Source organism: Rana temporaria, chromosome 7 (genome assembly GCF_905171775.1).
Source record: "Rana temporaria chromosome 7, aRanTem1.1, whole genome shotgun sequence".
Lineage (NCBI taxonomy): Eukaryota > Metazoa > Chordata > Amphibia > Anura > Ranidae > Rana > Rana temporaria.
This window is the reverse complement of record NC_053495.1, coordinates 95,666,578-95,954,935: the sequence shown is the minus strand read 5'-3', so window position 1 is coordinate 95,954,935 and position 288,358 is coordinate 95,666,578. Positions and strand designations below refer to the sequence as shown.

The window sequence follows — 288,358 nt, the reverse complement described above, 5'->3', positions numbered from 1 at the left end:
CCTAAATATCTTGTGTATGCATGAGCCAACAGCAACTCTGGTTCCTTACGACCGATATGATGAAGCCTCTCCACATAACTTTTAGTGGACTGTGGGAAATTGATCTTTTTTCGCCACTGTGGTCCATAGAAGTATTCAAGATCTTCTTCCAAAGCACTTTTGCGATGGAGTTCCAGAGGGAAATACAGTGGGGAAAATACTGGATTTTCTTTGTTGTGTTCAATCTCTTCTTCCAGGGCTTCATACACATAGTATAAGGATGACATGACAAGCTATAAATGAGAGAAAGTCAAAATATCAGATAAAAGAGTAAAAATGTAAAACTTTATACTGACTAAATTCATGTAAAATCTCCACAATGATATCATTGTCTCCCATTATCAGCTAGATAAAAATGTTACCTTGAACTCATGTAATGTGACCTGTCCTTTCTGAAAATTCATCATGAACTCTGTGTTTTCTGCTTGCTGATGGACATCCTTTGTTGCTTCTTTCAAGGCCTCAGACAAGTCCCCCATAACACTAAAAGAGATAATATTTCAATGTTTTTTGTTTTTTTTTTATATAATATTTTAATGATTAAAGCAAACATGTAAAACGTTTTGGTTGACAGTGGTACTTTGTAATAATTATTCACAAACTTTAGAAAAAATATAAATAATATCCAATTACGTAGATTAGACTTTATGCAATACAATGCTTTCCTGTCCTAGAAATTTTTCTAAAACCAATAAAAATACCATTAGATATAGAATTTATCACCTCTCGGGCAAGCTGGTTGCAGATCATTTAAAAAGCAATAGTATTAGCCAGATTCAGAGAGGTTTACGCGGGCGTATCAGTAGATACGCCGTCGTAACTCTGAATCTGCGCCGTCGTACATTTAAGTGTATTCTCAAATTGAGATACACTTAAATTTAGCTAAGATACTATTGCCTGCGCCGTCGTATCTTAGCTGTCTAGTTCCACCGGCTGCTAGGGGCGTGAACGCTGATTTACGCCTAGAATGCGTAAATCGGCGAGATACGCCTATTCACGAAAAGTACGCTTGCCCATCGCAGTAAAGATACGCCGTTTACGTAAGGCGTTTTCAGGCGTAAAGTTATTCCACCAAAAAGCTGGCCTAGCCAATGTTAAGTATGGACGCCATTACTGCATCGAATTTTGAAAATTTTACATTGTTTGTGTAAGTCGTCCGTGAATGGGGCTGGACGTAATTTACGTTCACGTCGAAACCAATAAGTCTTTGCGGCGTACTTTGGAGCAATTCACACTGGGATATGTCCACGGACGGCGCATGCGCCGTTCGTTAAAAACGTCAATCACGTCAGGTCACGATTCATTAACAAAAAACACGCCCCCCTGTTCCTCATTTGAATTAGGCGCGCTTAGGCCGGCACATTTACGCTACGCCGCCGTAACTTAGGACGCAAGTGCTTTGTGAATACAGCACTTGCCTCTCTGACTTACGGCGGTGTAGCGTATATGCGATACGCTACGCCTGCCTAACGTTAGGCTCTCCGACGTTAATCTGGCTATATGTCTATGGGTTCATCTTAACTTGGCCAGCTATACTCTGATGTAGAATGGATCAGTTGGGTTGAATGTTCCTGGTCAATCACATATGTGATCAAAAAGCCCAACTCTAGGCAAAACATTTTAATTTTGTTTTGGATAGAGCAGGGAAGGGTTGGTTTTTATGTCTGCCTGTGTGCCTATTGGGGAGATTTCACCTCGCTGACAGGTAAGAAAGGGGTGGAACTTTTGACAATGTTTTATTGCTTTTGGTGCCTTCTTACCCTTGTTAGACACCTCTCATTTGTTTACAGGTGTAAAAGGGACAGAAAGAGGGAAAATCTACCCCATTTGGTCAACATACAGAAAAAAAACAAGCCGGTGTCAGAGGTAGCAGAAAATCAAAGCAGAGAAAGATCTTTTGGAACATAGCTTGCACCATTTTATGTCTTTGGGTAGCTTCAAGGAGCAGACCATAGATACCAGAATCAACCCATGGACCAGGAGCATTTAATGCTTACATAGAATTTCTACCTGGTGCAATAGGTTGATGAAGTTCTGTCCTGTTTTTGAATATGCATATACAGTATCTCACAAAAGTGAGTACACCTCTCACATTTTCGTAAATATTTTATTATGACTTTTCATGTGACAACACTGAAGAAATTGCTACAATGTAAAGTAGTGAGTGTACAGCTTGTATAACAGTGTAAATTTGCTGTCCCCTCAAAATAACTCAACACACAGCCATTAATGTCTAAACCGCTGGCAACAAAGTGAGTACACCCCCAAGTGAAAATGTCCAAATTGAGCCCAATTAGCCATTTTCCCTCCCCGGTGTCATGTGACTCGTTAGTGTTACAAGATCTTAGGTGTGAATGGGGAGCAGGTGTGTTAAATTTGGTGTTATCGCTCTTACTCTATCATATTGGTCACTGAGAATTCAACATGGCACCTCATGGCAAAGAACTCTCTGAGGATCTGAAAAAAAGAATTGTTGCTCTATATAAAGATGACCTAGGCTATAAGAAGATTGCCAAGGCTCTGAAACTGAGCTGCAGCACGGTGGCCAAGACCATACAGCGGTTTAACAGGACAGGTTCCATTTAGAACAGGCCTTGCCATGGTCGACCAAAGAAGTTGAGTCCAGTTTGGACATTTTCACTTAGGGGTGTACTCACTTTTGTTGCTAATGGTTTAGACATTAATGGCTGTGTGTTGAGTTATCGTGAGAGGACAGCAAATTTACACTGTTATACAAGCTGTACATACACTAATTTACACTGTAGCAAAGTGTTATTTCTTCAGTGTTGCCACTTGAAAAGATATAATAAAATACAGGGGGTCCCCGACTTACGAACTACTCCTACTTACGAACAGGACGCTGCGGGGACCATCTGCCATTCTGCATGGATCATCTGCCGCTCTGCGCATGCGCGGCCAGACAGAGCCTCAGAAAACATCGGAAAATTATGTAAATGTCCGTAATTGGCCGCGCATGCGCAGAACGGCAATCGACTAAACCATCGGAAATGTCCGTAATTGCCGTTCTGCGCATTCGCGGCATGACTTACGAATATTTCCGGATTACAAACAACAGGAAAGTCCCCAACTCGTTCGTAAGTCGGGGACCCCCTGTATTTACATAAATGTAAGGGGTGTACTCACAATTGTGAGATACTGTACATACTGTATGTTCTCTTCACATAAATATTTCCATTCATCCAATGAGAATACTTTGCTGGAATCAAACTAGAATCCAACAGGCCAAATGCTGCTGATTTCCCATTTTTAAAACGTAAACAACCCATCATGTCGGTAAAGCAATAGAACAGAATGTGAGAAGTATTTTGAGCAATGCTTCATCTCTACTTACGAAATCATTAAAAATGTGCATGACCTACTTTCATTCCACTGTGGAGTCATAGCATTTACAGATATCGAATTAATGAGTTGTAGTAGTAGTGGTTACAGTGGCAATATATGCAAATACTCATTCGTTAAAACTGAATTTCTTACCCACAGAAGCCCATCTGATTGCTTCACCTCAACACGTTTCCCCTGCTATTCAGCAAATGATACAGCAAAATAGATTTGACCTGAAGTGGGTAAAGCTTACCAACCGCTTATATACCGTAGCTGTCGTCAGAATATGTGTTGCCTGAAAAGTGTATAGCTAAAAACTACTTTTGGTTTTGGGTAAAGAGAGGAAGAGTAAGAACCTCTGTATGTGTACCACTGGGGAGATTTAACCCATTTGTCCTGTTGGTCTAACCATTTCACGACCGCAATACCTATATATATATATGTATGTATGTATGTATGTATGTATGTGTGTATATATATATATATATATATATATATATATATATATATATATATATATATATATATATATATGTGTATATGTTGCTGCTTTGAAGTTGATTACCAGAGGTTATAGCTGAAGCTATCAGCCATAACCCCTGTATTTTTTTTTCAGCCGGTAATGCTCTTAATCATAAAAGCAATCCGAGAAGCTGATTAGTGTTTCTCTCTGGCTTACCGTTCTTACCGGCAAGCCTAGGAAATGATCCGACGGAACACACGGCTGGCCATAGAGGGCAACATAGACCAGATCGTCTCTGATCACCTCTATGATCTAGGAGGACCGGAGTGACGTCATGGTGTCACTTCCGGTCTACGGTTGAAGTAAAATTTTTTTTTTAAAGCCTAATGCCTTGTACACACGATCGGAATTTCCAATAGAAAAAGTCAGATGGACTTTTTCCATCGGATATGTCGATCGTGTGTAGCCCCATCGGAGTTTTTTATCTGATATTCTGAAGAATTCCGTCAGAGTTTAGATATATAACATGTTCTATTTACTCTGATGTGATTTGGCCGGGCAAAAGCCAGATCGTGTGTACAAGGCATTAGATCCAAAAAAAATGTAATCTTTCGCTTTCAAAGGTAGAGGAGAGATTTGGGGTCTTATAGACCCCAGATCACTCCATAAAGAGAACCTTTCATCCCTAATTTCTATTACACGGGATGTTTACATTCCTTGTAATAGAAATAAACTGATAAAAAAAATACAAGAACCAGTGTAAAAAATAAAAAATTAAGTCAAAAAAAGCACCCCCATCTCTCTGTGCATACATGTGAGGCATCGCTGCAAATGTTAGAGTGAGAGCAATAATTCTAGTGCTAGACCTCGTCTGTAACTCTAAACAGGTAACCTGTAAAAAAAATGAAAGCGTCACCTATGGAGAATTTTCTGCGCTTCTCGCTATTTCACAAGCATATGCAATTTTAAAGTGTGACATGTTAGGTATCTATTTACTCAGCATAACATCATCTTTTATATTTTACAAAAAAAGAGGTTATATATTGTGTTTATGGCATTACAATTCAATACAGAGTATTTTTTCCCCCCAAAAAAATGCGTTTGAAAAACCGGTGCGTAAATACTGTGTTCGATCACCATTTTATTCTCTAGCATCTTGAGGTTCTATGTAGTTCCTAGCAAAAAATGCAGATTTTACTTGTAAACAAAAAGTGCCAGAAAAGGCTTGGTCCTAGAAATGAATTGGAAATCCAAAATGTTACAGTTGTCCTCATAGCAGGAATCAAGGAATAATCTTCCAATGGTGACACCTGTTCTAGGGGCAATTGTCAAAGAGGAGAAGTTTTTTCTCACTTTGTAGAGCGTTCCTCACACTTCCTGTTCTGCCTTCCTGACAGAAAGTGAAGAATGTCCGGCGGCATCGCTGGGTTCAATAGAAACCAGCCAACATTCGGCCCGTGTGGACTGCAGCCAGTCATGACCGAAAAAGGTCTGCTGATCTGCTCCCGATCAGCGCTCTCAGCCAATGGCACTCTCAGCCCCTGTCAGAACACAATCGAACAGCAGGGGAGATCGCTGTACTAACATTGGAGTGTCAGTACAGTGACTTCGACTTGAGCTGTCAGTTTTTTTTTTTTCATTTGAACAAGAACAATCTAGCAGTGTGTACTAAGCTTTACGCAGCAGGTAAGGTCTCGTACACACGACCGAGGAACTCGACGGGCGAAACACATCGTTTTGCTCGTCGAGTTCCTTGTTAGGCTGTCGAGGATCTCGGCGAGCCAAATTTCTCCATTCCCTTCGAGGAAAAAGAAGACATGCTCTCTTTTTGGCTCGACGAGATCCTCGACAGTTTCCTTGTCGAAAAGTGTACACACGACCGGTTTCCTCGGCAAAAAAAAATAAACAGCAAGTTTCTTGCTGGTTTTTGCCGAGAAACTCGGTCCTGTGTACGAGGCTTCAGAGATAAAGGACAGGATAGGAGGACACAACATTGAGAACTATTGCTTATGACAGACTGCCTGTACAAGAAACGTGTTTGCATACCTGCTCAGTATTAAAAGGTACTTACAATGTAGCTAATTGTGCATAGAAATGTTAAAAGAAACAGAGAATGGTCTAGATTAACATAGTTATTGCACTGACCCACATTTGTAATTTATTCATTAATTGCACAATAATAATACTAATGCCTGTCTGCATGTTTCACATTCTTTAGTGACACGTTACAGACATTCCTATTAGTGCTTAAAGTGCAACTGCAGCCAAAACGTTTCTTTTAGTTTTAGATTGAGTGAAGAGGGATTAGAACATCTGTCAGATTTGTATTGCTGTCTGTGTCACCGGTAGGGTTGCCATACACACCACAATCTGTACAATCCCTGAACAATCTCATTTACACAGTCGTTTGTAGTTTTAATGAAGATTTTCTAATCACATTGCACAGTATACAGCGTTAGGGAGCTTCACCCTCTCTATTTGTCCTGGTGACTATAATCACTGAAGCCTCGTACACACGACCGAGTTTCTCGGCAAAAAACAGCAAGAAACTTGCTGAGAGATATTTTTTTGCCGAGGAAACCGGTCGTGTGTACATTTTTATCGAGGAAACTGTCGAGAAACTCGACGAGCCAAAAAGAGAGCATGTTCTCTATTTCCTTGACGGGAATGGAGAAAATTGGCTTGTCAAGTTTCTTGACAGCCTAACAAGGAACTCGACGAGGAAAACGATGTGTTTCGCCCGTCGAGTTTCTCGGTCGTGTGTACGAGGCCTCAGAGTGAAGGTGAGAGAAAATCCCAAATTTTGAATTGTCACAAGAACAGGGAAAGAATGAAGATCTCTCAATGGGAACACTCATTATGGTGACAACCAGGGATGGAGAAATTTCCTCTAACTTCTGGCAATGGGACAGGAAGTGAAGGGAAATTTACCCAAGAGGACACAGATGGCCAAAAAAACAAAAGACGGCAGGGGTTATAACCCTCCTGTATTCTGTCTAAAACAGTTTTGGCTTTAGTTCTGCTTTAAACTCTAATCACAGCTGACTGAGAGACTTCTTTGTACAGACAAATCTATAAGCAGGGAGATGAATAGCATAATAGAAGCTATTTGTTCAATGTGTTTCATGGAATGGGACAGATTATGCAGCCCATCCAAGATTCCACAAGCAAATGATTGTCGGCTGTCTATCAGACTTACCAAACAAACAATAAAGATAAATATACTGGGAAATTATTAATTAATTGAAATAAGGTCTATTCACCACATGACTCAAAGGCTAAACATATGTATGTGATGTACTCAGCTCTACAGGAAGTAATAGAAGTAGGGGTGAGTCTCAAACTTTAGCATGTCTAATTAAAACATAAGAGTAACATGTTACCCGTTGGATTCCTTTCTGTCGGATGATTGCATGTTCGGTCCCTGAGTCTCTCTGATGTGTTGTCCTCACTGAAGTGTGCAGCTTCTGATGAACAATAGTACGCTCGCTCTTCTCTTTTATAGGAGAACTGCTTCTCCTTTTCCAGTCACGTGAGGGCTAGGAGTGCTGATCTTTCCAAATACACATTACAGACTAAGAAGGAGAGAGAGGAGAAAAACAAGAGTCAGAAGAAGTACACTGATTTGTGCCATCTGCCTAGAGGGAAGTGAATATTCATTACCCTGCAGAAATATACATACTGTTTGTCTAACTGGCTATTGTGTGTGAACTTGGGTATGCTCTTTTCACTGAGCTGCCCATGATAAGCTTAAAGGGGTTGTAAAGGTTTGTTTTTATTTTCTAAATAGGGTCTTTTAAGTTAGTGCATTGTTGGTTCCAGTGCAGGACAAGGTCATCCAGCGCCCATGGCAAAGATGCCAAACTGTGCCCCTCCTTATCCTCAGGCCTCGTACACACCACAGGACATGTCCGATGAAAACGGTCCACGGACCGTTTTCATCGGACATGTCCGCTCTGAGATTTCGGTCTGATGGCTGTACACACCATCAAACCGAAATCCCCGCGGACAGAGAACGCGGTGACGTAGACGACACCGACGCTCTCTATCGCGCAAGTTCAATGCTTCCACGCATGCGTCAAATCAATTCGACGCATTCGCGGGATTTCGGTCCGCTGGTTAGACGTACTAACCAGCGGACATGTCCGACGGACAGCTCTCCAGCGGACAAGTTTCTTAGCATGCTAAGAAACTTTTGTCCGCTGGAAATCTGTCCGCTAGCCTGTACACACGATCGGATCTGTCCTCTGAAACTGGTCAGCGGAGATACGCCATCATAAGTCCGAACGGCCGCCGTTGTATCTATGTGCCTGATTCATAGAATCAGTTACGCATAGATTTGGCCAAGATACGAGCGAGGTAAGTCTCCTACGCCGTCGTATCTTGGGGTGCATATTTACGCTGGCCGCTAGGTGGCGCTTCCGTTGATTTCTGCGTTGAATATGTAAATGACCAAGATACGCCGATTCACGAACGGACGTACGCCAGTCGCAATTAGTTATGCCGTTTACGTAAGACATACGCCGGCGTAAAGATAAAGCTGGTCTCTAGGTGGCACAGCCCATGCAAGGTATGGACGTCGGAACAAGTGTATCTTTTTACGTCGTTTACATAAGTCGTACGTGAATGGGGCTGTGCGTAGGTTACGTTCACGTCACAGGCATTGAGCTGGCGTATCTTTGGGCGTGATACTGAGCATGCACGCGCACGCGCCGTACGTTCGGCCATGCATCTACATGGGGTCACACTTAATTTAAATACAACACGCCCATAACCTACCTACTTTGAATTACGCGCACTTACGCAGGCCTTATGATGCAAGTGCTTTGTGAATACAGCACTTGCCTCCCTAAGTAGTGGCGGCGTAGCGTAAATAAGATACGCTACGCCCGCACAACGTTATGCTGCCCTACGTGAATCTAGGCCCTAGAAGGGAAATCGAAGGAAAAGGTAAGTGAACCAACAGTGCACTAGCTTAATGGAACATATTTAGAAAACACAAACCTTTCTAACCCCTTTAAATCAGTTTGGTTTTTTTCGGAACCCCACAGCACCTACCCACAAACCTGTAAATTGTGTTAACTTTGTCTACAAAAATATTTTTAACACTGGTACTGGAGATTTTAGTCAAATAAAATACTACTAAAACTAAAATTATTTAGATGACAAAAATAGGACTAAAACAAAATCGTTTTTTTTATTCAAAAGACAATGACTAGAACTAAATCGAAATTTGACATCCAAATTAACAACGGCAACACAATTCCATCCCCAGCCTGTAATAATAGCACATTAAAGTTTAAACATGTATTGCACTATTGCACTACCACATAAGAATAAGTAAGGGGTATGTACTAAACTGCTGAAAGAAAAAAAAAAAAAGAAGAAAAAGTATTTTCTTATTTTGTTTCTTAACCACTTGCCTACAGGGCACATAAACCCCCTTCCTGCCAAGGCAAAATTTCAGCTTTCAGCGCTGTTGCATTTTGAATGACAATTGCGTGGTCATGCTACACTGTACCCACATGAAATTGTTATTTTTTTTCTCACACAAATAGAGCTTTCTTTTGGTTGTATTTAACCACTTGCCACCCGAGGCATTGTAATATGATGGCAGCAGGAACCCTCCGTCCCTCCGGGCCGCCGTCCCATCATATGACATGTCCCAGCATTGTAGAGAGCACGCGTGCGCTCGCCACATCTCTCGGGACCCTATGAGCGTGCCCAGTGGCCACGATGTAAACACACAGATCCAAGTCCTGTCAGGTGAGAGGAGACCGATGGTGTGTTCCCAGTACAGAGAAACACTGATCGTTTTCCTCCCTTTGTGAGTCCCCTCCCCCTACAGTTAGAATCACTCCCTAGGACACACAATTATCCCTTGATCGCCCCCTAGTGTTAATCCCTTGCCTGCCAGTCACATTTGTACAGTAATCAGTGCATTTTTATAGCACTGATTGTTGTATAAATGTGAATGGTCCCAAATTAGTGTCAAAAGTGTCCGATCTGTCCGCCGCAATGTGGCACTCCCGATAAAAATCGCAGATAGCCGCCACTACTAGTAGAAAGAAAAATGCCATAAATCAATAACCTATTTTGTAGACGCTATAACTTTTGCGCAATCCAATCAATATATGCTTATTGCAATTTTTTTTACCAAAAATATGTAGAAGAATACATATCGGCCCAAACTAAGGACATTTTTTGCTAAACAAAAAAAGACAGAATAAAAAAATAAAAAGAAAAGAAAAGTTTTTGTAGTTTGTTATAAAACTTTGCAAACAGGTAATTTTTCTCCTTCATTGATGTGCGCTGATAAGGCAGCACTGATCTGCACTGATAGGGACAGAAAAGGCGGCACTGATTGGCACTGATGAGGTGGCACTAATAGGTGGCATTGATAGGTGACACTGATGGGTGGCACTGATGTGTGGCCCTGATGGGCAGCACTGAAGGGCACTAATAGGTGGCACTGATATGTAGCACTGATAGGTGGCACTGATAGGCACTGATAGGTGACACTGATAGGCAGCACTAATGATGAGGCACTGATTGGCAGCACTGATGGGCACTGATAGGCAGCATTGGTGGGCATTTATAGGCGGCACTGATTTGCACTGGTAGGTGGTACTGATGGGCACAGATGAGGCGGCAGTGGCTCTCCCTGTTCTGGACTCATGTCCCTCTGACAGAAGCCGGTTATCGGCTTTTTGTTTCTCCTCGCGCTGTTAGCGTGAGGAAAAAAATTAGCCGTTTACCAGCTCTGTTTACATCATGTGATCAGCTATCATTGGCTGACAGCTGATCACGTGGTAAGGAGTCAGGATTGGCCCCTTACTCCGATCTATGATCAGCCAGGTCCTGTGGCCTCGCTGATGATCACAGAGCGCGCCGCGTGCGCCCTGCAGGGGGCGTGCAGGCAGCTCATGCAGAACGTACATGGATGCCCTCCCAGCAATTTAAGCCTGCGCTATAGCCGTCTTTCGGCTATAGTGAGGGCATGAAGAGGTTAATATTTAATGTTGGTAATATATTCAGGTAATATGTGTAATAGCATTACAACCAATAGTTAAAAAAAAAAATATTTTAAAGTTGCACTTCTGTTTGTCAAAAAGCAATATTTGTGGTTTGTTTATGAAAGTAGGTTTTATTTATAAAGACATTATATATATCACAATGTGTTCTTTCTCACATGATGGAGTCAAGAATCCTAACCTCAGCAGCTTTTTCCTGAATCCTGGGGTGCAAGCATGTTTTGGGGTTCCCGAACTATAATGAAACTAGTATGCGGCTCTGGGGGAAATGATTAGCTTCAGTTTAAATTGGTAGTACCTGACCTAAGAAAGAACAGGCATACCTCTGCATGTAAAACCTGTACGAGTAACCCTCCTTATCGACAACATCAAAAATGAGACTTCAGATGCAGCAAGCAATAGAATAAATGTTTACTTTCGAGTTTAATACTGCTTTAAATGTTTTTTTAATACTTATAGACTTAAACCAACAAAGAGTTAATGAACAGCGGGTCAGATGACATACAGGAAGTTTAACTTCTGTGCCTTTCCCGCTTCTCATTTCCAGCTCTAAGGACACATGACCATGACTCAGCATTCCTGAGCCGAGTGGAAAACAACTAGCGTGACTCAGCAGACTCAGCTCTGGGAGGCCATACTTATGTATTGTTCTCATGGGTTTGGAGTGTGGGAGCATGAAGTGTGAAATCTGAGCATGAACACACTGCAAAGAAAAAGAACTTCCCAAAATGAAAGCATGACATTGCAGAGATTTGGAGAGGGTGTCTGTGCCCAACACAAAGATCTTACCGTTACTCAGCAAAACTGGATGTTCTGCTGAAAAAAACGTTTTTCTGTTCACCTTAAAACTGCTGTCAGCCTGAGAAGAATCTGGTTGTAGTTTTATTCTTCCCCTTTCCACTCATCCCTTTTTACACTTGACCTCTGTTTATTTTAGAATACCAACACTATGATACTGTGAGTGCCGGTTCACACTACCGCGACTTGGAATCCGACTTGTGTCGCCCCAAGTCACGCGACATGAGAAATTGAAGTGAATGGAGCCGTCTTAATGTACACTACTGAAGTCGCTCTGACTTCAGAAAAGGTTCCTGTACTACTTCAAGGAGACTTGTAGGCAACTTGTACCCATAGGGCCAGATTCAGCAATAACTGTGGCGGCGTAACGTATCGTCTTTACGTTACACCGCCGCAAGTTTTCAGCGTAAGTGCCCGATTCACAAAGCACTTACCTGTAAACTTGCGGCGGTGTAACGTAAAGACGTCCGGCGCAAGCCCGCCTAATTCAAATGGGGCGTGTACCATTTAAATTAGGCCCGCTCCCGCGCCGAACGTTCTGCGCATACTCCGTTAGGAAATTTCCCGACGTGCTTTGTGCGAAATTACTGCGCCCCGACGTGTTTGTGAATGGCGATGTGCGTAACGTACTTACGCCAAATTTTTTTTTTTTTAATTCGAAGCGGGAACGATGGCCATACTTTAACATGGCTGGTGTAAAGTTAAGCAATGAAAAAGATTGCTTAACTTTGCGACGGGAAAAAACTACGTTACGCACGCGAGTAGCTTCATGGATCGCCGTAAAAGCTAATTTGCATACCCGACGCAGGAAAACGACGCAAACTCCACTCAGCGGCGGCCGAAGTATTGCAGCCTAAGATCCGAAGGCGTACGAAGCTGTAAGCCTGTCGGATCTTAGCCAAAAGCCGTCGTATCTTGTTTGTGAATCACAAATTAACCTCCCTGGCGGTATGATTCTGTCTGGAATTACATACCAAAAGCGGTACAATTATTTTGCAAGGAAATTTGGTTATTTATACTGTAGGCCTGTAATTTTTAGGAATAACTCACTTAAATCTGACCAAACAAGAGTCTAGTAGGCATCCCGGGTATGACATTTTTTTAAAAAACAAAATTATAAATTATAATATAATAAATAATTATAAATAATTATAACAAATAATAATATAATTATAATAAAAATTATTCAATAATGTAATCAACTCAAAATCACTGAAATTTGCTCAGTTGCAGAATTGTTGCTGTCATTATTTTTATTTTTTTATGACGAATTTCCCCGCAAATCGCTATCGCACAATTCTGCAAGTGATTATATATTATTATCGCTGTTTTCTAGCTGCTCTAAAACTATTTTTGACATAAAGGTACACTTGTTGGACAATCTACAGTTTGCAGGCAGAAAGAACAGTTTTTATTATATAAAAGAACATGTAGGGCACTGGGCAGACCACTAGGGACAAGGGGTGGTGTGTATTTTTTACATACAGTACTGTAATCTATAAGATTACAGTATACTGTATGTATTGTGTTTGTTTACTTTTTTGAATTTGGCGCCGTTCTCCGCCCCCGTGCGTCATAACGTCGCAGGGAACGGAGATCGGCGGCACACGGGGAGACTGTGAATCAAGCAAGGAGGACCCGCTCGCTCACACAGCGGGGTGGCATCGCTGGATCCAGGGACAAGGTAAGTAACTTGCCTGTGGATCCAGCGAGAAGGTAAGCCGCGCCCCTGCACACTCTGCACGTCCACCCCGAGCGTGACTCGGGGATACCGATCCTAACATTGGAAACCCACCCCGAGTCACGCTCGGGTTTACCGCTAAGGGGGTTAAGATACGACGCGGCAAATTGAAAATACGCCGGAGTATCAGTAGATACTCCGGCGTATTTGTTCTGTGAATCTGGCCCATAGTTTTCAATGGAAAAGTCGGATCACCATCTTAACTGAAGCAACTTTACAGGAAGAGAAAATAGTTTACTCAGGCAAACCCCTCCCTCCCACAGAGCTGATTATTGTCTGATTGGCCACAGCCAAAGTCGCCTGTCCTGGAAGCAACTTTAAGTCGCGTTGTAAGTTGCTCCAAGTCGCGCTGAAGTTGCCTTGCAAAGTCGCGCTGTAAGTCGGGTTGCCCCTGTGTGAACCGGCTCTAACTGCTTTTTTTGATAGTTAGACTACTTTTCTAAAAATGTAAGTATGGCCAAAACTATTTATAAAGAAAAATGTTATATATGGCAGCTTACCAATTATTAGATATGGTGGCTGCAATCGTTTTATTTAGGCTCCCTCCCGTTCTCACCCGGTGATCTTGCTAGCAGCACATCTATATTACAGTGCCTACACTCTGGATGAAGGAAAACAGGGGGCACAGCAGACTTTGTTAGACCCTTTTTACACTGGGTCGTTTTGCAGGCACTATTACGCTAAAAATAGCGCCTGCAAACCGATCTTAAACTTTGGAGCGGTGAAGGAGCGGTGTGTATACCGTTCCTCCACCGCTCCTGCCCATTGAAATCAATGGGGCACCGCAGCTGTACCGCCGGCGATGGTTTTTAACCCTTTCTCGGTCGCTAGCGGGGGTAAAATCGAATAGCGCCGCAAATCCGACAGTAAAGCGCCGCTTAAAATCCGACGCACCCAGTGTGAAAGGGGCCTTAGTGTTAAATATACTACCATATTTAACTACAGCAAATTGAAGCCAAATAGCAGTTAATGTAATCAGTTACAATAAACAGTTTTTTTCCTTTTAGGATAAAGGTTTTACATGAATAAATAAAAGCTGATCGTTTTAAGCACCCCTGTCAGTGGTAAATGGTGTGTCCCATTCATGTAAACCAATACATTTTGCAAGATGGCTTGCTTTTTCAAAAACAACAGACTTACTGGTCAGATCATCAGGAGAAAATAAAAGAAAGAAAGACAAAATAGAAAAGAATGCAGTCATCACATGTAAGAATTGGTAAGCTACAATATAATAAATGTTTGTTTTTGGCTTTAATACTGCTTTTTAACCACTTTTTAACACAGCCCCGAGCCTGTTTTTCAGATTCGGTGTTTACGAGACTAAAACATTTTTTTTTGCTATAAAATTACTTAAAACCCCAAACATTATATATATATATTTTTTTCTAACACCCTAGAGAATAAAATGGCAGTCATTGCAATACTTTTTGTCACACCATATTTGCGCAGCGGTCTTACAAGCGCACTTTTTTTGAAAAAAAAATCCTTTTTTAAATAAAAAAATAAGACAACAATAAATTTGGCCCAACTTTTTTACATATTGTGAAAGATAATGTTACGCCGAGTAAATTAATACCCAACATGTCACGCTTAAAAATTGCGCCCGCTCGTGGCATGGCGTCAAACTTTTACCCTTAAAAATCTCGATAGGCGACATTTAAAAAATTCTACAGGTTGCATTTTTTGAGTTACAGAGGAGGTATAGGGCTAGAATTATTACTCTCGCTCTAACGATCGCGGCGATACCTCACTTGTGTGGTTTGAACACCGTTTTCATATGCGGACTCTACTTGCGTATGCGTTCGCTTCTGCACGTGAGCTCGTCAGGATGGGGCGCTTTAAAAAAAAAAAAAAAATATTTATTTTTATTTACTTTACAATTTTTAACACTGAAATTAAAAAAAAAATAAAAAATTATCACTTTTATTCCTATTACAAGGAATGTAAACATCCCTTGTAATAGAAAAAAGCATGACAGGTCCTCTTAAATATGAGATCTGGGGTCACATCTCACATTTAGGCTTAAATGCAAAAAATAAAATAAAAATTGAAACTGTAATTTTTTCAAATGACAAAAAAAAAAAATGTTTCTTTAAGACGCTGGGCGGGACTGACGTTTTGACGTCACTTCCGCCCAGCAGAGCTATGGGGACGGGTGGAGGTAATTTTTCCCTCACTCGCATCCCCAGTCAGCAGCCGAGCAGACCCGATCGCCTCCGCCGCTACGGTAAGCGGCGGAGGGCGCAGGAGAGCGGCGGGAGGGGGGGCCTTCTCCCGCCAACGATAACGGCGATCTCGCGGCGAATCCGCTGCGGAGACCGCCGTTATCGTTGACAGGACCGCCCACTGAAGAGATGGATATCTCGGTTGTGGCAGCAGCTGCTGCGGTTACCGAGATATCCATCTTTAAAGTGCCGATGTATAACGACGGTGGGCGGTCGGTAACTAGTAAAGGCATGCTTCAGATTGAGGATTTAGGCCAGTCTACTAATTCTGGAAAGGAGAATCAGCAGATTCTTGTAGCCAGATTTACCGGAGTTTATGTTTAGCTGTGGCCGCACCTACCATTTGTATGAATAACAAGCCGACAGCGGGCTTATATGTTTGTGGCTATCCGCGGCTGAACGCACATGCAGCAGCTATCTAGTGTTTCGAAAGGATGATCGCTCCTGGATGCAGACAGTTGGGTCCAGGCTCAGACATCAGTCTCTAACTGCAGGCAACTGCTGGTTTTGCGGATATATGCAGTGACCACCACTGTTCACATACACCTACAACAGCTACAACATCATTTAGACACCCATAAATTACTCGATCCGTTTCAATCGGGTTTCCGTCCTGGTCACGGGACAGAAACAGCACTGCTCAAAGTACGGGATGACGCTCTCGAAGCAGCAGACGAAGGAGAATCTTGTCTTCTGGTACTGTTGGATTTAAGCGCAGCATTTGATACTGTAGACCACAAATTATTACTGACTCGCCTTGCTGAAGTAGCTAGAGCCGCGGAATGTGATTTATCCTGGTTCTCCTCCTTCTTGGAAAACCGATCACAAAGAGTGAAACTTGGTTCTTTCACTTCTGAAAAACGCACAGTGTCATGCGGAGTCCCTCAGGGATCCCCTTTGTCGCCTGTATTGTTCAATATCTATCTCCGCCCTCTTTTTGAAATCATCAGTAATTGGAGATTTTCCTACCCTCGGGGACGGAAAATATAGATTTTATTAAAAACAGGAGGCGAGTATTATGCTATAATCTTTCTTTACTGTCATCCAGCAGCAAGAGAGTTAATGAAATGAAAAAACGTTACACAGATAGGTATGCAAATGAACATAGGTAGACTGTCCAATCAGGTAACAGGAGTATGTTATAAAGGTGAGGTACAGGTGATATTCTTCCTCTTTCTTGATGATAAAACTAGACTGGAAATAACTTGAACTGGAAACTAATTGGAACAACTTGAACTGGAACTCATTCTTCAATATGTCATGAAGTCCACAGTAGAATAGGCGCATTAAGCTGAAAAAGAATGCATTATGTAAGAGCAAAATAAATCTTGAAGGGTAGGGTATTAGGGTGGGATAATACTCGCCTCCTGTTTTTAATAAAATCTATATTTTCCGTCCCCGAGGGTAGGAAAATCTCCAATTTTATGGCAAACAGGAGGCTCATATTATGCTAGTTCAAAGCTGTATACTCTAGAGCATTAAATAAACGTACAACCTATAGTTATAATACATTCATAGACACATGAGATTCAGGTCTAAAGTAGAAATTCTTAAAAGTGGATTCTAAAGACCAGTTTTCGGTTCGCATTAAATCTGATAGAGAACCACCTGATTGAAATACCTTAGTGGCCATTGCACCTCTGGTGGAGTGGGCGCCAAATATGGAAATGTCAATGCCTGCCAAATCCATGGTTTGTCTCACCCATCTAGCCAAGGTGGGTGAGGAAACTGGATGGAAGGGTTTGCAGTAGGAAATTAGTAATTGAGATGAGTCAGGGTCTCTAAAAGGTTGAGATTTGGTTTCATAGGTTTTTAGACATTGGACTACACAAAGGTTTGGATTGAAGGGAAAGGCCGGATAGAAGACCGAATGTAAGTTGGTCTATGTGCGTCTGAAAATGGAAAATTGAACACCCTGGGGAGAGAATTGCCTACGGGATATATCTAGGGCTTTTACATCCGCTACTCTTTTAAGGGAGATGAGACAAAGTAGTACTGTTAGTTTGAAAGATAGAAGTTTTAAAGACAGATTCTCATTATCACCCCAGGAGTTAAGAAAATTTAAGAGGATGAGGATTCTGAAATAGGTCTAGTAGAATAGAAGGGAATACTGGGAGTAATCGTGGGTAGTCTATGCTCATCTCCAGAGCCTGAGGGAACCATGTTTGGGATGGCCAGTAAGGGGTTATCAGAACTATGTTCGATTCTAGGTAACGTGTCAGAAGGAGAGCCCTTGATATTAGAGCAAAGGGGGGGAAAGCGTAAGATGTTCCTTTCGGTCAAATTTGTAGAAGGGCATCTGTCCCCAATGCTTCTGGGTCTGGACGCCAATTGAAATATGTTGGAATCTGTCTGTTCAGGCGTGATGCAAACAGATCTATCTGGAAAGGACCCCACAGGGAGTTTTAGATGTTGAAAAATTGTCTGGTTCAACATCCAATCGCTGGAATCTGTTAAATAACAGGGAATTCCAGTCTGCAATGGAATTGGATAGGCCTGGGATGTATTCCGCCTTCAATATAATGTTCTTGTCCAGGCAAAAATGCCAAAAATCCTTTGCAATGTTCGCCAAAGGTTTGGATTTTGTACTTCCTAAGCGATTGATGTATTGTACTGCGGATATGTTGTCCATGCGCAGTAGAATACAACAATCGGATCTGTCTCTCGCAAAACTCTTGAGAGCAAATGATCCCGCTAAGAGTTCAAGACAATTTATATGTAACAGAGCTTCGTCTGGAGACCATTTCCCTCCTGTTGTAAGAGGGCCGCAGCGAGCACCCCAACCTGAGTTGCTTGCGTCTGATTCTATTATTAAATCCGGATGTGGATGGAAAAAAGTCTTCCCATTCCACATCTGGATGTGAGTCAGCCACCAAAGTAATTCTTCTTTGGTGTCCGGAGTTAGTGTTATCTCGTCGGAATATGCCAAGCCGTCTCTTAGATGTTGGGCTTTTAGTCTCTGTAGTGCTCTGTAGTGTGGGGGTGCCCGAAATATCGCTTGAATGGAAGCTGATAATAGACCGACAATCCTCGCAATTGTCCGCAGAGATATTTGACTTTTGTTCAGGACTGAGCGAATCTCTCTTCTGATCGTCTTCAATTTCCTGTTTGGAAGACTCAGAAGGGATAGTTGGGTATTGACAAGAAAACCCATAAATTCTACCTCCTTTGAAGGGGTTAGGATGGATTTCTTGTAATTGATTATGAATCCCAGCATGTTCAGAAGGGATATCGTCCATTGAATGTGTAAATGAATAGTCTGAAGTGATTGTGCCATGATCAAAATGTCGTCTAAATATATTATTAGACGAACACCCCTGCTCCTTAGAGCTGCTACTACTGGTTTCAGTCGTTTCGTAAAGCACCAGGAGGCAGATGACAGACCGAATGGTAGACTGGTGAATTGCCATTTCTTGTTTTGCCACAGGAATTGAAGAAATGGTTGGGAATTCTCGTGCATGTGCACTGAAAGATAGGCATCATTCAGATCTATTTTTGCCAACCAGTCTCCTTGTAATAAAAGGTCTTTTAACAGGTGAATACCTTCCATTTTGAAATGGCGGTAATGGACGAAATTGTTTAGATATTTCAGATTTATTACTGGTCTGAAACCTCCATCCTTATTTTTGACCAGGAACAGGTTGCTCACAAAACCTGGAGTTTGCAAGGGAACTTGAACTATGGCCCCTTTGGAGTAAAGCTCCTTTATCTCCAGTGAGATGAGCTTTTTGTCCTCTTCTGAGAACCTTATTGGAATAGGATCCTGACTTTGAGTCGGTAAAGAGGTGAAATCTATCTGGTAACCTAACACGGTGTTCAGAGGGCCTCTGGGGAAATGACCTTCGGTAGAAGATCTGTTGGGAAATCGGCCCTTGCGTTTCCCAGCTTTGGGAAAAACTTTGGTTGGAAAACCTTTTTGAGTGATGATTGGGCCTTGTCTAAAGAAGTAAAGAGAGCTACGTATTTGTTGATCTCTTTAATAAAAGAGTCACCAAAAAGTAGACCCTTGGTGATGGAAGATGGTTGAGATGAAGCGAGATGCATTAGCTGTGGATCCAGCTTCGTCAGAATCGATCTTCTTCTTTCGCTAGAGATGGCCGCATTGGCGTTGCCAAATAGTACAATGGCTCGCTGAGCCCAACCTTTCAGGACATTTAAATCTATTGGGGTGTTAGATTAAACTGCTTCTTCTATTAAATCTAGAATCTTAGCTAAGGGGCCTAACATGTCTAATAATTTATCTTGACAGAAACGATATTATCTGTCCACCCCCTTTTTTGGGTGTTTTCCTGATTTTAGAAGGAATTTAACTAATGCGGGGTCTAATTAGGGTGTATTGGCTAATTTCTTTGGGAGGGACGGTCTCGGGCACTCTGCTCTTAACTTACTAGCCTCGTTCTTATCTAATGGTTTCTGGATCCAGAGGCTTAAACATTTCGTAACTAGGGAATGGGTAACCCATTCCCCTGAACGGGGATGTTTAATTTGACCTGGGTCGAAATACGGATCACCAGAGCCGTGTATAATAGCATCCTCGGATTCCTCCTTTTCAAGGGTATTCCTTCTTCTGCATCAGAGACATTCTCATATTCAGAGTCTCTTCCTTCTTCTGATAAAGATTCCTTATCAGAAGAATAATTGCTGGAAGAGGTACGGTAAGAGTCTGGTTTTTGCCTCTTTGAGGCCATTTTTACCCGTTGTAAGATCAACTCCTCCCGGGCAGAGGGTATAACGTGTGACCTCTTGTCACTGACAGTAGCATTTCCTTTACTAGGAGGCTTAGAAGATTCACCCTGGTTCTCCATCAGGACCATTCTTTTAGAATGGGAGGGACCGGTATGAGATATATGATGTCGTTTTTGAGACACTTTACCCGCTTTTTTCAATCCCTGAATCATGTGGGATGTAGAGTCCTCCGCTGACCAATAAATGTCAGATGGGGTAATAGGTAAAGGTTCAGGGGTAACCTGAGGTTTACTTTGAGACAGGGCCATGACTACCGATTGTGCAATGGAATCATGCATGGCCGTCTGCATAGCAGATTGGATGGATTTATCTATTATGGATTGGATTTTCTGGTTTTCCTCAGGGATATCTGAGGGGGTAACAGTAGTGGAATCTTTATTAGACATAGTGAGGTGTGAGTAAATGTGATTGACTTAAGACAAATTATTCTGAAAGAGAAAAAATAATAGAACTAATTAATATATATGCAGCAGAACTATATATATTTTTTGTATCAGCAGACAACATATATGTCAGCAAGAGGGCACATATATTATGAGCGTACACCCAAACATATACATATATATATTTATTACTAATATTCTGACTGCAGTTCAAAGTGTGTAAGTATATATGTATATATATATACATACATCCATATATATACATATATATATATATAAAAGTATATATACATATATCTATATGCACATATCCATATGAACAAACATATGTTTATTTAAATTTGTTTGTGTAAATGTGTTACTATTTGTTTGTGTGTGCCAAACATACACCCCTGAACCTAAACCGGGTTCAGGGTTGGTATGTGGCAGGCACACACCCACACAGGAGAACGGACTTTCTGTCAGGGAACGGCGGTATAGCAGCGCTGCAGCGCAGTGAGGAGACACACTGCCTGTCGGGCCGCGAATCTGCGCGGGACCGCGCCACAGCTGAGCACCAGCTGTGAGGAAACGATATCCCGGACTGCCGGGATACCGCCGAACGGCCGCGGTGAGGGGATGCGGGCCGTCGGAGAACAAGTGAGTGTGCTGTAAGCGGGGGTATTGGAATGGTGAGGAGACCACCTGGGAAGTTAATGAATAGAAGGGGGGTGGGCAATGCTGGGACTGCCATTAAGGATAAAAAGTATGGCCCTGCAAACTGTGACAAGCGCAGGGTTGCAGGGAAAACTCTACATATATATATTTATATTCATTTTCTGCAATGAGTTATATATTGTGACAGGGTACATGATTCCATGTATGTCAGTGAGAGGTTGTAAAGATCAGCTTTCCCTGTCTTAGAAAGGGTTAAGCCTGGCCAACAGGAAAACCTCCTCTCTCTCCCTATTAATTACGCACACCTGATAGAGATTGGAGGAGGGAGAGCTCAGCCTGAGGCATGCTGAGCTGAACAGGACAGGTTGGAGACTGTCTTCTTTGGGGAAACAAGGTCTGTTGTCACAGACAAACACTTATTTGGACTATTATTTGTTTTATACTGGAGGCTGGAATAGCCCCTCCAGTACACAGTAGTCAGGGACTGTACTGTTAGCTTCCTAAGCTGAAGTAGGCCGTTTTGTTTTTGTATTATTTCTTTTGAGTGCAATAAAGCCATATTTATTGCTTAAATTCAGCGACTTTGCTGCATTACATTACCGCTATTCCGTGGGACCTTGTCACAATATCTATATATAATATATGTAGAAGCATCTGAGGAAAAAATTTCAATGTACTTATCTGGCTGGAGCAGCAAGAAAGAGGGAGAATATCACCTGTACCTCACCTTTATAACATACTCCTGTTACCTGATTGGACAGTCTACCTATGTTCATTTGCATACCTATCTGTGTAACGTTTTTTCATTTCATTAACTCTCTTGCTGCTGGATGACAGTAAAGAAAGATTATAGCATAATATGAGCCTCCTGTTTGCCATAAAATCAGAAGTTACTTTACCACTCTTATGCTGATGACACACAACTGTATTTTCGCATCTGCAACAAAAAGGATCATTATCTCGGACTAGAGAAATGCCTCACTTTAATAGAAAACTGGATGACGAAGAGTTACCTCAAACTCAACGGTTCAAAAACAGAATTTCTCCTGTTTCACGCCAACCGAAAGAGACGTCCCACAACCATATGGACACCACCGCCCATTCTGGGACAAACCATTACCCCTAGCACCAAAGTCAAAAGTCTCAGAGTCATTTTTGACACCCACATGACAATGGGTGCACAAATAGGGTCAGTAGTCAGCGGATCCCACCATTTGCTGCGCCTGCTACGCAGACTCATTCCCTTTATCCCGAAAGAAGACATAGCAGTCGTGGTGGGAACAATTATCAACTCCAGACTTGACTACGCAAATGCCCTTTATCTCGGATTCCCAAAGTACCAAATCACTTGTCTGCAAGTCGTTCGAAATACGGCCACTCGACTTGTGACTGGGAAAAAAACATGGGAATCAATCTCACCTTCACTGAGATCCCTTCATTGGTTGCCAGTAAAAGACTCACTTTCAAGGCACTCTGTCTAAGGCCTCGTACACACGACCAAGTTTCTCGGCAAAAACCAGCAAGAAACTTGTTGGGTTTTTTTTTTTGCCGAGGAAATCGGTCGTGTGTATACTTTTCGACGAGGAAACTGTTGAGAATCTCGTCGAGCCAAAAAGAGAGCATGTCTTCTTTTTCCTCGACAGGAATGGGTAAATTTGGCTCGCCGAGATCTTCGACAGCCTAACAAGGAACTCGACAAGCAAAACTATGTGTTTCGCCCGTCGAGTTTCTCGGTCGTGTGTACGAGGCTTAACACATAAGTGTGTTCAAGGAAATGCCCCCCAATATCTATGCGAAAAACTAAAAGCTCACAACCCCAATCGCATTCTGCGATCTACCAATCAAAATCTACTCCAGATACCCAAAGCCAGATACAAGTCCAAAGGAGAACGTAGATTTGCAGTTCAAGGACCTAGACTATGGAACGCTCTACCAACCAGCATCCGCTCGAAGGTGAATTACCTGGCCTTCAGAAAAAAAATCAAAACCCATCTCTTCTGAGGGCAAAAGTTCAGTCAGGGAAAGAATACTAAGCGCCCTGAGGCGATTCAGTTCGCAAGCGTTGCGCTATATAAGTTTCTCACACACTCACTCACACCTGTCATCCCAGCTGCAAGAATACGCTGATTCTTGTCCATGAGGTCTGGTGTATGCACATAATCAGCCTTGTGAAGGGGCCAATTAAGAGACTGTATTATAAACATTGTCTTGTATTCAAACTGCAAACAGCCTTATTTACTGGAACAAAATATTTATGAACATGTCTGTGAAAATGCTCAGAAATGTACATTGTTATAACTGAACAGTCTGGATTCCTGGATTGGATTTCTGGCAGCGAGCAGAATCATTATTTAGGCTTAGCTCCTAAGAGGGCAACAGTGACTGAATGCCAGTCCCTTTGGTAGAAGCACGTTACCAGAAGGTCACGATAGGTTACTGAAGGACACCACAATTACCACTTTATTAGCAACAGGCAGAGCCCAATTTATACTTTTTTTATCCCCAAGACCCACAGTCTTGAGCTATTTCACTACCCCCTCCCCCCCTCTATTATCTATTTAAAGTGAACTTTTATAAAATTTGGGGGGGGAGGGGGGGGGGGGGGAATCACCAGGAATATAACTTACATGTAATGAAGTGTATCCTGCTGGCTGATGGCTCCTTTAGAATTTCTCCTCTCACTGGATGTGGGTCCTCTTCACAGGGGTAAACTTCTGGCACTGCATGGGTTAACTGCTTGGCTGCATATGCATGCAGATCCAGTCCAGACTCTCAGACTGTACCCTCCACTTCTGTCCCCCTCATCCATTCACAGAATTCCTGGCATTATTTTCTAAGATTGCAAAACAATCTGTGAATGGAGGGAATACTGTCATTCGTCTGTCTCCCCTCCACTCACAGATAATTGTAGGAAGGGCAGCAATGCCCAGAGTAATATGGTTGGGCGGTGGGCAGGGCTGCAGCAAATGGTAAATTTGATGACCCAGCAGGAGGGAAGTTGTTCTATGGAAGAATCTATCTATTGTGGCTGAGTCAAGTTAGCACCGAGACCCGCTGTTGTGAAGGAGACAGATATAGGCATAGCCAGGGCCGTCTTTACCGCAGGGCAAATGGGGCAGGTGCCCTGGGCCCTGTCACTGTTGGGGGCCCAAAGCAACCCCCTTTTTTTAGGGGTCCAGAGGCCCCCAGGGGCCCGGAGGACCCCAGGGCCCCAGATGGCAACCCCCCTTTTTTTATTTATTTTTAAATAAATAAAAAAAAAATTATATATTTTTATTAAAGGGACAAATTTTTAATATATTTTTATTTTATTTTTTATTAAAGGGCCAATTTTTTTTTAGAGGTCTGGGGGTCCCCAGGGGCCCATAGTTCCCCAGGGCCCCGGATGACAACCCCCCTTTTTTTATAAAAAAAAAAAAAAGTTTATATATATATATATATATATATATATATATATATATATATATATATATATATATATATATATATAAAAATGTTTATTATTATTATTATTATAGGACCCAGAGGTCCCCAGGGCCCCGGATGGCAACCCCCCTTTTTTTTATAAAAAACATTTTTTTTATATATTTTATTTCTTTTTTTTTCTTTATATATATATATATATATATATTTTTTTTTTTTTATTAAAGGGTTTAGAGGTCCCCCATGTGGCAAACACCCTTTATCTTTTTTATAAATGTTTATTTTTTTTATTTTTGTTTATATATTTATTTATTTATTTTTTATTTAGGGGCCCAGAGGTCCCCAGGGCCCTGGATGGCAACCCCCCTTTTTTTTATAAATTTTTTTTTATATATTTTTTTATTAAAGGGCCCAGGGCCCCAGATGGCAACCCCCTTTTTAAAATATATTTTTTATATATATATATATTTTTTTTTACTTTTTATTAAAGGGCCCAGAGGTCCCCAGGGCCCCGGATGGCTACACCCCTTTTTTATATATATTTTTCTTTTATTTATTTCTTTATTTCTTTTTTTGTAAAGGGCCCCCCGCTTCTAAATTTGCGGCAGCCCCCCCCTGCTTCTCAATTTCAGGCGGCAGCACCCCCCATCCCGGTTCTCTGCTCCAGGGGGCCCATGCCTGAAGCTGTGTAAGTGGCCCCATAATTCCTGATGGCGGCCCTGCCTCCCGTTAAGCCCCTGTGCTGCCCACAAATTAGGCTGAAAATCATCAGCGGCACGCAGCCAGTGACAGTACTGCTTCCCTTCCCAGTGTTTTAAAATGTACAGCACCCCTGGCTTCCCTTTAGACGTGCACTTCTCCCTTTCCTGCCACTGGGTGCTGCTTGTATATAAAAGTGAATTAGAATGTGATTTTATAACATCCCCAGTTTGCTCTTCCTGGGGCTGACTTCTTCATGTCCTGCTCCTCAAGGTATGTCACTGTTTGCTTATCTATATTGTAAATAGAAGTTTTCTGTAGAGTGTGCCCAAAGTCTTTATAATATTTGATGATTCACTGCAGATCTGGTCAGTGTTTTAAAAAGTTACTCTATTTTACACATGGCATGGCATGGGGTCACAGCACCGTCTGTCCATTCTGCTTTAGCACCATGGGACCCCATGCCATGCCATGTGTAAAATAGAGGAACTCTTTAAATCACAGACCAGACCTGCAGTCCAGGCTGAGTAAAGCCTCAGAGCACATGACATTACTGTCTGTATTTAACTGCTTGATGGGCTTATTTTGGGCCTGGCTGGTTCACATGTATGTGTTTTGGCGGCCCACATTTGCGCAGGCACAGCAGCCCATTCATTTGAATGGGCCGCCATGCCTGTGTTTCCTGCAAAGAAAAGCGCATGCCTCATGTAATAGGCTGCACACACGGCACGCTTATGCCCATCAAGCACTGAAATACAGCACTGTCTGTCCATTCTGCTGTGACTTATCTGCAGTTCCCGCACTGTCAAACTTGCTGCATTTTTAGACGTTTAGGTCACGCTTTTAAAAACACAGTGCGTTTGTGTGTGCAAGAACTGCAGGTAAGTAGCATGGTGCAAAAGCAGAATGGATTTCAAGGCAACTGTATTTTTAAAATGCTGAATGCACCTTTTTTCTGCAGGAAACAAAAACATGGCGGCCCATTCAAATCAATGGGCTGCTGTACCTGCACAAATGAGGACCGCCAAAACATACATGTGAACCAGCCAGGCCCAAAATAAGCTGGAGGGGGGCCCAAAAAAAATGTTTGCCCTGGGCCCAAACCATATTAAAGACGGCCCTGGGCATAGCGGGATCTTTTGTGGCACTCTTATTTGGATGTAAACACACAAGTTGGCTTCTCCCTCTGGGGCATCAACTGTGCCACACATTTTTCACTTATTATTATTATACAAGATTTTTTGGACATATCAGGTCAGGGCGTTCCAGAAGATGGGAGAGGCTTGGGAGAAGTCATGGAGGTGAGTATGGGAGGAGGTGAAAAGGGAGCTAGAGTGCAGGAGGTCTTGAGAGGAACAAAGAGAACGATTAGGCTGGTATTTTGAGATCAGGTTAGTGACGTAGCTTGGGGCAGAGTTGTGGACGGCTTTGTAAGTTATTGTTAGTATTTTTTATTTAATTTGTTGGGCAATGGGAAGCCAGTGTAGGGATTGGCAGAGGAGGATAGTAGACACTGAACGGTTGGTAAGGTGGGTGAGTCTGGCAGCAGTACTTATGATGAACTGAAGGGGGGATAGACTATGTAAAGATAAGCCAATGAAGAGGGAGTTGCATTAGTCGAGGCGAGAGATGACCAGCGAGTAGACTAGGAGCTTGGTGCTGTCATTGGTTAGGAACGGGCGTAGAGATGTGACGGAGGTTGAGGCAGCAAGCTTTGGACATTGATTGGATGTGGGGCTGAAAGGATAGTTCTGAGTCCAGGATTACACCTTGCACCATGGAATGCGGGCAAGTCAGGGGAAGAGGCATGTGGGGAAAAAATATCATAAGCTTGAGTTTTGGTAGATTGAGTTTGAGGTAGTGGTGTGACATCCAGTCTGATATGTCTGTTAGTAAATTAGTGATGCGTGTGGAGACTGATGGAATGAGCTGAGGGGTAGAGCGATAGATTTGGGTTTCATCAGCGTAGAAACGGTATTGGAAGCTATTAGCTGACAGAAGGAGGAGGTATACATTGAGAATAGGAGAGGACCAAGAACAGAACCTTGGGGGACCCAGACAGAGAAAGGCAGAGGAGAAGAGGAAGTAGAATTGTAAGTGACGCGCTGATCTGTACATGAAAATGTTTAAATGTCCACTAGGGGGGGGGATTGGTGGTTGGTTTACTTTATTTTATTTTGTTCTACTTATTAGCGTTTGGCGACGTGTTATGTCACGCTGTCTGTGTATTTTTCCTTGTGTTTTCCCTTGGTGGTTGCTCAGTTGGTTGTAGACCAGATGTTCAAGGAGTTTGGAGGAAAAGGGGAGCAAGGAGATGGGGTGTAGGTTGTTAAGATTGGTTTGGTCTAAGAAAGGCTTTTTAAAGCGGGGGTTCACCCAAAAATAAATTTTTAACATTACATTCAGCCGAGTTGTCCTAATGACAATCGGCAGTTTTAAAAAAAATTTTTTAGTACATACCGTATTTCACCGCTGCTTCCGGGTATGTCTTCTGCGTGACTGGGCATTCCTATCTGATTGACAGGCTTCCGATCATCGCATACAGCGCATCACGAGTTGCCGAAAGAAGCCGAAGCCTCAGTCGCATCCCCACACAGGTGCCGAATGGACCTGATCGCCTCCGCCGCTAACGACGGCTCCGGTAAGCGGCGGAGGGCGCGGGAGAGCGGCGGGAGGGGGGCCCCTCTCCCGATAACGGCGATCTTGCGGCGAATCGGCCGCGGAGACCGCCGTTATCGTTTACAGGACCGTTGGCACTAAAGATGGATAGCTCGGTTGTGGCAGCAGCTGCTGCCGTTACCGAGATATCCATCTTTAAAGTGCCGCCGTTAAAAGACGTAAGGCGGTCGGCAAGTGGTTAAGTACGCGCGTGACTAGTGCATGTTTTAGAGCGTTGGGGAAGAAGCCAGAAGAAAGGAAGAGATTGAAGATGTGAGTTAGAGAGTGTAGCATAGAGCCAGGTGGCTGGTGGTTAGGTGGAAGTTAGAACAAAGTTTAGCAACCTTGTCTATAGTAGCAGGGTTGAATAAGGGAAGCGTTGAGTGTACCTGTGGACATAGGATGTTAATTGGGGGAGATATCTGTACAGTGGAGTGTTCATCATGAATTGTATCAATCTTCATTTTGAAGTGATTGGTAATCTCCTTGGCAGTGAGTGAGTCAGTGGGTGGAGGCAGTGGAGGAGGAAGTAGAGAGTTGAAGGTAGAGAAGAGTTGAAGGGGTTGTATAAGAAGGAAGATTTGTATTGGTTGAAGCCTTTCTGAGACTTAGTTTTACACCACAGGCTCTCAAGAGCATGGCTACATTTTTTCAGAATCCTGGTGTTATCTGTGTCTGTAGGGGTCGGGGCCTGATTTTGTGTCTTGTGAGTCGGGTGAGCTTGTCTACTGTGGATGACAGTGAACTGTTGTAAACAGAAGTGATTAGGTTGGGGAAGGGATGAGATTTGGTCATAGAGGTGATTGGTAGCAGGATAGAGAAGGGTTAAAGTGGCAAAAGTTTCTAAGGGTAACTGTTAGGCGGTTGGAGGGGGATGAGGTGGAAGACAGGGAGAGAGTTATACTAACAAGGTGGTGATCAGAGAGAGGGAAAGAATTGTTGGAGAGGTTGCATGGAATGCATCTGTTGGAGAATACAAGGTCAAGGGTGTTGCCATCAGAGTGAGTAGAAGCAAGTATACATTTCTTCAGGTCATAAGAGGAGCTTAGACTGAGAAGTTTAGAAGTAGCAGGAGTGTTAGTATTAACAGGGATGGTGAAGTCACCGAGAATGATTGTGAGATTTTCAGAAGAGAGAAATGAGGGTAGCCAGGCAGAGAAGTCATCAAGGAAGGTTGATACCTGTCTAGGTGGGAGGTAGAACTCTGGAATTCTTGGAGATATGAGAGAAAATAGACAAATACAAGAGGAGCGTGTCAAAGAGGGAGGTGGGTAGAGTACCCGATAGGTGCTGTGTGGGGCAAGGAGGATTCCCACTCCACCTCCCTTCCGTCCACTGGGTCTGGGGGAGTAAGTCCAGAGAAGGCCACCAGGGAGAACGAGGCATGTGAAGCAGTGTCGGATTCATGAAGTCAGGTTTCAGTAATGGCAAGTAGGTTAAAGGAGTTGGTGATAAACAGGTCGTGGAGAGAGGTGAGTTTGTTACTGACAGAACAGGCATTGCAGAAGGCGGAGGAGAAGTTAGGAGAAGCAGAAGGGTGAGGAAGGTAATATGGAAAGGTGATTTATAGGAAGGGACATGTCCCAGCATCCTGGATGTTTTATTAGCATGTGGGTGTAGAATTAGCAGGAGTTGATGAGTGCACTAATAAGGAGAGGATAGAAGTGAGGGTGATATACAGCAGGTAAAATTAGTATTGAACACGTCACCATTTTTCTAAGTAAATATATTTCTAAAGGTGCTGTTGACATGACATTCTCACCACATATTGGTGACAATCAATGCAATCCATACATACAAAGAAACCAAAACAAATAAGTTCAGAAATGTAATAATGTGTAATAAAATGGAATGACACAGGGAAAAAGAATTGAACACCCTAACCGAAGTGTAATTAATAATTTACACAAAATCCTTTGTTGGTAATGACAGCTTCAAGGCACCTCCTGTATAGAGAAACTAGTCGCACGCATATGCTCAGGTGTGATTTTGGCCCATTTTCCCACACAAACAGTTCTAAAATCTTGAAGGTTCTGTGTGCCTCTTCTATGAACTCTGATCTTTAGTTCTTTCCATAGATTTGCTATTAGATTCAAGTCAGGTGATTGGCTGGGCCATTTTAGCAGCTTTATTTTCTTTCTTTGAAACCAATTGAGAGTTTTCTTGGCTTTGTGTTTGGGATCATAGTCTTGCTGAATTGTCCACCCTTGTTTCATTTCCAGCATCTTGGTAGATGGCAGCAGATTTATATCAAGAATATCTTGTACATTTTTTCCATTCACACTTCCTTCAGTAATATGAGGTTTGCTAGTACAGTATTCTGAAAAATAGCCCCACACCATGAAGTTCCCACATCCAAACGTCACTGTTGGTATGGGGGGTGTTTTTGGGGTGATGTGCAGTGCCATTTGACCTCCAAACATGGTGTGTATTATGGCCTCCAAAGAGTTAAATTTTGGTCTCATCTGACCAGACTGTATTCTTCCAGTATTTCACAGGCTTGTCTAAATGTTGGGCAGAAAACTTTAAACAAGCTTCAACATACTTTTTCTTCAGCAATGGAATCTTGCGTGGTGAGCGTGCATACAGGCCATGGCTATTGAGTGCATTACTTTTTGTTTTCTTTAAAACAATTGTACCTGCTAATACCAGGTCTTTCTGAAGCTCTCCACCAGTTGCCCTTGGCTCCTTGACAACTCTTCTGATAATCCATTTTACTCCTCTGTCAGAAATCTTGCAGGGAGCACCTGGTCAAGGCTGGTTTATTGTGAAATTATGTTCTTTCCACTTCCGAATTATGTCCCCAAGAGTGCTCACTGGAACATTTAGAAGTTTAGAAGTCATTCTGTAACCAATGTCATCAGTATGTTTTCCAACAATAAGGAAGCAGAGGTCTTGAGAGCTCTCTGCTTTTACCCATCATATGTTTCTTGTGTGACACCTTGGTAATGAGACACCTTTTTATAGGCCATCAGTTGAGACTGAACCAGCTGATATTAATTTGTACTGACATGGGGCAGGATTGCTTTCTAATTACTGATAGATTTCTGATTTCCATGCTTCTTTGCACCTCCCTTACTTAATTTGTTCAATATCTTTTCCCTTTGTCATTCGATTTTATTACACATAATTTAATTGCTGACCTTATTTGTTTTGGTTTCTTTGTATGTATGATTGCATGGGTTGTTACTGACATGTGGTGAAAATGTTGTGTCAATAGCACATTTAGGAATATATTTATCTAGAAAAATGGTGACATGATGCATACCTTTCTTACCCGCTGTATGTAAGCTGTGGAGAAGGGGGTGAAGGAAAGAGAGTTTAAGGAGAGAGGACACAACAGTCAGAAGGAGTGGTAGATAATACATGTTAACAGGGCCGATCCCAGGTAGGGTGCACAGGGTGCTTTGCACCCAGGAGCCTGCAGAGGTGGGGGGTGCTGAAGTGCCAGATTTCTCCCCTCCCTCTCTCCTTTCCTTGTTTGTGTCCATCCAGAACTAGTGTTCTGAGCATAATTGTGTGTTCGTCCAGAACTGATGTGTGAGCATAGGGCAGCCCGTCCAGCCTGGCAGTGCTCGGGGGAGGGGCCCCTCCTCTTCCTGACACAAGGGTTCTAGTTTTCAGTGACTGCTGAGTGCTGATGTGCAGGAATGAATTCCTCACACTGGGAGTCTTGGATCCCGCACTGTCTCTGCCAACTCCAGTTGGAATGCCTCCCCATCCCATCTCTATCTTGGGCTATTGAGGTGAGCCTCAGTGTTCAGTGTTCTGTGTGCTGGGGGATGGCATCCCCAGCATCCCTTTACACATGCTCTGGGCTGCCCCTGCTCTAGATGTTTTATGGCATGATAGATTGCATAGGATACACAGCCCCTGCCCATCTCCTGTACTATGTCTGCAGTCTCTGATCATCTCCTGTACTACGTCTGCAGTCTCTGACCATCTCCTGTACTACGTCTGCAGTCTCTGACCATCTCCTGTATCATGTCTGTAGTATGTCTGGGGGCTCTTTCTAACAGACTCTATAACAAAAGCCCTCTCTGTGTCCATCAGAGAGGCCCCCTCCAGGTCCCAATAAAGTACTCTGCTTCTCTTCCTGTATTTTGTTTATTGTTAAGAGATCATGTAAGGATCCCAGGTTAATGAATATTTTGTGGGGGAGCATATCTGTGGTTGATTCATTGCCATAGAAACATTTGTAAAGGGGAGGAGTTAGTAAAATGACCAAGTCCATGTGGGGGCGCCAGAAATATTTCTGCACCCAGGCGCCTGTGACCCTAGGATCGGCCCTGCATGTTAAGCTAGCCAGATATTATACAATTGTAATATTTAATTTCCTTTAGATTTACCTTTAACTATGTAGTGCAAGGGCCTGCCTGATTGCATACAAATTGAAACTGTTTAGGTTTAACCTCATATTATATGGTTTTGGTAAATCTAAAGGAAAGTTGTAGAAGAAAATTGTATAATATATGGCCAGCGTTACAGAGAGAAAGGAGAGCTGAATGGAGAATCAAGGTTACCTGCAGCCTGTTTGGTGTTGTTTTGCATTTGCAGAGTCTGTATAACTGAACTTTACTTTCCTGATTAGCATTAACTATTTTTATCTTGCTACTAGTCTTAGTAAATAGATAGGGAGATATATTATATTTTCTGGCTTTACATTATTTTTTTTTACATTTCTTCAGTTGCTTCCTGTTCTGTACTTGTATGATGTGCTTACTTATTAAATATAAATGAATCTCTTTGTTATCAACAACAATTGGGTGTATAAATATTGTGAACTTTGTGCTCTGTGATTATGGTATCTGAAATTACCAATTAAATTATGCGTATCATCAACAATAATTCTAATATTCATTTTCTTGTTACAATTTTTAAATATAATGTGCAAATGTGCAAAAAAGTGCAATGTGCAAAACTATGTTATATAATTCATTGAGTCCATCCCATATGATATAACGAAAAAAAAAAAAAAGAGAAAGCAAATTATGCTGCAAATGCAACCAGAAATGTAATTAACCAAAAAATATCCATAAAATGTGTAACCAAAAGAAAATATATAGCCGCCAGCAAAAGGATGCACAAAAAGTCCTCTGTGAACAATTCCTTAAAATAACTTGCTGTACTTCCACCTTCACCGTGTATGTGCCCAAACCACCACCAGGTAGAATGGCCACTCACCAGATTAGATTAGATTATGCTCCTTTGGTTCATAAGGATAACCAATCCGTCACTTAGACATGTCAGCAGTCCCTCCCAAAATATTGCTCTATGACCGCTCATGGAACATATAAAGGACTATAATGATGTAGGAAGCTTCCTGATGACGCGCTTGATGCGAAATGCATAGAGGCTGCGGGGATTTAGCATTGGCTCGTCCCTTCCTGGTCAAACTGTAACGAGGCTTGAAACGCAAGCTGCTTGTGAGAAACCACAGGGGCACACGTGTGGACCAGGCAAATCTTTGTACGCGGCTGGAGCAGCTCAGTGCTGGCTTCAAGGCACTTTTACATGTGAGTGGATGATATGGCCCAGATTCACATAGGGAGCGCGTATTTGTGAGCGGGCGTAACGTATCCTATTTACGCTACGCCTCCGCAACTTTGACAGGCAAGTGCAGTATTCACAAAGCAAAGTTGCGACGGCGTAGCGTAAATAGGCCGGCGTAAGCCCGCCTAATTCAAATGTGGAACATGTGGGCGTGTTTTATGTTAATTTATTGTAACCCCACGTAAATGACGCTTTTTACAAACTGTGCATACGCCGTCCGTATCTAGCTAGCTGATTTACATATTCTAGGCGTAAATCAGCGTACACGACCCTAGCGGCCAGCGTAATTATGCAGTTAAGATACGACGGCGTAGGCGACTTACGCTGGTCGTATCTTAGACAAATTCTGGCGTATCTGATTCTTTTAATCAGGCGCCAAGATACGACGCCTCACACTCAGAGATACGACGGCGCATCTGGAGATACGCCGTCGTATCTCCTACGTTAATCTGGGCCTATATGTTTTTTAACCTCAATAAATCATTTATGATATACTACACCATGATAGTCCTTTATATGTTTCATAAGCGGTCAAGACCCCTCCCCCCCACACCCTCCAAACCGCATTAAATAGTAGGTGTGGTCAAATGTTACTAACAGCGGTTGGGCCTTAAAGGAGTGCGTTACATATAGAGTGCAGAGTTCGGGAAGGGGGGGGGGATACAAACAGAGTGCAGTGTTTGGGGGGTGCACTGCATACAGAGTTACAGAGTGCAGAGTTCAGCTTTTTTTCCACAGTTGCTTACCTCTGCATCCCCCATCCACATCCAACTTTCACCTCTTTTCAGCTCTGACCTCTGCATGCACTTGTAAATACAGAAGCCGGATTCCTGTGTTTACAAGTGATAGTGGTGAGCAGGGAGCAGAGGGCCTGATTCAGAGGTGGTGGAAAAGAATTCCACCAAGTTCCAGCTGACTAATACACATATCTGGACTGCAAGTAATACACAGCGCACACCAGAATACACATACCTCTTTTATTTAGACAATATTTACTTATCACGTAATGTAATGTCCCTAAAATTCTTCTTAACCCTCTAATAGTGTGTGGCCAATATGTAGCCTATAAAGCCCTGTTCACATCTAGCGATTTGGGATCGCTGGCAGAATCGCCGCGATTGCCAGCATTTTCAAATTGCACTTCAAAGCTGGAAAAACACAGCACGCATGTGACATTCATTTTTAATGCCACATTCTGCTGCAATTGTGCGATTTATCATGTGGCGATCGTGGCAAAGCTTGTCGCCCAAAAGAAACTCTTAGGCCTCCTACACACGACCGAGAAACTCGACGGGCGAAACACATCGTTTTGCTCGTCGAGTTCCTTGTGAAGCCGTCGAGAAACTCGACAAGCCAATTTTCTCCATTCCCGTCAAGGAAATAGAGAACATGCTTTCTTTTTGGCTCGTCGAGTTTCTCGACAGTTTCCTCGACAAATATCTCCCAGCAAGTTTCTTGCTGGTTTTTGCCGAGGAACTCGGTCGTGTGTACGAGGCCTTACTCCTTTTGGAGAGGCAAGGTTAGAGCAATGCGGTTTGCCAGGCAGTAAATTGTGCCACAATCATGGCAAAAACCTTACGGTATTTTGGTGCCATTAAAAATGAATGGCACACAAACACGCGTGCTGTGTTTTCCCAGCATTGCGGTGCAATCTGGAATCGCAGGCTGAATCATGTCGATTCTGCCCACAATCCCAAATCACTAGAGGTGAAGGCAACCTTAGCCAGTTGCGCTGTGTGTAAGGATGGCCATACACTATGCCAATTTGCTCTGGTTTAAAGGATCACTAAAGATTTCTTTTTATTTTTTAAATAACAAACATACCGCATTTATCGGCGTATACCGCGCACTATTTTGCCCTGAAAATCAGGGCAAAATCGTGGGTGCGCGATATACGCCGATACCCGCTTTCCCGCGCCGAGTTTGAATACTGCGCTGACATATACCGAGCGCAGTACACTCGTGTATAGTCGGGCAGTCTCGGCTACACTCGCGCTCACGTCCTGTACGTCCAGGACGTCAGCGCGAGCGTTGCCAACTATACGCGAGTGTATTGCGCTCGGTATTTGCCGGCGCAGTATTCAAACTCGGCGCAGGAAAGCGGGAAACGAGCGAGGAGGACGCCGCAGAAGGACGCCGGACCCGACGAAGAGGACACCCGAAACCGCAGACGGACGCCGGACCCGACGAGGCCGCCGATGGACGCCGTGCAAGACACCAAACTGTAAGTACAAAAATCTTTTTTTCACAGGAATTTCTGGGCAACTTTAGGGGTGCGCGCTATACGCGGGAGCGCACTATACCCCAATAAATACGGTATTATACTTACCTCCACTGTGCAGCTTGTTTTGCACCAAGTGTCCCCGAACCTGGTCTTCTGGGGTTCCTCGGCGGCTGTCTCGGCTCCCCCCCCCCCGCAAAAACTCAACACCTTCATGCAAGCGTGCTCGCATGGTGTTGAGTTCTTGGGAGCTCGCTCCCGTGATACAGCCAGTGGCCATAGCCGCTCACTGTATCACTCAGCCCCGCTGATTTTAATCCATCCACTGTAACCAATCGTAAAAAAATCCTAAGGAAAAAACCAAAGGAAAACACTGCGCTAATACGTGATGAAAAAATTGTGAAAATAATAAGTGACAAAAGCAGCTGGTACCTATTGCTCTAAATACCCAAAGCAAAAAAATTTACAACCAAAAAGAAGGTACAGCGCTGATGTGAATGAAACGAATTGTGAGTGAACAATACAATTATGAAAAATAATCAGTGACTGAATAAATAAATTAGATATTGATAAAAATAGTTCATAAAAATATCCAAGAGTGAATGTACTGATCCTTCACCAATCAAGAATTAAGTATAAGTGACAAAAATAGCAAATGTAAATCAGTGAAAAAAAGAGTCCAATGATAAAAAAGGCAAAATTCTTATTTCTTTATCTTCCACCAAGTATGACACCCGTGTGATGGTATTCCAATCTGCTTACCAGATTAACTGACCGTGATTGCGGTCAGATAAAGCCCAGAGATCTTTTAGAGTCCTCTCAAGTGGACTAAATGGCAACAGGTTATACAGATCATCTACTGCTCCAAAGCTCCAGAGGGAATGGGGATACGCTCTATCAGTACTGTGTTCCTTTTTTGTCCTCCTCACAGGCACAGGCCAACTCGTAGCTCAGCCCTGAGCTGTACCGCATGGATGATATGCCAAAAATTCAGGAAATATTCCAAACGGACGCCAGCAGGAACAAACGTGATGTAGGTCCATGAGGAGGACAAAAAAGGAACACAGTACTGATAGAGCGTATCCCCATTCCCTCTGGAGCTTTGGAGCAGTAGATGATCTGTATAACCTGTTGCCATTTAGTCCACTTGAGAGGACTCTAAAAGATCTCTGGGCTTTATCTGACCGCAATCACGGTCAGTTAATCTGGTAAGCAGATTGGAATACCATCACACGGGTGTCATGCTTGGTGGAAGATAAAGAAATAAGAATTTTGCCTTTTTTATCATTGGACTCTTTTTTTCACTGATTTACATTTGCTATTTTTGTCACTTATACTTAATTCTTGATTGGTGAAGGATCAGTACATTCACTCTTGGATATTTTTATGAACTATTTTTATCAATATCTAATTTATTTATTCAGTCACTGATTATTTTTCATAATTGTATTGTTCACTCACAATTCGTTTCATTCACTGTAACCAATCAATGGCCAGCCTGAGGCGAAGAGGATGTCGGGGGCGAGCGCGGGACTTTGGAGGGGTCAGGTAAGTATAACAGGGGGCTGGGGGGCTGGTATTGTCGGATGTTTTTTCACCTTAATGCATAGAATGCATTAAGGTGAAAAAACGTTTACCTTTACAACCCCTTTAAGGTTAAATTACCAAAATTCGCTCTGTGGGTGGCCCTTTCGCTTCCCTCCCACCCAACATCCTCCGAGCCGGATGGAAGATCTTTGGCCAAGCAGTGGTTGCATTCAATCAGTCGGCAGTAGGGTGACCAAGTGTCCCGGATTGCCCGGGACAGTCCCGCATTTTGCAGGTCTGTCCCGGGCACCTTCATACCAGGACAATACAGTGTCCCGGAATAAAATTGACGCAGCCACCCCCCAGAGCTGATCTGATGCCCCCCAAAAAAAGGCTGCCACATTGCTACTTTACTCACTGACAGTACTTGTCCTGGCCGGGAAGAGGCACAATGCCCCCCCCCCCCTGCTTGTGATTGGAGAAATCATAAATTCCACCTCTTGTGTCTAATCACTGTAGAGCCAGCGTTGGAACAAGGTGAAACGGGCCTCGGCTGGTCAGGACAAGTACTGTCAGTGAGTAAAGTGGAAATGCGGCAGCCTTTTTTGGTGGGAGGCCTGATCAGTGCTTCTGGGTAAAGCGCGTACACGCCGCCCCGGCTGTGCTGGGATTCGTTACAGCACAAGCTGATTTTTAGGCTGCATTCACACCTGAGCGTAGGTCGTTCGGTCGTTTTTTCCGGAGTTTTTTCCCGGCGTTTTGTCGCGCATATTCATGCTTATTTGCGTGTTTGCATACAGCGTCGTCCGACGTTTTTGTACTTCGACGTTTTTTATTTTAGCCAATAGGAAAAATGATCATCTTTTCATCACTTGTTGCTATGTTGGTAGATTTATTTTATCTTCTGCCTGGGTGAAATGTTCTATTGATTAAAGCGACAAAACGCCCGTATGAAACGCTTGTTGTCGCGCTAGTCGCTTGAATCGCCCGATTCGCTCTTGAAGTAGAGATGTGAACCATCTCTATAGGGAATAATGTATTTTTTCCCCTCTAGCGTTTTAGAGCGTCGCGCTTCAGGCGACAAAACGCTCAGGTGTGAATGCAGCCTTAGGAAGGGGGGTGTCCCTGGATGGCAGTTTGGAAATGTGGTCACCCTAGTCGGCAGCTGTCAGAATACAATAGGCGCAGTGGGAGATTCATCCATCTGCTTTTTATAGCATGGATGGAGAATGTTGTTATATCAGTCTGTAGACTGGAAAAAGAAACAATCTATCAGTGTATGGTCAGCTTTAGACCTCTTCCTTTTTAGCATTTAAACCCCAGTGATGTTTTGTAGCTGAGTAAAGCTAAACACATGATACATGATTCTTCTGAGACTGATGAGGGAAAAAAGTTTTGCTAAAACTCTGCAGAGAAACAAGAAGGGCCCAGATTCAGGTAGCCTTGCGCTTTTTTTACGTAGGCGCAGGGCACCGTTTTTGCCCTGCGCCCCCGCAAATTTTCTGCGCTACCCGCGATTCACGGAGCAGTAGCTCCGTAAATTGCATGGGCGCTCCGGCAAAATGCCCGGCGTAAGCGCGCGCAATTTAAATGATCCCGTAGGGGGCGGGAATCATTTAAATTAGGCTCGTTCCCGCGCCGAGCGTAGTGCGCATGCTCCGACGGGAAACTTTCCCGACATGCATTGCGGTAAATGACGTCGCAAGGACGTCATTTGCTTCAAAGTGAACGTGAATGGCGTCCAGCGCCATTCACGATTCACTTACGCAAACAACGTAAATTAAAAATTTTGCGACGCAGGAACGACGGGTATACTTTAGCATTGGCTGCCCCTGCTATAGAAGGGGCAGCCTTACGCAAAAAAACGATGTACGCAAACGACGTAAACTGCATACGCAGGGCTCGAGTAACGTTGTGAATCGGCGTTAGTATGCAATTTGCATACTATACGCTGACCACTATGGGAACGCCCCCTAGCGGCCATCGCAAGAATGCAGCCTAAGATATGCGGGCATAAGAGCCTTATGCCACGCATATCGTAGGCTGCAGTCGGCGTAAAGAGCTTTCTGAATATAGAACACTCGTTACGCCCGGGCAAATAAGCAATTGCGCTGCGTAACTATGGTTACGCAGGCGCAATTGCTCTCTGAATCCGGGCCAAGATCTTCAGACTCCTAAGGGCTCTTTCACACGGAGCGGATCCGTATTGATCCGCTCCGTTAGCCCGTTTGGCTCAGCGGGGATTCCTCCGTTAATCCCCGCTGAGCTGTCGGCAGACAGGGCAGTCCCCGCACACAGTGCAGAGACCGCCCTGTCTCTCCCCCGCTCTCCCCTATGGGGAATCGGATGAATACGGACCGTTCCGCCGGACGGAAGAAAAATAGGGTTTTCTTCCGTCTGCAAAAGCGGATTCTTTGCAGACGTTAGCGGATGCATCATCCGCTAACGTCTGCAATCCCATAGGGATACATTACAAGTCCGTAAACGGACTTGTAATAAACGGACCGTTTGTCCGTACGTGTGAAAGGGCCCTAAAGCTTGTACAGACTCGTTCTTCAACCATCTGCCTGGTCATGCTTTCATTTTGAGATGTTATTTTCCTTTGCAGTGTGTGCTCAGATTTATCTTTTCCACCTCCCACAGTTTGCTGTAAAGGGCTGAGTAAGTATAAACATTACTGTTCCCAAGGAGCTAAACTGATAGGAACATTTCAACAGGAAACCAAGAAATCACCTCCTGTCTGTCTCATGAAGCAGATGTTATGCTGAGTCACCCCAGCTTGTCCCAGTCTCAGCTCAGGAAAAATGTGCTGAGTAATGGTCAAAGCCTCATGGAGCTGCAAATAGATTGTGAAAATGTTCCTTTGAAGATGTATGTCATATACCAGGGGTCTCCAAACTGTGGCCCTTTGCTTGTAATTATCCGGCCCTTGGGGCACTATTCCTCCCACTGACAGTAACAATGGGGCACTATTCCTCCCACCGACAGTAACAATGGGACACTATTCCTCCCACCGACAGTAACAATGGGACACTATTCCTCCCACCGACAGTAACAATGGGGCACTATTCCTCCCACCGACAGTAACAATGGGGCACTATTCCTCCCACCGACAGTAACAATGGGGCACTATTCCTCCCACCGACAGTAACAATGGGACACTATTCCTCCCACCGACAGTAACAATGGGACACTATTCCTCCCACCGACAGTAACAATGGGGCACTATTCCTCCCACCAACAGTAACAATGGGGCACTATTCCTCCCACCGACAGTAACAATGGGACACTATTCCTCCCACCGACAGTAACAATGGGACACTATTCCTCCCACCGACAGTAACAATGGGGCACTATTCCTCCCACCGACAGTAACAATGGGACACTATTCCTCCCACCGACAGTAACAATGGGGCACTATTCCTCCCACCGACAGTAACAATGGGGCACTATTCCTCCCACCGACAGTAACAATGGGGCACTATTCCTCCCACCGACAGTAACAATGGGACACTATTCCTCCCACCGACAGTAACAATGGGGCACTATTCCTCCCACCGACAGTAACAATGGGGCACTATTCCTCCCACCGACAGTAACAATGGGACACTATTCCTCCCACCGACAGTAACAATGGGACACTATTCCTCCCACCGACAGTAACAATGGGGCACTATTCCTCCCACCGACAGTAACAATGGGACACTATTCCTCCCACCGACAGTAACAATGGGGCACTATTCCTCCCACCGACAGTAACCATGGGGCACGATTCCTCCCACCGACAGTAACAATGGGGCACGATTCCTCCCACCGACAGTAACAATGGGACACTATTCCTCCCACCAACAGTAACAATGGGGCACTATTCCCCCCACCGACAGTAACAATGGGACACTATTCCTCCCACCGACAGTAACAATGGGGCACTATTCCTCCCACCAACAGTAACAATGGGGCACTATTCCTCCCACCGACAGTAACAATGGGACACTATTGATCTTTTATTGAAAAGAATCAAGCAACCAATTTTATACAAAAGTAAAAAACAAAACTATAGTACAAAACTTCAAACATAAATCCAAAGAAAACACATCCAGGTTCAGAATATATACAATATATACACTATACACCACCACCAAAACATTACTACAAAACTATTTACACAAAGCAGCAGAGAGGGCCTAAGAGGCACAACCCGTCACCTATGTACGCAGCCATTTATCAAAAATGTATCAAAAATAATAATCTAGGGTGATAAGAGACAGACAGCCACACCCGGGAAAGAGACTCCTGGCAGTCAGGGAGGCTTGAAACCCCTCCACGCCTTCAGCCAAGCCCCCTGACCCCGCTTGTCTCTCTCAAGCCCCCGAATCTTCCCCACCTCATGCACAATGTCATACACCACCACCTCAACAGGAAGGATTTTTTGCCGAATGCTGACCTGACACCGTGCGTTCCAGGTGAAATAACGGACCACTAGGCTAACTAAAAAAAGTGTATCCAAACAAAAACCTCCACCGGTACTGAATGCTCCGTACACCCACTCGGCATAACCCAGCCTGGAGAGGAAAGGAACACCGAGCGCCCGCCCCACCTGTTTGTACACTTCTATGTTAAAAGGGCAACGAAGCAGAAAATGGTCCATAGTCTCCTCCTCACCTGCACACTCCTCCCGAGGACAGCTACGATCCACCCCACTGCGGAATTTCAAATTGCCCCGAACATAGAGCCTCCCATGGAAGCACAACCAGGCCAGATCCCTAAATTTAGGAGGTATTCTATCCAAATTAATTAGTCTCAACCCCACCCTCAAAACTGGGCCTGGGCAATCCCTTAAGGCCAGTGGGCAGTGGGTCATGAAAGACTTCGCTCAAGACTCGACTCATAAGGTCTTTCCTCGGAACCGATCTGAGATCTTCAGCCGACAATCGCCACTGCCGCAGTAACTTCAGGCACGGAGCTACATAGGCTGGTAGCTGACCACGATGACCCCTGCGATTCTTCACTTGGCCACCTTCTTCCCAAAGTCGCAGAAAAGGACTAAACCAAGATCTAAATATGCCTGCCCATCCAGGAGGTTCCACTGCAAGCATACTACCAATGTTAAACTTGAGAAATAGCAGTGAAAAGAAAAGAATTGGGTTGACCATACCTAAGCCACCCTCCCTCCTGGATAGGTAGGTGACATTCCTCTTGATGGGGTTCAGTCTGTTCCCCCACAGCATCTGGAAGAACACACTACTGACCCTAGCATAGAGAGACACTGGCAAGATGCAGACAAAGCTGACATACAAGAAGATCGGAATCAGGTAAGTCTTAATCAGATCAACCCTTTCCCTCATAGATAACTTCCATCTCTTCCAGTTGACCACCTTAGCATTGGCAATTTCCAGTCTGCCTTCCCAGTTTTTGAGGCCATAATCGCCGGGTCCAAATTCAATGCCTAGTATCTTAATTCTTTCCCGGGGCACTGGAAAGGTGTCCGGGAGATCAAACCCCTCACCTTCCTTTCCCATCCAGAAAACTTCGCTCTTTTCCTGATTGATCTTGGAGCCTGATGCTTCAGAATACCGTGATGTCAGAGAGACCACCTCCTCCGCCTCATCCGTCCCAGTGACAATCACCGATACATCGTCCGCATAAGCAACAACCCTCAATGGCGGCTCACCCGGGAGCCCCACTGGTACCCCACACAACATGCCGCTCTCTAGCCTCCTGATGAAGGGGTCGATTGCAAACACATAGAGCAGGGGACTCAGGGGACAACCCTGGCGCACCCTGGAGCCAACCCCAAAGGACTGCCCAACCCAACCATTAACAAGAGGGAAGCTTTCTGCCCCCTTATACAAGACTTTCAGCCAATCAACAAAACCACCCGGCAGACCGTACTTACTAAGGAGCAACCACAGGTACTCATGGTTAACACGATCAAAAGCCTTTGCCTGATCCAATGTCAGCAAGTACTTTCCCCAGCCTGCAGCCCTGCACCGCTCCAAGGCCTCCCGGACAGCTAACACCGCTGTGAAGGTACTCCTACCCTGGACCGAACAGTGCTGATGGCGAGAAAGCAAAGACTCTGCTACTGACGACAGGCGCCAGAAAAATATCTTCGCCAGTATCTTTCTATCGACATTAAGAAGGCTGATGGGGCGCCAATTCTCAATCATCGAAGGATCTTTACCCTTTGACAGAAGAATCACAGCCGAGTGCCTCATGGAAGGGGATAGCACCCCCTCAGCAAGACAACTGTTAAAAACCTCTACCAAATGTGGGGCCAGAATAGATTTAAAGGCTTTGTAAAACTCAGCCGTCAAGCCATCCGGTCCGGGTGACTTTTTGATGGCAAGCTGTTCAATTGCCCTCATCACCTCTTCAACTGTGATCTCCTCTGTCAAATTCATCAATGGAACATCTCCACCATTTAGACCTGGAGTAGAGTCCAAAAAGCTTTCCATCTTGTCACGGTCAAGCTCTTTCCTTCCAAGAAGGTCGGCATAAAAGGACCTCACGACCTCCAGAATCCCTGACCTGGACTTTGTCACGGAACCTGTACTGTCCTTAAGGCCAACGACCGCTTTAACAGCTACACCTTGTTTGCAGTTCTGGTAAGGGTCAGGCGAGTGGTACTTCCCATAGTCCCTCTCCAGAACCAAAGAGGCATGCCGGTCATATTGACACTTCCTGAGAAGGAGTTTCACTTCGGAGATTGCCCCAGGATCTCCTCCTCTCGAGACAAGAATATCCAGCTTCCTCCGCAAACGTTGGTAGGTCATGTATTTATTAAACTGTGTTCTATTGGCTAGGCCCCTGAAGAATCCAGCGATCCTCTTTTTGGTCAGCTCCCACCACTCAGCCTTGCTGCTACAAAAGTCCAGGAGGGTCACCTGTGCCTGAAAGAATTCCTCAAAGGATTGTCTAACATGTTCTTCCTGGAGTAGAGTCGAATTCAATCTCCAGATGCCCTTTCCTCTCTGAGGGGCGTCTGAAGCATTCAGGGCCACAGATAGCATACAGTGATCAGAGAACTCTACTGCCTGCACCACTGGGGGTGAGAAAGCAGAGGCCTCCTTCAAAAAAAACCTGTCTATCCTACTCTGACTATTACCACGATGAAAGGTGAACCCGGTGTCATCCGGGAGGTGCGCAATGTGCACATCCACAAGACCAGCATCCCTAACCATACTATTTAAAAAAACGCTATCATATCCCAGCCTGTCCTTGAAGGCCTTCCTGTCCTTGGGCCTAGTTACTGTATTAAAGTCACCTCCAAAGACCACTTGCCGGGATGTAAAAAGAAATGGCTTGATCCTTGTAAAAAGGCATTTCCTGTCCCACTTTGTGTGCGGCCCATAGATATTAATTAGGCGCAGGTCCTGCCCTCCCACAAGGACGTCTAAGACCATACATCTCCCAATCTCCACCTCAATAACCCGCCGGACAGTTACCATGCCGGTTTTAAACAACACCGCCACACCGCCGTAAGGCTCGGCCGCAAGAGACCAGTAAGATGGACCATACCTCCACTCTCTCTTGGCCATATGAATATCTGCCAAGGAGGTGAGCCTAGTCTCTTGCAAAAATAAAATTTCAGCATCTAATTGGCTGAACAAAAAGAAGGCCATAGAACGAGCTCTCACTGACTTAATGCTGGCGACATTTATTGTCGCCACTTTTAACGGAGGGGGAACCGCCATTTGGGTTATTGGGTGGATTGCTTCTTAGCTCCCCTCTGCTGCTCATCACCAGAAGCCTCCCTCTTTCTTGAGGCCGCCTCCAACTCCATCTCTGACTCAGAGCTCAGCTCTGAAGAAGCGCCAGATGACGAAATGTCCCACCTAGAGGACCTACGACGGGTGGAGACATGCACCGGAGCTTCCCGTCCCCGTTCCGTCCTCACCGCCTGCTTCTTCCGCCGCCCAACCTTCCTTCTCTCCTCCAGGTACTTGAGGTCAGCCTCAGAGATGCCCTCATCCCTTGTTTTTTTCTCTGAAGCGACCTTTTTAGTACCCGCTATCACTCCTGATGGGGGGGGTAAATCTGACTTAACAGGGATAGACTTCTGGGGGGTAACTGACTCAGGGGGCACAGACTTGGAAGGTTCTGACACAAGAGGAGCGGGTACAGTAGGCTGGGGGGACACAGATACAGATACAGAAGGAGTACTTACAGACACAGAAGGGGTGGTCACAGGAACTGGGGAGGGAACTGGGGAGGAAACTGGGGAGGGATCCTGAGCAGGACCAGGGGGGTCGGTCACCGCTGAGGAGGATGGTACACCAGGGGCCTCCCCCTCCATCCTGTCCAGCCTTGACATCTCATCCACTACCTCCTTCTCCATATTGTGCCAGGCTTCAGGGCACCTGCTATAAGGGTGGCCAAGTCGCAGGCACAGGTTGCACCTGATCTTCTGGGTGCAGTCCTTGGCCATATGACCCTGACCCCGACACACTGAGCATGTCAAGGCCGAACAGGAGGAGCTAAGGTGCCCCTTCTCTCCACAGCGGTGGCACAGCTTCGGCTGACCAGGGTAGAACACGGTCATCCTATCCCTCCCTATGAAAGCCGAGGAGGGCAGGTGACGGACAACATTTCCATCCCTGGCCAGCCTGACTGTTATCGACCATCCCCCAGTCCAGATGTTACGCTCATCTAATATTTTACTGGGTTTGGTCAAAACCTCCCCGTAGTTCCTCAACCAGACCTCCAGATCCCTGGCAGGGACGCTCTCATTGGTGAGGATGATAGTGATCTTTTTTACTGTTGACCGCTGCGAAATCGCAACTGGGGCCAGACTTTCCCATTCGGATCTTGACCTGCACCGGGCCTCATATCGCTCCCAGAACAGGTCAAGACCCTCTGGCTTGGTGAAACTGACTGTATACTCTCGTGTCCCTGACACATGAATAAAAGCATAGAGATCGTTAACCCCAAAGCCCATTTCTAGAATTAAATCCACCACTGCACGCCTTGCAGGGGGGACTGCACCACCCTCCCATTTCAGGATGACAACATTACGTCTTGGACCCCCAGCAGAAGCCAGAGACCCAAGACCAGATCCCGGGGGGCTCAAGGTGGTAGCTCTTAGAGGAAAACCCTGCTTGGGGGCGGTGCTACCAGGGGCAGAGCGCAACACCTGAGCAAAAGTGGGTTTATTAGGGCCAAGACTCCACACCGAAGTCACTTTATCTGCATGAACAGAGTTAGTATTGTCCATCCCACCTGAAATGGGACCATTGTCCATCCCACCTGAAATGGGACCATTGTCCATGCCACCTGAAATGGGACCATTGTCCATGCCACCTGAAATGGGACCATTGTCCATCCCACCTGAACTGGGATGATTATTATCAGCCACACACACATTCCCATCAGGTATAATTATAGTTTCTGTTGCAGTACCGGCCGTCGCCTGATGCTGCGCTGTGGAGTCCTGAGCAGCAGTGGGGCAATCAGATCTGGTCTCAGCATCAGGAGGGTTAATGGGTTCTGCTGGGACTTGCAGTTCCTTCACAGAAATGTCATTTTTTAAACGTGTCTCTTGCTGCATTGCAGCCTCAGCAGGCACATTATTGCTGCATACAGGACTGGCAGTCTTATTATTAGGCACATTATCAGTCATTGATGGTACATACACAGTCTTATCCACAACATGGGGCTTAGCTGGCTTCACTTTATCAGGTACACCATCTGCAATATCTTCATCATTGAAAACCATCCGATCCCCCCGCACAGGAGACTCCATTACCTGGATCACCCTCAGCATGCCTCCTGAGTCCTGGGAAGGCATTGGGGTGCTTACCTCTCCCTGGGGGGGCAGGGGGTCAGAACTGGGGGTCTCCTCCTCCTCCACCTCCATCTTTGTCACCTTTGCAAACCTCTTGTCATTGCAGAACTTTTCCTTGAAAGGACCATCCCTTCCTTCCATCATGGCCACGATCAGGCCCGGATTGGCCATAGGGCAAACCGGGCAAATTCCCGGTAGGCCGCGGCCGCTAGGGCCACCAGGCCGCAAGTCCTCGCAGGGCCCAAGAGAGCTGGGCTGCTCTTTAAGCCCGCGCCACTCAGCTAGCCTCTCCGCGGCCGCACGGCTGTCAGCTAAACTCAGCCATCGGCGCTGGGAGGACGAACCAAAGAAGGAGGAGCTAGATGACACAGCTACGATACGGCCGCCTGTATTGGTCAGCCGTCGGTGCCGGGGGTGTGACTAAGAATGGGGAGGAGCTAGAGCTGCTGTCTCCTGCCGAGAAAGGTCCCACGATGCCCGGAGGATAATGCCCGCCTTGATGACAGCAACCGTGAGTACAGCAGCCCCCCCCTCCTGTAACCTGGATAAAAGGAGAAGTGGAGATGCATATAGAACAATCATTCTCTTCATCTTCCTCCTGCAGGTCTCGGAAAGGTCCCCCCTGTGCTGTCCACACCCCCTACCTGTGCTGCCCACACCCCCCTACCTGTGCTGTCCACACCCCCCTACCTGTGCTGCCCACACCCCCCTACCTGTGCTGTCCACCCCCCCCTACCTGCGCTGCCCACACCCCCCTACCTGCGCTGCCCACACCCCCCTACCTGCGCTGTCCACACCCCCTACCTGCGCTGTCCACACCCCCCTACCTGCGCTGTCCACCCCCCCTTACCTGCGCTGTCCACACCCCCTGTGCTGTCCACACCCCCCTACCTGTGCTGTCCACATCCCCCTGTGCTGTCCACACCCCCCTACCTGCGCTGTCCACACCCCCCTACCTGCGCTGTCCACACCCCCCTACCTGCGCTGTCCACACCCCCCTACCTGCGCTGTCCACACCCCCCTACCTGCGCTGTCCACACCCCCCTACCTGTGCTGTCCACATCCCCCTACCTGCACTGTCCACACCCCCCTACCTGCGCTGTCCACACCCCCCTACCTGCGCTGTCCACACCCCCCTACCTGCGCTGTCCACACCCCCCTACCTGTGCTGTCCACACCCCCTACATGCGCTGCCCACACCCCCCTACCTGCGCTGCCCACACCCCCCTACCTGCGCTGCCCACACCCCCCTACCTGCGCTGCCCACACCCCCCTACCTGCGCTGCCCACACCCCCCTACCTGCGCTGCCCACACCCCCCTACCTGTGCTGTCCACATCCCCCTGCGCTGCCCACACCCCCCTACCTGCGCTGTCCACATCCCCCTGTGCTGTGCTGTCCACACCCCCTACCTGCGCTGCCTACACCCCCCTACCTGCGCTGTCCACACCCCCCTACCTGTGCTGTCCACATCCCCCTGTGCTGTCCACACCCCCCTACCTGCGCTGTCCACATCCCCCCTGTGCTGTCCACACCCCCTACCTGCGCTGCCCACACCCCCCTACCTGCGCTGCCCACACCCCCCTACCTGCGCTGTCCACACCCCCCTACCTGCGCTGTCCACACCCCCCTACCTGCGCTGTCCACACCCCCCTACCTGCGCTGTCCACACCCCCCTACCTGTGCTGTCCACATCCCCCCTGTGCTGTCCACATCCCCCCTGTGCTGTCCACATCCCCCCTGTGCTGTCCACATCCCCCCTGTGCTGTCCACACCCCCCCTGTGCTGTCCACATCCCCCCTGTGCTCTCCACACTCCACATCCCCCATGTGCTCTCCTCCTCCCCCCTGTGCTTTCCACATCCCCCCCAAGCTCTCCCCCCTCCCATGTGTTCTCCACATCCCCCCTGTGCTCTCCTCACTCCACATCCCCCCTGTGCTCTCCACATCCACCCCTGTGCTCTCCACACTTCACATCACCCCTGTGCTCTCCACATCCCCCCTGAGCTCTCCACATCCCCCCTGTGCTCTCCACATCCCCCATCCCCCCTGTTCTCTCCACATCCCCCCTGTTCTCTCCACATCCCCCCTGTTCTCTCCACATCCCCCCTGTGCTCTCCATATCCCCCCTGTGCTCGCCACACTCCACATCCCCCCTGTGCTCTCCACATCCCCCCTGTGCTCTCCACATCCCCCCTGGCTGCTCTACACACTCCACATCCCCCTGTGCTCTCCCCACTCCACATCCCCCCTGTGCTCTCCATATCCCCCCTGTGCTCTCCATATCCCCCCTGTGCTCTCCTCACTCCACATCCCCCCTGTGCTCTCCTCACTCCACATCCCCCCTGTGCTCTCCACATCCACCCCTGTGCTCTCCACATCCACCCCTGTGCTCTCCACACTTCACATCCCCCCTGTGCTCTCCACATCCACCCCTGTGCTCTCCACACTTCACATCACCCCTGTGCTCTCCACACCCCCCCTGAGCTCTCCACATCCCCCCTGTGCTCTCCACATCCCCCATCCCCCCTGTTCTCTCCACATCCCCCCTGTGCTCGCCACACTCCACATCCCCCCTGTGCTCTCCACATCCCCCCTGGCTGCTCTACACACTCCACACCCCCCCTGTTCTCTCCACATCCCCCCTGTTCTCTCCACATCCCCCCTGTGCTCTCCATATCCCCCCTTTGCTCGCCACACTCCACATCCCCCCTGTGCTCTCCACACCCCCCCCTGAGCTCTCCACATCCCCCCCTGTGCTCTCCACATCCCCCCCCTGTGCTCTCCACATCCCCCCCCTGTGCTCTCCACATCCCCCCCTGAGCTCTCCACATCCCCCCCTGTGCTCTCCACATCCCCCCCCCTGTGCTCTCCACATCCCCCCCTGAGCTCTCCACATCCCCCCTGTGCTCTCCTCACTTCACATACCCCCTGTGCTCTCCACACTTCACATCCCCCCTGTGCTCTCCACATCCCCCACTGGGTTTGGTCAAAACCTCCCCGTAGTTCCTCAACCAGACCTCCAGATCCCTGGCAGGGACGCTCTCATTGGTGAGGATGATAGTGATCTTTTTTACTGTTGACCGCTGCGAAATCGCAACTGGGGCCAGACTTTCCCATTCGGATCTTGACCTGCACCGGGCCTCATATCGCTCCCAGAACAGGTCAAGACCCTCTGGCTTGGTGAAACTGACTGTATACTCTCGTGTCCCTGACACATGAATAAAAGCATAGAGATCGTTAACCCCAAAGCCCATTTCTAGAATTAAATCCACCACTGCACGCCTTGCAGGGGGGACTGCACCACCCTCCCATTTCAGGATGACAACATTACGTCTTGGACCCCCAGCAGAAGCCAGAGACCCAAGACCAGATCCCGGGGGGCTCAAGGTGGTAGCTCTTAGAGGAAAACCCTGCTTGGGGGCGGAGCTACCAGGGGCAGAGCGCAACACCTGAGCAAAAGTGGGTTTATTAGGGCCAAGACTCCACACCGAAGTCACTTTATCTGCATGAACAGAGTTAGTATTGTCCATCCCACCTGAAATGGGACCATTGTCCATCCCACCTGAAATGGGACCATTGTCCATGCCACCTGAAATGGGACCATTGTCCATGCCACCTGAAATGGGACCATTGTCCATCCCACCTGAACTGGGATGATTATTATCAGCCACACACACATTCCCATCAGGTATAATTATAGTTTCTGTTGCAGTACCGGCCGTCGCCTGATGCTGCGCTGTGGAGTCCTGAGCAGCAGTGGGGCAATCAGATCTGGTCTCAGCATCAGGAGGGTTAATGGGTTCTGCTGGGACTTGCAGTTCCTTCACAGAAATGTCATTTTTTAAACGTGTCTCTTGCTGCATTGCAGCCTCAGCAGGCACATTATTGCTGCATACAGGACTGGCAGTCTTATTATTAGGCACATTATCAGTCATTGATGGTACATACACAGTCTTATCCACAACATGGGGCTTAGCTGGCTTCACTTTATCAGGTACACCATCTGCAATATCTTCATCATTGAAAACCATCCGATCCCCCCGCACAGGAGACTCCATTACCTGGATCACCCTCAGCATGCCTCCTGAGTCCTGGGAAGGCATTGGGGTGCTTACCTCTCCCTGGGGGGGCAGGGGGTCAGAACTGGGGGTCTCCTCCTCCTCCACCTCCATCTTTGTCACCTTTGCAAACCTCTTGTCATTGCAGAACTTTTCCTTGAAAGGACCATCCCTTCCTTCCATCATGGCCACGATCAGGCCCGGATTGGCCATAGGGCAAACCGGGCAAATTCCCGGTAGGCCGCGGCCGCTAGGGCCACCAGGCCGCAAGTCCTCGCAGGGCCCAAGAGAGCTGGGCTGCTCTTTAAGCCCGCGCCACTCAGCTAGCCTCTCCGCGGCCGCACGGCTGTCAGCTAAACTCAGCCATCGGCGCTGGGAGGACGAACCAAAGAAGGAGGAGCTAGATGACACAGCTACGATACGGCCGCCTGTATTGGTCAGCCGTCGGTGCCGGGGGTGTGACTAAGAATGGGGAGGAGCTAGAGCTGCTGTCTCCTGCCGAGAAAGGTCCCACGATGCCCGGAGGATAATGCCCGCCTTGATGACAGCAACCGTGAGTACAGCAGCCCCCCCCCTCCTGTAACCTGGATAAAAGGAGAAGTGGATATGCATATAGAACAATCATTCTCTTCATCTTCCTCCTGCAGGTCTCGGAAAGGTCCCCCCTGTGCTGTCCACACCCCCTACCTGCGCTGCCCACACCCCCCTACCTGTGCTGTCCACACCCCCCTACCTGTGCTGCCCACACCCCCCTACCTGTGCTGTCCACCCCCCCCTACCTGCGCTGCCCACACCCCCCTACCTGCGCTGCCCACACCCCCCTACCTGCGCTGTCCACACCCCCTACCTGCGCTGTCCACACCCCCCTACCTGCGCTGTCCACACCCCCTGTGCTGTCCACACCCCCCTACCTGTGCTGTCCACATCCCCCTGTGCTGTCCACACCCCCCTACCTGCGCTGTCCACATCCCGCTGTGCTGTCCACACCCCCCTACCTGCGCTGTCCACACCCCCCTACCTGCGCTGTCCACACCCCCCTACCTGCGCTGTCCACACCCCCCTACCTGCGCTGTCCACACCCCCCTACCTGCGCTGTCCACACCCCCCTACCTGCGCTGTCCACACCCCCCTACCTGCGCTGTCCACACCCCCCTACCTGCGCTGTCCACACCCCCCTACCTGCGCTGTCCACACCCCCCTACCTGTGCTGTCCACACCCCCTACATGCGCTGCCCACCCCCCCCTACCTGCGCTGCCCACACCCCCCTACCTGCGCTGCCCACACCCCCCTACCTGCGCTGCCCACACCCCCCTACCTGCGCTGCCCACACCCCCCTACCTGCGCTGCCCACACCCCCCTACCTGTGCTGTCCACATCCCCCTGCGCTGCCCACACCCCCCTACCTGCGCTGTCCACATCCCCCTGTGCTGTGCTGTCCACACCCCCTACCTGCGCTGCCTACACCCCCCTACCTGCGCTGTCCACACCCCCCTACCTGTGCTGTCCACATCCCCCTGTGCTGTCCACACCCCCCTACCTGCGCTGTCCACATCCCCCTGTGCTGTGCTGTCCACACCCCCTACCTGCGCTGCCCACACCCCCCTACCTGCGCTGCCCACACCCCCCTACCTGCGCTGTCCACACCCCCCTACCTGCGCTGTCCACACCCCCCTACCTGCGCTGTCCACACCCCCCTACCTGCGCTGTCCACACCCCCCTACCTGTGCTGTCCACATCCCTGTGCTGTCCACATCCCCCCTGTGCTGTCCACATCCCCCCTGTGCTGTCCACATCCCCCCTGTGCTGTCCACATCCCCCCTGTGCTGTCCACACCCCCCCTGTGCTGTCCACATCCCCCCTGTGCTCTCCACACTCCACATCCCCCATGTGCTCTCCTCCTCCCCCCTGTGCTTTCCACATCCCCCCCAAGCTCTCCCCCCTCCCATGTGTTCTCCACATCCCCCCTGTGCTCTCCTCACTCCACATCCCCCCTGTGCTCTCCACATCCACCCCTGTGCTCTCCACACTTCACATCCCCCCTGTGCTCTCCACATCCCCCCTGAGCTCTCCACATCCCCCCTGTGCTCTCCACATCCCCCATCCCCCCTGTTCTCTCCACATCCCCCCTGTTCTCTCCACATCCCCCCTGTTCTCTCCACATCCCCCCTGTGCTCTCCACATCCCCCCTGTGCTCGCCACACTCCACATCCCCCCTGTGCTCTCCACATCCCCCCTGTGCTCTCCACATCCCCCCTGGCTGCTCTACACACTCCACATCCCCCTGTGCTCTCCCCACTCCACATCCCCCCTGTGCTCTCCATATCCCCCCTGTGCTCTCCATATCCCCCCTGTGCTCTCCTCACTCCACATCCCCCCTGTGCTCTCCTCACTCCACATCCCCCCTGTGCTCTCCACATCCACCCCTGTGCTCTCCACATCCACCCCTGTGCTCTCCACACTTCACATCCCCCCTGTGCTCTCCACATCCACCCCTGTGCTCTCCACACTTCACATCACCCCTGTGCTCTCCACACCCCCCCTGAGCTCTCCACATCCCCCCTGTGCTCTCCACATCCCCCATCCCCCCTGTTCTCTCCACATCCCCCCTGTGCTCGCCACACTCCACATCCCCCCTGTGCTCTCCACATCCCCCCTGGCTGCTCTACACACTCCACACCCCCCCTGTTCTCTCCACATCCCCCCTGTTCTCTCCACATCCCCCCTGTGCTCTCCATATCCCCCCTTTGCTCGCCACACTCCACATCCCCCCTGTGCTCTCCACATCCCCCCCTGAGCTCTCCACATCCCCCCCTGTGCTCTCCACATCCCCCCCCTGTGCTCTCCACATCCCCCCCCTGTGCTCTCCACATCCCCCCCTGAGCTCTCCACATCCCCCCCCTGTGCTCTCCACATCCCCCCCTGTGCTCTCCACATCCCCCCCCCTGTGCTCTCCACATCCCCCCCTGAGCTCTCCACATCCCCCCTGTGCTCTCCTCACTTCACATACCCCCTGTGCTCTCCACACTTCACATCCCCCCTGTGCTCTCCACATCCCCCACTGGGTTTGGTCAAAACCTCCCCGTAGTTCCTCAACCAGACCTCCAGATCCCTGGCAGGGACGCTCTCATTGGTGAGGATGATAGTGATCTTTTTTACTGTTGACCGCTGCGAAATCGCAACTGGGGCCAGACTTTCCCATTCGGATCTTGACCTGCACCGGGCCTCATATCGCTCCCAGAACAGGTCAAGACCCTCTGGCTTGGTGAAACTGACTGTATACTCTCGTGTCCCTGACACATGAATAAAAGCATAGAGATCGTTAACCCCAAAGCCCATTTCTAGAATTAAATCCACCACTGCACGCCTTGCAGGGGGGACTGCACCACCCTCCCATTTCAGGATGACAACATTACGTCTTGGACCCCCAGCAGAAGCCAGAGACCCAAGACCAGATCCCGGGGGGCTCAAGGTGGTAGCTCTTAGAGGAAAACCCTGCTTGGGGGCGGAGCTACCAGGGGCAGAGCGCAACACCTGAGCAAAAGTGGGTTTATTAGGGCCAAGACTCCACACCGAAGTCACTTTATCTGCATGAACAGAGTTAGTATTGTCCATCCCACCTGAAATGGGACCATTGTCCATCCCACCTGAAATGGGACCATTGTCCATGCCACCTGAAATGGGACCATTGTCCATGCCACCTGAAATGGGACCATTGTCCATCCCACCTGAACTGGGATGATTATTATCAGCCACACACACATTCCCATCAGGTATAATTATAGTTTCTGTTGCAGTACCGGCCGTCGCCTGATGCTGCGCTGTGGAGTCCTGAGCAGCAGTGGGGCAATCAGATCTGGTCTCAGCATCAGGAGGGTTAATGGGTTCTGCTGGGACTTGCAGTTCCTTCACAGAAATGTCATTTTTTAAACGTGTCTCTTGCTGCATTGCAGCCTCAGCAGGCACATTATTGCTGCATACAGGACTGGCAGTCTTATTATTAGGCACATTATCAGTCATTGATGGTACATACACAGTCTTATCCACAACATGGGGCTTAGCTGGCTTCACTTTATCAGGTACACCATCTGCAATATCTTCATCATTGAAAACCATCCGATCCCCCCGCACAGGAGACTCCATTACCTGGATCACCCTCAGCATGCCTCCTGAGTCCTGGGAAGGCATTGGGGTGCTTACCTCTCCCTGGGGGGGGCAGGGGGTCAGAACTGGGGGTCTCCTCCTCCTCCACCTCCATCTTTGTCACCTTTGCAAACCTCTTGTCATTGCAGAACTTTTCCTTGAAAGGACCATCCCTTCCTTCCATCATGGCCACGATCAGGCCCGGATTGGCCATAGGGCAAACCGGGCAAATTCCCGGTAGGCCGCGGCCGCTAGGGCCACCAGGCCGCAAGTCCTCGCAGGGCCCAAGAGAGCTGGGCTGCTCTTTAAGCCCGCGCCACTCAGCTAGCCTCTCCGCGGCCGCACGGCTGTCAGCTAAACTCAGCCATCGGCGCTGGGAGGACGAACCAAAGAAGGAGGAGCTAGATGACACAGCTACGATACGGCCGCCTGTATTGGTCAGCCGTCGGTGCCGGGGGTGTGACTAAGAATGGGGAGGAGCTAGAGCTGCTGTCTCCTGCCGAGAAAGGTCCCACGATGCCCGGAGGATAATGCCCGCCTTGATGACAGCAACCGTGAGTACAGCAGCCCCCCCCTCCTGTAACCTGGATAAAAGGAGAAGTGGATATGCATATAGAACAATCATTCTCTTCATCTTCCTCCTGCAGGTCTCGGAAAGGTCCCCCCTGTGCTGTCCACACCCCCTACCTGTGCTGCCCACACCCCCCTACCTGTGCTGTCCACACCCCCCTACCTGTGCTGCCCACACCCCCCTACCTGTGCTGTCCACCCCCCCCTACCTGCGCTGCCCACACCCCCCTACCTGCGCTGCCCACACCCCCCTACCTGCGCTGTCCACACCCCCTACCTGCGCTGTCCACACCCCCCTACCTGCGCTGTCCACACCCCCTTACCTGCGCTGTCCACACCCCCTGTGCTGTCCACACCCCCCTACCTGTGCTGTCCACATCCCCCTGTGCTGTCCACACCCCCCTACCTGCGCTGTCCACATCCCGCTGTGCTGTCCACACCCCCCTACCTGCGCTGTCCACACCCCCCTACCTGCGCTGTCCACACCCCCCTACCTGCGCTGTCCACACCCCCCTACCTGTGCTGTCCACATCCCCCTACCTGCACTGTCCACACCCCCCTACCTGCGCTGTCCACACCCCCCTACCTGCGCTGTCCACTCCCCCCTACCTGCGCTGTCCACACCCCCCTACCTGTGCTGTCCACACCCCCTACATGCGCTGCCCACACCCCCCTACCTGCGCTGCCCACCCCCCCCTACCTGCGCTGCCCACACCCCCCTACCTGCGCTGCCCACACCCCCCTACCTGCGCTGCCCACACCCCCCTACCTGCGCTGCCCACACCCCCCTACCTGTGCTGTCCACATCCCCCTGCGCTGCCCACACCCCCCTACCTGCGCTGTCCACATCCCCCTGTGCTGTGCTGTCCACACCCCCTACCTGCGCTGCCTACACCCCCCTACCTGCGCTGTCCACACCCCCCTACCTGTGCTGTCCACATCCCCCTGTGCTGTCCACACCCCCCTACCTGCGCTGTCCATATCCCCCTGTGCTGTGCTGTCCACACCCCCTACCTGCGCTGCCCACACCCCCCTACCTGCGCTGCCCACACCCCCCTACCTGCGCTGCCCACACCCCCCTACCTGCGCTGTCCACACCCCCCTACCTGCGCTGTCCACATCCCTGTGCTGTCCACATCCCCCCTGTGCTGTCCACATCCCCCCTGTGCTGTCCACATCCCCCCTGTGCTGTCCACACCCCCCCTGTGCTGTCCACATCCCCCCTGTGCTCTCCACACTCCACATCCCCCCTGTGCTCTCCTCCTCCCCCCTGTGCTTTCCACATCCCCCCCAAGCTCTCCCCCCTCCCATGTGTTCTCCACATCCCCCCTGTGCTCTCCTCACTCCACATCCCCCCTGTGCTCTCCACATCCACCCCTGTGCTCTCCACACTTCACATCACCCCTGTGCTCTCCACATCCCCCCTGAGCTCTCCACATCCCCCCTGTGCTCTCCACATCCCCCATCCCCCCTGTTCTCTCCACATCCCCCCTGTTCTCTCCACATCCCCCCTGTTCTCTCCACATCCCCCCTGTGCTCTCCATATCCCCCCTGTGCTCGCCACACTCCACATCCCCCCTGTGCTCTCCACATCCCCCCTGTGCTCTCCACATCCCCCCTGGCTGCTCTACACACTCCACATCCCCCTGTGCTCTCCCCACTCCACATCCCCCCTGTGCTCTCCACATCCCCCCTGTGCTCTCCATATCCCCCCTGTGCTCTCCTCACTCCACATCCCCCCTGTGCTCTCCTCACTCCACATCCCCCCTGTGCTCTCCACATCCACCCCTGTGCTCTCCACATCCACCCCTGTGCTCTCCACACTTCACATCCCCCCTGTGCTCTCCACATCCACCCCTGTGCTCTCCACACTTCACATCACCCCTGTGCTCTCCACACCCCCCCTGAGCTCTCCACATCCCCCCTGTGCTCTCCACATCCCCCATCCCCCCTGTTCTCTCCACATCCCCCCTGTGCTCGCCACACTCCACATCCCCCCTGTGCTCTCCACATCCCCCCTGGCTGCTCTACACACTCCACACCCCCCCTGTTCTCTCCACATCCCCCCTGTTCTCTCCACATCCCCCCTGTGCTCTCCATATCCCCCCTTTGCTCGCCACACTCCACATCCCCCCTGTGCTCTCCACATCCCCCCCTGAGCTCTCCACATCCCCCCCTGTGCTCTCCACATCCCCCCCCTGTGCTCTCCACATCCCCCCCCTGTGCTCTCCACATCCCCCCCTGAGCTCTCCACATCCCCCCCTGTGCTCTCCACATCCCCCCCTGTGCTCTCCACATCCCCCCCCCTGTGCTCTCCACATCCCCCCCTGAGCTCTCCACATCCCCCCTGTGCTCTCCTCACTTCACATACCCCCTGTGCTCTCCACACTTCACATCCCCCCTGTGCTCTCCACATCCCCCCTGAGCTCTCCACATCCCCCCTGTGCTCTCCACATCCCCCATCCCCCCTGTTCTCTCCACATCCCCCCTGTTCTCTCCACATCCCCCCTGTTCTCTCCACATCCCCCATCCCCCCTGTTCTCTCCACATCCCCCATCCCCCCTGTTCTCTCCACATCCCCCCTGTTCTCTCCACATCCCCCCTGTGCTCTCCACATCCCCCCTGTGCTCTCCACATCCCCCCTGTGCTCTCCACATCCCCCCTGTGCTCTCCACACTCCACATCCCCCCTGTGCTCTCCCCACTCCACATCCCCCCTGTGCTCTCCACATCCCCCCCTGAGCTCTCCACATCCCCCCTGAGCTCTCCACATCCCCCCCTGAGCTCTCCACATCCCCCCCGAGCTCTCCACATCCCCCCCTGAGCTCTCCACATCCCCCCCTGTGTTCTCCCCACATCCCCCCCTGTGCTCTCCCCACATCCCCCCTGAGCTCCCCACATCCCCCCTGAGCTCTCCACACTCCACATCCCCCCTGTGCTCTCCACATCCCCCCTGTGCTCTCCACATCCCCCCTGTGCTCTCCACATCCCCCCCTGTGCTCTCCACATCCCCCCCTGTGCTCTCCACATCCCCCCTGAGCTCTCCACACCCCCCATGTTCTCTCCACATCCCCCCTGTGCTCTCCACATCTCCCCCCTGAGCTCTCCACATCTCCCCCCTGTGCTCTCCACATCTCCCCCCTGTGCTCTCCACATCTCCCCCCTGAGCTCTCCACATCTCCCCCCTTTGCTCCACATCTCCCCCTTGTGCTCTCCAAATCCCCCCCTGTGCTATCCACATCCCCCCCCTGTGCTCTCCACATCCCCCCTGTGCTCTCCACACTCCACATCCCCCCTGGGCTCTCCACACTCCACATCCCCCCTGTGCTCTCCACATCCCCCCTGTGCTCTCCACACTCCACATCCCCCTGTGCTCTCCACATCCCCCTGTTCTCTCCACATCCCCCCCCTGTGCTCCCCACTCTCTACATCCCCCGTGCTCTCCACATCCCCCCATGCTCTCCCCGCCCCCTGTAATCTCCACCCCCCACCCCCCCCGTGCTCTCCGCCACCTCCCGGTGCTCTCCACCTCCCCCATGCTCTCGCTGCCCCCCTGTGCTCTCCTCTTCCTCCCTGTGTTCCCTGCCTCACTTGTGCTCTCACCCCACCCCATGTTCTCAAGGTTATTCCCTGTGCTCTCCACCCCCCTATGCTCTTTCCTGGTCCCCCCTCGCCTACCCTCCCCCACACACACACACACACACCTCTTCCGGGATTCCGTCAGGGTTAAGAGTGGGGAAAGGGCCGGTTAACATGTCACGGGCTGCTCAATCCAAAATGCCCGGGCCTATTTTTTATCCCAGTCCGGGCCTGGCCACGATGGTCTCCTGGTGGTCCACACGGACCTTGGCCAATTGGATCTCTGGATCCATGGATCCGCGTTTCAGACTATGCAAACCTTCACGTTGCCTTCTCAGGCGCTTCAGCTCCGCACGTAGCTTGTACAGCTTGTCCCTCTCCCGGTTTAGGACTTTTATGCCGGCCACCACTCGCTCCCGAATAGCCTCCGAGCCTTCATCCACACCAGGGGCAGACAGATCACCAGCTGAGGCTTGTAGAGGGGCAGGCATGCCAGCAGATGGCCCAGGAGATGGCTGAGAGCCTCCAGCAGGGGAGGCCCCGCTGCCCTCCATGGCTTCCCCAGAATGGGGCCAGGAGAGCTGGGAGAGATTTCCAGGCAACTCCCTTCTCACACAGCAGCTCCAGACACACCTTCCTCCTCACACACCTGTGCTCCAATGATGGGTGGGGCACTATTCCTCCCACCGACAGTAACAATGGGACACTATTCCTCCCACCGACAGTAACAATGGGGCACTATTCCTCCCACCGACAGTAACAATGGGACACTATTCCTCCCACCGACAGTAACAATGGGGCACTATTCCTCCCACCGACAGTAACAATGGGGCACTATTCCTCCCACCGACAGTAACAATGGGACACTATTCCTCCCACCGACAGTAACAATGGGACACTATTCCTCCCACCGACAGTAACAATGGGGCACTATTCCTCCCACCAACAGTAACAATGGGGCACTATTCCTCCCACCGACAGTAACAATGGGACACTATTCCTCCCACCGACAGTAACAATGGGACACTATTCCTCCCACCGACAGTAACAATGGGGCACTATTCCTCCCACCGACAGTAACAATGGGACACTATTCCTCCCACCGACAGTAACAATGGGGCACTATTCCTCCCACCGACAGTAACAATGGGGCACGATTCCTCCCACCGACAGTAATAATGGGGCACTATTCCTCCCACCGACAGTAACAATGGGGCACGATTCCTCCCACCGACAGTAACAATGGGGCACGATTCCTCCCACCGACAGTAACAATGGGGCACGATTCCTCCCACCGACAGTAACAATGGGACACTATTCCTCCCACCGACAGTAACAATGGGGCACTATTCCTCCCACCGACAGTAACAATGGGGCACTATTCCTCCCACCGACAGTAACAATGGGGCACTATTCCTCCCACCGACAGTAACAATGGGACACTATTCCTCCCACCGACAGTAACAATGGGACACTATTCCTCCCACCGACAGTAACAAAGGGACACTATTCCTTCCACCGACTGTAACAATGGGACACTATTCCTCCCACCGACAGTAACAATGGGACACTATTCCTCCCACCGACAGTAATAATGGGGCACTATTCCTCCCACCGACAGTAACAATGGGGCACTATTCCTCCCACTGACAGTAACAATGGGACACTATTCCTCCCACCGACAGTAACAATAGGACACTATTCCTCCCACCAACAGTAACAATGGGGCATTATTCCTCCCACCAACAGTAACAATAGGACACTATTCCTCCTACTGACACCAATAATGGGGCACTAATCCTGCACCTGACACCAACGATGGGGCACTATTCCTTCCACTAACACCAACGATGGGGCACTATTCCTTCCATTGACACCAATGTTGGGGCACTATTCCTTCCGCTGACAACAATGATGGCGCTTGTCTCAATTTTAAATATCTCCTAAACCGTGGAGGTTTAGGAAATATTTCCAGCACCTAGTTTAAGGCTTACCTGTGTATACCATCTGTAATCATCAATAAGTGTAGCACTTCCCCTGCTGGGCTGCTGGTAACTGGCTCCCCTACTCTTGCACAGCCAGGCAACACACATTCTCCACTTGCAGCCAAACACAAGAAGTCAGCCCCATGGCTTTGCTTTTATGTTTTATTAGGGGCAACAACTTGGATGGGGTGAATGGATTTATGGGATACCCAACTTGAATCAAATAACAACAGGGGCAATTTCTTGAACTGTCCTCTTCCCGGACACTGGCAGTCTCCCAAAACCTCATATTCCTGATATGTCCCTGCTGTACCATGTATTTGTATCAGAAAGTATCCTGTTCTCTCTTGTATTGTTTCCTTTGTGTGAAATTCCTGGTGTTCCGGCCAGTCCCGCTGATTTCCTATTAAAAACTGATCACTCTAAGCTGGGGAACTCAATGTACTCTCCTCCAATGATCAGACCTGTCCTGACACACCCCAGCTCAGTGTGCTGCTGCTGCTTCTCCCCCCCCCCCCCCCCTAGCACTTATACAGCTGGGAACAGAATGGAATCATTTCTAAAAAAAAAAAATGGAAACAAAAGTATTATTAATGTATTTTTATATCTACGGTATACAAACATGTTGAGCCTTTTATTTATATTTTAAATTGAATGGGTTGTTTCACAAAGTGTTCGTTTGAAATCACTTTAACGACTAGGAACTCGCATGCCGCGTACACACGATAATTTTTCGGCATGAAAAAAAAGTTGTTTTTCAAAAATGTCATTTAAAATGATCGTGTGTGGGCTTCACATAATTTTTAAGGTTCTGAAAAACGAAAAAAAAAAAATTCAAACATGCTGCATGTTTTAACGTCGTTTTAAACGTTGTCGTTTTTCGGGTTGTAAAAAATGATCGTGTGTGGGCTAAAACGACGTAAAAAACCTGCGCATGCTCAGAAGCAAGTTATGAGACGGGAGCGCTCGTTCTGGTAAAACTACCGTTCATAATGGAGTAAGCACATTCATCACGCTGTAACAGACAGAAAAGCGAGAATCGTCTTTTACTAACACGGAATCAGCTAAAGCAGCCCAAAGGGTGGCGCCATCCGCATGGTACTTCCCCTTTATAGTGCCGTTGTACGTGTTGTACGTCACCGCGCTTTGCTAGAGCATTTTTTAAAAACGATGGTGTGTGGGTAACGTCGTTTTAATGATGAAGTTGGGAAAACGTTGTTTTTTCGACATGCTGAAAAACAAAGTTTTTTTTTCATGCTGAAAAATGATCGTGTGTATGCGGCATCAGTCCCTTTAGAAAGTAGCGCATTGAGTTGTAAGCCGCATACAGGAGTATATCCCACTCCACCGTATACACTGATCCCAGCTCTACTGCCTGCAGAATCTACCAGCCCCCCTGGCTGCTTTCCTTTCTCTACAGTACACACAGGGCTAGATTCAGGTAGCCGGGCGCATTGTTACGGCGGCGTAGCGTATTTACGCTGCGCCGCCGTAAATCAGAGAGGCAAGTGCTGTATTCACAAAGCACTTGCCTCCTAACTTACGGTGGCGTAGCATAAATGGGGCCGGCGTAAGCGCGCCTAATTCAAATGAGTATGAGGGGGGCCTGTTTTATTAAATTATGGTGACCCCACGTATTTTACGTTTTTTAACGAACGGCGCATGCTGGTGGTAATGCTCAAATGCGCATGCTCTAAATTCCGCCGCAAATCGTCATTGCTTTTGACGTGAACGTAAATTACGTCCAAGCCCTTTTCGCGAACGACTTACGCAAACGACGTAAAAAATTCAAAATTCAAAGCAGGAACGACGTCCACACTTAAACGACGTAAAAAAACAGCGCCGGGCCTACGTACATTTGTGAATCGGCGTATCTAGGTAATTTGCATATTCTACGCCGAAAACTACGGAAGCGCCACCTAGCGGCCAGCGTCAGTATTGCACCCCAAGATACGACGGCGTAGGAGACTTACGCCGCTCGTATCTTAGCCTAATTTAAGCGTATCTGGTTTCCAGAATACGCTTAAATTTACGACGGCGTAGATTCAGAGTTACGACGGCGTATCTACTGATACGGCGCCGTAACTACTACGTGAATCTAGCCCACAGTCTTTTGTGGATCAATAGCAAAAGTCCATTACAAACTACAAGCTCCTAGCCCCTCTTGGAAATAGCACACTAGTGAGGCAAACTGCATGCAGGAGTATATACAGTATATCCTCTGCTCCCAGATCCACCGCTTACAGGTAATCCCAGCCCTCCTGGCTGCTGCACTGAAGATTTTTCCAGGGCAAGGTAATAAAAGAGAAGTATGTTGTTTTTTTATTCCCTATTCATACTTACCTCGGTGAATGCAGCATCAGACTGATGCTGCAGCTGTCCCTCGGCGTCTCTGCACTGAGAACCGAGCCACCGAACACCGCCGATGGCTCAGTTCTGAATCCTCCCCGTGCAGAGTGATGCTGACTGTCAGTCAGCATAGCTTCTGCTCTACTTCTCAGTGCTCATTGGAGCTCTGAGCCATGGAGGGGCGGGGAGAGGCCTTCTCAGTGTCTGCCATGAATCGGGGAAGTTGGCGGATTCAGACTTGGAAGTCGGGATGTTGCGCTGCCCCGACTGTTGGCAGTGACGTCAGCGGAGAGCGGACCTCAGACCGCTCTCCCCTGAAAACGGGTCACAGGAGTGCAAAACGAATTGCACTCCTGTGACCCATAGGAAAAGCCCAACCTAAAAAGCTCATGCTGGACTTCTCCTTTAAGCATAGCGCTGTTCTTTTAGAAAGCTTGCTACATGTGGCAGTCCCTCCCCTTGAATGTCCCTGGGTGTGCTGAAGTACACTGTCCTCCTTGCTCCCACTGCTTTTTAGGCAGGATTCCATGTCAAACCGCTCTGCTGAATGGGTCCCCCTGAGCCAGAATGAGCTAGGGTGACCACATTTCCAAACTGCCATTCAGGAATACCCCTCCCCTACTTTTTTTTGCCAATTTGTGGAAAAACAAAAGCAAACAATAGTCACTAGTTTAGACAGATGGTATACACAGGTAAGCCTTAAACTAGGTGCTGGAAATATTTCCTAAACCTCCACGGTTTAGGAGATATTAAAAATTGAGACAATCGGCAATGTCTACGGCGCATGCACCATAGACAACGGCGCAGGCACACCTTAGAAACGGCGATCGTGCCATTTCTAAAGGAGGACATGCCGTGACTGGCGGCTCCCGCGCGCATGCGCTGGTGTGACGTCATGCGACTTTGACCAGTCACAGAGGCGGAGTTTGCGGTCCCGGAAGGAAGAGAGGTGAAGATGGACGCTCGCTGCTAGTGGGGACAGCAGTGACATCGCAGGCTTCGGTTTCAGGTAAGTGACACATAATGGGCTACTATGCAGGGGCGGACTGACCATTGAGTCACTCGGGCACTGCCCGAGGGCCCCATGCCACTAGGGGGCCCCATCCGGGTTGCCAGGCTCAGTAAAACCAGGGACAGTATGTAAAAATCTGTGTTTTTTTTAGATCTGTCCCCGATATGTCCGAAAATGACATGCTTTTAATGTGAATATCCCAAGATTTTAGCTGCCCGCCTCTGCACTACCTCCTGGCGTGGTGGCCATCTGTAAGCCAGAGGGGCCCCATCCTCTTCTATTGCCCGGGGGCCCCATGAGTTGTCAGTCCGCCCCTGCTACTATGCAATACATAGTAGCCCATTATGCTTTACCTTTGCAGGGAAATAAAGAGGAAGCAAAACCCATCAGGGTTTACTTCCTCTTTAAGTCCAATTTACAAACGGACCAGAGAGTAAAAAAAAAATTCAATATTACCACCAGCATAATCCTGGTGGTAATCACATGCGGTATTTGTCAAGAAACAGCGCAGGTCCTTTTTTTTTTTTTTAAAGTGTATTTTGTGCGTGTACTCGAGAGAGGAGCCGGACTGCAGGGGTTGGGAGTAGGCAGGCCTCCCCCAGAGGCAATCTGCCACCTTTCTCCATGCCCCGGGTGGCAATGGTGGGTGTGTGAGGGGGTCCTCCCACACAGCCCGCCCTACCTGCTCCGCTTTGAAGCCCAACGGGGCAGAGGGACTCCCTATAAGGGAGTGAGAGGATCTAGCCCGCTCAACCAGCCCCGTTAGTCCTTCGCCTCTCTTTTTAGAGACCGCGTGGTCAAAGTGCGTGCATGTTAACCCAATTTCGAGTGCGTGTAAGTGTGGTGTTTTTTTTTTGTGGGAGGGGGGTGGGCGTACTAAGCGCAGGCTTACCTCGCATAGCACACCCACCGGGAGCCGGGCTGAGACCACCAAACTCAATTCACATGTAGCCGAGACCGGGATCCGAACCCCTAGCTGCAGAGGTGAATGGCTTGTCAGTGCAGTGCCAATCGCGTTGAGCCACCGCAGCTCCCGCGCAGGTTCTTTTTTGACAAATAGCTGGTTGCTAAGGAGTGAGCCGGGAAGCCAGCCACCGCATCTTTAACTACGGATGACTCATCAGCTGTCAGTGGGTTCCCCGCTGACAGCTGAATGTAAAAAAAAAGTCTGACCCCTTGGGTCTGGTATGGATTATAAGGGGAACCCAACACGTGGGGGCCCCCCCAAAATCCATACCAGATCCTTATCCAAGTATGCATCATGGCAGATCGGGAAAGGGGGGGGGACAAGCACGTGCCCCCCCTCCTGAACCATACTAGGTCACATGCCCTCAACCCCCTTGTGACATCACCAACCCTGCATGCACCGGTCTGTGATGTCACAAGGGGACCACCAGGTGATGCCGCCCTGACCCTTTCATATATAAGAACTGTCACACGACAAAGGAATTGTCAAAAACTGCCTCCTGTCTTTATTCACTTTGCACTTTTTTGGTGAATAAGAAGGGGTATAACGTTCCCCTACTCATTCACATGGGGGGGCGGGATCTGGGGGCTCGCTTTTTAAAGGGGGTTTCCAGATTCCAATAAGCCCCTGCCCGCAGACCATCCCAACCACTGGCCAGGGTTGAGGCAGAGCCCCCCCGCCCCAAAGCACCCACACTTCCATGCTGAGGGCATGTGGCCTTGTATGGTTCAGGAGGGGGTGCTCGCTCATCCTCCCCCTTTCCTGACCTGCCAGACTGCATGCTCAGATAAGGGTCTAACGTGGATTTTGGGGGGGACCCCACGCCATTTTTTTTTTCATTTTGACAAGGGGGTCTGTCTGGTATGGACTAGGGGGGAGACCCCACGCCGTTTTCTTTTTTTTACTAACAATTATTTTATTTTTTATTGTACAGCTGTCTGTGGGGAAGACTCATCAGTTGTTATGGACACCACAGCCAGCTTCCCAGCACAGCACCCTAACAATCAGCTTTTCATGCACCCTGATTGGGCAAAGCAATCTGGGACATGTGATCACCCTAGCCTGAGCCCAGCCTGGAGCTGGGGTCTCCTCTAGACCTAGGAGACCCCTCCTAGGCCACTGACAGTCTCCTCAGCACTCCATCTCCATCTTCCACCCAAACTCCCCTGCTAGCATGACTCATCCATATTTAAGGGTTGGCCTAGCCACCCTGCCAGGACAGTATGCCTGGATATTGGCCAGGTTCCCCTAGGTATGCAGATCAATCCTTTTGGCCTCCGCCCGCTAACTTCAAGAAGTTTTTCCAAACTTCAAGCCCCCGGGGGAGGCACCAGAGACCTCTGTAAATCATCCAGCCTGACCTGCAGTAACCTGACCCATCTTACAGACTCACACAGTTATCATGGGTCAAACAAATACATTTGCCTACACTATTCTAGTAGCACACTAGAGGGTGCTACATTAACAGTACTTATTAATTTTGTACATGGCAATATATGGATAATCCCCAGCTTTCATCACCTTGCAGATTCAAATTGCCTGCCTTCGGCACTACTTCAAGGTCAAACCAAGAAAGATTCCAAAAAAGCATAGATGATGGACACATGATTCCTCTGTAAGTCTGGCTGTAGACGAGTCCGTTTTTTTGTTCAGCTATGCCACTTGAGAGCTCTCAGGGGGCCAAGTTTAGACCTCAGAGATTAGAGTTTAAAGCTGAACACAGATCTGCCCTCAGGAAAAATGAATCTGGGTATAGTCTTTGAGGTGAATCTTCTGCAGGCTATGTTGGGGCCCTTTAAAAGTGTTGGCATGCAGTAAAATAAGGGGTGCATCTTTAGACTATAATACTGTTACAGTATTATACCTGAGAGGTTGGCTTTAGCAAGGAGAAGGGATGCAAATTAGTACTTTACACAAAGGCAGACCTAATAGCAGCGATTGGATGTTAGGATGTACACAGTTGCAGCAGTTAAATAGTAGGGTGTGCGCAGTTGCAGCAGTTCGATGGTAGGGTGTTGCAGCACCCTTTGGAGCAGAAGAGGAAACTTGGCTGACCTAGCCTAGCAACTGTATGAGCACAACAATGGCTGGATGGTTATATCTGCAGTTTCCTGCAAATGAGGACTGACAACATCGAAAAGGGTTCAGCTTAACTGTAGGTCTGTGACCCGCTCACCACTCTCTCGCTCTCTACGTCTGTAATTATTTTGTGGCAGTGGGTTGGATGAATGCAGGTAGGGTCACCCTTTTTGCAAAGAACCATCATGGATGGCAGTAGAAATGGCGAGTGCCTTGACGATTTACTCCCTGCTTTTCTCCAGCAGGTCTGGGGGCAGTGGGGGGTGACAGCCTGGGTCAGGGACTGGCATTTCAAAGTAGTCATATGGGGCAGTGGACTCAGTTTGATCCAGCCACCTGGTTCAGGATCCAGAAAAACACAGCACAGTTTGACTGGGCTCAGCACGTCTTCTCCTATTCTCTCTCTGGTTGGTGCACTACCCAACTTCCCCGCTGCTTCCCGGGCTTTTCCTTTTATTAGACCTGCTCTTAGGTATCACTGGGTATTTTAGTTGGTTTCCCAGTGATGGCTGGGTGGCTCAGATCCTCCTTCAGACTACATCTCCCAGTGTGCCACAGCCTAAGATCAGTCACAAGCTATCTAAAGCATATGATATTTTCTACCACATAACCTTCTGATACACTTGTATCCCTAAAACTAAAATACTGGGGGTTATTTACGAAAGGCAAATCCACTTTGCACTACAAGTGCAAAGTTCACTTGGAAGTGCAGTCGCTGTAGATCTGAGGGAGACGTGCAAGGAAAATACAAAAAAAGTATTTTAGCTTGCACATGATTGGATAATAAAATCAGCAGAGCTTCCCCTCATTTCAGATCTACCCCTCAGATTTACAGCGACTGCACTTCCAAGTGCACTTTCAGTGCAATTTTAAAGGCATTTTGCACTTGTAGATTGCCCTTGTAGTAGGGTGACCAGACATCCCCGGTTTCAGGGGACAGTCCCTGGATTGAGGACACTGTCCCCGGACCAAGTCTGTCCCCGGTTTTGTCCCCATAGGATTGGATTTGAACAGGGGCTGGGGCAATTTCAAAGACAGTGCAGAATATAAAAAAAATCTGAATTACACCCCCCCGCTCCTACTAGCTTAGGGGGGGGGGTGTATTTTTTCCCCATTATCTGTGCCCCTTTCTGATGATCATGTGCTGGTCAGAGCGGAGGAAATATTTCTTCCGTTTTGGGTGCATGCCCATTCAGCTCTGCTCGCATTTTCTTCTGCCTTTGCTCAAGTCCCGGCCAGCCGCCTGCCTTCTCATCTCCTTGCCTTTCCTGGCGGATTGATCTTTAGCTATGACTAAACACTAATATTGTGTGAAACGCGTCAGCTTTACCGGTGTGCTGTGACTTGTAGTGCTGTTTTGGCTTTTTGGATTTTACGATAAAGGCAATTTTTATTCGGTGCGCGGCTGTCCAGAAGAATCTATTCTTTTGTTTTGCAACCCCACCCAGTAGTAGCTGGGGCCCGGAGAGTAAGACCTGACAGGCTGCGAGGCGAGCGGCGAGGGGAAAAGAGTCGCTGATTGCCGCCATTACTAGTAAAAAAAGAATATGTCCCCGGATTTCATTTAAAAAATCTGGTCACCTTACCTTGTAGTGCAAAGGGGATTTGCCTTTAGTAAAAAAAAACTCTGTGTCCTTGTGCTATTTCTGTGCAAATGCTGCTTTCTGCGTTCTTAGCGTTACACAAACTCAAAGCAATCCAAACTTGGGCCCGGATTCCGATACAATGGTGTATCTATCCGCGGGCTTAACGTATCTCAGATACGTTACGCCGGCGTAAATTAGGGCGCGAGTTCCGTATTCAGAAAGAACTTGCGCCCTAAGTTAAGGCGGCGTAACGTATGTGGTCCGGCGTAAGCCCGCGGAATTCAAATGTGGATGAAGTGGGCGTGTTTTATTTAAATTAATTGTGACCCCACGTATTTGACTTTTTTTTTACGAACGGCGCATGCGGATAGAATTCCAAAGATACGTCGAACACTGCCTACGACGTGATGTAACTTACGCACAGCCCTATTTGCGTACGACTTACGCAAACGACGTAAAAAGATACGCTCATTCCATACCTTGCATGGGCTGCGCCACCTAGGGAGCAGCTTTATCTTTACGCCAGCATACGTCTTCCGTAAACGGCGTAACTAATTGCGACGGGCGTACGTACGTTCGTGAATCGGTGTATCTTGCTCATTTGTATATTCAAAACAACGGAAGCGCCACCTAGCGGCCAGCCTAAATTTGCACCCTAAGATACGACGGCGTAGGAGACTTACGCCGCTCGTATCTTAGCCTAATTTAAGCGTATCTGGTTTCCAGAAAACGCTTAAATTTACAACGGCGTAGATTCAGAATTACGACGGCGTATCTACTGATACGCCGGCGTAACTCTACGTGAATCTAGCCCTTAAAGTGTAAGGTCAGCTTTTAGAGTGCCAAAGGTTTCAAATCCCTGCTTAGTTTTTACTGTTGCTTGTGGCTTTCATTACAGAAATGTCACCCCACTTGTCTAGTTGACAATGTTGTAACACAAAGGAAAAAAAGAACACTTTTCTAACAGCAAAACACAGAAATAGAGTTATATATTTTTAAATTAAGTAGGGAAAGGCAGAACTCCTATCAGAGTTGTTTTGTCTATTTGACCCATGTCCTGTTAAGAACATTGCAAAACAGGAAGAGATGGGAAATCTTGCTAACTAAGCCATATCAGTAAAAGGCACACAAGAGTTAGAGACCTTTCCTGCTCCACTGCAAAAAAATAAAAAATAAATAAAATGTATGACATTTATTTTAAGCCTGGATTTGTACCCCTAAAACAAAATACATCCATGTGCTGTCATAGTACTTTGCAGCATGTGATGTCATAGTTCTTCAAGTTAGGGCCGATCCTAGGGTCACAGACGCCTGGGTGCAGAAATATTTCTGGCACCCCTGCATGGGCGTGGTCATCTTACTAACTCCTCCCCTTTAGAAATGTTTATATGGCAACGACTCAAACACAGAGATCCCGTTATCCTGGGATCCTCCCATGATCTCTTAACAATAAACAAAATACAGTCAGAGAATACTCTAATGGGACCTGGGGGGGGGGGTCTTTCTAAATGACACAGAGAGGGCTTCTGTTATAGAGTCTGTTAGAAAGAGCCCCTAGACATACTGCAGACATGATACAGGAGAGGGTCAGAGAATGCAGACATACTACAGGAGAGGGTCAGAGAATGCAGACATACTACAGGAGATGGTCAGAGACTGCAGACATACTACAGGAGATGGTCAGAGACTGCAGACATACTACAGGAGATGGTCAGAGACTGCAGACATACTACAGGAGATGGTCAGAGACTGCAGACATACCACAGGAGATGGTCAGAGACTGCAGACATACTACAGGAGATGGTCAGAGACTGCAGACATAGTACAGGAAATTGTCAGAGACTGCAGATATGATAGAGAGATGGTCAGCGACTGCAGACATGATACAAGAAATGGTCAGAGACTGCAGACCTGATACAAGAGAAGGCCAGAGCCTGCAGACATACTACAGGAGATTGTCCGAAACTGTAGACATGATACAGGAGATGGTCAGAGATTTCAGACATAGTACAGGAGATGATCAGAGACTGCAGACATAGTACAGGAGATAGTCAGAGACTGCAGACATAGTACAGGAGATGATCAGAGACTGCAGACATAGTACAGGAGATAGTCAGAGACTGCAGACATAGTACAGGAGATGATCAGAGACTGCAGACATAGTACAGGAGATAGTCAGAGACTGCAGACATTATACAAGAGATGGCCAGAGACTGCAGACATGATACAAGAAATGGTCAGAGACTGCAGACCTGATACAAGAGATGGTCAGAGACTGCAGACATAGTACAGGAGATGGTCAGAGACTGCAGACATAATACAGGAGATGGTCAGAGGCTGCAGACATTATACAAGAGATGGCCAGAGACTGCAGACATGATAGAAGAAATGGCCAGAGACTGCAGACCTGATACAAGAGATGGTCAGAGACTGCAGACATAGTACAGGAGATGGTCAGAGACTGCAGACATAATACAGGAGATGGTCAGAGGCTACAGACATAGTACAGGAGATTGTCAGAGACTGCAGACATGATAGAGAGATGGTCAGAGACTGCAAACATGATACAAGACATGGCCAATGACTGCAGACATGATACAAGAAATGGTCAGAGACTGCAGACCTGATACAAGAGAAGGTCAGAGGCTGCAGACATACTACAGGAGATGGTCAGAGACTGCAGACATGATACATGAGATGGTCAGAGACAGCAGACATGATACAGGAGATGGTCAGAGACTGCAGACATAGTACAGGAGATTGTCAGAGACTGCAGACATGATAGAGAGATGGTCAGAGACTGCAGACATGATACAAGAGATGGTCAGAGACTGCAGACATGATACAAGAGATGGTCAATGACTGCAGACATGATACAAGAAATGGTCAGAGACTGCAGACCTGATACAAGAGAAGGGCAGAGACTGCAGACATACTACAGCAGATGGTCAGAGACTGTAGACATGATACAGGAGATGGTCAGGGACTGCAGACATGATACAAGAGATGGTCAGAGACTGCAAACAAAAGACTGTGGAAATGATACAAGAGATCAATGCATCAAATGCAGCCTACCAGTGCTCACTAAATGCAGCCTTATCAGTGCCCACCAAATTCAGCTTATCAGTGCCCACCCAATGCAGCTTATCAGTGCCCACCAAATGCAGCCCCATCAGTGCCCAACAAATGCAGCCTCATCAGTGCCCACCAAATGCAGCCTACCAGTGCCCAATTGCAGTCTTCCAGTGCCCACCAATTGCAGCCTACCAGTGCCCACCAAATGCAGCATCATCAGTGCCGACCAAATGCAGCTTATCAGTGCCCACCAATTGCTGCCTACCAGTGGCCAGCAATTGCAGCCTACCAGTGGCCAGCAATTGCAGCCTACCAGTGGCCACCAATTGCAGCCTGTCAGTGCCCACCAATTTCAGCCTACCGGTGTCCACCAACTGCTGCCTACCAGTGCCCACCAATTGCAGCCTGTCAGTGCTCCTGGATCACACAGAGCGGCAAAGATCTCCTGCTGTCACGAAGCTTGGATTTGAATCTCTTGGGCGGCCACTGTAACAAAGTCCCGCCTCCTAGACCGGCTTTCAGCTCCTATGATACACGTCACACTGATTCAGTTTCACTGCATTGGATCTATGTTCCGTCTATCTCACAGGAGGCAGGACTGTGTTACAGCACCGCCGGGCATTTCAGACCAAAGCTTGTGCCTGCAAAGGCTTTTAAAGTGTAACCTATGGATAATATAATTTACGTAGTTTATCGCCGCTTCGCGAGTGCGTTAAGTTTTTAAGCAAGACATGTTTGGTATCTATTTACTCTGTGTAACATCATCTTTTATATTTTACCAGACAATTGCGCATTACATTGTGTTTTTGTGCATTTAAATTTATTCAAGCGTATTTTTTAAAACAAAATTGATTTTAAAAACTGCTGCGCAAGTAACGTGTGACATAATTTTTTTTTTTGCAAAACCCACCATTTTATTCTCTAGGGGCATCTGCTTAGACAAATAAATATTGTTTTCTAGCAAAACAAAAAACACAGATTTTTACAAGTAGGAGAGAAGTGTCAGACTAGGCCTGCTCATCAAAGTGGTTAAGTAGGTGGGTATGCTTGCTGCCTTTAAAACATAGCAGATTCCCGCACATTGCCCTGTGCTTGGCATGGAAGTGGTGAGCACAGTTTAAATCTTGGGTTAATAAATAGTGTGTACCTAAAGGCCGCTGTCTGTGTGAGAGGCAACCTAAGGTTGGGTATGGATTAATATTTAGCTTGCTGTGTGTGGTACAGTCATGGCCGACGTCTCTGCTTTCCAGAATGTCTGAACAAAACTCCATCTGGCAGATAGAAATTCAGCAAAACTGCCTGATCAGCTGACAGCTGCACAAGGGTCACCAACCGTCAGTAAATTTACAGGCAGTTTGTAAAAATCTTGATTTTTACAACTGTCTGTAAATATCAGGGGCTGACAATTTGTCATGCTGTGTTGACTTTTTAAAGCGGAGGTCCCACGAAAAAAAAAATATTGAAAGCCAGCAGCTACAAATACTGCGGCTGCTGACTTTTAATAAATGGACACTTACCTGTCCAGCGCCACCCGCGATGTCGGCAGCCGAAGCCAAGCAATCGCTCGTCTCTCAGCTACCCCCGCTGCCATCCTCGGTGAGGGAATCAGGAAACAAAGGAGGTTGACAACACTAAGAGCCGGTTCACACTGGGGCGGCACGACTTCGGGGGCGACTTGGCCAGGCGACCTGAAGACGACTTCTAAGGCGACTTGCAAAATTACTTCTGTATAGAAGTCAATGCAAATCGCCCCGAGTCGCCCCCGAAGTCGTACAAGAACCTTTTTTTAAGTCAGAGCGACTTGCGTCGCTCCTATTAGAACGGTTCTATTGACTACAATGGGACGCGACTTGTCAGGCGGCTGAGTCGTCCCAGTGTGAACCGGGTCAAACTGACACACAGTGGCAGCTGGTGCTCAATTTTCTTGGGGGGGGGGGGGGCGACCTGCGGCTTTTGGTATTGTCACACAACTGGATGGGCTCAGGCTCTAATCATGTGCTTAAAAAATAAAATAAAAATGTAAATTCATGCGTCCGGCACACTGCATGTAGATAAGGGGCTGGGCGCATGGATTAGGGGGGCAGCGCCAACGCTGTATCCTGGCCTAGGACAACAAGGCCTAGGGCAGCACTTTGAAGGGGGGCAGCATGGAAAGAGTCCCTGCCGGCTTGCGCTACACTGTCAGTGTAACACAAGCTGCTTCTAACTTTGACTGTCCTATCATCCTGGACCACAAACCTTCCTCACTGTGCTATTTGTATCCGGCTGCATCATTGGCATGGTTATATCTTCTTAGTCCTCTCCATAAAATTATTAGAAATGTGTGCTTAAAGTAGAACTATAGGCAACACATTTTGGATAGAGTAAGGGAGGGTTATAGCCCCTGTCAGTTTATTTTTTACCATCCCTGTCCCATTGCAGAGATTTCACTTCACTTCCTGCACCATAGCCAAACAGGAAGTGAGAGGAAATCTATGCAAATTAAGGAAATCCAATGCCCCCCCCCCCCCCCCCACACAGGCCCTAAGAACTAGTGTCCCCACTCAAAAATGTCAGGGCGGGTCTTAAACAGAAAGGGGTGTGGCCTTGAAAGGAAGGGGTGGGTCATATTTAAATTAGGGGGTGCACAAGTTTATTCAGGCCTAGGGCAGCACAAACCTAAATACACTACTGGGCAGGGCCTGTATGAGCGACCGCCACTGCTTGATACATGATTGTATTATTACTACAGACAGCTTATGATGAGGATTTTTTCATGCAGGATGCTACTACATTGATCATCATTGGAGTAGCGGTGCTGTATAAGGAAGCCCTGATCTCTACAATAACCAACGTGTGTCTATTAGCTGCACAGCATGGAGGTGAACGATAGAAAACCACTTTATACAGGCGGCCAGTAGGAGTCGCTGTTAGCCGTCTGAATAGCTGTGCCTTGAAAGCAGAACAACACGTGACATCAGTCCATCCTCACATTGGATAGAGATTTGCTGTACGGAAATGAATGGAGCGATGAAGGCAGATCATAATAAAGGGACAGGACACCGATTTCTGTATTGTGCGGATTTATCTGATCATTGTCTGCTGATGTAGGTGAGGTGTAGGAGTTCAGTGGTGATCTGTGATGACCAGGATCTGTCCTCCAGGAGAGCTGTCAGTGGGGAGGCTGCAGGATGTATCCTCAGATGATGTGACAGGCAGTGATCAGGTAATTACATCTCCTCTGTCATCTGTTACAGGAGAATTTGTCACAGAGAGATTCTGATATTGGAATGGAACTGATTTGTCTCATTTCATTTGTTCTTCTCTAGAAACTCTCCCAGATCCCACATTCTGCTGTCATATGAGGGGCTTATTCCTTGCTTGGTGTTTTAAGGTTGGAACTGCGATGAATGATCACTTTATCTGAGGTTATGTATGAGAGGTGAGTAGCAACAGAGCAACAAAAATATTGACATTTGTTTCGTATTAAAACTGAACTTCGGAAAGTACTCAAGACTGTGTAGATGTCCGGTAACTTCTAACAGATCTGTTTATTAGCAGCGATATGAGTGTTAATATGAATAGCAATATGAGTACTAATATGAGTAGTGCTATGAATAGCGATATGAGTACTGATATAAGTACCAATATAAGTACTGCTATGAGTAGCGATATGAGTACTGATAGGAGTAGCGATATGAGTACTGATAGGAGTAGCGAGAGGAGTACTGATAGGAGTAGCGAGAGGAGTACTGATAGGAGTAGCGAGAGGAGTAGCAATAGGAGTACTGATATGAGTAGCGATAGGAGTACTGATATGAGTAGCAATAGGAGTACTGATATGAGTAGCGATAGGAGTACTGATATGAGTAGCGATAGGAGTACTGATATGAGTAGCGGTAGGAGTAGCGATATGAGTAGCAATATGAGTACTGATATGAGTAGCGATAGGAGTACTGATATGAGTACTGATATTAGTAGCGATAGGAGTACTGATATGAGTAGCGATAGGAGTACTGATATGAGTACTGATATTAGTAGCGATAGGAGTACTGATATGAGTAGCAATAGGAGTACTGATATGAGTAGCAATAGGAGTACTGATATGCGTAGCGATAGGAGTACTGGTATGAGTAGCAATAGGAGTACTGATATGAGTACTGATATCGGTAGCGATATGAGTACTGATAGGAGTACTGATATGGGTAGCGATAGGAGTACTGGTATGAGTAGCAATAGGAGTACTGATATGAGTACTGATATGAGTACTGATATGGGTAGCGATAGGAGTACTGATATGAGTACTGATATCGGTAGCGATAGGAGTACTGATATGGGTAGCGATAGGAGTACTGATATGAGTACTGATATGAGTAGCGATAGGAGTACTGATATGAGTACTGATATGAGTAGTGATAGGAGTACTGATATGAGTACTGATATGAATAGCGATAGGAGTACTGATATGAGTAGCGATAGGAGTACTCATATGAGTAGCGATAGGAGTACTGATATGAGTAGCGATAGAAGTACTGATATGAGTAGCGATAGGAGTACTGATATGAGTAGCTATAGGAGTACTGATATGAGTAGCGATAGGAGTACTCATATGAGTAGCAATAGGAGTACTCATATGAGTAGCAATAGGAGTACTGATATGCGTAGCGATAGGAGTACTGGTATGAGTAGCAATAGGAGTACTGATATGAGTACTGATATCGGTAGCGATATGAGTACTGATAGGAGTACTGATATGGGTAGCGATAGGAGTACTGGTATGAGTAGCAATAGGAGTACTGATATGAGTACTGATATGAGTACTGATATGGGTAGCGATAGGAGTACTGATATGAGTACTGATATCGGTAGCGATAGGAGTACTGATATGAGTAGCGATAGGAGTACTGATATGAGTAGCTATAGGAGTACTGATATGAGTAGCGATAGGAGTACTGATATGAGTAGCGATAGGAGTACTGATGAGTAGCTATAGGAGTACTGATATGAGTAGCGATAGGAGTACTGGTATGAGTAGCAATAGGAGTACTGATATGAGTACTGATATGAGTACTGATATCGGTAGCGATAGGAGTACTGATAGGAGTACTGATATGGGTAGCGATAGGAGTACTGGTATGAGTAGCAATAGGAGTACTGATATGAGTACTGATATGGGTAGCGATAGGAGTACTGATATGAGTACTGATATCGGTAGCGATAGGAGTACTGATATGAGTACTGATATGAGTAGCGATAGGAGTACTGATATGAGTAGCGATAGGAGTACTGATATGAGTAGCGATAGGAGTACTGATATGAGTAGCGATAGGAGTACTGATAGGAGTACTGATAGGAGTACTGATATGAGTACTGATATGAGTACTGATATGAGTACTGATATGAGTAGCGATAGGAGTTACTGATAGGAGTACTGATATGAGTAGCGATAGGAGTATTGATAGGAGTACTGATATGAGTAGCAATAGGAGTATTGATAGGAGTACTGATATGAGTAGCAATAGGAGTATTGATAGGAGTACTGATATGAGTAGCGATAGGAGTACTGATATGAGTAGCGATAGGAGTACTGATATGAGTAGCGATAGGAGTACTGATATGGGTAGCGATAGGAGTACTGATATGAGTAGCGATAGGAGTACTGATAGGAGTACTAATATAAGTACTGATAGGAGTACTGATATGAGTACTGATATGAGTAGCGATAAAAGTACCTATACAACGCCCAGAAAAGAACGGTCAGCTGCTCTTGTTTTGTCTTGCAGCAGAGAAGAGCAATATCTCACATACTGTCAGCAAAATAACGAGTTCCTACTTTTCCAGAGAACTGGTCTAAGGCAGGGAGTGGGGATTTAAATTTGCCACTAGAAACAAAACATTTAAAAATCAAAATCAATTAATCAATCAATTTTGTATTAAAAACATCACATAATAAAAAAACCTATAGATCAGCCACCGTCCACCTGGGTCACGGTACAAATACATCTAAATTTACAGAAACCGATACAAATGTCTGTAAATGTAGATGTATCTTGACCCAGGTGGACGGTAACTGATCTATAGGTGTTTTTTTATTATGTGATGTTTTTAATGTACATTTTTTTCATCTTTACATCGTTTGTTTCTAGTGGCACATTTAAATCCCAAATCCCTGCTTTATTCCAGTTTTCTGGAAAGGTAGGAACTCATTATTTTGCTGATAGTATATATTTGGGGGGAAGTACCTTTGTTGTTTGATATCAGGGCCCCCCACCAACTATCCAATATCTCACATACTTTATAGAACATAAAAAATGGATTTACTCATCTCAGTGCATTTCTAAGGTGCCTTGGCATTGAGATTTACCTATTGGGATTCACCATAGGAACCTTTGATTTCATTTTTTGTCTCATCTAAGGGATTTCTTATCACCGTGAGCCTATTGCCAAGTCCCTAGCGTTTATGGATGACAAGCTCCGACCATAGTGATATGTATTGTGTTACATCATACTGGTTAGTTTCAAGGTGTCTTTCTTTGCAGGTAAGTGACTTATGAAATGTGATGATAGGTGACATTGTAAAGGAGGATATACAGTATGTGTGTATGCATACATGCAGTGCTTTTTTTTCTCAAAGAATAGGTGTAGGAACTCCCCCTTCGTGTCTCTGTCCCCTACCCACCTCCGATTACTGACCCTTGGTTGCGCCCCTACCCACCTCCGATTACTGACCCTTGGTTCCGCCCCTACCCACCTCCAAACACTGACCCTTGGTTCCACCCCTACCCACCTCCGAGCACTGACCCTTGGTTCCGCCCCTACCCACCTCCAAACACTGACCCTTGGTTCCGCCACTACCCACCTCCGAGCACTGACCCTTGGTTCCGCCCCTACCCACCTCCAAACACTGACCCTTGGTTCCGCCCCTACCCTTCTCCGAGCACTGACCCTTGGTGTCCCCCCACCCACCTCCGAGCACTGACCCTTGGTTCCGCCCCTACCCACCTCCGAGCACTGACCCTTGGTTCCGCCCCTACCCACCTCCAAACATTGACCCTTGGTTCCGCCCCTACCCACCTCCGAGCACTGACCCTTGGTGTCCCCCCACCCACCTCTGAGAACTGACCCTTGGTTCCCCCCACCCACTTCTGAGCACCGACCCTTGGTTCCACCCCCTACCCATCGACCAGTATGGGCCCTTTTAGAGAATACAGAGCCAAGTATAATTTTGTAGTTCCAAGTAATGTGTATGGAATTTAGTAATGATAACAAGAAAAGCAATAAAATAAATTCTCTGCAGCCAGCAACAATAGACCCCCAGCAGCAACAACAGACTCTCCAGCAGCCAGCGACAGTAGACCCATCCCTAAACAGTAGATCCCTTCCAGCAACAATTGACCCCCCTAATAACTGAAGATCCTCCACCAGCAACAATAGATTGCCAGGCAAAAATAGATCTCCTCCATAGATCTCCTCCATATGTATATATTAGATGTAAGGGATACATATTTCTTTATACAGCTGTACAGTCATTTTATACTCTGTGACCAGAAAAAAAGAAACGTTGCCCCTTCCCTTATATGTGGATCTAAATCGGCACATCCAACAGCAACAGCATTTAATCACTTGCATACCATGTGAACCTTATTTAACCACTTAAGGATCGCCCCACGTATATATACTGCGACAGGACGGCCCTTTAGCGCAAGTTCACGTACCTGGTAAGGCATTCTCACTGTATTCTTTAAAAAAAAATAAAAAAATAAAAAATTAGTTTATATAGTGTGATTTCTTGGTGGATAGGAGGGTTTAGCGCATTGTTGAGCTGCACACCGGATAATGTGCATTGGGGACAGAACAGGCAGACGTAATGCCCCGTACATAGTGAATCTTTAGTGAAAAAAATAGTAGCGCTCTGTTTCATAAAACAGTACCGTGTGTAGGCTCCATCGGACTTTTGCTGGCGGAATTTCCGCCAGCAAAAGAACGAGAGCTGGTTCTCAAATCGGAATATCGGAAAATCCGATCGTCTGTAGCAATTCCGACGCGCAAAATTCAGACGCATGCTCTGAAACAATTCGACGCATGCTCAGAAGCATTGAACTTAATTTTCTCGGCTCGTTGTTGTGTTGTACATCACTGTGTTCTTGACCGTCGAAAGTTCAGAGAACTTTTGTGTGACCGTGTGTATGCAAGGCAAGCTTGAGCAGAATTCCGTCGGAAAAAACATCCAAGGTTTTTCAACGGGAAATACGATCGTGTGTACAGGGGATTAGGGTGAAAAATACCACATTTTAAATAAGGTCAGATGTCTAAAGGGGAACATTCACCCATCAACTGTAGGCAGTATGGGGTTTATTTACTAAAGGTAAATAGGCTGGTCACTTTGGGAATTTTCTCTTAGCTTAATGAATAAGATGAAGCTGTGCTGACTTCCATCATTCAATCATGCTCAAGCAAAAAATACTGTTTTTTGTTTTCCTTGCACGTTATTGGTTACTCTTGGCAAAGTCAATTTTGACCACATTCACTAAGCTAAAGGAAAATTCCCTTGCAAAGTGAGCAGCCTGTTTTCCTTTAGTAAATCTGCCTCTTTGTGTTATATGCTGATATCCATGTCATCAGAAAAAGGTTGTAGAGTTGCATGGCAACATTTTTGATCCAGGCATATTATAAATACTACTGTACTGAACAGATCCTGAATGTCTTAAAGAAGAAGTAAACCCTGATGGGTTTTACTTCCTCTTTTTTCCCCTGCAAAGTAAAAGCATAATGGGCTACTATACATCGCATAACAGCTCATTATGTGCCACTTACCTGCAATCGAAGCCCCGCTGGTGTTGCCGCATCCATCTTCACCCCAATTCTTCCCGAGGTCGCAGACTCCGGCTCTGTGACTGGCCAGAGTCGCCTGACGTCACTCCCGCGCATGCATGCGGGAGCCGTCAGTCACAGGACTTGCTAGTGAACAAACGGCACGGAGGGCCCTTTCATGACAGTGCATGCGCTGATGACATCATCGGCGCACTACAAGGTAAATATCTCTTAAAGCGGTTGTAAACCTTAAATTTGCACTTTTACCTACAGGTAAGCCTATAACAAGACTTACCTGTAGGTAAAAAGAATATCTCCTAAACCTGTACGGTTTAGGAGATATTCCCCTCGCAATGCGGGCGGCGCATGCGCAGGGGGGATCCACGGCGGAAGATCCGGCAGCCGCCGGACCTTGCCGATTTTAAATCTCCCGCGCGCATGCGCGGGAGTGACGTCATCGCCGCTCCAGCCAATCACAGCGCTGGAGCGGCGCCGCTCCAGCCAATCACAGCGCTGGAGCGGCGATACCCGGAAGACACGCCGGAGCAAGATGACATCTCGCTCGGCGTGAACCAGGTAAGTGTTGTTCACCTCGTTTTGAGGTAAGTATTTCATAATCAGCTATTATGCGGTGCATACTAGCTGATTATGCATTTTGCCTTGCAGGTAAAAAAAAAAAAAAAAATTATATATGCGGTTTACAACCGCTTTAACCTCCCTGGCGGTATGATTATTTCCGATTTTAGGTGCTGAAAGCGGTACCATTATTTGCAAGGAAATTTGGCGTTTTATACTGTAGGCCTGTAATTCTTAGGAATAACTCACTTAAATCTGACCAAACAAGAGTCTAGTAGGCATCCCGGGTATGAAACTTTTTTAAAAACAAAACTATAAATTATAATATAATAAATAATTATAAATAATTATAACAAATAATAATATAATTATAATAAAAATTATTCAATAATGTAATCAACTCAAAATCACTGAAATTTGCTCAGTTGCAGAATTGTCGCTGTCATTACTTTTATTTTTTTATGACGAATTTCCCCACAAATCACTATCGCACAATTCTGCAAGTGATTATAATTTATTATCGCTGTTTTCTAGCTGATCTAAAACCATTTTTGACATAAAGGGACACTTTTGGACAATCTACAGTTTTCAGGCAGAAAGAACAGTTTTTATTATATAAAAGAACATGTAGGGCACTGGGCAGACCACTAGGGACAAGGGGGGTGTGTATTTTTTACATACAGTACTGTAATCTATAAGATTACAGTATACTGTATGTATTGTGTTTGTTTACTTTTTTGAATTTGGCGCCGTTTTCCACCCCCGTGCGTCGTAACGTCGCAGGGAACAGAGATCGGCGGCACACAGGGAGACTGTGAATCGAGCGAGGAGGACACGCTCGCTCACACAGCGGGGAGGCATCGCAGGATCCAGGGACAAGGTGAGTAACTTGTCTGTGGATGCTGCGAAAGGTAAGCCGCGCCGCTGCACACTCTGCACATCCAGCCCGAGCGTGACTCGAGGATACCGTTCTTAGCATAAAAAATCCACCCCGAGTCACGCTCGGGTTTACCGCTAAGGGGGTTAAATGGCGCACATTTAGGAGATATTTAGAGTACCTAGAGGTAAGCCTTATTATAGTCTTACCTCTAGGTACAACTTCCGCGTTAGGGGTATACAATCACTTTAAGTATAACATAAAGGATAACTGGCTGTTTGTTCTGATAAATCATAAAAAATACAGACATTTTTTTTTCTTACAAAGACTAGGTGTATTCCTACATGCTTTTGTGTGTGTTTTAAAGTGGTTGTAAACCTCAGACATGAGATATGAACAAAGCACATGCTTCTATAGTGTTTACATGTCTCAATTAAGAGCATTAACCACTTAACGCCCGCCGCACGACTATTTACGTCCGCAAAATGGCACGGACAGGCAGATGGGCGTATATATACGTCCTTGCCTTTCCGCGGGTCGGGGGTCCGATCGGGACCCCCCCCGCTGCGGGCGGCTTACCTCGGGGAGTGATCCGGGACGACGGCGCGGCTATTCGTTTATAGCCGCTCCGTCGCGATCGCTCCCCGGAGCTGAAGAACGGGGAGAGCCGTATGTAAACACGGCTTCCCCGTGCTTCACTGTGGCGGCGTATCGATCGTGTCATCCCCTTTATAGGGGAGACACAATCGATGACATCAGACCTACAGCCACACCCCCCTACTGTTGTAAACACACACTAGGTGAAGCCTAACACGTTCAGCGCCCCCTGTGGTTAACTCCCAAACTGCAACTGTCATTTTCACAATAAAGAATGCAATTTAAATGCATTTTTTGCTGTGAAAATGACAATGGTCCCAAAAATGTGTCAAAATTGTCCGAAGTGTCCGCCATAATGTCGCAGTCACGAAAAAAATTAGTAGTAAAAAAAAAAAAATTATAAAAATATCCCCTATTTTGTAAACGCTATAAATTTTGCGCAAACCAATCGATAAACGCTTATTGCGATTTTTTTTACCAAAAATAGGTAGAAGAATACGTATCGGCCTAAACTGAGGGAAATTATTTTTTTTATATATGTTTTTGGGGGATATTTATTATAGCAAAAAGTAAAAAATATTGAATTTTTTTCAAAATTGTCGCTCTATTTTTGTTTATAGCGCAAAAAATAAAAACCGCAGAGGTGATCAAATACCACCAAAAGAAAGCTCTATTTGTGGGGAAAAAAGGACGCCAATTTTGTTTGGGAGCCACGTCGCACGACCGCGCAATTGTCTGTTAAAGCGACGCAGTGCCGAATCGCAAAACCTGGCCTGGGCATTTAGCTGCCTAAAGGTCCGGGGCTTAAGTGGTTAAAGAGGTTGTAAAAGTTCGTATTTTTTCACCTTAATGCATCCTATGCATTAAGGTGAAAAAACACCTCGCTGTCACGGGCCCCCCCGCCCCCCCCTCGTTTTACTTACCTGAGCCCGTTCACATGCTGTGCGCGTCCCCCGGTGACCTCTTCTTCACTGAGTCTGGCCATTGATTGGATAGATTGATAGTAGCGCAGCCATTGGCTCCCGCTGCTGTCAATCACATCCAATGTTGCGGCCGCCGGGGGGGCGGGACCGAGTCATACACTCAGTGTCTATGGACGCCACCTGTATGACACGGGAGCTTGCTCGCAAGCTAACACCCTCGGGTAAGAGCTTCCCAAAGGGGGTTAGCTTTAGCGGGGAGGAGCCGAGACAGCCACCGTGGGACCCCAGAACAGCAGGATCAGGTGCCACTCTGTGCAGAATGAACTGCACAGTGGAGGTAAGTATGACATGTTTGTTTTAAAAAAAAATTGAACCTTTACAACCCCTTTTAAGGGGTTGATTTGCTAAAGACAAATCCACTTTGCACAACAAGTGCACGCTGTAAATCTGAGGGGAAGATCTGAAACGAGGGAAGCTCTGCTGATTTTATCATCCAATCATGTACAAGCAAAAATGCTGTTTTTTATTTTCCTTGCATGTCCCCCTCGGATCTACAGCGACTGCACTTCCAAGTGCACTTGTAGTGCAAAGTGGATTTACGTTTAGTAAATAAACCCCCCAGTCTCATTTCTCTATGCTGCTTCATTCCTCTGCTATCAGCATGAATCACTTCTGACCAGTTTTCTTTACACCAAAAGAAAAATGGTGACAGTGGAGGGATCTCGAGTAGATTGACAGCGGTGTGTAAGGGGGTGGGGGGGGGGGCATGTCTCTTCTCTCCAGTAAGCTCTCAGTGTTCTCCTCACTGAGCTCTGCAGAGTGTAATTTCAGCTCCCGTCCCCTTTTTTCTGAACTCTCAGACAAGCTGTTTAAATTCTGCACTTTCAACAGATGTAGAAAAGAGAAGACTGCAGATAGACACATACAACGTATGTAGGAGGATTTGTTTCATCTCTGTGTATTACTCGAGGTCAGTCATTTCACTGGGTATATGTACAGGTTTACAACCACTTTAAAGACTAAATGTAGCCCAAAAAAAAAATTATCACAAGGAACATTACTTCCAGTCAGTAGTATGTATCCCTTGTGCCGATGTCTCTTCTGTGTACAGAAATCCTCCCCTATCCATTACCTCCCTCACCCCAACTGTCATAATCTTCCAGTGTGGCGGGGGTTATTAGAACTGTGGGAACTGTCAGGCCCCGTACACACGGTCGGACCGAACCGATGAGAATGAACCGAAGTTCAGTTTCATCGGACCAAACCGACCGTGTGTATAGGCCATCGGTCTGTTTTCCTTTGGTCCAAAATTTTAAAACATGCTTCAAAACCGAACCGATGGACCGCTGCCCGATCGGACCAAACCGATGGTTAGCACAGAAAATCATCGGTTCAAAACCCGCGGATGCTGAGAATCAAGTCGACGCATGCTTGGAAGCATTGAACTTATTTTTTTTCAGCACGTCGTGTGTTTTACGTCACCGCGTTCTGACCCGATCGGTTTTTGAACTGATGGTGTGTACACACATCAGACCATCAGGCCACTTCAGCGGTGAACCGATGAAAACGGTTCGTCGGACCATTCTCATCATTTTTGTCCGACCGTGTGTACGGGGCCTCACAGGCACTCATCAGGAGAGCCAGACGAGTGCCCTTTCTGTTTAGCTGCTCTGTTCAAATTTTACATACTACAGCTCCTATGGATGAAACAGGATCTATGAATGGATGACAGCAGATGATTAAAGGGTCTGCCCCCTCCATTCAAAGATCCTGTTTCATTCATAGAATAGATCTTTCATAGAGAGCCTGTTACAGACCCTTTTATTAACCCCCATCACTCTTGAAGATCATGGCAGGCTAATGGATGGAGGAGGATTTCTGCTAACAGAAGAGGCATCAGCCTACTGACTGTAAGTTGCATCCCTTGTGCTGATTTTTCTGTTTTTCCTTTTGACTGTAAAGGTTTGTTTTTTATTTTCTAAATAGGTTCCTTTAAGCTAGTGCATTGCTGGTTCACTTACCTTTTCTTTTGATTTCCCTTCTAAATGTTTTTTTTTCTTTGTCTGAATTTCTCACTTCCTGTTTCTCCTCAGTAAGCTTGCCCCCATCATCTGGCTGGGGGTTAGTCAGCCAGAACAGCTTACTGAGGAGGAACAGGAAGTGAGAAATTCAGACAAATACAAAAAACATTTAGAAGGGAAATAGAATAAAAGGTAAGTGAACCAACAATGCACTAGCTTAAGAGCCGGTTCACACTGGGGCGACTTGGGATCCGACTTGAAGTCGCCTCAAGTCGTCCCAAGTCGAGAAAAACAATGCAAGTGAATGGGAGCGGTGTTAATACACACGACTCGAGTCGCTCCAACTTCAAAAGAAGTTCCTGTACTACTTCAATCTGACTTGTAGGCGATTTGTACCCATTGATTTCAATGGAAGTCGCCTCAGAAGTCGGATCACTGTCTTAACTGAAGCTACTTTCCAGGAAGATAACATACATTTCTCAGGCAAACCTCTCCCTCCCCCTCCCTCCCCTAGAGCTGATTGTTGTTTGATTGGCCACTGGAAAGTCTCCTGTCCTGGAGACGACTTCAAGTTGTGTTGTAAATCGGCCCAGATCGCCCTGTGGTTCATGTTCAAGTCGTGTCGGAGTCGCCTCTGAAAGTCGCGCTGGAAGTCGTGTCGCCCTAGTGTAAACCGACTCTAAAGGAACCTATTTAGAAAATAAAAACAAACTTTACAACCCCTTTAATGCATAAATGGTGCATGACATAAGAGGTATCATGGTGCATATCAATTGCTGTTTTCTCACTGAAATTAATATTCATGTTTCAAGATTTTTCCAACTATTATTTGTGTGCTGTAACTTTACATTTTTTATTGTGCAGAATGCAGGTTGTGCAGATGATATTTCTTGTAGGCCTTCCATCGGTCTTCTCAAAGCTACACTCCTATGATTACTGTGTCCTTGGAGCTGGTCCTGGAGGGCTTCAGATTGCAAAGTTTCTTGAAGATTCTGGGAGGGATTATGTTGTCTTTGAAAGGAACCATAAACCTGGTAGCTTCTTTTTTAATCTTCCAAGGCACCGTAAATTAATCAGCATAAACAAACAATTCACTGGCCGGAAAAACAAAGAATTTAATCTTCGTCATGACTGGAATTCTCTGCTAAGCAAAGATAAACAGTTGCTTTTTGGGCATTATTCACATGATTTCTTTCCGCATGCGGATGATATGGTGAGGTATTTACAAAATTTCAGTATTGGAATCAATGTGCGTTATGGGACAGATATCAAAAACATCAGGATAGAAACCAAGCCAGAAGCATGGAATGGACATCGATTTCTACTTATGGATCAAACAGGACAACAACATGAGTGCAAGTAAGCTAAAACAAATATAGCCTAGAAAGTCAAATGATTGAAATAATATAACTCTTATATGCTCTGATATATCAGTATTTTAACCACTTGCCCACCGCAGTACGAGAAAATACGTCCTCTGTTTGTGCGGTGATATCTGAATGATGCCTGCAGCTACAGGCATCATTCAGATATCACCATCTTCAGCCGGCGATTCTGTGCACCAGGGTTTGACAAATATGCTTGGAATCTAGGAGCCAGCTAAAAAAGTTAGGAACCAGAAAACGCACCCCGTCCCGACGAGCTAGCGCGCAGAAGCGAACACATACGTGAGCAGCGCCCGCATATGGTATTCAAACCACATGTGAGGTATCGCCGCCATTGGTAGAGCGAGAGAAATAATTCTAGCCCTAGACCTTCTCTGTAACTCAAAACATGCAACCTGTAGATTTTTTTAAACGTCGCCTATGAAGATTTTAAAGGGTAAAAGTTTGTCGGCATTCCACGAGCGGACGCAATTTTGAAGCGTGACATGTTGGGTATGAATTTACTTGGCGTAACATTATCTTTCATATTATTAAAAAAAATGGGGATAACTTTACTGTTTTTTTTCCCCAAAAAGGGCGGTTGTAAGACCGCTGCGCAAATACGGCGTGACAGAAAGTATTGCAACGATCGCCATTTTATTCTCTAGGGTGTTAGGATAAAAAATATATATAATGTTTGGGGGTTCTAATTAGAGGAAAGAAGATGGCAGTGAAACTTGTAATGCTTAACTTGTAATGCCAACGGCCACCACCAGATAACGCCAGCTCACATCTGGTGTTAATAACTTGTAATACCAACGGCTCACCACCAGATGGCACCAGCTCACAATTTTTTTTTATTTTTTTTGCCCACCTTCCAAGCCAAGTCGCCAGGACACTATTTCTAGTCGCCATGGCGACCGGGATTTGTCGAGCCCTGCTGTGCACAATAAGAACAATCAAAGCGGCAGTTCTGCCGCTTGATCGTTCTTATAGGCAGCGGGTGGGGACGTCCCCCCCCCTCCCGCCGCCATCCGGTGCTTCTCCGGGCTCTCCCGTGCCATCGGGGGCCCGGAGAGCGAATCGGCCGGCGCTGGCTGGGGAAGCATAGAGGTGACTGGTGACCAGATGGTCACCAGTCATCTCTATGACTGTCGGAGGCCCGGGTGCTACGTTATGACCGTCACGCCCGGTACCCGGAAGTAAACAAAGCCGCAATCGCGGCTGTCGCTGTGAGATCGGTGAATGTTTTTTCACCGATTTCATGCTTGTAAGCCTGGAGGAGAGATGTGGGGTCTTATTGACCCCACATCTCTCCATAAAGAGGACCTGTCACACTGATTCCTATTACAAGGGATGTTTACATTCCTTGTAATAGGAATAAAAGTGATCAAAAAAAAATAAAAGTGTAAAAATAAAAAAATTAAGTAAAATGAAAAATATAATTTTTTTTAACGCCCCTATCCCCGGTAGTTCGCGCGCAGAAGCGAACACGCATGCAAGTCCCGCCCACATATGTAAACGGCGTTTAAACCCCACATATGAGGTATTGTCGCGTGCGTTAGAGCGTGTGCAACAATTCTAGCACTACACCTCCTCTGTAACTCGAAAATAGTAACCTGTAAAAAAATGTAAAGCGTCGCCTATGGCGATTTTGAAGTACCGAAGTTTGGCGCCATTCCATGAGTGTGCGCAATTTTAAAGCGTGACATGTTAGGTATCTATTTACTCTGCGTAACATCATCTTTCACATTATACAAAAAAATTGGGCTAACTTTACTGTTTTGTTATTTTTTAGTTCATGAAACCGTTTTTTTTTCCAAAAAAAGGTGTTTGGAAAATTATTGCGCAAATACCATGCAAGAAAAAAAGTTGCAATGACTGCCATTTTATTCCCTAGGATATCTGCTAAAAAAATATATAATTTTTGGGGGTTCTGATGAATTTTTTAGCAAAAAAATTTAGATTTTTACATGAAGGAGAGAAGTGCCAAAATAGGCCCGGTGGTCAAGTGGTTAATTATAATTCATTAATATTATTAATAATAATAATAATAATATATAAAAGTAGATATGTAGGCTTTGATCAGTGTGTTATTAATATGACATGTCTTTTTGAGATTCATTGCTTCCAGGATAAGGTTCTAGTATAAATGAATGGAATTCCTGGCTTCTTTGTTTACAAACAGAATGAATTGGCAGGGAGCTGTCATTTTGCCAGAAATGTCACCACCTGCGGACCGCCCGTCTGTATTGTACTACGAACAGGCTACTTGTATAGGCAAAGTGACGTACCCATACATTGCTGCCTGCTTCTGGGTTTAGTGCGCCCCCCCCCCCCGCCGACACCCGCTGTGATTGTCGTGGCCATTCATTAATGGGCGGAACCTGCTGATCGGCAGCCTGCAATCACAGCCCAGAGCCCATGTGTTGGGCTCTGTACAGGGCCCTTAGGCACACATTTAAAGCGGTTCTCCACCCTAAAGTGGAGTCCCGCTGATCGGAACCCTCCCCCCTCCGGTGTCACATTTGACACCTTTCAGGGGGGAGGGGGGTGCAGATACCTGTCTACATTGCTGGATATGGGGGACATTGCTGGATATTGGGACATTGCTGGATATTGGGACATTGCTGGATATGGGGGACATTGCTGGATATGGGGGACATTGCTGGATATGGGGGACATTGCTGGATATGGGGGACATTGCTGGATATGGGGGACATTGCTGGATATTGGGACATTGCTGGATATTGGGACATTGCTGGATATTGGGACATTGCTGGATATGGGGGACATTGCTGGATATGGGGGACATTGCTGGATATTGGGACATTGCTGGATATGGGGGACATTGCTGGATATGGGGGACATTGCTGGATATTGGGACATTGCTGGATATGGGGGACATTGCTGGATATGGGGGACATTGCTGGATATGGGGGACATTGCTGGATATGGGGGACATTGCTGGATATGGGGGACATTGCTGCATATGGGGGACATTGCTGGGTATGGGAGACATTGCTGGATATGGGGGACATTGCTGGATATGGGGGACATTGCTGGATATGGGGGACATTGCTGGATATGGGGGGACATGGCTGCATATGGGGGGACATGGCTGCATATGGGGGGACATGGCTGCATATGGGGGGACATGGGTGCATCTGTGGGGGGATATGGCTGCATCTGTGGGGGGACATGGCTGTAATATGTGGGGGACATGGCTGCATTTGGGGACACATTTAAAAAAAGTATCGGTATTCGGTATCGGCGAGTACTTGAAAAAAAGTATCGGTACTCAGTCCTAAAAAAGTGGTATCAGGACAACCCTACTTATAACCACTCATAAAGTGACTGTGTTGCTCAATCAAGCACTGTGCAAAAAATCTATCAAAAAAAGTGCATAGGCAAAGGTATAGAAAGAGTTCATATGTATATTAAAAATGATGATGAAGAAAAAACAATACAAAAATAAATCACACAAGTCCTATGGACTGGTGCAGAAATTCAAAGTGACTTGTGCTCGCTCTTGATTCAGAAGTAATAAAGTGACTCTTGTGCTCCCCCTATTGGGTCCCTACTCACCAACTCCTAGTAAAAATTGGTGGTTTCTGCAATCGTTGCCCATCAGCTGCCAGTCAGTGCCCCATCAAAGAAACACCTGTCAGTGCCCATCAAAGTGCCAATCAGTACCCACCACAGTGCCAATCAGCAACACCTGTCAGTACCTCATCATGAATGCGGCCCATCAGTGCCATCTATTAGTGTCCAATAGTGCAGCCTATCAGTGCCCATCAGTTCCGCCTGTCAGTGCCCATCAGTGCCACCTGTCAGTGCCACATATCAGTGCCCATCAATTCTACATATCAGTGCCTCCTCATCAGTGCCAACTTATCAGTGCCGCCTCATCAGTGCCCGTCCATGAAGGAGAAAACACAATTTTATAACAGAAACAAAGAAACTTTTTTTTCAAAAATGTTGGTCTTTTTTTGTTTGTTTAGCAAAAAATAAAAACCCCAGTGGTGATCAAATACCACCAAAAGAAAGCTCTATTTGTGGGAAGAAAATTATATTTTGTTTGATTACATTGTGGCAATACCGCGCAAAGTGTGACAGCGCTGAAAGCTGAAAATTGTCCTGGGCAGAAAGGGGAGAAAGTGCCTGGTATTGAAGTGGTTAATGAAGTTTTGTATTTTTAATGTTTTACTTTAAGCATTACTAAAATCACCTCCCTCAGCCAAACACAATTTTTACATTTTTGCTTTGGTAAATATTACACATGACAGTACCCAGCACCTCATGCAGTTTGACAGTCCCCTGTCTGTTAAACTGGAGGTTCACCCGCAAATTTTTTTTTAAGATTAGATTGATGCTCATTTTGTCTAGGGGAATCGGCTAGTTTTTTTAAAAACAAAGCAGTACTTACCGTTTTAGAGAGCGATCTTCTCCGCCGCTTCCGGGTATGGGCTGCGGGACTGGGCGTTCCTTCTTGATTGACAGGCTTCCGACAGGCTTCCGACGGTCGCATCTATCACGATTTTCCGAAAGTAGCCGAACGTCGGTGCGCAGGCGCCGTATAGAGCCGCACCGACGTTCGGCTTCTTTCGGCTACTCGTGACGCGATAGATGCGACCGTCGGAAGCCTGTTGGAAGCCTGTCAATCAAATAGGAACGCCCAGTCCCGAAGACCATACCCGGAAGCGGCGGAGAAGATCGCTCTCTACAACGGTAAGTACTGCTTCGTTTTTAAAAAAACTAGCCGATTCCCCTAGACAAAATGAGCATCCATCTAATCTTAAAAAAAAATTTGCAGGTGAACTCCCGCTTTAAGCTAGAAATGGGTCAGAACAGTTGTTTCACATTTGACTCCCACTGAATTTTATTGGGGTTCAGAATTGGCACCCTAACTTTTGCCATGTTCGCTGAACCCAGCTCGAACTGAACCCCCCCCCCCCCCCCCCCCGGTATGTTCAGCTCATCAGTATTACTGATGTCACTGCTATATATTACAACACAGTGACTGTCTTGTATTAAATTCTGATTTATTTCCCAGTGCTAATATATACCCACTGGTGTATTATGCTCACATAAAGATATGCACGTAATCATATTTGCTTGTTTGCATATGTATTTGTGAATAATTAACTTTTTGTTGATTTTGTCAGTAAATGTATAATTCTTGGTTTCAGTGTCTTGTTGGTGGCCAGTGGCTTATCTCTGCCTAATGTGGTAAACTTTCCTGGTGCAGAATATACAGAGGCTTATGAGACTGTGTCTGTAGACCCTCAGAATTTTACGGGACAGAGTGTTCTTATTCTGGGGCGTGGGAACTCTGCATTTGAGACAGCTGACAATATCCTGGGCTATACCAATTTTATACATATGCTTGGACGCTCAAGAGTTCGTCTTTCTTGGTCTACACACTATGTGGGGGATTTAAGGTGAGTGAATTAAATGTCATTAAAGCGGGGGTTCACCCAAAAAAAATATTTTTAACATTACATTCAGCCGAGTTGTCAGAATAACAATCGGCTGTTTTTTTTTAAATTTTATCCCCGTACATACCGTATTTTCACCGCCGCTTCCGGGTATGTCTTCTGCGGGACTGGGCGTTCCTAATTGATTGACAGGCTTCCGACCGTCGCATACTGCGCGTCACGAGTTGCCGAAAGAAGCCGAACGTCGGTGCGCAGGCGCCGTATAGAGCCGACTCGCAGTCCGGCTTCTTTCGGCAACTCGTAACGCGCTGTATGCAACGGTCGGAAGCCTGTCAATCAATTAGGAACGCTCAGTCCTGCAGAACACATAGCCGGAAACGCCGGTGAAAATACGGTATGTACGGGGATAAAATAAAAAAAAACAGCCGATTGTCATTCTGACAACTCGGCTGAATGTAATGTTAAAACATTTTTTTTGGGTGAACCCCCGCTTTAAGTAAAGAATTGAACACTGTTACTAATTGTTGTGTGTAATAATGTACAGAAATAAGTCACAACTTTTTTCCATGGCAGTCATAGATAACAGAACCTTCCAAAAAGACTTGTTGTGCTTCTTTCTGCAGAGCTATTAACAATGGACTTTTGGACACATACCAGCTGAAGTCCTTGGATGGGCTTTTAGAAGGCGATATATCTGACCTGGCTTTAGTCCGCGATGGGTCTGGAAAACTCTACGTCACCCATAAGCATTATCTAAAAAATTCTATTAACTCTACAAATAATGACACAATGAATCCTCCTACCGTGCTTCCAAAGGATGATCTAGATAACTTTGCAGCTCGAGAACCATATGACCGCGTCATTCGTTGCTTGGGATGGAGATTTGATTTCTCAATATTTGATAGGTAATAAAGAATCATTTTTTCTCCTTATATAATGTAAGCTCTATGGGCAGGGCCCTCCTGTCCCTTCTGTATTGAACTGTACTGTCCCCTCTCTGTAAAGTGCTGTGTAAACTGTTGGCGCTATATAAATCGTGTATAATAATAATATTGATACAGAGCAGCATATGAAAAACATTATGGGCCAGATCCACGAAGCAGTTACGCTGGCGTATCTATTGATATGCCGCGTAACTTCTAGGTTGCTCCGGCGTATCTTTGTTTTGTATCCACAAAACAAGATACGCCTGAAGCTGGGCTAGATCCGACTGGCGTACGTCTTAGTACGCCGTTGGATCTAAGGTGCATATATACGCTGGCAGCTAGGTGGCGCTTCCATCGATTTCCGCGTCGAGTATGCAAATTAGCTGAATATGCCAATCCACAAACGTACGTCCGGCCGGCGCATTTTTTTACGTCGTTTCCGTAAGGCTTTTTTCGGCGTAACGTTACCCCTGCTATATGAGGCGTACGCAATGTCCAAAGTATGGACGTCGGGCCAGCGTCTAATTTTACGTAGTTTGCGTAAAACGTTCACGAATAGGGCTTTGCGTAGAATTACGTTCACGTCGAAAGCATTAGCTTGTTTGCGGGTTAATTTGGAGCAAGCGCACTGGGATACCCCCACAGACGGCGCATGCGCCCGTTAAAAAAAAACATCATTTACGTCGGGTCAAGACGTATTAACATAAAACACACCCACAACTTAGTGATTTGAATTGCGCGCCCTTACCCCGAAACAGTTACACTACGCCGCCGTAACTTCTTTGTGGATACGGCAAATACGCTGTAAGTTACGGCGGCGTAGTGTATCTGAGATACGCTACGCCGGACGTAAACATGCACCGAGGTACGTAGATCTGGCCCCATGTGTGTATTATTTAAATATATCATACACGCGCTTTTCACTAGTTAGAAAGTGCCAGCATTTTTAATATCAATCAATTACAAAATTGCTTGTGCGGCCATTTTGTATACAATTTTTTTCTTAAACGGAAATAATGAAGTTATATAATGTGTGATTTCTTTGAATTTAAGCAAATTCAAAGAAATCACACATTATATAACTTCATGTTCCAGGAAAATATAGTTCATATCTAAATGTTTTAAAGGGGACTTCCATTTCCGTTTAAGAAAAAAATAGTACACAAAATTGCCACACAAGCCTGCTTGCCTGCAATGTCGGCCGCCCGAGGATGATCCGTCCCTCAGGCCGGGGTCCTGGCACCGCCATCCTCACTAAGGGAAACAGGCAGTGAAGGCTCGCGGCTTCACTGCCCGTTTCCTACTTCGCATGCGCGAGTCGCGTGGCTTTTTGTAAATGGGCACACCGTCCTGTGTGTCCCAGAAAGCAGCGCGCCTCCATTTTCCAGGAGGCAACTCGAGGAGGAGAACACAGAACCTCACCGTGGATGAGGAAGAGGCAGATTAGGACAATCTGCCTAGTAACAGCCTTTTCTGGTAAGTATAAAAAATTATTTTGTTTTTGACTTTTTGGCCTTTTTTTTTAATTTATTTTTTATTTTTAGGGTGGACCTCCACTTTAATGTATTTTTACACATTGTATTGTATTGTAAAGGCAAACAATTATTTTTTGCTATAGTATGATGTAGATTGGCAATGGTAAACATTCATAGACAGCTTATTATATTTGCATATTTTTTGTGCAATAACTTACAAGCTTTAAAGTTCAATTATTATTGTTATTTATTACTGTGATGCAGCCAGGTTGCATATACAGTAATAAAGGGCTTGTTTACAGTACTGCAGAAAGGGTTCAAATACCTTGTCAAATAGTTTTCCAAGTAATAGTACAGCTCAGGAAATGAATGTGCTGTTGATTAGAGCCGTGTTCCTGGAGGCATGTCAGACCTGGAGAGTCGGACTTGTGCTGTGTCGGTCAGACTCTCCTATGCCCTGGCAACACAGAGTATTTAAAAAATGTAGTAGTTAAACAAAAAATAAAGTAAAAAGAGCCCTATATTTATTACTGTATATGCAGACTGGATGCGTTAGAGCAGGGTTCGACAAACCCCGGGCGCCAGGTCGCAATTGCGACTAGAATTAGCGACCTGGGGCGGCACAGCTGGGGTATCCTGTGTCTCAGCACCAGCCGGTACTTCTTCAGGCCTATGCTTCCTTCTGTGATCTGGCTCCATCTTGTGGTGACCGTTGGTATGAAAAGACAACCAGCAATGCTAATGGAGCTTCCCCTGTCTGTTTTCACTGCCATCTCCATCCCTCTAATTATAACCCCCAAACATTATATATATTTTTTATTCTAACACCCTAGAGAATAAAATGGCGGTCGTTGCAATACTTTCTGTCACACCGTTATTGCGCAGCGGTCTTACAAGCAAACTTTTTTGGGCAAAAATACACTTTTTTTAACAAAAAAATAAGACAGCCGTAAAGTTAGCCCAATTTTTTTATATTGTGAAAGATAATGTTACACCGAGTAAATGGATACCCAACATGTCACGCTTCAAAATTGCGTCCGCTCGTGGAATGGCGACAAACTTTTACCCTTTAAAATCTCCATAGGCAATGTTTAAACAATTCTACAGGTTGCATGTTTTGAGTTACAGAGGAGGTCTAGAATTATTGCTTTCGCTCTACCAATCGCGGTGATACCTCACATGTGTGGTTTGAACACCGCTTTCATATGCGGGCGCTACTCACATATGCGTTCGCACGAGCTCGGCGGGACGGGGCGCGTTCCTGGCTCCTAACTTTTTTAGCTGGCTCCTAGATTCCAAGCAAATTTGTCAAGCCCTGCGTTAGAGTAATACAAAACAAGGATTCAGTTAAACTTTAAACATTTAAAACCAGCATTCTGTTGAACCACAACCCCCCCCCCCCCCCCCCCAAATTAAGAAAATATAGGGCACTGAAGTTTGACACCATTTCTCAGGCGGAAAAAAAATCAAGGTTTAGCATGTTGGGTATCTGTTTACTCGGCTTAACCTCGTCTTTTATATTTTACCTAAAATTTGGGTCATTTATTGTGCTTGTTTGCCCTAAAATTCATGTTGGTGTGTTTTTTACTGAAATACCTTTGCAGTAATATCATGCAACGTAAAAAATTGGAACTACCGCTATTTTATTTTCTAGGGTGTCTTCTTTCAGAAATTATATAATGTTTGGAGTTTTGTGTAATCTTCAGGCCTAAAATTATTTTTTAAACATGTGTACAAAAAAAAACAACGCAAGAACGGCAGCGCAAGGGTTAAAATAAAAAATGTTTAAATGCCTAGGTACGTTCACTTGCTTAAAGTGGAGGTTCACCCAAAAACTCAATTTTTAACATTAGATTGAGGCTCGTTTTGTGAAGGGGAATCGGGTGTTTTTTTTTAAATCGAAGCAGTACCTACCGTTTTAGAGATAGATCTTCTCCGCCGCTTCCGGGTATGGGCTGCGGGACTGGGCGTTCCTATTTGATTGACAGGCTTCCGACAGGCTTCTGACGGTCGCATACAGCGCGTCACGATTTTCCGAAAGTAGCCGAACGTCGGTGCGCAGGCGCCGTATAGAGCCGCACCGACGTTCGGCTTCTTTTGGCTACTCGTGACGCGATGCATGCGACCGTCGGAAGCCTCTCGGAAGACTGTCAATCAAATAGGAACGCCCAGTCCCGAAGACCATACCCGGAAGCGGCGGAGAAGATCTATCTCTAAAACGGTAAGTACCGCTTCGATTTTAAAAAAAAACACCCGATTCCCCTAGACAAAATGAGCCTCAATCTAATGTTAAAAATAGTTTTTTCGGGTTAACTCCCGCTTTAATTATATATATTTTATCACATTTTATTTGTGCTATTCATTTATATCATGTAAACATATTCTGTCGAATTTTACAAACTGTTACAGGACATACAGAGAACATACATACTCCATGCAGTTAGTGTCCCTGGTGTTAATTGTAGCCAGAAGGCCCATTTACTGCATGTATTATTGCTCTCAGTTATTAGTATGTCTGTTTTTATACTTTGTAGTTTATAGACTTTTGTTATATTATGTTTGTTATAAGATGTTGTGTCTGTTCTCCAGGTCTATTAGATTGAAGTCTGGTTTTGGCCTAAAGAAAAAATATCCCTTGTTAAATGTGAACTATGAAGCGAGACATACTAACGGTTTGTTTGTGGTGGGTACTGCTAGCCATGGCATTGACTTTCGCAAATCAGCCGGTGGGTTTATCCATGGTTTCCGTTATACTGGTGAGCAAATTGGCTTTGTTGTTTCTTTTACTGCTTTCTTCGCTTAAAACATATAAAAACATATTTATAAAGCAGTGACTGTGACATTCAACAAACATTCACTGAAGGTTAAATCACAAAATGTTGACTTTACTTTACATTTTTTAATCACTTCAGCCCCAGACCATTTTGCTGGTCAATGACCGGGCCACTTTTTGCGATTCGGCACTGCGTCGCTTTAGCTGACAATTGCGTGGTCGTACGACGTGGCTCCCAAACAAAATTGGCATCCTTTTTTTCCCCACAAATAGAGCTTTCTTTTGGTGGTATTTTTTGCGCTATAAACAAAAATAGAGCGTTTAGGCCGATATGTATTCTTCTACATATTTTTCGTAAGCGTTTATTGATTGATTTGCACAAAAGTTATAGCGTCTACAAAATAGGGGATAGTTTTATGGCATTTTTATTAATATTTTTTTTTTTTACTAGTATTGGCGGCGATCTGCGATTTTTATCAGTACTGCGACATTATGGTGGACACTCCGGACACTTTTGACACATTTTTGGGACCATTGCCATTTTTATATGCCATTTTTATAGCGATCAGTACTATAAAAATGCATTGATTACTGTAAAAATGTCACTGGCAGGGAAGGGGTTAACACTAGGGGGCGAGGAAGGGGTTAATTATGTTCCATGTGTGTGTTCTAACTGAAGGGGGGGGACTGACTAGGGGAAATGACAGATCGCTGTTCATACATTGTATGAACATGCGATCAGTCATTTCTCCCCCTGAAAGGACCGGGAGCTGTGTGTTTACACACACAGCTCCCGGTTCTCGCTCTGTAACGAGCGATCAAGGGTGCCCGGCGGCAATCGCGCCCGCCGGGCACGCGCGTCGGCACCAGGGGCGCACGCCCCTATTGGCTGAAATGCGAAATGACGTAAGATTACATGATTTTGCGCAGCCGAGCCGACGTGCCGCCGTAAAACTGCGGCGACTGGTCAGCTAGTGGTTAAAACATGTTTTAAAATATTTACACATTTTTTTCAAAGACAGTATGGGGGTTATTTACGAAAGGCAAATGCACTTTGCATTACAAGTGCACTTGGAAGTGCAGTCACTGTAGATTTGAGAGGAAGATCTGAAATGAGGGGAAGTGTGACGGTATCGGTATGATATCCCCGTCAACGTTTCCTTCTTCCCATAACGAAAATCACCCCAATATTCCACGAGGAGGGATATCCCTGGAATCGCCCAGAAAGCCACACATGAGACCAGCTTACTGCTTGAACAACACAGACTTTAATGTTATATCACACACAGCTTATATGTCATTTCCAAAACTGTTACAATGACAAATCTCTGCCCCCCTCACACTGGGGCTTCCATACAGATGACTAGGTAGACACGACGGGGCCGATGCTGAAAACACATTTTCTTTAGACAATGACATCAATGACGCTGAGCACTAGCTGTACTGAATACATCAACCAGACCGCTCGACCCCGCATATAGAGAGATAATTACCACAATGAAGCAATCAGAATAATTAACACAAGCCACTTAAACCCAGCTCTCCTTCACACAACACAATAGATCAATTAACCTTTAGAAATAGTGAGGGGACATTAGCACGTCAATAACCTGTCAGAGGAATGAATCACATGAAATTCCTTTCTACCTCTACCCATGGCTAGCAGGGAGCAGTAAACTGAGACATATAGGCAAATGTATCACAATGGCCCCCCTTTTGCTCCCTGCTCCGGCAAACCCGGTTGGACCTTCCCTGGTCCAGTAGGGTTGACGGGTTCAGAGCTTTTAGTCCGAGGTTAACTCCGTTTGGCATGACTGACCTCCCTTGGCAACTGCTTCAGACTCAGGTATGTCACCGGGTCGTCAGATCACACGCCGGTCAGTCCCCAAGTCTTTGTGCGATCTGCAAAGTCACCAGAAGTCAGTGTGAAGACAGCGAATGGGTCTGTGCGCCGCCGTCTAGGTGTCCCGCTATGGGAGGGGGCAGGTTATGGCTCTGAAGTGACAATCCCAGGAGATTCATAAAAAGAAAAAGTTATATTTGTTGAAATGCTGTAGCACTGGTGCTCAGAGTCGGGGGGGGGGGGGGGGAATCAGAGCCCCATAAGGTCAGCCACCCCCTGCTCCCTCCGCAGCCGCCGGTTCTCCTCTTTGAGCTTCTCCAGCTCCATCTCCAGTTCATGGAGCCTGGGGGGGTCAGCCCGCTGTGACCTCAGGTGGTTGTTCTCCTCCTCCATGCGGCTTATGCACTCCTCCAGCTCTATGTACTCACGGATCAGATCCTGCTTGCTCATGTCCTGCAGGCTCTCCACGTGGTCCTTCATCATCAGGAACTGGGTGGTGGTGTAAGGGGCCACCGGTGGGCCCTTGGCGAACATCTCGGCCCGCATCTGGGGCGCCCGCTGCGATTCCATCTCCTCCAGTCGCTTCTTCTCCTCCCAGGTCCGCTGGTTATATGACTTCCAGGACCTCTTCTTCTTGGAGGGTAGCTGGCGGTGCCTCTTTCTGCCCAGCTCCCTCCAAGGCCCCTCCGGCTCATGGCTGTCGCCCATGACCAGCTGACAATGGTGTTCCCTGTTGTCCGTAATAACAGATTGTACCATGAGGGCTTCGTAAGGGGTGCCCAATGGTTCTTCCTGACCCAGCTCCTGGGGATCCCAAGCTGAGTCTACACAATGGGCTGCTGCTGGTGGGCGGTACCCAGGTTGAGACCAATTTGACCTGGTGTTGTCATTCATGGGGCAATTCTGCTTGAAGTGACCCAACTGTTTGCACCGGAAGCAGCGTTGTTCGTTGTCCTCCTGGCGTGGGTAGCGAGGGCTATATGTCATCGGTCTGTTAGGCGGTTGGTATCTAGCGGCTGGTGGGTGTGAGGGCGCCGTTGGTTGTGGGGGTTGTACCCGTGGTGTGACCTGGTTTGTCTTGCGAGTATCCGCATATTCATCCGCCAACTTCGCGGCCTCTGGTAGAGTCATGGGCCTGCGATCTCTCACCCAATCCTTGACGTCCGTCTGAATGTGATTGTAAAATTGCTCCAGGAGCATTAGTTGCAAAATGTCCTCTGCGGTGGTGGCCTGGCTGCTGTTAACCCAGTTAGAGGCCGACAGGGACAGCTGGCATGCCCATTCTGCGTAAGAGTCTTCCGTGGTTTTGCGTGAGTCCCTGAACTTCTGTCGGTGGGACTCTGGGATTACTGCATAACGAGCCAGGAGCGCTTCTTTAACCCTGGCGTAGCTATGGATATCCTGATCTGGCACGGTCCGGAAAGCATCAGAAGCTTTGCCTGACAGTTTGCCTGACAATATTGCAACCCAGTCTCTTCTAGCTATTCGGTGCAGGTTACATTGTCGCTCAAAGTCTGCCAGGTAGTTATCAATCTCACAGTCCTTTTCATCAAAAGCTTTAAAAGCGCTAAACGGAATCTTCCTTGCGTCTGCTGTGCTGTACTCACTGTTCGTAGAAGGTGCGGCTGCTTGTTGGACTGCTGCCAGTTTTAACTGTAGCTCTGCGTCCCTTATTTGTTTATCCTTCTGTAGCTCTGCGTCTCTTATTTCTTTAGCCTTCTGTAGCTCTGCGTCTCTTATTTGTTTATCCTTCTGTAGCTCTGCGTCTCTTATTTCTTTAGCCTTCTGTAGCTCTGCGTTTACTAACATGTCCATCACTTTCAGCACCACATCCGGCGTTGGGTTCGGGCCGAACCACGCTAGCTTCTCTCTCATTAGCTTGTTGGTTGGTGACTCCATCTCTTGTACTGCTGGCGTTGCTGCAATCACGTCCTCCTGGTCTAGCTCCATTAATTCTGCTATGATGACCCGCTTGGTTTTGTTGCTAGCAATCCTTCAACGAACTTCCAGTAGTTCTTTCAGTGTATTTCTTTTAAGCAGGGTGTAGCAGCCTTCCATTCACTGTTCCCAGTGTCTGCTTGGAATCCGGGTGTAAAGGAGAGTAGAAGGGAAGATCCCGCTGCTGCCAACCAATTTGTGACGGTATCGGTATGATATCCCCGTCAACGTTCCCTTCTTCCCATAACGAAAATCACCCCAATATTCCACGAGGAGGGATATCCCTGGAATCGCCCAGAAAGCCACACATGAGACCAGCTTACTGCTTGAACAACACAGACTTTAATGTTATATCACACACAGCTTATATGTAATTTCCAAAACTGTTACAATGACAAATCTCCGCCCCCCTCACACTGGGGCTTCCATACAGATGACTAGGTAGACACGACGGGGCCGATGCTGAAAACACATTTTCTTTAGACAATGACATCAATGACGCTGAGCACTAGCTGTACTGAATACATCAACCAGACCGCTCGACCCCGCATATAGAGAGATAATTACCACAATGAAGCAATCAGAATAATTAACACAAGCCACTTAAACCCAGCTCTCCTTCACACAACACAATAGATCAATTAACCTTTAGAAATAGTGAGGGGACATTAGCACGTCAATAACCTGTCAGAGGAATGAATCACATGAAATTCCTTTCTACCTCTACCCATGGCTAGCAGGGAGCAGTAAACTGAGACATATAGGCAAATGTATCACAGGAAGCTCTGCTGATTTTATCATCCAATCATGTGCAAGCTAAAATTATTATTAATTTTTCTATTTTCCTTGCATGTCCCCTTCAGATTTACAGCGACTGCACTTCCAAGTGCACTTGTAGTGCAAAGTGGATCTGCCTTTCGTAAATAACCCCCTATGTGTGTTTGTCAATATAACATTTTTTTATAAGGGCCAGTCTGCCTAAAACAAATTTTTGATGGATGCTGGAGAGTTAAACTACCTGATAAGTGCATTTTGCCAGGGTCTGCATATTTCTTGTGACCATTATGAGGGGTTCCCACTTTCCTTACTGAATGCAGCACAAGTTCCTGGAGCATGCAAAGGTAGGTGGGAACACCCAACCCTTACCCAGTAGACTTAACAAATTCAAATCATGATAAGAAGATCTTATGCCGCGTACACACGGTCGTTTTTTTGTCTTGTAAAAAAACGTAGTTTTTTCTCATGAAAAAAAAAACGACGTTTTTCAAACTTCATTTTTAAAAAACGACATTGCCTACACACCATTGTTTTTTCAAAATGCTCTAGCAAAGCAACGGCACTCTGTTCCATTCAAGCTCGCTTCATAACTTACTTCTAAAAATGCGCGGGTTTAGGAAAGTTATGCCTTGTATTAGTTGTCACGCAGCCCACTTACCAAAATGTTCATTGAGACATCATTACTTTTGCAGTTTGGTAAGTCTACTCATTTAAATGGGTATACAGTGCATCCGGAAAGTATTCATAGCGCTTCACTTTTTTCACATTTTGTTACAGCTTTATTCTAAAATGGATTAGATTCATTGTTTTCCTCAAAATTCTACTAACCATACCCCATAATGATAATGTGAAAGAAGTTTGTTTTGAAATCTTTGAGAATTTATAAAAAAAAAATAAAAATCCCATGTACAGAAGTATTTAAAACCTTTGCTCAATCCTTTATGAAGCACCTTTGGCACTAATTACAGCCTTGAGTCTTTTTGAGTATGATGCTACAAGCTTGGCACACATATTTATGGGCAGTTTCTCCCATTCTTCTTTGCAGGACCTCTCAAATATCATCAGGTTGGATGGGGAGCATCTTTACACAGCCATTTCCAGATCTCTCCAGAGATGTTCAATCGGGTTCAAGTCTGGGCTCTGGCTGGGCCACTCAAGGACATTCAGAGTTGTCCCGTAGCCACTGTTTTGTTATCTTGGCTGTGTGCTTAGGATCGTTGTCCTATTGGAAGATGAACCTTTGCCCCAGTCTGAGGTCCAGAGCACTTTTGAGCAGGTTTCCATCAAGGATGTCTCTGTACATTGCTGCATTCATCTTTCCCTCAATCCTGACTAGTCTCCCAGTTCCTGCTGCTGAAAAATTGTATTTGCCAGGTGATGAGCGATGCCTGGTTTCCTCCAGACATGACACTCGCCATTCAGACCAAAGAGTTCAATCTTTGTTTCATCAGACCAGAGAATTTTGTTTTTTTATGGTCTGAGAGTCCTTCAGGTGCCTTTTGGCAAACCCCAGGTGGGTAGTCATGTGCCTTTTACTGAGGAGTGGCTTCCGTCTGGCCACTCTACCATACAGGCCTGATTGGTGGAGTGCTACAGAGATGGTTGTTCTTCTGGAAGGTCCTCTTTTCTTCATGGAAAAATGCTAGAGCTCTGTCAGAGGGACGATCGCTCAGTTTGGCCGGGCAGCCCACTCTAGGAAGAGTCCAGGTGGCTCCAAACTTCTTCCATTCACTGTGCTGCAGACATTTTTCTGTACCGTTCCCCAGATCTGTGCCTTGTTACAATCCTGTCTCTGAGGTCTACAGACAATTCTTTGAACTTTATGGTTTGGTTTGTGCTCTGACATGCACTGTTAACTGTGGGACCTTATATAGACAGGTGTGTGCCTTTCCAAATCATGTCCAATCATCTGAGTTTACCACAGGTGGACTCCAATCAAGTTGTAGAAACATCTCAAGGATGATCAGTGGTAACAGGATGCACCTGAGCTCAATTTTGAGATTCATGGCTAAGGCTGGGTTCACACTACTACACTACTTTGATCCTACTTTGCTCTGCTACATCGGTCCTACATTTATCCTACATTGGTCCTACATCCATCCTACTTTCATGAACAGGATACTACTTTGGTCCGACTTCAATGATATTCAATGGGCCTGAAGTAGGATCAATGTAGGACCAAAAGTAGTACAGGGAGCATTTTCAAAGTCGGACCGACTTGTGTAGGACGCTACAAGACGCTCTCATAGGGAAACATTGAACACAGAGCAAAGTAGGATCAAAGTAGTGTAGTAGTGTGAACCCAGCCTTAGGCTGGGTTCACACTACTACACTACTTTCATCCTACTTTGCTCTGCTACATTGGTCCTACATTTATCCTACATTGGTCCTACATCCATCCTACTTTCATGAACAGGATACTACTTTGGTCCGACTTCAATGATATTCAATGGGCCTGAAGTAGGATCAATGTAGGACCAAAAGTAGTACAGGGAGCATTTTCAAAGTCGGACCGACTTGTGTAGGACACTACAAGACGCTCTCATAGGGAAACATTGAACACAGAGCAAAGTAGGATGAAAGTAGTGTAGTAGTGTGAACCCAGCCAAAGGCTGTGAAAACTTATAGTATGTACATGTGATTTTTTTTATATTTTTTTGATGAATTTGCAAAGATTTCAAACAAATTTCTTTCACGTTGCCATTATAGAGTATTGTTTGTCGAATTTTGAGGAAAATAATGAATGTAATGCATTTTGGATCAAAGGGGTTGTAAAGGTTTGTTTTTTATTTTCTAAATAGGTTCCTTTAAGCTAGTGCATTGTTGGTTCACTTACCTTTTCCTTCGATTTTTTTCTTTTGCTTTTTTTCTTTGTCTGAATTTCTCACTTCCTGTTTCTCCTCAGTAAGCTTGCCCCCATCCTCTGAACTGTTCTGGCTGGGGGTTAGTCAGCCAGAACAGCTTACTGAGGAGGAACAGGAAGTGAGAAATTCAGACAAAGAAAACAAAGGGAAAAAAAAACATTTAGAAGGGAAATCGAAGGAAAAGGTAAGTAAACCAACAATGCACCAGCTTAACCTCCCTGGCGGTATTCCTGAGTCTGACTCGGGGATTAGATTTTTGTGCTAGGATCGGTAACCCCAAGTCAGACTCGGGCTCGTCTCGCTGGATCCACAGGCAGTGTTTACTTACCTTGTCCCTGGATCCAGCGATGCCACCGCGCTGTGTGAGTGAGCGGGACCTCGCTCGATTCACACAGTGCCTCTGTGTGCCGCCGATCTCCGTTCCCTGCGACGTTACGACGCACGGGAGCGGAGAACGGCGCCAAATTCAAAAACGTAAACAAACACCTTACATACAGTATACTGTAATCTTATAGATTACAGTACTGTATGTAAAAAATACACACCCCCTTGTCCCTAGTGGTCTGCCCAGTGCCCCACATGTTCTTTTATATAATAAAAACGGTTCTTTCTCCCTGCAAACTGTAGATTGTCCATAGCAACCAAAAGTGTCCCTTTATGTAAAAAATGGTTTTAGATCAGCTAGAAAACAGCGATAATAAATTATAATCACTTGCAGAATTGTGCGATAGCGATTTGTGGGGAAATTCGTCATAAAAAAATAAAAGTAATGACAGTGACAATTCTGCAACTGAGCAAATTTCTGTGATTTTAAGTTGATTACAATCAACCCTGTCCTCAGGGCCCTCTAACAGGCCACGTTTGCAGGATATCTGAAATACATCACAGGTGATATCATTTGCTGCTCAGTGATTGCAGTATTCTAGTCTGCATCTCCCCAAGGTAATACTTAAAATCTGGCCTGTTAGTGGGCCCTGAGGACAGGGTTGATGACCACTGGATTACATTATTGAATTTTTTTTTATTATAATTATATTATTATTTGTTATAATTATTTATTATATTATAATTTATAATTTTGTTTTTAAAAAAATGTCATACCCGGGATGCCTACAAGACTCTTGTTTGGTCAGATTTAAGCGAGTTATTCCTAAAAATTACAGGCCTACAGTACAATTCACCAAATTTCCTTGCAAATAATGGTACCGCTTTCAGCACCTTTTTTCTGAAAGAATCATACCGCTAGGGAGGTTAACCACTTAAGGACCGGACCAATATGCTGCTACATGACCCAAGGGGTTTTTACAATTCGGCACTGCATCGCTTTAACAGACAATTGCGCGGTCGTGCGACGTGGCTCCCAAACAAAATTGGCGTCCTTTTTTCCTCACAAATGGAGCTTTCTTTTGGTGGTATTTGATCACCTCTGCGGTTTTTATTTTTTGCGCTATAAACAAAAATAGAGCGACAATTTTGAAAAAAATTCAATATTTTTTACTTTTTGCTATAATAAATTACCCACCAAAAACATATATAACATTTTTTTTTTCCTCAGTTTAGGCCGATACGTATTCTTCTACCTATTTTTGGTAAAAAAAAATCGCAATAAGCGTTTATGGATTGGTTTGCGCAAAATTTATAGCGTTTACAAAATAGGGGATAGTTTTATTGCATTTTTATTAACTATTTTTTTTTTACTACTAATGGCGGCGATCAGCGATTTTTTTCGTGACTGCGACACTATGGCGGACACTTCGGACAATTTTGACACATTTTTGGGACCATTGTCATTTTCACAGCAAAAAATGCATTTAAATTGCATTGTTTATTGTGAAAATGACAGTTGCAGTTTGGGAGTTAACCACAGGGGGCGCTGTAGGATTTAGTGTTCACCTAGTGTGTGTTTCCAACTGTAGGGGGGTGTGGCTGTAGGACTGACGTCATCGATCGAGTCTCCCTATAAAAGGGATGACTCAATCGATGCAGCCGCCACAGTGAAGCACGGGGAAGCCGTGTTTACATACGACCCCCCACCCGCTAGAAGGCAGGGACGTACAGGTACGCCAATGTGCCTGTACGTGCCATTCTGCCGACGTATATATACATGCGGCGGTCGGGAAGGGGGTAAAGCAGGGGTGGGGAACCTACGGCCTGCGGGCCGCATGCGGCCCGCGAAATCATTCCATCCGGCCCCCCCGTGCCGCTGAGTGTCCGCAGAGCTGTGGGCTGGAGCCCCGAATGGGTCTCGGCCATTAAGGCTTTCACTAATAGCCCCGAGTCCCGCCGAGCAGGAAACATTTTTTTTTTCAGCCCTTCCGCCTGGTTGGCTGGTGGAACTGTCTGTCTCCCTCGATGTGGGAGTGGCGGGGAACACCAGCCAACCAGGCGGAAGGGCTGAAAAAAACAGATAACGGCAGCGATTGGCAGGCGGTGGAGTGGGAGGCGCTGTGCCTCTGCGCTGACGTGTGCACGTGTTTACAGCGCGGCGGCAGGGGCGCGCCAAGTTTAATTTTCTCCATCTCCAGCTGCAAGGTAAGCAAACACTCTCCTGTACCGCAGGGGAGAGAGAGAGACATTGAGCAGCGCTGAGTAGAGAGCTGCTGAAGCTAACATAAGTAAACCAGCAGGTGATTGCCCTCTGTTCAGCGCTGCTCACTGTCTCTCCATCTGCATGATTAATGCAGGAAATAACAGTGCTGGGGGGTGTCTGTGTAAATCTAAAGGGGTCTAGTGGTGCAGAGTGTTGCTGTGTAATGTAAAAGGGGTCCAGAGTGCTGTGTAATGTAAAAGGGGCCCAGAGGTGCGGTGCTGTGTAATGTAAAAGGGGTCCAGATGTGCGGTGCAATGTAAAAGGGGCCCAGAGGTGCGGTGCTGTGTAATGTAAAAGGGGTCCAGATGTGCGGTGCAATGTAAAAGGGGCCCAGAGGTGCGGTGCTGTGTAATGTAAAAGGGGTCCAGATGTGCTGTGCAATGTAAAAGGGGCCCAGAGGTGCGGTGCTGTGTAATGTAAAAGGGGTCCAGATGTGCGGTGCAATGTAAAAGGGGCCCAGAGGTGCGGTGCTGTGTAATGTAAAAGGGGTCCAGATGTGCGGTGCAATGTAAAAGGGGCCCAGAGGTGCGGTGCTGTGTAATGTAAAAGGGGTCCAGATGTGCGGTGCTGTGCAATGTAAAAGGGGTCCAGATGTGCGGTGCTGTGCAATGTAAAGGGGGTCCAGATGTGCGGTGCTGTGCAATGTAAAGGGGGTCCAGATGTGCGGTGCTGTGCAATGTAAAAGGGGTCCAGATGTGCGGTGCTAATTTTTAAGTTGATCATTTTGTACGGCCCCCGAATGATTTTACAAAAATCCAAAAAAAACCCTGGGTTAAAGGAACCTTTTTCAAAAATAAAAAACTTTACAACCTCTTTAAGGCTGTAACATAAAGAGAGATTGGAAAAAGTGAAGCGCTGTAAATACTTTCCAGATGCACTGTATACTGCATGATTCCTCATTTCCGAATAAAAAAATCATAGTTCCATGCGCAGGCATAAACATAATTATACTACTTATAAGTGCAGTACCACTATAACATGAAAATATATCTGTTTCTCTTCTAGCTCAGTCTGTCCATCGGTTGACTGAAAATCGTTACCATAATATCCCATGGCCAGCAACTCGTTACCCCATCTCCCAGCTCCTGAATTCACTGGTCAAACGTATGAACGAAGGATCGGGTATTTACCAGATGTTTGAAATCTTAGCTGATTTCATTCTTCTCGGAGAGTAAGAAATTTTTTAATGAATATATGATTGAAGTTAAATGTGGGTTGCAATGTTAATTGTAAGGATCACAGAACAAATTTGATTGAGAATATGAGGATTTGGATCAGGGGGTACCACTGTTGAGAATCCAGAAATGTTATTTATGTTTATGCTTTACTATCTAATGTATAAGGATAACATTTACTGGTGTTTGTTACTTCTCACCGAGAGTAAATACTCTCCCTGATAATGCCAGATGATTCTGATCTGTGTGTTGAGGTGCTCTGCCATTCATGTGCCATGCACTAAACAACTTGGCCCAGATTCAGGTAGAATTTGCCCCTTTCTTACAGAGGCACAGGGCATCGTTTTTGCCCTGCGCCCCCAAAAATTTACTGCGCTACCCGCGATTCACGGAGCAGTAGCTCCGTAAATTGCGGGGGCACTGTGTAAACTTGCCCTGCGTAAGGGCGCCTAATGTAAATGATCCCGTAGGGGGCGGGAATCATTTAAATTAGGCACGCTCCAGCGCCGAGCGCATGCTCCGTCGGTAAACTTTCCCAACGTGCATTGCGGCAAATGACGTCGCAAGGACGTCATTTGCTTCAAAGTGAACGTGAATGGCGTCCAGCGCCATTCACGAATCACTTACGCAAATCACGTAAATTTCGAACGTCGCGACGCTGGAACGACGGGTATCCTATAGCATTGGCTGCGCCTGCTATTAGGATGTGCAACCTTACGCGAAACCCGACGTACGCAAACTACGTAATTTGCGTACGCAGGGCTCGCGCAACGTTGTGAATCGGTGTTAGTATGCAATTTGCATACTATACACTGAGCACAATGGGAGCGCCCCCTAGCGGTCATCGCTAGAATGCAGCCTAAGATATGCGTGGCATAAGAGCCTTATGCCACGCAGATTTTAGGCTGCAGTCGGCGTAACAAGCTCTCTGAATCAAGAGAACTCGTTACGCCTGGGCAACTAAGCAATTGCGCTGCGTAACTATGGTTACGCAGGCGCAATTGCTCTCTGAATCTGGGCCCTTGTCTCTAAGGCAGGATGCTGAGACGTTTCCAGGAAACTATGTACAGTACCCTCCTGCCCTTTCCACCGGCCATGATCTGCCTACAGTGCCTTGCAAAAGTATTCACCCCCTTGGCATTTTTCATTTTGTTGCCTCAGAACCTGGAATTAACATGGATTGTTTGAGGATTTGCCTCATTTAATTTACAGAACATGCCCACAAATTTAAAGATTTTTTTCATTATTGTAAAGCAAACAACAAATGGAAAAAAGTAACAGAAAAAGTCAATGTGCATAACTATGCATAAGTCAATACTTTGTAGAGCCATCTTTTGCGGCTATCACAGCTCCATGTCGCTTTGGATAAGTCTCTCTGAGCTTGCCACACCTCACCACTGGGATTTTTGCCCATTCCTCTTTGCAAAACTGCTCCAGCTCCTTCAAGTTGGATGGTTTGCGCTTGTGAACAGCAATTTTAAGTCTGACCACAGATTTTCTATTGGATTGAGGTCTGAGCTTTGACTGGGTCATTGCAACACATTTACATATTTCCCCCTAAACCACTCAAGTGTTGCTTTAGCAGTGTGTTTGGGGTCATTGTCCTGCTGGAAGGTGAACCTCCGTCCTAGCCTCAAATCACACACAGAGTGGTACAGGTTTTGCTCATAAATATCCCTGTATTTAGCACCATTTATCTTTCTTTCTTTCAACTCTGACCAGTTTCCCAGTCTCGACTGCTGAAAAACATCCCAACAGTGAAACATGGTGGTGGCATCATCATGCTGTGGGGATGTTTTTTAGCAGTCGAGACTGGTGTTATTTGGGTAATGTGATGTGTTGGGTTTGCGTCAGACATAGCGTTTTCTTTGATGGCCAAAAAGTTCAATTTTGGTCTCGTCAGACCAGAGCACCTTCCTCTATACATTTTGGGAGTCTCCCACATGCCTTTTCACAAACTCAAAACGTGCCATTTTGTTTTTTGCTGAAAGTAATGGCTTTCTTCTGGCCACTCTGCCATAAAGTCCAACTCTATCATGGAGCGTACGGCTTATTGTCATCCTATGTACAGATACTCCAGTCTCTGCTGTGGAACTCTGCAGCTCTTCCAGGGTTACTTATGGTCTCTGTGCTGCCTCTCTGACTAATGCACTCATAATGCACATATATGGAATGTATGTATATATATATATATATATATATATATCTATGTCCTATATATGATGATTGCATGCAACAACCATTATTTTTTTTATTTTTATTTCCAGGGACGCCAACACATTTGAATATTTAGAGGAAGTGCCAGTAGGCATTCTTCCCATGTTGGAGAAGAGCACTGGCAGAAAGGTATACAGCACAGGTTTTTTTGTCCTTATTATGGAATATGGAAAGAATTTTTCAGGAGCAGACAAAGATGTCTTTCACTACAACCGTGCTATAGGAGATGCAAAAGCAGCATGGCGTTCCAACTTTCTTCATCCTGTGATATACTTTTACAAACAATTGCCAACAGGTAATGAGAGCTTTGACATTGCTTTTGTGATTTGAAAAGTTTATTTTGCTTCTGTTAACTTAAAAGGTGAGGACATAGCATGTAATTCCTGTACTTTAACCACTTGCCATCCACTATATAGAAGAATGACGGCGGCAAAGTGGTTAAATTATCCTGATCAGATGTCATGTGACGTGATCAGGATAACAGAATCGGCGCGCACCCACGGGGGGCGCGCAGCGCGGTGATCGGAGGTGCTGTGTGTCAGTCTGACACACAGCAATTCTGATCGTGGTATGAAGCCTCTTGACAGAAGCTTCTTACCACGTGATCAGCTGTGACCAATCACAGCTGATCATCGTGTGAACCAGGAAGTGCCGGTAAACGTCTCTCCGAGGTTAACGCTGACAGGGAGAGCCGATTGGCGGCTCTCCCTGTCAGAGGGAGAGTCTGTGCTGATAATCAGCACATTGATTATCAGCACAGCCCCCATCAAAAGCTGCCTATCAGCTGCCAACCAGTGCCAACACCTTCCAGCCTAAATGGATGCCAGTATCGATCAGTGCCCAAAAATGTTCCTATCAGTGCCCCATCAGTAATGCCTGTCAGGTCCCCATCAAAGTGCCACTCACTAATGCCTGTCAGCAGCTCATCATCAGTGCCCCCTATCAGTGATGCCTATCAGTGCCATCGGTGCTGCCTAGCAGCGCCACCAGTGCTGACTACCAGTACTGACAGGATCAGTGCCCATCAGTTTTTTTTTTTTATTGGTTTTTTTTTCCGGTTATAGCGCAAAATTTCAAACCGCAAAGGTGATCATATACCACCAAAATAAAGCTATATTTGTGGGAAGAAAATTCTAAAAATGTAATTTGGGTACAGTGTTGCATGACCGCGCAATTATTGTCCTGGGCAGGAAGGGGGGAAAGTGCCTGGTATTGAAGTGGTTAAAGTGACCCTACTTATCTTCCCTTTACCCCCCCTGCTGCTGTGCTAGAGAAAGTAAAATGCCTGTTATAAATAGCAGTAAAGGTAAGAGAAACACTCCTGATATTTCCAGGCAGTAAACTCTGCCCTTTAGCAGACTACTATATAAAGGGTCAGGCCCCGTACACACGGCCGAGGAACTCGACGTGCCAAACACATCGAGTTCCTCGGCCAGTTCAGCCCTGAAGCCGCCGAGGACCTCGGCGGGCCGAGAGCTCCCATAGAACAACGAGGAAATAGAGAACATGTTCTCTATTTCCTCGCCGAGGTCCTCGTCGGCTTCCTCGGCCGAAAGTGTACACACGGCCGGGTTTCTCGGCAGAATTCAGCCAGAAACTCGGTCGGAAGCTGAATTCTGCCGAGGAAACTGGTCGTGTGTACGGGGCCTTACAAAGGGTAGACATACAAGCAAGACCATTATTTGAAAATAAAGTGTATTTAAATTAAAATCAGGATTCTTGTATATTTTCTACCAAAAGCACCTAGAATTGTCAACACAAGAACGTGAGTATTGTAATCTGTGGTATGTCAAGCGTCAGATGTATGTCAGTGAGGTGCAGTCACTTTTTTAAACTTGACATTGTGGGGTGGATTTACTAAAGACAAATAGACTATGCAACCTGCAAGTGAAGTTGCACTTATTTTCCTTAGAAAATGTAAATGTAGCGAAGCTTCAATTTGTAAAGAACACCCAATCAGGTGCAAGGAAAATCTTAAAACAGCATTTTTTTTTATTTTTTTTGAAAATCTTTTTTTATTTTATTTGCAACAACACATAGACATACCAAACGTACAATAGCACAGCCAACATCTGGCATAAATCCCAGCAGGGACCCGCGCAGGGGTCAAAAGGTAGCAGTACAGAACCAAGAAATGTCAGCGAATTAGCGACTACAAAAAAATAAAATAAAAATAAAAATAAAATAAACAATCATCAATAAGGCAGGCCAGCTCATGCTCCAGGGGCAGGATGATAGTGGACAGGTCCACCTAAGTCGTTATGCCAACAGGGGACGGCTCAGCAAGGCCTCGGGCATCGCCACCAGAAATCATAGGAGCCACCTAATCTGCTGCCGCAGTGGAGGGCTCGGCCAACCATTTAGACCAGACTCTGTCGTATTTTTTCGGACAGCCTCTGTGTGTATAAGTATCCCTGTATAAAGGAATCACATTATTAACCAGTGTTTTCCATAGGCCCAATGAGGGAGGGGCCCTACGCTTCCAGCACAGGACGATGGACTTCCTGGCATAGAACAGCAAGAGACCCAACAGGGTTCTCTCAGCCACCCTGGGAACCAGGTCCTCCACCAGCCCCAGCAGGCATATTCTCGGGATGAATCAATAGAGATGCCTAACAATTCATTCACCTCCAGAATGATTTGTGACCAAAAGACTGTTATGACCGGGCAGGACCAGAAAATATGAATGTAGTCCCCTTGAGCATGGTCACACCGCCAGCACTCCGGGGAGAGGGAAGACCTCATCCGGTGCACCCGGGCGGGAGTGAGGTATGCTCTGTGGACGATCTTGTATTGAATGAGGCGATCTCTCAGGGAGACCAGTATTTTAAACGGGAAGTCCCATATATCCACCCAGTCCTCAGAGTCTAACTCCGGGACATCCCTGCCCCACTGCTGACGGAGCTTGGACAACTCAGGGGAAGAGACCCGTAGGAGATGAGCATACAACACAGAGGCGGGTTTGTTAGTACAGTCGAAGCGTAAAATCCGCTCCAAGTCAGACTGCACCAACTGCTTCCCGCCTGGTGGAAACTGGGCCTTGAAAGCATGGGACAACTGAAGATATCTGAATCCATATGAGGGCGGAGCATTGTTTTTAGCCATAAAATGATCAAAGGAGAAAATCGAGAGGTCAGAGGTGATATCTGAGAGAATTTTAATATGATACTTGGTCCACACCACCGGGTCTGGGATGTTAAGAAAATGATTCAAGGTGGGGTTGTTCCAGAGTGGGGCGTTCGGGGATACTGCCGTCGCGGGATAAGCTTCGCAGGCTAGGCCCTCCCTCCAGGCTCTAAGGGTGGTGCACATAGAGGGGGTCAGGTTGTACGGAGCCCTCGGACCCCGCAATAGGAGGTTAGATAAAGCCTTCGCAGACCCCACCACCGCTGCCTCAGTGGCCCAGGCCGGGTTGGATTTGTCTGGGACAAGCCACCAGAATGCAGTGACCAACTGAGCCGCAAGAAAATAATTGTGGCAGTGCGGGAATGCTAATCCCCCCTGCGAACAAGGTCGCATGAGAGTGGTTAACTTGAAGCGGGGAGGGCGTGGGCCCCATAAAAAAGAGGAGAAAAGTTGATTTAGGTGGGAAAAAAACGACTTGGGGATCCATTGAGGGGAGTTACGGAACAGATACGTAAATTTGGGAAGGATTTTAATTTTTATCAAATTGATACGCCCCAACAGGGATAGAGGAAGGTTCTCCCATGCTTTCAGCTTGGTCCGGACTGAGTCGACTACGGGGGTCAAGTTCAGTGGAAGAAAATCAGCCACATTCCTCGAGACCCGTACCCCTAGATATGTAAATTCGTCTACCCACTGTAGCTGAAGAGAAGCCGAAGCCCCCCCCCTAGCGTTTTCATCAACAGCCAGCAATTGTGACTTCGACCAATTAACTCTAAGTCCTGTCACCTCTGAAAAGCGTTCCAGGACCTGCAATGCCCCTTGTAGAGAAGGGCCGGCATCATTTAGAAACAGGAGGAGGTCATCTGCGTACAGGGCCACCCTCTCCTCCAGCCAGGCCAGACGAAGCCCCTTAATGTGTGGCGAAACACGCAGTGCCTCAGCCACTGGCTCCATGGCAATGGCAAAAAGGGCCGGAGAGAGAGGACAGCCCTGCCGAGTACCCCTAGCAAGCTTAAACACAGGAGATAGCCGACCCCCTAAACGAATGGCAGCTGTCGGCGAACGATAAATAGTCTGCAACCATCCTATAAACACCAGGGGGAAACCCATCCGCCTTAGAGTCTCCCACAGGAAAGGCCACTCTATGGAGTCGAATGCCTTCTCAATATCGAGAGAGGCAACTACTCTGGTACCCTGGTTGTCATGCTGTGCATGAAGATTAGTGAACAGTCTACGCAAGTTGATATCAGTGGATTTGTGGGCCATGAAACCGGTCTGATCCGAGTCTATGAGGGAGGGAAGTAAAGTGCTGAGTCTAGCAGTGAGGAGCTTAGTTAGAATCTTAAGGTCGTTATTAAGAAGCGCTATGGGTCTATAGGAGGCACACAACTTCGGATCTTTACCCGACTTGGGAATGAGAATAACATGCGCGTGCGCCATGGAGGGTGGGAGAGAACCCTGCTCCAGGCAGTGAGAAAACAAGGCGGCCAGTCGGGGGGCCAACATGCCTGCATGTGCTATATAAAAATCAACCGGAAGACCATCAGGACCAGGAGCCTTGCCAGTGGACAGGGAATTAATCACAGCAAGAACCTCCTCAGCAGTTATTGGGGCAACTAGATGTGATCTCTCCGAGTCGGAGAGCCAACCGAGGGCTATTGGATCTAGGAGGAGCTTCATCCCCTCCGGGTCTAAACCGGTGGGCAAAGTGGTGCTGTATAAGGATTGGTAAAAATCACGGAACGCCCCCAGAATGGCCTCAGGAGAAGAGATGGCCTCACCCGTGGGAGAGGTGAGCTCAGGAATCACTGTACTCGGGGTGTCATGATGGGACATCATCGCCAACAGTCTGCCATTCCTGTCCCCCTGTTCAAAAAAAGTTTGCTTCGTACGAAACAATTCCAGTCTAGTAGTCTCCGTTACCTGAAGGTGAAGGCTACGCTTAGACGCCTGCAGCGCGTCGAAGTTTGAGGCGGAGGGATCCGATCCAAAGCGGGCGGAAGCCAACTCCACCCCATCCTCCAAAGCCACCACGGCAGCAGCCTGCTGCACCCTCACCGCCTTGATGGCCGAGATGTAATGGCCCCTAGTAAATGCCTTGAAGGCATCCCAGACTATCTCAGGAGAGGATGACCCTGCATTAGAGTCCCAGTAAGCACGTAGGGCCGAAGGGGCCTGTTCCGCTATATCAAGTTGAGAAATCCACTGCGCACCAAGCCGCCACATAGAGCTACTACGGGATGAGGTGGTACGCAGGGTAATCCGCAGGGGGCTGTGGTCAGAGAGGCCGCTGGACAGATAAGAGGCATCTAAAACGTCCGACAGCAGGGAGGGGTTAGCAAAAGCATAATCGATTCTGGAGGCGGTTTTGTAGGAGGTAGAAAAACATGAAAAGGATTTAGTGGAAGGGAATTTCCACCTCCAGACCTCCGTCACACCCGCAGATAGTGCCCAGTTAGACAACTCCCCGGTGAAGGATTTAGGTGGCGCGGGTCTATCCAAATCAGGGGACAGGATGGCATTAAAGTCACCCAGTAGTAAAAGTTTTGCAGGACAGTAGGGGGTGATCCTCTCCAGTATAGTATACAGAACCTCAGGCTTAAAGGGTGGTGGCACATATATACCAGCAAGAACATACCTCTGTTGCCAGAGCGTGAGCACCAAAATTACAAACTTACCCTGCGGGTCCGTGTGGACCGCCTCAACGACACATGGGAGAGACTTGTTTATCAAGATGGAAACTCCCCTCGCATATGTGGAGTAGGAGGCATGAAAGGCCTTCTGTACCCAGGGTCTTTTTAGAGCCATGAGCTTACTGCCCACCAGGTGTGTTTCCTGCAGGACCAGGATAGCTGGATTGTATTGTTTGACATATTGAAAAAGAAGCGCCCTCTTAAACTTAGAGTTGAGGCCACGCACATTCCAGGAGACCACGGAAAAGGAATCCTGATCACGTGACGCCATAGGGGCTTCGGTCAAAATAATTAGAGGAGAATAGTAGTCGTTGAGCAGGTGACACCCGGTGAGCAGCAGTGGAGCATGAGCCATTGTACGTGCAACACAAAACACACATATAAACTGTCAAAGTAACAAAACCATAACTTCCCAAGCACCAGGTGCTTATCCTACCAATCCCCCCTACCCCCCAGAACATCATGGAGGTCAGGAAGCGGTCTTTACCCCAAAACAAAACAAAAACAGAGCCTGTACAGCTAACCCTGAAAATTAGGCCACAATACAGACTTCAGCAGTTCTAAACCAATCAACAGGTTCAGCTCACGAGAGGGTATCTTCGAACTGGTATGGGAGTCTCGTGAGAGATAGTGGGAGTTCTCCTGGGGGGTAGGCTGGTGCAAGCCGGTGACGATTCGTCGTGCTGCACCAAGTATCCCGGAGCGGCTCACAGCTCAGGTGGTCGAAGACCGTAGGCACGGTAGCGGGTGTGATACCCCTCTCGGCGCGCGGGGTCTGGTGTGCAGTCTGCAAGATACGTAGAAACACCAGGCCTCCCGCAGCATGCAAACCAACTAAACTGTGGGGGTTCAACGCTAGTCTCTTAACGACGTATCGGTCAAGGTGAGGGTGCTCCGGTACTTACAGGAAGCGTCAACAGGATACATCAGGCAAGGATGTAGGAAGTTCATGCATCCGATGAGGCATAGGGATGGGTCCTCAACACAAGGTGGTCAGCCAATCATCAGCAGCCGCTGGGTTGTCAAAGAATCGAACCGCTCCATTGTGTTGGACTCTCAGGCGGCTGGGGTACAGCATGCTATATTTTATGTTCTTGTCCCTGAGTCGTCTGCGAACATCATTGAAGGTCTTCCTCGTCCGCTGCAAATCGGCCGAGAAATCAGGAAAGAGATGAATGGAGGCGTTGCCGTAATTAAGAGTGGGATGTTTGCGGGCTTCGGAGAGAATCTTGTCCCTGTCCCGATAATTGAGGAAGCGGACTAGGAAGGGCCTAGGGGGATTCCCCGGGATGGCGCGGCCGGTGGGCACCCGATGAGCCCTCTCAACCACGTATGTAGGAGGGACATCCGTGAGGTCTAGGAGATTTTTGAAGAATTCCTCCGCAAATTCAGCTGGGTGCTCCCCCTCCTCCCTCTCAGGCAACCCCAGGACTCTAACATTGTTGCGCCTGAGTCGGTTCTCAGCATCATCGGATTTTGCAACGAGGGACTGCACCGTGCGCTGCAGCTCGGCAATGGAGGAGGCATGGGTGGCTGTAAGATCTTCGGTAGCAGATATTCTGGTCTCAGTCTCCGCCATTCTCCCCCGTATTTTGTCAAGGTCGTTCCTGATGAGATTGCACTCCTCCGCAAGGTGATCGATGCGCACCAGCAGTGAGGTCTTACTCTGCTCGATCGCGGCAAAGATCGTGGCCGTATTATCCTGTGAGGGCTGGGTCGGCCCCTCCGCCACTGGAACCCCCCCCCGGGTCCATCTCCAAATTTGTCAACAGGGCCCGGAACCGTTCGACCAGCAAGGGGTCTGGCTGCGAGGGCGAGGGGTGCGGCCCCTGGGGCGAAGAGCCGGTCCCTGTGGCCCCGGAGTTCTTCTTCTTCCCCTTTCTGGAAGGGGGGGACATCTGGCGGGACTCTAACAGGGGTCCCCAACGCTGGAGCACCTCCCGCCCAGAGCAGTGTCCAGAAGGCAGCGGGGGGGGGGGTGATAGGCCGCAAGTGCAGTGGGTGGGGGGTCCAAGGGATCACAGTCCAGGGAGGCAGGTGTTATTGTAGAGGCCCCCAGCCCCCTTGGAGCAGTTCAGACTGGGCAGTGAGGTGAGAGATCAGGGAGGCTCACAGCAGGAGGGGATGATCCAGGCCTGGAGATGGCAGAGACACCAGGTCCCAGGTAATCCCCACCGGCCCACCCAGGCAGACACAGCAGGGCTCAGCAGGGAGGTGGATGGGCGGTGGGCAGGTGGAAGCAGGAGGACCCGCGGCCGCCAGTAAGGGCCGAGCGCGGTACACCTCGGCGGGGCAGCCGCTCAGGAAACAGCGCTGGCGCCGGAGGCTTCACATGCGGTACTAGGCCGCGGCCGCCGCAGGCGCCCCCAGCGGCTCGGCAGATCACCGGGACACGCCGGACAGGTGAGGGGACACACAGGAGGATGGGGATCAGTCCCAGGGGCAGAGGATGGCAGCTCACCACACGGATTGGCGGGGATCCGAGCGCAACGTCCGGGCCCAGAGCAGCAAGATGGCGGCGGCTGGAGGCTGAGCAGTCCCCCCTCTCCCGGGCATCCACCGCAGAATCTTCGCCCAATTTCGGCACAGGGCTCACCAGGAGACAAGGAGTGACAATCAGGCAGGGTTTAAAGGCTGAAATCCAACCATAAAAGCATGGATGGCAGAGGATTGTTTTCAGGATACCCGGAGCTCCTCACAAGCACGTCTGCTCCTAATCACATCCGGACACGCCCTCTATCTTAAAACAGCATTTTTGCTTGCACATGATTGGATGATGGAAATCAGCGTAGCTTTACCACATTTACTAAGCTCTGGGGAAAATTAGTGCAATTTGCAGAGTGCACAGTCTATTTGCCTTTAGTAAATCCACCGCCATAGTATGTCTGTCAACAGTTCTGGCTTCTTCATCAGGCATTTTACAGTTATACAATTCATCCATCTTTTTAAACTTAACCCCTTCCTGCCCGAGCTATAGCCGAAAGACGGCTAAAGCGCAGGCTTAAAGCGGAGGTTCACCCTAAAAAACAACTTTCTACCATGCCATCCAGCATACTAGCGTCAGCTACAGTATGCCTTTATTTTTATTTTTTGCGCTGTACTCACAGTTTAATCCATTAGTTTTGTTTCAGACTCCCGCGGGGAGTAGGCGTTCCTATGAAGAGGGGAACATGATTGACGGCCGGCTATGGCGCGTCACGCTTCCTGAAAATAGCCGGAGTAGGACTCGGCTCTTCACGGCGCTATACGGCGCCTGCGCACAGACTAGGAGCTGACTGCGCAGGCGCCGTGAAGTCCTATTTCGGCTATTTTCGGGAAGCGTGACACTTCTCGAAAATAGCCGTAGCCGGCCGTCAATCATGTTCCCCTCTTCATAGGAACGCCTACTCCCCGCGGGAGTCTGAAACTTAACTAATGGATTAAACTGTGAGTACAGCGGAAAAAAAAAAAAGGCATACTGTAGCTGACGCTAGTATGCTGGATGGCATGGTAGACAATTTTTTTTTTTTTTTTTAGGGTGAACCCCCGCTTTAAATTGTCGGGAGGGCTGCCCACTCGCCAGTGCCATCTATCAGTGCCCATGAGTGCTGCCAATCAGTGCCCATCAGTGCCTCATCATCATTGTCACTTATTAGTGTTGCTTATCAGTGCCCATCAGAATCTGGTGCAGCTGTGCTTAGAAACAATCAGCTTCCAGGTTTTGGGCCCCTTTCAAGCAGAATCTGATTGCTCAGCAGGGGATCTCCCCACTGATCTCGGCTGAGCAGGCAGATAAACAGGTCGTGTCCACTCCGATATGCAGAGCAGATATGGACACAGTCCCGCTCTCCTCTATGGGGCAATTAGCTGGAAACGGACCGCTTGTCCATCTTTATCCGATGTTGTCTGATCCAATCCAGTGGATGAATTTGGAATAGGACCACCATCGGTCTGTTTTTGGCAGACGGGATCAGATGGCGGCAGGTGTAAGTGGACATGTGCTCCATAGAAGGGACCAGAGGGTCTGATCAGGTCTGCCTTTAAAACTGACAGATGGATCTGATTGGATAGCCAGTGTTAAAGGGCCCTGACACGGATATACCGGGGGCTTAGAACGAAAGATTGCCGTGGACCAGGGGGGGGTCCTGTGTAAATTCACCTTTATAGATTTTTCTGTAAAGGTGAACTTACACTTTAATGAACAAGCATAAGTTGGCACTTAAAATAGCCTCTGAAAACTGCCTCCCATTCTGTGCACTTGCGGGACATTAGGAAAAGTCCTGCAAGCAGCATGTTTGGAACGGCTAGGGAGCGCTGTATTTAGCACTCAGAAAATGCTGCTGCCCATTGCACTGAATGGGCAGCACTTCCAAAGCACCTCAAAAGTGATTTGAAAGCGCCGCAAAACGGGACCTTTTACCTTTTTTAAGGTAAATACCGCCCAGCTAGTGGCCGAAAAAGCAGGGCTAAAACACCCCAGAAACGAGCGGCGCTTTAGCTCTAACGGCACGCTGCTTTGCAGTGTGAAAGGGGTCTTAGTAAACGAAACTTCAAAATTTATGTTTGTGTATTGGTATTCATATGTATTTTTGTATTAAAGAATTGTGTGTTTGAACTTTTTTATATACCATTTTGTGCATTTCCTTTACTTTACTCCATTTTATTTTACACATATTTTTATGTTCCTTTGCCACTTGGACCATGGAACATGTGTTTGTATTCCAGAGGTGACATGTATATATTAATAAAATAGTGCAGTGCTAAATCTAAAAATATAAAACAAATCACAAACACCAATGGTAAGTGTCCATATAAAGTGCTGAAGTTGAACAATCATATAGGTGACTTTGTGAAGAACCTCCACCACTGGTAGTATTAGAAGCTCACCTCCCAGAGTGGACCCCTGTAGGAATAGGGTCACAAGCGCTTCCCCCTAGATGGGGTGAGTAATGCTGTATAGATATAGGCCCGGATTCAGATAGCCTTTACGTCGGCGTATCTATTGTTACGCCGCGTAAGTTCTACGAAGCGCCGGCGTATCTTCTTTCTGTATTCAGAAAGCAAGATACGCCAGAATTTTACTAAGATACGGCCAGCGTAAGTCTCTTACACCGTCGTACCTTAGGGTGCATATTTACTCTGGCCGCTAGGTGGCGCTTCCGTAGATTTACACGTCAAATATGCAAATTAGGTAGATACGCCGATTCAGAAACGTACGTGCGCCCGGTGCATTTTTTTACGTTGTTTGCGTAAGGCTTTTATCCGGCGTATAGTTACCCCTGCTATATGAGGCGTACGCAATGTTAAGTATGGACGTCGGGCCAGCATCAAATTTTTTACGTTTTACGTTGTTTGCATAAGTCGTTCGCGAATAGGGTTTTGCGTAAGTTACGTTCACGTCGAAACCAATGAGGCTTTGCCGCGTAATTTGGAGCATGCGCACTGGGATACGTCCACGGACGGCGCATGCGCAATTAGTAAAAAACGTCATTTACGTGGGGTCACCGTTCATCAACATACAACACGCCCACTGCCTGAATAATTTGAACTACGCGGGCTTACGCCGGACCACATACACTATGCCGCCGTAACTTTAGCCACAAGTTCTTTCTGAATACAGAACCTGCCTCGCTAGGTTACGCCCGCACAAAATTACGCCGGGCTATCTGAATCTGGCCCATAGAGTGGAATCACCAGGATGGACTAATAGGAGAAACAAATCCTTCTCTGCACTCTCCAAATCCCTCCAAGCATAAAGGACAAACTTTCCAGTGTCACGATTAAGCATGTATGTACCTTTAACTTTCTTTAGTGTTGGAAAATAGTGATTTTAAACCTTTTTGATTTTTTAATTACACTGCAATACAGTGCAGGACTCTGAACCGGCAGGACTGAAAACACTTTTTTTGACTTTGATGTTTTCATGTGAAATAAGGTATGCATTATTATACATATATGTGAAAGGGGCCTAATGCCGCGTACACACGATCGGTTAAACCGATGAGAATGCTCTGATGGACCGTTTTCATCGGTCAAAACCGATCGTGTGTGGGCGCCATCAGTTAGTTAACCATCGGTTAAAAAAAAGGCAACTTGTTTTAAAATTAACCGATGTATTCCTAACCGATAGGACAAAACCGATCGTTAGTAGGCACAACCATCGGTTAAAAATCCACGCATGCTCAGAATCAAGTCGACGCATGCTTGGAAGCATTGAACTTCGTTTTTTTCAGCACGTCGTCGTGTTTTACATCACCACGTTCTGACACGATCGTTTTTTTTAACTGATGGTGTGTAGGCACTACTGACTATCAGTCAGCTTCATCGGTTTACTGATGAAAACGGTCCATCGGTCAGTTCTCATCGGATGGACTGATCGTCTGTATAAGACTTGACCAATCTATATATCTTAAAGTAACAGGATAAATACAATTCTCTGAGACTAGAGTACTGGCGCAGGGTGGGATTAAGTATTCTTGCATAAATTCACGGTAATCATGTGTGTATTATCTTATGTTGATAAAGCTGGACAATGTGTATTTTATTGGTATGTGACATGTTCCTTCCTATCTTTTATACTACAGAGGAGCAAATGGAGGCACGTCCAGAAAAGTGGTCTTTGCCACGTCCTGAAAAGATTCATCATGTGGTAGAAGATTTCCTTACAGACTGGACTGCACCTAGTGCTCACTTGTTGCCACTTCGTCGTTTTCTAGAAAACTGTCTACAAACAGACCTCAGAGCTTTCTATGCAGGTCTGTATAAGGAATGCATGGGAAGTGTGCGCTTATTGTGCAGTGGTGAAAAAGTTTAAGAATTCTTGGGAAAGTTCTGGATTGCTACTTAGTACAGTTTTGCCTTGTTTAATAATAACATCTTTTATTTAGGGCCCATTCACACCAACAGCTGTGTTAGAACATAGCTCCTGGTGTTCCACGTGATGACAGCAGTGCTGTGCATTATTCACATTTTTTTTTTATGCAAACTTTATTGAATTGTCACAAAGTGGAATGTGGTTCAGCTGCATTTTAGCCATCTTGCCAAATTCTAGCAAGGTAAGGGGCTCAAACACATGCAATGGCCAAGATGCTTTGATTTGTGGGCACAGCAAATTTAATTAGGCTTTGTCAAGTTGACCGTCGGCACCATCTGCCAAACTCACCCATCGATTTTGTTTGGACTGAGCCACAATTGTGAGCCAAATGCTTGGCTAAGGCCTCATACACACGATAGGTAAACCAGAGGACAACGGTCTGATGGAACGTTTTCATCGATCCAAACCGATCGTGTGTGGGCCCCATAGGTTATTTAACCTTAGGTTAAAAAAAAAGCCAACTTGCTTTAAAATTAACCAATGGATTCCTAACCGATGGGAAAAAAACGATCGTTAGTAGGCACGTCCATCGGTTAAAAATCCATGCATGCTCAGAATCAAGTCGACGCATGCTTGGAAGCATTGAACTTCGTTTTTTTCAGCACGTCGTTGTGTTTAACGTCACCGCGTTCTTACACGATCGTTTTTTTAACTGATGGTGTGTACGCACGACGGACCATCAGTCAGCTTCATAGGTTAACCTAGGACAATGGTCCTTCAGACCGTTGTCCTCCGGTTAACCTATCGTGTGTACGAGGCCTTACAGTTACAGTGCAATCACAGTTTAGTAAAAAAATAAACAGCAGAGCCTGGAAGCTACTCTTCTACCACCCTTTGAAAATCAATCCACTGCAGATTGTATTTCAAAGACTGCTGGCATGTGAATCTAGCATTAACTTTCTGATTTTAGCAGAGCAGTTATTAACTCTGACCTGTGCCTGATAGGCATGCTGCATATCTGGTCGATTTAGGGGAGCAACTGCTGCTATCCTATCCTGTGTCTGAGCAATGTGCTTTTCCGGGTTCTATTGAACGGTTCCACCAACCATCAGTTTGGGGGTGGTACACTAAGGTTCATAAGTAAGAAATTTGGAACTGGCAGTGCAGCTCTTTGATTAACTTGAAAGGAGTTCATTGGTCCATCAAAATTACCTATACAGGAAAATATGTAAAACAGCTATTTTTCCATAACCTTAGAGTACTGTATGTGTACATAAGAGGGATTGCTTCTGGATACCGTGTGGAATAGCCAAGTAGTACAGTAAGTCATGAGACACTACAAAATAAGGGGTATACCAGGGATTACCGTCTGGTTTTTCCAGTACCCTGTCTATCATCTTTACATTTTTCAATGTATTTGTCAAATTAGGATCATGCAATTGTACAGTCCCAAAATCTTCCCTGGCATATTTTACACTGAAGCTGTTTTCTCTGACTCCTTAACCATGATCGCTAGTGGGAAATTGTCAGGTACCTCTGACATTTACTTCAGACACACATTCAAAACTGGCTACCTCCTTTTTCCCATAGTTCCCAAAACAGAGGAAAATCACAGCTCAGTATATGAAAAAGGTTCTTAACCACACTCATGACATGATTTACAGTTCCTCTAAACGTTGCAGAAGCAGTGAATTCACCACACCTGCAATGCCTCTGCCATTGAAATAAATGGCCAGGGCTACCGAAGCGCCTGCAAAGCGTTTCGGCAGCGGCACTTTGGCCGCTAGCGGGGGTTAAAAGCGCCCCGCTAGCAGCCGAAAAGCGTTGCAAAAACTACGGTAAAGGGTTTATTACCTATGCCCCCGTCCCAGTGTAAAAGTGCCCTTACTGTTCCCTTGCAGATTGCCATGATCAATTCTTGCTTCTTCCTTCACTCCTTGCCATGCTCAGCTTCTTTGTTGGCTCTTTTTTTGCCCCCTGTAGTCCAGAGCCATTTGCCATCGTGGCTCATTTAACCACCCCTTCTCTCAAGTCCATGTTCTGCTGATATTCTGCCTTTTGTTTCTTCGATCATAGTCCATGATCACTTTTAATGAGATGGCACCTTTTACCAAATAATGCCCAGCTTATTGCCCAGTAATGCACATCTTTGAATTGTGTACCACTCAAAAGCCAGAAATCATTCAATCAAAATGTGTATAGATTGTGAGGCACTGGCAGAATTGTGGATGGTGCATATGTGTCACCTAGGTTTCTTACCTATACATGGTGAGAGGCTCCAGGGTTTGTATCTGGTATGGAGTAAATAAAGAGTTTGTTGAGTGATCTTGATAGGTTCCAGTCTAAACAACGTTTTTTGCTACACACAGTCAATTTCTGTGAAGTAAAAGTTGACGTTTTGAAAAACGACACATAAAATTGAAGCATGCTTCAATTTTTTTTTGTCGTTTTTTAGAAGACATAAAACAACGTTTTCCCCCACACACGGTCATTTAAAGTGACTTTTTAAAAACGTCATTTTTTTTCATCACATAAAGTGATGGTGTGTACGGGGCATGAGTCCTGGAGCATGGAGGTTTTGTAGAGCTTTGGGTGAGATAAGCCTCCATCCACATCTGACCTGCTTGCCAGACCTCATTAATAGTCTTAGCTGATCACATGCTTTTTTATATGTAAACTGACTGATGCTCGAAACTCTGTTTGTCTGCTGTGAGAGCCTGTTGTTGGGTAAAAAGGCAACTGGTGACAGAATACAAAAATAAATAAAAAAATTAGAGCTGCCTGTTAGGGCTTGTGTACGCTGCTGCTGGTAAACAGTCGTTTAGGAGCAATTGGGCATTTTTTTCAACTGCTCTTAAACTATCCTCTATGTTATCTCATCAGTACATGTACACCGGGTTGTTTATAGTCATTTATAGGCAATTGAGTTTAGAGACCTTATTTTGGAAAGCAAAAAAATGTGTTCAGACGCTGAGTTTAGAGGCATTTTAGGCACCAAACGCTTCTAAGAGAGGCTAAACGTGGTAACCCACGTTAAGCCGCAGTTAGTTTTTTTAGGCTTTTTTCGTTTTTGGCTATTTAAAAAAAGGAGATTCTAAACGCAAACGCAGCAAAACGCAGCAAAGCGAACGTTTTAAACCTGGGTTATTATCTGTCAAGTTAAATCATTCAGGAGAGGTTGTAAAAACGTCCCGTGTACATTAAGCCTTAGTCAGGAATCAACTTGAGTATTGTTTTTGGCCTGGACAAGGAGATGCTTTCTTTGGTTTATGCTATGAACTTGCTGCACAATATCCTCCTGCATGGAGATTATGTCGAATAATAGCGTAGAACAAACCTGCTTGGACTGTTTCTGTGTTTGCCTGTCTTCTGAATAATTTACTGCTACCAATACCTGTTAAAGCGGAGTTCCAGGCTATTTTTAGTTTATTAAAAGTCAGCAGCTACAAAAAGTTTAGCTGCTGACTTTTAATAAACAGCCATTCCCCTGTACCATGGTCCAGCGATGCGGCTGCACGGAGGCTTGCTCCTCTCCCCCCTCCTCTCTGCGGCACCTCCGTTGGAACTGTGGGCAGCCAGCCTTGACAGCTTGTGGCTTCACGGTTGGGCGCGCACTGCGCATGCACGAGTCTTCTGGGACCTGTCACATGTCCCAGGAGATCGCCTAGAGGGAGGGGCCGCCTAGGGGGAGAGGAGGAGTCGCCTAGGCGGAAGGAGGAAATGGGACAGGAAGTGCCCTTCAAAACAAAGTACCCACTCCCCCCCAAAAAAATGGCATACCAAATGTGGCATGTAAGGGGGCGAGGAGTACTTAAAGTGGAAGTTCCACTTTTGGGTGGAACTCCGCTTTAAGTCCCACCTATATATACTCTTTCTTAGAGATTTTGCCTGCTTAAAGTTAGTCATACACCACTGGCTAAAAAGAAAAGAAAACATATTCGCCCAAAATACACAAAGGATTGACTTCTGTTGAGCAGGGACAGCCACTCAATGATCAGAATTTGAGTTCTGTTTAGTGTATTATGATCAACCTAAGGTCCTGTTAATGTTCGATCTTGCTGTGTTTGGTGCTTTTTTTTTTGTGAAAGAAGTTTTATCTGATATGCTCTTAGTTTTCACTTTCTTTTTTCTTTTGTAGATTCATGCTTTGCACTTTCTTTGTTGCATGGGAAAATACCTGTCTTCTGCCAGCTGGGTTATTTACAGAACCAAGGACTTTTAGGAAAAGAGCAACAAAGACAAAATTCTAATAAGACCTACACACTGAGAACTGACATAACCGCTGAAATACCATATAAAATGCAACAAAAGGATGAACTCTGACATTTCCAAAAATGGAATTGGGATCTATGGAATTTCCAGAAGGCAGTGCTTTAGATGATAATTTGTTAAACTCAGGAAACTGCATTTATTATTGCTGAAGTAAAATCAAGGTTCTCATCTCTAAATTAATTAATAAAACATTAGACAGAACAATGAGGCTGTACAAATAGCAGTATACTAAAGCAACCAATCATTTAGTACCGTATATACTCGAGTATAAGCCGAGTTTAAAAATAGCCCCCCTCGGCTTATACTCGAGTCAGTGTACCTGTCGGGTCGCGGATGTCCATTTTTCAAAACTCGCGGCTTCCTCCTGGTCCGTGATAGGCGTTGAATACTGTGTTCCGCTACCGCCTATCACAGAGGTCCACTCATCCTCGGACTTTCCCAGCAGACACTGTGTTCAGTGTTCCGCCTATCATGGACGTCCTCTTGTCCGAGGATGAAAGAAGGTCCGTGATTAGCGCAACACTGAACAGTGTCTGCTGGGAAACTGAGTCCGAGGATGAAAGGCGGTAGCGGAAACACAGTGTCAAACACCTATTACGGACCAGGAGGAAGCCGTCAAGTTTTTAAAAATGGACTCCCGCGACCCGACAGGTACACTGACTATCACAGAAGGAAGGGGCACAGTAAGAATGGGCACGGTAAGGCTGCAATGGACAAAGTGAGAATGGCCACAGTAAGGCTACAATGGGCACAGTCAGAATGGGCACAGTAAGGCTGTAATAGGCACAGTGAGGGGTGCAAATGGGCACAGTGAAGCTGCAAATGGGCATTGTTGATCCTCTTTTACGCTTACAGGAGCTGCTGCATTCTCACCCTAGGCTTATACTCGAGTCAATAAATTTTCCCATATTTTTTGTGATAAAATTAGGGCCTCGGCTTATACTCGGGTCGGCTTATACTCAAGTATATACGGTAACCTTGTGTACAACTAAAGGAGACCAGTCACTTTCAGAGGTTTAGACTGCATTTACACCTGAGCGTTTTCAACTCGTAAAAGGCCTAAAAAAATGCCCAACAACAAAAATCCCATTCATTACAATGGTACCTGCTAACATGTGAGCATTTTGTCACCGGAAGCAAAAAAACATGAGCTTCTTTGGGGCAGATTACAGGCTTTTTCTGCCTTTTACATTGGTGATCTGAACAAAATCGCTTCAAAATAGTGGTAAAAACCCGTCAAAATCGCAGTAAAAACACACAACTTTGAAACGCCCAGGTATGAATGCAGCCTTAGATACAGCCTCTTAAAGCCTCTTGAGCAAAGCAAAAGAAGGAAACATTAGAGGTGAGTAATGATGCATTAGAAGAGGCTTTCAGTGGTTACATGTTCCTTTCACACAGACAATTCTACAGCAGTGCATTATTTATTTTTGTGAACTGAACAAAGGAATGTCAAATAAAGCATACATTATATTTTATTCGGTACCTTTGTATCATACCTCAAGATATCATATCCAATTTTTGGGGATACAGCAAATGTTATCTACTGTGTAAAAAAGAGATTATATTTCTGGTTTACTGCATAAAAAATAAAAACACAATAAAAAATTATCCCTCGGTCACTATGCTTGTTACAATCTGACCATACCATTTTTGTACAATCAACTTTGGATTTACCAAAACTATAAAAAATGTGAGGAACTTTCTATTCTATCCAAACAATGGAAATGATTTACTAAAGGCAAATATATTGTACACCGCAAGTGCACGCGATCCAGCGCTTAGTAAATGAGGTAAAGCTTCACTTTTCAAAGAATACTCAATCACACGCAAGGAAAATAAAAATAGCATTTTTGCTTTGCACACAGGATTGGATGACAGAAATGAGCTGAGCTTCCCTCATTTTAGAGCTTCCTCCCAGAGCAACTGCACTTGCAGTGCACAGTATACTTGCCTTAAAATGGAAGTAAACTTCCATCGCTAAATTATACATATAGGTAAGCCTTACCTATAGGGAATGTAAATATCTCCTATGCACTCTGAAGAAACAGCCATGCGTGCCATTCATCCAGAGCCCTGTGTTGTAAACGGTGGCTCCTGCACGCATGCACAGGAGCAATGTCATCGCAGCTTCAGCCAGTCACAGAGCCGGAGTCTGCGAACCCAGAAGCAAGACGGGTTAAGATGGAAGCGCCCTCCAGCACTGGAATGCTTAGTTTTCAGGTAAGTTTTTACATAATGTTCTTCAACAGTGCCAGAAGTACCCACCAACAGTGCCAGTGCCAGCAGTACCCACCGCCAGTGCAAGCAGTACCCACCAACAATGCCAAACAGCGCCAGTGCCAGAAGTACCCACCAGCAGTACCATCCACCAGGGATACCCACTAGCAGTACCATCCACCAGGGATACCCACCAGCTGTACCATTCACCAGGGATACCTGCCAGCAGAACCCACCAGGGATATCCACCAGCAGCACCATTCACCAAGGATACCCACCAGCCATACCATCCACCAAGGATACCCCCCAGCCGTACCATCTATCAGGAATACCCACCAGCCGTACCATCCACCAGAAATACCCACCAGCAGGACCCGCAGCAGTACCCATCAGTAGGGATGGGCTTGATGTTCGAGTCGAACATAAGTTTGACTTGAACTTTGGGTGTTCGCTTGTTTGCAGAACAGTGAACAGTATGGGGCATTCGCGGGAAATTTGAGCACCTTGGAACGCTCCATAATGCACTGCAAGATCGCAGTGCATTGCTTTATGATGATTGCCCAAAGCATGCACCTGACCTGTATGCTTTGGCCAATCACAGTGCGCTCTGCTGAGAGAGACATAATTGGCCAAAGGCAGGGTGCCTTTGGCCAATCATGGTTTAGGGGGACTAAGTCCATGCCCCACACTATATATGGCTGATTACATAGCGGCCCTTTTTGCTTTCTTGTAATGCAGCCATGAAGAACAGTCCTGAGATAATACCTGAGCAGCACACAAAAGCCTTCCAACGAGTGTCCAGGGAATCTGGAAAACTGTGCTACATATATATAGACAAGATTAACTTGTGAACTATTCCAGAAGTTGAAAAATAACACAAATAAAAGTCAAAATAAAACACATACCGTATATATTCTAGTATAACCTGAGTTTTTCTGCCCTTCTTTTAGGGCTGAAAATACCCCCCTCAGCTTATACTTGAGTCAGTGTACCCGAATTCTTGACAGGTGTCCATTTTTTTAAAAGTCGCGGCTTCCTCCTGGCATTCCATTCCATGATAGGCATTTGACACTGTGTTCCGCCTATCATGGAGGTCCTCTCATCCTCGGATAGTTTCCCAGCAGACACTGTGTTCAGTGTTCCGCCAATCACGGACGTCCTCTTGTCCGAGGATGAAAGAATGTCCATGATTGGCGGAACACTGAACACAGTGTCTGCTCGGAAACTGAGTTCGAGGATGAAAGGACCTCTGTGATAGGCGGAACACAGTGTCAAATGCCTATCACGGAATGGAACGCCAGGAAGAAGCTGTGACTTTTAAAAAATGGAGGTATGGCACAGTGAGACTGCAATGGGCACAGTGAGGCGTGCAAATGGGCACAGTGAGGCGTGCAAATGGGCACAGTGAGGCGTGCAAATGGGCATTGTTGACCCTCTTTTCCGCTTATAGTAGCTGCTGCATTCTCACCCTAGGCTTATACTCGAGTCAATACTTTTTCCCATTTTTTTGGTAAAATTAGGTCCTCGGCTTATACTCGAGTATATACGGTACAATAGCGCCGGCTCCTGTCACAGGCGGAGTGATACCAAATGTTACAGGTGCCTGCTCGATACAGGAAGCATGCGACTCTGCTCTCTACTGCAGTTGCATGCTTCCTCCAGCGATCCTGATGCTCATTGATGGCGGGTCGGGTACTCCGCCATCTGGGACAGCAGTCGCCAGGGATACCCAGTGCCAGCAGTACCCTTCAACAGTGCCAGCAGTACCCACCAACAGTGCCAATGCCAGCAGTACCCACCACCAGTGCCAGAAGTACCCACTGCCAGTGCCAGCAGTACCAACCAACAGTGCCAGCAGTACCCACCAACAGTGCCAGCAGTACCCACCAGGGATACCCACCAGCAGTACCATCCACCAGGGATACCCACCAGCCATACCATTCACCAGGGATACCTGTCATCAGTACTCACCAGCGGTACCATTCACCAGGCCCACCAGCCGTACAATCCACCAGGGATACCCCCCAGCCGTACCATACACCAGGAATACCCACCAGCAGTACCCACCAGGAATACCCACCAGCCATACAATCCACCAGGGATACCCACTAGCAGGACCCGCAGCAGTACCAGCCAGAATCGATTATCAATCAACTGTGTTTACTCTTTTTAAATCATAATTGCAACAGAAACTACCCAAATGACCCTGATCAAAAGTTTACATACCCTGGTGATTTTGGCCTGATAACATGCACACAAGTTGACACATAGGGGTTTGAATGGCTGTTAAAGGTAACCATCCTCATCTGTGATCCGTTTGCTTGTATTTAGTGCGTGTGTATAAAATGTCAATACGTTTCTGGACTCCTGACAGACCCTTGCATCTTTCATCCAGTGCTGCACTGATGTTTCTGGATTCTGGGTCATGGGTTAAGCAAAAGAATTTTCAAAGGATCTGTGGGAAAAGGTAGTTGAACTGTACAAAACAGGAAAGGGATATAAAAAGATATCCAAGGAATTAAGAATGCTCTAATCAAGAAGTGGAAAATTTCTAAACAAGCTACTGGATTCCCTTTCCATGTTCCGTGAGGGGCAACTGGTGGTTGGTGGAGACTTTTAATGTCTGTCCCGACCCGCAGATTAATACTTCCTCTGGTCACTCCACGCATTTCTTAAACATTTCCGTAAGTCCTGTTACGGAACCATGAACCAGACGTACAACAAGAGATAAGTGAAAATAAGAAGGCTTTATTGAAAATCAAGCTGTAAAGCAAAAGTCCAAACGGATGGTGAAACCGAAGCAGAGTCTTGCGAAGCCAGAGGTCAGGAACCAGAAGGGTAGTCAGACGAAGCCAGGAACAGGAACCAGCAGGGAAGTCAGACGAAGCCAGGATCAGGAACCAGCAGGGAAGTCAGACGAAGCCAGGATCGAAACCAGAAGCAGCAGCAGTCTTAGAAGCATGTGAACACAGGAGGACCAAGCAAGGAACTGAAGCCACAGACCTCCTATATATATGAGCCAGGCATCCAGCTCCTCCCAGTGGGAAGGAGGAGCCGCAGGGTGGGAGGCTACAAGAGACCCAGAAACCAAGATGGCCGCCAGCACATGTCAAACGAAGGAGACAGGAGAGAGGTAAGACCATGACAAGTCCCTACACGCCCATCATCTAGTTGACTGCTGGAGAGTGCTCCACCCCACCACAAAAGACTTCAGTTACTATTCCACCACACATAACGTGTATACATGGATAGATCTCCTATTGGTGGACCAATACTTTCTGGAGTTGCTCCCAGGTGTGTCAATTGGATCACTTACAAGTTCTGACCATGCGCCTATCTCTGTCTCCCTCCCCCCCTCTAACTCGAGATGCCCGACAATGGACATGGCGATTAAACAAAAACCTGCTGGTTGACGCAATAGCACAGAAGAAGGTCTCAGATATAATTTCCTTTTATTTCAAGGAGAACATGACAGGTGATAGCATCCGTGTGGGAGGGTCACAAGGCCTCATAAATTCTACGGGTTTGGAAACAAATTCAGGAGACTGGCTAGAGCCCTTAAATGTCAACGCACATCCGGCCACGTCCATGAGCTACAAATCACCTCAGGATCCCAAACGATACCGTCTTCAAAAATCGCGGACACCTTCGGGGACTACTATGCTCAACTATACCAGCTTCCTGCTTGATAGGTCTATATCTGTAACAGAGATTGAGTCAGTAATTAAGGACCTTCCACAGGGCAAGAGTCCTGGACCTGATGGGTTCACCAATGCGTATTACTGCAAATTGTCATCACTCCTGTCCGATCACATGTGCACATATTTTAATGCCCTTGCATCAGGAACTCCCCTTCCAAAAGAGGCACTGTTAGCTCATATTATGGTCCTCCAGAATGAAGGGAAAGTCCCCTCCATCCCCAGCAGCTATAGACCAATCTCGTTATTGAACACTGACATTAAGATCTTGTCAAAGATCCTGGCGAATCGGCTAAAACCCATTCTACCGACAGTAATTCACCCAGACCAAACAGGCTTCATAACGTGGAGGGAGGCTTGAGACAATTCCAACTGAGCTATACAACTAATTCACTGGGCAAACTTGCAGCAATCCAGCTCACCCTGTCGTCTACTATCCACGGATGACTAAAAGGCTTTTGACCGAGTGGACTACACCTATCTTCAGGCAGTATCTAGACTGGGCCAAGACCAAAACTTGCTTCGGTAGATAGGCTCATTATACAGCTCCCCAGAAGCCCGGGTTAAGGTTAATGGGACTCTCTCTAATTCCTTCCCTATACGGAACAGGACGAGGCCCCCCATCCCCACTAATATTCGCCCTTACCCTAGAACCATTGCTCAACATTATATGGTCAAATCCGAACATTACGGGGTTCACGGTAGGGACGACGGAACATAAATTAGTGGAATACGCAGATGATGTACTATTTTATGTCACTGACCCGCTGATTACCCTTCCTAACATCATGGTGGAATTACGGAGATTTCACTCTCTCTCTAACTTTAAAATCAACTATAGTAAGTCGGAGATTCTCCCCCTTGTGATGCGATCCCAACTGCAAGCTTCATTTTCCTTCACATGGTGCAGCTCCTCCTTCAAATACTTGGGCATCTACCTCCCAGCTACATTCACACATTTATATACATGTAACTATGCCCCTTTACTTTCCACGATTAAAGCCGATCTTTTGCACTGGGATCGCAACACTTTCTCATGGATGGGCCGAGTCAGTATCCTCAAAATGAATGTACTGCCAAGAATTCTCTTCTACCTTCAGATGGTGCCTATATCCCTACGCAGGTCTTTTTTCTCAGCCCTTAACAGTCTATTCTTGAAATTTTTATAGCAGGGTCATACACCCCGCTTGGCCCTCCGCATACTGCACCGTCCTAAGAGGCTAGGGGGGCTGGGGGTTCCTTTCATACGAAGGTGCTAGGAGGCAATTGCTCTGCAAAGGATTTTAGACTGGCAACATCATACTACTATCAATTTTTAGCCGGCCGTAACTTGTCCCACGCTCCATGGCTCCCTTGGGAATGCCGGGCCTTTCGGATTTTGTGCTGCCGGTCTCTGTCCACGTGCTGAGGTTGTGGGAAACACTAAATGCACAGGGACTGCTGTCACTGCCTGTGTCCCCTGGTTCAGCTCAGGGGAACACCTCTCCTACTTCCGCATGTGGGCAAGGCATGGGGAGATATGGTGTGGAAGGTTTGTGCATGAGCAAGGCCTAGTCTCATTGGACTGGCTCCGCTCCCAATTTGGCCGCTTCCTGATGGATGAGTGGCGCTACAGACAACTACATCACTTTATCCAAAGTTTGCCTCATTCCATTCGACCTCCCTCCTCCCTGACCCCATTTGAAAGGCTGAGCATGTCTGCAGACCCTATTCCCCACTCTATTTCTGTACTCTATGAGATGTTGCAGTCTGCGGAGTCCTAGAGTAAGCCAGTATACATACAAGAATGGGAGAGAGACCTGTGGCACACATTCACAGAGACCCAATTGAGTCATCTATATTATCTTACCCACAAGAGTTCAGTGGATACTAAGATGCAGGAAAATGGCTTTAAATTGCTGACTCGCTGGTACAGGGTTTTGGCCACCTTGGCCAAAATGTATCTGACAGCTTCTGATGCCTGCTGGAGCGGATATGGGCTTCAAGGCACCTTCCTACATATATGGTGGGAGTACCCAAGGCTTTGGCCCTTCTGGCAGGACGTAAGGGCCCAGATAAAAGCTATTTTGGATATAGACATGCAAGACTCCCCATTGGAGGTCTTGCTTCATGTGCCATCCACTCCTCTTAGCATCTACCATAAATCGATTCTGCCGCACCTTTTAAACGCCGCCGGATGCCTGATTCCCATACATTGGAAATCGGCCCATGTTCCTGGGCGAGCCGACTGGGTACGTTTGGTCAACACTATTATGGCAAAGGAGGAGTGGATGGCAAAGGACAGATATGACAAGTTCTACACTACATGGGCCACTTGGATACATTATATGTCTATAACGGTACAAGCACCAAAATCTGCTACCCCTAGGTCTATAGATTAACACAATGTCTTTGAGGATGAGACCTATACTCCCTCTCCCCCTTTCCTTAACCCCCCCCCTCCATCTCGCTTTGGGTCACAGTAGGCACAGCGCTCACGGTGCTGTCCCTAATACGTGAGAACGCAATCCTGGATTGATACAATGGTTTGAAAATACACACCCTTCTGTTGTTTGGGTATAAATTGATGAAGCCATATGAAGCTGGCTACTGAATGTATTAGGCCCCGTACACACGACCGAGTTTCTCGGCAGAATTCAGCCAGAAACTCGGTCGGAGCTGGATTCTGGCGAGAAACTCGGTCGTGTGTACACTTTTCAGCGAGGAACTCGTCGGGCCGAAAAGAGAACATGTTCTCTATTTCCTCGTTGTTCAATGAGGAAAGTCGGCCCGCCGAGCTCCTCGGCGGCTTCCACACTGAACTCGACGAGGAACTCGATGTGTTTGGCACGTCAAGTTCCTCGGTCGTGTGTACGGGGCCTCAAAGGGCCTTTTGCACCAAAAAGAAGTGGAAAATGAGGGGTACTGTTGAAACCAAACCACGGTCAGGTAGACCAACAAAAATTTCAGCCACAACTGTCAGAAAAATTGTTCAGGATGCAAAGAAAAACACACAAATAACTTCAGGTGAAATACAGGACTCTGAAAACATTCTATAGGTGGCATGTTTTAAGTTACAGAGGAGGTCTAGTGCTAGAATTATTGCTCTTGCTCTAACGATCGAGGTTATACCTCACATGTGTGGTTTGAATACTATTTTCATGTGCGGGCGCTGCTCACGTTTGCGCGCAAGCTCGAAGGGACGTGGCGCGTTTAAAAAAATAATAATTTTTTGCTTATTTATTTTACCTTCTATTTTTTTTTTTTACACTGTTCTTTTTTTTTTAAAAACACGTGTCACTTTTATTTCTATTACAAGGGATGACAGGACCTCTTAAATATGAGATCAGGGGTCAAAAAGACCTCAGATCTCATATTTACACTAAAATGCAATAATAAAAAAAAATGTTGTTTGGAAAAAAAAAATGTCTCTTTAAGCACTTTGGGCGTAAGTGACATTTTGACGTTGCTTTCTGCCCTGCAGTGGTATGGAGACGGGTGGGGGCCAGCTTACCCTCACTCAGCTCCATACCAAAGACGGGAGAGGACACGATCGCCACCAATAAAAGTGATCTTGCGGCGAATCGCCGCAGAGACTACTTTTATCTGAAAGCGGACCACCTGCTGAAGAAGAGGATACTGGGGTTATGACAGCTAGCTGCTGCCATAACAACGATATCCCTCTTCAAATTGTCGACGTATAACGACGGCGGGCGGTTCGTAAGTGGTTAATGCAAAAAATGCATTAAGATTAAAAACCTTCTGAATTTACAAATCCTTTAACACTTTACAACCACTTTAACCACTTAAGGACCGCCTCCTGCACATATACGTTGGCAGAATGGCACGGCTGGGCACAAGCACGTACAGGTACGTCCTCTTTAAGTGCCCGGCCGTGGGTCGTGACCCGGTCCGAAGCTCCGTGACCGGACCCGGTCACCACTGGAGTCCCCGGAGCTGAAAAAGGAGATAGGCAGGCGGCTGGCCGGGACTTGAGCCAAGAGAGGAGAACATGCAAGCGGAGCTGAATGGGCATGCACCCGAAACTGAAGAAATATTCCCCACTCACCGACCAGCACATGACCATCAGAAAGGGGCACAGATCATGGAAAAAAAAACACCCCCCCCCCAAGCTAGTAGGAACGGCGGAGCTAAAGTGTGTAATTCAGATTATTTTTTTTTTTTATTCTGCACTGATTGTCTTTGAAATTGCTCCAGCCCCCGTTCAAATCCAATCCGGGGACAAAGCCGGGGACAGACTTGGTCTGGGAACAGTGTCCTCAATCCGGGGACTGTCAACGGAAACCGGGATGTCTGGTCACCCTAATGTAGGGCCCTCTGATTCCTACTCTAGTAAATTGTATTGTAACTATCTGCCCTCGTGCTGCTCCAACTGGTGGCGTTATATAAATCCTGTATAATAATAAAAAAATAACATTTGTGTTTCCTGATTCCTCATCTCCAATCCTGAAAATGAGAACTCCTACTACTGAGAATAGAGATGTAGGAGATCAGGGTCAGGTGACAGGTGTAGGAGGGCTGATCAGTGTGGATTGTACACACAGGACCTGGGTGACATAACCGTCACGTGACCAGGTCTAGCTGTCACTAGAGATGCACCTTGTCTCTCTCCGTTCCGCTCCGGACACTTCCTGATCTTCTCCAGCCCAGCGATGAGCGGCTGTGCGGGTTGGATATTGGTCACATGACCGTGTGATGTCATCAAGGTCCCTTCTGTGGATAGGAAGAAGGAGGATCTACAAGGAGAAAAGTAAGGACGCATGGTGCAGGTGTGAGTACGGAGGGGGGAGGGTGTGCAGGGCCGGGATAGGGTGCTGAGGGGTACTGGAAGTGGGCTCACCTTTTACATAGGTAGGTAGATATTATATGTGAACAGTAATAAGTGGCCCGACATGGTGAGAGTGGCTGTGAAGATCAGAGAGAGGGACAGGCATGCTCTGGTCACAGAATGTGTACATTACCCATAATAATCATGCAGGATAATGTGTGAGGACCCCTGTGACCTCCTGATACAGGTCATGTAGACAGTCCTAGAGCTGTGCAATACCGTCCCAGCCAGGGATCACTTCCAGACTATAGGTAAAGGGCCAGTTCATTGCCCAGTGGGCGTAAAAGATTTGTATGCATTGGAGCTCAGTGGGGGGTAATGCATGTTGCGGTGTCAGTGTGTGTGTGGGGGGTAATGCATGTTGATATGACATTAGGGGGGGTGGTAATGTATGTTGCGATGACATTGGGGGGGGGGCGGGTAATGTATGTTGCGATGACAGTGGGGGGGGGGAGGTAATGCATGTTGCGGTGTCAGTGGGGGGGGGGGGGGGGGTAATGCATGTTGCGGTGGGGGGGGGGTAATGCATGTTGCGGTGTCAGTGGGGGGGGGGGGGTAATGCATGTTGAGATGACATTGGGGGGGGGGGGGCGGGTAATGTATGTTGCGATGACAGTGGGGGGGGGGGTAATGCATGTTGCGGTGGGGGGGGGGTAATGCATGTTGCGGTGTCAGTGGGGGGGGGGTAATGCATGTTGCGGTGTCAGTGGGGGGGGTAATGCATGTTGCGGTGTCAGTGGGGGGGGGGTAATGCATGTTGCGGTGTCAGTGGGGGGGGTAATGCATGTTGCGGTGTCAGTGGGGGGGGGTAATGCATGTTGCGGTGTCAGTGGGGGGGGTAATGCATGTTGCGGTGTCAGTGGGGGGGGGGGGGGGTAATGCATGTTGCGGTGTCAGTGGGGGGGGGGGGGGGGGTAATGCATGTTGCGGTGTCAGTGGGGGGGGGTAATGCATGTTGTGGTGTCAGTTGGGGGGGGGGGGGAATGGGTGGGGGTAATGCATGTTGCGGTGTCAGTGGGGGGGGGGGGGGTAATGCATGTTGCGGTGTCAGGGGGGGGGGGGTAATGCATGTTGTGGTGTCAGTGGGGGGGGGGGGGGTAATGCATGTTGCGGTGTCAGTGGGGGGGGGGTAATGCATGTTGTGGTGTCAGTGGGGGGGGGGGGGGTAATGCATGTTGCGGTGTCAGTGGGGGGGGGTAATGCATGTTGCGGTGTCAGTGGGGGGGGGGTAATGCATGTTGCGGTGTCAGTGGGGGGGGGTAATGCATGTTGCGGTGTCAGTGGGGGGGGGGGGGGGGGTAATGCATGTTGCGGTGTCAGTGGGGGGGGGGGGTAATGCATGTTGCGGTGTCAGTGGGGGGGTAATGCATGTTGGGGGGGTAATGCATGTTGCGGTGTCAGTTGGGGGGGGTAATGCATGTTGCGGTGTCAGTGGGGGGGGGGGGGTAATGCATGTTGCGGTGTCAGTGGGGGGGGGGGGTAATGCATGTTGCGGTGTCAGTGGGGGGGGGGTAATGCATGTTGCGGTGTCAGTGGGGGGGTAATGCATGTTGGGGGGGGTAATGCATGTTGCGGTGTCAGTTGGGGGGGGGTAATGCATGTTGCGGTGTCAGTGGGGGGGGGGGGGGGTAATGCATGTTGCGGTGTCAGTGGGGGGGGGTAATGCATGTTGCGGTGTCAGTGGGGGGGGGGGGGTAATGCATGTTGCGGTGTCAGTGGGGGGGGGGTAATGCATGTTGCGGTGTCAGTGGGGGGGGGGTAATGCATGTTGCGGTGTCATTGGGGGGGGGGGGTAATGCATGTTGCGGTGTCAGTTGGGGGGGGTAATGCATGTTGCGGTGTCAGTGGGGGGGGGGGAATGCATGTTGCGGTGTCAGTGGGGGGGGTAATGCATGTTGCGGTGTCATTGGGGGGGGGGGGTAATGCCCCTGCGCGGCGCACTCACTCCTGAAACCTGTACGTGGTATGCTCCCATTGCGGCACGCTCCTGAAGCCAGCGCTCTCATTGTGGCATACTCTTGACATCTGATGTATGGGAGGGTGGGATGCTCTGGACATGCTTATAATCATTTTGAGAATAATACAATTCCATGGTAGCTGAAAAGGAAGGTTGCACACCGCTGGTATCATCCACAATAAAACTTTATTGGGGACTGCTCAGACCGAACACCATGGTGGAATGTAGATCCAACAACCCCCCACCCCCGATGAATTTGAGTTTGACACCCCTGCTTCAAAGGAAACCTATACTAAACGAAGCCTGTAGGCTAGATATCTTGACAGTGATGATGATCTTCAGTACATTCTTAGCCACTGAACTGGAAGAAGTACGCAGCAAATAAAATCACAGAAAAGTCAAGTCACCTGATCCGCGTGCTTATTCTAGGCCAGCGACTCAAAAATAACTGAAGATATTCAATCGGCATGACAGCCTGGCAACGAACATTTATAGACTGAGAGGTCATTAATGGCGGCCTCCAGGTCTCTCTCAGCCTTTACCCAAACTGGCTCATGCCCGGTTGATTTAAAAACATTTTTGGTGTACGTGAAAACTTTATACCTGATAATATTTTTATAGATGGTAGAAAAAAATTCCCACTGTATACTTTGTGTCTATTTTAGAAATGTCTTGTGTGTACCCCGACATCTTGCACTGTGAAATAATAAGGTTTGCTAAGTATAATTGTACTTTCAGTGCAGTTCCACTCCTGTTTTATGTTGAGATCTAATCCTAATTATTTCACTTTTATATAAGCATTAACACAGGGCTCGACACATCCTGGTCGCCATGGCGACTAGAAATAAAAGTCGAAATAATTTTTGTGAGCTGGCGCCACCTGGTGGTGGCCATTGGTATGACAAGTTAAACAGCAGTTCTAATGTCATTTTTCACTATTTTCACTGCCATCTTCTTCCCTCTAATTAGAACCCCCAAACATTATATATATTTTTTATCCTAACACCCTAGAGAATAAAATGGCGATCGTTGCAATACTTTCTGTCACGCCGTATTTGCGCAGCGGTCTTACAAGCGCACTTTTTTGGGAAAAAAATTACACTTTTTTTAATTAAAACAGTAAAGTTATCCCCATTTTTTTAAAAATACTATGAAAGATAATGTTACGTCGAGTAAATTCATACCCAGCATGTCACGCTTCAAAATTGCGTCCACTCGTGGAATGCCGACAAACTTTTACCCTTTAAAATCTTCATAGGCGGCGTTTAAAAAAATCTACAGGTTGCATGTTTTGAGTTACAGAGGGGGTCTAGGGCTAAAATTATTGCTCTCGCTCTACCAATCGCGGCGATACCTCACATGTGTGGTTTGAACACCGTTTACATATGCGGGCGCTGCTCACGTATGTGTTCGCTTCTGAGCGCAAGCTCGTCGGGGTGGGGTGCGTTTTCTGGCTCCTAACTGTTTTAGCTGGCTCCTAGACAGGGCTGTGGAGTCGGTAGATAAATGTTCCGACTCCGACTCCTCTGTATTAATATGCGAATGTATTTTATACATTCCTTGAGGGAAAGAAACGCAACCTACCACAGGACTACTGGCTGGGAAGCCAACAGTCTACTGTATTGCACAGTTTAAGCAAAAGACAAACACAATGAAAACAAAGTTTTATTAATTTTTTTTTACTAAAGCGGGGGTTCACCCGTACATAAAACTTTTTCCCCCTAGATGGATGCTCGTTTTGTCTAGGGGAATCGGCTAGTTGTTTTAAAATATGATCCGTACTTACCGTTTACGAGATGCATCTTCTCCGCCGCTTCCGGGTATGGGCTGCGGGACTGGGCGTTCCTATTTTGATTGACAGTCTTCCGAGAGGCTTCCGACGGTCGCATCCATCGCGTCACGATTTTCCGAAAGAAGCCGAACGTCGGTGCGCAGGCGCAGTATAGAGCCGCACCGACGTTCGGCTTCTTTCGGCTACTAGTGACGCGATGTATGCGACCGTCGGAAGCCTCTCGGAAGACTGTCAATCAAGAAGGAACGCCCGCTCCCGAAGACCCATACCCGGAAGCGACGGAGACGATGCATCTCGAAAACGGTAAGTACAGCTCATATTTTAAAACAACTAGCCGATTCCCCTAGACAAAACGAGCATCCATCTAGCATCCATCTAAGGGGAAAAATAGTTTTATGGGTGAACTCCCGCTTTAATCAATCAAGTGGCTGGATAGTAGCAGCAGGCATAAACATCAGGAACAGGATCTTTACCAGTTCAAAAATACAAACCACATTATTTGGTTGTTTTAGAACAAAAACAAAACATAGGGCAGTGAGAGGATCCAGGAAGGGGCATTTATTCTAAAACATGATTTTCCTAGGAGAATCCCATAGTCATGTTTAAAGTTTAAGCTAACAATCGGAGTTTACAAGTTTTTATAGCCTTAGCTAAATGACAGCAGTTTTTCCAATGGTTTACAGCTTCATTCTTGAACTATTGGCCCTCCATTCCCTTCACTTATACAAGTGTCTCACTCTCTAGTCCTGCAAAAAACATATTTATTTAATCCCTTATCAGTGAGAGGCTAGGTTACACATGGACGCTGCGTTCCCTGTAAAAGCAGAACACAACACTATGGAAAGTATACGTATTGCAGCTCCTAATTGTGCGTTGCGTGCCATATAGTGAAGCACATGAAAAGCATGCTTCTTCACGGTCACTTAACGTGTTCGTTTTGCGGTTACGTGAGGCACTGCATGCATTGGTCTTTATTCTTACAGTAGAGAAGTCATTAATTATAACTTTTTGTGAATTGGGACATTTAAACTTGCTTTTTTTTATTTTTATTCCAATCTAAATTTAGTAGGAGTCGGAGTCGGTGCATTGTTTGCCGACTCCGACTCCAGGTACCCAAAATTTCCCCCGACTCCGACTCCACAGCCCTGCTCCTAGATTCCAAGCAAATTTGTCAACCCCTGCATTAACATTTTAAAGTGAAAATAAACACATTGATTTAAAAAAAACTGTTATATTCCCAGCACCTGCATTCCCAGTAACTGCCACCTTGTTTGTACTCTCAGGCAAACTGTCAAACCATCCAATGTCTGGTGTGATAACTGATCACATGTGCAGCATCATGGCAGTTGAAAATCAAACGGAGGCCAAGATGGCAGCTTTCATGACTTATAGGGGGGTTTACTTCCACTTTCTTAACCATTTCTCACAACCGTTACATTCAACGATAACTCGGTTGCTTGTGCTCTCAACCAAACTGCCAAGCCACCAAATGGCTGGTTTCATATCCAGGGCTGCCATCAGGGGGGTACAGGCATTACACCTGTAAGGGGCCCGACTGGCCCCCAGCCCCCCCATTATCATCTTTCGTCAGGAGAGAAGAGATTACACTTGTTATGTTTTTTCGTTGTCAGCCCCCCCATATGCAGCCATGCCCCCCCCCCCCCCCATATGCAGCCATGTCCCCCCCCCATATGCAGCCATGTCCCCCCCCCATATGCAGCCATGTCCCCCCCCCATATGCAGCCATGTCCCCCCCCCATATGCAGCCATGTCCCCCCCCATATGCAGCCATGTCCCCCCCCCCATATGCAGCCATGTCCCCCTTAAAAGCAGCCATGTCCCCCTTAGAAGCAGCCATGTCCCCCCCCCCCCCATACCTGGATGCTGCCGCGCCGCCTGGTTAATACGTGCGGGGAACATTACAGCTTTCATTTGAATAGCTGTAGTGATTCACGCCGTGCTGCGTATAGACACTCCCCCTTGCTCGGGATTGGACAGATCACCCGAGCAAGGGGGAGTGTCTATACGCGGCGGGATGCGGCGTAGCTACGGGGGAGCGGTGGGGGAGTGAGTATTCTATTCAGGCATCGGGGGTATTTGCAGGAGTACAAGTACTCCCGCAAATACTCGGTATCGGTACCGATACTAGTATCGGGACAACCCTATCCATAAGTAACAAATTTAGTTTATCACGGAGGGACATCAGTCTCTCTTCAATGCATGCTTTTTGCGATTTCTTATGTTCATTCTCCACTATTCGGATCTCCCCAAGCAGGGTATCTAGCTTTGCATTGAGCTCTCTTTTTCGATGGGCCCCCATTGAAATAAGGATTCCTCTCAAATAGCACTTGTGTGCTTCCCACTTACATAGTGACGATGTTTCATCGTCTTCATTCATCTCAAAAAACATTTCTATTTCCCGATTTATCTTACCCTCGTATTCTGGGTCTTTGATTAATGTTTCGTTGATCCTCCAATTCCACTCCCTAGGGCCTGCTACCCCCCAGTCAATGGAGCAGTTAACTGAGGCATGGTCCGAGATTGTAAATGAGCCAATTGATGTTTCCCTTAAATTTAGCAATATCTTTTGGTCCAAGAATATGTAATCGATTCTTGTATATGTTTTGTGTTTTGATGAGTAGAAACTAAAGTCTCTCTCATGGACATGTAAGGTCCTCCAACTGTCTATTAACTGCAAGTCTTGTAGAATTTTCCTTGCTTTTCTCAGTTTAATATTGGATATGTTATAAGACCCCTTGGAGGAGTCCAATCTAGGGTCTAGAACCATATTCATGTCTCCTCCTAGAATCAGAACCCCCTCTTTATTTTGATTTATCACATCTGCAAGTTTTTCTAAAGTGGAGACCGGGTCTTCATTTGGGAGGTAGATATTTACTAGAGTGACCTTTTGCTCGTTTAATGTCCCCTTTACCATGAGGAAACGACCCTCCTCATCCGTCACTACTTTAGATTCTTTCCATATTATATTTTTAGCCAATAAAATTGCTACCCCATTAGCTTTTGAGGACCGGGATGCCCCCATGTATACTACTGGAAATCTCTGACTCTTCATCTTTGGGGTCTTGTCTTTTCTAAAATGTGTTTCTTGCAAGAAAACAATTTGTGATTTTAGTCTCCCTAATTCCAATGCTATTTTAGATCTTTTTTCTGGGATGTTTAGCCCTTTTACATTGTACGAAGTAATATTTATTCTATTCATCTTGATTCCCTTTCTCCATCCCCCCTTGTGTACTTCTCCTAAGGACTCCTCTTTCCACAGGGGACTCCCGACTTTGAGTGTAGGGGAGAAAGGGAGAGAAGAGAAAGAGACACCACAAAAAAAAAAAAGGGCCCTCCCTCCCCCCCTTGTATCTCGGATTCAAGTCCTCCGTTCAAGTGTCCGAGTATTCTTTATTACCCCCTACCGTGGTGCTCTCTATTCTAGAGCTGTCACACAGTTAGTATACCGGCAGAAAAAAACCACAAAAAAATAAAAAAAATAAACGCACCCCAAGCGTCTCCGACTTCCCTCCAATAGGAGGAGAGACGCTCTACTTGGGGGGAAAGTGTAAAAGCACTGCGGAGAGTCTCGTCCTCTGTCCGATCCGGTGCTCACCATCTTTATTTGTTGAATCCATTTCCCACCCCCTTTTTTTTTTTCCCTTTTTCCCCTTTTTTTTTTCTCCTGAGTCTCCCCCTCCTCTCGCCCCCCCCAAAAAAAAAGTGGGGGCGGGAGGCTGGGGAGAGTCGGCCCCCCCTGTACCCCCCCTTGTACACCCTCATATATCTAGAAGCAGATCAATCACCTCCGTAATATCTGCACATCTGTCATTGAACCATACATGTTAAATAATATACATAATTCATACATCAAAAGACAAAGAAAAGGAAAAGCAATCTGACCGTCTTACTCGATGGAACTCCCCTTATCACCTCACATTACTTTCTTCTTATATGTTATTATAGGCATTCCTACATTTATTAGGTAATTACATATGATTCCTATTTTTTTTTTTCCCTTCTCCTTCCCTCTTTCTTTCGTTCTTTCTTTCGTTCTTTCTTTCGTTCTTTCTTTCGTTCTTCCCCCCCCCCCCCTCCTCCTCACTCCCTTCCTTTTACCCTCCCCCCGTCCCCTTGTCCTCCACCAAACAAAATACCCCACCCAAAAAAAAAAAAATGTTCCCTTTCCTTATTCTTTTCTTCTCCCCCTTCCCTACCCCCCCTCCTTTATTCATAACTTGATGACCTCTAGTGCCATGAGATAGATATAGATATAGATATATATATATATATATATATATATATATATATATATATATTAGAAAAAAAAATAGTGATGTATGTGCAATATATCATGTAGCCCTCGTGTCTGTTTATTTAAGTAAATGTGTTTATGTGCCAGTTATCTATTAAATACATCTTATAATTATTTAACTACCTATGTAAATTATTAAATCCCTACTACATAACCCTTGTGAAATACCAAATGTGCCTTTACCTTCATCCCTAAGGGGAAGAGAGAAAGGAAAAAAAAAAAGAAGAGTACACGTCTCCTCTTACACCCCCTACTCCCCCCCCCCCTCTTCCCTTACCCCACCCCTACCGAACCCTCAGGAGTTTAGGGATAAATACAATAATTTGGGGTATCTTATGCAAACTAAACATTATACTTTGTGCTGCCCTATAATCCAATCCAGCTGAGTAGCATAACAAAAAAAAATGTCTATTACTGACTGCTGCAGTAATTTCTATATCCAGACCCACTTATTTATATCTAAAAAAAAAAAGGCAAAAAACATAATCACATAGTCACTGAAAACCAAAACGGGCAACAAAACAAAGTGACAAAAAACACCCAAGACCAAGAAAAAAAAGAATACAATGTGGGGGGAAGGAAGTCTTTAAGGACCCCTAAGAGGAAATTAGGTTTAAGGGGCATTGTAAAAATTTTATCTCTTCCCTAAGGGTCTCACGTATATTTAAATGGACATATTGCTTTCAATCTCATCCAATGGGGGGGGGGGGGGGGGCAAAAAAAATGTGCTCTATGGTTCTATGTTGGGGGTTTTTCTTTTCCATTGCTACCGGTAGCTCCAGCCAGTTAGGGACATTTATTGTCTCTGAGCCCAGAAATTCAAAAAATGTTGGGAGCTGCGAGGGATCACTCAGATAATAGCTCCTTCCTTCTCTTTTCACTATTCGAGCCATTGGGAACCCCCAACGATAAGTAGCTCCATTGGTGCTTATATAGTCCAGCAGAGGTTTTAATACCCGCCGTCTAATTTTGGTTTGCCAACACAAGTCTGGAAATATCTGGATGTCAGCGCCCTCCAAGACCCCTGCCGACCCCTCTTTCCATGCTGCCCTAAGTATCTCCTCCTTTATCCTATAGAAGTGCACCCTACATAGCACATCTCGGGGGTTAACCTGGTCTTGATACCGTACTGTATGGACTCTGTCCAATTCGAGCGTTGTACCTGGAGGTTTTTTCAAAATTGTATTCAAAATAGAGGTAACCACTTCTCTTAGTTCCGGGCCTTCAAATTTTTCTGGTACACCCTTAATGCGTAAATTGTTCCTTCTGCTCCTATTGTCAGTCTCTTCTGCCTGTAGTTGCAGCCTGACCATATGTTGCTGTTGGCTCATTAGTTTTTCCTCTAGTGCCGCCAGTCTGACATCCATAGTACTTTGTTGTTCCTCCAGCCCCCCTATTTTTTGATCAGCCTCCACTACTTTTGTACGCACTATTTCAATCTCAGCCCTCATTATAGTAGTTATATTTGTTACTATTTGCTGAATGTCTTCTTTAGTTGGGAGCGCCTGAATGAGCCTGCTGAGTTGCCTGATATCTGGGGAAGATTCCTGCTCCCCTCTCCATGCCTCTTGTGTGTTGTGTATCTTATATGGGTCTTGTGTTTCTGGAGCTAAACAAGCCTCTCTGAGATTGGGCATTACTCTAGCCTGATCATGGCTTTTTATCTCCATATCTAGGAACAGATAATAAAGTCAGTGCCCCTGCTGATGGCTGTGAAGGCTCCCCCAGTAAATGTGGTGCTCCTACTGAAAAGTTAGGGGTTTAACAGTACCTTTGCTGCGGGTTGTGCGACTATACCCAATTGTTTATGGACCCCTGCCTTCACTGCAGTCCCAGCTGTCTGTGTTGCTCCCCACACAGAACTTCCAGGCTGAATTACGCTCTCCTCCACGAGTTTCACCGTAGGCTTTGTTGCAGGTGTAGCGGGAGTTACAGGTGTTGTAGGTGTAATTACAGCGGCTGGTGAGGAGCTCTCTGTGAGTGAGTCCTTTCTTGTCACTCCGAGATCCGCCTGTAGTGTCTGGAGTTCGCCCCTTCTCACCGTCATGTACCGTGTGATGTAAGCGTGGCTGGGCTGATTGGGCGCTCCCCTGACACTCTTCGCAGCGTTCCATCCTCGTCGAGACATCGACTACCGCGCGCCGCTCTCTCCCAGCTCACAAGGAGGGGGGGTGGGAGATTCAAACTCCGCCGCTCTCCTGAACGCGAGCACCTCGGGCACCCTAGACTCCCCTAGCGAGGACGCTTACTCCGCCATGCTTCCGTCACCTCCCCCGGAAATGGAAGCCCAGTGTTGCCATGTTGAACTATCAGTGACCAGTATGAGTGAGAGCAATAACACCAAATTTAACACACCTGCTCCCCATGGCTAATTGGGCCCAATTTGGACATTTTTCACTTAGGGGTGTACTCACATTTGTTGCCAGCGTTTAAGACATTAAATGGGTTGTAAAGGTTTGTTTTTTTGTTTTCTAAATAGGTTCCTTTAAGCTTGTGCATTGTTGGTTCACTTACCTTTTCCTTCGATTTCCCTTCTAAATATTTATTTTCTTTGTCTGAATTTCTCACTTCCTGTTTCTCCTCAGTAAGCTTGCCCCCTGTTCTGGCTGGGGGTTAGTCAGCCAGGACAGCTTACTGAGAAGGAACAGGAAGTGAGAAATTCAGACAAAGAAAATAAATATTTAGAAGGGAAATCGAAGGAAAAGGTAAGTGAACCAACAATGCACTAGCTTAAAGGAACCTATTTAGAAAATTAAACAAACCTTTACAACCCCTTTTAATGGCCGTGTGTTGAGTTATTTTGAGGGGACAGCACATTTACACTGTTATACAAGCTGTACACTCACTACTTTACTTTTGTAGCAAAGTGTCATTTCTTCAGTGTCCTTTTTCAGTCCTTTTTTTTTCAGCTGGAACTTGGTCTGGCTTCTGTGTTTACAAGTGACAGTTTGTCTCCCAATGGCTTCCACTGAGTGCAAGATGGGGGGGGGGGAGATGCAAGTGTCCAGTGTACAGTACAGATGCCAACGCCCCCACTGAATGATCATCCTGCCCCTTAAGACCCCCCCACTGTTAGTGGAATTTGACTAAGCACACAATTTGATGCGGTTTGGAGGGTCTGTGAGGTGTGGAGGGTGAGAGGGGGTTTGGGGGGGTTGTTGAGTTTCTGTGGGAAAAAAGGTGTGTGTGTGTGTGTGTGTGTGTGTGATATATACTATATTTTTAAACGTAAAGAAAATTTACATAATTTTAAACATTGTTAAGATCGTAAATAAATATGTTTAATAAACCATAAAGCTTACTTTTTAATAAATGAAAATTATTTAAAAATAGTTGTAAAAGCAAATATTTCAAAAATTTTATAATTTAAAAGACAAGTCTACAATTCAAAAAACTAAAAAATAGTTCTTTGAAATAATGTAAATATTTGAACTAAAATGAGAGCTGTCCCTCAAAATAACTAGCACCTAATTGGGATTGAAATAATACTAATATAACACTAGATGGTGCTATATGCAGTGAACATACAATATGAAAATCTTTTGTAAATACTAACTTATGTTACAAATTAACTAAGAGTAATAATAAAATCCAGTCACAGTTTAAGGCTCCTTTCACGATGCAGTGTGGTTTGACCGTACTGATGGTGGTGGGCTGTTATTCAGAGGAAGTAGTGAGGAGTATAAAAGCACAAGCCATAGGGCAAGGAGTGTGAAGCGCTCCTATAAGTGACCCCCAATGGTAAAAAGGACATTCAACTTTATTATGTAATTAAAGCGGAGTTCCACCCAAAAGTGGAACTTCCGCTTTAAGCACTCCTCACCCCCTTGCATGTAATTTTTTTTTTTTTTGGGGGGGGGGGGTCTTCGTTAGGAGTGGGACTTCCTGTTTCGCCCAGGGACCGCCTGGGCGACTTCTCTTCTCGCCTTAGGCGGTCCCCTCCCTCTGGGCGATCTCCAGGGACACGTGACTCGCGCATGCACAGTGAGTGCCCGGCTGTGAAGCCAAAAGCCGGCCGGGTGCCCACACTATAAATGGAGGGGCCAGCCAGAGAGGGGGGGGGGGGGAGGACCGGAGCTCCGGGTGGCCGCGTCGCTGGACTGTGGAGCAGGTGAGTGTCTGTTTATTAAAAGTCAGCAGCTACACTTTTTGTAGCTGCTGACTTTTCATAAACACTAAAAGGCTGGAACTCCACTTTAAAGATAGGATTATTTTTTTTTTACATATTATTTTGTGATAGAATTTCAAGGTGTGTGTGTGTGTGTGTGTGTGTGTGTGTGTGTGTGTGTGTGTGATTATTTATATATTAGTTGGTGAGAGTTTGTTTATCATAATAATTCTTAATTTTGGTACAATATGTGGATACCTGTATACATATCAACACAAGATTCCAAAGTTATGTACCTTTTTAGAATGTTCAAATTGATTAACATAATTTAATGCCAAATTAGGTATTTTACAAAACAGATTTATTATTATTATACACAATTAATATAGCGCCAACAGTTTATGCAGCGCTTTACAATGTAGAAGTGGGACAGCACAAGTACAGTACAATACAGAAGGTACAGGAGGGCCCTGCTCATAGAGCTTACATTCTAAAGGGAGGGGGTGTTGGTACAAAAGGTAATCGCTGCGGAGAATGATTTGATGGGGGTGGCTCGGGGACAGTTGTTAGGTGGGTGTGGGATGGGCTTCCCTGAATAAATGAGTGTTCAGGGATCTCCTAAAGGTGGACAGGGTAGGGGCTGATCAGACATACTGGGGTAGGGAATTCCAGAGGATGGGAGAAGCTCTAGAGAAGTCCTGAAGGCGAGCATGGCAGAAGGTAACAAGGGAGCTAGAAAGCAGGAGCGGAGGGGACGATTTGGGCGATATCTGCAGATGAGGTTGGTGATGTAGATGGGGGCGATGTTGTGAATGGCCTTGTATGTTGTGTTTAGCATTTTGAATTTTACACGGTGGGGTAGGGGAAGGGATTGGCAGAGAGGAGCAGCAGTTATGGATCGGTTAGTGAGATGTATTAGTCTAGCAGCACCCTGGCATGTGTGGAGGGACCAATGGTTGTGTTGTTGATACTAATGGTGAAGTCATGGGGCGTGGGGACCGTGAAGGAGGAAATATAACAAGCTCAGTTTAAAAACATTCATTTAATACAATTGCAACTTTAGATTTAGTATGAATAAAATAACAGGAAAAAAGTTGGGTACATCCAAGTGATTCTTTTTAATCCTTTAAGGCAGGGGTAGGCAACCTCTGCCCTCCAGCTGTGGTGAACCTACAAATCCCATCATGCCTCTGCCTCTAGAAGTCATGCCTGTGATTGTTAGGGTCTTGCTATGTCCCAAGGGACTTGCAGTTTCAAAACAGCTGGAGGGCTGAGGTTTAAGGAACACCTTACCAGAAGAAGCCACAGATGTGCCTTTTTATTGGTCAGCACGATCACATGGCTGGGTTGACCGATAAAGCGCTCTTGCAATTGCGAGCATTATGATGGATACTCACTCCGCGGCTTTGTTTTGCGGCATTCTTTGTACGGGCTGATGCATCTACAACACAGGGCATCATGACAGATAGGTGCAGCAGGGTGTGGAGGGTGGCCAGGATATTTGTAAATTCACTTTTTATTTTATTTTTATGAAAAGGTGAACTTATCCTTTAGTTTTAAGCTGCCTCTGCAGGTAGTTTTCTGTACACCAAATTTGATGGACTCGCCCCTGAAGCCTTCTTCTGTACCTCTTGCAGAGTACAGTTTGGTCATGAACATATTTCTCATTATTTGCCCAGTCTTCACATATGTAGAATGATTTGTAAGGGGTAACTGAGGCAGAAGAGGGTGAAATGTCATGAGGGAGCTACGCATGCGCACATCTAACTGATTAGGCAGTAGAACTGGACATTTTTAGTCCTGGGATGCAGCTTGCAAAAATTGTGGGTTGGAGGTTGTCGGGGCTTATTTCGAGGTGTGAGTTTACAAAAGTACACTGTACCACTGGTATGCATGTTACCTTTTTATATGCCTATATTCTTTTAGCTGTTGGCTGTGAATTGCAAACAAAATGACAATGTGTGTATGTATGTGTGTGTGTGTGTGTGTATATATATATATATATATATATATATATATATATATAGTGCCATTATCCTTTGCTGTATCTCTGCATGGTCTGCTTGTTTTAAAACACTTACACTTCTTTCTTTTTTTCTTTGTAGATGGCCCAGAGGTTACTTTTAAAGCGCTTTCTTTCTTTGCCTGGAAGATGTCTGACTAGTCAAGTGCAATCTTTCTCCAGCTTATCTGTAAAATGCGCACAAACGCATGTTCCACATTTAACAACTTTGCCCTTTTCTCGGTCTACTAAATTCACTACTGCTGCTCGTCAGATTTCTACTTCATCCTTACGCAGAGTAACGTTCAGTGTTCAGAATAAAGATGACTTTCAGGAACGGGTTATTGAAAGTGAGGTTCCAGTGGTGGTGGATTTTCATGCTCAGTAAGTCGCAGTTTAATGTGCATGAAGTAATATTTAAATCTGTATGTACATTTGTATAAGTAAGAAATTATAATATATAGTGCCTGATAGTTGTATCTACATTCCGAATTCAAAAAAAGTTGGGATGCTGTGTAACATCTACATAAAAACAGAATGCAAATATTGGCAAATCTCACAAACTCCTATTTTATTCACAATAGAAAACATATCAAACTGAGAAAATATACCATTTTGAACTTGATGTCAGCAATATCTCTTAAAAGGTTGGGACAGGGCAACAAAAAAGTTGGCAAAGTGGGACTAACATGGAAGAGCTGAAAGAACATTTTACAACTAATTAGGTTATTTGACAACAGGTCGATAACATGATTGGGTAAAAAAGAGCATCTTGGAGAGTTAGTGTCTCGAATGTAAAGATGGACAGAGGTTCACCAATCTGTGAAAATCTGCTTCTAAAAATTGTTGAACTAATTCAGAATTGCACTATACTGCTAAAAGTATAGGGACACCTGCCTTTACACGCACATGAACTTTAATAGCATCCCAGTCTAAGTCTGTAGGGTTTAATATTGAGTTGGCCCACTCTTTGCAGCTAAAAAAGCTTCAAATCTTCTGGGTAGGCTGTCCAAAAGGTTTAGGAGTGTGTCTATGGGAATGTTTGACCATTCTTCCAAAAGTACATTTGTGAGGTCAAGCACTGATGTTGGATGAGAAGGCATGGCTAAAAGTCTTGGCTCTAATTCATCCCAAAGGTGTTATATTGGGTTGAGGTCAAGACTCTGTGCAGACCAGTTTCTCCACCCCAAACAAGCTCATCCATGTCTTTATGGACCTTGTTTTGTGCACTGGTGCGCAGTCATGTTGGAACAGGAAGGGGCCATCCCCAAACTGTTCCCACAAAGTATGCTGCCGCCTTAAGAGTTCCCTCCACTGGAACTAAGAGGCCAAGCCCAACCCCTGAAAAACAACCCCACACCATAATCCCCCCTCCACCAATCTTTACACTTGGCACAATGCAATCAGGCAAGTACCGTTCTCCTGGCAACCGACAAACCCAAACACGTCTATCGGTTTACCAGACATGGAATCATGATTCGTCACTCCAGAGAACACATCTCCACTGCTCTAGACCGTGACCATGTGCTTTACACCGATGTTTGTTTCTCAACTCCAGTCTTAAAGTACCCCCAAAGGTCATGTTTTCAGGCTTAACATTCTTTTGCACAGGAGATTTGATCAGTTTCTTTATCGTACATCACGGGACACAGAGTCTTAATCATTACTATGTGGGTTATATTCCACCATCAGGTGCTGGACACTGGTGTAATCAATTAGAACAGGAAGCTCCCTCCCTATATAACCCCTCCCATACTGGGAGCACCTCAGTTTTTTCACCAGTGTCTAAGGTGTTGGTCACGAATTAACATGTGCTCTGAGGAGCTCCACTGGAGGGATCCATGCTGGATGTAAAAAGCCTCCATAAAATCCGGATCCGTCCAAGGTGCTTCATAGCCAAAGTGGACGGTACCCAGGCCTCGGTACGAAGAACGAGGTTTTGCCTATAATGCTTCTCTCTGAGAGCTGGACCCTGGGTTCCAGTACATTGGTCGATGTCAAAGACCAAATATTTTTTCTGTTGCCAGGGTGCTATATAGGTCCAGGGGAGAGGTGACCTGCTATGGACCCCAGTCCCTGAAGGTCTGAGACGAAGCCCGCGTTGAGGGGTGAAGGCTGGGCCTCTTGCTTTGCAATACCCTGCAGCGTGGAAAGGTAAGCGGAGGTACCTACGGGACTTGGCCCGACAGTGGGTTCTCCATTGGGGATTATGGGTCTCGCCTATTTTATGCTTCTATGCATGGGCAACCTAACCAAAGTCTTTTGAGACAGGATGGCTCTGGCACCCATATACCTCCCCTAGTGGGTCCTAGTCCTCCGCTGAAGGGGCTATTGGGTCTTGCCTATAATGCATGTGTGCCTTGGCAAAGAAACCACTATGTCTGTTGAGACAGGATGGCTGTAATACCCATAGATCTCCCATTCAGGAGGTTGGTACCCCTACATGAGTATGTCTTATCTGTTTTCCACGAAGGGCCCTAAGAGGACATGCCGGGTGTTTCGCTTGCCATGCTTTCCAGGAACGGAAGCTCAAGGTTAGCTGATCTAGGGTGCGGCTTACTGCCTCCGCTTCAGGCTCTGCCACGATGGGGGGGGGGTCCCTCGTAGTCTCTACGGCTCCTTGGGGGATCTCCCTCTCCCCCCGCCTCCACCATTCCCCTACACGCACGTGCGTGAGAGGGGCGCGCTTTGAAGGCGGGGGGACAATGTGGTTGCCGCTGGCGCACGTGCGCCGGCTCATGGTGCAGACGCAGGGCAACCCCTTCAAAAGGCCCAGACGTCAGAGAAGCCAAGGGGACACGGTAGCTTGAGCACGTAAGCACCTTGTGGAAATTGGATACAGATTCATTTAAGACACCTACTCGGCATCTAGCTGTGTTAGCAAGCAATATTTTCTAGACTAAGTTCAGCTGTTGATGCACCAGGGTTAAAGTTCCTCTGCTTTTTGCTTAGGACTCTTTTGTCTCCCCGTAAAAGAGGGTTCAGGGGTAGGAAGGGGTATCACCACCTAAATCTGGTGGCCCTTTTTATCATGCTTGCATGATACTATCCTCCCCTGTAGAGACTTAAGATAGCTCACATAATTAGCTATCAGCCCTGTCAGGCGTGAGCCTCCCCCAACATTGCAGCACTCTGCATATGTTTTGTTGCATTGCATGTATAGGTCTATAAGAGGTTTACTGCTATATTCACAGCAGCCTCACAAGCAGAAAACAGGGTGTGTCCCTTTCCCTGCTCTAAATCCTCAAACAAGGGATTGAAAGACCTGAGGATGAAGGTTCACTGTCAGAGAACAGATAACAGGTGTTAATGAGGAGAAAACTATCAGAAGCCCCAAAAGCTCTGGTTGCAGCTGCAGTCTTTTCAGAGATCCAAGCTGCATATAACTTTACTTAGCCTAGACGGCCAGAGCCTCTGTCTCTTTAAAGTCCTCATCCTGGTATTGGCTTCAGGCTAACCGAATGCACAACAGGGGGGGGTGAACATTTGCTGCTGTGCACGTGGCTAACGTTGCAGGTTTGCGGAGACGCACATCTGCAGAGCATAACTGCCTCTTTACAGTCCACATGTTTGCATGAAGTACATGAGTTTGGAATGTTCAAAATGCATGTGGGGTAAAAACCGGTAACAAAGCATGTTTTATTGTTGATCACATAAAGAGACATGTTATTTTGTTCGTATGATTTTATATGTTCACAATAAGGGTGTTTAATCACAGCAAAGTGCCTAAAATCGCATAAAAATGCTTAAGTGCATAAAGATGCGGGATCTCACATGGTTACTTGATAACCCAGGTCCTTGATTACCCAAGGTTATTTAGGTCACACAGAGAGGCTTGTTTCCACAGGAATGCCTAAAATCGCATAAAGATGCTTAAGTGCATAAAGATGCGGGATCACACATGGTTACCTGATAAACCAGGTCCTTGATTACCCAAGGTTATTTAGGTCACACAGAGAGACTTGTTTCCATAGGCATGTCTAAAATCGCATGGAAATGCTTAAGGATGCGACATCACACATGGTTATCTGATAACCCGAGGCCTTGATTATCCAAGGATATTTGGTCGTACAGAGAGGCTTGTTTTATACAGGAGTGCCTGAAATCGCATAAAGATGCGGGATCACACATGGTTACCTGATAACCCGAATCCTTGATTACCCAAGGGTATTTGGTCACACAGAGAGGCTTGTTTCCACAGGAATGCCTAAAATCGCATAAAGATGCTGGAGTGCATAGAAATGCGGGATCACACAGGTTTACCTGACAAACCGCAATCCTTGATTACCCAAGCATATTTGGTCACACAGAGAGGCTTTTTTCCACAAAAAGGTCTGAAATCGCATAAAGATGCTGGAGTGCATAAAGATGCGGGTTCACACATGGTTATCTGATCACCCGAGTCCTGGATTACTCAGGCATATTTGGTCACACAGAGGTTGTGTCCGCAAAAATGCCAAAAATCGCATTAAAAGGCTTAATGTCATAAAACTGCTGGATCGCACAGTGGTGCTCGATCATACAAGAATCATTGGTCCCACAAGGGTACTTGTCCGCACAAAAGTGCTTAAGATGCATAGATGTTGGATCGCATGAAAATTTGCTGAATCGCATAAGAATGCATGTTTGCCTAGAGTTTGACTTAGGAGGCATTATAATTAGGTTTCCTTAATTATACAGGATTCCTTGGCCTTACATAGGCGCATACTTGCTTGCAGGATGCTTGTTCATAGCTCACATGCTATATGTATGCGTGTATACAGCACGCCCCCTTTTTTGTGTGTTTGCGGAAAACATATTCTTATGAACTCACGCTTCTATGAACACACGCTTCCATAGAGGCATATGGCTTTAAAGGTTGCCACATGCACATAGGGGGAGCTATTTGCATGTGTGTTTATTTACAAGGCTGCTAGGGCCCGCCTCTAGCAGGGCTAAAGGCCCAGGGTATAGCAGTAATGTCATTCCGAGGCAAACCCGTGCTGACAGATCAGTCAGTAGCATGGCTGGGCCTAGGGGAGTCCAGCATGATTAATTATCTGGAACTCCTGGGTTGGGATCCCAGTCTAGAGGGAATATGCTGTCTTTATTCAAACACAGTTCCCTATGCTCAGTTTTATTCAAGGCTGATATAAACTTTGCTCTGTCGGCCTGGAACGAGTGGATCCTAACTTAGCATTATCCTAGGAGTCTTGTCCCAAGGATATGCTGGAATTTCAGTTTAGGGTTCTTAACTGAATGATTGGCAGAAGGGAATATCCTTCATACCCGTTACCTGGGAGCAGGTTGCGAGGACTGGCCTCTAGGGATAGAATCCAGGCCTAGAAGAGACCACGGGACAGGGAAGGTGGTCAAGCTCCTAGGGAGCCTTATCTGCTAGCTTTCTAGAGCTACGGATGGAGCATCCGGCTTAAGGACCTGAACGTTTAGGTTACAGGGTTGCTCTGTCTGAATACAATCTGACTATGCCTCTCTAGTGGTTTACTTTGGTTACCAGAGAAGAGCTTGTGCCTTGCCTATTGTCAATTGTCATTTCATGGAATGCTAGATTGGCAGGCGATTCGCTGGAGCCATCAACAGTCGGGTCCTGGAGATTGGCCTCTACACCCCGACTTTTTTCTGACCAAATGTTACAGAAACGTTACCCTGCACATAAAGGGTGTTGACGTCCAGGTTCAACAAGAGATTGAACAACTTTGTGTCAAGGACAAAGGATTCACCCGCATGCGGGACAGATTTTTTAGTGACCCTGGGGGCCCAGTTGTCACTGGTTTATGTGTTATCTCCCCCCAGGGCCGCAACCTTCGTGGCTTCCATGCTACATCAGAAGAGAACGAAAGCTGGCTTAATTGCTCCAGCATAGCCCATACAACCTTACTGCGCAGGGACAGCAGAACTGATCGTAGAGGACCCAGGGTCCCTTACAGCTTGTCCAGGCCTGCTTTGCAGGGTTACATGCTGTCTTGCATACATGGGTATTAATGGTCTGGCTGTTATAGCCTGCATTCTTGAGGATCGGGGCGTACAGAATCAGCGGCAGTTACCTTGATTCATACAGGACAGCTGGCCTCCAGGACCAGATATCCTAGGATATGGAAGGCCCATATTCCTGGTGTGAAACCAAGGGGTGGAATCCTTGGTAGTAGGTCATAGGTAAAATTATTACCTTTCTACATTGGAAAAGAGATGGAGCTGGCCTTAAGTTCCATCAAGGGTCCGATCTCGGCACACTCTTGATCTGGGCCGTTATACAAGGGGTGCCGGGTATAAGTCTGCCAGTTAAGGCGCCCTTGTGCTCGGAGGATTGGATCCAGTATGCTGGCTTAAAGAGTCAGCACCTTGGGCTGATGCACCATAAATATTTCCTTTATCCTTCTAAAGAGGAAATTGGTGTTCTTGGTTGCGGCTGCCTCCGCAAGAGAGTATTGGCAACTTTCTTTGTATAGAGCCATACTTAATTATTTGTACAAGAAGGGTGATGTTAAATACTCACCCAACCTTATTGGCTAGAAGGAGCCAGTGTTCATTTGAATTAAGATATTCTTGCCTTCCTTTTCCTTTTTTTCAGGACCTTGATCCGCTGAAGGAGAGGTTATTGCTTTCTCTTAATAAAGATAAGAGCAGTTAAAGATCTATCTGAAGGCTTCAGATATAGAAACCTAACGTTTTGTTGCCAGAAAGCCCCTAGATGGGGCGGGCAGTGTTCAGATCGGCTATTAAAATGGCTATGCGCTCTCTCGTTATAGTAAGAGAGGTCAAGACCTATCTGAAGCGGCTGCTCGGATACGGAAGACTGATGTTGGTGCGCTACCAGGAGGCCCCAGCAAGGGGCAGGCAGCGTCTAAATCAACTATTGTCAAATGTTGATTCATCAGGTTATTATTCAGGCTTGTGGTTTATAGAGAGGGCTTCCCCCTGTTTCTTTTTGGGGTACACCCTACCAGGATAGTAAGCACTTCATGCGGGGTGCATTACCAAGCCTTTATGACTCAGATTTGCCAGACCTGCAACTTGGTCGTTTGTGCTTACGTTCACTAAATCCTATCAAGTGGACATAAGACGGCAGGAGGATGCAGCCTTTTTTTTGTTGGCACAATATGCGGCAGGCAGCATTAGAGGTCCTCGTGTCTGATGGCAGTCTGCATTGTTGGTGTCTCCCTCCCCTCAGTAAGCATTGCTTTCGGACATCCCACATAGTAATGATTAAGACTCTGTGTCCCGTGATGTACGATAAAGAAAATAGGATTTTTATAACAGCTTACCTGTAAAATCCTTTTCTTGGAGTATATCACGGGACACAGAGTTCCCGCCCCTCTTGTTTGGGGATATTGGGACACTTATTGCTTGGGACAAAAACTGAGGTGCTCCCAGTATGGGAGGGGTTATATAGGGAGGGAACTTCCTGTTCTAATTGATTACACCAGTGTCCAGCACCTGATGGTGGAATATAACCCACATAGTAATGATTAAGACTCTGTGTCCCGTGATGTACTCCAAGAAAAGGATTTTACAGGTAAGCTGTTATAAAAATCCTATTTTTACTGCCTTAGTAATTACCATAGCCGTTGCATCTGAGGAAAATCCTGAAAACATGACCTGTTGGGGGAACTTGAGGACTAGAGTTGAGAAACATTGCTTTACACCACTGCATCCAACCCCTTGCATTGCACTTGGTGATGTAAGGCTTGGATGCAGCTCCTCGGCCATGGATACCCATTCCATGAAGCCCTCTACGCACTGTTGTTGTGCCAATCCGAAGGTCATATGAAGTTTGGAGGTCTGTAGCTATTGACTGCAGACAGTTGGTGACTTTTGCGCACTGTGAGCTTCAGCATACGCTGACCACGCTGTGTCATTTTACATGGCCTACCACTTCATGGCTGAGTTACTGTTGTTCCCAGTTGCTTCCACTTTATTATAATACTATTAACAGTTGACTGTGGAATATTTAGTAGCAAGGAAGTTTTGACGGATGTTTTTTTTGCACAGGTGGCAACCTATCATGGTACCACGCTTGATTTCAGTGAGCTCCTGAGAGAGACCCATTCTTTCACAAATATTTATAGAAGTAGTCTGCCTCCCTAGGTGCTTGATTTTATACACCTGTGGCCATGGAAGTGATTGGAACACCTGAATCAATGATTTGGAGGGGTGTCCCAATACTTTTGGCAATTTAGTGTATGTTGCAAAGACTTTGAATATATCATCATCTACAGTACATAATGTTGTCAAAGATTCTGAGAATCTTGGAATGTGTGTAAGGGAGATGGGCAAAAAGCAATATTGGATGCCCGTGATCTTTTGGGCTCTCAAGCGACACTGCATTAAAAACAGACATGATTCTGTGATAATCATCACTGCATGCATGGGCTCAGGAATACTTCCAAAACTTACTGAATGTGAACACAGTTCGCTGTGCCATCCAAATGCAAAGTAAAGGTCTATCTTGCAAAGAAGAAGCCATATCTGAATATTATCCAGAAACGCTGCCATATTCTCTGGCTCAAAACCCCTTTTAAATGGTCTGTTACACAGTGGAAAACTGTTCTGTGGTTAGACAAATGGAAATGTGGCAATTGTGGGCACCGCGTCCTCCGCACTAATTAGGAAAGGGACATCCTGGGCTTGTTATCAGCACTCAGTTTCTAAGCCTGCATCTCTGATGGAAAGGGGGTACACTAGTGCATTTGGATTGGGCAGCTTTGCAAGATTGGGACTACAGGCGGGGAACTTCTGTACTGGCCGTGTCCCTCGGACACAGCCAGTCACAGATCGCCGTGAACGGCCAATCGGAGCGGCCGTTTCCTAGGCGATCTGTGCGGCCAATGAGAGATGATCTCATATGTTTACATATGAGATCATTTCTCATTGCCGGCTCTCACAGACAGCGGTGCTGTCAGGGAGAGAGGAGACCGATCTGTGTCTCTTGTACATAGAGACACAGATCGGTCACCCCCCCAGTCACCCCCCTTCCCCCACACAGTTAGAACACTAATATTAGGGTACACATTAACCCCTTCCTCACCCCCTAGTGTTAACCCCTTCCCTGCCAGTCACATTTATACAGTAATTAGTGCATATTTATAGCACTGATTGCAGTATAAATGTGAATGGCGCCAAAAATGTGTCCGCCATAATGTCGCAGTCGCAATAAATGTCGCAGATCGCCGCCATAACTAGTAAAAAAAAAGAATAATAAAAAAAGAATAATTCTGTCCCTTATTTTGTAGGCGCTATAACTTTTGCGCAAACCAGTCGCTTATTGCGATTTTTTTTTTTTTTTTTTTACTAAAAATATGTAGAATACGTATCGGCCTAGACTGAGGATAAAAAATGTTTTTTTTTTTTTAAAAATTGAGCCATTTATTACAGCAACAATTAAATTTTTTTTATTTTTTTTTCAAAATTGTCGCTCTATTTTTGTTTATAGCGCAAAAAATAAAAACCGCAGAGGTGATCAAATACCACCAAAAGAAAGCTCTATTTGTGGGAAAAAAAGGACGTCAATTTTGTTTGGGAGCCACGTCGCACGACCGCGCAATTGTCAGTTAAAGCGACGCAGTGCCGAATTGTAAAAAGTCCTCTGGGCAGGAAGGGGGTTTAAGTGCCCAGTAAGGAAGTGGTTAAAGTATTTTTTTACCAAAAGAGTGGTTGATATTTAGAATAGACCGCCAGCAGAGGTAGTGAGTCGGTCAATAGTAAGTGGAATCGAACATGCCTGGAACATGCATACAGTAGATATATACTTGTACAGAATTGGGCAGACCCGATGGATCACTTGTTTGTGTGTGTGTTTTTTTTTTTTTTTTTTTTTTTTTATATAGGTTTTAAATTACAGCTTAAAATTTTACTCCTCAGGTGGTGTGGTCCATGCAAGATTTTGGCTCCCCGATTAGAGAAAGCAGTTGCCAAGCATCAGGGAAAAGTGTTGATGGCAAAGGTGGATATAGATGATAATACAGACCTTGCTCTTGAATATGAGGTATGTGTTTCCCAATATTATTGTATAACTTATAAAATAAACATTTTTTATATATATCTGCACGATTCATCGTTAAATCTCAATTTCGATTAAACCCCCCTCACAATCTTAATCTGGCATTTCCACGATTCATGTAATGTAATAAACGAAGAGCCAGCAATGTTTATCACACCATTGCTCAGCGCTGAGAGATCAAAATAAACCATGGTATCATTTTTGGTTCTTTAAGATTAAAGGGATTAACTTCGGTCTGTAAATGAGGTCCGTTTAACCGCTTAAAGCGGAGTTCCACCCACTTCTACAACTTGGTCTTAAACTAAAGACCGCCCCTCGTTTTTGGATATCTATTTATTTATTTATTTATTTATTTTTTATTTTTTTTCTTCTTTCTTACCTATTTAGAAGTACATAGTGTACTTCCATTCTAGCTCAGCTGCGGCGCAGGACGTCATGTCCTTTTTTGCGGCAAGCCCTCCTCCTTCTCCCCCCGCTGCATTCTAGGACCTGTGTGTGTGTGTGTGTGTGTGTGTGTGTGTATGTGTCCGAGAAGACAACAAGGCCCTGCGGAAAGCAACATGCAACTCGTGTATGCACAGTAGAAAACCGGCTGTGAAGCCTGAAGGTTCCACTGAGGGTTACCCTTAGTTACAATGGCGGCGCTTGCACCTGATCCAAAGGATGGCTTGGTCTTGGGGTTTGTAGATGCTGACGTTTGAGGGTTGAACTCCACTTTAACCGCTTGCCGACTGCCTCACAGACTTGTACGTCGGCAGAATGTCACGGGCAGGCAAAGCAACGTATATATACGTTGCTTTGAATCTGGCGCCTAACGCACGCACGCCGCGTTCTCCTATTTCTTGGTCCGAAAAGAAACAAAAGGCCCACTTGTGCACTCACCGGAGTCTTTGGGAAAACGAGAGCTAAATAATAAAAATCATTCATTAGTCATTACAGAAATATTCCCTTTTCCCTATGATTCACGTCCTAGTAATTACCATCTGACCGGCCTAATAAAAACCGTGTCAAAACGCAGGTCAACTAGCAGCGACAAGTGTTCATTATACAATAATTACATTGTGATTGTGCAGACAGAGCCTTGAAACTGGTTTACCTTTCAACAGCCTCTGGTGTTCTGCCGAATAAGTGCCCCCGGCGGATAAGGACCCCCCTGTACTGCGCAGGCGGGCGCTACCTATTTACGTCAAGTTGCGAGTACATTGTGGGGGCCTACGCAGCTTGCGTAGCAAGCGTATAGGGCGGATCGGCCCTGGGAACGGCACACACGGAGCGTGCCGTGACTCAGTGGATGGGAAGCGCATGTGCTGGAGAAATAATCAAAGAAAAAAGTAAGGAGACTTTAACAGGAAGGGCCCCCTATTGGACGGGGCCCATGGGCTTGAGCCCAGTCAAGCCCAATGGTAAGTCCAGCCCTGCCCATATAGCATTTAACCACTTCCAGTCCAGGCCACTGTAAATATGTAAGATGATGTTGCACCGAATAAGTAGATGTCAAACCTGTCATGCTTTAAAATTGCGTCCACCCATAGAACGGCACCAAATTACAGTATCTAAAAATCTCCATAGGCAATGCTTTAAAAACCTTTACAAGTTACCAGTTCAGTTACAAACTGACGTTTACAACTTTATTGCTCTTACAAGGGATTAATAACATCTGTTGTAGCATGGACCTTGACAGGTCCTCTTTAGGGAGAAATCTGGGGTCAGTCAAACACAGATTGGTCTGATTGGCTGCTTTACTGGCCATTACCGGCCAGGTAAATGCAAAACAGAGACAGTAAGTGATGAAACCCACGTCACTTCCTGTTTCTGACGTCGCACAGTGGTGGGAATAATATCCATTCCTCTCACTGTATGCCCGGAGCTGGGTGCATCCTTACCGGGCTTCCCCAACACACGAGAGAGTCCTGTAAAGGCAGCATTGGGGGGGGCCCTTCCACCACCACCACCACCTGTAAAAGTAATCCAGTGGCTCGATGGCCGCTATGATTACTTTTACTTTGTAGGGAATCACCGGCCCAACAAAATTATATCTCGATCATTGCTGCAGCGATGACGAGATATAACCCTTCCTGTCCAAGGAAGTTTATGAACGTACATAGAAGTCACCCACTATGTCATGCGTTTTACAGAAAAAATAAACACTTTAGCTCATCTGAAATGCATACATTGACCTATTCCTTCCCCCCATTGCAAGGATAGCAGGTGTGGTTTTAATCGCACCTATTTTTATTTATTTTTTTGACAGCACTCTATTTTCAGTAATTTTTTGTCCGTTTAAGAAAGTCTTGGCTAAATGTAGTTTGAAGAGAATAGATATTATTTTTCTCAGTCATCTTCCAGAACATTAGAATGTGACTCCTCCCACAAACAATGCTTACAAAGTATAAAAGTGCTCGCAATATTGCATTGTCTCAATTTTCTGTTTTTTGCCTGGCCTAGCAGATTCAACTAGATATTTACAATTATTTACATTTTTTTGTGTCTGTTTTGATCATTTCGGGATCTTTTACTGTGCCTTATCCATGCAGTGGCAGGGACAGTAATGCTTAGTTTAGGGTTGTAGGGGGTGGAAGGAGTCCCTCCTATGTGGTGTACTTATGTACGTTCCCAATCCCTTATTATTATTTGCAGGATTAAAAGATTCCTTTTAGTCTTTCAGACAACATGTTTTTAGTGATTTTCAAATCGGATAGTACACAGTACAGAGGTAGTACATCATATCCCGCAGGAGGGGCATCCAACTGTATACTACAGGGAGAGTAAATCGGTACAGGCAGGAAAAACTGTAGTAACATAAGTGAAAAATCGCATAAGATTAAGTACATCATAATAGTCCGGAGGGATGGAAGGGAGCGTACGCACCCTGTATCTCTGCTTATGGAAATATCATTCTCTCTGGGGATAAGATCAGAAAAAGAATACAGAGAACAAGAGAGTGAAGAGCAGGAATAGAAAAGACGAACGTTCTTAAGTAAGGGTTGACAGTTGATATCATATTGTGATGAGGGTGTCGGAAGAACCCGTTGTAGCACCAACATTTTTTTTTTTTTTTTAAAAGGCAGTGGGTATGGATTTAGTAAGCGGGTAAAGGGACCATGACCATGAACCTCCGAAAGTCTTCCAAAAAGTTATGCAATTGGGGAGAGTCCTTGAACATTATCCAAACCAGCTAGACCCCTTTAAAATTTTCATAGGTATTGTGATTTTTGGCCACCAAATCTTCCATATGCATAATGTCATTGAGCGTTTCAAGCCCTTCAGGGAACAAAGGTGCGGTAGAAAATTTCTAGTGTCTCGGTTTTCAATTGTCTAACCGCAAAGATAAAAAAAGGAGAATTTTTTTTTTTTTTTTTCTGCACAAGGTAGCGATTGAGGTAAATGGTTTAGAGCAGGGATATGCAATTAGCGGACCTCCAGCTGTTGCAGAACTACAATTCCCATGAGGCATAGCAAGACTCTGACAGCCACAAGCATGAACCCAGAGGCAGAGGCATGATGGGACTTGTAGTTTTGCAACAGCTGGAGGTCCGCTAATTGCTTATCTCTGGTTTAGAGGATGAGTTCAGGTGAACTGGAAACTGATTCCTGGGTAAGTAAATTGTACAGAGTCTCAAAGCTTTTGAATTGGTGCTCATGCCCACCAGATAAGAGTGCCTGGGGGGGCTTGACATCACCAACAAGGATCTGAGAAGGACAGGAAAATACAGTGCACTCCGGAAGGGGCAAGACACCACTGTGAGAGAAGTACACTCTTCAGTGGCGCAAGCCATGGATAGTTTAGGGGTATTGACGAAAATTCATCACCATTTTTTACCAGTAAATGAACAGCCAAGCTCAAGCATCCATGCAGTAGTGTAGGAAGGGAGACCGGGGGACAAATACACTACATTGTCAAAAGTATTGTGACGCCTGCCTTTACATGAACTTTAATGGCATCCCAGTCTTCAATATTGAGTTGGCCCACCTTTTGCAGCTATAACAGCTTCAACTCTTCTGGGAAGGCTGGCCACAATGTTTAGGAGTGTGTCTATGGGAATTAATTAAAGCAGAGACTGCGAGCCAGTCCCTCTCTTCCATCATCAGTGCCTGTCATCTCAAATGCGCTTCGGTAAGAATGGGTAAACATTTCCCATAGATACACTCCTAAACCTTGTGGAGAGCCTTACCAGAAGAGCTTAAGCTGTTATAGCTGCAAAGGGTGGGCCAACTCGATATTGAACCCTACCGACTAAAACTGAGATGCCATTAAAGTTCATGTGCGTGTAAAGGCAGGTGTCCCAATACGTTTGACAATTTAGTGTAGGTAAAAAGCATAGCCTATATCTTGAAAATAATGCGAGCATGGGTGAAGAAGAAATACAAAATTTCTCGAACTTCGGAAGAGAACGGTGTATGGCAGTTTTAGAATTCCCTTGTATTGCCTGAAATGGTGAGAATGAAAGGAGGGAATCGGCAGTAAGAACATGTGCTGTGGCTAGAAGGCTCTTTCCCAACACCGAAAGGTGTCTGAATGGAAATCAATTGAAAAGGAGAGATTATCTAATAGTGGAGCGGAAAGATTGTAAATACCAGTAATCAAGAATAATACAGGTGAACCAAGGCCAAGAAGTGTTAGTTTCATTGGCTTTGGCGGGGATCCAGAGAATGGCCTTAGGGTGTAATGGGGAAAAATAAACTTCCAACTGAACCCATTGTTTATTGTACGAGTGATGGAACCAGTCTGGTAGGCCCATTCCTCCAAGGGCTTTCCGGTGGCATTTCCTTTAGTCTTTTAGCTATTTGTTTCACCCCAGTACGCAGGTCAGAGGAATGTTCTCCTGTATGGCCATGGAAGAAATACCCTCTTAACTCTTCTGTTCTTCTCCTGAGGTTTTGAGGATGAAAGAGGTTTTGGATATCCCACTTTCTACTGGTAGTCCTGCTGCTACTCCATTATCCTCAATCTTCCAGGTCACATGGTTTGGGGAAGATGAGACACTTCAGGATATCTACCAAGCAAGCGGAAGCACATCCACCAATGAGGAAGCCACTCCGGGGCTAGGCTCTGTCATTGGGGAGTCATGGCGCCAAGCAATGTAACTGGGCAGCCTGCATGGAAGATGTCTCTTAACCAGCATTTATCTAACTATGCAGTGGCTTAGGATGCTGTTGGTAGAGAAACTTTTTGGTGGTTCTTTCACCTTTCCTTCCATTTTGTTTTTAGGTGTTTATGGGTAACAGCGTATTGTATTATGTTCTCTTACTTGTACTCTTTTAGCTGGTAGTTGTGGTATCTGTATATTCTTCCCTCCCAATCCAGGTTCTTCGCTCTACCAAGTCACCTGTGATGTGCTGTGGCAACCGATGTGGTGGTTATTGTAACTCTAAATTGACAAGTTTTCTGGTGGACTGAGCGTTGAGACAGTAATGTGGTCTTGTTATCCCAACACACAGTAGCACCCTTATCCTGTTTAAATTTGCCAGTCTGTTACAAGTCGGTATTCCATGTACTATAAAACCCCCAGCATGAATTCAAGTTTTGTCACACTCTAGACTGCAGGGTAATGAATTCCATTAAGGATACCTGGCATGCAATTAAACCTCTTTACATACTACTATTTAATATTGTAAAGCCATTTAGTCTGATCTATACGGATAAAAGGCAAGGAGAGAGGCGCCTCTGGGTGTAGTAACTTAAAAACAATTTAATAATTAAAATCAGACACATGTGGTTATTACACTCACATTTGAGCAGTATGGAGCAGGCATGTAATGGTTTCTTTAAGCAAGGTGAGCTGTCATCCGAAGAGGGGAGTTCCTTTTCCAGTCAGAGAGAGCGCTGTGCGGGGAGGTCACTGCTTCATCAGAAGGAGGGCATCCATGGGGATGTAGATGGTTCTCAACCCGAGGTCTGGAGCGCACGTGGAGGGCTGGCGAGGGCGGATGACGTCACTAGTATGCGACGCGTTTCAGAGTCTCAAAGCAGCTGATGGATTGGCTGCTTACACTCCTTTCTCAAGCATAGCAGAGGAGGGGGACGGAGCTAGTATTTATTGGTGTGGAGGGGGCGGAGCAAGGCGAGAGTGGGGCGGGACGGAGCACGGCGTATTGTGAAGGAAATGCTGGTGGGCGTGAAACCAGGAGTGTCAGTATGTAGATGGGAGACGAGCGTATGGGACGGGGGCGGGCATGGAGAGAGTGACTTAAAACTAAACGAACGGAGGGAGAGGAGGTGGGGCCGTGAATAAGACTAAATGGAATGTGATGGAAGGTGTCAGGCGGGGAAAGGACGGGGACATGTTAGAGGATGGTATAGGAATTGTGCAATGTAAACGCAATGGGTAATAATAACACAATAGTAAATAAATAAAACGAAGGTGTATGGGCTACAAATATATGGATAATGGGAGCTAATGAAAATGATGTTAGTGGCGCAAGAGGTGCGGCATAAAAGGCAGGGGGACCGTATGAATGAAGAATAAAAAATATTGAATAAAAGGTAGACTACATATGCTGTTACATATGATGCAAGAAACACTCACCAGCTCCCACATACATAAAACCTACCCCATCCCCCACCTCCCAAACCCCATTCAATCAGCCCCTCCCATCCCTCATGAGTTTACAATTCCCCCGTCATTTCGCACCCTATAGACAGCATAGGGCACTACTATGCCCCACCACCATTATTAAGAATACACTACCTACCTCTGCTTATTCAGCAGGTCCCCGCAAAACTAAAACTAATACATCCAATAAAGATAAAAAGAATGGACTGATTACAGCCCTCAACCAGTTCTATAACAGACCAGCCATTCCCATTTCACTATTGATACCCCCCATATGCTCTCAAACTACAAAAAAAAACCCTTCATCTTTCAACAACCTGCAAATGGACACAACAGATCCGGAACCCTCCATTCCTGCAACTGTCTCCATCGCAACAAATATCATGCCTGCTACACCACCCCCATCATCATCTTTTTTAGTACCCAGCCCTCCCCCAGCCTCAGTCTCACGAAAAAGAAAGCTCACAGAAGAGGCTGTAGAGGAGGGCGAAGAAAACAATCGTCTAAACACACAAAAATACCAGAAACTATAAAAATCTTCAATCTGTCCTCTCATCCACTTACTGCAGCCGACTCCTCTCTTCTTAGCCGCGGTTTGAGTTTTGCACCAATCAATCATCCCAACCCTTTCCTTTTGTTCAAGGATCTGAACCATTATATACGAAATCTGACTCTAAAGAGACATTTTCACATTAAACAAGAAAAAGACAATCTCAATCCCATTACCCCGTCTATCCCCCTTATTTCACCTACCCGCAGTCTCCTTGACCTCTCCGTCTACTCTCCTGAATACTGCAATGAGACCTCTGATGAAGACGATCTCCTAAGACTCTACACCCAACATCCGGTCACATCACCCCCGATTATTCAGTCGACATTAAAACCGAAATCCATATTCTTTCCCCACCAGTCCAAAGGCCCATATCTCGAAACCTTCTATAGAGTGGTTTACGCTGATCTAACAAAATTATGTAGCTCTCCATCAAAATATAATAACCTCACTCCGTCAGAAATAAAAGCTTTAGACTCATTAATATCAGATGATTCTATCATAGTAAAATCAGCCGATAAAGGGGGAGGGATCGTACTCCTCAACAAAGATGCATATCTCAAAGAAGCATACAGACCATGTTCAAGAAACCGGAACATGGTCTCTGTTCCCCCCTGATGGCAGCCCTGGAAGTGTCTACCCATTTTATTCTTAACACAGACTTTTGATCAGTTTATCCTAAACTGTCATCTCCTGACTTTTGTCCCCACCTCCCGCTGCTTTGATATTTGATATTTATGCTGTATCTGACACTAGAAGTTTTTGTGTATTTATGCGCATTATTTACTTGTCTCTGATCTATACGGATAGCCTGGGTTATTTAACTTGCAACCATTTCTCTAACCCTACGTTCACACCTATGCGTTTTTTAGTAGGTTTTACATTTTTGAAAAGGGTTGGACTTTTTTCTCATATCTTTCAGTTTTGTGGTTCTTATGTCACCACTGTTATTACCGTAGCTGGTTGCTAAGCAGGGGGCCGGCCGCTGCGTCTTTAACAGAGTCATCAGCTGTCAGTGGGGTTCACCGCTGAATATATAAAAAAAGGTCCATACCAGGCCCTTCAGGTCTAGTATGGATTCGCAAGGGACCCCCATGCCAAAATAAAAAACATGGCATGGGGGCCCCCCAAAATCCATACCAGACCCTTATCTGAGCATGCCACCCGGCAGGTCACGAAAGGGAGGGGACGAGTAAGCACCCCCCCCCCTCCGTACCATACAAGGCCATATGCCCTCAACATGGGCAGGTGGAGCTCTACGCCCCCCCACCCCAAAGCACCTAGCCCCCATGTTGATGAGGACAAGGGCCTCTTCCTGACAACCCTAGCCGGTGGTTGTCGGGGTCTGTGCGCGTGGGGCTTATTGAAGTCTGGAATCCCCCCTTTAAGGAGGGGGCTCCCAGATCTCGGCCCTCCCCTCCATGTGAATTTGTAAATCGTACCCATTCACCAAAAAAGTGGTGAAATGTAATAAAAAATACAAGAGCTGGTTTTTGACAACTCCTCCTCCTTTTATTAATGGCTGTCTTCTCTAGTCGTCTCTTCCCGCCGTTTTCTCCTTCCCGCCGCCTCCTCCTTAAGCTGTCTCTTCCCACTGTCTTCTCCGCCTTCCCGCCATTGTCTTCTTCTCGAGCTGTCTCTTCCCGCTACTGTTGTCTTCTTTCTCACCGCCGGATACCCACAAAAAAACAGCTGCTCTTGTCCTGTTGATGTCTTCATCTGTTTTTTTGCCGTTCACTCACTGCCGACTCTGATATAGCAATGGGACGTGGCCATCCGATGACATAAGGGGCTCTCCGGGTGATGTCATCGGATGGCTATGCCCCATTGCTATATAAGTATCGGCAGTGAGCAAGCGACAACAAGGTTTGTTGAAGACATCAACAAAACAAGCGCTTTTTTGTTTTTTGCAGGTGTTCGGCGACGAGAAAGAAGACCTCAGCGGGAAGAGACAGCTCGAGAAGAGCCATTAATAAAGACATTGTCAAAAACCAGCTCTTGTGCGTTTGTTTTTTTTTTTGTTTTTTTTTGTTTTTTTTTTAATTACATTTCACTGCTTTTTTGGTAAATGGGTAGGGGTACAATAAGTCAATAGCACACACCCTGCAGCTGCCTTCCCCTTCCAGGAAATTGCCCCACCCACCTTCTCAGGTGCATGGTTTTACTGTGTGTGCAGGAGCTAAGCAATCAGATAAACTGCCTATGCAGATAAGAGCTGTAGTATTTAAAACAGAAGAAGTGTGTCCTGGGTTCTGTAAAGCTCACTATACACTATGCAATCTGATTGTACAACCTCCTTTAGATCTAACATCAACTATGTAGTGCCTGCCTGGAAACAGAGATTGAATAGATGGTGCCTCCCCCTATTTATATTGTTTTGGTAAATCTAAAGGAGATTAGGTTTGGTAAATCTGTACAATCAGATGAGAAAGATGGCCATACACTATACACACTAAGATGAACAAGTTGCGTTTTGAGTTCCACCTATTTAAAAGTCAGCAGCTACAAAAAGTGTAGCTGCTGACTTTTAATAATCACGCTCGCCTGTCCCACGGCCCACCGATGCGGGCACATGAAGCCCCGCTCCTCTCCACAGTGCCAGCATTCTAAGTGTGGGTGTTTGGGTGTGGCTTCACAGCACACTGTGAATGGCCGGGCAATCTTTTGGGACCTGTGACATGTCCCAGAAGATTGCAGGGAGGAGGAGGGGTACTCCCCCCCCCCCCCCCCCAAAGAAAATCACATGCAAAATGTGGCATGTCAGGGGGTCACCAGCACTTAAAGCGGAAGTTCCATTTTTGGGTGGAACTCCGCTTCAATTGTTAAGCAAACACACATTTTGCCACATCAAAAAGTGAGTGGCAAACGCAGCAAAATGCACAGTAAAAAAATGTGCAACCGGCATCACGCCAAAATGTGCCATGAGCTACTTCGCCACGTGTAGGGCAGCCCTTTGAAATAAACAGGCTGCCCTATGTGTGTCACGAGCCAAAAGAAACGCGTGCCCCCACTACACTAAGTGTGAAAGAGGCCTGAAACTGAAATTGATTTGTTTAAAGAAGAACCATGAGGCTCCATTCACATCTGTGTGTTTTTCAATGCGCATGAAAAACTGCATAGAAAATGCATGCTTTGCCTTGCATTTCAGAATCGTGCTGCAAACGCCATTCGTGCTGCAGTTTATCATAAATCGGTGGCACTGGCTGGGATCTGACACATCTGTTATCTTAAGATTGTTTCTCTCAAGGGGTGTTTTTGGGCTAGCCTTAGGCCAAGTGTAGGAATTGTACATGAAATTGAATTAGAGTAGAGATTCTGCATAGTCCATACAAAGGTTCCTTTTTTAATAATAATCATTCCACATGAAGCTGTATGACTATCGCTGTAGGCAATGTGTTTTCATTGAGTCTGAGGTTTAACTACTTCTGGACTGCCCGCCTGCAAGCACAGCGCCATACTGGTATGTTACTGCCTGTTTCTGGGTTTAGGGTGCATGCATTCCCCTCCGCCAACTCCCACTGTGATGGTACACAACGGGAGTATGTCCTTAGGTCCCCGGACAATGATTCATGGCTGGGACCTGTTGATCAGCTGTGTCCATTCACAGCCCAGATCCTTGTGTTGACAATCAACACAGAACTCTGTACAGAGGAAACAAACTTTCTGTTTCTTATCCCAGCAGAGCAGGGATAAGAAACAAAGGCCCAGATTCTCGTAGATTGGTGTAACTTAGGCCGGGCGTAACGTATCTCATTTACGTTACGCCGCCGCAAGTTTTTCAGGCAAGTGCTTTATTCACAAAGAACTTGCCTGTAAAGTTGCGGCGGCGTAGCATAAATCACCCGGCGCAAGCCCGCCTAATTCAAATTAGGCGGGTAGGGGGCGTGTAGCATTTAAATTAAGCGTGTTCCCGTGCTGAACGTACTGCGCATGCGCCGTCCGTAAAATATCCCAGGGTGCATTGCTCCAAATGATGTCGCAAGGACGTCATTGGTTTCGACATGAACGTAAATGGCGTCCAGCCCCATTCACGGACGACTTACGCAAACAACGTAAATTTATAAATTTTGTTGCGGGAACGACGGCCATACTTAACATTGGTTGCGCCTCATATACCCAGGGGCAACTTTACGCCAGTAAAAGCCTAACGTAACTTTACTGCGTCGGCCGCGCGTACGTTCGGGAATTCGCGTATCTAGCTAATTTGCATACTCGACGGGGAAAACGACGGAGTCGACACCTAGCGGACAAAAAAAAATAGCATTTAAGATCCAACGGCGTAAGAGCCTTACGCCTGTCGGATCTAATGGATATCTATGCGTAACTGATTCTAAGAATCAGTCGCATAGATACGACGGCCCAGATTAGGACTTACGAGGGCGTACATGGCGTTGCGCTGTCGTAAGCCCTTTGAGAATCTGGGCCAAAGATCTTTAGTAAAAAGCAGCACACATTACACAAATTAACACTAGTTAGGCACACATTTATCCCCTTGATCACCCAAGATGTTAACCCCTTCCCAGCCGGTATCGTTAGTACAGGGACCGTGAATAGTATTGTCACTGACCACTGTATTGGAGTCACTGGTGATGTCAGTGACCGTTAGTTCCCTCTAAGTGACCGATTACACTATCGCAGTCCCATTATAAGTCGCCGATCACCGCCATTAGCAGTATAAAAAAAAAATCCCGTTTTATATACCATATGCTTGTAGATTCTATAACATTGACACAAACCAGTCAATATACACTTATTGGGATTTTGTTTTACCAACGATATAAAGCAAAATACATTTTGGCCAAAATTTATAAAGAAATTAGACTTTTATGTTTTATAGCAGAAATTAAAAAAATATATAATTTTTTTAGTTTATATAATAAAAAATAAACAACCCCAATAGTGATCATATACCACCAAAAGAAAGCTCTATTTGTGTAAAAAATATGATACAAATGTTTTTATTTGGGTATAGTGTTGCCTGACCGCGCAATTACCAGTTAAAGTAGCTCCGTGCTAGATGGCAAAAAAATGGCCTAGTCATGAAGGGGGTAACATCTTCTGAAACTGAGATGGTTAAAGTTAATGACTGTCAGCTGAGAATGATTTGTTATGCTGGAAATCGTTTTGTTTTGATATTTTCCAGTTCATCAGTAGGTCTCGATTGTTTTTATACATAAAATAAACAGTTTGTTGCATCATTGTTCATCCAGATGAAAACAATCCCAGCTCTTCTCCTTCCTTCTCCTTTTCCCAATCCTTAAATCCTTTTTTGACTTGTTTTAATCCAGATTTGTTTGTAGGCATATTATACAGTATGGGCCAGATTCAGAGAGATTGGTGTATCTTTAGAGCGGCGTAGCGCATCTGATATGTGCTACACCAACGTAACATAGAGAGGCTCGTATTGTATTCACAAAGCACTTGCTCCCTTTCTTGCGCCGGCGTAACGTAAAATGGCCGGCGTAAGCCAGCCTAATTCAAAGTAGGCAGGTAGTGGGCGTGTTGTATTATAATGAATCGTGACCAGGGGTCAAGTCCTGGGGAAAAAAGTGTGGGAACTCCCACCCAAGATCCACTCCCCCACCAAAAAAAAAGTACACGCTCATTTGCATAATTACTAAACCACATGTTTTTGTTTTTTATTTCGATCCACTGTACCTTTGTAATCCTTTATGTCTGCTGCGAGTTATCGTGGGATTTAGAAAGAACTTGTTGTTTATAAATCCCGCGATAACTCGCGGCAGACCTCCGCAATGTCTCCTGGGAAAAATGACAAAAGCTCCCAGGAGACATTGCGGCATCGAGGAAGTGACGGAATACCGGCACACTACCCGATGAATCCATATACAGGAAGCGGCCAGTAACATAAAGGATTACTAAGGTTCGCCTGCCCCTGACAGTGACTCGAGCTGGGCATCGCCGCTTAGTGAAGGATTGGCTCGGGCCGCTCGGCTGCTCTCGTCTTCACTAGTCCTGCAAAGGGAACTGCGTTCCTGCTGTGAAAAAAGTGCAGGAACTCCGTTCCCACGCGTTCCCGCAGGACTTGAGCCCTGATCGTGACCCCCATGCAAATACATGGCCGTACGAACGGCGCATGCGCGTGCATGCTCAGAATCACGTTGCATATACTCCCTAAGATACGACGGCTCAATGCGTACGACGTGAGCGTAACCTACGCCCAGCCCCATTCACGTATGACTTACGTAAAATCCGACGGCTGTTCCGACGTCCATACCCTAACATTACTTACACCTGCTTTATGAGTCGTAACGTTATGCCGGACGTTGCCGCTTACTGCGACGGGCGCAAGTACGTTCGTGAATCGGCGTATCTAGGTCATTTACAAATCAACGGAAGTGCCCCTAGCGGCCTGCGTAAATATGCACCCAAGATACGACGGCGTAGGGGACTTGCATCGGTCGTATGAAGCTAAAATTCAGGCGTATCTTGTTTCCTGAATAAAGCGCATAGATACGACGGCGCATCCGAGGACTTACGCGGCGTATCAATAGATACGTCGGCGTAAGTTCTCTGTGAATCTGGCCCTTAATTGTTAGGCTAGGTTCACCTTATGCTGGTTTTCCAGCAGCTGCGTTTGCATGGGTACATTCGTGTAAAGGAATTTAGATTACAAGTGTTGGGTTTCCTTTCACCTGCGGGTATAAACTATGCTGAAGAAATATGAGAAATATGATAACCTAAGAATACCGGTTATTTGTCTGTCGCTGGCTTCATTGGTTTTGTGTCACTGATCTGGAACAAGCATGCAGATTATTTAGGAAGGCGGCGGCGGGAGAGGGCCCCCCCCTCCCACTGCTCTCCCGTGCCCTCTGCCGCTTACCGGAGCCGTCGGCAGCGGCGGAGGCGATTGAACCTGTCCGTAGCTGGGTGTGGAGACAAGTGAGGGCAAGATGGCCCTCCACCCGTCTCCATACCATAGCAGGGCGGAAGAGACATCAAAACGTCACTTCCACCCATACATCTTAAAGGGCCAATTTATTTTTGCCATTTTTTTAAATGACAATTTTTTTTTTATTTTTTTTTTATTATATTTTAGTCTAAATATGAGATCTGAGGTCTTTTTGACCCCAGATCTCATATTTAAGAAGACCTGTCATGCTTTTTTCTATTACAAGGGATGTTTACATTCCTTGTAATAGGAATAAAAGTGACCCAAATATATATATTTTTTAAAAACGGTGTAAAAATCAATAACATCAAGTACAATAACTAAGAAAACAAAAATGTTAAAGCACCCCGTCCCGATAAATTTGCGCGCAGAAGCGAACGCATATGTGAGTAGCCCCTGCATATGAAAACGGTGTTCAGACCACACAAGTGAGGTATCGCTGCGATCGTTAGAGCGAGAGCAATCATTCTAGCCGTAGACCTCCTCTGTAACTCAAAAACATGCAACCTGTTGAATTCTTTTAAACGTCGCCTATGGAAATAATAAAAAAAAAGTTTGCCATTCTACGAGCGGGTGCAATTTTGAAGCGTGACATGTTGGGTATCAAATTACTCGGCGTTACATTATCTTTCACAATATAAAAAAAATTGGGCTAATTTTAATGTTGTCTTATTTTTTTTAATTAAAAAAAGTGAATTTAAAAAAAAAGTGCGCTTGTAAGACCGATGCGCAAATACGGTGTGACAAAAAGTATTCCAATGACCGCCATTTTATTCTCTCTGCTAGAAAAAAAATGTATAATGTTTGGGGGTTCTAAGTAATTTTCTAGCAAAAAAATTTGTTCTTAACGTGTAAACACAGTCTGAAAAACAGGCTCGGTCCTTAAAGGGGAGTTCCAGGCTTTTTTTTATATTTATTAAAAGTCAGCAGCTACAAAAAGTGTAGCTGCTGGCTTTTAATAAACAGACAATCACCTGCACCATGGTCCAGCATTGCGCCGGCCGAAGATCCGCTTTTCCCCCGGCCGGCGTCTTCATTTTTAGTGTGGGCACCCGGCCGTGACCGCTTTCGGCTTCACGGCTGGGGACACTCGGTGCGCATGCGCGAGCGGCGCTGCGCACTGTGATTGGTCAGACGATCGCCTGGGACCTGTCACGTGTCCTAGGTGATCGCCTACAGGGAGGGGGCCGCTGTAGGCGATACGACGTATCGCCTAGGCGGTCCCTGGGTGGAAGGAGGAAGTAGGACAGGAAGTCCCACTCCTCCTGAAGCCCCCACCCCCCCAAAAAAAATTGCATGCCAAATGTGGCATGTAAGGGGGCGAGGAGTGGTTTAAGCGGAAGTTCCACTTTTAGGTGGAATTCCGCTTTAAGTGGTTAAAGCTGTAGGGGAAAAAAAAAAGATGAGAGCAAAGAGGGAGGAGTGGTCATATGCTATTGTATAAGTGAACCCCCCCCCCGTCTGGCATTCTTATGATGATTAATTCACTAGCCATCATTGCACAATCTATTCTAAGCTAAGGTTTTTTTCATCTCTTTAGCGCCACCCATTGGACACCTTCTGCTAATGTTGTGTTTGGTGAGCATTGCTTCCGAGCATGCGTGTTTGTACTTTGGACTTTTGTCCTACAGACTTGTGTACACACACGCGCTCGGAAAATCCGTCAACAGGGCATTTGTAGAAAGTTTTAAAGCCTGCCTACATTTGTCCGTGTAAAATCTGACAACAAATGTCCGATGAAGCGTACAAACAGTCGTATTCTCCCCCAACAGTCTGTCATTACACAATTCTTGTCGGAAAATCCGATCGTGTGTACGAGGTATAACAAATGTTTCATATTTCTCGAGGGTAGCGTAAAGTAAGGAATTTCATGCTTTTTCTTAGATTTTGGATAGACCTCAGAGTTATGTTGTTGGTATGAGAGGCACAGGAGGATTTAGATTAGAAAGTTGTTGAAACTGCTAGGAAATGTGTGCCAGCATATATTAGAAATATTTGGCATAAGGAAGTACAGAAATTCATCAGTATGGCACTAGTAATGGAGTATTTTTTGAATCCAAAAGCTTTTTGGCATAAAGTAACAATATAAATTCTGAGACAAACATACACCTATGTTGTACATAAGACAAGGTCACTGCAATATAACATTCACAGAAGGAATGTATTATAGGCAGTTAGCAAGTTATTAAATTGCTGAAGACGATCGAGAGACCTAATCAGACTGTTCAAAGTGCAAAATAATACAGCAAAGACAATATACAGTAATTGTAGTATAAAAAACAAACTTGTAGGTAACGCTACAAACAATGAACATAATATAATATATATAAGTGCAAACTTAATGTTAAAATTGAAAAGATAGACAGGCGATGAATCCCGTGATCAAAGCAAGTGTAAACAAGTCCCATCTGGTTGTAGTTCTCATTCAGTCCATTCGCCACAAACTACCACCAACACCTCCACTCGTGAAAAATGGGAAGCACCACCCCTGTTGAAAATGCTCTTACCAGACTGAGGCTGTTTTCCCAGCGCAAACAGTCGCAGGTCACTAAATGAATGGATGGAGCGCTCCTCGCACTGCCGCTGGGGGGTTGGATATCACACTGACACTCTCATGCAGAGGAAAAAGGAATGATATCCATAGCCTGATACTATTTAAAACTGTTTATTTCAAAAAGAAACCAAGCCCCCCTTAAGCATTGCACTTAAAGTGTAACAAAATCACTTGGGCAATAAAACACATTGACATCCGTAAATGTCCGGGAAGGATAAGATACCAGAGCGGCGTCTCCTACCTCGCTCTGCAGACCTCACTTGCAGGCGATTGTCCCGGTCAACGTGATGACGTCACTATTGGCAGTAGTTTGGCCCGATGCTGACGCGTTTCGTCATCATCTGAGGGTATTAATTATAGTATAATGGAGATGTGGAGAAACTATGGAAACCTAAACCAGGCTTTAATTTCATACTTTTAACCACTTAACCCCCGGACCTTATTGCTGGTCAAAGACCAGAGCACTTTTTGCGATTCGGCACTGCGTCGCTTTAACTGACAATTGCGCGGTCGTGCGACGTGGCTCCCAAACAAAATTGGCGTCCTTTTTTTTCCCCCATAAATAGAGCTTTCTTTTGGTGGTATTTGATCACCTCTGCGGTTTTCAGTTTTTGCGCTATAAACAAAAATAGAGCGACATTTTTGAAAAAAATGAATATTTTTTACCATAATATATAATATATCCCCCCCAAAAATATATTACATTTTTGTTTTTTTCCTCAGTTTAGGCCGATACGTATTCTTCTACATATTTTTCGTTAAAAAAAATCGCAATAAGCGTTTATTTTGCGCAAAAGTTAGGGGGTATTTTTATGCCATTTTTATTATATTTATATATTTTATAACGCGCTCTGGCGTATACGGCGCACCCCCAAAGTGGCCCCCAATCCTGTGGGAAAAAAAGATTTTTTAGTTTTTTTGTACTTACAGTTTTGGTGTCTTGCGCGGCGTCCATCTGCGGCCTCGTCGGGTCCGGCGTCCTTCTGCGGCTTCGGGTGTCCTCTTCGGCGGGTCCGGCGTCCGTCTTCGGCGGGTCCGGTGTCCATCTTCGGCGGGTCCGGTGTCCATCTTCGGCGGGTCCGGCGTCCTTCTGCGGCGTCCTCCCGCTCGTTTCCCGCCACGACTTTGAATACTGCGCCCGCATATAGCGAGCGCAGTACACCCGTGAATCTTCGGGCAGGCTCGGGCGCCTCTCGCACTGACGTCCTGTACGCTCAGGACGTCAGTACGAGAGGCTCCGAGACTGCCCGAAGATTCACGAGTGTACTGCGCTCGCTATATGCGGGCGCAGTATTCAAACTCGTGGCGGGTATCGGCGTATATCGCGCACCCACGATTTTGCCCTGATTTTCAGGGCAAAATAGTGCGCGGTATACGCCGATAAATACGGTATATTTTTTTTTACTAGTTTATGGTACTAGTATTTTTCGGTACTGCGACATTATGGCATTTTTGGGACAATTGGCATTTTTATAGCGATCAGTGCTATAAAAATGCATTGGATTACTATAAAAATGCCACTGGCAGGGAAGGGGTTAACACTAGGGGGCGGGGAAGGGGTTAAGTATGTTACCTGGGTGTGTTCTAACTGTAGGGGGGCGTGGCCTCACTAGGGGAAATGACTGATCGCTGTTCATACATTGTATGAACAGACGGTCAGGCATTTCTCCCCCTCCGGAGGTGGGTGTGGTTTGTTTCTGGACAGGAAGCTTTAGTGACACATTTAGGAAAGGCCGGCCCTTAGCAACACAGTAAAGTATTGATGAGAGAGGGGCCCAGAAGAACCTTTTCCAGCTAACAAAGACATCCGGATCGAATGCTGAGGTTTAACTTTGCAGAAAAGGTATTGGGAGACCAGACTTCCCATAGGCTTTATAAGACTGGTGGAAAACAGTCTTTACCTCTGGTAAGCGGCCAATCCTCTCTTCACAAACTGCATGGGTGAACACCTTTTCACAGCAATCAAGATCTCATCACATTTTGCTAATTAAGGAATCTTTTTCACTAGATTGAGACACTTTTTTATTTTTGGGTTTTTAAACGGACTTTGCTGTTTTTTCTATCACTTATTCATTTTATTCATTTTATTCATTTGGTCTCTTTTTAAAGAGCATTTTTTTGTTTTCACTGCTATTACTTAATTGTATATAAGCATTCTATCACTATTAACAGCGCTGCACTGCTTTTTACAATTTTTAGAAATAACTCGCTTAAATCTGACCAAACAAGATTCCAATAGGCATCCCGGGTATGACATTTTTTTAAAAACAAAATTATAATATAATAAATAATTATAAATAATTATAACAAATAATAATATAATTATAATAAAAATTATTCAATAATGTAATCAAATCAAAGGGCCATATCCTCAAAAGGGATACGCCGTCGTATCCCTGGTTCTAACTTTGGAACTGATCCACAGAATCAGCTTTCCAAAGTTAGGCAGAAGATCCGACATGTGTAAGGGACTTACCCTGTCAGATCTTAGGATGCAGTACCGCATCCGCCGCTGGGGGCATTTCGAGTCGAAATGCCGCTTCGGGTATGCAAATTAGCACTTACGGCGATCCACAAAGCTTTTCAGCTTCGTTTTTTCGCCGTAAGTATTAGTTTGCAAGTGTAAAATTAGAGCTGCTTTTACAAAGTGTAAAGTTAGTAACACCATGTAAAAGCACATTCAAGCGAGCGCGTCATAGAGGTGACGGGGATCCGACTTGGATTCCCGCCAATTCTAGCGTCGGCATTTGGTATGCATTCCTGAGGGAGAACTCCACGGCAATTTGTAAAATCAAAACCGGCATGGGTTCCCTCCCAGGAGCATACCAGGCCCTTAGGTCTGGTATGGGTTGTAAGGAGACCCCCCCTACGCCGAAAAATCGACGTAGGGGGTCCCCCTACAATCCATACCAGACCCGTATCCAAAGCACGCTACCCGGCCGGCCAGGAATGGGAGTGGGGACGAGCGAGCGCCCCCCCCTCCTGAGCCGTACCAGGCTGCATGCCCTCAACATGGGGGGGTTGGGTGCTCTGGGGCAGGGGGGCGCACTGCGGGCCCCCCCACCCCAGAGCACCCTGTCCCCATGTTGATGAGGACAGGACCTCTTCCCGACAACCCTGGCCGTTGGTTGTCGGGGTCTGCGGGCGGGGGCTTATCGGAATCTGGGAGTCCCCTCAAATAAGGGGGCCCCCAGATACCGGCCCCCCACCCTAAGTGAATGGATATGGGGTACATCGTACCCCTACCCATTCACCTGGAGGCAAAGTGATAGTTATTAAACACACGACACAAGGGTTTTTAAAATCATTTATTAGTCTGCTCCGGAGGCCCCCCCTGTCTTCTTTAGCTCTAATACCAGGGGGGGCTTCTTCTTCCGCTCTCCGGGGGGGTCTTCTCCGCTCTCCGGGGGGGGCTTCTTCTTCCGCTCTCCGGGGGGGTCTTCTCCGCTCTCCGGGGGTCTTCTTCTATCTTCGCCGCTCTCCGCTGTTGACTCGGCGCACCCCGGTTCTTCTCCAGCTGTCCGGTGCCTTCTCCTTCAGCGCTGGCTGCCTGCTATCTTCGTGTGTTAGCTCAATTACTAGCAAGGCAGCCAGCACGGTCTTCTGTGACGTCATCTTCTTCTCTTCTCTTCTCTTCTTCTCCCTTCTTCCGATGTTGACCCGACGCCTCTTCTCGCTGCAATGATGGAAGCGCGCCTTGCATCCGATTTATATAGGCCTCACCGTCCCATCATGCTCCGGTAGGTACCCACGTGGGTAGGCACCCACCAGGTGGGTACCTACCGGAGCATGATGGGACGGTGAGGCCTATATAAATCGGATGCAAGGCGCGCTTCCATCATTGCAGCGAGAAGAGGCTGACAACCAACAGCCAGGGTTGTCGGGAAGAGGTCCTGTCCTCATCAACATGGGGACAGGGTGCTCTGGGGTGGGGGGGCCCGCAGTGCGCCCCCCTGCCCCAGAGCACCCAACCCCCTCATGTTGAGGGCATGCGGCCTGGTACGGCTCAGGAGGGGGGGGCCCTCGCTCGTCCCCACTCCCATTCCTGGCCGGCCGGGTAGCGTGCTTTGGATACGGGTCTGGTATGGATTGTAGGGGGACCCCCTACGTCGATTTTTCGGCGTAGGGGGGGTCTCCTTACAACCCATACCAGACCTAAGGGCCTGGTATGCTCCTGGGGGGGGAACCCATGCCGTTTTTTTCTTTGAAAATTGGCATGGAGTTCTCCCTCAGGAATGCATGCCGAGCGACGCTGTCAATTTTTTTTTTTTTTTTTTTTTTTCCAATGCAACTTTTTTTTACCCGGCGCGATCCACAAAACTCGGCGTAACGTAACTTCGCGCATGCGCAGTACGGCCGGCGCGGGAGCGCGCCTCATTTAAATGGGAATCGCCCCCTGATGAAGAGGAATGCCTTACGCCGGCCGGATTTAAGTTACACAGCCTGAAATTTCTAGGTAAGTGCTTTGTGGATCGGGCACTTAGGTAGAAATTTTAAGGCAGTGTAACTTAAATGGGATTTTTTAAGTTGCGCCGGCTTTTTGTGGATATGCCCCAAAATCACTGAAATTTGCTCAGTTGCAGAATTGTCGCTGTCATTATTTTTTTATTTTTTAATGACGAATTTCCCCACAAATCGCTATCGCACAATTCTGCAAGTGATTATAATTTATTATCGCTGTTTTTTAGCTGATCTAAAACTATTTTTGACATAAAGGGACACTCTTGGTTGCTATGGACAATCTACAGTTTGCAGGCAGAAAGAACAGTTTTTATTATATAAAAGTACATGTAGGGCACTGGGCAGACCACTAGGGACAAGGGGGGTGTGTATTTTTTACATACAGTACTGTAATCTATAAGATTACAGTATACTGTATGTAAAGTGTTTGTTTACTTTTTTGAATTTGGCGTCGTTCTCCGTCCCCGTGCGTCGTAACGTCGCAGGGAACGGAGATCGGCGGCAAAGGAGGACGCTGTGTGAATCGAGCGAGGTCCCGCTCGCTCACACAGCGCGGTGGCATCGCTGGATCCAGGGACAAGGTAAGTAAACAGTGCCTGTGGATCTAGCGAGGCAAGCCCGAGTCTGACTCGGGGTTACCGCTCGCAACAGGAAAATCTAACCCCGAGTCAGACTCGGGAATACCGCCAGGCAGGTTAATGTACAAATGTGAATCCAGCCTAAAACTATAAGAGGGATATGGAATGTTGTGTGTTTGTTTTTTGTGATGCCAATTTGGTGACTTATGTATGCCTATAGCTAAAGTGCCTTTATGCATTCATCGTCTGTTTATCTAAGACTATATTGTAATATGGAGCCTGCAGTGAGATAATCAAGTCAACAGTGTACTAATCTCATTTAAGGACTCCCTCGGGTGCAGTCATTTGAGATTCTTGTCAAACTGGCTTTGGGACATTGCAGCCTTCTTTATCTATATATTCTTATTATTATTATACAGGATTTATATAGTGCAAACAGTTTACACCGCACTTTACAAATATATATATGTGTGTGTGTGTGTGAAACGTACCTTTTGTTTGTAACATAAACTTTCTAGTATGTAAAGGCAATACCCTGCTACACACAGCTTATACAATTACATTTTAGCTTAGCAGGCTCATGCTAATTGTATACATACCAGAGCCAAACATGTCCTAACAGTGAATATGAAGAAAGTAGATACGAGGTTTACACAAACCAAATAACTTAAGAAAACAAATGTATTCATGTTAAAAACTGACGTATGCAAGTATATTTTAAGTGTTCACCTTTTCAGAAGAAATGAACACCCCGCTCTACTTATCTCATTGGCTGTAAATGATTGGAGGGGTTTGTTCTGCTTTAACTAAAGAAACTGAAGCAAGAGGCTGGTTACTATTACTATGCACAGCTGCTCCAGTATCTGTTTGCTCCAGTTTTAGTGAATTCCCCCCACATTGTTTTCTCTAGCCCTTAAACGTATAGCAAAACCAGTTTTCCAGGCTTGACAGGTTGCCACGTTTCATAAAGGACTCTTACATTTTGTACTGCCTTATATTATTGAAAGAAATTAGGAGCTATTGACATTGTATAAGCCCTTTGTTCAGATCCCCTTTCTTAAGAAGAGCCCTTAGTGTGTGTGTGTGTGTATACGTATATGTATGTGTATGTATGTATGTATGTGTGTGTGTGTGTATATATATATATATAATATATATATATATATATATATATATATATATATATATATATATATATATATATATATATATATATATATATATATATATATATATATATATATATATATATATAATTTATTTATTTATTGTGTATGTATGACCAGTAAAAGAGTTGTTGTCCTTCTTGTTATCGTTTGGAGTGTGAAAGCAGATTACATTTCTGACGAGAGAGAGCCTTCCAGAGGTGACCTTTACCAGTATATTTAGTAATAATAAATATCTGGTTGATCCTGCCATTTCCTGGTACTTCTCTCCTGTGAGTGGCAGTGATATAACAGCTAATCCTCAGTAGATATGCTCAGAATCTTTACAGTTAGAAAGCTGTTCGCTTCTGTATTTGGCTTCTGGGACCTGCTGCATGGGGCTCATCTGCTTGCTGAGTGGCTACAGCAGGGTGAATTGCATCACTTTGCCCTCCCCTCCATCCAACATGATCACCTGTGTGTGTCTACATGCGTGATGGCTCCAGCAGACAGGATTGATGGAAGCTGCTTCCTCTCTGCTAGCCCCTCTTCTCTGTCCAGTGCCCCCATGGGAAGCCGCTTCCCATGGGGGCACTCTTGTGTGCTCACTCCTAAGCCCTGCTGCTGCGTTCATTGACACAGACAGCAGGATTCAGCCCCGCTCCCTCTTCACTGGCTTTGATTGATAGCACTGGGAGCCAATGGCTCCGGGTGCCCCAGCAAAGCCAGCGAGACCCAGAATTGAGGGGAGTGAAGAAAGGCAGACGTGCACGGCACTAAATAGCATGAGGGCTTAGGTAAGTGAAAGGGCGTTGAGGGGAGGATGCTGATGCCTAAACATTTTTTTACCTTAAAGCGGTTGTATAGTCCCCTAACAATTTTTTTTTTTTGCACTGCATACTAGCTCATTATGAAATACTTTCCTTAGAATGAGGCATCGGTAACTTACCTGGTCCACGCCGAGGTAGCTGACATGTTGCCTCGGCATGTCTTCTGGGTATCGCGGCTCCAGCGCTGTGAGTGGCTGGAGCCGCAATGTCCTCACTCCCGCGCATGCGTGCGGGAGACTTATTTCCGGCAAGGTCTGGCGTCTGCTGGGCCTTAAGCCGAGAATTGCCTGTGCGCATGGCTCATTGCGAGGGGAATATCTCCTAAACATTAAAGGTTTAGAAGATATATTTTTTTTTTACCTACAGGTAAGCCTTCTTATAGGCTTACCTGTAGGTAAGAGTTAAAAATTTGACCATACAACCACTTGCATGCACTAAAGTAAAAAATGTTTAGTCTTAAGAACCACTTTATTCGCATTAGTGCCTTCCATACATTTTACTCACTTTTTTATTTTTTTCTCTATACAGGTCAGTGCTGTACCGACGGTTCTTGCCATGAAAAATGGCTGTGTTGTGGATCAGTTTGTGGGAGTCAAAGATGATGATCAGGTTGACGCGTTTCTCAACAAGCTTATTGGACCACAACCTTAGTAGGAATTATGAAGCCGAAAACCTTTGCAATGCATAACTGTGATCCTAACAAGCAGGGACAGCAACGACTTTAATGTGACATTTTACTCCTTAGTTTCCTTACCATGTATACTTGTTTTCATTGTATTATGTCCATTTGTTTAAATTGTATTCCTAGACGGGATAAAGAAAACGCTGTAAAATAAAATGTATAGTACATTAATACTCAGAACTTGTCTATCCCTTTCATTTTCTTGAGGAAAATTTTAAGTAGCTTTTTTTTTTTGTCTCAATTTTGTTAACCAATTTTATCACAGGGTGTTCCCCTAAGAGTTGAAAGGGCTTTTTGCTTCTGTGTAACTGAAAACACACTGTCTTAATCTACTAGGAAAGAGGAAGTGGTGTCCTCCATTCAGCTGGTATGTAAAAAAGTCTGCAGTCCAGGACCGTTCACAGCACAGCAGTAAAGCTATCCATACACAAAGAGTTTTCTCATTCAGTCCAAGAGTGAGAATCTCCCCTGTTGGCTATTGTAGTCAGCAGGGTGCTGAAGGCCTGAATAATGACATCTACTTAGATAGTCACTGTTTCGCCAACAATTTGTCTTAGAAAAAGGTGGATTGAATTGATTTTTGACAAGTTGGGTGGGGCTGACAGGCCACCAACAGCTTACATTTTGTCCGAATCAGCAGGAAGCTTGAAATGCTATCCAACCTATTACCGTAAATATTAATTATAATGTTTTATCCACACTTACATGTTGTGCTTGCTGTTGCATGATCTCTTTCTCATGGCCAATCGGATCTACACGGGATGAACTTAAAGCGGTATTAACCCCAAAAGCAAATTGTTATTATATTGCAGCTTACCAATTCTTATGCCCCGTACACACCATCACACCATCACTTTATGTGATGAAAAAAAATGACGTTTTTAAAAACTTCACTTTAATTGACCGTGTGTGGGGGAAAACGTTGTTTTATGTCTTCTAAAAAACGACCAAAAAAAATTGAAGCATGCTTCAATTTTATGTGTCATTTTTGAAAACGTCGTTTTTTACTTCACATAAATTGACCTTGTGTAGCAAAAAACGTTGTTTAAAAAGACGTTTTTACACCTGCGCCTGCCCAGAAGCTACTTATGAAGCGAGTTTCAATGGAAAAACGTGGTGGAACGTAACCTTGCTTTGCTAGAACATTGTGAGAAAAACGATGGTGTGTAGGCAACTTCGTCTTTAAAAATTGAAGTTTCAAAAACGTTGTTTTTTACTTCACAGAAAATGTCGTTTTTTTTCATCACATAAAGTGATGGTGTGTACGGGGCATTAGATGTAATGGTTTTATTCATTTGCTTTTTTTTTTTTTAGCCTTTCTTCTATTTTTCACCTCTTGATAGAGGCAGCAAGTCTGTTGTGTTTCACAAGCTCGCACTATCCAGCAGAATGTATCAGTTTACATGGATGAGACAAACCACTTGCCACTGGAAGGGGTGTATAAAACAAGTTTTTATTTATTCATGCAAACCCTTTACCCCAAAAGGAGAAAAAACTGTTTGCCTATAACTGATTATTAAGCTTGAGCTGAAGTTTGGGTTTAATTTGTCAGTGTATCTAAATATGCTAATACATTTAACACTACTCCCATCCCCCAAGACTGACAATGCTGCTGTGCCTCCATGTCCTCATTCCTCCAGAGCTGTGTCTCACTAATACTGAAGGTGTGTTACTGGTCAGCTCATTAGGTGAAAACGGAGGGAAAGGGCCCAAAAAAAGAAACTGACGCAGACACTACATCTAAGGATTGGTAAGCTGTAAAAAAAAAAAAAAGTTTAAAGCGGACCTTCAGTAATTTTTTTTTTCACTTTCCGTCTATAAAATCTTTCGCCGTTGTTTTAACTTTGGATAGTCATTTTTTATTTGTTTTGCAAGTAAATGCCTTATACAGCCCACTTCCTGTTTCTTGTCTGGTCATTAGTTTAGGCTTATGTCATCATGCACAGCTCTCTCACTCATGTAAAAGTTTGCCAGGAAGGGAGAGACGATGAGTCAGAAGGCCAATGAGAGCTGCAGATTTGTGTCTGTGTAAATCCAGGAAGTGAACAGGCAGCAGCTTCAGCTGCCCACAGTTAAAATGGTTGCAGCCAGACTCTGGTGGGAGATTTCTGCAGCATATTTTGACAAATACAGAATCGCAGTATATATAATAACATGCAAAGTGGTTGGAGGGAAGCTTCAGAATAGCAAATATATTTTTATTACAAATTATAAGAGCAGACTGCAGTTAATTTTTTTAATACTGTTTTAAAGCTTTGGCAAAATGTATTTCCCCCTATGGGGTGGCTCCGATCCCTTGCAAGGTCTCCCTGGAGCTATGTCTACATGCACGTTTCTGATTACAGCCAAACAAGGACATGCACTCTGTGTACGGGTACTCAATAACAGGTTGCTTGGTAACATGCTCAGCCCAACTACTCCATCCACCAGCTCTAGATTGACAGGTGGACTAACCAATGTCTGCTCCTGCGTGTTTACCCAATGTCAGGAGGTGAGGTGGTCTTTGTGTGACTGCGCTGTGTGCCCTCCTGGACAGAAGTTTATAGGGGACCGCTGGGAGATAGAGAGACGGTGGTAGCAGTCCTAAGAGGGTAGATCAAACGTTTAAAGGCAATATGTGTAAAAAATCTGAGTGTGGCTAATGGTTTGGATCTGAAGAGAAATGCATTTAATTTTAAATTTCTTTCAGGGTTTAATAGTCAGTTTGGTAAAAAGCTGGAGAGTAGCCTTATGCATGTCACCTACTTTGCTAAATCTGGAATATTCTAATAAATATGAAGAAATATACCCCCAGCCCCGTCTGTTATGTTGCTGCTGTCTAAGGCAGGAGTCTTCAAACTACGGCCCTCCAGTTGTTCAGGAACTACAATTCCCATCATGCCTAGTCATGTCTGTGAATGTCAGATTTTGCAATGCCTCATGGGAAGTGTAGTTCTACCACAGCTGGAGGGCTGTAGTTTGAAGATCCCTGGTCTAAGGACTTTAAATAGGTAATATCAAATTCAATTCAGGTAGTTTGCTTTTTAAAGAAATGTATGTGTGGCGTGAATGTTCTGATTCTGTGTATAAATGTCTTGGAAATGTTTTGTCCAAAATGTTTATATTAAAGAATACAACCATAGTAATGTGTATTATATATCTTTATATATCTTACTGATCTTCAGCTTTTAATTCTGATTCAGGCAGAGCTTGAAGTTTCATGTACAAACTTGGGTCTAGGATCCTGGGATTTCCAGAGTCCTAGGGATACATTTAAAGACAGAGGTACAAGCAGACACAAGAAGCACTGTTGTGTATTGGAAATTTTTCTTTCAGGCATGGTTTTACTGAGAGACCCTTTCATCAACTTAAATGCTTCTACTGTTGTCCTGTTTATAAACTGTTTTTATTTACTTGCAATGTGCCTTTAAACTTTGTAGAAAATTGAAATTGTCAATTCCCTAGTACAGCCCCCTTCCTCTTTTTCATTTCATAGCCCTTATGGGAGTTTTCACTTGCCATGTAGTTCAGGGGGAGGAGCATAGGGCAATACTATAGAGCAGACCTGGGCAAACTGGCATTAGGACCACATCCAGCCCTTCCTCAGAGAGGCAGCTGATGGGCTTAAAGAGGCACACTGATGGGTTTCTGTAACTGGAGGGCCCGTGGAACCCAGAATCTCTTAGAAAGTATGAGATACACTTGCTTCAGCTCCCCATGCACTTCTTATGTCTAACTCACCCTATGTCTATTAGGGGCATAGGGTGACTGAGAAATTATATTTCGGACTCCAAAATGGGACAGTAATATTTATCCACAATATTCCCCAGGATATATGTAAAAGACTATTTACTGGTTGTTTGATTCTGAACTCAACATGTTAGTTGAAAGATGCTAATGTCATCACCTCCAACCACCTGGCTGCCTGTTATAATGTTAATGAATCCAGACTAACTTCTAAGAATCCTTTCATGGGGGCTTGGGCTAATTGACCCTGTATTGTATGAAGGGATTCCTGTGATAATGTGTATTGAAGTTCAGGAGATGGCCAGGCTGCTTAAAGGAATTGGGTAATTGGCATGTTAATTAGGTCTGGTCACAGGTGTATTTCCAGAGTAATATGCCGCACCTCCTCTTTTAACTGTGTATAAAACTTGGCTTTTTTTCAATAAAGATTGTCAGTCCTGCTTGAAACCTCAAGACAGAGCTTTGTCTCGTTATTGAGGGAAATTTATTCTTATGGGTCTTGTTCGCCTGACTTGAGTGTCGGTAGCTGCCTTGGTGCTCGGAAAGGGAATGTCCTAAACTGCTTTTACCCCTCTCATACACGGGGTGTCGTTACGGTATCCATGTAGAGAGCTGTAAGAACTGGGAGGAGAGGGCCTGAGGAGCTGATTGATACAGCGGGGAGAAGTTCTTTCTGTGGAAGTGCCTGCATGCAGCCATCCCCAGGAACCATGCAGTTCTTGACTCCAGGTCAGGAACAGCAGAAGTTCCCGAAATACTGATCTCGGGCTATCTCCTTTCAGTCACAGTGCTTTTCAGGCCTGGTTCACACTAATGCATTTTTTTTTTTGTGTGTGTGTTTTCAGTTTTGCAAAAACTCTACAGTCCATTTACCATGGTTTCCTATGGGTCATGTTCACATCTGTGCATTTTATAGTTTTTGGTTTCATAGACTTCAATGGATCAAAAACATGTATTGAAAAATGCAAAATTAAACTGGAATATGCAAACTGCAACCCACATAGGTGTGAACCAGGCCTAAAAACTATAATGCTGCACTACCTCGCCATAATCATGTGCATTGCATGCGGTTGCAGCGCGGCCCCATTGAACTCAGTGGGCGAGTTTGACATATGGTGCTGCTTTTTAGACTCTACCCTGAGATAAAAATGCCATGGCATGCAAACAGCCCTATCTGGCTGTTATCTTACAGTTTTTGGGTGGGTGTCCAGGGGGCAGTAAAACCACTGCCCAGCTGTCTGTTTTCAGGACCCCCCAGCCGTTCATCTGAAAGAGACCTACTGTATTTCATGGACAGTTGTACCTATTATTAATCTTGGCGTTTTCCTAGCTGTTTTTTATGTTTACATACTTATGGACCTTCCCAAGTCAAAAATGAATAATTAAACAGAATTAAGTTTGGCCCTCCACAACAGTTCCAGTTTCTCATGTGGCTTCCTCTGATTCTCTGGGACTACTGACATCGCATCCAAGATGACAATGCCCAACATCAGTATCAGGGCTTTTGGATGTCTATATAATGGAGCCTTTAACAGCTAAATAATATAATTAAAAATGTTAAATGATTATATAATCTTATAGGAAGATTGTTGTTGAAATGAATGGGTCACTATATCCCTTAACAGGAACCGGCCGAGATTTGAACCGTGTGTGGGCAGGCTGAAAGTACCAAGTTAATCAATCGATCAACTTGGATTCACTTGGGATTATCGCTTGCAACTGCTTAAGCCACTAGCAATAATCCTTGTCTTCTCCTGCCCCTCCCCCTGCCAGACAATTGCTCGGCAGGAGTGATTCCTCTTTCAGCACTGTCTGTGTTGATGGAAGGAATCATACAAACTTCTCTCCTGCCTTTGTTTAGATTACTGTACTCTAAATTCTCTTTATTCCCATGCTGCAACCATCCAGAGTGAGATAACATGGGCATGCAGATGGCTCTGCTATCCATCTTTCTCACTTTTTCTTTGTCCCTAAATCTCTTCTTTTTATTTTCCATTTCCTTTCTTTCTTCTCTCGCTCTTTTTCCCTCCACCCTTTATCACCAATCACATTAAAACTTTCAAGGCAGGTTTGTTTGAATCTGACTGCAGGGATTCTAGAACTAAGCAGATCATTCATCTTATTAACATCACATAGATGTCAGTATGTTGCAAATGAGAACTGCTAAGAAGTGGTCACATTTCTCAGAGGATAAGATAATTCAATCATCCATGTTTTGAGAATAACACAAGGTGTTAGATTACCAGATTCTTGACAAAAGGGACTGGAATAGGCTGGTGCTATACTGCCGTTTTTCAATTTTTTTACATTAAGTGTTTCTTTATTCTAACAAATATTTTATCAAATAACCCTTTGTGTATGTCTTCCTTTTTGTGCGTATCCCCTTAAGTGTGTACCATTATTACCCTTGTCCATTACTTTGTTAGTGGTGTCCAGCCTAAAAGGGCCCAAGGGACTGATTTGTGCCCAAAAGTGGAGCTGGAAGTACAGTATATCAAACCTCTAGAACACAGGTGTCAAACACAAGGCCCGTGGGCCGAATCTGGCCCTCCAGGCATTTTCATGTGGCCCTCGTACCTCTCCTGCAGCTGCAGGAGAGCTCCAGCCCTCCTCTGGTCCTCCTCCAGACCCTTACTTTCTGCTTTCAAGCAATGCATCCAGCTTCTTCCCAGCAGCAGCATAAGGAAAGGGTGCTGCACTGTGATGTAAGGGATAGTGGGGGACTCAACTTCTGATGGTGGGATGGCTCTTGACATCTAATGTAAGGGGAGGGGATGCACTGTACATCTAATGTTACAGATACAACCGGCCCTTTTGAGGGCAATCATAATGCTGATGCGGCCCACAATGAAATTGAGTTTGACACCCCTGCTCTAGAATGTCGCAAATGTTTCTATGTTAATCTAAAAAAAAGACAACACATCGCTAGTATCTGTAGTTGATTTCCTGCTCCTAGTTTGACTTCAGCTTGTCACTTTGTGATCAGCATAGGTGTGCACAGCCTATTGCATTAGGGTGTGCACCACGGCTGTGGGGTGTCTGGGCCCATATTTTTCTGTCGGGATGTGCTTTGCCTCAGGGAGGCCCCATTGGGCCTTCTCATCCACATTGCAGCGTTTCGCCTGCGCCATTTTTTTGTAGTCTGCTGTTTGCATTGAAAATTCCCATTGGCGGCCATTCTGTTGTGGTTGCGCTATGGCCCAGCTTGCTATTGCGGTCGGCCATTTTACTGTGGCCGTGCCCTGTTATCTCTGAGGCGTCCGGCAGTCATTTTGTGAGTGGTTTTGGCCTCTTGTGCTGGCTTCTGCACGGCGCGCAGCACATATCTCCACAGTTTTTTACCTCACAGCTTTTTCCTCACAGCACATGCTGTGTACAGAGGGTAGCCAGCGGCGCTGAACAGTCTCTTGCTAGGTTGACAAGTCCCCCAGTCAGCGCAGCAAGGCGGGTGGACTTTTTTCAGGTCCCTGAGAGCTGTCTGTATTATGGAGTCAGTGTCTGGCTATTCTTCCCCAGTTGGTGGCCTTGTCTTGCAAGTCGCCTTACTTGATCCTCCATAAGGATAAGGCGGTGTTGCGGCCGCAACCTTCCTTTCTTCCGAAGGTTGTTTCGGCCTTTTACCTGAATGAGGTCATTGTTCTTGCATCCTTATGTCCTCTGCCGGTGCATCCTAGGGAGGTTGTGCTTTATACTTTAGACATGGTATGCGCTTTGCGGGTGTACCTGTCTGCTGAGTCTCCGTTTCGGAGATCTGGCTCACTTTTTGTGTCGGTGTCTGGTCCACAAAAGGGCCTGGCGGTCTCGTCATGCACCATTTCTCAGTGGATCAGGACGACCGTCATACAGGCCTATGCTTTTAGGAGGCAGGTGCCCCTTTCCGGTCACGGCACATTCGACCAGGGCAATTGGTGCTTCCTGGGCTTTCCGACATCAAGCGTCTGGCTCACAGGTGCGCAAGGCGGCGACTTGGTCGTCAGTTCACACTTTTTCCAAATTTTACAAGGTTGATGTGAGTGCATCTTCTGATGCTTCTTTCAGCCGCAAGGTTTTGCAGGCGGCTGTTTAAAGTTGCACCTCCTCCGTTGAGGACCTCTGCTTGTTTGGGGTGAAGTTGTTTGTTTTTACTGATGCTGTTCCCACCCCTCGTTTTTTGACATTGCCTGGAGACGTCCCACTTGTCAAGACTTGAGAAGGCTGTGTCCATCCATGGATGATAAGAGAAAATAGGATTTTTTGTACTCACCGTAAAATCCTTTTCTCTGTCGTCCATGGATGGATACAGCACCCACCCCTCCTTTTTAGGCTTGTACTGCTTGTTACAAACTGAGGCTGCATGCTGCAGGGAGGAGGGTTATGTCCGGATAGACTGTCTCCTGGGTGGGGTTTTTCAACTCTGTTAAAGTAACATATATTTAATTATCTAACCTGTTCTGCGTAGTCCTCTCCTGTGAACGGGAACATAACCCACTTGTCAAGACTTGAGAAGGCTGTGTCCGTCCATGGACGACAGATAGAATTTTTTTGTACTCACCGTAAAATCCTTTTATTTTTTTTACTTTCTTTCCCATACTGTCACTTTCACATAAGTGCCAGTTTTCTGGAAACTTTTGTTAGGTGATATGTCAGTCCCCTAATCTGACCACTGTTTACAAAACAATTGCTTAGGTGGGTTGTTAAACCATTCGCTCATTGTCCAGCTTAATATTAACAGAAGGAACCTCTGGCTATTAACAAATTAGCTACCACTGAAGCATTTATATAAACCACTGACAGTGCCCAACACTGTCAATGGTTTGTATAAATACAGCAGCTCATTGCTACGCTTAACATTCCCAGCAGAAACCCCTTGGTATTCTCATAGAAGCTACTGTACAGTAAAACCTTGGTTTGAGAGCATTTTGCAAGACAAGCAACATTTGACTTGATATACAAGCGATGTCTTGATATAAGAGTAGCGTTGGAATGAAACGTCGCACACTCCGCTTGAGTGCTTTTGTCATATGCCTCTTCCTCCCAGTCTAAATATAGATATCAGATATTCCAACCACTGACAACTACAAACAATACTCGTTTGTGCTGAACATGGACTGTTTATTAGAACCAAACTACAAGTCTTATATACAGTTAAAGAGGAGGTTCCCCCCTCCTGCTCATATTACTCTAACAATACAATTGTAACCAGAAACATAAAATTAACATGAGCTAATTAACTAATCCCTTAAAGCAGTCAATGCGACTCTCTGCCTGTCAGGATTTCGCTAGATTTAGAAATAAGAGGTACATGAGGAGCTGAAAAAAAGGGTTCCCCAAACTTTCCAATAGATTCTGGGTTCCACAGGCCCTCCTGTCACAAGCGTCATATGACAAATGAGTATAAAAGAGAAGAGATGCGCCTCTAAGTGTAGCAACATGCTTACATTTATTAAAGGTACAACTTTTAGCAACATATTGCTACAATTAGGGGCGCATCTCCTCTCTTTTATACTACCGATTTTGCTTCTAATCCCCTTGTGGAAACTGCCATTTGTGGATGCACATTTTATGGTTACACAAACTATCACATTGCTATAATCTTTTTATATGGACTATAAACTGAAGCACATATGAATAAATGGTTGTGGAACAAATCATTTACATTTCCATTGTTTCTTATGGGGAAATTTGCTTTGACATACAGGTGCTTTGGATTACAAGCATGTTTCTGGAACTAATTACGCTCGCAATCCAAGGTTTTACTGTATTTTTTAAATAGGTATATGAACTATTTTAGCATTATGATTTCTGAAATATGAACATGAAATAACACATTACTTTTTTGTCTACATAATGTTATTTTAGTCACTAGATGGCAGCAAAACGCTGCCCTGCAGTACTTGGTCTTGACCCTACATCTGGAGTTAGTTCCAGTTAACGTAAGTGAGGTTTCAGGTAAAAACTGCTTTAACACAGAATTCTGAGTTTGATTAACATTCATGGTCAATGCCAAGAAAGTTAATACAAGGTACATCTATGAAAGAATTCACAGAGCATAATAATTTTTCTAAAAATGGAGCACAGCAGAAGCTGTTTGCTTTCAGACACTCTTTTATAAATAGATTACAAAAAACTAGGACCAGTGTTGATTCCTGTGGTATATTGCTAGTAAGGTGAGTAAAATTGTTTGTGTGTGCCCAAAAATGTGTGATATGGCTTTGTCTAAATGACAAGTGAGGTCATATGAGGACATGCTGTTCATGAAGCTACTGTAAATAAGCATACGCTACATTGGACTGACTGTGTTGAATATTTTTACTTGCTTTCTACTATGCAATGTTGTGTTGTGTCAGATATACACTTGGCTTTTTTTTTAACCAGTTGGTAACCGCCCTATAGCCAAAATACGGCTACAGAGCGGTTCCTGTAATCTAGGAGGGCGTCAATGTACGTCCTCCCAGAGACTGCGTTGTGCGCGCCCGAGCGGGCGCGCACACGCGATCGCCGGTGCTCGCCGGGTCTACGGGACCCGCAGCAACAGCACTCGCGGTAAGGAGCCAATGGAAGCGGCTCCTTACCACGTGATCGCGCCGTCCAATGACGGCGCGATCACTTGTAAACAAACCGGCGTCATGTAATGACGCCGGTTCCTCCCTCTCCTCTCTGTACCGTTCGGTACAGTGTGAGAGGAGAGGGAGGGGGGGGGGATCGGGCGGCAGCAGCAGCCGCCGCACTGTGGGCTGGATCTGTGACAATTGCAGTCACAGATCCAGCCATCCCTGCGCAATACTCTGCAAAATAAAAATAATGATGAGTGCAATACTCTGCAATACCCCACCCCATACTCTGCAATACCCCACCCCATACTCTGCAATACCCCACCCCATACTCTGCAATACCCACCCTGGGGGGGTGGGTATTGCAGAGTATGGGGTGGGGTATTGCAGAGTATGGGGTGGGGTATTGCAGAGTATTGCACTCATCATTTTTTTTATTTTACTCTGCAATACCCACCCACCCATACTCTGCAATACCCCCCCCCCCATACTCTGCAATACCCACCCATACTCTGCAATACCCCCCCCCATACTCTGCAATACCCCCCCCATACTCTGCAATACCCCCCCCCATACTCTGCAATACCCCCCCCATACTCTGCAATACCCCCCCATACTCTGCAATACCCCCCCCCATACTCTGCAATACCCCCCCCCATACTCTGCAATACCCCCCCATACTCTGCAATACCCCCCCAATACTCCGCAATACCCTCAATACTCCAATACCTTGCAATACGTCGCCTATGGGGATTTTTAAGTAGCAACGTTTGGCGCAATTTCACGAGCGTGTGCAATGTTGAAGGGTGACATGTTGGGTATCTATTTACTCGGCGTAACTTCATCTTTCATATTATGCAAAAACATTGGGCTAACTTTACTGTTTTTTTTTTTTTTTAAGCACAAAACTGTTTTTTTTTTAAAAACACGCGTTCAAAAAATTGCTGCGAAAATACCGTGCAAGATAAAAAGTTGCAACAACCGCCATTGTATTCTCTAGGGTCTTTGAAAAAAAAGCATATATAATGTTTTGGGTTTCTATGTAATTTTCTAGCAAATAAATGATGATTTTTCCATGTAGGAGAGAAATGTCAGAATTGGCCTGGGTGCTCCAGAACGCCTGATGGTGCTCCCTGCATGTTGGGCCTCTCTATGTGGCCACGCTGTGTAAAAGTCGCACACATGTGGTATCGCTATACTCGGGAGGAATAGCAGAATGTGTTTTGGGGTGTAATTTGTAGTATGCATATGCTGTGTGTGAGAAATAACCTGCTAATATGACAGAAACTAGATTTTTTTTTTTTTTTTTACAGAATTTTCAGTCTTTTTTCTTTTATAGCGCAAAAAATAAAAACCGCAGAGGTGATCAAATACCACCAAAAGAAAGCTCTATTTGTGGGAAAAAAAGGACAAAAATTTCAGATGGGTACAATGTTGTATGACTGAGTAATTGTCATTCAAATTGTGAGAGCACCGAAAGCTGAAAATTGGTCTGGTGATTAAGGGGGTTTTCGTGCCCAGTGGTCAAGTGGTTAATACATTTTTTTATTAGCTTTAATAAAGTTCTCACTAATTAAAAAAATAAATAAGCATAGGCTATGTGATCAGATCAAGTGAGGACATACTTATCACATGGCTTTTGTATATAAACAAAGCCAAGTGATCACGTTGATCTATAGTCACACAGGTATATCGCAGCCACACAGCTCTTGCACGTATCTTCTGTTCTGACGTATCTTGACATTTTTCTGGGGGGCGCAGAGACATACCGAGAAGTAGCAGCAAGGAAGAGGAGACAAGCTTAGAGGTGTCGGACCGGGACACTTTCGGATTCTGCAAAAACAGAAAAGCTGCAATTACCAGAGAAGAAAACAACGAGAATAAAACTAGGCTTTTCCATAGTAGTGATCAAACACAAAAGAGATAAGTGGTGACAGGTTTATATGCATTACTTGAAAGAAAATGCATATACAGCATAGGCATATAGTAGTCTGGAAATCAGCCTATTTACTGTTGTGTATGTATTTGTGGCTCAGCAAAATGTATTGTGTTGCTCTGGCCCAGTAGGCTTTCAACAGGCATTCGCAGACCAGAAAACACAGCTGACTTACCTTTCATCAATATATCACAAGATGACGCATATGTTTAGTATTGTATGTGTTGCATTGAGAGAAGTGTTTGTGTATGCTATTGGGGTGCCACTAGAAATCGAAGAGGAGCCACCCCATAGAGCATACACCAATTTTTGTAGCTTGAAACTCAAAGTGCAAAAACACTCAATCAAAATTCCATGATTTTACATTGTGCCTGTTCACATATGATCACATAGGCACCTTTAACTCAAACACCCAAAGTTCAAAAGGGTACATGATCTACTTTGAAGTGTTTTTGTCCAAATAGACATCAGTTAGCTGTTAGAGCATCTGAAAATGACTTTATTTTTCAAGCTTGACCACCCATCTCCTCCTGCTGGAAACTAGCTTTTCATTGGCTAAAACAAAAATGTTCAAGCCTGAAGCTTACTAAAGGCTTACTATCAGGTGTCAGTGCAGCCTTATTGCAACGCATGTTGGCTTGCATTAAAACATCCTCTTCAGCACACTTGCAAGTGATTTAATAAGATCTAAACTAGTATCTCCAAAACAAGAAGACAGTAACACCTGGTAAACACGATCAGATCAGAAAATCGAACGAAAAATAATGCTTTTGAAGCGACCGTACGATAATTTGATCATTAGTATACAGTTTTCAAGAGCCGATCACAACAGTTCATGCAAAATTATCAAAAACAAACACAAAAATGAAACCAGAATGTATGATTTTGTTTAACCACTTCTATACCGCACCTATTCTGGCACTTCTCTCCTTCATATGACAATCATCATTTTTTTACTAGAAAATTACTCAGAACCCCCAAACAGTATATATATTTTTTTAGCATACGCCCTAGGGAATAAAGTGGCGGTCATTGCAACTTTTTATCTCGCACAGTATTTGCGCAATCATTTTTCAAACGCCTTTTATTTTTTTAAACGGTTTAATGAGTTAAAAAATAACAAAGCAGTAATGTTAGCCCAGTTTTTTTGTATAATGTGAAAGATATTACGCCGAGTAAATAGATACCTAACTTGTCATGCTTTAAAATTGCGCACACTCATAGAATGGCGCCAGATGTGGGCGGGACTTACGTGTGTGTTCGCTTCTGGGCGCGAGCTACCGGGAACAGGGGCGTTTTAAAAAAAATATATATTATTATTATTATTATTATTATTATTTTTTTACTTAATTTCTTTTTTATTTTTACACTTTTTTTTACATTTTTTTTTATCACTTTTGTTCCTATTACAAGGAATGTACACATCCCTTGTAATAGGAATAGTGTGTGACAGGTCCTCTTTATGGAGAGATGCAGTGACAATAAGACCCCACATCTCTCCTCCAGGCTGGAAAGCATGAAATTGGGAAAAAAATTCACCGATCTCATGCTTTCAGCCGCGATTGCGGCTTTGTTTGCTTACTTACTGTGATGTCATAACGTCGCGCCCGGAAATCTCTATCCTCCCCATCCGGCGGCGGCCGATTCTTTCTCCGGGCCTCCGATGGCACGGGAGAGCCCGGAGAAGCACTAGATTGGGGGCAGGAGGGTGTATGTCCCCTCCCGCCGCCTATAAGAACGACCAATCGGTGGAACCGTCGCTATGATCATTCTTATGGTGCGCAGAATTGCCGCCTGATGAGAAGGATATCTGAATGATCCCTGTAGCTGCAGACATCGTTCAGATATCCCCCACTAAAGTCCAGGACGTCATATGATGTGCTACGGTATGGAAGTGGTTATTCAGTACAGTATTCATCCGAAAACATTGTAAGACCAAGACCATGCATGTTCATAAATTACAGAATACATTACGGTACAATACAACACAATGCATTACATCACTTCCGAAATTGTATTCTGTCGTACTAGAATTTTAGTAACCTCCTTATTTTCGATATGATTGATGCAAAAAAAAAAACGGACGATCATTCATCCAATATTCTTATTGTGTGTACGAGGCTTAAGCCTCATACACATGGGCCAAATGTCGGGCGGCATTGGCCGGTTCAATAGAAACCGGCCAACATTCGGTTTGTGTGTACTGCAGCCAGTCCGACAGAAGACAGCTGCTGTTCGGCTGGCTTCTATTGAAGGGGCGTGACCAAAAAAGGTCTGCCGATCGGCTCCCAATCCAATCAGTGCTTTCAACCAATGGCTAAGAAAGCAGACCGGAGTGTTCTGGCCAGGGCTGTGGAGTCGGTAGATAAATGTTCCGAATCCGACTCCTCAGTTTTATGTACTTCCGACTCCGACTCCGACTCCTCTGTATTAATATGCAAATGTATTTTATACATTCCTTGAGGGAAAGAAACGCAACCTACCACAGGACTACTGGCTGGGAAGCCAACAGTCTACTGTATTGCACAGTTTAAGCAAAAGACAAACACAATGAAAACAAAGTTTTATTATTTTTTTTTTATTAAAGCGGGGGTTCACCCGTACATAACACTTTTTACCCTTATAGGGATGCTCGTTTTGTCTAGGGGAATCGGCTAGTTGTTTTAAAATATGAGCTGTACTTACCGTTTACGAGATGCATCTTCTCCGCCGCTTCCGGGTATGGGCTGCGGGACTGGGCGTTCCTATTTTGATTGACAGTCTTCCGAGAGGCTTCCGACGGTCGCATCCATCGCGTCACGATCCGTCGTGCGCAGGCGCAGTATAGAGCCGCACCGACGTTCGGCTTCTTTCGGCTACTAGTGACGCGATGGATGCCACCGTCGGAAGCCTCTCGGAAGACTGTCAATCAAGAAGAAACGCCCGCTCCCGAAGACCCATACCCGGAAGCGACGGAGAAGATGCATCTCGAAAACGGTAAGTACAGCTCATATTTTAAAACAACTACCCGATTCCCCTAGACAAAACGAGCAGGAATCCAAGGGGAAAAATTGTTTTATGGGTGAACTCCCGCTTTAATCAATCAAGTGGCTGGATAGTAGCAGCAGGCATAAACATCAGGAACAGGATCTTTACCACTTCAAAAATACAAACCACATTATTTGGTTGTTTTAGAACAAAAACAAAACATAGGGCAGTGGGAGGATCCAGAAAGGGGCATTTATTCTAAAACATGATTTTCCTAGGAGAATCCCATAGTCATGTTTAAAGTTTAAGCTAACAATCGGAGTTTACAAGTTTTTATAGCCTTAGCTAAATGACAGCAGTTTTTCCAATGGTTTACAGCTTCAGTCTTGAACTATTGGCCCTCCATTCCCTTCACTTATACAAGTGTCTCACTCTCTAGTCCTGCAAAAAACATATTTATTTAATCCCTTATCAGTGAGAGGCTAGGTTACACATGGACGCTGCGTTCCCTGTAATAGCAAAACACAACACTATGGAAAGTATAAGTATTGCAGCTCCTAATTGTGCGTTGCGTGCCATATAGTGAAGCACATGAAAAGCATGCTTCTTCACGGTCACTTAACCTGTTCATTTTGCGGTTACGTGAGGCACTGCATGCATTGGTCTTTATTCTTACAGTAGAGAAGTCATTAATTATAACTGTTTGTGAATTGGGACATTTAAACTTGCTTTTTTTTTTAAATTCTAAATTTAGTAGGAGTCGGAGTCGGTGCATTGTTTCCCGACTCCGACTCCAGGTACCCAAAATTTCCCCCGACTCCGACTCCTCGACTCCACAGCCCTGGTTCTGGCAGGGGGCCATCCCCTGTCAGAACACAATAGAACAACAAGGGAGATCGCTGTACTAACATCACATCCGTTCTGAGCTGTCAGTCCTTTTTCATTCAGCTCGCTGGGTTGAATGGAAAAAAGTGTAGTAATGTGTACGAGGCTTTAAGCATCTGCAAGAAATTTGCCTAATATCCTTGCAGTAGGTTTAATGCACTTGGAGGAGTTTTATTTTCTCTCAACAAAACTGGACTTTTACTTTAAACACTTCTCATCCAGATACAGTTTGTGATCTTATCAAACAAAGTTGTTTATTTTCCTTGTCCTAGGATTCCATAAATCTCTTCTGTGTTGTTTACGTTTGAAAGAAACAGCTGTGTGTCAGATAACAAAAATGTAAAATGTCCGGCTCTGCGACCAGCAGAAGGAGAACACAAAATTGCAATGCAATGTATTGGGTAATTCCTGAAAGATGACATGTTAAAGCAAATGAAACCCATCTGTGCAAATGATCTGCTCTCTCGTTACATGAAAACATTTTTGGTTTCTCGTTTCACTTGGAACTTTAGAGACAATAAAACTCCAGGTAACTGGCGTCCAGTAGTATTTATTAGGTTTTCAGTACTCCCTTGTTATACTAAAATGAATGCAACGCTGCTTTTTCGGGTACTAGGAGATAAATGGCACAGTGAGTTTTCCCATTGAAGTGGTATTAATCTCATGACACTAATCTGTAGGTTACCAAAAAAAAAATCCAGCAATAGTGCCAAATTGTAAATTTGTCTCAGAATTATTTTTCATTCTCTCACTTGTGTGATGCCATAGCTCCCAACTGTCCATCATTTGGAGGGGCTGTCTCTCTTTCGGAAGAACATTCCTGCCCCTCTTTCCTTCTCGGTTGTCCCTCTTTTTGGCCCAATGTAGAGACCTCTATAAAACAAAAAATTCCAAATGTGTTATACCACACGAAATGTTTCTTCTCATCTCTAAATGATGATATTTGATATTTGGAGAAGCCAGTGTAAAGAAAGAGTAATGAGAAAAATACACATATTGGTTTAAAGCTTTAGTTTAGCTAAAACAAAAATGTTTTATACATCCTTAATGACGTAGAGCACAAATGTCAAAGACAAGGCCAGTGAGCCAAATCTAGCGGCCAGGCCTTGTCATGTGGCTCTTGCAACCAGTTTTGCAGCCGGAACGTGGCAGAACTCCATTCCGCCACCTCTGGCTCTCACTCTTCACTCCTGTTCCCAACCTTCTATGTTTACAAGGGACAGTTTGCTTTCAGCGGCTTCCAGAACTAACAGATCCCTGCACGCACTCACGGCATGAACAGATCTCCAGAATCTGAGAGAACTATCTCGCTGCAAGGCAAGGCAGAGCCATCTATACAGGGAGGTATATGAGGGGAGGTAGAGCCAGGCCAGGTAAGAGAGAATAGAGATGCAAAGAAGCTTTGGGAGGGTTGGGGATGCTCACTCTGCATAGCACACCCCTAAACCCTACACTCTGTAAACAGTGCGTTCCTGAACTCTGTACGCAGCATACTCCTGAACTCTTTACGTAATGCACGCCTAAACTCTGCATTCTGTACACAGCGTACTCCTGAACCCTGTACTGTGTATGTAGCGGACCTCTAAACCCTGCACTCTGTACATAGCACACCCCCTGAACTCTACACTCTGTACGTAGCGCACTCCTAAACTCTGTGTGTAGCATAATCCTAAACTCTGCACTCTATACATAACGCACGCTTGAACTCTGTACATAGCACACACCAGATACAACTGGCCCTTTGAGGGCAGCCATGCTGCTAATGCAGCCCGCGATGAAATGGAGTTTGCCACCCCTGGTGTAGAGAATGACGAATGTCCCATGATGTGCTGCTGGATTCTGTAGAAATCTTTACTGCAGGGCTGCCCTGTCCTGATCCTGCTGCTGAACTTCTGGCACTGTGGGGGTTAAAGGAGAAATTTTGGGTATATAAAAAATAAACATACATCTCCATGCTGCAGCATTGGTGTAATGCTGCAGCTGTTCCAAGTAGGCTCTAAGCCCCAGAACTGAGCGATCACATGACTAGCAATAGCTCATTTCTCGGTCTGCTTAGAGAGGAGAGCAGTGGTTGTCAGTCACCGCTCTCCGCTCTGCCCCACTAGAGCCCTGAGCTGGAGAGTGCGTGGCCACAACTGGTTGTGCGTTAAAAGCCAACTGGGTGGATCCTAATGTTATGATTGGGATTCTTCCAGAGCCTGGAGTGGCTCTGTGGCGTCAGCTGACAGTGGGCAATAGCTGGGTCACAACAAAAGTAAGAGAAGTATGACCAAAAAATCTTTGCCCATGCTTCTATTTTAACAGTTTTGGGTCTCTGGGCTCAGCTGCACCAAAGATGACCCAACAGGGACACACCTCTCCTGCCCTCTACTCCATTAAGACATGTTCTTCCACTGATGACACTGTCTCAATGGTGAAGAGGGCAAGAGAATTATGTCCCCTTTAGACCCTGGAGAGGCAAAGCTCTATAGCAGTGGCGGAACTACTAAGGTTGCAACAGTCGCAGTTGCGACGCGGCCCTGGCATTTCACCCCTGTGTGAGGGGGTCACAGCAGGGTTTCTAGTCGCACGGCTCTGAGCTGACAGCGTCTATCTCTTGGAACAGCACAGAGCCGGCATTGACAGTTCTAACTCCCCCTCTGTCCTCTCTCGCATGGGATGAGAGAGGACACAGCCGATCTGCTCCCCCTTCTCCTCCCTCCCCTCTCCTGTGTATGCTCTGTGGGAAATGTGAATTCGTTAGCTTCGTATTTGAATGCCTGTGGAGCACACACACAGTAGAGGGTAGGGGGGATAAGGGGGAGCAGATTGGCTGTGTCCTATTTCATCCCATGCAAGAGAGGACAGAGGGGGAGATAGAACTGTCAATGCCGGCTCTGTGCTGTTCCATGAGATAGACGCTGTCAGCTCAGAGCCGTGCTGAGAAGGCAGACGACACTGATAAGCACTGATAGGAGGCATTGATGAGCTCTGATAGGAGGCATTGATGGGCACTGATAGAAGGGAATGATGAGCACTGATTGGAGGCACTGATGACCACTGATAGGAGGCATTGATGGGCACTGATGAGCACTGATTGGCGGCACTGATGACCACTGATAGGAGGCATTTATGAGCACTGATAGGTGGCATTGATGGGCACTGATAGGTGGCATTGATGGGCACAGATAGGCACTAATGGGCACGGATAGGAAGCACTGATAGGAGGCATTAATGAGCACTGATAGGAGGCATTGATGGGCACTGATAGGAGGCACTGATGGGCACAGATAGAACACATTAATGAGCATTGATAGGCTGCACTGATGATCACTAATAGGTGGTTTTGATGGGCACTTATAGGGGGCACTGGTGAGCACTGATAGGTAGAACTCATTAATGAGCACTGATTGACGCTGATAGGCAGCATTGATGAGCACTGATGAATGGCACTGATGGGCAGCATTGAAGAGTACTGATAGGTGGCACTGATGGACGCTGTTAGGCGGCATTGATGAGCACTGATAGGTGGTGCTGCTCGGCAGAATTGATGGGCACTAATAGGTGGCATTGATGAGCACTGATAGGTAACACTTGTAGGTGGAATTGATGGGCACTGATAGGCGGCATTGATAAGCAATGATAGGCAGCATGGATGGACACTAATAGGTGTCATTGATAAGCACTAATAGGTGGCACTGATGATTGGGGCACTGAATATCAGTGTAAACAATTTACTGACATTCTTGACAGGTAACGGCAGACCTTTCCTCACACAGATACAGCGTGGGAGGAAAGGGTTGCAGATAACCGGCAAGTCTGTTTACATGTGATAAGCTGATCACATGGTAAAGGGGCGCTGTGATTGCGCTGGATGCATGTCCCGGGGCCAAGCAGGAGACAGGCTTCTGTGAGGATATGCATTGACACCCTCCCAAAATTGGAAGCCTGTGGCTCGGATGGAAGGGGGAAGGCAGGGGGCGCATCATGGTTTCTTGCATCGGGGCACTGAAGGTTCTAGTTAGGCCTCAGCTCTGTAGCACCCCAAAGTGCTGTAGGTTCACCAGCAAGAAGAGGACAGGGCAGCCTTTCTGTGAAGATTTCTACAGAATTCAGCAACTTCGCTCTCCTGTGTTATCGCCATGTCATAAAGACAAACAGGATGTTCACCTTGCAAGGGGATTTTCCCCTAACTTGTGATTGAGTATTCTTTGCAAAGTAAATTTCCACCCCATTCACTAAGTAAAGGAAATTGCCCTTCATCTCGTCCACACCCATCCTAGACACATCGCCCCTGGCCCCAGAGACTTGTGGGAGATGTAGTTTTATGTGGAGGAGAGCTGTGGACAAAATATACCTTCGTACATGATTTTCTCACGTGCCCACAGAGAGGGCTCGGCATGCCGGCTGTGGCACGCGTGCCATAGGTTTGCCATCACTCCCCTTAATGAACAGCCTATTTGTTTTTCGGAATTTAACCCCTGTAAGCAGCTGTGTTGATGCCTAATGCACAGGCATGTTCCATTATTGTCACCATTATTAAACTCACCTTGAGTGCTGACATGCAAGCTGACATGCAGCTGACACTGGAGTGCATGCATATAGACAGGAAACGCCCGGGGGAGATCAGCATCACTAAGATTTTCTAAAAGAGAGACTGAATGATACACAAATTGGCAAACAAAATGTCATCTAAGTTAGGGCTTAACTCTCTCTAGTTTAATTATGTGATTCTCTAAACTGTATAGAAAGGGCGATAATAACATCTGTGTATTCATTTGCTTGCATTTAACTTTTAGATTGCCCTATTCAAGTAAACCTGTCACACTCCTACGTACAGTATTTTAGGCTATTTGGTGAAAAATATCTAGCCAAAGATTATCTTCAGTGAGAATAACATGTCAAAATGATGATCAGAGATATAGACTGAACTTATATGGAAATCTGAGACTGGATCTACTATTTCCCAAGTCTTGACTTTTACTATTGGTCAGTGAGGCTACTCACAATTTTAAAGGACCAAGAGAGGGGCTCAAGAAGGTGAAAAGGGTGGGACCAAGTTTGACTTTTATGTTTGAGATGACTTTACATTAAGCATTCACAAGTTTTATTTATTTTCAAACACTATAGTTTTTTTTTTATTATAATATGAAACAGAAAACCAAAAGTTGTATAGTAACCTATAAATATTTACATCTGTTGTTCTTTGTTTTCATTTTTTTTTGTTGCTGTTTTAAAAATAAAGTTGGTAATTAATTAAAGATGTATGCATGAACGTCTGTACTGTTGGTATGTTAACTGTACATCCGTGCCTGTTTATGTACATTTTGTATGTATCAAGTAATGGATTGCGCAACATTCTTTTCCCAGATCAGAGTGTCTGTTTTCCGTGACAGAGTGTCAGGACCCAGATGTGTTCCAGATGGATCAGTTTATCCTCTTTCACAATCCAGTCTGTATATCATCACATCCAGAGAACATTCATCTCAGCATTTTTGCCATTTGTAGCCGTGCATGATCATAGGGACTGAATACTCAAAAGCATGGCTGCAAATGTCTGTGTAAAGGCGCTCATTAACAATAATGTAAGGATTGGAATTGATTGCATGAAACATTGGTCACTGATGAAAGTTTAGAAATCACATAAATCCCCTAGTAGTTTGTGTGTCTTCTAGTACTATATATATACAGTCAGGTCCATAAATATTGGGACATCGACTCAATTCTAGTCTTTTTGGCTCTATACACCACCACAATGAATTTGAAATGAAACGGACAAGATGAGCTTTAACTTTCAGCTTTAATTTGAGGGTATTTACATCCAAATCAGGTGTAGGAATTACAACAGTTTGTATATGTGCCTCCCACTTTTTAAGGGACCAAAAGTAATGGGACAATTGGCTGCTCAGCTGTTCCATGGCCAGGTGTGTGTTATTCTCTCATTATTCCATTTACAAGGAGCAGATAACAGGTCCAGAGTTCATTTCAAGTGTGCTATTTGCATTTGGAATCTGTTGCTGTCAACTCTCAATATGAGATCCAAAGAGCTGTCACTATCAGTGAAGCAAGCCATCATTAGGTGGAAAAAAACAAAACAAACCCATCAGAGAGATCTCAAAAACATTAGGTGTGGCCAAATCAACTGTTTGGAACATCCTTAAAAAGAAAGAACGCATTGGTGAGCTCAGCAACACCAAAAGACCCGGAAGACCACAGAAAACAACTGTGGTGGATGACCGAAGAATTATTTTCCTGGTGAAGAAAACACCCTTCACAACAGTTGGCCAGAACACTCTACAGGAGGTAGGTGTATGTGTGTCCAAGTTAACAATCAAGAGAAGACTTCACCAGAGTGAATACAGAGGGTTCACCACAAGATGTAAACCATAGGTGAGCCTCAAAAACAGGTAGGCTAAAAAAGCCTTCACAGTTCTGGAACAACATCCTATGGACAGATGAGACCAAGATCAACTTGTACCAGAGTGATGGAAAGAGAAGAGTATGGAGAAGGAAAGGAACTGCTCATGATCCAAAGCATGCCACCTCATTAGTGAAGCATGGTGGTGGTAGTGTCATCACGTGGGCATGTATGGCTGTCAATGGAACTGGTTCTCTTGTATTTATTGATGATGTGACTGCTGACAAAAGCAGCAGGATGAATTCTGAAGTGTTTCGGGCAATATTATTATCTGCTCATATTCAGCCAAATGCTTTAGAACTCATTGGACGACGCTTCACAGTGCAGATGGACAATGACCCGAAGCATACTGCGAAAGCAACCAAAGAGTTTTTTTAAGGGAAAGAAGTGGAATGTTATGCAATGGCCAAGTCAATCACCTGACCTGAATCCGATTGAGCATGCATTTCACTTGTTGAAGACAAAACTGAAGGGAAAATACCCCAAGAACAAACAGGAACTAAAGACAGTTGAAGTAGAGGACTGGCAGAGCAACCCAGTGTCTGGTGATGTCTATGCATTCCAGACTTCAGGCTGTAATTGACTGCAAAGGATTTGCAACCAAGTATTAAAAAGTGAAAGTTTGATTTATCATTGCTAATCTGTCCCATTACTTTTGGTCCCTTAAAAAGTGTGAGGCACATAATTCCTACACCGTTCACCTGATTTGTAAATACCCTCAAATTAAAGCTGAAAGTATGCAGGTAAAACTCATCTTGTTCGTTTCATTACAAATCCATTGTAGTGGTGTATAGAGCCAAAAAGACTGGAATTGTGTCGACGTCCCAATATTTATGGACCTGACTGTATATATACACAAACACACACACACACAGTGTCTTGATAAAGTATTACCTCTTGAAATCTTCCACATTTTGTCATGTTACAACCAAAAATGTGAATGTATTTTATTGGGATTTTATGTGATAGACCAACACAAAGTGCCAGGTTAGGGTGGCATAGTGCCAGGTTAGGTGATACAGTAGTGTCAGGTTAGGTGATATACAGCAGTGCCAGGTTAGGGTGGTATAGTGCCAGGTTAGGATGGTAGTGCCAGGTTGGGGTGGTATATTGGCTGGTTAGGGTGGTCTAGTGCCAGGTTAGGGTAGTATACTGCCAGGTTAGGTGATAGTGCCAGGTTAGGTGATATACAGTAGTGCCAGGTTAGGTGGTTGTGCGAGGTTAGGGTAGTATAGTGCCAGGCAAGGGTGGTAAAGTGCCAGGTTAGGGTGGTAGTGCCAGGTTAGGGTAGTATAGTGCCAGGTTATGGTGGTAGTGCCAGGTTAGGGTGCTATAGTGCCAGGTTAAGGTGGTATAGTGCCAGAGTAAATACATGACAACATGAATAGATAAAAGAATATTGGTCCTGTCCCCCTCTTCCTCCATCACCTGCACTAAAAGCACAAATCTATGATTGTCCCTGCTGCTGCAGAACCTCCTTCTTCCCCTCCCTGAATTAAACATAAAGAAAAATACTCACATGGCTGCTGGCAAGCTGAGGACTGATTCTGGCTGCTTCTTCCTGGAGGTGAAGTAAAAATGTGGCGGGTGGGAGGGGAAGAGGGAGGGGCTGCAACATAGACAAAGTATTATTGGCTGGCGAGATGAGATGCAAATAGCCCCCTCCCTGTGATGGTCAGGAATCGGGAAACTGAAATATCATCATGCAGCTCTGAATCTTATGCTGTGCTGTGAACCCCTCTACACACAGTACAGAGCGATTCTCTGTGTGTCTATCCCTCCAGCAGCTTAGAGCTTACAGGAGGGGAGGGAGACTAACACAGAGAATCGCTCTGCAATAGGGATGAGCCGAACACCCCCCCCCCCCGTTCAGTTCGCACCAGAACCTTCGAACGGACCGATCGTTCGCGCAAACTTTAGAACCCCATTGAAGTCTATAGGACTCGAACGTTCAAAATCAAAAGTGCTAATTTGAAAGGCTAATATGCAGGTTATTGTCGTAAAACGGGTTTGGGGACCCGGGTCTTGCTCCAGGGAACATGTATCAATGGAAAAAAAAGTTTTAAAAACTGACGTATTTCGGGAGCAGTGATTTTAATGACGCTTAAAGTGAAAAAAAAAACAGAAAAATTTCTTTAAATATCGTACCTGCTGGGTGTCTATAGTATGCCTGTGAAGTGGCACGTGTTTAGAACTGTCCCTGCACAAAATGACATTACTATAAGAAAAAAGTCATTTAAAACTGCTTGCGGCTTTAATGTAATGTCTGGTCCCTGAAATATGAATGAAAATCATTGAAAAAAATAGCATGGGTTTCCCCGCTCCCCCCAGGTCATTACCAGCCCCTTTGGCCTTATATACTTTGAACAGCAGTATACAGGCAATGCAAACAAGACAGGGACTGTAGGTTTGTTGTTAAGTAGAATCTGTTTGTAATTTTGAACTGATACTTTTTTAAAGTGTAGCTCCAGCCAAAAAAATCTATTTTTAAGCTTTTCAGAAAACATAGAGGTTATTAGCCCTGTAACATTTGTTTTGCTGTCTGTGCGCATCTGTTCGGAAGATTGCACCTCACTTTCTGTCCCAATAACATTTATTTATTTTTATTTGGGTTTTTTAGTGAAACATGGATTGGTGATAAATCATCAGTGGACAGGAGACAGAAGAGAATTTCCCTTCCTAGAGGTATATTTTCTCTCACTTTCTGTTGTCTCCTTCCATTTGCAAGCAGGAGTCATTTGTAAGTTGGATGTTTGAAAGTAGGGGCCTGCCGTATATACTCTGCAGACATTTAGGCCCTAGGTGTTGGTGTTGCCACAACACTGTAAGCCCTCACAGTTAGTCTTGGTGGGGGCTGGAATGCCCTGCTGTGAACTATTATATCAAGAATTGTAATTACATTCCATTGTTGAACAGTGGTAGAAAAATTGGGCCTTTGGTTCTGGCGCTGGTGCCACAACACTGTAAGTCCTCACAGTTACTCTTGGTGGGCACAGGAATGGACCCTGCTGTGAAATATTAGATCAATAATTGTAATTACATGCCCCTGTTGAACAGGGGCAGAAAATTTGGGCCTTTGTTGGTGCTGGTGCCACAACACTGTAAGCCCTCACAGTTACTCTTGGTGGGCGCAGGAATGGGCCCTGCTATGAAATATTAGATCAAGAATTGTAATTACATGCCCCTGTTGAACAGGGGCAGAAAAATTGGGCCTTTGTTGGTGGTGGTGGTGGTGCCACAACACTGTAAGCCCTCACTGTGACTCTTGGTGGGCGCAGGAATGGGCCCTGCTGTGAAATATTAGATCAGTCTGATGAGGATGCACCATGTCCACGACCAGCAGAACTGTTGCCTCTAGACGCAGAGCCTGCTTGCATTTTTTTATCGGCTCGTGACTCTCAGCCTCTCCTTGTTGTCCTTCCAGACATACTAATGGCCTGCAGGGTGATGTAGCTGCACAAATACTGACAATACTTGCTGATCCCTGCCTGTGGTATTAATATGAGAACACCAGCAAATCTATTGACGTAGCTTTAGGTGCACACTGTGCAGAGGACACAGTACACCACGTGAAAATACTTGCAGAATGATCCCCTGCCTGTGGTATTAATATGAGCAGATCCCTGCCTGTAGGAATTAATATGAGAACACCAGCAAATCTATTGACGTAGCTTTAGGTGCACACTGTGCAGAGGACACAGTACACCACGTGAAAATACTTGCAGAATGATCCCATGCCTGTGGTATTAATATGAGCAGATCCCTGCCTGTAGGAATTACAATGAGAACACCAGCAAATCTATTGACATAGCTTTAAGTGCACACTGTGCAGAGGACACAGTACACCACGTGAAAATACTTGCATAATGATCCCCTGCCTGTGGTATTAATATTAGCAGATTCCTGCCTGTAGGAATTAATATGAGAACACCAGCAAATCTATTGAAATAGCTTTAGGTGCACACTGTGCAGAGGACACAGTATACCACTTGAAAATACTTGCAGAATAATCCCCTGCCTGTGGTATTAATATGAGCAGATCCTTGCCTGTAGGAATTAATATGAGAACACAAGCAAATCTATTGACATAGCTTTAGGTGCACACTGTGCAGAGGACACAGACAGTACACCAAGTGAAAATACTGCAGCTAGCACAATCACCTGCCTGCCTGTCAGTATACTAAGAAGAGCGGATCTAGCTAAATTCAATACAGTGTATAAATATATATACAACACCTGGGATGCATATATATCCTCTATACACTTTAACTCTAACTGACTAGCCTGCCTGCCTGCTCTATCTAACTCAAAAAAATTACACTCTCTCTCTGTCTCTCTCTGTAACCACCGCAACACACTACACAAGGCCGACTTCCAGGCGGCCTTATATAGTGTGGGGCGTGTACTAAACCCCCTGAGCCATAATTGGCCAAAGCCACCCTGGCTTTTGCCAATCATGGCTCTCCGTTTTTTGCAAGCTGTGATTGGCCAAGCATGCGGGTCATAGTGCATGTTTGGCCAATCATCAGCCAGCAATGCACTGCACTGAATTATGGGCCGTGACACGTCACTCGAATTTGGTGCGAACGGCCCATAACGTTCGTAATTCGACAAACGATCGAACATGAGTTCGACTCGAACACAAAGCTCATCCCTACTCTGCAATTGCTATGCCGATCGTTTTAATTGTTGGATCACAGATGTGCAACAACTCCGCTCTTCTTCCCATGTGCAGCAACTTCCTCCCGCCGCCCACCCGTATACAGTGCACGGCCGCAGAGCGGAGAGCGAGCGCACACCCTGCAGGGAGAATATTGGGATGTGCCGAGGGGAAAGTCACCTGACCCACACACTAAAACCCTTTCAGAGACCTTCCTGGAGAGGAGAGCACCGACTGTGTGCTTTGACGGGGGTCATCTCTGAACAGTGTGTAGACTGACAGCCATTCACCAGCTCCCCCTTCATATGACGCGCATAGCACTTGCCATATCTGCCATACCTTGAATACACCACTGGTTCTATGGGACAGACAGAGCAGCCTGCAGGGACACTTCTTATTCCCTGTACACACGATCGGTTCATCAGATATCCGATGAAGCTGACTTTCATCAGTCTTGCCTACACACCATCAGTTAAAAAAACGATTGTGTCAGAACGCGGTGAAGTAAAACACAACGACGTGCTGAGAAAAATTAAGTTCAATGCTTCCGAGCATGCGTCGACTTGATTCTGAGCATGCGTTGATTTTTAACCGATGGATTTCCCCACAGACGATCTTTTTTTTCTATCGGTTTTTTAACCATTAGATGATTTTAAAACAGGTTCTACGTTTTTTCACCGATGGGAAAAAACGATGGGGCCCACACACGATTGGTTTGTCTGATGAAAACGGTCCATCAGACCGTTTTCATCAGACGAACCGATCGTGTGTACGCGGCATTAGAGGCCCATTATCTCTCACAGCCAAAGGGAAGTGAGGAAGCGACCACACTAACCAAAACAATCTGGCCCAATATTGTATACCACTCAAGATCCATATAGTGGGTGAGATCAAATCTATTATACCCTACAGATCATTAAGAAAAAAAAGAGTCACGGCAACTGTATAACTTACGAGTGCTAGTAGAATATCAGCACATCTCAGACCCTTTTTTTAACAATTACTCTCATTAGGCAATACATAAATATTCTACTGAGGGGTAAATTTATATTTCCCTTACCTAAACCTCCACAATCCACAGTTTACCTTTGCTATATCATTCTCTTACTAAAAACGGGCCCAAAAAATTAATCTCATCATCAGGACGCCCAAAAAATCTAACTGTTTTTAAAAAAATTAGAAAACAACTACCTCACAAAGCCAATCTGTAATTTAAACCTTGGACCTTTTAAAAGACAACTCCACTGGTTTCTCCACCAGTTTATTATGGCACTTAGCATCCAGTGGGATTTCCTCCAATGCTGGCAGCCCCCACTCAATCCCCCACTGCTGCTTTACTCCCTGCTACCTTTTCTGGGTCCTGAGTTGTTCCTTTTTGGCCATTATGTAGCCACTGATTATTATTATTATTTAAGGTACTTATATAGCACTGTCAATTCACACAGTGCTTTACATTACCCGGTCACGTGACGTGCCCCCCGACTCGTGGAGCTGACAGCTGGGAACGCGAGGCTGTGCTACGGCGGTAGCAGAGATCCCGAACGACCCAAACATGTGTACCGCAATAAGCGGTGAAACGTCTGCAGCCCCAGTGCCGGGTAGGCACCAATACAGTAAGAGGCCATTTGGCTTTTCCGTTGTTTTTAACTATTTTTTATTAAAGCAATATTACGCTATTGGCTTCTCTATTGATTTTTTGCATATCCTTGTTTGGGACTCCTGGTGATGAGGCATACATCAATTTTTCCTGTCGGCATGTGTGCAAGCACAATCCTGCATACGCCTTTATGACTAACTTTTTAACTAAAGTAGTCCATTTAATCTGGTAAGCGCATCCATTTTTCATCAGCACATCTTTGGGTGTTAAAGAAGATTGAAGTTTGGTGGTGGTATTTTACTTTCACATAAGAAGATACAGCAAATTAAGAAGATTTATTATCATCTATTTGTGACATTTCACTTATTTACTATTGGGACTTGATGTCATTGAGCGGTTCATGACACAGAGACACTATAATATTGGAATATATTTATATTATTTATTTTTAGTTTTTTATTATGATCACTTATACCAATGATTTATTGATTTTTCACTGGGTGGTCTAGCGCCCTCTATTTTCCATATTTAGTGCTTTACATATACATAGTTCATTCACATCAGTCCCTACCCTCAAGGAGCTTACAATCTAATGTCCCTAACGCACATTCATATACTAGGGCCAATTTAGGCAGAAGCCAATTAACCTACCAGCATGTCTTTGGAGTGATTAAGAAACTTCTGAACACACACAGTAGTTTGGTCCCCAGCAGTCATTTCTATTAATGCCATGTACCATACAGTGGGGTATAGAACATAAAAAAACTTTGCATGTCTCTTCTGTTAAAACCCCCAAAAAAACTCTAACTTCTAACATTGTTTTATTGTGGGACTTTTCATGGGTGAATCTACTTAAAATATGTTTACTTTTCCTGTATTGTTAAATTTTGTTATATTTTTCACTATCCTAAATTCCTTACAACCCATCGCCCCCCCCCCCCCCCCCCCCAACACCACCACCATCACCACATACGCTATATAACCAATTTATATTGCTTAAAAATGTAAGAAACCGTTTGTATTTTTGCTAAACATATATCGCATAATGCTATATTTGTTATTAAATCATGGTTTCTTCTTCAGAATATCCTTAATGCTTGCTTTCATTATTGCTGAAATCTAAAAAATATAAATTAAGGGGCAGGGCCATGTGACCTCATCATGCTCAGAAGTCTGAGGAGGTTAGCCATCTTTGACATCCATCCATGAATACTCATCTTTAAGGGGGCAATTGAATGCTTAAGAAGGTGATGTAAGCTAGTGCACTGGATGTTCGAATGCACTTTTTTGTGAGTATTTTAATTTTTTGGGGGTAATAAACTATTAAGTCTGTTTGACACTGCCCCATGAGAGTCTTTCTATTAAATCTTTTGAATTGGCTGGCTTCTGGGATGTATGGTGATTTATAGCTACCAATAGCTCCTTGGAACATTTCTGCTGAGCTTTGAACCAAGGTTGCTGGGAAAGTGCTTACTGACCTTACCTGAGTGTGGGTCAATTCTTTAGGTAATTCCCCCCCCCCCTTTTAATTTTGTATATTAAATATTAAAAAGCGAGTAAACTTTTTGAATGTATGTATTTTTGAATGTATATGTTAATATTTGAATGTATATGTTTATTTATATATGTGTGTGTATATATATATATATATATATATATATATATATATATATATATATATATATATATATATATATATATATATATATATATATGTGTGTGTGTGTGTGTGTGTGTGTTTTTGTGTGTGTGTGTGTGTTTTACTTTTTTCAGGATACACATGAGGTTAGTTTATTAATTTTGTTGAGTTGCGTTACACTTTTTGATATTTCAGCATTTATTAGGTGTGGGAGTGCACAGCAGTGATTAGAAGCAACATAGTATGGTTATTTATATATATATATATTTTTTTTTTGCTAAGTGTGGTGAATTTTTGTATTGTACTCAGTTCCATAAGTTGTACAAAAGAACCTATGTGCAATGCATGACTGAGTGTTGGAGTGGGAATTAAACCAAAACATGCAAAAAAATACAGATTACTTTCAACAGACCTTTCAGAAATATCCTGATCTGACAATGCAGTCGTCCTGACCTCATTCAAAAACTTCCTCCTGTTTCTGAAAGCAGGCCATTGTAATTTGAATTAAACATTGTCAGCAGATGATGTATGTGAGAAAATTTGCCAAGAAAAAGCAAACAAACTACGAATTCTAAATATGGTACCTTTGAATTATCCCACAAACCAGCTATATGAAGATTCCTCATGAAGATAGCTTTAATTTACACCACAAAAAACCTTGATGCCAAAATTTCTAATTTCATCATAAAAGATTTGGAAGTGAGGCACAAGATAAACTGGTTGGACAAGAAATTAAACACAATTAAAATGTAACTCTCCGCCCTGCTGACACAGAAAAAGCCCCTACCTTTACAGGTCAACTATATTAAAGATGGAACAAACTAAAATTACTAGCCTGCAAATGGAACAGCAAGACTGTTGAGTCTAGACTTATTTCCTATGGGTTAAGACAGGATACCTGATTTACAATTCATTTTCAATGCTCCAACAGTTTGAAACCTACTATACAGCTCACTATGGCGGCATTACAGTACAGTTTCTAGCACCTCCTTTTATGACTATTTGTGACTATTTATAACTAGTTATTCAGAAAAAAAACACTCTCAAAACTATCCTTCACAAAAAAAAAAAACTTTATGTGTACCAATCGCCAATGTGGAAAATCCCAATGCTACCAAATCATGAAAACATTTAAACGCCTCTTAACAAGATGGGCTCTCTCTTTCTCTTATCACACCTAGTCTAACTCCCCTCTTCCATCCTAATGCCGCGTACACACGACCGTTTTTCATGACGTGAAAAATGCAATTTTTTTAGATGGTCATTAAAAACGATCGCGTGTAGGCTCCAGAGCATTTTTCTCAAAGTGAAAAATGGGCATTAAAAATTTAGAACATGCTCTAATTTTTCTCGTTATTTTTCACGTTGTCGTTTTTCACGTCTTGAAAAAATGCACATGTTCAGAAGCAAGTTATGAGACGGGAGCACTCGTTATGGTAAAACTAGCGTTTGTAATGGAGATTCGTCACGCTGTAACAGACTGAAAAGCACAAAGACTGAAAAGCCCGAATCGTCTCTCACTAAACTTTTACTTACACAAAATCAGCAAAAGCAGCCCAAAGGGTGGCGCCATCTGAATGGAACTTCCCCTTTTTTTAGTGCCGTCGTACATGTTGTACGTCACCGTGCTTTGCTTGAGCATTTTTTTTCTCGCGATCGTGTGTATGCAAGGCGGGCTTGACAAGAATCACGTCAAGAAAAACGTTGTTTTTTCTAGGACATTAAAAACGGTCGTGTGTACGCGGCAAAAGGCTAAATTCACACATATGCAGTTTTAGTGCTTTTTACATTTTACAGGTTAGCACTACAGTTCGTTTACCATGGTTTCCTACGGAACACATTCTGTAGTGCAAATCTGCAAAATGCAAAAAGCACTAAAAATGCATAGGTGTGAATCCAGCCTAAATTGGGAATAAGAATTCCACACTAACATTCTCTGTGCTAAAGTAACAATACCCATACCTAACAGAGACTCAACCCTGTGTGCTAATTACAGATAATAGTCTAAGGACTTTAAGCATGGTACATTATACACCTTTACTGTTTGTATCTTTGGACATTAAGAAGGCTTTTGATAGAGTCCCGCCGACTTCAGAAAAGGTTCCTGTACTACTTCAATCCGACCTCTAGGTGACTTGTACCCATTGATTTCAATGGAAGTCGCCTCCAAAGTCGGATCGTGTCTTAACTGAAGCAACAATACAGGAAAAGAAAATTGTTTTCTCAGGCAAACCCCTCCCTCCCCCTCTCTCCCACAGAGCTGATTGTTGTTTGATTGGCCACTGGAAAATCGCCTGTCCTGGAGGCGACATGAAGTCTCCCCAAGTCGCGCTGTGGTGCGTGTTCAGGCCGTGTCCAGGTCGCCTCGCAAAGTCGCGGCCAGAGTCGTGTTGCCCCTGTGTGAATCGGCTCTTACAAAAGATTATCAGTAAACATACATGCCAATAAATATAAGAGATGAAACATAGAAGCCTTCTTTAGAGATGACACTCTATTAACACTCTTCCACTTCTTCTATCTTGCTTAACTTTTTTAGACTAATTAGGATTGATCCTAAAAGTCTTAAGTTGTACTTACATTTATTCCTCCTACTAATAGGGGGAATACTCTTCCTTCTTTTGACCACCATAGAAGGCCATATTTATTCTGAGGCATCGTACACACGACCGAGTTTCTCTGCAAAAACCAGCAAGAAACTTGCTGGGAGATATTTTTTTGCCGAGGAAACCGGTCGTGTGTACATTTTCGTCGAGGAAACGGTCAAGAAACTCGACGAGCCAAAAAGAGAGCATGTTCTCTATTTCCTCGACGGGAATGGAGAAACTTGCCTTGTCGAGTTCCTCGACAGCCTAACAAGGAACTCGACGAGGAAAACGATGTGTTTCGCCCGTCAAGTTCCTCGGTCGTGTGTACGAGGCTTCACTGATGCTGGGCCCATGACATTTTCTGCCCTTGCTGGCCACAATCCGGCCCTCCTAAAGTCTGAAGGACATTAAAGTGGCCCTTTGTTTGAAAAGTTTGGAGACCCCTGGTCTAGACCAGTGTTTCTCAAATCCAGTTCTCAAGGCGCCCCAACAAGTCATGTTTTCAGGCTTTGCATTAATTTGCACAGGTGATATGATCAGTTTCACTGCCTTAGTAATTACCACAGCTGTTTCATCTGAGGGAAATCCTTAAAACATGACCTGTTGGGGCGCCCTGAGGACTGGAGTTAAAAAACACTGGTCTAGACCATCCTTTTTCAACCTTTTTTTATCTTGGAAGAGTGCATGGTACATTAGTATGATCAGTAATGCCCTGTACACACGATAGGTTAGTCTGATGAAAACGGTCTGATGGATTTTTCCATCAGTTATCCGATGAAGCTGACTGATGATCAGTCGTGCCTACACACCATCAGTTAAAAAAACGATCATGTCAGAACGCGGTGACGTAAAACACAACGACGTGCTGAAAAAAATTAAGTTCAATGCTTCCAAGCATGCGTCGACTTTATTCTGAGCATGCATGGATTTTTAACCGATGGACGTACCTACAGACGATCGTTTTTTTCTATAGGTTTTTTTATCCATCAGATAATTTTAAAACAAGTTCCTATTTTTTTAACCTATGGATAAATAACCGATGAGGCCCACACACGATCGGTTTGGTCTGATGAAAACGGTCTATCAGGTTAGTGGCCAAAGTGTAATCATTCGTAGTCAACATTGTTCGTCCACAAAGTACGAGGTTTAGCGCAGATACAAGTAAACCACATTTGGTCATGCCTATTTGCATTAAAACAACAATTTAGAACATTGTTGTCTAGATGTGTTTGTAACTAAAATGTGAAATGCAAACTTGATTCAGTGTAAAGAAGAGGACACTCAGCAGCTGGTTACACGTCTGGACTCAGGAGCACTAGTGTGGGACACCAGAACAACCTTTTTAGGGTGTCCCACACAGGTGCTTCAATGGATTCTTGGGGTGTCTCTATGTGTGAAACTTGGTCAAAAAAGGTAAGTATTCCATCTTTGGAAAACAAATAAATCATGTGTTCAGCTTGGAACTCTGCCAAAACAAACAATTGTACCCCACTTCCAAGAAATGTTTCATATTCCTATTTCTGCCCTCAAATATCTGTGTGCTTTAGGTATACCTTTTGTTTTATTCTCATAGGGGAGCGAAGACTCGGAGGACACCACTCTGAGGAGCCCAGGAACCCCACGCCTCAGAGAGAACACCAACCACACACAGAACCCCAACCCCACACAGAACCCCAACCTCATACAGAACCCCAACCTCATACAGAACCCCAACCTCATACAGAACCCCAACCTCAGGATGTGGAGGAAGAAGAGGTGGAGGAAGAAGAGGTGGAGGAAGTGTCCGCAATTGGCACCACAACAGGTCAGTGTCTGTCACCACAGATTCAGGGAATAGATGCATGCATGCATATTTATTAAGACATGTTTTTTTACTTTTTGTTTTTAGGTGATGTGCTGCTTGTTGAAGAACAATCTCCTCCTTTCTCAAGTGGTAGCGCACAAATCATAATACAGGACCTCATGATTATGAGTCGTGACATAGACATTATAAAGCACAAGCTCAATTGTTTTGACCAACAAATTAAGAAAATGATTGATGTGTTGGGGAGAGTCTAAAGATCTTCGTATAATTGCACCATTTTACGTTTTTTTGGGGGACTAATTTCCCAAATATTTGTGTAATTTAAACAAGCCAAATGCCTGTTTATGCAAAACCAAAAAAAATAAAATTCAAAGTTAAAAAAAAAGTGTGTTTTAATTTTCTCCTAAATTTTATAAAGCACATGTGAATAAAAATAAGTAGATGAGTAAAAATAGTTTAATAATCAACAATGTGTGGCTTCTTCTTTCTATGCTCAATACCAGTTTTAAAATTAAGTTGTTGTTTACAGTGACAATGGTGGTTATTTACTAAAGACAAATCCACTTGGCAGTTAAAGTGCACTAGGAGAACCTGGGAGACAGATAAAAGAAACACAAGCAATAATGACAAATCTAGCTTTTCACCTAAAATTATTATTTTTCTTTCCAACAAAATCAGAGATTGTTTGGCATACCGATGGCCCCCCTACCCGTAAAGTACTCAACATATTTCTCCCGGGCACTTTGGGGGGCCAAGCCAGTACGGCCAGTATCCAGGCCCGTCAGCGTCATATCATAAAGTCTGGTTTCAGGCCCAGCTGATTCGAGATAATTTGGTGCATTTCTCCTTAAAAAGTTATGCAGGATGCAGCAGGAGAAAACAATATGATTGGTTTTGTCGTCCGCCATATCGATTGGTGTCATGAATAGGCGGAACTGGCTAGCCATTATCCCAAAGGCATTCTCAACAACCCTTTGGGCTCTGGCCAGCCGATAATTAAAAACCCTCCTCTCCGGGGTGAGGGTCCTCAGGGGAAATGGCCTCATAAGGTGTGGTCCCAGTCCGAAAGCCTCATCAGCAATAAAAACAAACAAAAGTCCCTCCACGTTATCTTCATCAGGTGGCAGTGCCAGGTAAGGCAAATTCCATCTGTGCGAACACACCACCATCCAACATCTGGCAATTCTTCCCCACGTCCACATATAGAAACTCATATTGTGCCGATACCACCGCCATTAACACAATACTATTAAAATCTTTATAGTTGTAATAGTATGACCCCGAATGGAGTGTGTAACGGACCTATGAACTATTCTGCCTACAAAGAACTGCATGACTTGTTACAATTGGATTTACCACATTATATTCTGAGCTCAAAGGGTTAATTGTAGAAGGAGCTCTTTCACTGCTAAATGCTAATTGACGCTCTGTTGTGTATTACCAGTTAACAGCCTCCTGCCAGGTGTATGCCAACGTGATCATCTGTGAGTGTGTATTGTTCTAAAGGTTAATCGAATTCTATTGAGAAAGGAATGTGCCTGGCCAGGTCATGTTAAGTGGATCTCGGTGCCGGAACGTCTAGAGACTGATTGATTCAAGGAGATGTCATTATTTCAAAGTATCTGTGTGAAGGGGGGGCGGAGATTGTCATTGTTCCTGTAACAGTTGTAAGCACATATAAGCTAGGTGAAATGTCCCATTAAAACAGTCTTGTTTGACCCTTCAAACGCAGCCTTGTCTCGTTCTTGAAAGGGGGACTCTCTCTCTCTCTCTGGATCTTAGGGATGGAATGGTACCGGTTTTACTTGCATATCGCACTTTGCCAGGGAAAAGGACTTCTCCAATGGCTGATACCCTCTCATTAGCCCGGGTAGCCGTTGCATTGGTTGGCAGCAGCGGGATGGTCCTTTTATCCAAAGAGAAAGTGCTGAATGGAGTCGCAGTACGCCAGGCTGAAAAGATCCACACTAAAATATTTATTGGAGAGTCGTGGTAGGAGTGCCAGCAACAGACCACGGAGGGAGCTGATAGCTGACCTGCTGGAGCTGGACGAAATGGATGGATCTATGGAAGGAACGGAGCCCCTTGCACCGGTCAGCGAGGAAGATGGAATTACTGGGATTGTACAGCGGAGATTATCCTTGTATCCAGAAATGTCCATGGAACTAATAAACCAGCTGTTCCGGGAAGCAAGGGAGGAGATACAAACTAAGAGGGGACAAGAACTGGAACTGGTAAGAGCGAGACAGCCCATTACACCTGCAGCTCCTACCCCCCATCCGTGGCTACAGGAAAGAAAATACCGTTCACTGCATTTAAAGCTTTTGTAGAAAGTGAGGAGGAAATCGATGGATATTTGGGGGACTTTGAGAGGCAGTGCTCACTACACCAGGTACCACCAGACCAATGGGTCACTATTTTGTCTGGGAAATTGTCGGGCAAAGTCAATGAAGCCTTTCGGGCTCTTGCTCCAGAGGATATTTTACAATATCAGCAAGTTAAAAAGGCGCTGCTAACCCGATACGCTGTAACTCCAGAAGCCTACCGCCGTTGCTTCCGGGAGTCCCAGAAGAAGGCTGTGGACTCCCACATTGAATGGGCCAACCGGTTACAAAGGGTGGCATCCCTTTGGGTCCAAGGGTGCAAGGCCAACACCGGGGAGGAAGTGTTGCAACTGTTCCTAATGGAACACTTCTTCCCAGACCTGGCCGCAGACATACAAGACTGGATACGAGATCGCCGTCCCGCTAACTTAAACGAGGCGGCTCGGCTAGCAGATGAGTACGCGGAGACAAGGAAAGTAAGCCAGGGTACTACACGGCTGGCTCATAAGGTAGAACCGCGTACTCCAACCGTCACCCCACGTCCTCAGGGGCCTAACAACTACCCCCGGGATTCGTCTAGGGTGACGTGCCATCACTGCAGCGACACGGGACATATTGCTCGTTATTGCCCTCTGAGAGCTACAACTACCAACTGGAGACGCACAACACCCAACACAGAGGTCACTCCATCACGTCCCTCTGCGGCCCACTGCCTAGAGTCTGAGGGGGGCCCGGAGGAATGTCTGGGAATTTTGTATGAGGCATACCCAATACAAGCTGCCTCTCCGGATAACCGTCAGCATCACCATCAGGAGGTACGGGTGAATGGACAAGTAGCACAAGGCTTAAGAGATTCCGGGACTACTATCACTTTGGTTCAAAAACATCTGGTAAAGCCAGAGAACGTGTCCACTCGCACAGTTGCCGTCCGGGTCGCAGGGGGTGCTGTATTTCGCGTACCCACCGCCCGGGTGCACTTAGACTGGGGAGCCGGGTCAGGAAAGACCACAGTTGGTATCATGGACAACCTACCTGCCGAGGTTGTGCTGGGCAACGACATTGGCCCTCTGACTTCGGCTTATTTACCTACACCTGCTGCTGCTTGTCCCGTGACCACCCGCGTTGCTGGAATCAACTCGCTTGCTGCTGAGACCCGGGTAAGACTACCATCCCCGACATGTACTGTAGATCCGGCACAATATCAAAGTCTAAAATGGGAATGTGACAAGTTGGCCAGCGAGAAATCAGAGATGCAACGACACTATGTCATGTATTATGAGATGTCCTGTGGCTTGAACATTGAAATGCACAAACAGGCGGAAATTGACAAAAGATTAAATGGGATTTGCACCCAGGTGGTGCCTTATCTGTCCCAAGAGCATCAGCAACAGGTTTTGGGAGCCATTGAGAGAGCAAAGCAAGTGACTGTTCCAGAACTGAATTCTATTATTCACCGTCACCATCAGCTACCGACCTGGTAAGCCAATGGGAATGCCGACGACTGTCCAGGCAAACTGAACTTTTACCCTAACAGCAGACCGGACATCCCCAAGTTGACCCGAAAAGGATCAATCCGGGTCTGCCGGAGTGTTCCAGAAAAGGGGAGTAGTGTAACGGACCTATGAACTATTCTGCCTACAAAGAACTGCATGACTTGTTACAATTGGATTTACCACATTATATTCTGAGCTCAAAGGGTTAATTGTAGAAGGAGCTCTTTCACTGCTAAATGCTAATTGATGCTCTGTTGTGTATTACCAGTTAACAGCCTCCTGCCAGGTGTATGCTAACGTGATCATCTGTGAGTGTGTATTGTTCTAAAGGTTAATCGAATTCTATTGAGAAAGGAATGTGCCTGACCAGGTCATGTTAAGTGGATCTCGGTGCCGGAACGTCTAGAGACTGATTGATTCAAGGAGATGTCATTATTTCAAAGTATCTGTGTGAAGGGGGGGCGGAGATTGTCATTGTTCCTGTAACAGTTGTAAGCACATATAAGCTAGGTGAAATGTCCCATTAAAACAGTCTTGTTTGATCCTTCAAACGCAGCCTCGTCTCGTTCTTGAAAGGGGGACTCTCTCTCTCTCTGGATCTTAGGGATGGAATGGTACCGGTTTTACTTGCATATCGCACTTTGCCAGGGAAAAGGACTTCTCCAACGGCTGATACCCTCTCATTAACCCGGGTAGCCGTTGCAGGGTGGTGGTACAATGCGGACGTCCTTCCCATCTATTGCCCCTCCACAGTTGGGGAAGTCCCACCGCTGGGCAAACTGGGATGCCACAGTCTGCCTTTCCTGTTGTGTCGAAGGAAACTGTGGAGTCAAACCAGAAAAAACAATTAGTACTTTTGCACATAAAACATTGCAAGCAGATTACACAAAAACATTCTTGGCCAACATGAGTATAACATTTATTTTAAGGAGTATTTAACCACTTTCGTACCGTACATAGTCATATGACATCCACAGAGGGGATCTCCCATCTCGGGTGGATGTCATATGACGTCCTGGGCTTTGTGTGGTGATATCTGAATGATGCCTGCAGCTAGAGGCATTATTCAGATATCATTTTTTTCCGGTACCCGGAAGTAAACAAAGCCGCGATTGCGGCTAGTAAGCATGAGATCAGAGAATTTTTTTCACAATCTCATGCTTTCCAGCCTGGAGGAGAGATGTGGGGTCTTATTGACCCCACATCTTTCCATAAAGAGGACCTGTCACACACTATTCCTATTACAAGGGATGTTTACATGCCTTGTAATAGGAATAAAAGTGATAAAAAAATGTAAAAAAAAGTGTAAAAATAAATAAAAATAAGTGAAACAGAAAAAAAAAATTATATTTTTTTTAAACGCCCCTGTCCCCGGTAGCTCGCGCTCAAAAGCGAACGCACACGTAAGTAAACGGCGTTCAAACCACATATGTGAGGTATCGTCGTGTGCGTTAGAGCGTGTGCAACAATTCTAGCACTAGACCTCCTCTAACTCTAAACTGGTGACCTGTAAAAAATTTCAAAGCGTCACCTATGGAGATTTTTAAGTCCCGAAGTTTGGTCTCATTCCATGAGTGTGCGCAATTTTAAAGCGTGACATGTTAGGTATCTATTTACTCGGCATAACATCATCTTTCATATTTTACCAAAAAATTGGGCTAACTTTACAGTTTTGTTATTTTTTTATTCATGAAACCAATTTTTTTCCAAAAAAAGGAGTTTGAAAAATTATTGCGCAAATACGGTGCAAGATAAAAAGTTGCAATGACCGCCATTTTATTCCCTAGGGTGTCTGCTAAAAAACATATATAACATTTGGGGGTTCTGAGTAATTTTCTAGCAAAAGAATGATCATTTGTACATGTAGGAGAGTGAAGTTCCAGAATAGGCCCGGTATGGAGGTGGATATAAAAGCCCTGTATTGAAGGGGTTAAAGACAAAAATAGAAATCCCAATTATCAGATTCCTCACCCCCTCTGATGGCCCATTGGAAAAATGTTAGGGGGGGTGGGGGGTTCTAGCCCTCCAAAAAAAAAACACTGCCACTCTACCTGAATTTAATGAGAACAAAAACATTTGTAGACATTTTAGGGGGGGGGGGTGGGGGTCCTAGCTGAGTTTGGGCCCTCCAAAAAAAAAACACTGCCACTCTGCCTGAATTTAATGAGAACAAAAACATTTGTAGACATTTTAGGTGGGGGGGGGGGGAATTCTAGCTGAGTTTGGGCCATCAAAAAAAAATAAAACACTGCCACTCTGCCTGAAATTAATGAGAACAAAAAACATTTGTAGACATTTTAGGGAGGGGGGTTCTAGCTGAGTTTGGGCCCTCCAAAAAAAACACTGCCACTCTGCCTGAATTTAATGAGAACAAAAACATTTGTAGACATTTTAGGGGGGGGGGGTTCTAGCTGACTTTGGCTTTGGGCCCTCCAAAAAAACCCTGCCACTCTGCCTGAATTTAATGAGAACAAAACATTTGTAGACATTTTAGGGGGGTTCTAGCTGAGTTTTGGCCCTCCAAAAATAAACACTGCCACTCTACCTGTATTGAATGAGAACAAAAACATTTGTAGACATTTGGGGGGGGGGTGTAACGGGAGGGCCTGTGGGACCCTGAGGCTCTTGCAGGGTGTGGGGTACTCCTGTTTCAGCTTCACCAATGACTCTTGTGTCTAAAGTCATCCTATGTCCACTAGGGGCATAGGATGACTGAGAAATTATATCTTGGACTACATGAGATGGGACAGTAATGATAATTCACAATGTATTCCAGGATATCTTGAAATATTACAGGTTGTTGATTCTGAACCCAACAGGTCAATAGCAGAGTGACTCATTCATGTGGGAACACAGACTGTTAAGGGGGTGTGATTGCATTCTATTGTCTATTGTGGTAATTAACCGGTTAACGCCCGCCCACTGTATATATACATCCTGTTTTTAAAGATGGATATCTCGGTAACGGCAGCAGCTGCTGCCACAACCGAGATATCCATCTCTTCAGTGGGCGGTCCTGTAAACTATAACGGCGGTCTCTGCGGCGGAATCGCCGCGACATCGCCGTTATCGGTGGCGGGAGAGGGGCCCCCCCTCCCGCCGCTCTCCCGCGCCCTCCGCCGCTTACCGGAGCCGTCGGTAGCGGCGGAGACAATCGGGTGCTGCTGCCTGTTGTGTGAGGATGCGAGTGAGGGCAAGATGGCCCCCACCCGTCCTCATAGCATTGCTGGGCGGAAGTGACGTCAAAAGGTCAGTCCCGCCCAGCGTCTTACAGAGACATTTTTTTTTCTTTTCATTTTTTTAAATGACAACATTTTCATTTTTTTTTTTTTTTTTTTGCATTTAAGTCTAAATATGAGATCTGAGGTCTTTTTGACCCCAGATCTCATATTTAAGAGTACCTGTCATGCTTTTTTCTATTACAAGGGATGTTTACATTCCTTGTAATAGGAATACAAGTGAAAACGTCGCCTATCGAGATTTTTAAGGGTAAAAGTTTGACGGCATGCCACGAGCGGGCGCAATTTTTAAGCGTGACGTGTTGGGTATCATTTTACTCAGCATAACATTATCTTTTACAATATATAAAAAAATTGGGCCAAATTTATTGTTGTCTTATTTTTTAATTAAAAAAATTATTTTTTTCCAAAAAAAGTGCGCTTGTAAGACCGCTGCGCAAATACGGTGTGACAAAAGTATTGCAATGACCGTCATTTTATTCTCTAGTGTGTTAGAAAAAAAAAATATATATAATGTTTGGGGGTTTTAAGCAATTTTCTAGCAAAAAAAACTGTTTTAGTCTTGTAAACGCCGAATCTGAAAAACAGGCTCGGGGGTTAAGTGGTTAAGTCTGCTACTGTGGTGATGTGGATTGGAGCTTGGTAGACAGTCTGGCTGCCTATTATGGGATGTTTAAGTGTCTTGCTGTGAGGAAAGGGGGGGATCACTCCAGCAACCCCCCCCTCCCCTGCTAAGACTGTTTACTGAAGGAGAAGTTTGAACACACCTGACCTGTATCACCATTGTCATTGGACAATTTAACCCACCCTGTTTCCCAAGGGTGGGAGGGATGTATTTTGAAGAGAAATGTGTTACCATGTGCTTGCAATAAAGATTCATTCCCTGTTTTGAACCTCAAACAGAGGTCTCGTTAAGTGGGGGGAATTCATATGGGTCGTGTCTGCTGGATTGTGGAGTGTCGGATAAGCTGTCTTGGGTTGGTGGAATGCAATATCGTGAACAGCGTTAACCCCTGACCATTACAGGGGGGTTCTGGCTGAGTTTGGGCCCTCCAAAAAAAACACTGCCACTCTGCCTGAATTTAATGAGAACAAAAACATTTGTAGAGATTTTAGAGGGTGTTTAGGGAAAAGCACTACAATGGAGCTGACAAAATACATTGGGACGTGACTAGGCTAGGTGTGTATGGGCCCAGGAAAACATGTTGGAGAGGTTAGTGAAGGGAAATATGCATTTAGGCTAAAAAAGGAGCATTAAAAGCTTACAGCGTGCATGGGGGACAAAGGGGACATTCACAGCATATTACAATGATGGTAATTAGGGAATGATGAAAGAAATACAATACATTAGCGAACATTAAATACATAGAATGTGATGTTAAAGGAGAAAACTTACCTTAATATAGTCCTTCTGCAGGACTTGAATTATGGCAGAACAGGTTTCTGGGATAATGCTCCCCAGAGCCTGGGGGGAGATGCCTGTTGAGAACTTAAGGGTCCTGCAGGCTTCTCCCATTCGCCAGGTATCTCAACGTGGCAACTAGCCTCTGCTCTGCAGTGATGGCTTGGCGCATCACAGTGTCCTGCCTCGTGATATAGGGGGACAGCAAATTCAACAGATGGTGAAAAAAGGGGTCCATCATCCGGAAAAAATTCCTGAAGTCATCAGGGTTATTCTTCTGGATTTCCTGCAGCAGAGGCATATGAGGGAATTGGTCCCACTGGAGCAACCAATTCTTCATCTATGAACTCCTCCTCACCCTGTTCGTGGACTGAGCTCAGGTCAAAGTATTAACCACAACACCAAGCCTATATGCAGAATGAACTCGACGATGAGAACGTACTTCCAACATGGCTTTAAACTGGTCGGCTGGTCAGAACAAACTAAACAGAACGCATAGACAAGAAAGTCGAATAGACAAGAACGCACTGTAAAACAGATACGACCTGACTACACGCCCTGAAAGACAGATACGAACCCACAAGCAGCAACTGAACACCAGAAAATGTTCTGAAAAGCACAGAGACTGAAAAGCACGAATCGGCTCTCACCAAACTTTTACTAACATGCGGTAACACGGAATCAGCAAAAGCAGCCCAAAGGGTGGCACTGTTGGATTTGAACTTCCCCTTTATAGTGCCATCGTATGTGTTGAACGTCACTGCGTTTTGGACGGTCGGAATTTGGTCTGACAGTGTGTAGGCAAGACAGCTTGAACGGAATTCAGACGGAAAATTCCGTCAGAGTTTATCTCGTTCGGAAATTCGGATCATGTGTCCAGGGCATAAGTCTTCGGTTAAACACAGCAACCATCATCACCAACACAGGAGTCTCAGCAGGACTACTGTCACATTTGAGGATTGGTGAGAGGACGGTGTGCCCAGTTATATCTCATCTCCGCCCAGTGAAATACGGGTAGTAGTTAAGGAAGAGAAGGAGAATGTCCTTATGAATGTCTTATGGAGTCTTCTAGGTCTTCTGCCGGCAACGTTGGAGTCCTATTATTGCCTTGCAGGCACATAATGATAATGCTGATGGTTCTGCTAGCAGAGAGGAATTTATGGAGACTGTATCACTGACCCTGGGATGCTCTGTGGCAGGATAGCCTCCTTCATTCCATATTTTCCTATTCCAGCTGCCATAGTTGCACCCCAGGGCTATTTTTACAGCTATGCCTGCCCAGTTAGCTAGTTTTTTTATGCCAGTTACATTACGTTTAACATTTATAACTGTTGATACAGCTGATTGTTGACATTGTAACTATTTTGAGTTGTGTCAATACAGCAGAATTTTATTTTAGTAAATTGTCTAATGTTTTTTTTTATTGTATGCTGAAAGCTAGTTGTGACAAAGTTCTTGGTGCGGTTGTAAGATGCCTTAATAAACCTAGAGTTTCAGAAAGGTTGACATGTTCTGAAGATTGGAGTAGGCACAGAGGTCCTATACTATTCAGCGGTTGCTACGGGATAGAGCTACAAAGGCAACATGCATTCTTCAACACTGAAACAATTAGCTCTTAAGACTTCATTTAAATGATGTTTTGATGAACACCACTTGATCACCCCCTTCCTGATCAGGCCATTTTTTTGCGATACGACACTGTGTTACTTTAACTTACAATAGCATGATCTTGCCACATTGTACCCAAGTAACAATTTGGCCTTTTTTTCCACAAATAGAGCTTACTTTTCGTGGTATTTGATTACATCTGTGGTTATTATTTTTTGCGCTAGAAACAAAAAAGTCTGCTATTAACCATACCCATTTAAAAAAAAAAATAATAATTTCTTCATCAATTTAGGCCAATATGTATTCTGCTACATAATTTTGGAAAAAATGTTTTCATAGTGTCTACAAACTATGGGATATATATTTTTTTTACTAGAAATGACAGTGATCAGCGACTTACAGCGGAACTGTGATATTGCGGTGGACGAATTGAACACCTAACTGACACTTATTCACTGTGGGGAAGGTGCTTTGACTAGGGGAATGCAAAGATTTGTTTTCCTGCTTAGCAGAAACACAGGATCAATGCTTCCCTTCTGACAGAATAACAATCTGCCCTGTTTACATAGGCAGATTGTTGTTCTGCCTATGTCCTGTGTAATCGGCAGGTGCCATCGGACATTGAGTCCATGGTACTTACCGCTGGCTCCCCCTGTGTGTGATCACAGCGAAAGCAGGCCGCCGGCAGCGGGCATGCATGCCCCAGACCCGGAAGTGTCAGATCACGTACTAGGTACTTGATCTGGCGCAGAGCAGCCGCCCTCCCGCAGTAAATCTACGGTGGGCAGTCCGCAAGTGGTTAAAACATAGGAAAATAATTAAACCTGCATGGGTATTACATAACAGATCATAAATGTTGTATCACTGCTAATGGTAAGGACATTGCGTACCTTGAATTAACATTGATGTGAATAAAGAGATAAAGATAAATTCTATTAGGATTTTTGAACTAAGAAATAGTACCTACCATATTTTTATATGATGATGACATAAAAAACACAATACTTAAATGTAACACCAAGCTTTTAATAAAAAATGATTTGTTAATGATTTGATGAGGAAACTGATCCTTTAGTGTGATCCTGTGAGCGTTATAATGTTAGCAAAATGTTACTGTCACTGCATAGCAGACACCTCCAAGTGCTTGTTAGAACATGCCTGACTTCTTAAAATCAGACAGGTAAAGAAGTGCAGTAAAAATAAGAAACACAAAAATAAGCACTGTGGCACATGACTTATTATTAATGTGCCATATCCTTTGTGCTGCTGGCTCCTGTTTTTCGTGAAATTTTCCTCCATTGATCCTAATCTCTACCCTTGCTACCTTAATCTTTCAGTGCTGTAAGGGAGCTTTCATTTGCATCCATCAATGCAGCCTGAAATTTCTCAACCCTTCCACCCAGCTTCTCATTCATAGATGCCGGTAATTCAGGTTCGTTGAACAAAACTTGTACTATGAATGGAGGGACCTTTCATTCACCCGCCCATCCTCCATTCATAATGATAGCAATGGTAGCCCCTGTTCTTCCAATTAATGAAATGTTCATGTGCCCACATTGTAAATGCCTATTTGGCTGCTCAACTCAGAAATCTAAAGTAAACTGTCAATCTTGGCATTTGGAAAATGTTTAAAGAGACATTGTTGCAAGACTGCTCATTTCAGCAACAATCTTCCAATATGATTATGTAGCGGCCTGCTGCTTTTTATCCGGCGCTGCTTTAAATTTAGAGTTTACTCAGACTGAATGATTTTTTTCCAAATTTGGGCCTCTGTTCCAGCCATGGTTGTACTGTGAGTGACTACTATTGTCGTCTGGGGTGCCATCACTACCCCAGGCCAAGGGTGACAGCAGTCAGGTCAAGGTGTTTTGGGTGTTCCCCTCCGGCAGCCAATCAGTGGGGGTTGGTCGTCCCGCTGTGCATGCTGGGGAGGAGTAATTAAGGGACAGACGCCATTGGCCCGGGGTTGTCGATCGCTGGTCTGACCTCCCACCACCTCCCGTGTGTCGCCCTCCTGGCCGGGGGTGGGTGTTCAAGTGTTCCTGGCTCCAGGACCACGTTGGTCCAGGGTTGTGATCTACTAAGTAGGCCCGGTAGCATGGGCGTCCGCTGATCTTTTTTCAGGGGGGGGGGCATCATTTTAAGGTCATCCATGCTCGGTCCCTTTTTGACAATGTCATGAAGGGGAGGGGCTTAGTCATTATCACATAAAGTGCAGGCATGCAAAGGTTTGAGAAACCTGATGCAACTATCAAGCAACTAGCAACTTTAAATAACAATATCATAAAAAATGGAGGCCCCCCAAGCAAATAACCCCCAGGATCAGTGCCAGTTTCTGCAATAACAATCTCCAGCTTTGCTGTCAGTTTCCGCAATAAAAATCGCCAGCATTGGTGTCAGTAGCAACAACAATAATCCCCCACATCGGTGCGGATTTCTAGAATAAAAACTTCAGCATCTGTACCAGTGTACATAATAATGACCCTCAGCACTGGTGCCAGCTTCCTCACTAAAAACGCCCAGCATTTGGTGTAATTTTCTGCAATAATTGCCCCCAGATTACCTACAGGAGAATCTCCTGTTTACACAGTGGCCTCTTTAATAGAAAGTCCCGCCTCTTTTGATGGACAGAACAGTTGTGCAATGCCAGTGTAAAAGACGGGACTTCCTATTACAAAGGCCGCCCATAAACAGGAAATTCTCCTGTGTGTGTACGACACTTGTCCCGCCTCCTCCCTGTACCCTCCAAGGCAGTCAGCATATACATCTTTTGTGGCCCTGGCACTGGGAGATCGTCGGGGCCACAAAAGATATATATGTCCAAATAACCAGGTGGGCCGTTCAAAACAGAAACGCGGGCCGCGATTGGCCCTTAGACCATTCAGAGTAAGAATCATTAACCACTTCTCTCTGAATTCTGTCTTTTAGCCAGTTTTCTATCCATTTACAAACTGATATTTCCAAGCCTGTAGACTTTACCGTACACATTAGCCATGTGTGGGGAACTGTATCAAACGCTTTTGCAAAATCCAAGTATACCACATCCACCGCCACCCCTCTGTCCAAGGTTTTACTTACCTCTTCATAAAAAAAATCAGGTCTGTCTTTCATGAATCCATGCTGTCTGTTGCTTAAAATATTTTTTTCCAGCAAGAACTCGTCTATGTGGTCTTTTATTAACCACTTGGTCTTTTATTAACCACTAAGGGAAAACATTTTTTTTATATATTTTTGGGGGATATTTATTATAGCAAAAAGTAAAAAATCTTGATTTTTTTTTCAAAATTGTCGCTCTATTTTTGTTTAAAGCGCAAAAAATTAAAACCGCAGAGGTGATCAAGTACCACCAAAAGAAAGCTCTATTTGTGGGGAACAAAGGACGCCAATTTTGTTTTGGAGCCACATCGCACGACCGCGCAATTGTCAGTTAAAGCGACGCAGTGCTGAATCGCAAAAAGGGGCAAGGTCCTTAACCTGCATACTTGTCCGGGTCTTAAGTGGTTAAACTCTCCAGTATCTTCCCAACTATAGAAGTTAAATTAACAGGTCTATAGTTACTTGGTAAAGACTTTTTTTCCCTTTTTAAATATAGGCACCACGTTGGCCCTGCGCCAATCCAGTGGTACTATTCCTGTGATTAATGAGTCCGTAAAAATTAGATAAAATGGCCTAGATTCACGTAGGGCGGCATAACGTTGTGCGGGCGTAGCGTATCTTATTTACGATACGTTGCCGCTACTTAGAGAGGCAAGTGCTGTATTCACAAAGCACTTGCGTCCTAAGTTACGGCGGCGTAGCGTAACTCGGCCGGCGTAATCGCGCGTAATTCAAAGTAGGCAGGTCGTGGGCGTGTTGTATTTAAATTAAGCGTGACCCCATGTAGATGCATAGCCGAAGGAATGGCGCATGCTCAGTATCACGTCGTATTTACGCCCAAAGATACGCCGGCTCAATGCCTGTGACGTGAACGTAACCTACGCACAGCCCCATTCACGTACGACTTACGTAAACAACGTAAAAAGATACGCTTGTTCCGCCCTCCATACCTTGCATGGGCTGCGCCACCTAGAGACCAGCTTTATCTTTACGCCGGCGTATGTCTTGCGTAAACGGCTTAACTAATTGCGACGGGCGTACGTACATTCGTGAATCGGCGTATCTTGCTCATTTACATATTCAATGCGGAAATCAACAGACCAAGATACGACGGCATAGGAGACTTACGCCGCTCGTATCTTGGCCAAATCTATGCGTAACTGATTTTATGAATCAGGCGCATAGATACGATGGCGGCCATTCGGACTTACGACAGGGGTATCTGGAGATACGCCGTCGTAAGTCTTTGAGAATCTGGGCCAATGGCTTTGAAATTACAGAGCTCAATTCTTTTAGGATTCGTGGGTGTATGCCATCTGATCCAGGTGCTTTATCCACCTTTATTCTGACTAAATATTTTGGACCATATCACTTTTGAGCCATTGTGGGTCATTTGTGGCTGTGTCATTACCACCCCCATTATGGACATGAGCTCCCCCAAGCTGAAGAAAGTATTTAATAAATTAGCATTCTCTTTGTCACCCACTCTAGATTATTTTGTAAAGAGCCTACATGCTCAGACTTGACCTTTTTACTATTAATATATTTAAAGATTTTTTGGGGGTTTGTCCTACTATCTTTTGCAATCTGTCGTTCGTTTCGAATTTTTGCATCCTTGATTTCCTTTTTACATATCCTGTTATACTCTTTGTAACATTTAAACGACACTAGTATTTCTTCATTTTTATATTTTTTAAGGCTCTTTTCTTATTGTTTATAGCTTTTCTAACTTTGGCCGTGAGCCACATTTATGTTCTATTTTTAGCCTTTTAAACTTATTGCCCATGGGAATATACTTTGCAGTGAATTCACAGTCTTTTTAAAGAATTCCCATTTCTGTTCTGTGCCCATTGATGCCAATATTCTCTCCCAGTCTAAGTCCTGGAGAGCAGCCCTCATCCTTGGAAAATTTGCTCTCTTGAAATTAATAGCCAGATTCAGAAAGACTTACGCCGGCATATCTACAGATACGCCGCGTAAGTGTAAATATGCGCCGTCGTATCTATGCGCCGTACCTACAGAACTAGATACGCCTGAAAATAGGCTTCTTCCGACCAACGTAACTTTCCTACGCCGGCGTAGCGTGGGCACATATTTACGCTGGACGCATCTGGCGCTCCCATTGATTTTCTATTCAAACATATGCGCCCGACGCAGGCTACGTGTGGTGCGCGTAAGTTGTACGTCCGGCCTAAAGTTATTCCATCAAAAAGCTGGTTTATCTCTGCACCAGACGTGCACAGGTCAGCTGGAGAGCAGCTACAGCAGCACCGTTACGGACGAGCTGAGCAACCCCACTTGCAGGACAACACATCTGTCTGCCAACATGCCAGGGGCAGCCATGGTCCTAGCACTACTAATGGGTCCACCGGCACGTAGGAGGGCACGGGAGAGGATATATCGCACGTGCATGAACGTCTTTGGCATGGGTGATTCAGAGGTGTATCGCATCTTCAGATTCAGCCCTGCTGCCATCCTGGAATTAGCCACAACCCTGCATGATGACATCACCAGCAAGACACATCGCGCACATGCAGTGCAGCCACTGGTCAAGGTACTGGCAACACTGCATTTTCTCGCCAGTGGATCTTTTCAGCGTACAAGTGGAGTCGTGGCTGGGATGTCACAATCCACCATGAGCAGATGTGTGTACCAGGTTGTCCCCGCAATCCTCAGACACATGTCCCACCACATCATCAGACCCACCCATGAGCATCTGCGGCAGAAGGCAATGCAGGATTTCTACAGAATTGCCGGATTCCCACGCACCGTGGGGGCCATTGATTGCACACATGTGGCACTACGGTCCCCCCGTGCCACAGAGCACATATACCGTAATCGTAAGCATTGGCATTCCATCAATGTACAGGTGATAGTCGATGCCCAATGCCTCATATGGCACGTCCGTGCCAAACACCCCGGGTCCAGCCACGACAGCTACATATATACCGTCAAAGCAACATCCCAACATAATTCGAACAGAACGTGTACGAGGACAGCTGGCTGGTTGGTGAGTGACATGGGTGTCAGGCATGACTGTCCGACCCCATGATGCAGACATCACGAGGGGCACATTCACGACTAACATCCTCCTGTCTTTTCCCTTCCAGGTGACTCTGCATATGCACTTGGGCCCCATCTCCTGACTCCATTCCGGAATCCCCAAACCAGAGGAGAGAGAAATTACAATGCTGCACACATACGTACCCGTGCAGTGGTGGAACGCACATTTGGCCTCCTGAAGTCCCGTTTCCAATGCCTGAATAAGTCCGGGGGGACCTGGTTGTATTCCCCAAACTTTTTGTGCCAGATCATCGGTGCATGTTGCATGCTGCACAACTACGCCATGAGAAAGGGCCTGGAGATTGACATATGTGATGACCTGACCCCCGAACCACACAGTCCCCCCTAACCGAGGCTACTTCATCTGCTGAGGGAAGAGCAGTCAGGAGATGCTTCGTGGTAGGAATCTTTGGACGTTAAACACACACATTCATCATGGCACAAGGAGAATGCACGCATGCACACCACTGTGGTCCCTAGCTCACACACACCACATCCACATCACATTGGATTAGCCCAAGTCCACCATGCAGGACTTGGGAGCAGCAACGCCGCTCCAAGGCCCCAATGGTGTCGCTGTCCATTCATACCACATTCACACAGTCGTGGGGATAACTTCTCCCCGACGACCCAGGGTGACACACCTTACTGGCAGGTATGTCACCCCCACATTCACACACCAGTCACACTGTAGCCTGCACTACTGACCGTGTGCAGTCATAAATAAAATAAAAGGCTCATGACCTGAGCATCAATAAAAGCAAAAAACTCATGACCTGAGCACATATAAATAAAAATAAAAAACTCATATCCTGAGCACATATAAATAAAAAAAAAACTCATATCCTGAGCACATAAAAAAATAAAGAAGCTCATACTCTGAGCACAACAAAAAAAAATACGGCACTCATTTGCCCTGACGTGGGCTGCGCCTGGTGCCACCTCTCTGGCTCCTCAGCTGCCTGGGGGGAGCCTCGGGTGGGGGGGTGGGGCATGTGGAGGTGGCTAAACCCCAGGTCTGCCACTCCTGGCAGGTGATGGCTGCCTGCCCTCAAAGGCCACGGCAATGCGGCTGAGGAACCGATTGGTCTGGGCCTGCATCCTCAGCTGGCGGGTGAGGTTGTGCCGCTGGTTGTTCTGCCTATGCCTCCCCTCCTCCTGGATGGCAGCCGTGTTGGCCTGGACCGCCACAGTCAGGGTAGTAACCATTTTAACCCCTGTCATGCTGGCCCTGCTTTTAAGTCCCTTTTGTTCTTTTACTCCAGGCCTCTCTTGACTATGTGATTAAATAAGCCTTGTGACCGCTATACCAACCCCCCCCCCCCTTTCCGTAGTAACCACACAACACCGAATTGTAATTGGCCATAGCAGCCTTTTATTAAACAAAATATATATAACCAATAATTAACATATAAAAACATAACCAGACAGTTTAGGGCCACAAGGTCTCAAAGAGCATAACCCCCCCCCCCCCAGGACTTTACCTGCTAGCCACCTGACCGGCCTCCAGCCACAAACCGCCAACTCAGAGACAACTAGCAAGTACGCATCCACCAACAGGGAGCCGTACCTCCACCATACCATTTGAAATTACTAAGGACCTTTCACCCCCGCCACCACTACACAAACCTGACACCTTAGGTTTGTGCAGGCCTCCACACCCGCAGGGCCCTCTGGATACCATCCTCCAGGCCAAGACACCACAGGTCAATATCAATGGCATGCAAATGAAGGCCGTCGCCCCTCAAGTATCTCCAGGATTCCAACTCCAGCTCCCGATGCCTAACTGACAAACCCCCATTTCGCATCAGGAAGTGGGCCACCTCGCGATTGGCCTTCACTCTAGCCCTGTTAAGCCCGGAAACTGACCTGACCACCCTCCAATGTGTACGAGCCACCATATCGGACCAAACAATCAACATGTCTGGATAATCTGTGCGCAGCCATAGGAAATTGTATTTTACATCCCGTATTAGCTCCCTCCCACACCTGATACCCAAATCGTTGCCCCCAGCATGTATCACAAGCACATCCGGGGAGCTATCAAGCCGAGCATAACGCTCGACTTCAGGGACCACTCTACTCCATAAGAGGCCTGTCACCCCGATCCACCGGATCACGGCCTTGTCCCTGGGAATGCCTAATTGACGTCCGCCAGGGTGAACATCGGCTCTCCTCGCACCCCAGTGGACGTAGGATTGGCCCAAAATCCAGATCAATCCCGGGCCCCCACCTGTAAAGAAAACCACAATTGCATCACCACCCAGGCCGTTGACCAGCCTAAATCATTCTTCCCATACCTTCGAATACACAGACCAGGTAACCTCACTTTACAGACCTCCGAACTAGAGTCGCTGTTACTCCAAGGCAATCTGCCACAGTCGTTCCAGACAAGGAACCCCCAATCGTGCCCCTCCCGGAGCCAATGGGCGAAACTTGTCCCACTGAAAGAGCATCGGCTAAGGAATTAGTGCAACCCGAGACGTGCACAACATACACAAAAGCATTACAGCAAGTCAGCACCAAATGCCGCAACAAACTCACCACTGGAGGCGATGAAGCAGATAAATTAATCGCCTGCACCACTGCCATGTTATTGCAGTTGAAACTGATCTTTTTGTTACTGAACTGATCTCCCCAAATCTCTGCCGCAAGCACAATTGGAAACAATTCCAACAATGTCAGGTTCGTAGTGAAACCCGCCTTCTTCCATTCCAATGGCCAAGGGCCGGCGCTCCACTGGCCCCCAAAGTAAGCCCCATACCCAGTCGCTCCTGTCGGTAAAAATCTCCAGATCGAAGTTCGACATTGCCTCGGACATCCACGCGGACCTACCATTATACGAGTCCAGGAAGGACTCCCAGACCAGCAAGTCGGTATTGTGGTGCCAAGTCAGGCGAATGTAGTGCCTGGGGGACCTAACGCCTGTGGTGGCTGCCACCAAACGGCGATTAAAAACCCTGCCCATCGGCATGATGCGACAAGCAAAGTTCAACTTGCTGAGAAGCGACTGCAGTTGGCGCAAGGTCAGCTTACCGGCCTTCCGTGCTGAAACCACCGCCGCCTCTAAATCCATCAGTTTGTCGTCCGGGAGGCGACATTCCATGGCCAACGTGTCTATCAGAATGCAGAGGAAACTCATTACTGGAGAAAGACCCTCTGTTTTGTCAACTGCCAGGGAAATGTCAAAGTTATCCGCCATATGCTGCACCATCCCCAACAAGACCCCGCAGCGGTTGGAGTCGGCTGGCCCAACGCACAAAAGTCATCCACATAGTGAATGACAGACGGAAGCCCTGACACCTCCCTGACCACCCACTCAAAAAAGGAACTAAACCTTTCGAACAAAAAAAACAAAAAAAAGCCTCTGGCACTCTGCCTGAATTTAAGAGCAATAACATTTGTACACATTTTAGGGGGTGTTTAGGGTAAAGCACTACAAAGGAGCTGACAAATACATTGGGAAGTGACTAGGCTAGGTGTGTATGGGTCCAGGAGAGGTTAGTGAAGGCAAATATGCATGAAGGACAAAAAAGGAGCATTCAAATCTTACAGCATGCATGAGGACAAAGGGGAAAACAGCATATTACAATCATGGTAATTAGGGAATGATGAAAGAAATACAATACATTAGCAAACATTAAATACATAAAATGTGATGTTAAAGGAGAAAACTTACCTTTATATAGCCCTTCTGCAGGACATGAATTATGGCAGAACAGGTCTCTGGAATAATGATCCCCAGAGCCTGGGTGGAGATGTCTGTCGAGAACTTGATGTCCTGCAGACTTCTCCCCATCGCCAAGTACCGCAACGTGGCGACTAGCCTTTGTTCTGGAGTGAAGGCTTGCCGCATGCAGGTGTCCTGCTTCGTAATGTAGGGGGACAGCAAAACCAACAAACTGTGAAAAACGGGGTCCGTCATCCGGAGATAATTCATGAAATCATCAGGATTATTCTCCTGGATCGCCTGTAACAAAGGCATATGAGAGAATTGGTCACACTGGAGCAACCAATTCTTCATCCATGAACTCCTCCTGTTCCTGGACTGGGCTTGGGTCAAAGTAAGAACCCCAACACCAAGCCCCTGCACAGCACGAACTAAACGGTCGGCTGGTCAGAACGAACAGGAAGACAGAAACTAACTGACTACACGCATTGAAAAACAGATATGAACCCACAAGCACAAACTGAACAGCAGTAACGGACTGAAAAGCATGAGGCTGAAAAGCGCAAATCGTCTCTTACCAAACTTCTACTAACATGAGATTAGCAGAAGGAGCCCAAAGGGTAGTGCTCTTGGTATTGAACTTCCCTTTTATAGTGCCGTTGTAATTGTTGTACGTGTAGCACTACCCCCGAAGGAGCTGCTGGTTTGTTTTGGGTCTACGCTCTGGCTATCAACCCCTAAAACTGGCTCGAACCCTTCCTTGGCATAACTGGTATCAGTGGGAATTGTGAAGCCCAGTAACTGTTAGGAAACACAATACCTTAGCACACCACAGTAAATTATGTAAACAAATGGTTACCTTGAGTTGTTATCATCCAGTAGGATGACAAAGGAACTGCACACAGATTCAGCTTAACCAATGTAACTCTTTACTTAATAAGGTAGAAGCAAAAGAAACAGAGGTAAAAACAGTAGTGGACTTCTTGCAGAGCCCTGCAAGAGTCAGAATTAGTGATAGGGGATACGTACAAATTAGATCCTAATAAATACACAGACCTGTTACTTCAGTAAGACATCACGCTGAAGTACCTCCCTGCCAAGCCTCACCCAGCTCTCTTTCTCCAATGACGGTGCTATACTAATGGAACCGATTACCCAGTTAAAGAATAGATAAACAGATATCAACAGTTGCTATAACTAAACAGGCAGTCTTTAGATAATGTAAAGACACAGGTCACAGTTGTACTGGGACACCGTCCAATCACTCCGTCAGAGATTCGTCCTCTCTCTCTCAATGGCGCTCCGCCCGGGCGTAGATAGGCCTCAGCTCTGGCCTAGATCTCCAGGAGACACCTCACACAGGTGTCCTCCTGGATTGAAGAGGCGGTCCCGAGAGAGTGCGCCAAACACATCCTCTTCCTTAAATTACCTTCCCCAACAGGCCGTGCAGGGAGCAAAGCATTCTGGGTTGTACAGTTGCTCTCTGGGTATCATAGTCTATAAATAAACCAGGGCAATGGAGTCTCTTTCTCCCTGTACTCAGTTTCCCAACATTCCTTGCTGTACCAGTGTGAAAGTAAATAGAAGGTGGCTATAACCCAACTTGGCCACCGGAGGGAGCTGAGATCCTTCAGGTTAAACAGATGGTAGTCTTTTAATTACATAAGAAAGGTGATACCTCGCTACATACGTGACCACGTTCTTGGCGATCAGAATATCCAACAACATTTGGGCGACCGTGTGTATGCAAGACAAGTTTGAGACAACATCTGTCGGAAAAAAATCCAGGGTTTGTCCGATCGTGTGTATGTGCATTCAAATAAATCTAAAGTCAAAACTAAAAAAGTTGGATAGAGTAGGGAAAGGTTAGAACATCCACCGGGTCTTTATTACTGTTTGTGTCGCCTTTGGGGAGATCTACCATGTATTTACTGTATATCCTGGTGATTGTTTTCACCAAGGCAGAAGGTGATGAGAAATCCGAAATTTTGTGGAGAAATCTAATGGAGAAACCTGTCTCAGGCCTCGTACACACGACAGAGTTTCTCGGCAGAATTCGACGAGAAACTCGGTCAGAGCCTGATTCTGCCGAGAAACTCTGTCGTGTGTACACTTTCGGCCCGATGGAGCCGCCGAGGAACTCGTCGAGAAAATAGAGAACATGTTCTCCATTTTCTCGTTGTTCTATGGGAGAACTCGGCCCGCCGAGCTCCTCGGCGGCTTCAGGGCTGAACTGGCCGAGGAACTCGATGTGTTTGGCACGTCGAGTTCCTCGGCCGTGTGTACGAGGCCTCAGAGGAGATTTCCTCTGATCTCCAAAGCAGGGAACAGACTGACAAAAAAAATGACTTGAGTTGTCAAATGGACAGTGATGGCAGCCTACTTATTTCTCTCAGTATAACTTTCCATTCACCAGAAACCACAGTCTGTTACTGCAAACCACAAGATTACTGCTCTGTATATAATTTTTTCCACAGATTTTTGAGCTGTTATCAAACATCCATGTCAACATTTATATTTTACGTTTTTCAATTTAAGGGAAAAATGTCTGTATGTAAGACACCATGCTTTAAAGCAGAACTCTGGCCCAATTTTTTTTTCAATTGCCTTGTTGCTGATCTCCTACCTTCATCAACTTTGCCATCCATGTTCTTCTGAGCTCTGTAGTTCCTCTGCAATAAGCTACTGACTTCCTGTTTGTAAGACCGCTGGCTGCTATCCCTCTCCTAAGCTCGGCTAGTGGTCTGACACGCCCCCTTGTAGTCCTCTGAAAAGAGCATGGAGGAAGCAGACATGTTGTGGGCAGAAGGGGTCTCACAGCCCCTGGTCTGTGCAGCCCATGGAGGAGGTGTCCTCCTTCTCCTCCTCCTCTGCTCCTGCCAGCAACCCGCCCACTTCACCCTCACCCTGCTCCGCCATCGTCCGCCTGCTATCTTCTTGCAGAGTAGGGATTATCATCAGTTATGACTTGTATGACACAGCGGAGACCTCCCACTGTGTCAGGTATTGTTTTGAGAACACTGATTACTGATCTCCGTTATAGGAACAGTGTGTTGTCAATCATAAAAACGGTGGGGGTGGGGCATCAGCGAATAGCATTCTCACATACAATACCCAACACACTCAGTGTCAAAGTGATTTCTGATAATAATACCAGTTTTACACTGGTGGTCCCTGACATGGTGGTCCCATGGTGGTCCCTGGTAGTGTTGAGCAGAATACGCCATATTCGATTTCGCGATATATCACGAATATATAGCCGAATATTCGAGAAATATTCGCTAAATTCGAATATTCGTGATATTTTATCGAAATGAAATTTTTGTGAAATTTCGCTATTGCGAATGCGAAAATAATTGCGAAATTTCGACAACAGCGGAAGGAGCACTCTGATTGGCTCAGAATATTCGTGATATTTTGCACTCTGATTGGCTCAGAATATTCGTGATATTGTATCGAAATTTCGCAAAATGCGAATGCGATATTGATGGCGAAATTTTGGAAGGAGCACTCTGATTGGCTCAGAATATTCGTGATATTTTACAATACAAAATAATTGCGAATATTCGGCAAATGCGGAAGGAGCACTCTGATTGGCTCAGAATATTTGTGATATTTTACAATACAAAATAATTGCGAATATTCGGCAAATGCGGAAGGAGCACTCTGATTGGCTCAGAATATTCGTGATATTTTACAATAGAAAATAAAAAGTGTTTTGCATTGGTGGTGATTCTTTACTCTATCCATCTGTCACAGCCGTTTGTCAATCAAACACCTTGAAGATTGAACACGTTCATGCTGCATGCTTTGGACTTTTTTTCACTCCACATATCAAAGACATTTTTATGAAAGATTATTTTTCTATTATTGGGACTATATTTCTTTATATATTTGTTCCACTGTGTATTTCACAAGTTATTTGCGCTTGCTTATTTGATAATTTGCCCACATGTCTTGTCACTAGACATATTTTTTATTCTTGTAGAGCGACTCCATTTTCTGTCTTGTATTAATTTATGTTGTATAAGGTATGCGCAATTTTTTCCTTCTTACAAAAAAAAATAATATCAAACATACAAATATTCATCACAGAAACATACACAAAGCCCCCCCCCTTTTGCATCAGAGACAATCAGAGTTCTCCTACCACAGTTATCGAAAATTCGCAATCATTTTCGCATTCGCATTAGCGAAATTTCGCAATTTTTTTTTTTTTATATTCGGCAACATAAAAGGATCGCCTCAGCTTAGCTACTCGGCCCAGGGTCTCTAATCATACCAGCAATGCTTTTAGACGTCGATAGGATGTGATCTGTTTTAAAAATAAAATTGAAAAAATGTGAATATTCGGAATAGCGAATATTCACCGCGAAATTCTAAATATATCGCGAATACTCGAATATGCCATATTCGAGCCGAATATTCGCAATACGAATATTCATGAGCAACACTAGTCCCTGGCATGGTGGTCCCTGACATGGTGGTTCCTGGCATGGTGGTCCCTGACAATTGGCACTGGGGGTCCCTGACATGGTGATCCCTGACAAGCGACACTGGTGGTCCTTGACATGGTGGTCCCTGACATGGTGGTCCCATGGTGGACCCATGGTGGTCCCTGACATGGTGGTCCCTGACTGGTGGTCCCTGACATGGTGGTCCCTGACATGGTAGTCCCTGACAAGCGGCACTGGTGGTCCCTGACATGTTGGTCCCTGACAAGCGGCACTGGTGGTCTCTAATATGGTGGTCCCTGACATGATTGTCCCTGACAAGCGGCACTGGTGGTCCCTGACATGGTGGTCCCTGACATGATTGTCCCTGACAAGCGGCACTGGTGGTCCCTGACATGGTGGTCCCTAACAAGTGGCACTGGTGGTCCCTGACATGGTGGCCCACAACAAGTGGCACTGGTGGTCCCTGACATTCAGCACTGATGGTCCCTGATATGGTGATCCCTGATAAGTGACACGGGTGGTGGTCCCTGACATGGTGGTCCCTGACAAGAGGCACTGGTGATTCCTGACATGGTGGTCCCTGACAGGCAGCACTGGTGGTTCCTGACATGATGGTCCCTGACATTCGGCACTGGTGGTCCCTGACATTCGGCACTGGTGGTGCCTGACTGGTGGTTCCTGACAAGCATCGCTGGTGGTCCCTGACATGGTGGTCCCTGACAAGCGGCACTGGTGGTTCCTGACATGGTGGTCCCTGACTGGTGGTCCCTGAAAAGCGGAACTGGTGGTCCCTGACATGGTGGTCCATGACTGGTGGTCTCTGACAAACGGCACTGGTAGTCCCTGACATGGTGGTCCCTGACAAGTGGCACTGGTGGTCCCTCACATGCTGCACTGGTAGTCCCTGACTGGTGGTCCCTGACATTCGGCACTGGTGGACCAGTGGCGGTTGGTGCTCAAAATTTTTTGGGGGGCGCAAACGAAAAAAAATTGCAGCCTCACTGTGCCCATCAAATGCAGCCACTGTGCCATCAATTGTCACCACTGTGCCATGCCATCAAACGCAGCCACTGTGCCATCAATTCGCACCACTGTGCCATGCCATCAAACGCACCCACTGTGCCATCAATTGTCACCACTGTGCCATGCCATCAAATGCAGCCACTGTGCCATGCCATCAAACACAGCCACTGTGCCATCAATTGTCACCACTGTGCCATGCCATCAAATGCAGCCACTGTTCCATCAATTGTCACCACCGTGCCATGCCATCAAATGCACCCACTGTGCCATCAATTGTCACCACTGTGCCATGCCATCAAATGCAGCCACTGTGCCATGCCATCAAACACAGCCACTGTGCCATCAATTGTCACCACTGTGCCCTTTAATTGTCACCACTGTGCCCTTTAATTGTCGCCGCTGTGCCCTTTAATTGTCCCCACTGTGCCCATTGTCCCCACTGTGCCTATTGTCGCCACTGTGCCCATTGATGTCACTGACTGTGCCCTGTAAAATGATAATGGGTAACCCACATATAGCATACAGGTTTGACATTCTAATAAAGTTCTAATAAAAAATTGTGTTTACAACCCTATTTGATTTTTTACATTAATATTAAAGATGGTATCAGCGTGGGCCCTGCTTAGCCTGATTATTCTGATAATTCAATTCATGTGTTCATCAAGCAGGCTACTGAAACATGGGTAGCTATTAACAAGTTCTGCAGAAATGGTAAGATTTCTTACTTAATTACCTGTCATTACTTGTCACTTGCCATGAGCGTGTGGATTTCAGTATGGCATCTGTATGCTGATTATTCATTCATACGACAGTCATATATTTTTCCCCCCAGCCCGGCACTTACCTTTACTGGAGTCAGCCATCCATGTCCCTTGATGTCTTCTACCGCCCTTGATGACTGACAGGCGTCTCAGCCAATTAGGTTACCGGTAGCCAGATACAGCCAACCTGATTGGCTGAGACGCCTGTCAGTCTTATACAAGGAGCGCATCCCTAGTACGTTCCTTGTATAAGCTTCCGGGACCCGAGGGCTGTACTCGGAAAAGCCTATCAGAGCCGTTGGCTCTGATAGGCACTTCCGTACAGCCAACCAGCTGCCGTTATTCAGATGGCCGGACATGAGCGCCGACCATCTGAATAGAACAGCGGCAGCGGCGATAATAACATAGATTCGTGCAATGCATGAATCTATGTTATTAGACTCAGTGGCGGTGAGAGCCAGAGGGGGCGGCGCTCCAGCGCCCTCTATGGACGAACCGCCACTGTGGTGGACACTGATGAGCTGCACTGGTTTGCATTTATATGAAATGCATTAAATGTATTATTTAATATATATTTTTTATTAAATGCATTAAATTAATATTATATTAATATGTATTTATATTAAAATGATTTGCATTTATAAGGCTGTAACCTATCATACCGTGTGTTTTGTATGGTTTGCTGGCTGCAGAATGAGGGGTGTGATTTATGTGGGGGTGCTAGTGAAAGGCGGCTGGCTGCAGATGACAGTTTATTTTCATGTGAGTGGAGGCGGGGAGCTGGCCTGTTGCCAGGCCCCTTGAGATGCTCGTGCCCCTCTACAAGAATACTGCCTGTACCCCCCTGATGGCGGCCCTGCCCACAGGTATTTTATATGCATGCTTACATTAGTCCAAGCTGGACCAATGTAACTATGCAATAAGAGCCATACCTCAAATTCAGCTTTAACAGCAGTATACAATATCCCAAAATGCCATCTACAACTCTGTCCTTAGCTTCATCACCAACCTTGTTTCAAATTACCAACCAAACCATTCCTTTCGCTCCTCCTAAGACTCCCTGCTCTCAAGCTCCTTGGCTTTTTACCTATATTGTTACATTACAGCCTTTAGTTCAATGTTTTTTTTTTTATTTGAATTATATGTGATGGATCAGAACACAATAGTCTAAGTTAGTGAAGTAAAACTAGAAAAATATATACATAAAACTATTTTTCAGAAACAAAAAAAATGATAATTCTCATGTGCATTTGTATTCACCCCCTTTGTTATGAAGCCCATACAAAGCTCTGGTTCAACCAATTACCTTCAGAAGTCACATATTTAGTGAAATGATGTCCACCTGTGTGCAATATAAGTGTCACATGATCTGTCATTACATATACACACCTTTTTGAAGGGCCCCATAGGCTGCAACTCAAGTAAGAGGCATCACTAACCAAACACTGCCATGAAGACCAAGGAACTCTCCAAACAAGTAAGGGACAATGTTGTTGAGAAGTACAAGTCAGAGTTAGGTTATAAAAACATATCAAAATCTTTGATGATCCCTAGGAGCACCATCAAATCTATCATAACCAAATGGAAAGAACATGGCGCAAAGGCAAACCTGCCAAGAGACGGCCGCACACCAAAACACTCACAGACTGGGCAAGGAGGGCATTAATTTAGAGAGGCAGCACAGAGACCTAAGGTAACCCTGGAGGAGCTGCAGAGTTTCACAGCAGAGACTGGAGTATCTGTACATATGACCACAATAAGCTGTATGCTCCATACAGGGAGTGCAGAATTATTAGGCAAGTTGTATTTTTGAGGATTCATTTTATTATTGAACAACAACCATGTTCTCAATGAACCCAAAAAACTCATTAATATCAAAGCTGAATATTTTTGGAAGTAGTTTTTAGTTTGTTTTTAGTTTTAGCTATTTTAGGGAGATATCTGTGTGTGCAGGTGACTATTACTGTGCAGAATTATTAGGCAACTTAACAAAAAACAAATATATACCAATTTCAATTATTTATTTTTACCAGTGAAACCAATATAACATCTCAACATTCACAAATATACATTTCTGACATTCAAAAACAAAACAAAAACAAACCAGTGACCAATATAGCCACCTTTCTTTGCAAGGACACTCAAAAGCCTGCCATCCATGGATTCTGTCAGTGTTTTGATCTGTTCACCATCAACATTGCGTGCAGCAGCAACCACAGCCTCCCAGACACTGTTCAGAGAGGTGTACTGTTTTCCCTCCTTGTAAATCTCACATTTGATGATGGACCACAGGTTCTCAATGGGGTTCAGATCAGGTGAACAAGGAGGCCTTGTCATTAGTTTTTCTTCTTTTATACCCTTTCTTGCCAGCCACGCTGTGGAGTACTTGGACACGTGTGATGGAGCATTGTCCTGCATGAAAATCATGTTTTTCTTGAAGGATGCAGACTTCTTCCTGTACCACTGCTTGAAGAAGGTGTCTTCCAGAAACTGGCAGTAGGACTAGGAGTTGAGCTTGACTCCATCCTCAACCCGAAAAGGCACCACAAGCTCATCTTTGATGATACCAGCCCAAACCAGTACTCCACCTCCACCTTGCTGGCGTCTGAGTCGGACTGGAGCTCTCTGCCCTTTACCAATCCATCCATCTGGCCCATCCATCTGGCCCATCAAGACTCACTCTCATTTCATCAGTCCATAAAACCTTAGAAAAATCAGTCTTGAGATATTTCTTGGCCCAGTCTTGACGTTTCAGCTTGTGTGTCTTGTTCAGTGGTGGTCGTCTTTCAGCCTTTCTTACCTTGGCCATGTCTCTGAGTATTGCACACCTTGTGCTTTTGGGCACTCCAGGGATGTTGCAGCTCTGAAATATGGCCAAACTGGTGGCAAGTGGCATCTTGGCAGCTGCACGCTTGACTTTTCTCAGTTCATGGGCAGTTATTTTGCGCCTTGGTTTTTCCACACGCTTCTTGCGACCCTGTTGACTATTTTGAATGAAACGCTTGATTGTTCGATGATCACGCTTCAGAAGCTTTGCAATTTTAAGAGCGCTGCATTCCTCTGCAAGATATCTCACTATTTTTGACTTTTCTGAGCCTGTCAAGTCCTTCTTTTGACCCATTTTGCCAAAGGAAAGGAAGTTGCCTAATAATTATGCACACCTGATATAGGGTGTTGATGTCATTAGACCACACCCCTTCTCATTACAGAGATGCACATCACCTAATATGCTTAATTGGTAGTAGCCTTTCGAGCCTATACAGCTTGGAGTAAGACAACATGCATAAAGAGGATGATGTGGTCAAAATACTAATTTGCCTAATAATTCTGCACTCCCTGTAGAGTTGGGCTTTATGGCAGAGTGGCCAGAAGAAAGCCATTACTTTCAGGAAAAAGCAAAATGGCACGTTTTGCTTTTGCGAAAAGGCATGTGGGAGACTCCCAAAATGTATGGAGGAAGGTGCTCTGGTCTGATGAGACTAAAATTTTACTTTTTGGCCATCAAAGAAAACGCTTTGTCTGGCATAAACCCAATACATCACAACACCCAAAGAACACCATCCCCAGTCGGGACTGGGAAACTGATCATAGTTGCGGGAAAGATGGATGGTGCTAAATACAGGGATATTCTTGAGCAAAACCTGTACCACTCTGTGTGTTATTTGAGGCTAGGACGGAGGTTCACCTTCCAGCAGGACAATGACCCCAAGCAACACTTGAGTGGTTTAAGGGGAAATATGTAAATGTGTTGGAATGGGATAGTCAAAGCCCAGACCTCAATCCAATAGAAAATCTGTGGTCAGACTTACAGATTGCTGTTCACAAGCGCAAACCATCCAACTGGAAGGAGCTGGAGCAATTTTGCAAAGAGGAATGGGCAAAAATCCCAGTGGTAAGATGTGACAAGCTCATAGAGACTTATCCAAAGCGACATGGAGCTGTGATAGCCGCAAAAGGTGGCTCTACAAAGTTTAACTTTAGGGGGGTGAATAGTTATGCACATTGACTTTTTCTGTTATTTTGTCCTATTTGTTGTTTGCTTCACAATAAAAAAAAAATCTTCTAAGTTGTGGGTATGTTCTGTAAATGAAATGATGCAAATCCTCAAACAATCCATGTTAATTCCAGGTTGTGAGGCAACAAAACGCCAAGGGGGGTGAATACTTTTACAAGGCACTGTAGGTGCAGAGGGTTCCTACTTAGGTGCAGGAGGCTCCCACTTGTTCCACCCTTACTCCCGCTTTCTCGTTACTCAAAGACCAGTCCAGGTTATTTGGGTTTTTGTATTTTATTTGGAACTTGGATGGAAGAAGGGATAAGTGGCATACTCCAACTAGAACTATTCACAATAAATGAGGAAAACTCTCACTTGGCCTCAGCTATTCATTGGGTTATCTGTGGAAGCAGACACACTGCTTGAACCATACAGCCACATGTATGGAAGGGTTCAAGCTCTCACTAGCAGCAGACTTGATGCAATAAATTATCTTCAGGACACTCTCTAGCATCCCCTTTACTGACCCCCATCCACTGACTCTCCTAGCTGAAAGGCCCTCACTTGACAGGCCCCAAAGACACAGATTTGTGCTCACAGTAGCAGAATCGGACCCTTCCTGGTGTCTCCCCTCCAGTCAGCTCTGCAGGACTTCTGGGTTCAGCTTCTCTTTTTCTAGGCCCCTGGGTCGACCACCCAGGGCCGCACAACCGTCTCTGCCTCCTGGGCTCTGTTCCCCGGCTCAACTCCCCCTGAGCAGATGTACTCTGGCCTTATATACCGTATCTCACAATGCAATGCGGCACTTTCCCTCTGCCAATTGCCAGGGCTGTAACAAAGCCTGGGCATCCACCTGCCAGGTCTACTCCCACTGTACAATATGCCTCCCTATTGGACCAGTGAGGGACAGTCAGAACAAGCTGAGCTGCATCTGAGTACAATGAGCAGACCTAACCAATAGATCCTGCTCCCTGGTAGGCAGAGAGCACACTACTTTTTACCTGACCATCTTCCTGGTAAGCAGAAAGACCAAAAATGATACTCTCTTCTAGCACCTACCTAGGAGGGTGCTACATGTCCATCACATTATCCCTTCACAGTTATTACCTGTTGTATCACTTGCCCCTCTATGTTAGATTGTAAGCCTTTATACGCAGAGCCCTCATAACTCTCTTGCCTTGACTTGTATTGTAACTGTACTGTCTCCCATTTGTAAAGTAATGCACAATCTTTTGGTACTGCATAAATTCTGTATAAAAATTATAATATTATACAAAAGATACTTCAAAGTAGCAAAAAGTTAAATAACTAGGATTGTCCAGGTAAAAAATTTAAACTGGACAGTCCCGGCAAATTATCTTTTTGCCACTGGGTATTCATTTTTTGTTTTTTCTTTTTACCTAAGATGGACATTCCATAAAAGCTATATACCTTCCGTTTAGTATTATTATAATTACCGTATCTCTTAAAATGTATTTTTGTTAGGTACTAGTAAACCATCCGGCTTCTGTCGTCATATTGTACTTTATTGTAGAATGGCAGTAACGTTGAAACTACAAAGGGGTGATGCAAGCTGCAACTAATTTCTGGACTATCTAGAAAAGGTTTGCCTGCTCAGGAAATGTTTAAGCTTTAAGCATACATGTGTGTTAAATATGCAAGTGTTGTGAAACTCTGGTATGTGTAAAAGCTTTCCTTCTGATTATTTCCTAATAAGGTAATGGTCCTAACTTCATCTATGTGGATCAAGGGAGGGTCTTTGTATTATGCTGTCTGTGATGTAACAGCTGAGTGAGTCAAATATGGAAGGGGAGGTGGGGGCTCTTGTTTCCTCCCTCCTGCATTCTGTCTCTAATATCCAGGTCAAGGGGTAGATCCCTAAACTTCCTGCTGTCCTCGGCATATTGGCTCATATATCAAAAGCACATTCCTGGAATTCCAGCAACCAGACCATCAAGTTATCTCTTGCATTTCGTTTCTTTTAGTATGAGAATTATCAATTGCCAGTACTGAAAAGTCAATGAAAGTGGCTGGATATACTGTAAAAGCAGCGTGACAGAATAGTAGTAAATCCATCATCTTAATTACATAGTAACTTGGAAAGTACATAACATATTATATAAAATATAAAATAAAATATTGTATAACATAAAATTTTACTTGGAAAGTATATACATATGACAATCATATATATTTTTTTTAATTGATATTTTCTTTAAAATGAAAACCATAGTGAAGTGCATCACAAAACTGTTTGCCATATAATTTTCTATTTCTGCTTAGCTAAGCAGAGATAGTAGTGAATATATTAAAAATGTTCTTGGAGCCATTTACTAATAACTTCACTTCCGTGGAAGAAAAATATAACAAATTAATAAATATTACAGCATATACAATTGCGGCATAAGCTATATTGTAATTTAATATTATTAAAAATGACCTTTCTATTTCAATCTGTAGCATTGTAATTTTCTGTTGGTGTACAGAACATCCCCAGAAATGTAATTTTCAGCTTGTGTGATTGGCTCACTGATTTTCTCAGACCCCTGCAAGATACAAGTCAGATTTTAGGCACTCTCTGCAACACAAATGTAATTTTTGATGAGATACATCCTAGTGATGAGTTACTTTTAAAGGGATGCCAACACTGCAGCTTTTCTCAGATAACAGAGTGCACCAACTGATTATAAAGAATCTCATTCAGAATCAGTCTGCAGGGCATGGCCAACAAACAGATATTTCTGCAGAGAAACATGTAGGAATCTGGAACAGTTAAGTATAAAATCCTTACAATCAGTGTTTCAAGTAACAGCGTTTAAATAAACGGCGTTACGTAACGATTGGCCTCCTGCGGGTAACTAGTAATCTACCTGATTATTTTTACCCTCTCGGCAACGCCGTTCCCACTACATGGGCGGCTTTACCGAGATTACCGATACTGAGCATTTGCGGAAGTACTTGTACTCCCGCAAATGCCTCCGATGCCAGATCCGATACTACCGCATACTTGTATTCCCGCATACTGCAATGCCGCTGCCGCCTAGTTAATCAGCGTGCAGGGAACATTACAGCTTTCATTTGAATAGCTGTGTGTTCCCCGTCGCGCCGCGTATAGACACTCCCCCTTGCTCGGGATTGGACGGGTGATCTGTCTATCAAAGTGCAGATCACCCGTCCAATCCCGAGCAAGGGGGAGTGTCTATACGTGGCGCGGCGGGGAACACACAGTTATTCAAATGAAAGCTGTAATGTTCCCTGCACGTTGATTAACTAGGTGGCGGCGGCATCTAGGTATGGGGGGACATGGCTGCAAATGTGGGGGACATGGCTGCATATGTGGGGGACATGGCTGCATACATGGGGGACATGGCTGCATATATGGGGGACATGGCTGCATATGTGGGGGACATGGCTGCATATGTGGGGGACATGGCTGCATATGTGGGGGACATGGCTGCATATGTGGGGGACATGGCTGCATCTGTGGGGGACATGGCTGTATTTGGGGACACATTTAAAAAAAATTATCGGTATTCGGTATCGGCGAGTACTTGAAAAAAAGTATTGGTACTTGTACTCGGTCCTAAAAAAGTGGTATCGGGACAACCTTTAAAATCCTTTCTAGATTTCTAGGTTTGGTATAGATTTAAAAAAAACATGCCCTGCAGTAGAAAAGTCACACAAAGAAAAAAAAGGCATATGATTAACCGTAATTCCATTGTAGAATATTAAAAAAAAAAATCTCAGTTACTTTCCTGAGTAACTAGTTACTTAGTCACTAACTCAATTACTTTTTCGTACAAGTACCGTATTTATCGGCGTATACCGCGCACTATTTTGCCCTGAAAATCAGGGCAAAATCGTGGGTGCGCGATATACGCCTATACCCGCTTTCCCGCCACGAGTTTGAATACTGCGCCGGCATATACCGAGCGCAGTACACTCATGTATCTTCGGGCAGTCTCGGCGCTTCTCACGCTGACGTCCTGAGCGTACAGGACGTCAGCGCGAGAGTTGCCGAGCCTGCCCGACGATACACGAGTGTACTGCGCTCGGTATATGTCGGCGCAGTATTCAAACTCGGCGCGGGAAACGAGCGGGGAGGACGCCGCGAGGACGCCGCAGAAGGACGCCGGACCCGACGAAGAGGACACCCGAAGCCGCAGACGGACCCCGGACCCGACGAAGAGGACCCCCGGAAGCCGCAGAAGGACCCGTACCAGACGAAGAGGACACCCGAAGCCGAAGACGGACGCCGGACCTGACGAGGCCGCCGATGGACGCCGCGCAAGACACCAAAACTGTAAGTACAAAAAATACTTTTTTTCCACAGGATTCGGGGCAACTTTAGGGGTGCGCGGTATACGCGGGAGCGCGTTATACCGCGATAAATATGGTAACTTGTAACTGTAACTAATTACTTTTTTAAAGGAAGATGAGCAACACTGCTTACAATATACTTATATCACCCAGAGGAGATTGCTTTGTTTTGTCAACAAAAGCACAGTTACTTTTTAAGGCCCCTTTCAAACTGACGGACCGATTGGGTCTGCCTGTCAGTGTTTCAGGCGGACCTTTTTGGACCATCCATAGCTCTCTGTGGAGCGGCAGATGTCAGCGTACATGTGTCCATTGACACCCGCCGGCATCTGATCTGCTAAAAACAGTCAGATGGGGCACTGTTCTCATCTGTCTGGCGGATTGAATCAGATGACAGTCGGGCATCCGATCGCCCCATAGAGAAGAGCGGTCTGTGTCCGTATACGCACCGCTATGCAGACCTGTCATCTGCCTGCTCAGCAGGAATCAGCGGACAGATCCTTTGCTGAGCAGGCTGATCCACTTGACGGAGTCCGCCTCATCTGCAAGGAGCCTAAAGTGTTTGTCAAACCAACATTTTTTGGTTTTGGACAGAGTGAGAAATGATTAGTACTCCTGTCATGTTTTTACTGCTATCCAGGGCTCTGTAATAGAGATTTCCTCTCACTATACCGATGGTAACACAGATAGGAATACTTTTTTTTACTGTCCCCTACCCACCTTTAAGCAGAAATAGATCTCGCAGAAGCCAGCATCAATAGACCCTCCAGTAGCCAACAACAATAGACCCCCTCCCTCAACATTGAAACCCTTCCAGCAACATAACCCCCCCCCCAGCAACAATAGATTCCCTAACAGCAACAATAGACCTCCCCAGCAACAATAGATCCTCAGCAGCCAACAATAGACAAGAATAGACCCCTCTGCACACACTTGAACCCCTTGCCATTTTACACATTCAGTGCTGGTGGTGCCGAATCTGCGTTTCCCCGTGTACCCACGGGGTAGAAACAAGCTGCTTATAGGGCAGAAACTGATGTAAATGGTTTTACATACACTAGCTATGGAACATTCTTAACCAGGGCTATATGGAGCTCTAGGGTTCCTCCAGAGGATGCTAAAGGTCCCTTGAGCTGTGGCTGATTGACCTCCCATCTGATGGTACTTGCATAGTCTCACGTCCAATGGCACTTGGCAGAGCCAGTGGCATTACACCAATAATCTTTTTAGCTGTTAAGGGTGGAATTCTGATCACCACTGTAGGGGAGCATTCTTCCCTGACCACCAATGTCAGGGTAATTCCTTCCACTTAGTTATCACCACTGCCTTCATTTTAGCTGGGTTTCCCTGAGACCTGAAAATTATTCAAAGGTTTCCTTTGCGATAAAGTGGTTGAGAAATGCTTCATTAGTGCTCTATAAATAGTTAAGATATACAGTATAATAATACAGAAATGATTTAGGGTATAGATATTAAAGAATAGGTATACTGCAAAGGGAATACTATCTTAGGCCTCGTACACACTGCCAGGAATCCCGGCCGTGTGTATGCTCTATAGCAGTTTTCCCAGCAGGAAAACTGCCCGGGAAAAATAGAGAACCTGCTGTCTATTTTCCCCATCGGGATTCCCGGCAGAGTGTTTTGCTGCTAAGAAAACCGGTCGTCTTTATGCTTACCTGTTCATTTGGAAACCCGCGCATGCTCAATAAGAGTTTGACGCATACGTGGTAGCATACAAGTTTAGTGTGGGGTGTAGCAAGATGGCAGCGACGGCATCGAATGTGATGAGCGCCGGCTCGTCGTAGTCGATGACGTCACTGCATTCTTGCCATTCAAAAGAACAGCGATTATTTTAGAGTGGCCGTCTGTATGCACGGCAAGCTTGCCAGGAATCCCGTCAGGAAAACCAGAGTTTTTTTCCTGACGGGATCCCCGGCTGTGTGTACAGGGCTTAACAGGCCAAATCTGCAGAAAGTTGACAGCTGTAGTCATGCCATTGAGTTGAATGAGCTGTTGCCAGAGACCTCCTTCTCTCTATGGCAGACTGCAGTACATGCGCAGGAAAGCATTGTGGGAAATTGGTGGGGAGAATGTAAACAAAGTTTTTACTTTATTTCTAGTGTGACCTAACTTATGTGTAATGAAGTATGTCCCACCAAAAATAATAAAATCACTTATGCAATCATTGCATATTCAGCATTGGTCAACATTTAGTACATTTTTTATTCTTTCCGTTTGATGTCTGAAAGGATTTTAATAGCACTGGAAAGTCATTTATTCCTTTAGTAATACTTCTAGTAGCTCCATTACCAGAAGTTATCGATTTTCTGCACTTAAAGTTGTGACGCCTGAACATTTTTTACCTTAATGCATTCCCTGCATTAAGGTAGAAAATGTTTTGGTATGTGTATCGTCCTGTCCCCCCCCCCCCCTATTATACTTACCTGAGCCCGATCTCTACCCAGCACTGTGCCTGTTTGTAGTGGCTCTCTCCTCTTCTCCCATCTTTCACAAGCTCTTCTGAGAGCAGTGGGAGCCATTGACTGTCAGTCAAATCCTGTGAGAAGGGAGCAGGGGATGGGACTGAACGTCGCTGTCTGTGTCTATATTGATATACTGATATTTTAACAGAAAAAAATGTTTGACTTTACAAATGCTTTAACCATTTAAGAACCCCTTCATGCTGATATACGTCGGCAGAAGGGCATGGCTGGGAACAGGCATGTACCTGTACGTCGCCTTTAAGAGCCCAGCCGTGGGTGGCAAACGCGCCGCCGGCGGTGCGCTTGCGACCTGGTCCTGTTCTCCGTGACTGAGGCCGCGGACCCGATCGCAGCCGGTGTCCCGTGATCGGGTCACAGAGATGAAGAACGGGGAGAGGTAAATGTAAACAAACCTTTCCCCATTCTTCCTAGTGTGGCTGTCACTGATCGTCTGTTCCCTGTGTTAGGGAACGACGATCAGTGACGTCACACGCACAGCCACGCCCCCACAGAGTAAAAACACTCCCTTAGGGCACACTTAACCCCTACAGTGCCCCGTCCTGGTTAACCCCTTCTTTGCCAGTGTCATTTTCACAGTAATCAGTGCATTTTTATAGCACTTTTCGCTGTGAAAATGACAATGGTCCCAAAAATGTGTCAAAAGTGTCCGATGTGTCCGCCATAATGTTGCAGTCACAAAAAAAAATCACTGATCGCCACCATTACTAGTAAAAAAACATATTAATAAAAATGCCATAAAACTATCCCCTATTTTGTAAACGCTATACCTTTTGCGCAAACCAATCAATAAACGCTTATTGCGATTTTTTTTTACAAAAAATATGTAGAAGAATATGTATCGGCCTAAACTGAGGGAAATAATATGTTTTTTTATATATTTTTGGGGGATATTTATGATAGCAAAAAGTAAAAAATATAGATTTTTTTTCAAAATTGTCGCTCTATTTTTGTTTATAGCGCAAAAATAAAAACCGCAGAGGTGATCAAATACCACCAAAAGAAAGCTCTATTTGAGGGAAAACAAGGACGCCAATTTTGTTTGGGAGTCACACCACTGCGCAATTGTCAGTTAAAGCGACGCAGTGCCAAATCGCAAAAAGGGGCCAGGTCCTTTACCTGCATAATGGTCCGGGGCATAAGTGGTTAAAGTGAATGAGACTGTCGGTGAGTCAACAGCAAGTCATAAAAATTATGATTTAACACACACAAACGCGCACAGAAGTGGGTTGAAGGTCTACATCAGTGGACTCCCTTAGGCTGGCAAATTATAAAATTTTACTTTTTTTGTGGTTAATATCAGGACTATAAAATTAAGCATTTAAAAATATTTTCTTTTTTTAGTCAGGTAATTTTGTAATATTATTCATTAATAATTTATATTCTCATTTTCAATCAGTAGGTAGTGGGCTCTCCTTCCACATAGTCTACCTATCTTATCAGCTCTTTATAGCCCATTACAGAGCTAAATAGCCTAAGCTGAAACTTACACATACAGGTGAATGATTAAAGAGGAAGTAAACTTCCTCTGCAGACATTTACCTGTAGGTAGTGAAAATATCTCCTAGGAGATATTTACATTATATTCAGCCAGTGACTTCACTGACGCATGCGCTCTGAAGGAACAGCCACAGTGCCATTCCGTTCGGGCCCTGTGCCATGAATGGCGGCTCCCTTGCGTCCCTGGCCACTCACAGCGCCGGAGTCAGCAAAGTCAGAAGAAGCTCTGGGAAAGATGTCAACTCTCTGAACAGTGTGTGGGTGCTGCTGGAAGGATTCATTCTAATGAAAGTATTTTATAATGTGCTAGTATGCATTGCATACTAGCTCATTATGACAATGGGGCTGATTTACTATTGTCAGTGCGCTGCGCTGGTTCATGCCTTAATTAGTGCGCCGGGTGAAGCCTTAATTAGGCGCATGAACCAGCGTAGCAGCCGGCGCATTGAAAGTAATATGTAAAGCCGCGCCGAACTCCCTATAGAGTAGAAATCAAAAGTGTTCATTTTAAAGGCTAATCTGCAAGTTTTGTCCTAAAAAGTGTTTGGGGACCTCAGTCCTGCCCCAGGAAACATGTATCAATGTTTTTTTTATTTTTTAAAACGGCCGTTTTTTCGGGAGCAGTGAAATTAATAATGCTTAAAGTGAAACAATAAAAGTGAAATATTCCTTTAAATTTCGTACCTAGGGGGGGGGTGTAATGTCAGCATGTGAAATAGCGCATTTTTCCCGCACTTAGAACTGTCTCTGCAAAAAATTACATTCTGAAGGAAAAAAGCCATTTAAAATTCACACGCGGCTATAATGAATTGTCGGCTCCCGGCAATTCTAAAGGGATTCATTCATAAAGGAGAAAAATAATGTGTAGGGGGTCCCCCAAATTAAATTACCAGGCCCTTCAGGTCTGGAATGGATATTAAGGGGAACCTCGCCGTAAAAAAAAAAAAAAAATGGCGTGGGCCCTTCAGGTCTGGTGTGGATTTTAAGGGGAACTCCACCCCAAATAAAAAAAAAATGGCGTGGAGTCCCCCTAAAAATCCACACCAGACCCTTATCCGAGCACGTTGACCTGGCCGGCGCAGAAAAGAGGGGGGGACAGTGTGCGGCCCCCCCTCCTCTCCTGAACTGCACCAGGCCACATGCCCTCAACATGGGGAGGATGTCCCCATGTTGATGGGGACAAGGGCCTCATCCCCACAACCCTTGCCCGGTGGTTGTGGGGGTCTGCGGCAGGGGGCTTATCAGAATCTGGAAGACCCCTTTAACAAAGGGGACCCCCAGATCCTGCCCCCCCCCTATGTGAAATGGTAATGGGGTACATTGTACCTCTACCATTTCACCCCAAAAAAAATTCAAAAGTGTTAAAAATGACAGTAGCCGGTTTTTGACAAATCTTTTAATAAAATCTTCTTTTCTTCTTCCATTCGGGTTTCTTCCTCTGCTTCTTTCTTGGGTCTTCTCGTCTACATCTTGCCCGACGTCTTCTTCTATCTTTTCCGTCCGTCCTTCAGCCTTGTCGTCCACATCTTGCCCGGTGTCTTCTCCTGTCTTCTCCGTCCTTCAGCCTCCTCGTCCGCATCTTGCCCGGTGTCTTCTCCTGTCTTCTTCTCGGTCCGCCAGCCTTCTCGTCCACATCTTTTTCTTCCCCAGTCGCAGCGCTTGAATTTGAATTGGCCGCCGTGTTCCGCTCCTGGGACCCGCCCCCCTCTGACGCCACAAGTAAACTCCTTAGAAGGCCATGTGCGTCAGAGGGGGGCGGGGTCACAGAGCGTCACACGGTGGGGGAATTCAATTTCAAGCGCGCCGTCCGGAGAAGAAAAAGCGGCCGCAGCTTCCAATTGAAGTTCCCGCCGTGTCACACTCATGTGACCCCGCCCCCCTCTGACGCACATATGACACACGCGGACTTTCATATGAGTTTACCTGTGGCGTCAGAGGGGGCGGGTCCCAGGAGCGGGAACACGGCGGGATCTTCAATTTCAAGCGCAGCACCCAGAAGATCAAGAAGATGCGGACGAGAAGGTCGACGGACAGAGGAGAAGACGGCAAGACGGCAAGATGTGGATTTTTAGGGGGACTCGGGGCACTGCCCGAGGGCCACATGCCACTAGGGGGCCCCATCAGGGTTGCCAGGCTCAGTAAAACCAGGGACAGTATGTAAAAATCTGTGTTTTTTTTTAGATCTGTCCCTGATATGTCCGAAACTGACATGCTTTTAATGTGAAGATCCCAAGATTTTAGCTGCCCTGCCTCTGCACTGCCTCCTGGCGTGGTGGCCATCTGTAAGCCAGAGGGGCCCCATAATCTTCTATTGCCCGGGGGCCCCATGAGTTGTCAGTCCGCCCCTGGTTCTAGTTTAAGCACAAATTTCATAGAGTTTTATTGAGAGGCCTAAGAAAATATAACCATGCCAATAGGCCAGGATACAGCGTTGCTAATATGTATGAATGTGTGTGTTAGGGCACCCCACAAACACCACCCAATGTTAACTAAAAAATTATTAATTTGCAAATAAGTATTATCTGCTCATTTTTTGGGGATGTCTGCACCCCTGATAGTGACAACATTTGTGAGGTGTTTTCACCCTTTCTAATTCAAATTCATTCACTTCCTGTCACATAGCCAAACAGGAAGTGAGGGTAAAACCTTACTAATATATTTTCTTGGGGACACAGAGATCAATCTAAATAGTTTCCCATTGTAAATTGCACTCTAGCATTTTGCTGTGTACACCCCAAATTATTAGGGATCTTGGACTTTGCGGTCCATTTACTAAAGGCAAATCCACTTTGCACTACAAGTGCAAAGCAAGGAAGAAAACAAAACAACTTTGCTTCTACAGGATTGGATGTTAAAACCATCAGTGCTTCCTCTATGATTTTCAGCAACTATGCTTGTACTTGCAGAGTGGCTTTGCCTTTACTAAACCCCAAACTAAATAATCATTTGGGGCAGGGATCCTCAAACTACGGCCCTCCAGCTGTTGTAGAACTACACATCCCATGAGGCCTTGTAATGCACTGACATTCACAGACATGACTAGGCATGATGGGAATTGTAGTTCCTGAACAACTGGAGGGCCGTAGTTTGAAGACCCATGATTTGGGGTGTACACAGCAGTGCTGGAGTGCAATTTTCTTAATGGGGACACTAGTTAGATTGACCTGTGTCCCCAAGAAAAGACACTGGTAGAGTTTTAACCTCACTTCCTGTTCAGCTGTGTGACAGGAAGTGAAGCCAATTTTAAGAAAAGGGACACAAAGCTCAACCCAAAAAAAACACAAGCAGGGGTTCTAACACTCACTTGGCTTCCCTCAAACACCCACAATTTGAATAGGATTGCCTTGCGCTAGATTTAAGCACAGTGCTGTAAATCAGCACTTCAAGCCTGTCCACCAATAGCAAACCCTCCCCCCCTACAACAGGCCATGTTTGCAGGTTTTCCTTCTTCTTGCACATGTGCTTTAAAAGACAGTCTGGACAGCAATTCTTGATAAGAGAAATCCACAAAACATGTCCTGTCGGGGGTACTTGAGGGCTGAGGACCACTGCAGTAAAAAGAAAATACTTACCACTTTGTCTTTAAAGTCATGGAGAATAAACATGGCAAACATTTCATGATTACACACCAGGAAAGAAGCTTAGACAAAAATCACACATAATTTGTTAGGCCCAAACCTATTTCAGCTGCAGCTGTCAAAATATGTAGCATGAAAAAGTAACAAAAAACAAACTTCAAAAATGTAAAGTAATTTTTATTGGTCAACAAAACAAGGAAAGCAAAAAAAGACAAACACACACACACACACACACACACACACACACACACAAACAAAAATACATTTAAAAAATCAAAATAAACATAGGTTTAACGTCGCAACATCTTCACAATTTTTTCATAAAATAAGGCAGCAGAGACAAATACATCAAAGTGAACATCATTTAAAAATAAACAAAGACCATTGGCAAAATAAAACAAAAACATGCAACAAACCACATTTGTGTTTGGCAACAGCATTTCTGCCTGCCTGCCCCTATGAGGGCAGCTGAGGACTGATCGATCTACGCTTTTTATAACAGTGCTAGTAATGAAGCAATTGAAATCACATGAACAAATTGCAGTCTCTAGTTTGGGTGAGCTTGTAAGTGCTTCCACCTGGTATTAACCCAACCAAGCTTCTATGACCATCCAAGTGATTTTCACCTTTTAAAAAGATAGTATAATTTTTTTCTAAGTGTCTGAGCAGACTCAGTTCATCACACATGTAGGAACAAAGCTGCAATGGCATGAGAGCTTTTTTTTTTTTTCTTAGTGAATTATTACCTAACAAAACTAAAGAATAAGAATTAAAATGCCCCTGTCCTTACAGACAGAAGTGAACACTCACATTTAATAATCTATTTGTGGGAAAAAAAAAGGTTGCCAATTTTGTTTGGGAGCCACGTCGCACGACTGCGCAATTGTCAGTTAAAGCGACGCCGTGCCGAATCACAAAAACTGGCCCGGTCATTGACCAGCAATATGGATTTTGGCCCCATTCCAGGAGTGTTTGCAATAGTAAAGCGTGACATGTAAGGTATCTATTTACTCGGTGTAACATCATCTTTCACATTATCACCAAAAATTGGGCTAACTTTAGTGTTTTGTTAATTTGTAACCACTTGAGCCCCGGACCATATTGCTGGTCAATGACCGGGCCAGTTTTTGTGATTCGGCACGGCGTCGCTTTAACTGACAATTGTGCAGTCGTGCGACGTGGCTCCCAAACAAAATTGTCAGCCTTTTTTTTTCCCACAAAGAGAGCTTTATTTTGGTGGTATTTGATCACTTCTGCGGTTTTTTATTTTTTAGAGCTATAACCAAAAATAGAGCGACAATTTAAAAAAAAAAAAGAATAATTTCGACTTTTTGCTATAATAAATATCCCCAAAAATATATATTCTAAAAAATAAAAAAATCCCTCAGTTTAGACCGATACATATTCTACATCTTTTTGGTTCCAAAAAATCGCAAATAGCGTTTATTGATTGGTTTTGGCAAAAGTTATAGCGTCTACAAAATATGGCATTTTGGTTATTTTTTTTATTTAACTAGTTATTGCGGCGATCAGCGATTTTTATCGGTACTGCGACATTATGGCGGACACATCGGACACTTTTTTGTAACCATTGGCATTTTTCTAGCGATCAGTGCTATAAAAATGCATTGCTTACTATAAAAATGCCACTGGCAGGGAAGGGGTTAACACTAGGTGCGAGGGAGGGGTTAAATATGTTCCCTGGGTGTGTTCTAACTGAAGGGGGGGTGGGACTGACATGGGTAAATGACAGATCGCTGTTCATGAAGGGGAACTCCAGACCAAAAAAAAAAAGGGGGTTCCCCTCCAGGTGCATACCAGGCTCTTAGGCTTGGTCTGGAACATAAGGGGTTAAACCCGCGCAGAAAACCAGCGTGGGGTCCCCCCCAAGATCCAAACCAAGCCCTTATCCCAGGCACGCAGTCTGGCCGGACAGGAATGGGGGTGGGGACGAGCGAGCGCCCCCCCCTCCTGAGCCGTACCAGACCACATGCCCTCAACATGGGGGAGTGTGTACTGTGGGGGAGGGGGGCACTGCCCCCCCACCCCAAAGCACTCTTGTCCCCATGTCGATAGGGACAAGAGCCTTTTTCCGACAACCCTGGCCGTTGGTTGTCGGGGTATGCGGGCGGGGGGCTTATCAGAATCTGAGAGGCCCCTTTAATAAGGTGGCCCCCAGATTCCGGCCCCCCACCCTATGTGAATGAGTATGTCTTCTGCCGGGGGCCCCCCACCACCACCCCATTAGGCCCCGGGCTTCGCCGTCTTCTGCCGGGACCCCCTTTACCATGAGGCTCCTGCCTATGGGGGAGGGCTCCGGGCTTCGTCGATTTCTGCCGGGGGGGGTGTGCTGTAGCCCCCCCGGGCTGTTTTCTGCCGGGACCCCCTTCACCATGAGGCTCCTGCCTATGGGGGAGGGCTCCGGGCTTCGTCGCTTTCTGCGGGGGGTTCACCTATCCCCCTGTCTTCTGCGCCGTATTTCGCCGGGACCCCCTTCACCATGAGGCTCCTTGTTGCCTATGGGGGAGGGTCCCGGGCTTCGTCGGTTTCTGTGGGGGGGGGGTGCACCTGCCCCCCCCCGTCTTCCACGCCGTATTTCGCCGGGACCCCCTTCACCATGAGGCTTCCTGCCTATGGGGGAGGGTCCCGGGCTTCTACGATGTTTTCCGCCGGGGGGCGACACCCGCGGGCTTCTGCGGTGCCTTCCGCTTCTGCCTGTCTCCTCCGCCGAGCCCAGGGTTTGTCTTCTCCCTTCCATTCGATGTTGACACGACGAGGTTCGGCGCTGGAGTGCCGTGTGAGCGATGGGCATTGACTTATATAGGGCAATGCCACCATGTGACCTCAACCCATGTGACATCACATTCCCATCATGCCCAGGGAATGTGATGTCACATGGGTTGAGGTCACATGGTGGCATTGCCCTATATAAGTCGATGCCCGTCGCTCACACGGCATGTCAGCGCGGAACCTCGTCGTGTCAACTTCCAATGGAAGAGAAGGAAGAAGACAGCGCAGACAAGCCCTGAGCTCCCGGAGGAGACAGGCAGAAGAAGGAACAGAGAAGAAAGAAGCGGAAAGGAAGCCCTGGCTCTGCGGGGGAGCAAGGCAGAAGAGGGAGCGGAGAAAAGACCGGGGAGTTGGCGCACCCCCGGCAGAAGACCAGGAAGACGGGAAACCTGGCGGAAGGCACCGGAAAGACCGGGGGATAGGCACCATCCCCCGGCAGAAGTCGCCAAAGTCCGGATGCCCCCCCTAATGTAAAAGAGCTTAAATGGGGTGGGGGCCCCCGGCGGAAGGCTCCGGAGAGGACCGAGGGATGGCGCCCTCCCCCGGCAGAAATCACCGAAGCCCAGGGTCCCGGCGGAAGATCGGGAAAGAAGAAACCCCCCCTTGTGAAAGAGCTAAAGAAGAAAGGGGGGCTCCGGAGCTGATTAATAAAATATTTTATTCTGTGTGGTGTTTTTTTTACTTTACACTTTTCCCCAGGTGAATGGTAGAGGTACAATGTACCCCGTACTCATTCACATAGGGTGGGGGGCCGGCATCTGGGGCCCCCTTATTAAAGGGTGCTCGCAGATTCCGATTAGCCCCCGCCCGCATACCCCGACAACCAATGGCAAGGGTTGTCGGGAAGAGGCTCTTGTCCCTATCGACATGGGGACAAGAGTGTTGTGGGGTGGGGGGGCAGTCCCCCCCCCCACAGCACACACTCCCCCATGTTGAGGGCATGCGGTCTGGTACGGCTCAGGAGGGGGGCGCTCGCTCGTCCCCACCCCCATTCCTGTCCGAGCCAGACTGCGTGCCTGGGATGAGGGCTTGGTTTGGATCTTGGGGGGGATTTTCGGCGCGGGTTTAACCCCTCACGTTCCGGACCAAGCCTAAGAGCCTAATGTACCCCTGAAGGGGGACCCGCGCCGATTTCAAGTTTGAAATTTGGCGCGGAGTTCCCCTTCATGGCTGAAAACAGGTCGGAGATACCCGTGCGCCGCGTCACGCAGCGCAATCACAGGTACACCGCTTGGAATTTACCAAGATTTTCTCGGCGTACTGACACGGCGCACGGGAATCCCTGACATTTCTCTCTACGCATGCGCAGTATGCAAATGAACCTCCCCGAGGTTCAGGCGCACTGTGTAAGCGTACGGGATCTGTTTTCAAAAAACACTTTCACTTTCAATTCGGCCCGCCAAACACTTTAAAACACATGTCACTTCACTTCCCCTGCATCACCCCCCTCCCTCCCCTAATAAACTCCCGCCCGAATCCCCGATATTTACATTTCAATGTGCCGTGCGCCAGGTCTATCAGGCGCACCATGCGCCCTCTCCTGGGCGCACTGAGCACATTAGTAACTAGGGAAATACACTGCACTAGCAGCGTATTTCTTTAGTAAATGGCAAAACGGCTGCTACTCCTGCTTTTACTCCATGAGTCATGGAGTAAAGGCTTGGTAAATCAGCCCCTTTGTCTTACAGATTTGTTTTTCTTTTTTTTTTAAGAGTTTACAACCTCTTTGATGACTCATCCTCCATCCTTCTGCTGTCTTGATGCATGGAGAGGTTGGACACCCAACTATTGAAAAGATCACAGGTTAGCTAAGCAAGGTTAGGCTGTACTATTAGTCCAAATCATGCCACCTAAAGTGGATGTAAGCCCTCACATATACTGATTGAAGTGAACAGCCTCAGATGATACATAGGGATGAAACAAATCTTCCTACATAAGTTTTACATGTATATCTGCTGTCTTCAGCTTTATATACTGTTTAGAAAGTTCAGATCGTGTTAGGAGATGTACTCTTATAGGCAGAGACTTTCAGAGCTGATTGTTGAATCTTCAGGGCTCTGCTAATCCATTTATAGCATCCCCCCCAACACACAACTCTGCTGCTTTTATCATATATGAAGGAGAACTTGTCAGGAGTTATCAGGTTGATATCAGAAGAACGGAGCAGGAAACAGCTATGGGACATAGTGCTTTGAAGAGAGATAACAAAACACTGCAAATATGTGCCCAGATCAAATTTCATGAATTGGCTTTGCATCCACATTAACCTCCGTGAAAATCTCAGAATTGCTCCCCTTCCTGACACCACAAAACTACTAATTCACTCCGTGGTAATCTTTCGGCCCGACTATTGCAACTCCCTCCTCGTTGGCCTAACTTTACATAGGCTATCACCCCTTTAGTCCATCATGAATGTTGCTGCTAGACTCATCCATCTTACTAACTGTTTAGTGTCCGCTCCCTTTCTTTTGAAAACCCTCCACTGGCTTCCACTTTTCTAATTACTAATAAAAATATACAAAGCCTTCCAAAACTCTGCCCCAAACTATATCACCAACCTCATCTCAAATGACCAGACTTGAAATACTGAATGCAAATGAATCACCAGGACCAGATGGCTTACACTCGAGAATCCTTAAAGAACTTAGCCAGGTAATAGCTAGACCGTTATTTCTATTGTTTTTGGACAGCTTAAGAAATTATCAGCTGATTGGCATAAAGCCAACGTAGTACCAGTATTTAAAAAAGGGCAAAGACATATACATGGAAACTACAGGCCAGTCAGTCTAACATTAATAGTGTGCAAAGTATTGGAGGGGATGATAAGGGACAATATCCAAGAATTTGCACATGAAAACAGGGGGCCAGATTCTCAAAGAGTTACGCAGACGTAACTCCGAATCTAAGCCCGTTGTATGTTTAAGTGTATTCTCAAACTGAGATACACTTAAACATGCCTAAGATACGACGGCATTCGCCGTCGTATCTTAGGGTGCAATATTTACGCTGGCCGCTAGGTGGCGCTTCCATTGCAGTCGGCGTAGAATATTCGAATGAGTCGTTACGCCGATTCACGAACGTACGCTTGCCCGTCGCAGTAAATTTACGGCGTTTCCGTAAGAGATACGCGGCGTAAAGATAAAAATGCCCCCTAGGTGGCGTATCCAATGTTAAGTATGGCCGTCGTTCCCACGTCGAAATTTGAAAATTTTACGTCGTTTGCGTAACTCGTCCGTGAATGGGGCTGGACGCCATTTATGTTCACGTCGAAACCAATGACGTCCTTGCGACATCATTTAGCGCAATGCACGTCAGGAAATTTTAGGGACGGCGCATGCGCAGTACGTTCGGCGCGCCTAATTTAAATGATCCACGCCCCCTACCCGGATCATTTGAATTAGGCGGGCTTGCGCCGGGGGATTTACGCTACGCCGCCGCAACATTACAGGCAAGTGCTTTGTGAATCAAGCACTTGCCCGTAAAACTTGCGGCGGCGTAATGTAAATGTCATACGTTACGCCGCCGCAAATTTGCCCGATTCTACGTGAATCTGGCCCTGTATCTATAATTGTAATCAGCATAGATTTATAAAAGAGTGAGCTGCCATCTAGATAAAGGAAGGCCTGTGGATGTGGTGTATCTTCCAGCTCTGGAAGTTTCTACAAAGTGCCAGAGAGAGCTACCTGATGAGTCATCCAGCCCTGACCTAAAGTAGCCCTGACCCACATTACACAGCTCAGGTTTAGCCCTGAGCTAAAACGAATTTGTAATTGCACTAACAATCAGCCTATCTACATCTAGCACACTAGAGGGTTCTACACCAGGATAGAAACAGATCTGGGGGTTCTAGTAGATCACAGGCTCAGCAATGGCATACAATGACAAGCTGCAGCAAGCAAAGCAAGCAGAATATCAGCATGCATTAAAAGAGGTATTTACTCAAGGGATAAAAGTATAATTCTACCACTTTACAAAACTCTGGTCTGGCCACATCATGAATTCACCGTCCAGTTACATAGTTAGTCCGGTTGAAAAAAGACACAAGTCCATCTAATTAAACCTATAAAAGGGGGAAAAAAAATACAATCTTATATACACAATCCTAAACCCATAATTGATCCAGAGGAAGGCGGAAAAAAACCACAAAGCATCAACCAATTTGCTCCAGCAGGGGGAAAAAATCCTTCCTGATCCCCGAGAGGCAGATATTCCCTGGATCAACTTTACCTATAAATGTTAGTACCCAGTTATAATATGTAAATTTAGGAAATAATCCAGGCCTTTTTTAAAGCAATCTACTGAGCTGGCCAGAACCAGCTCTTAAGGGAGTCTATTCTACATTTTAACAGCTCTTACTGTGAAGAAACCTTTCTGTATTTGGAAACTAAATCTCTTTTCCTCTAGACGTAAAGAGCGTCTCCTTGTTCTCTGTGATAACCTTAAAGTGAATAACTCAACACCAAGTTCACTATATGGACCACTTATATATTTGTACATGTTGATCATATCCCACCTTAATCTCCTCTTCTCAAGTGAGAATCAATTCAGTTCCTCTAACCTTTCCTCATAGCTGTGCTCCTCTATGCCTTTTATCAGTTTGGTTGCCCTTCTCTGCACTTTCTCCAGTTCCCTGATAGCCTTTTTGTAAACTGGTGCCAAAAACTGAATTGCATATTCCAGATATGATCTTACTAATGATTTGTACAGGGGCAAAATTATATCTCTGTCTCTGGAGTCCATACCTCTCCTAATACAAGAAAGGACTTTTCTCGCTTTGGAAACCGCAGCTTGGCATTGCATGCTATTGTTAGGTATATGATCTACAGGGCCGATCCACCCTATAGGCTTACTATACAAGCTGCGGAGGGCCCTCCAAATTACTTGGGAGAAGAGGTAAGAAGTAAGCACCCCCCCGCTTCTCACTTTAATGTAAGATGTCATTTCTCAACTATAATCTTTAATGTGACATGTCATTTTCGGCAGCCCCCCGCTTCTCAACTTTAATGTGACATGTCATTTTCGGCAGCCCCCCGCTTCTCAACTTTAATGTGACATGTCGTTTTGCTTAGGGCCCCAGGGAGGTCAGGATCGGCACTGATCTACCAAAACACCCAGATCCTTCTCCACCATTGATTGCCCCAGTTGTACTCCCCCTAGTATCTATAATGCATGCATATTCTTGGCCTCCAAGGACATAACTTTACATTTTTCAACATTAAACCTCATCTGCCTCATAGTTGCCCAATTAAACAGTGCATTGAGGTTGGCTCGTAACTTAGAGACATCCTGTAAGGACATTATTCCACTGCATAACTTGTCATCTGCAAAGACTGAAATTGTACTTTTAATGCCAGACCCTATATCATTTATGAATATATTAAAAAGTAAGAGTCCCAACACTGAACCTTGGGGGGAAAAACACTGATAACCTTAGAGCATTCAGAGTAAGAATCATTAACACTAGTCTCTGAATTTTTTCTTTTAGCTAGTTTTCCATTAATTTACAAACTAATTTTTTCAAGCCTGTAGACTTTACCTTACAAATTAGCCATGTGTGGGGAACTATATCAAACGCTTTTGAAAAATCCAAGTATACCACATCATTCACAGCCACCCCTCTGTCCAAGGCTTTACATACCTCTTGATAAAATTAAATCAAATTAGTCTGACAACTTCTGTCTTTCATGAACCCATGCTGTCTGTTGCTTAAAGTATTTTTTTCCAGCAAGAATTCATCTATGTGGTCTTTTGTTAAACTCTCCAGTATCTTTCCGACTATAATGCCGCGTATACACGATCGTTTTTCGGGTTGTAAAAACAAAGTTTTTCAGGCTCTAGAAAAAACTATGTTTTTTTCAACCCGATCATTAAAGCGGCCTTGCCTACACACGATCGCGAAAACAAAATGCTCTAGCAAAGCGTGGTGATGTACAACACGTACAACGGCACTATAAAGGGGAAGTTACATTCGGATGGCGCCACCCTTGGGGCTGCTTTAGCTGATTTTGCATTAGTAAAAGACGATTTGCGCTTTTCTGTCTGTTACAGCGTGATGAATGTGCTTACTCCATTACGAACGGTAGTTTTACCTGAACGAGCGCTTCCGTCTTATAACTTGCTTCTGAGCATGCGCGGAATTTTCACGTCATTAAAGCCCACACACGACCATTTTTTACAACCCGAAAAATTACAACGTTAAAAATGTTGTGAAAAAATAGAGCATGTTCGAATTTTTTTTTGTCCATTTTTTAGAACCCAAAAAATTCACACACGATCGTTTTTAATGACATTAAAAAAAATTTAGAACCCGAAAAATGATCGTGTGTACGCGGTATAAGGGTATAAGGGTCAAACTATCAGGTTTGTAGTTACTTGGTTAAGACTTTGATCCTTTTTTTAAATATAGGCACCACATTGGCCTTACACCAATCCAGTGGTACTCATCTAGTCATTAAAGAGTGCCTAAAAATTTGAAATATTGGCTTACAATTGACAGAGCTCAAATCTTTTAGAATCCATGGGTGTATGCCATCTGGTCAATGTGCTATATTCCCCATTATTCTGTCTAAATATTTCTGGACCATATACATTTTGAGCCATTGTGGATCATCTGGGGCTGTGTCAATATCATCCCTATTATGGACATGAGCTCCCCATGCTTTGTATACACAGAGCTGAAGAAGATATTTAATACATTTTCTCTTTGTTCCCAGTCACCCACTCTAGATTATTTTGTAAAGGGCCTACATGCTCAGACCTGAGCTTTTTACTATTAATATATTTGAAGTATTTTATGGGTGTCACGTACCTGGTGGAGATCGAGCTGTAGAGGAGGATTTGCTTGCACCTCCTGTCCAACACTCCTGGTAGTGATGACAGCGAGTGAAGGACACAGAGTGGCACAAGGGCTGATGTAGCAGATGGCTCTGGCTGAGTCTTGGCAGGAACCAGGTGGCTGGAGAGCACTGGGCTGGAACTGAGACCAGGAGCACCGTGTCGCTGAATCAGCAGCTGGAGGCGTAGCCGGGACGTAAGCCAGGGGGTCATCAACAGCCGGACAAAGAAGTTACAGAGAGTCAAGCACAAGCCGGGGTCACAAGTAGGCAGGCAGAGTTCAGAGGGAAGGTTCAGGCAAGCCGAGTTAGGATACAGGAAACTGGTACAGATCAGGTAAACAGGCACTAGCTGAAAGACAACTCAGCAAAGTGTGCATGTCACTGGCAGGTTTAAATAAGCGGACTGGTGTCAATGCACGCACGTGTGCGCACACACGCACAATGCATGCACCTGTGCGTGCGCTCACCGGCTCCCGCTCACACATGTGCCGGTACATGTCCTTCCTTGTACATCTCTTGGAATGTCCACACCTGCGCACCACTGCGCGCTTGTTACCTGGGTTTCTCTTCCATTGCCCCCCCAATGGGCAACCTCCAGATGCCCATTCGTAGCATCTTATTGGGGTGAGCCTGGAAGAAAGTCCGTATTACTCTCTTGGCATGGAGATTGGATTCTGGTTCCCAGGAATTGTCTTCGGGTCCATAGCCTTTCCACGTAATCAAATACTGGACGGTGACCAGCCCCCCCCCCTTTTCTACAATCTACAATTGTCTCAACCTCATAGTCTTCATTGCCATTGATCAAAGTAGGTGCTGGTGAGCCTGATTCGCGATCAGGGAAAGGATCTAGTCTAGCGACTTTTAGTCAGGGCACGTGAAAGACCAGATGGATCTTATAAGTTGCAGGAAGCACAAGTGCGTAGGCTGCTGGATTGATTTGTCTTTTAATTGGAAATGGGCCAAAATATCTAGGACCTTGTCCCCCACTTGAAGTTTCAGGTCTCCTCTCCTCTTCTTATCAAGGAATCTTTTATTATCCCGTTGAGCCCTAGAAATGGCATCTTGTAACACTTTGTAATTTCATTGGAGGTCACTTACTCTTTCCTGGATTTCTCCAAGGCTGTCTTTATGACCAGTAATTCTTGATCTCCTACATCATAATTCTTCCCTGCGGGGCTGATTTTCCTGGAAAAGAAGGCAATGGGATGTAACAGAGACTTTTGTTCCCTGGCGTTGTGACAAGATGGAGCCTACAGCATTCTCTGATGCATCCACCTCGAGGACATAAGGGGATGCAGGGTCTGGATGCTGCAGGATAGGTGCAGTAGTAAACAAAGTTTTTGAGCTGCAGGTGTCTACTGAAAACTGGTATTCTGCTTTGTTAGCTGAGTGACTGGAGAAATGATGACAAAGAAATTTTTAATGAACTTGCGATAAAAGTTGGTAAACCCGATAAACCTCTGTGTGCTTTTCCTGTCCTTAGGAGTGGGCCACTCAAGGATAGATCTGACTTTCTGGGGATCCATGGAGATGCCTGATGTAGAAATAATGATCCCCAGGAACTGAATCGTCTCCTTCTCGAATTCACATTTCTCGGTGTGACAGACCTAGCCGGGAAAAAGATTTTTGGAGAGGACTGAATGCTAGCCTCTTACCTTGCGATCATGGGCCCTGGCATGTTACTTTGGATTCAGGTCCATGTCCCCCCAAGACACACAGACCCTGGGAACCCTGTATATGCCATATTAGAAAGAGTGACTGTTTCATACTGTTTGGACACATACTGTTAGAAGATGCTGATGTCAACTCCAACCACCTGTCTGTCTGTTGTCTGTTATAATGTAAATGAGTTCAGTATAACTTCTAATGCCCCATACACACAAGCGGAATTTCCACCAGCAAAAGTTTGATGTGAGCTTTTCATAGGAAATTCTGACAGTGTGTATGCTCCATCAGACTTTTGCTGGTGGAACTTCCGCCAGCAAAAGTTTGAGAGCAGGTTCGTCTGTATGGAATTCCGACGGGAAAAAAAACATACATGCTCGGAAACAATTCGACACATGCTCGGAAGCATTGAACTTTTTTTTCTCGCGCCGTCGTAGTGTTGTACGTCACCGCGTTCTCAACGCTTGAAAGTTCAGAGAACTTTTGTGTGACCATGTGTATGCAAGCCAAGCTTAAGCGCAATTCCGTCGGAAAAACCATCCAACTTTTTTCCAATGGAAATTCCACTCGTGTGTACAGGAGTCTTTCACCCATTTTTGCTTGTGCTAATTAACCCTGCAATTATATGTGGGAGTTCTGTCTTGATATGTATGATAATGTGTATTGTAGTTAGGGAGTCACATCGGCTGCTTTAAAGGATTAGTTAATTGGCTCAGTTAATTTATGTTTCTGTGTATTGTTAGAGTAATATGAGCAGTCCATGTTTAGCAATTAAACAAGTATTGTCTTGTTTGTAGTTGTCAGCGGTTGGAATATCTGATATCTATATACAGACTGGGAGGAATCGGTATATGACGAAAGCACTCAAGCGGAGTGTGGGACGTTTCGTTACACTTGGCCTTTGCATACAGCCCATGATCTCTTAATCGGCCCGAGAACTTTTTTTTAACGTGCTCACAGTGTGTTGCAATGGAGGAGGAGAAGATGAGGATGTCGTCTAGATATACAATCAGGAACAGGTCAAGTAAGTCTCTGAAAATATCATTAATGAAATGGTGAAATGTGGCCGGAGCATTACCTAACCCAAAGGGCATAACAAGGTATTCGTAGTGTCTGAACCTAGTGCAAAAGTCAGTTTTCCACTCATCCCCTTCGCAGATCCGCACTAGGTTGTAGGCACTGTAACGGAACGTCCCACACTCCGATTGAGTGCTTCTGTCATATACCGCTTCCTATCAGTCTGGATATAGATATCAGATATTCCAGCTGCCCTCAACACACAACGAGACGAGACTTGTTTGTGTGCTAAACATGGAGTGTTTAATAGAACCAAGAATACAGCCTTATATACAGTTTAAAGAGGTAACCAGAACATAAATTAACATGAGCTAATTAACGAATCATTTACCCAGATGAGGTGACTCAGAGATATGACCTTTCAAGGTAGACATCCCGTCTCCTCTCACCTGCTATACAATACACATTATCATAAGTGTAAACACAGGACATCTTCACACAATAGTAGGGTCAATTAGCACAGAGAACAGAGATGAATGGAGGCAAGGACATTAGCATCTATTAATGAGTCACTCTTACAACTAACCCTTTGAGTTCAGAATCAAAAACCAGCAAATAGTTCTCACAGATATCCTGGAATATATTGTGGATAATAATTACATAATAATCCCCTCTTAGGTAGTCCAAGATATCATTTCTCAGTCATCCTATGCCCCTAGGGGACATAGGATGATTTTAGACATAAGAGGGTCCGAGTCTGTCACAGGCACCTTGCAGATCAAGCTTGGTAAAGATAGCAGATGTTTTGAAGCGTTGCAATAGTTCCGGAACTAGGGGTAAAGGGTATCTGTTTTTAACAGTAATTTTATTTAATTCCCGGTAATCAACACAGGGACGCAAGGTATAATCATTCTTCTCCACAAAAAAGATTCCAGTGCCTGCAGGGGATGTGGAAGGTCAGATGAAGCCCTTTTCCAAGTTGTCATCAATGTACTGATGTAATGCCTTATGCTCTACTTCGGAAAGAGGGAAGATGTGTATTTCAGCACCTGATAAAAGTTCAATTGGGCAGTCATACGGGTGGTGAGGTGGCAGGATGTCTGCTTTCTGTTTATCAAAGACGTCCAGGAATTCGCGATACACTGAAGGTATGAGCTGTGACACGGAGGGGTCAGTATGTACACCCAGAAGAGGTGTAGGTCTCATAGAAATGGGATGCAGGCAGGATTGCAGGCAGTAGGTGGATGAGAAGGTCACTTTTCCTGTTGCCCAGTTTATCTACGGATTGTGGGCTTGCAGCCAGGGTATGCCCAAGATGATAGAGAACAGAGGAGATGGAATAATGTCCAAGTGTAAAAATTCCCGATGAGCATGGTCAGATATAGCCAACAACGGGTGAGTCTCGTGCGTAATAGGCCCAGACCTGAGACGGGATCCATTGGTCAGATGGATGGCTAACTGGTGTGCCTTTGCTTGCAATTAGCAAGATACGTAGAAAGGATGGACTTGGTCTTTGTGGCTCGCACCAGGCAATTCTAGAGATAATGTCCCATCACCCCACAGTATAGGCATAAGTCCTTCTGCAGTCTTCGCAGCTTTTCTTTACTAGAAAGTGGAGAGCGAAAAAGTCCCAGGTGCATGGGCCATGCCTGCATATTTATTGAAACAGTGGTGCTGCCAGCCTTTTCTGTTCTCCTTTCTCTAAACCTGCGATCAAGCTGGATAGCAAGTCTAATTAGGTCGTCAAGAGTACTGGGAGCCTTAACTCAAGCAAGTTCATCTTTAAGGCCTTCAGACAGGCCAAGGCGGAACTGATGCCACAAGGCTGCTTCATTCCAACCTGTATCAGAGGCCCACAGGTGGAATTCTGCAGTTAAGTCCTCAGCGGGTTGATGACCCAGTCGTAGGGTATGGAGGGCTAATTCTGCAGTAGCTGTACGCTGGGGGTCATCGTAGAGCTAGGCGATTGCTTCGAAGAAGGAGGTAAGGGAGTCTAAGATCGTACTATTCTGTTCCAGACGCTGATGGGTCCATGACCGCAATCCTCAGAGAAGCAGGGATATGGCAAACCCCACCTTGGTGGTCTCTAGTGAGAAGGTTCTTGGCTGCAGGGGAAATAAAGTTTACAAGAGTTTTTAACTCTGGTGCAGGAACTCAGGGTTTCTGGTGGTGGCATAACTCCTGTGAATGCAGATATCGTCTGTCCGGACGTGGAGCAGCCAGGTGCAGTAGCAAGTATGGGAGTTGCGGAGTTGGAGGCTGTGGATCGGATGCGATCTTCCAGATACAGATAGCTTTCCTGCAAGGTGCTGACTGCCTGGGTCAGAGAGGCAAGTTGTTGGCATAGGGACTCCAGAGGCGAAGCCCCTCTCTCAATCTCTGACATCTGGCTGAGTGGTACTGTGATGAACCTGGTGGAGATCGAGCTGTAGAGGGGGCTTATCTTGCACCTCAACACCCCTGGTAGTGATGACAGGGGGTGGAGGACACAGAGTGGCAAAAGGGCTGATGTAGCAGATGGCTCTAGCTGGGTCTTGGCAGGAATCAGGTGGCTAAAGAGCGCCGGGCCGGAACTGAGAATAGGAGCTCCGTGTCGCTGAAACAGCAGCTGGAAGCGTAGCCGGGACGTAAGCCAGGGGGTCTTTAACAGCCGAACAGAGCAGGTACCGAGATGTGAGGCAGAGGCAAAGACGGGACACAGGCCAGGTTCAGGTACATAGTCGGGCATTGAGGCACAAGAACATCAGGCAGAAGCAGAGTCAAGCACAAGCCGGGGTCACAAGTAGGCAGGTGGAGGTCAGAGGGAAGCTTCAGGCAAGCCAGGTCAGGATACAGGAAACTGATACAGATCTGGTAAACGGGCACTAGCTGAAAGACCACTCAGCAAAGTGTGCATGTCACTGGCAGGTTTAAATAGGCGGACTGGCGCCAATGCGCGCACCAATGTGCGCCAGTACATGTCCTTCCTTGTGCATCTCTTGGAATGTCCACGCCTGCACACCACTGCGCGCTTGTTCCCCGGGTTTCTCTTACAATAGGGTTTGTCCTACTATCTTTTGCAATCTATCGTTTGTTTTGAATTTCAGCTACCAAACCTCAGGAAGGATGTGCTGGAACTGGAGAGAGTCCAGAGAAGGACAACAAAGCTAATAAGGGGACTGGAGGACCTCAGTTTTGACGAACTACAAGCACTAAATGTATTCTCTCTGGAGCAGAGACGCATGAGAGGAGATTTGATAGAAATATACAAATACCTCAATGATGATTCTAGCATAGGGAGGAAACTATTTCATTTCAGGGAATGCGCGGCCACTCAATTAAATTGTAAGAGAAGCAATTTAACTTTAAAGGGTCACTAAAGGAAAAAATTTTTTTTGCTGAAATGACTGTTTATTGGGTATAGAGACATAAAAGTTAACTGATTCCTTTTAAAAATGATTAAAACTCTGAACTTCCTTGTCTCCTCCTCCAATGCTCACCTCCAGGATATCACCAGAGTCTCTCCCATCCCTTGGAACCTCTAACCATAATCTCTCCTACTATCTCCTACTCTGTACATTCCGGTACATTCTTCAGGTAGATCCATCTTGCCTCTACCCAATAAACTGCTATGTTACTTTGTCCATCAGCTCATCCCTAACAGTTAATACCTTCTGTATCATTTGGCCCTCCCTTTCAGATTGTAAGCTTTCACCAGTAAGGCCATCGGAATTATTTTGTATTGAATTGTATTGTAACCAAACTGGCTTCTATTTTGTAAAGCACTGTGCAAACCGTTGGCGCTATATACATCCTGTTTAAAAAAAAAAAGTCTCTGCATAGCCACAAAGCATAAGCAAAATGACCTGACCATAGGGTGACCACATTTCCAAACTACCATTCAGGGACATGCTCCCTTCCCAAAAATCAGCTTGTGCTGTAACGAGGATGTAATAAGAATTTCAGATCTCTCCAATCACAAGCAGGGGCGGGATTGTGCTCCTCCTGGCATTCCCAGCCAGGACAGGTACTGTCAGTGAGTGAAGCGGTGATGTGGTGGCCTTTTTTGGGGGCATCAGATTGGCCCGGGGGTGGGTCGGCTGTGTCAGTTTCATTCCGGGACACTGTATTGTCCTGGAATGAATGTGCCTGGGACAGACCTGCAAAATGCAGGACTGTCCCGGGCAATCTGGGACACGTGGTCACCCTACCTGACCAGGACCTCCTGCAAGCTTGAAATTGTCAAGACCTGTATTAGAATGTAATCACATGTGGGGAAAACAGGTTGTGTAAAATCACCAATTCGCAGGGCATTGGCAATGTGGGGAGAGTTGTCTAATAATGATGCTCATTTTTAGACAATGAAGGAAAAACCAATCGATGATTTGATGTTGAAGAGAAGAGGTTGATAATCATGTGTTTTTTCCCTTCAAAGCCCATGAAGTGAAGTTCTGCATGGCAGTGCCTAATGTTGTAGCTGCTTTATGTAGGTGAACAGGCTTTGCTTAACAGTCTTGCTTTTCCTTCACATTGTAAGGAGTAAGTGGAGAAGAAGGAAATATCTGGAGATTTAACAAGTCTTTCCTCTAAAAATACTTATTAGTGGTTACAAGTTATTTAAGTAGGCTCTGAAAGATATGTGCTGCCCCTGACTGTGCTGTTTCATATGCTGACAGATGTAGACCTTCCCATGCAGTGATAGGATGGCTTTGGTGAAAAAGTAGTGATTGGTAGCTACTTTCCAGGCAGTCACACCATTAAACTGAAACCACACTTCCACACATCCTTCCTTGCCAGAAGATGAATTTTCCACTGACACAATTGTAAACATCAAAGGTGCATCAGTGCACAATGCCTCAAGTTGTATTGCACATTGACATTTGTATCATTTCAATGGAAAATGCATCTGGCAAAAAGGGACACGTGCAGTTCAAGCAAGTTAAAAAAAACACGGTTTTATCAGCTTAAAGCAATTTAAAGAGCATTCAGTCAACATGACAGTGGATATGTGGTAGTGTGCTATTGCTTCTTCTGTGCATGTTCTTTTGTAAATGGTCTCTAGTGGAAGATTGACAATAGTAGAATACCAGTGTTGCTTTGGAAATGGTGTTGATAATGAGATGAAACAATGCAGCAACATGTCTTTAATTTATATGTTCCTTTATCAGCAACATGCTGGTGAAATTAGAGGCGGAGGTAGTGAAAGCAGGTTTTGATGAGTGTTTATAGTGTTAACAGGTAATAGTGTTGTATATGATGTATCATCAATTAAAGTCAACAAATGTGTCATTAAATAGCCACAACCACACCTACACACACATTGCAGAAGCCAATGGAACTGTCTTCTAGTGAAACAAAAAAAAAATTCCACATAATTGTTTCCAGTAGAGATGCATATGTTAATGCATTCAGGATAACGCATGCTTGGCTTGAGGTTGTAGAGATGGTTACTACAGGATGGTCTTCAATGATACCCAAACAAAAAACAACAAAAGGCCCGTACACACGATTGGATATTCCGACAATTGTCCGATGGATGTGTTTTGTCGGATAATCCGACCGTCTGTATGCTCCATCGGACAATTGTTGTCGGAATTTCTGACAACAAATGTTGGCTGTGCATGCTCTCAAATTGTCCGACAACAAATGTGTTCCGCCGGATTATCCAATCATGTGTACACAAATCCGTCAGACTAAAATCTAAAGTACAAACACGCATGCTCCGAACCAATGCTAAACATCAGACAACAATAACTGAAGTTGCCCAAAGGGTGGCGGTAAAGAGCTGAAAAACCATGTAGTTTGGTGTATGTTGGCTGAAAATGTTCTGCCGTGTGTATGCAGAACAAGTTCATGGACAACGCCCTTCAGACAAATATCCACAGATTTGTCCGATGGAAGTCTGATTGTGTGTACGAGGCTTAAGATAGAACTGCAAAGCTACCACAATGGACAGAACAGTACAAACTACTTGATCTGACAGAACACCTGGCAGTGGACATCTTGTTACACAAGAGCCAAGTCTTGAATTTCACACTCATTATAGCAACTTAAGTCTGCAATACTTTTTTAGTTCCAAAGGTCCAAGGGCCATGAGGTCCCTTGCCAGTACTGGCACCTTCTCCCTGACAGTGTAGGGTCACATAAGTTTTTTTGCAGAAAAGACATTGCAAATATCTTCTGCAAAAACAGCCTGCATGCGTTTTTATGGGCTAGTAATTCTAAATAACATATACTGTATCTACACCATATATAAATATATATATATATATATATATATATATATATATACACACACACACACACTATATTGTCAAAAGTATTGGGACACCTGCCTTTTTACACGCACATGAACTTTAATGGCATCCCAGTCTTAGTCCCATATTGAGTTGGCCCACCCTTTGCAGCTATAACAGCTTCAACTCTTCTGGGAAGGCTGTCCACAAGGTTTAGCTGTGTGTCTATGGGAATGTTTAAACATTCTTTCAGAAGCGCATTTGTGAGGTCAGGCATAGGGTTGAGCGAACCCGAACTGTAAAGTTCGGGTTCGGTACGGACTTTGGGTTTTTCCCGAACCCGAATAATTGGAAAAAGTCCGGGTTCGGGTTCGGAGTTCGGGTATGTTTTGGTGCGCTGCACGGCAGCCAATCGCCATTCGTTTTACTACTGTGACTGGGAACTGATCACAGCCATGCCTACTTATGGCATGGCCGTGATTGGCCAGTGCAGCATGTGACCCATCATGTGACCAGCCTCTATATTAGATAGAGGCACACAGCACAGATCGTCACTCTGCTTCACTTATGATAGGGAAAGGCTGCTGAATCTGCTGCTTAGGGACAGTGTTAGGTGTATCCTGCTCCACAAATCTCAAGAAGCACACTTTATTTCTTTGATATCTGCATCATCTTATGGTATCTGTCTCGTTGTCACTGTGCTTCACTTATGATAGGGAAAGGCTGCTGAATCTGCTGCTTAGGGACAGTGTTAGGTGTATCCTGCTCCACAAATCTCAAGAAGCACACTTTATTTCTTTGATATCTGCATCATCTTATGGTATCTGGCTCGTTGTCACTGTGCTTCACTTATGGTAGGGAAAGGCTGCTGTTGCTGCTTAGGGACAGTGTTAGGTGTATCCTGCTCCAGAAATCTCAACAAGTACTCTTTATTCCTGTGACATCTGCTGTGCTTCATATAGTTTAGGAATTTTGTTCAGCTATAGGGGCAGTCAGCAATCTATAGGTGACTCTGAATATTTCAACAGCACTGCACCTGCCACCACCTGTGCACCTGTGATATACTGTGTTTTTTTGTCAAGTACATAGTTCAGGGACAGGTTCCAGAAATGTTCCTATAGGGGCAGTCAGCAATCTATAGGTGACTCTGAATATTTCAACAGCACTGCACCTGCCACCACCTGTGATATAATGTGTTTTTTTGTCAAGTACATAGTTCAGGGACAGGTTCCTGAAATTTTCCTATAGGGGCAGTCAGCAATCTATAGGTGACTCTGAATATTTCAACAGCACTGCACCTGCCACCACCTGTGCACCTGTGATATACTGTGTTTTTCTGTCAAGTACATAGTTCAGGGACAGGTTCCAGAAATGTTCCTATAGGGGCAGTCAGCAATCTATAGGTGACTCTGAATATTTCAACAGCACTGCACCTGCCACCACCTGTGCACCTGTGATATACTGTGTTTTTCTGTCAAGTACATAGTTCAGGGACAGGTTCCAGAAATGTTCCTATAGGGGCCGTCAGCAATCTATAGGTGACTCTGAATATTTCAACAGCACTGCACCTGCCACCACCTGTGCACCTGTGATATACTGTGTTTTTCTGTCAAGTACATAGTTCAGGGACAGGTTCCAGACATTTTCCTATAGGGGCAGTCAGCAATCTATAGGTGACTCTGAATATTTCAACAGCACTGCACCTGCCACCACCAATGCACCTGTTATATACTGTGTTTTTTTGTCAAGTACATAGTTCAGGGACAGGTTCCTGAAATTTTCCTATAGGGGCAGTCAGTAATCTATAGGTGACTCTGAATATTTCAACAGCATTGCACCTGCCACCACCTGTGCACCTGTGATATACTGTGTTTTTTTTGTCAAGTACATCGTTCAGGGACAGGTTCCAGAAATGTTCCTATAGGGGCAGTCAGCAATCTATAGGTGACTCTGAATATTTCAACAGCACTGAACCTGTCCCCTGTGATATACTGTCTGTGCAGTAAATTGTTTAGGGCTGGGTTCCTGCTTCTTGCTATAGGTGGAGAAATATATAGGTGAATCTCTGCCCATTTCACCAGCACTCCACCTGTCCCCTGTGATATACTGTCTGTGCAGTACAATGTTTAGGACTGGATTATTGCTATAGGTAGAGAAATATATAGGTGAATCTCTGCCTATTTCACCAGCTTACACTATTTTTGTATTTAAAATTTCTCAAAATGAGGGCAAGACCCTAAATTTGAGAAATATATAGGTGAATCTCTTACCATTTCACCAGCACTCCGCCTGTCCCCTGTGATATACTGTCTGTGCAGTACATTGTTTAGGGCTGGCTTCCTGCTTATTGCTATAGGTAGAGAAATATATAGGTGAATCTCTGCCCATTTCACCAGCCCTCCGCCAGTACATTGTTTAGGGCTGGGTTCCTGCTTCTTGCTATAGGTGGGGAAATATATAGGTGAATCTCTGCCCATTTCACCAGCACTCCACCTGTCCCCTGTGATATACTGTCTGTGCAGTACATTGTTTAGGGCTGGCTTCCTGCTTATTGCTATAGGTAGACAAATATATAGGTGAATCTCTGCCTATTTCACCAGCTTACACTATTTTTGTATTTAAAATTGCTCAAAATTAGGGCAAGACCCTAAATTTGAGAAATATATAGGTGAATCTCTGCCCATTTCACCAGCACTCCGCCTGTCCCCTGTGATATACTGTCTGTGCAGTACATTGTTTAGTGCTGGCTTCCTGCTTATTGCTATAAGTAGAGAAATATATAGGTGAATCTCTGCCCATTTCACCAGCACTCCACCTGTCCCCTGTTATATACTGTCTGTGCAGTACATTGTTTAGTGCTGGCTTCCTGCTTATTGCTATAGGTAGAGAAATATATAGGTGAATCTCTGCCTATTTCAGCAGCTTACACTATTTTTGTATTAAAAATTTGTCAAAATTAGGGCAAGACCCTAAATTTGAGAAATATATAGGTGAATCTCTGCCCATTTCACCAGCACTCCGCCAGTACATTGTTTAGGGCTGGGTTCCTGCTTCTTGCTATAGGTAGAGAAATATATAGGTGAATCTCTGCCTATTTCACCATATTACACTATTTTTGTATTTAACATTTCTCAAAATTAGGGCAAGTTTCAGAAATATGAGGAAAACGTCAAATAAGGGACGTGGCCGCGGTCGTGGTGCTGCTGGTGGAGCTCCTGTTACAGGGAGAGGACGTGGTCGATCTGTGCCAGCTACAAGCACAAGCACAGCCGCCTGTCCAGAGCCAATGTGGACAAGCTCACGTTCATTAAAATTAACCAGGCATGGATCCCACAGGACTTGTCCGTACCTTGTGCAGAATAGACACCGGGCCGCCCTTACCCAGCCATTGTTTTTTTCTGAGCTTTCTATGGTTGCCATCTCATCCCTTTCAAAGCAAAAACATATTAATTACACAGGCTCTCTGGCTGATATTAAATTAGCCCCAGAACCTGTGTAACTCTGTGTTCATGTTTAAAGGGATGAGGTAGCAACCCTAGATCTGTCTCACTATTTTGGGGTTTACCCTAATCTAAAAAATAAATCAATTAAAAACCAAAACCTGCTGTGTTGGCTACCTCCTCCTCCACCGCCGCTTCCACCTTCAGTCACATTCTTAGGCTTGCGCACTGCAACTGCTTTCTTTAAGTCCCACCAGAGGTTCTCAATCGGATTTAAGTCTGGTGACTGCGAAGGCCACTCCAAAATGTTCCAGCCTTTAATCTGCAACCATGCTCTAATGGACTTGGAGGTATGCTTGGGATCATTGTCCTGTTGAAAGGTCCAACGTCTCCCAAGCCTCAGGTTTGTGACGGACTGCATCACATTGTCATCCAATATCTCCTGGTACTGAAGAGAATTCATGGTACCTTGCACACGCTGAAGCTTCCCTGTACCTGCAGAAGCAAAACAGCCCCAAAGCATGATTGACCCCCCGCCATGCTTCACAGTAGGCAAGGTGTTATTTTCATCATAGGCCTTGTTCTTCCTCCTCCAAACATAGCGTTGATCCATGGGCCCAAACAGTTCTAATTTTGTTTCATCAGTCCACAGAACACTATCCCAAAACTTGTGTGGTTTGCCCACATGACTTTTGGCATACTGCAGTCGACTCTTATTCTTTGGAGACAGCAAGGGGGTGCGCCTGGGAGTTCTGGCATGGAGGCCTTCATTACGCAGTGTGCGCCGTATTGTCTGAGCAGAAACTTCAGTACCCACATCTGACAAATCTTTTCTCAGTTCCTCAGCAGTCACACGAAGTCAGCATCTTCTTTATGCCACGACCAGGTAGCATTTCAACAGTGCCCTTTGCCTTGAATTTTGCATTAACTACAGTATTACAAAACCAATTGATGTCATATTAGTTGCATATGGTTCTTTATGAAGTCCTTGTAGGATTTCATTCTGAATACAATTACAAATGTACACTAAATGCCCTAAAACCCTTTACAGCATTGGGGGGTTGAATAATTTTGAACAAAACTGTATGGACCTCGTCCTCCAAGGTCAAAATCATTATATTTTTTTATGTTATTTTAAGTTATTTCCCTATCCACATTTATTTCCAGAGTACTTGCCATGCTCTTCCCGACATTTTGCTGCCATTTTCAGCCCTCCAGCCCTTTCCCTTAGTTTTTTAGAGACATTTTTGTAGTCAAAAGTCCGGGTCCCCATTGACTTCAATGGGGTTCGGGTCAAAGTTCGGGTTCGGTCCCGAACCCGAACTTTTTTTCAAAGTCCGGGATCGGGTCCGAACCCGAACATCCAGGTGTCCGCTCAACTCTAGTCAGGCACTGATGTTGGACTTGGACAAGAAGGCCTGGCTTGTATTCTCTGCTCTAATTCATCCCCCAGGTGTTCTATCGGGTTAAGGTTAAGCCAGTCATGTTCCTCCACACTAACCTCCCTCATCCATGTCTTTATGGACCTTGCTTTGTGCACTGGTCCAAATAATTTGGTGGAGGGGGGAATATGGTGTGGGGTTGTTTTTCAGGGGTTGGGCTTGGCCCCTTCGTTCCAGTGAAAAGAACTTTTAAGGCACCAGCATACCAAGACATTTTGGACAATTTCATGCTCCCAACTTTGTGAGAACAGGCAGAAAATCCTGAAGGA

The 288,358-nt window shown here is 45.6% G+C and overlaps 3 protein-coding genes across 6 annotated transcripts in view; 2 read left to right on the top strand and 1 right to left on the bottom strand.

The window, feature by feature from the left end:
• HMOX1 (heme oxygenase 1) overlaps window positions 1-7,340 on the bottom strand; it is an 11,685-nt gene extending 4,345 nt beyond the window's left edge. Inside the window, exons 1-3 of one of the 2 annotated variants that reach the window (XM_040359697.1) lie at window positions 7,228-7,340; window positions 402-522; window positions 1-272 (exon numbers count right to left, since the gene is read on the bottom strand). The exon at window positions 1-272 is cut by the window's left edge and continues 220 nt beyond it. In XM_040359697.1, the coding sequence (XP_040215631.1) occupies window positions 1-272; window positions 402-522; window positions 7,228-7,259 (425 nt within the window). In that variant the 5' untranslated portion in view covers window positions 7,260-7,340. The remainder of the gene's footprint in view (window positions 273-401; window positions 523-7,227) is intronic. The other variant, XM_040359696.1, reaches the window with a different exon arrangement.
• A 68,318-nt stretch (window positions 7,341-75,658) lies between these two features.
• FOXRED2 (FAD dependent oxidoreductase domain containing 2) lies at window positions 75,659-129,072 on the top strand. 2 transcript variants are annotated; one of them, XM_040359694.1, is made up of 10 exons: window positions 75,659-75,902; window positions 76,006-76,118; window positions 87,346-87,840; window positions 93,038-93,289; window positions 93,910-94,191; window positions 98,277-98,443; window positions 109,478-109,643; window positions 111,915-112,159; window positions 124,247-124,417; window positions 128,615-129,072. In XM_040359694.1, the coding sequence occupies exons 2-10, from the start codon at window positions 76,087-76,089 to the stop codon at window positions 128,797-128,799; spliced, it is 1,995 nt and encodes a 664-aa protein (XP_040215628.1). In that variant the 5' UTR covers window positions 75,659-75,902; window positions 76,006-76,086; the 3' UTR covers window positions 128,800-129,072. The 2 variants fall into 2 exon arrangements, with proteins under 2 accessions (XP_040215628.1, XP_040215629.1); XM_040359695.1 differs by lacking the exon at window positions 75,659-75,902 and adding an exon at window positions 79,093-79,215 and having other exon boundaries at window positions 76,030-76,118.
• A 10,235-nt stretch (window positions 129,073-139,307) lies between these two features.
• On the top strand, window positions 139,308-188,109 carry TXN2 (thioredoxin 2). Of its 2 annotated transcripts, none has more exons than XM_040359693.1 (4): window positions 139,308-139,416; window positions 153,772-154,052; window positions 163,527-163,650; window positions 187,776-188,109. In XM_040359693.1, the coding sequence occupies exons 2-4, from the start codon at window positions 153,772-153,774 to the stop codon at window positions 187,896-187,898; spliced, it is 528 nt and encodes a 175-aa protein (XP_040215627.1). In that variant the 5' UTR covers window positions 139,308-139,416; the 3' UTR covers window positions 187,899-188,109. The 2 variants fall into 2 exon arrangements, with proteins under 2 accessions (XP_040215627.1, XP_040215626.1); XM_040359692.1 differs by having other exon boundaries at window positions 139,308-139,435.
• Window positions 188,110-288,358: the final 100,249 nt, after the last annotated feature.

Excerpts from the sequence above, each read along its gene's own strand:
- FOXRED2 (XM_040359694.1), top strand. The coding sequence starts at position 76,087 with ATGATCACTTTATCTGAGGTTATGTATGAGAG. Across the intron at positions 98,444-109,477 it reads CCATGGTTTCCGTTATACTG|CTCAGTCTGTCCATCGGTTG; the intron begins GTGAGCAAATTG and ends TTTCTCTTCTAG. Across the intron at positions 109,644-111,914 it reads GATTTCATTCTTCTCGGAGA|GGACGCCAACACATTTGAAT; the intron begins GTAAGAAATTTT and ends TTTTATTTCCAG.
- TXN2 (XM_040359692.1), top strand. Across the intron at positions 154,053-163,526 it reads GTGGTGGATTTTCATGCTCA|GTGGTGTGGTCCATGCAAGA; the intron begins GTAAGTCGCAGT and ends TTTACTCCTCAG. Across the intron at positions 163,651-187,775 it reads ACCTTGCTCTTGAATATGAG|GTCAGTGCTGTACCGACGGT; the intron begins GTATGTGTTTCC and ends TTCTCTATACAG.